At 39.1% G+C, this 288,358-nt stretch overlaps 2 protein-coding genes across 2 annotated transcripts in view; one reads left to right on the forward strand and one right to left on the reverse strand.

Annotated features, from left to right (window-relative positions):
- The first annotated feature begins 10,524 nt into the window (after window positions 1–10,524).
- Window positions 10,525–230,601, forward strand: LOC136879338 (sodium- and chloride-dependent glycine transporter 2-like). The gene is made up of 11 exons (XM_068229075.1): window positions 10,525–10,645; window positions 42,635–42,769; window positions 52,975–53,118; window positions 101,381–101,597; window positions 112,724–112,917; window positions 172,668–172,848; window positions 192,754–192,991; window positions 201,894–202,122; window positions 229,582–229,691; window positions 230,249–230,363; window positions 230,543–230,601. The coding sequence occupies exons 1-11, from the start codon at window positions 10,525–10,527 to the stop codon at window positions 230,599–230,601; spliced, it is 1,743 nt and encodes a 580-aa protein (XP_068085176.1).
- A 47,753-nt stretch (window positions 230,602–278,354) lies between these two features.
- Window positions 278,355–288,358, reverse strand: part of LOC137501911 (uncharacterized) — a 15,192-nt gene continuing 5,188 nt past the window's right edge. Inside the window, exons 2-3 of the mRNA XM_068229076.1 lie at window positions 279,721–279,999; window positions 278,355–279,568 (exon numbers count right to left, since the gene is read on the reverse strand). Coding sequence (XP_068085177.1) covers window positions 278,355–279,568; window positions 279,721–279,999 — 1,493 coding nt within the window. The remainder of the gene's footprint in view (window positions 279,569–279,720; window positions 280,000–288,358) is intronic.

Below are 288,358 nucleotides of genomic sequence, written 5' to 3' on the forward strand. Positions count from 1 at the left end.
AATAAATGCATTAAAACCAGATTACTTAATTACCTGAATTAGTATAACATATTGTCTCCAATTCACTTTGGTTTTAGACGAAAAGTTAGCACTCAAGATGCAATATCCTCCTTAACTGATCATTTGCATAAAACCATCGTTAGATCCAAAAGAACTATTTCTATATTTTTGGATTTAACAAAGGCATTTGATACCGTAAACCACAATATACTCCTTAGAAAACTTGAAGAAGTAGGCATCCTTGAAATTCCTCAAAATCTAATTACTAGCTTTCTTTCTAACAGAAAGGTAAGAATCAAGGATTCTCTAAGTAAAAGTGCTTAAGTAAAAATCGGAGTACCCCAAGGAAAAGTGTTGGGACCAATTCTTTTTCTGTTATATATCAATGATCTGTGTCATCTAAACTGTAATGCAAAAATTAATACATATGCTGATGCCACGGTAGTCACACTCACTGATGAAACTTGGGAGGACACCTTCAACAGAGCTCAAAAAACCGTAGTCATAATTCAGAAATGGCTAAACAACCACCTACTTATCTTAAATGAAAATAAAACAAAATTCCTCTGTTTCTCGCATAATAAAACAATGCAACCCTCAGACAACCTAACACTAAGGCCGCTTGCACACCGAGTGCGTTTTACATAGTGTCTGCGTGTAGCGTGAAATGCTTTGCATAGCGCAAGGCGTGCTTGCTGTTCACACCGAAAACTCTACGCCGTGCTCTCAGCTTAGTTTGGCGCGAGGCGTTTTAGTGTCGTCACAAACTAATGCCGTTATCCAAGTATACTACAAACAGTTTACTGGTGGATAACAGTTACCTAAAATTGAAAATTAGAAAGAAGAATCGAAAGTGCGTTCATAAATTTAATGAAGAACGAATTATGTTCAGAGAATTCCATCGTTTGCATAGAGATGCAAGAATTTTTGGCGATAAATTTTGTGATAACTTAAGAATGACAAAAAATACCTTTGACCTTCCAAACCCTGCAACTGAAATGTGGCGACAAGTAGCAGAGAAGTATTGGGAGAAATTCAATTTTCCGAATTGTCTAGGAGCACCGTGCTGCAAACACGTGGGAATTAAATTTCACGGCTAAATTACGCTCTTTGTATAATAATTATAAATCGTATTTTTGCAATATTGTTACAATTAGCATACACAATTAATCATCGTAACAAAAGTGGAGTAAATGTGTGACAAATATAATTAATATATAGAAATATTTACTTCCAAGCTCACTACTAGCCTGCAGAGTAACATTCATGTTACCACCCTCCATTGGCAAAATTATAAACCGATATGAGAGAGTCTGGGAGATTCTATGCACTTTGTCAGAAAGTGCATGGCTACATGGCAAAATGGTTACCGTACAGGCCTTTGGTCACTGGAGTCCCGGCTTCGATTCCCTGCAGAGTCGGGAATTGTAATCATAATTAGTAAATTCCATTGGTCCGGAGCTGGGTGTACGTGTGTATTCATAATAATTTCACCCCCATCACAATACAGGTCACCTACGGGAGTCAGTTGAAAAAACTGCGCCTGGCAAGCCGAACTTCTCCTTGGACACTTCCAACACTACAATTCATACGCAATTTCATCCTGTCACAATGTTAAACCCAGTAAAGTGTGACAGTAGAAGTAATATTACTACATATGTTTACTGTAGGAAGGCGATAAAACTGTTGTAGATACTTAAGTCCATTTATTTTACAAAACAGTTACATTTTTATAGTTTTTGTATCTTGGGTTCCATATTTCTTCTCTTTGAAACACTGCATGAATAATATCTTCTTCCATAGCTTCAGAACCAGCTAGGTAATGCTAAGCATTTAACGAACATTGCTCATTGTCTGACGCTTGGCTTAGCTGTAAGTTAGGCGTTCAGCGCAGCAGAGCGCGGACGGTGTGAACATCTGGCTTAGGAACAAAGCAATGGTTATGCTTAGCGTGACGCCTAGCATTGAGCAACATGCGACACACTATGTGAAACGCGCTCGGTGTGCACGCAGCCTAAGACTCCACACACCAACTTGCAAAAATACTGAAAGCTGCAACTGTTACCTTTTACAGAAATCAATAAAGTTTCATACCTAGGGATAATTATAGATAGTTATCAGAAATAGAATTTTCATGCATCAAATCTGATCATTAAACTTCAAGAACTTATTTATATATTTTACAGAATTAAAAATGTTATTTCAACAAAAGCATTGAAGTCTATATACTTTTCCTTAGTTCAGTCGCAACTGAAATATGGAATTAGCAGCTGGGTTGGAATACTTGATTCACACGTGGCTCAGGTAAATACATGCCAGAACTACATACTGAAAGTCATGTACAAGAAGCCACTGATGTTTCCAACATATGAACTGTTCCAGCAAAGCATGGTACTTAACATATGGCAGCTACTTGTGCAGTCAACGACCCTATACATGCATAAAAATTTAAAGTTCTTCTGCAAAGAACACAAGTAAAAATTTGCACTAGGCTGCAAGACAGAACTGGAATAAGTATACCACGCCGGAATACTTTACATGGACAAAGAAATCTAAGTTGTCTAGGGCCACGGATATACAATGTGAACCTGTGTACGTTATTAGTGGCAATCAAAATACCCTGAAGAAAAGGCTATTCACATGGCTCATTAACAATTATTACAAAGTAGATCAATTTATAAATTTCCATTATAATATTTAAATCAACTAGCACACTATTCCTCTCTACTAAGAACCAACCTTCGCCTTAACCCATGTCTCTCATTTCCAGCTTCCTGTTTATTACACCAAATGCAGAAAGAATAGTTCATAAAATGACCGTAATACAATATCACCAAAATTATAATGGAGTAAATGATGTTCTTCACTAGATGCCACGATGTACATGGTTTAGCTATTGTATTTCTGAAGCCCACACACAATTTTACCTTATGCGGATTCACACTGTATCTTTTACTACCTCTGTATGTATATGTAAGGTACTGAACGCGAATAAAATTATTTAAAATAAAAATTAAAAGGAGATTAAAAGCAAATATTACTCTGAAAATGTAGAATTAATAACAAGAACCCAAGAGAAACGTGGAAAATAATGGATGAAATCATACATACCAGAAAAATGAAAAAGGCGATATTTTTTCGTCTCTAAAAATAGGTAACAACATAAGTACAGACAGCCAGGAATGACATGAATAATTTAATTTATATTTTTCAAATATTGCTCAAACCTTGGGTTCAGCAGTCCCTCCCCAAAGCACTGAAATAGTTGGGGTTTCTAATTACTTGAACTCGTTTTACTTATATCCAACAAATGAAATAGAAGTAAGATTTATAATATCAAAATCTAAAAAAAAAAGAGTAGCTGTGGCCAGGATGGTATAACTGCCAACTTATTGAATGAATTCCAGGATTATTTAAGCGGTATGCTAACGGAGATAATGACGGATCCTTGGTATCAAGTACATTTCCCAGTGAGCTAAAAGAAGCTAAAGTAATTTCTGTTTCAAGGGTGGGGATGGGAGAAATCCTAATAACCGTTGGCCTATCTGTATTCTCTCCATGACCTCCAAAATATTAGAAACTGTTATTAAAAAGAGACTTCTCACTTTTTAAACAAAAATAAATTCTTGTACAATGCACAGTATGGCTTTAGTGAGAACTCTAACAGTGAAATAGCAACCTAGGCCTCATAAATCTGCTGCAGGATTCAATAGATAGTAATAATTTTTTTCTGGTGGGTTGTTGATAGATCTAAAAAAGGCCTTCGATACAGTGGACCATGAAAGATTGTTAGCTAAATTAGAGAGAGCAGGAGTTCGTGGTATTGCTTTGAAATGGTTTGACAATTACCTTTCTGATAGAAAACAGTGTGTAGTGCTGAATAACTCTAGGAGCTCAGCAATTAGGGTGGCACATGATGTTCCACAGGGGTCTGCATTAGAATGAAATCCCACACAATAAAATATATACGCATAATACTTAAGTAAAACTAATGAGTACTGTCAAATGTCTTGGGCTGATAATTGACAGAAACTTGAACTGGACAAACCATGTTGAATATATAACTAAAAGGATAACACCTGTTGCAGGAATTTTAAAGAAACTTAGTTATCTTATCCGACAACATCTTCTAAAACAGATCTACTACTCTTTAATTTATAGCCAGCTACAATATTTTAAGGTTATCTGGATGCGCTGGAAGAAGTCTGGCTTGAATGAGCTGATGGTAGTACAGAACAGAGCTGTTCGAAATATACTTAACCAATCAAATATCTATATCTAAGAGCTAAGATACCGCCACTAAGCATGAGTACAGAATTCAGTGCAGCCATACTCATGTATGAAATAAAACAAAATTCATTACACCATAACACTACATATACCCTGAATTCTGACAACAATCCATATAGTAGTAGGCACGCATTTCGCTGTGCGTTGTACAATGTTCCTTCCTATAAAAAACTGTATAAACAGCTTGAAGTTCTCTGAAATCCAAATATTTAATAACATCCCTGTGGAGGAAAAACAGCACCAAAATTGGCAAAATTCAAACAAAGAGTCAAGCGTTATTTGTTTGAATGGTTCAGTGCTGTTTAAATCAATCGGTTGTCATTTAGGTCATTCTCCCAAACATTCTTGGAAAGTGTCCGGTTCTATTGTTGTACCTCTCCAACTCTTATGCTTTGAAAATATAAATACTCTGTAAATACAGTCAGAAATATTTACCTGTAGTCCTCATACTGATGATGTACATAGTTCATATAATGTATTTGTTTATATGCTCAACCGTTTATTAATAATCTTATATATACAAACTGTATTTTGATATGTAATTGCCCGCCAGTATGTAATGTTCTGTAAAATTCGTGCCTGCTTGCTCGTTAGAATTAGTTGAAATAAATCAATAAAAGAATGAATGAATAAAATATTTTGCAATTACGTTTTTTGTTACTCTGTTTAATTTAGATCAGTGAAAAAATGATCGTTGCAATATTGGCTACCTATATAATGTTGGTAGAAATAATATGTATTATTGCTCAGTTTTTCCTTTCCTCACAATTCTAACTAAATTCCGCTAATAAGTTACAAAAATGCTGATGGTTGGATACCGAACGCCACGGAATGCGGGCTGTGGCTCTATACTATTGTCTCGATGATCAGTGTTTCTGAAGTTCTCCTGTGGTTATATTTAATGGTTGTTCTGTTTTGCTGCATACTTCAATAGTTTTAATACCTAAATGGAAAGCAAACCCTCTACTGTATTTATTTTCTTATGCTTAATATGGCCTCAGTGGTGTAGTGTTTACTGTGAATGGCTGCACCCCCAATTCCCTGTTCTGCGACGAAATTTGAAACGTGGTACGAGGACTGAAACCTGGTACACTCAGTCTTGGCAAGTCAGTTGAGTAGAGGGGGTTCGATTCCCACCTCACCCATTCTCGAATTGATTTTCCGTGGTTTCTCACTACTTTTCCAGCCAATGCCGGGATGGTACCTAACTTAGAGGCACGAGCGCTTCCCTACCTCTTCCTTGCCTATCCCTCCGATCATCCCATCACGCACAAAGCCCCTGTTAAGCATAGAAGGTGAAGCTATCTGAACGAAATAATAGTCCTCCCCAGTTGTATCCCCGACCAAATAACTCATGCTCCGAGATGTTGAGGTGTTATCCCTTACTGAAAACGGAGAAAAACTCTGTAGTGTAAACAGGTTTTAGAAAAGGCTTAATATGTACCGGTTTGTGTTAATGTTTATTAGAAAATTTTAGGTCAATATTGTCCGACTCGTTGGCTGAACGGTCAGCGTACTGGCCTTCGGTTCAGAGAGTCCTGGGTTCGATTCCCGGCCGGGTCGGGGATTTTAACCTTAATTGGTTAATTCCAATGGCACGGGGGCTGGGTATATGTGTTGTCTTCATCATCATTTCATCCTCATCACGACGCGCAGGTCGCCTACGGGTGTCAAATAGAAAGATCTGCACCTGGCGAGCCGAACCCGTCCTGGGATATCCCTGCACTAAAAGCCATACGACATTTCATTTTTCAGGTCATTATTTTATCTTTCTATGGAAACACGTATTAGACTTGACAAAGACTATTAATTTTACTGAAAATAAATAGTTATGTAATATTTGTTAGATGCTTTGAAGCCATTCTGTCGACTCTGGAAGAAATTTCACACACTGACTCTGCCATTGGTAGAAATGTCAATGCTCTGTTAAAAAGCATGGAGAATTTCAACTTTTCATTTGAGTTGCTTTTACTCAGAAGAGTTCGAACGCAACGTGACTCATTATTAAAGACCCTACAGTCCAGCACTGTGACATCGAAGTTGAAAAATCAGTGAAGAACAGGTCACTTTCAGTATTACGATCTTTTAGAACTGAATAATGTTTTATTCAATTTTGTTCGATCCTCGCACGAAGGTAGAAGATTTACCAAGAAAAGGCAACAATCCGCCGAAAATTGGCGGTGGGAGTAAAGCTCTATTTGAGATATTGCAACACCACTACAGATCTACAGTACTGTTTTCTGTTATTTTCATACTTAAACAAGAGATAGAGACTAGGCTTCAGGAAAGTGACTTGTATGTTCTCAACCATTTAAGTCAAGTTACAAAAGGAAGCGAAGTAGTCGTGTTCAGTGTAAAGTATGTGAGTACGTTCACTTTGGACAAGAAAGCTATTCTTTATCCCTTTCAGTCCCAAATTATTATTTTTGAGAGAATTTTTTTCTTGTTTAGAATAGTTGTTTTAGAACACAGTGATCATGTTTAATAACAATTTTCAAAATTTCCCAAACAAATTTAGAAAATCCAGCATGTTGCTCTAGATTAACGTTGGGACTCTGTGGTAACATTCAAATGCGACATATATATTTCACAGAGGTATTTACATGGTGTTCTTCTGTACACAAAATTACATCTAGCGACCAAAATAAGCTATTTTTAACATTTTATCACGATATAATTCTACAAAAGTAAATAGAATAATAAATTAAGCCTCAAAAAGTAATGTTTCTTCAATTACTTGTTATGAAATTCGAAGTAGTAGTTCTTAGCTCCTGTCAAGCACAAATTAACACTACATTTAGAGCAGGTCAGCTGGGTGATTCCGCCAGGACAACATTTACATCAGCCTTTCCTTTTTTCATACTGAGGCAAGTGTGGATATGCATCATACCTTACATCATCGACTGGTCTTGGAGCAAACTTTTCTCGACTGGGTTCTGGAATTGGACTGTCACTTGGTCAGCCATGCTCTTGATTCAGAAATTTCCCTGCCCTAGTCAATGCTTGAGATATTTCTAACTGAAATTGTACAAGGGAATACATGCATTTTTCTCCTTGGTGCTTTTTTTTATGTTTACCGTACAGTAGCCATCCATGACTACTGCAACAATAATACACCAAAACACAATTCTCATATACTAATTGACCGTTCTAATGTCTATTTTGTATAGCTCAAGCAGCATATCTGCTAGATCTACTCCCCCCATGAATTGATTATATTCTTTCACCGCCGGGCTGAGTGGCTCAGACGGTTGAGGCGCTGGCCTTCTGACCCCAACTTGGCAGGTTCGATCCTGGGTCAGTCCAATGGTATTTGAAGGTGCTCAAATACGTCAGCCTCGTGTCGGTAGATTTACTGGCACGTAAAAGAACTCCTGCGGGACAAAATTCTGGCACCTCGGCGTCTCCGAAAACCGTAAAAGAGTAGTTAGTGGGACGTAAAGCAAATAACATGATTATTATTCTTTCACCACTTGGGGACACTCTATTCCCACAGTTTTCTTTTCCGACTGGCTCCATCGTTGGCATTTACGTATCTACTGGGTCTACACGGATATATGTAGAAATGAAATGGATTGCCTTCCTACTGAACCTCGGAATGAGGGCAATGTTGTGTTCCTCTTCCACTCTGTAGTCATAGGTGTCTCTTCCTTTCTTCTTTAGGTCATTTTCAGACATAAGCGGACATTTCCCCATTCTGTCATTCAGGATGGTACCAACGCAAAGAATACCCCTTTCTTTCGGGGCAATAGCTAACTGTAGGGAGGAAAACGGATTGTCAAAGTAAACTTTAAAATGTTTATGATCAGGAAGTTCACTTGTGAGAGCCATTACAATGTTGCCAGAAAAACCTAGACCCACATCTTTGCAACTACCTTCCCGGTATAAAATTCAAAACGATACTTGGGGCGTTTTTTCTTTTCTGGGACATGTTTACTTATCTTGTTGTCTAAACTTCCTCCAGCACATTGTTCTCCATAATCTGGATTTGCATCTGTGACCTACAGAACAAATTATTAAATCAAGGCGAGTATGATGTTCATAATACACTATTTATATATAGGCCTATATAGTTACAAAATTCATTACTTGAATCACTATCTTCAAAGTCAGAGATTGTCCCGTCAATAAGCTTCTCGAGAATATCCTCTATTTCTGTCTCTTTCAGTGCCCTACCAAAACACTTCATCTTACTCATTATTGTTTTGAGGTTAGGATATGGTAACACAGTTTACCCCTTGAGTCCCAATGTTGCTTTAGATTAACAAGAACTTCAGATATATTTATAACAAAATGATATTGCTAAATTTAAGTGTATGTGATACACACGGTATTTTGAAAGGTTTTTACACAAAACATAATAAATACACTCCTAATTCAACACACCCTCACTTATGAAATGCAGAAAGTAAACACCAAGACATCATCCTCCATGACCATGGAGTGCACCTCTGTCAACTTTTTTATCCAAGATAAATTATATTCAACTTTTCTGCCATCTCTTGACTGATTATGGAAGCTTATGTCTGTAGTTAATTCAGAGCAACATTGGGACTTAGGGGAAAGTAATAAGCTTAGTGCATGTGTGCACTGAATATCATGTTAACCTAAAGCAACATTGGGACTGAAAGGGTTATGAGCTGCAGTGTTGTTATTCATTTACAAATTGGATGAATCAAACTGCAAATATATCCAAGAAAGTGCTGCCTTTTTGAAGATATTTTTTTGAAAAGTATATTCACTCTGATTGTTTAAAACATTCCATATGTTTTTAACAGTTCCAATAAACTCAGAAACCTGTGAAAGTAATTTTCATGCTTGCCATCTTTTAGAAACATACTGCAGGAACACGATCGCCCAGGAGGGGTTATCCTCGTTTGCTTTTTGGCTAAGGAAATGTAGTACTGATGTTGCCATTTCAAAAGTAGGTAATTAATGACTAATTCAAATCGAAAGGGAAGACCTCATTTTGTGTAAAAATACGATGTGATCTGATTATGTAGAATAAAGAAAAGTTTCACTTTTTGTCCATTTTGTCTCTTTTCTTTTTAATTTTACGGATAAAATCAGGCGAAATAACTACTGCATTTGAATTAGGTCTACTTTTTACTTCTGTGTGAATGTTTTCTTTACAGAGGTTTGATTATTAAATAAAAATGATTAACATAGAAAATTAAAAAAGAATAGAGAATATTAGCAATAATTTTTTGGTCACAAATTGCTCTGAAAAGGGAGGAGCCATGGATTCCTCGGTACCCCTGACCTCCCAATCAAAATTCTCAAATTACGCCCATGTTGGTCTCTGAAATAATACTTTATTAATATTATTATACGTAACTTAGGTAAATCTCTAGTGCTCGTGCCTATCTCTAATTGCATGTCGTAAATGAATCATAGTTTCTGATCCAATTTTGAAATGGAGAATTAGAGAGTAAATATTTGCTCTAAAACACAATAAGAAGGCCTAAATATCATCGTGTTTTATTCTACTGGAAGCATTCTTGCTCTAACCATAACCACCACTGATGCTTACTGTATTTTTTAATCTCTCCACAGACCATCATAGAGAGTTCGAACTGGATTGCAGTGACACGGATGTGAGAAGGGCACTGCGCTACAATTGATGCTGGAACAAATGAACTGGCTATATTGTTGACAACAGTGTGGTTCACGAGATGAAAATTAATTAGGCCGTTTGCTTTCTTTCGGCTACCCTGGATCAAGAGATTATTACATATTATCCCCAATTTAACCTCAAATTCTCCGCTGCGGGAGGTGCGATAGAATTGTCATAGTGGGTCTGACCTCTTTTCATCGAAAAACATTCAACATGTGAATCATCAAACAATCCTATTTGCAACGATTGATTGTTGTTAATAATTTTCAAGTCAGGAAAGGAGAAGAATTATATATGTAAAGAAATAGCCATCACAAAGGCCAATCTGATAAATTTATTCCTAACCGTGGGTGTTCCCTCTATTTTGCGGGGAAAATCTATGAAACCAGAAAGGTTTAGAAAGAGGCAGCTGGTGATCTGAAGGTTAGGTTGAGTGGAGGAAAGTAGGAAGTACCATTCGTTAACTTCTTTCATTAATTAATGTGTGTATGTAAGGTGTCTTTACCTGCGTTCATCAGTCCTACCAGTTGCCTACTGTCAGCAATATCATAACAGCTATGGCTGAAGCTGTGACTTCGAATGGTACTGAGAATCAAGATCCTGAGACGGGGACCATCATGGACCCGGACCGAGTAGGATGGTCCCATCCACTTGAGTTTATACTTTCCGGCATTAATTACGCTGTCGGTTTGGGAAATGTGTGGCGTTTTCCCTACCTCGTCTACCGGAACGGTGGCGGTAAGTACTCACACTGTATAAATGGCCGTTAAGCCAAGCGTGCACTAGCGATTAAATAGCTGTGTGATTTAAAATCACGTAACTAGGAAGTGTCTGCCATTTTCAGCCAGCTTAGACTTGGTGATAACCAATCACGATAATCCAACATGGATTTCAGCAAGGTCGCTTGTGTTGGTGTTCTGTTACTCTGAAATGAATGAAGACAGGATAAATGATTTTCGGAACAACCCATTTAAATTAAAAGTTACTGAATTGAATTTTTTACAATCTCTACAAATATTCGAAGGAATTTGATTGTACATTTTAAAATTATTTCCGCCTTAGCAGATACAGTTTCGAGAAGTTGCTAACAGCTATTGGATCTCGAATTACACATTAGAACACCGAGCTGCGACTGTCCATTTCTTCTAGAAAGACTGACAATACTTATTTATTATAACTTAATGATAATTATCTATTTATTTAATCAAAGTAACAACACTAGCCTACACACGCTGCGTCATCTATATCGACAATGCAGGAGCTCGCTGACCATACGCAGGAACTACTAAAGAGCTACTAAACTACTATACTGCGCAATGCCATGTTAACAGCTCTGTGTTACTCCTGCGAGCAACAGTTTAATCAGCTTGAAAATAGATAGAACATGCGACTTCTTAATCGCTATGATTACAAAGTTACCATTTCGAGCGGTACTATCAAATTCAGTGTTCTATATTGACAACAATAATAGTTGCTCAATCAATCAATCAACCAACCAATCAATCAATCCATCCATCCATCCATCCATCCATCCATCCATCCATCCATCCATCCATCCATCCATCAATCAATCAATCAATCAATCAATCAATCAATCAATCAATCAATCCTGATCTGCATTTAGGGCAGTCGCCCAGGTGGCGGATTCCCAATCTGTTGTTTCCATAGCCTGTTCTTAAACGATTGCAAAGAAATTGGAAATTTATTGAACATCTCGCTTGGTAAGTAAGTTATAAACGAATATTTGCCCCAATTTGTCTTCTGGAATTCCAATTGTATCTTCATATTGTGATCTTTCCGACTTTTAAAGACACCACTCTAACCTATTCGTCTACTGATGTCATTCCACACCATCTCTCCACTGACAGCTCGGAACATACCACTTAGTCGAGCAGCTCGTCTCCTTTCTCCCAAGTGTTCCCAGCCCAAACTTTCTGACATTTTTGTAACGCTACTCTTTTGTCGGAAATCACCCAGAACAAATCGAGCTGCTTTTCTCTCGATTTTTTCCAGTTCTTGAATCGAGTAATCCTGGTGAGGATCCCATAAACTGGAACCATACTCTACTTGGGGTCTTAGCAGAGACTTACATGCCCACTCTTTTACATCCTTACTACAACCCCTAAACACCATCATAACCATGCGCAGAGATCTGTATCCCTTACTTACAATCCCATTTATGTGATTACACCAATAAAGATCTCTCCTTATATTAAGACCTAGGTATTTACAATGATCCCAAAAAGGAACTTTCACCCCATCAACGCAATAATTAAAACTCAGAGGACTTTTCCTATTTGTGAAACTCACAACCTGACTTTTAATCCCATTTATCATCATACCTTTGCCTACTGTCCATCTCACAACATTATCGAGGTCATTTTGCAGTTGCTCACAATCTTGTAACTTATTTAGTACTCTGTACAGAAAAACATTATCTGCAAAATGCTTTATCTCTGATTCCACTTCTTTACACGTACCATATATATATATAAGAAAACATAAAGGTCCAATAATACTGCCTTGAGGAATTCCCCTCTTAATTTTTACAGGGACAGATAAAGCTTCACCTACTCTAATTCTCTGAATTCTATATTCTAGAAACGTAGCCACCCATTCAGTCACTCTTTTTTCAAGTCCTATTGCACTCATTTTTGCCAGTAGTCTCCCATGATCTACCCTATCAAATGCCTTAGATAGGTCAATCGCGATACAGTCCAGTTGACCTCCTGAATCTGCTATATCTTGCTGGAATCCTAAAAGTTGAGCTTCGGTGGTATAACCTTTCCTAAACTCAAACTGCCTACTATCAAACCAGTTATTAATTTCGCATATTAACAGAAAGAATGCCTTCCCAAAGCTTACAAGCAATGCATGTCAAAGTGACTGGCCTGTAATTTTCAGCTTTGTGTCTATCACACTTTCCTTTATACACAGGGGCTAATATACCAACTCTCCATTTATTTGGTATAGCTCCTTAATCTAAACAATAATCAAATAAGTACTTCAGATATAGTACTATATCCCAACCAATTGTCTTTAGTACATCCAACAAAACCTTATCAATTCCAGCTGCTTTTCCTGTTTTCAACATTTGTAGCTTACTGTAAATGTCATTTTTATCATAGGTAAATGTTAATACTTCTTTAGCATTAGTCACCTCCTCTATCTGGACATTATCCTTGTAACCCACAATCTTTACATGCTGCCGACTGAATACTTCTGCCTTTTGGATATCCACTTGTTCATATATTATTCTTGGAACATCCTTCTTGGAACCGGTTTCTGCCTTAAAGTACCTATACATACTCTTCCATTTTTCACTAAAATTTGTATGCCCGCCAATTATTTTTGCCATCATGTTATCATTCGCTGACTTCTTTGCTAGATTCAGTTTCCTAGTAAGTTCCTTCAATTTCTCCTTACTTCCACAGCCATTTCTAACTATTTCTATCCAACCTGCACCTCCTTCTTGGTATATTTACTTCTCTGTTATAATATATTGGATCTTTACCACACCTTACCACCTTTAAAAGTAAAAAACCTGTTTTCACATTCCTCAACAATTGCTTTAAACCCATCCGAGAGTCTGTTTACATTTTTATTTACCGTTTTTCATCGATCATAGTTACTTTTCATAAACTCCCTCTTGCCATTTTTATCAGCCATATGGGACTGCCTAGTAGTCCTTATTTTAATACCTTCCTTTCTTTCACATTTATTTTAACTACCACGAAAACAGCTTCGTGATCACTAATACCATCTATTACTTTGCTTTCTCTACAGAGCTCATCTGGTTTTACCAGCACCACATCCAGAATATTCTTCCCCCTAGTTAGTTCCATCACTTTCTGAATCAGCTGTCCTTCCCATATTAATTTATTTGCCATGTTCTGGTCATGCTTCCTATCATTCGCGTTACCTTCCCAATTGACATTTGGTAAATTGAGATCACCCGCTACGATCACGTTCCTTTCCTTATCGTTTCCCACATAGGTCATTACCTTATCAAATAATTCTGAATCAGCGTTTGCGCTACGCTTTCCCGGTCTGTACACTCCAAAGGCATCAAGTTGCCTATTATATTTAGAGATGAGCCTTACACATAGAATTTCATGTTTGTCGTCTTTAACTTTTTCGTGGCTTACAAATTCTTCTTTCATCAGAATGAATACTCCCCCTCCTACCATTTATATCCTATCTCTACGATACACACTCCAGTTCCGTGAGAAAATTTCTGCATCCATTATATCATTTCTCAGCCATAATTCAACTCCTATTACAATATCTTGTGAGTATATATCTATTAAATTACTTAATTCGATGCCTTTCTTTACAACACTTCTACAGTTGAGCACTAACATTTTTATGTCATCCCTACTTGATTTCCAGTTCCCTGTTCCCGTATCACCGCTCCCCAGGCCACCCCGTTTCCCTGAATGTACCTTCCTATAACCCTTCTAAACAGATTTCCTAACTTTTATGTACCACTGCGGTTGAAGTGAAGGCCATCCGAGCGCAGATCCCTATCGCCTACCCACCCATTAGGATCTAGAAATCTCACTCTCAATTTCCCACATAACCACTCCATAGTCTCATTTACATCTCATTCCCCCACCGCAAAGGGGCCTGAACTTTGACTTTAAGAAATTCGGAGAGTTACTATTCATCTTAGCGACCCAGAAAACTATGAATTCGACACTATTTTCGATTATTTTATGTCTCAATCACCCCACCCTTCCCACCCAAAAGGGTGATTAATTTGGACCTTAAAGAATTCCGGACTGTCACTGTTCATCTCAGCAACCCCAGAAACTATGGATTCGATACTATTTTTGATTATTTTTATATCTCACTCCTCCTAGCCCCCTACCGTAAAGGGGCTGAACATTGAATTTAACAAATTCGGGGTGTTACTATTCATCTCAGCGACCCCAAATCTATGGATTCGACGCTGTTTTCGATTATTTTTATATCACACTTCCCCCCTCGCTCTCCACCACAAAGGGGTCTGAACTTAGACTTTTAAAAATTTTGAAGTGTCACTATTCACCTCAGCGACCCCGAATACTATGGATTTAAAAAATTAGAAGTGTCACTATTTACCTCAGTGACCCCGAAAACTTTGGATTCGACACCATTTACGATTATTTTTATACCTGACCTCCCTGACTGCCCACTCCTAAGGGGGCTAGAGATGGCTTACCCCCACAGTGCTCTTCTCCAGATAGCAAATAATAAGTGTTCAAAATTTGATTTAAATTAGTCCAGTGTTTTTTTGCTAGCTGCTTTACGTCGTACCGACACAGATAGGTCTTATGGCGACGATGGGACAGGGAAGGCCTAGGAATGGGAAGGAAGCGGCCATAGCCTTAATTGAGGTATAGCCCCAGCATTTGCCTGGTGTGAAAATGGTAAACCACGGAAAACTATCTTCAGGGCTGCTGATAGTGGGGTTTGAACCCACTATCTCCCGGATGCGAGCTCACGGCTGCGTGCTCCTAACCGCATGGCCAACTCGCCCGGTACCAGTGGTTTAGGAGGAGATTTGTCATTTAAACACATACTCACATACATTTTTATATATAGTAAAATAAGGTAAGATTGGTTTTAATTAAGGATATGTACTAGATGAGCCGGCCCCGTGGTGTAGGGGTAGCATGCCTGCCTCTTACCCGGAGGCCCCGGATTCGATTCCCGGCCAGATCAGGGATTTTTACCTGGATCTGAGGGCTTGATCGAGGTCCACTCAGCCTACGTGATTAAAATTGAGGAGCTATCTGACGGTGAGATAACGGCCCCGGTCTAGAAAGCCAAGAATAAGAGCCGAGAGGATTCGTCGTTCTGACCACACAACACCTCGTAATCTGCAGGCCTTCGACCTGAGCAGCGGTCGCTTGGGAGGCCAAGACCCTTCAAGGGCTGTAGTGCCATGGGGTTTGTTTGTTTTTGTGTTAGATGCAAATTAACCGTTCATGTAAGCCTATTAATCGGAATGTGCAATTGCTATATTTAATTAAGAATTTATTTCAGAATACTGCCGTCGAGGAACGTTATTTTCAAGAAAGCACGGGAAAATATATTCATAAGGATCTGTGCTTTGTGAACGACGTGTGACAAAGGCTAATGAGCATGCCTCATTTAGAAATCCGCAAACAATCCCCAAATTCTCTTGATTTCTCTCAAACTGTATGAAACTGGAATTCACGCTGCAAGAACAGCCGACTAGCAGTCAGAATACCAAATTCTTGCTTTACGAATGTTTCAAATACAGCGAAGTACACGTCCGTATGCACCTGACAGTTTGAGATAGTTTCGATTGCTGCACGAACGAAGCTTGTATATCTGTGGGTAGATACGAGTAAAGATTACTCTCGAAAGACAAAAAATCTGGAATAGACACAGTTTGTCGCGTGACTAATTATCAACGATTGGACTCACTTAATTGTAAAAGTGATATGTATGCAGCCAACATCTTTCTGCCATGATTATGACGTGAAAATTATTTTGTTACTTCTAAGGAAAATACTACGTCAAGTGCTATCCCATCTCTGAAACTACCAGGTCATGCGGAACAACAGGATATAAGTAACAGAAATTCGGCTCTGCGGCGTTATGCATGAAAAACTAGTTTAGCTGCCTTGGAAAGACTGGAAAATGTAAGCCCAAAGAAACCACACACAGAAATAGCAGACACTTCTGCAGAATACCTCCACTCAAGAATGAATGAGGGCTGTGTTCACAGTAGGCGTATTCATTATGACGAATTACTCAAAGAAAATTAATCTTTAAAGAAAGCAGTTCTTGCTTTGAAAACAAACTGAATGTTTAAAAGAAGAACAACGAAAACATTATAAAATAATTACCAATAAGCAACTAAAAAACAACAAAGCTCCTGGGAAAGATTCAATTACTGCAGAGTTATTCAAATTTGCAGGTCAAAATATAGTGGAAAAACTAGAGGAATTATTCGCTTTTATTTAGGGAAAAGAAATACCAAGTGATTGGAAGAACGCACTCATTCAATTTTACACAAAAAAGGGGACCAAACTAACATCAACAACTACAGATATGTCTACCTTCTTCCTATAGCATGCAAAATCCTGTCAAAAGCATTCCAGCGGAGGCTTGAAACACATCTAGATAAACAAATTGGTGAATACCAGGCCGGGTTCAGGAAAGGGCATTCATGTGCTTAGCAGATTTATATTCTAAAATCACTTATAAAAATTCGATCAATGATAAATTAGAAGAGGACAATCATAAACTTCATTGATTTCAAAAAGGCATATGATTCCATAGATCGTGGAGTGCTCATGAACGTTCTGCAGGAGTTTGGAGTGGATGAGAAATCTCTGGCCATAATTCGACAATCTCTTACAGACATCTTTTCTCAAGTCAAATTTATGGACAAACTCTCAAATCCGTTTGAAATAAAAACGGGTTTGAGGCAAGGATACAGCCTTTCGTCACTACTCTTTAATTGCATTTTAGAAAATATATTAGGGAATGGAGGTTGAGAATGACTGAAAATGGAATGAAGAATGGGGTAAAGACAGGTTGTGGAAATAAATGTGATGACGTTGGACTGCCTTGCTTTCGCAGGTGACTTCCGATTTTACAGACAACCGTCAAACAGCTAAGAAACAAGCTGAAGAACTACAAAATGTTGCGGTCAAAACAGGGTTAAGAATCTCCTTCGAAAAGACAGCATTCATGGATTCCATAAAAAAAAAGGATGACAAGGACAGACTTGTTACACTGTATGGGGATATCCAGCGTATGCAAAAAATTAAATACCTGGGAGAAATACTCACCCCCCCCCAATGGAGATGAAAAGGAGGGATTAAAGGAGGGGGTGAGAAGAATGGAGTTGGCATTCAGACTGTCATGACACCTATAAGTCCAAGTCCCTCTCAATTCAGGCCAAGTTAAAACATTACTGCACAGTGGTTAGAACGGAGTGCCTTTCTGGAGCAGAAACTTTGACGAGGATGACTGACTCAGTTCTTGAAAAAAGAGAAAGGAAATTCTTACGAAAAATCTTAGGCCCAAGAAATTCGACAAGTGACCCAAATACATTCCGGTTAAGATCAAATTTGGAGCTCTACAAGACAGTAGAAGGAATCACGACTGTGATGAGGAAAAGGAGACTGGCGTTTTATGGTCATATCAAAAGAATGAACCGTGAGAGATTGGTCAAGAGGATACCTCTTCTGCAGGAAAGTGGAAAAAACAACCGGGATGGCTAATACAGGTGCACAGAAATATGTATCAAGTAGGAGGATGTGAAAGAAAGAACATCATTTAGGAAGAAGTTTGCGGGAATCGGGTATGCGTCTGAAGAGCAACAATTCAAAGCTACGGAACATCTCTGTGGAAGGGCGAGCAGGAAGAAGTCAAAGACTCAAGAATCTTTGACGAGAGTGTAAAGAAAAGGGTATCGGTCTGCGTGACAGAAGGAATATTGTGTAAGCGTGGCCTACAGGTGATCGTATCGATAAATAATAATTACCATTAAAAACCAGAATAATTACAAGTGCATCCGAAAGTATATTGGTATAATACAAGAATTAAAATGAGAACTATGCGTCATTAACCCTGGAACGCTACAATTGTTTATTACAAACACTAATCCTACACTTGGGCACTCAGTGCCCCATGAATAATGAGCCTGATTTACATATTACAAACCAATATTTAATGAATTTAGTATAACAAGTGGTTAGTTTGGTTTGATTAAACTTACGAAAAAGTTATTTTATATTACCCTTGAACATTCTATTCTAAAAATAAAACAATATAAAAAATGTTCTTTTTTTACAATATTTTGCAACACCTCACATTTTAGAGTGTTTTACTGAATGTCATCTCTACAACTGACACAAACAGATAGGATATGACTTTTGCATATGAACATCTTACACACTTCATAGTGGACAAATGCAAAAATGCAGCACCTTCCGGCCCTCTGATTGTCTGCTTCTGGGTACACTGCCACTTGAACCCCGAGTTGTTCTGCTATGGCTAGTCAGATCTCTTAAGTGTAGGTATTTAAATTTGTTGAGCCAACCAAGGTCTCATAAGATCTTCAGCAAGAGTAAACATAAATTCTACTCTGAGATCTAGAGTTTGCTTGGCCATAAATATATTGTCCTTGTAGATTATGTATGCATTTGAACAAGCACTGTTCAGCATGGCCATCTTGTTTTCCTGCTACACGTTGTAACCGTCCAGGCTTCTCCAGCCCTACTAATTTAATATAATATCATTTTACGCGATATCATTTGATATCAATTTTATCCGCCATCGGCAATTATTTGTAATAACATATTTATTCAACGTCAATCATTCGTATTCAAGGCTTTTTGGAATCATATTGTATATATGATAACATCGTTTTATTATTTAAATTATTATATCGTCCCCACTCTGGCAAACTAGCGGAAGTGACAAACTAGGGAAGCTGTACTTCTGAAGTTTTGGTGTAGATTTTATAGGTTAAATATTGTCTACCCTCTGACAAAGTCTCACATCTGCAACTCGTTCCTTATGCCTAACACATGAAACCAATCATTAAATATAAAAATTGATTTGACATGAGTAATCACAACTTCTTTCAGCTCCTCTAACCTTTTGACAATTTGCAGATTCGCTAGTTTGACAGAGTAGGGACGATATTATGTAGGATAATAATTCATTATGTTGTAAATACGGTCAATATGTTGAGACATAGTTGTTTTCATTTCATCTCATGTTTGTGTATACGGAGGGTTATTCTTGAAGCTTGGGATTTTGCGTGCGTCATGGGTTTATATTATAACCAAGGCTAGTAAACAGCGACCCGTGCGCGAGGCTTGCAAGCTGGTCAGCTATATCATCGCCACGCCTTCTGGACTTGTCGAGGAATAAGAGAAGGGGAGTTGATGCTTCGATCTATCGAATCAGATACTTCGTTGTATATGAGTTTTGAGATTGAACTGTTACCAAGAGTGGGGGTGAGCCCGAATATATACTGATTCTCAACACGAGAACGGAACCTTAGGACCTTCCAACCTTACAACCTTACAAGCTAACTACGGATACTCCATCACTACTACTTCTACTGTGAACATCTACTTTGAACGACGTGATTTGATTTTTGAAACAGTGTGTGGTCGCTCTGCGACATAGTTATTTTTGTACAATGTGTTGTCGCTTCGGTTATGTTATCGGATCTGCGTGAGACGAAACAAGCTTACGGCTTGTGTTATTTTCAGTAAATCTTCTGGACGAAGAAGTATGTTTAGTTCAAGTCTACGGAAATTTGGTACAAGTCTGTACCGTATAAATAGTATAGCTCAGTTGGATTGAGATTTCTACTAATATGGAAAAATTCATATCTCTGAATTTTCTCCTCATACGATCAAAGCTGATCAGTTTTTACAAGTATAGGGCCAATGTCTAATTTAAAGACTAGGCATGTAGGGAATGCTAGTCCAGATAGCCCGTACCATATCAGAGAAGGAAGGAAGGATGTCCATGGAGCAAACTCTACATCGAGAAGAAGAGAACGAGTAACCACGGAAACCAGATGACTTCAACGGAAGCTGCAATTGGTGAGCTTCAATTAGATAAAGCAAGCAATATTAAATTCAGTAAAATAAATTATAAATTCCTCCACGCTTTAAGGGAATTTTTCCGATTCATCTCATTTTTTTGTATAATAAATTCATTTGTATTTTATATTGCGTTAATTTTCTTTCTTAAGCGATACTTAATGGTTAATTATTTAAAATCCTACCCCTGTGATTTAAGTATAAGTCTCTATGCTAGTAAATATAAATTTTGGTTTACAGTTTTATTTAAAACTGTAACCATGGCGCCCAAACATTACATAGAGAAATGGGGAACCATGGAATGTTAATTGTTTATACTTGCATGGCAATTTGCGGGCAAGCCACAAATAGTTTATTTAATATTCATGTGTCCCAAGATAATAACTTTCATCTCCCCAAGTCTCTTAATGACGAGAGGGTACAGTTACATTTGTCGCACCAACGTGGAGCTCGAAAACCATTAAGTATTCGTGGAAGGAAAGCAGTAAAGTAGAATCTGTGTTTGTGGGGGTTAAGTGATTGTCCATATAATTTGTATGTGTGATTTTGGGGGAATCATGGCTGCACAAGGTGAAAAGGACATGAAATTACGTAGCGGAAACTTAGTAAAGGGAGGTTAGACGCTGAATTCTAGGAATGTTGTAGATGAAAGTATTGAAGTAGATAAATCGGTAGAGAGTGGTGGGAGCATGGAAAATAGTACAGAATCTGATGTAGATAGGATGGAGGGCGAGAAAGATAATACGAATAGTGAAATGAATATTCGACAACTGTTTTTAATGATGCAATGGTTATTAGAGTAAACGAAAGGGATAGATGAGATTAGGAAGGAAACGAAAGGGATAGATGAAATTAGGAAGGAGACGTATGAAATTAGGAAGGAAACAGATGAAATTAGGAAGGAAGTCGAGAAAACCCAGACAGAGATTAAAGAAAATAGAAAGAAGATAGAACAGACGAAAACCGAAATTAGCAGAGAAGTGAATGCTAGGATGGTTGCTTTAGATCATAGATTAGATGAAGCACTAGAGCAGCAGAAACTTTTTGAGAATCAGTTAGCGGAACAGAAGATGAGACGCAGCCAACATGAGAAAGTGGTAGAAAGAAAGTTAACTGAACATAAAACCGAAGTCATAGAGTTGGTAGAGAAAGAAAATAGTAAAGTTAGAGAAAGAGTAGAACAACAATACGATGATCTGTGTGGTAAGGTAGAGATTATGCCAAAATATGTAATGAAAAGTTTAAGAAAGCAGAAGAATATGCTGTTGAAATTAAAGCCACCAAGGAAAGACAGGAACACATTGCAAATGACCTAGAAACTAGAGAGAAAAGAATTAATGAACGTATTGAGAGGTCGGAGGCACTAATACGTAAAGAAATCAGAGAAAAGCAAGGTAATATAGGAAGTCAGTGCCATGGTACAAATTTCATATGTGAAACAGAACTACCTAAATTTAATGGGAGGTTGATTTTTTAAACACTGTAAAGAAACGGTTTGAAAAGCGTATCGAAGAAGGAATCATTGAATGGGAAGAAGCGTTAGAAATAATTGGTAAAGCTTTTATTGGGGAAACGAAATCATGGTTTGCGGTGTATAAGAGCAGCATGACCAGTATGGTGGAATTCCAGAAATATTTCACGGCAGAATTTTGGAGTGAAGCTATACAAGGCAGGGAAAGAGAACGCATTGTCTTTGGGAAATTTAGGCCACACGAGGGAGTTTCTATGACCGAATATTTTTTAGCCCACGTTATGATTTGTAAAAACGTAGATGGGATGTCAGCGGAGAGAGATATTGTGAAGTTATTACTCAGACATTTTCCGAACAAAATCCGTGAAGCTAGCTGTATGCAACAGATAGAGTCTATTCAGGGAATGGAAAGATTGCTAGCCAGTTTCGATGCGTTAGGAAATAGTAATAGTACACGAGAGCACACAAACTATCAGACACCACCCAGAAGACAAGAACACAATCACCGTGGTCAGTTTCAACCGAGACAACAACCTGTAGGTAATCAGCCACACCAGCAAAATAGGAATGTTCAGAGGGAACGCAATGTAGAGGAAGGTACAAGCCGAAATCAGGATACAAGGAGACAAAGTAATTTAAACTGATAGTAGACGGTAATGAGAGATCAGATTATCAGTCTTCAGAACATGTTGCGAGAAATTGTGTAATGACGCACATGAATTATGATCTCGATGTCAGAGATGAGTTATTACGGGAGGTGGAAGTGAATCAAGTCGAAGTTGGTAGTAAAAGTGAGAACCCCGTTGTTACGATCGTTGTATGGAGGGCGCAGTATCAGGCTTTATTGGATTCAGGCAGTCAAAGATCATGTGTAAGTTTGAAGTGGTATGAGGACAGAAAGAAGGAGAATATTGAGATTGAAGAAATGCCTTTGAAATCCACATATATCCTCACTGCTGTAGGTAAACGATCCAAGCAAATATGTAAACAAGTTGCCATACCTATTTGTATTAACGGGAAGTCGAAAATTCAGATATGTCTTGTTATTCCGAATCTTATATTTGATGTTATCTTGGGATCTGACTGGCTAAGTTTATACTCAGCTCGGTTAAATTACAATGAGGCGATAGTATATTTAAGGTGGGATAAGAAGGATGTTAAAGTCACGTGGGATGCCAAAGTTCAGGCGAAAGTGGAGGTTTGTAAAATGTGGTGTATTAATGAGGTTTCTAAAGATGAAGAAGAGAGAGCGTATTTTAAGTTGTGTGAAGTGTGGTTAGAGGAGAACCACGATGATGCTTTGAGAGAAGCGGTAGATAGTAGCAATTTGGAAGAAGGTCAGAGTTACCGATTGTTGTATGTGTTGAGAGAACACAAGGAAGTATTTTCATCGAAACCTGGCAAAACACATGTGTATGAACACTCATTTTCAGTGCTGGATAAAAGTATATTCGCTGGACCGAGATATCCGATACCACATAAGTATGCTAAAGCGGTAGACAATCAAATTGAAGCTATGTTAGAGGATGGTATTATTGAAGTTTCGAGTGGTGAGGGTGTCAATCTTTTATTGAGTAAAGCGACAGGTCTTAGTTGCAGTAAGATTATTAGTAACAAGTATATTCAGGAATTAGGTAGGATGTTTAGATCTTTAGTTCATGACAAGCACACTGCGTGGGTTGGTTCTTTAGCGTTGATTGAGAACTGGATTAACATGGTTCAGCATGATAGTACGAAATTCACCCCATTAGAGGTTCATTTTGGCAGCAATCCAAGGAATGAGCTGACAAAAGTACTAGGTATTACACAGGAACCTCAGCGGGACTCTCAGATATATGTCAGATTAGCAAGAGAGAATTTGATTAAAGCGGCTGAGAAGCGTAGCAGACAGCAGAAACGTCAGGTGTTAGACGAATTTCAGGTAGGAGATTCTGTTCTGTTACGTGTTCCCATGCTCTCGTCCAGTGAAGAGAAGGTGGCGAAGAAATTCTTTTTGTTGTATCAGGGTCCATTCCAGATTCATTGTCGGGTTGGTCCTTGTGCATACAGATTGAAAGATGGTAATCGTGTCATGTTGGGCACTTATAATATTCGCTCTCTGAGACGATATATTTCTGCGAATTAAGTGTAATGTCTCCCAGGTGTTGTTTTGATAACATTAAATGTACTTGAGTTTGAAAACGTGAATTCATGTATAGGTTGTGAACCTAGACCTGACACCATTGTAGAAGCCATGAGTAACTTGGGATTTTCTTTTGAAACTGCAGAAGGATATTAATGCAATAATTTTCTAAGTATATTTTTTTTCAATGAAAACAAGAAATTGCTTGCAGCCATCTATGAGAGGTAAGCCACGTGTGATTACGTGTGTGTGTGGTGTATATATTATTATAACCTGGAACTGCCGAACACTTTGATGGTGAAGTGCAAAGATAGTGTTATTTACCTGTTGTAAATATTATGAGTGTTGCTGACAAACTTTCGCAAGAAAATTGGCATGAATTATTACTAATGTTATCTGGTAGCGTTGAAACAGACACTCTACAGTGAGATACAAGATTTGATTATGTATGTTTTTTATTAAGTGTTTGTAAGATGTAATGATGTATATATCAAGCGTTTTGGTGTAGTGTGTTATTTTCATATATGTTATATCTGTAAATAACAGGAGGGCGTATGTAACCGCCCAGGCTTCTCCAGCCCTACTAATTTAATATAATATCATTTTACGCGATATCATTTGATATCAAGTTTATCCGCCATCGGCAATTATTTGTAATAACATATTTATTCAACGTCAATCATTTGTAATCAAGGCTTTTTGGAATCATATTGTATATATGATAACATCGTTTTATTATTTAAATTATTATATTATGTAGGATAATAATTCATTATGTTGTAAATACGGCCAATATGTTGAGACATAGTTGTTTTCATTTCATCTCATGTTTGCGTATACGGAGGGTTATTCTTGAAGCTTGGGATTTTGCTTTAGTCATGGGTTTATATTATGACCAAGGCTAGTAAACAGCGACCCGTGAGCGAGGCTTGCAAGCTGGTCAGTTATATCATCGCCACGCCTTCTGGACTTGTCGAGGAAGAGAAGGGGAGTTGATGCTTCGATCTATCGAATCAGATACTTCGTTGTATATGAGTTTTGAGATTGAACTGTTACCAAGAGTGGGGATGAGCCCGGATATATACTGATTCTCAAAACGACAACGGAACCTTAGGACCTTCCAACCTTACAACCTTACAAGCTAACTACGGATACTCCATCACTACTACTTCTACTGTGAACATCTACTTTGAACGACGTGATTTGATTTTTGAAACAGTGTGTGGTCGCTCCGCGACATAGTTACTTTTGTACAATGTGTTATCGCTTCGATACAGTACTGAGCTTCGGTAATGTTATCGGATCTACGAGAAACGAAACAAGCTTATGGCTTGTGTGATATTCAGTAAATATTGTGGACGAAGAACTATGTTTAGTTCAAGTCTACGGAAATTTGGTACAAGTCTGTACCGTATAAATAGTATAGCTCAGTTGGATTGAGATTTCTACTAATATGGAAAAATTCATATCTCTGAATTTTCTCCTCATACGATCAAAGCTGATCAGTTATTACAAGTATAGGGCCAATGTCTAATTTAAAGACTAGGCAAGTAGGGAGTGTTAGTCCAGATAGCCCGTACCATATCAGAGAAGGAAGGAAGGATGTCCATGGAGCAAATTCTACATCAAGAAGGAGAGAACGAGTAACCACGGAAACCAGATGACTTCAACGGAAGCTGCAATTGGTGAGCTTCAATTAGATAAAGCAAGCAATAAGTGAATTCAGTAAATTAAATTATAAATTCCTCCACGCTTTAAGGAAACTTTTTCGATTCATCTCATTTTTTTGTATAATAAATTCATTTGTATTTTATATTGCGTTAATTTTCTTTCTTAAGCGATACTTAATGGTTAATTATTTAAAATCCTACCCCTGTGATTTAAGTATAAGTCTCTATGCTAGTAAATATAAATTTTGGTTTACAGTTTTATTTAAAACTGTAACCATGGCGCCCAAACATTACATAGAGAAATGGGGAACCATGGAATGTTAATTGTTTCTATTTGCATGGCAATTTGCGGGCAAGCCACCAATAGTTTATTTAATATTCATGTGTCCCAAGATAATAACTTTCATCTCCCCAAGTGTCTTGATGACGAGAGGGAACAATTACAACGTATACTGAGCAGACATCTGGTCCATCAAGTCAACTCCACCTTTGGTTCCATTATAGTAGGATATGACCTCCAGTAGCTCAGAATTCTTTTGCATGGAGTAACCCTGGTGCATGTTGGACAGGAGGAGTACCACCGATATGGTCTTACTTTTCTTTGCTACAAAATATACCATTGTCAGCTCTCTGTCAAATGCAGACTTCGTTGTCCCTGCTGGTTCGGATGGTAAAAGTTCTGGTGGAATTTCAGGTTTGTTTTCCGGAGTGTTCCAATCATTGTTAAGTTATGATTACAGAGCATATCATTGAACAGTGACACAGAGCTGAACCAGTTGTCAACCGTAATATTTCTAGTACTGCCGTGGATAGGTTCTGATAATTTATCCACAAAATATCCGGCTTGACGTTGTGCTTCAGTGTCCATTTCTTTTTATCAGTGAAAGGGATGTAATTGTACAAATATCCATTAGAATTACATAGCATAACCAACTTTAAATCGTATTTAGCAGGTTTGTTTGGAATATACATCCGAAATAGACATTTTTCACATATATATGACATATGATATATGATATATGATATACGATATAAAGATCTAGATTTTGCTCAGAATGCCAAGAGCTGTGCATCAGTACAACAATAGGATCCAGGTGTGTAATATACTTTGCAGTGTTCAAGTTTCTTTTCAAGCAGCCCGAGTTAATTTGTCACTGAATCTCAATATATTCAATAAAAACTCAAACCTTGCAAGCGGCATTACAGTCCTTGTAATGCATAATCCCTTAGTTTCATGCCAAAGTATTTTTAGGAATGTATGGTTGTGTTGTTGTGCTCGAAAATAAATTAAAGTGTCCCAAAAAGTCTTTGATTTATATATCTGTTGTATGTTTAGTAAAACTCTGATCACTGTAGTTTCCTTTTTGAAGCACAATTTCTTGATTTGTATAATTATTGTTAATTATGTTACCGTATCATTTATAAACAATCCGAACATATCTGCAGCATTTGTAACACCAATAGCACCTACAGCAGTTCGAGACCTTATAAAAATTATATTTCTGCTAGGTGTTTGGCCAGAATTTTTTGAAAGTTTTGTTGACCGTCTGTATTTATTTTTTCCTGATAGCTGTTTTTTTTTGGGCATTTTTATACATTATGGTAAATTGTGTGGTGCCTCCTGTATTGCATTCCTTTCTTCTTCTTCACTTTCTGATGTGACTTGGCCTGCATTAGAAGATCCAGGCCGTAAATTATCTTTCATAATTTTTCTACATTTCTGCTTGTTAATTGAAATTGTTTATAATGTATTTTCTTCACTTACTTCTTCTTTACCCGAAGGAGGGAAATATTTATCTTCCGATGCATTGGGACTGAGAACATCTGGCAAAACACCCTCTTATTTAACTAGATCAGTTTCACCTCCTTCATCCGAATTGTCCTCGAAATCATCTTGCTGAGCGGGATCTGGCCCTGATCTACACAGCTCAGCCAAAATATCTTCATCACCAATTACTTTAGCCATAATTGTCATAAATACATGAATAAAACAGTACTAACACCATAAATGACAAAAAACAAAATAATATTTACACAACAAGAAACTTAACACTAATCCTACACTGGGGTATTCAGCGCCCCAAAACCGATCTATAACAAAGAAGCGATGTGTTACAACTATGACTAACATGGCAACTGAAAGATTGTTAAGGACAAAGAAAAGATATGGTGGCTGCAGTGCAGGCTACAAGGGTTGCCAACACAAACTCAGAGCAAAACGAAAATTCTCTGGGACGCTGGCCTTGTGACCCCAACTTGGGAGGTTTGATCCTGGCTCAGTCCATTGGTATATGAAATACGACAGCCTCATGTTGTATGTAAAAGAACTCCTGCGGGACTGAATTCCAGCACCTCGGCATCTCCGAAAACCGTAACAGTAGTTAGTGAGACGTAAAAACCAATAATATTATTATTAAATGCAGAAAGTAAAATTATTGCATTGAAAATTCGTGATATAAAGATGAATATGGTTTTGATTCAGAAGGACCGAGCTCGATAGCTGCAGGCGCTAAGTACGGCCAGTATCGAGTAATCGGGAGATCGTGGTTTCGAACCCCACTGTCGGTTGCCCTGAAGATGGTTTTCCGTAGTTTCCCATTTTCACACCGCGCAAATGCTGGGGCTGTACCTTAATTGAGGTCACGGTCGCTTCCTTCCCATTCCTAGGCCTTTCCTACCCCATTGTCGCCATAAGATGTATCTATTAGTACGTTTACATGGGGATTGAGATCGATTTGAGTACACTTACCGTATTGAATACGATCCCCGTTTACATGTGGTATTTGAGTATCGTATTGAATCCGCCAGACAACATCGATTTATACAGACGATGCAGAATTGTAGTAAAATCGATATCACCTCTTAGAATTTAAAAACGCCAAATGAAGTAGAAGCCCAGGAGATAACTTTCAGTTTTGAAAGTATGTGTGGTACCGGTATTACAAAACAACGTAATTGGTGCAATAGATAGAACGCACATTACAATTTTACCCCCAACACAAGGTTATCATGATTTTCTTAATCGGCAGGGCTGGCCGTCTTATAATATGATTGCAGTTGCTGATCATTTATACAAGTAAATATATTTACTGGCTTATTATATTTGTTATTTCGACAGAACTTTAATGATGATGATTTTGTCAGAACAAACATGGAGTGTGCGCGCAGTCATTTTCAATACGATCTCAGTACGATCCGCGTTTACATGGAACTCGATTCGTACCGTATACGATACGATCCCAGATTTTACCGTATAGACCTTGAGACTCAATCCGAACTGAGTCCCCGCTTACATGGCGTTTTCAATACGGGAAGTGTACTCAGATCGATCTGAATCCTGCACGTAAACGTACTATATGTCGGTGCGGCGTAAAGCAAATAGCGATTCAGAAGGATACAGAATATACAAAGGAAAACCACTAGAACGAGTTATGACAAACTGTCCACAATGTGGGACCGGATTTATAATAGATAAGTCACTACTTGATTCAGTTACATCTTTCAAGTCTTACTCAGGTCGACACTCGACACTGACAATAAAATCAATCAATCACTACTGATCTGCATTTAGGGCAGTCGCCCAGGTGGCAGATTCCCTACTGTTGTTTTCCTAGCGTTTTCTTAAATGATTGCAAAGAAATTGGAAATTTATTGAACATCTCCCTTAGTAAGTTATTCCAAGCCCTAACTCCCCTTCCTATAAACGAATATTTGCCCCAATTTGTCCTCTTGAATTCCAACTTTATCCTCATATTGTGATCTTTCCTACTTTTAAAGACACCATCCAAACCTATTCGTCTACTGATGTCCTCCCACGCCATCTCTCCGCTGACAGCTTGGAACATACCAGTTAGTCGAGCAGCTCGTCTCCTTTATCCCAAGTCTTCCCAGCCCAAACTTTGCAACATTTTTGTAACGCTACTCTTTTGTCGGAAATTACCCAGAACAAATCGAGCTGCTTTTCTTTGGATTTTTTCCAGTTCTTGAATCAAGTAATCCTGGTAAGTGTCCCATACACTGGAACCATACTCTAGTTGGAGTCTCACCAGAGACAAATGCTGCAACTTGGAAACTCAGTTTTGGTTATCATTTGTTATATCCGAACATATGGACCATGTTACGTCATCAAGTAAGGTAAGACAGAAATAATTCAAGTGGTGCATTTCAGAAGGTCGTTACGAACTTGTTTGTTATGTACCATAATAAAATCATCAATCAATCACTACTGATCTGCATTTAGGACAGTCGCCTAGGTGGCAGATTCCCTATCTGTTGTTTTCCTAGCCTTTTCATAAATGATTGAAAAGAAATTGGAAATTTATTGAACATCTCCCTTGGTAAGTTATTCAAATTCCTAACTCCCCTTCCTATAAACGAATATTTGCCCCAATTTGTTCTCTTGAATTCCAGCTTTATCTTCATATTGTGATCTTTCCTACTTTTAAAGACACCATCCAAACTTATTCGTCTACAGATGTCCCCCCACACCATCTCTCCACTGACAGCTCGGAACATACCACTTAGTCGAGCAGCTCGTCTACTTTCTCCCAAGTCTTCCCAGCCCAAACTTTGCAACATTTTTGTAACGCCACTCTTTTGTCGGAAATCACCCAGAACAAATTGAGCTGCTTTTCATTGGATTTTTTCCAGTTCCTGAATCAAGAAATCCTGGTAAGTGTCCCATACACTGGAACCATACTCAAGTTGAGGTTTCGCCAGAGACAAGTATGCTCTCTCCTTTACATCCTTACTACAACCCTAAATACTCTCATAACCATGTGCAAATATCTGTGACCTTTATTTACAATCATATTTATGTGATGTCCGAAATGAAGACCGTTCCTTATATGTATACCTAGGTATTTACAATGATCCCCAAAGGGAACTTTCACCCCATCAACGCAGTAATTAAAACTGAGAGGACTTTTCCTATTTGTGAAACTCACAACCTGACTTTTCTCCCCGTTTATCATCATACCATTGCCTACTGTCCATCTCACAACATTATCGAGGTCATTTTGCAGTTGCTCACAATCTTGTAACTTATTTAGTACTCTGTACAGAAAAACATTATCTGCAAAATGCTTTATCTCTGATTCCACTTCTTTACACGTACCATTGATATATATAAGAAAACATAAAGGTCCAATAATACTGCCTTGAGGAATTCCCCTCTTAATTTTTACAGGGACAGATAAAGCTTCACCTACTCTAATTCTCTGAGTTCTATTCTAGAAACAAAGCCACCCATTCAGTCACTCTTTTGTCTAGTCCAATTGCACTCATTTTTGCCAGTAGTCTCCCATGATCTACCCTATCAAATGTCTTAGATAAGTCAATCGCAATACAGTCTTGCTGGAATCCTACATGTTGGGCTTCAGTGGAATAACCTTTCCTAAACCCAAACTGCCTTCTGTCAAACCATTTATTAATTTTGCAAACGTGTCTTATATAATCAGAAAGAATGCTTTCCCAAAGCTTAGATACAATGCATGTCAAACTGACTGGCCTGTAATATTCAGCTTTATGCCTATCACACTTTCCTTTATATACAGGGGCTACTATAGCAATTCTCCATTCATTTGGTAAAGTTCCTTCATGCAAACAAAAATCAAAGAAGTGCTTCAGATATGGTACTATATCCCAACCCATTGTCTTTAGTATATCCCCCGAAACCTTATCAATTCCAGCTGCTTTTCTAGTTTTCAACTTTTGTATCTTACTGTAAATGTCATTGCTGTCATAGGTAAATTTTAACACTTCCTTAGTATTAGTCACCTCCTATATCTGGACACTATCCTTGTAACCAATAATCTTTACGTACTGCTGACTGATTACTTCTGCCTTTTGAAGATCCTCGCATACACACTCCCCTTGTTCATTTATGATTCCTGGAATGTCGTTCTTGGAACCTGTCTCTGCCTTAAAGTACCTATGCATACTCTTCCATTTATCACTAAAATTAGTGTGTCCACCAATATTATGCTTGCCATCATGTTATCCTTAGCTGACTTCTTTGCTAGATTCAGTTTCCTAGTAAGTTCCTTCAATTTCTTCTTACTTCCACAGCCATTTCTAACTCTATTTCTTTCCAACCTGCACCTCCGTCTTAGTCTCTTTACTTCCCTGTTATATTATAGTGGATCTTTACCATTCCTTACCACCTTTAAAGGTACAAACTTATTTTCACATTCTTCAACAATTGCTTTAAACCCATCCCAGAGTCTGTTTACTATTTTATTTACCGTTTCCCACCGATTTTAGTTGCCTATGAAAAACTCCCTCATGCCTGTTTTATCAGCCATATGGTACTGCCTAAGAGTCCTAATTTTAATCTCTTCCTTTCTTTCACATTTATTTTTAATTACCACAAAAACAGCTTCGTGATCACTAATACCATCTATTACTTCGCTTTCTCTATAGAGCTCATCTGGTTTTATCAGCACCACATCCAGAATATTCTTCCCTCTGGTTGGTTCCATCACTTTCTGAATCAGGTGCCCTTCCCATATTAACTTATTTGCCATTTGTAGGTCATGCTTCCTGTCGTTCGCATTACCTTCCCAATTGACATTTGGTAAATTGAGATCACCCGCTACGATCACGTTCCTTTCCTTATCATTTCCCACATAGATGATTATCTTATCAAATAATTCTGAATCCGCATCTGCGCTCTCCTTTCCTGGTCTGTACACTCCAAAAGCATATAGTTACCTATTATCTTTATAAATGAGCCTTACCCCTAGAATTTCGTGCTTGTCATCTTTAACTTTTTCGTAGCTTACAAATTCGTCCAGTTCCGTGAGAAAATTTCTGCATTCATTATATCATTTCTCAGCCATGATTCAACTCCTATTACAATATCTGTTATGTATATATCTATTAAATTACTTAATTATATTCCTTTCTTTACAAGACTTCTACAGTTGAGCACTAACAGTTTTATGTAATCCCTACTTGATTTCCAGTTCCCTGTTCCCTTAACACCGCTGCCTAGCGCACCCTGTTTCCCTGAATGTACCTTCCTATAACCCTTCTAAATAAATTTCCTAACTTATGTACCACTGCTGTTTAAGTGAAGGCCATCTGAGCGCAGATCCCTATCTCCTACCCACCCATTAGGATCTAGAAATTTCACTCCCAGTTTCCCACATACCCACTCCATAGTCTCATTTTAATCCCCAATCACCTTCCAGTCAGTATCCTTCCTACACAGTATTCCACTGATAACAATCTACGCTTCCTTAAACTTCATCCGTGCTGCATTTACCAGATCCCACACATCCCTAACTATGTTGGTACTTATACCTGCTTGTCTTACGTTGTTAGTACCAACGTGAAACACTACCACCTTCTCCTTTCCCTCCTCCTTCTCTTCTACTTTCTTCAACATCTGCCTTAACCTAATTCCTGGAAAACACTCTACCCTGGTACCCTTTCCTCCAGACACTTTCCCGACATGTCTAACGATAGAATCCCCATGACCAGAGCGTCAACCCTACCCACCTCATTTGATCAGCAAACAAGATCTACACGCTAATCAACGGACACGCGCTAACTAATGTTGACAACAGAAACAACCCAGAAAAAGTGGAAGAATTCTGGAGTTAGGCAATATTCTCCCAAAATACCAAAAAATCATGTCAAAGTCCCCGTTGGTGACTTCAATGCTCAAATCGTCAAAGAAAAAGAATATAGGTACTGGGTCAGTAAATGGTCAGGACATAAGCAGACCAACAAGAATGGTATGCGACTCATTGAAATCTATTACAAACTATTCACTTCATTGCCGTATCGATAATGTAATCTAATCAATATAAGAAAATATTCCACCTAATCGATAACTTTCTTTTATTTTGCCTTTGGCAATTTATAAAATCATTAAGAATAGCAGGACATGTTTCGATCGCTTTGCGATCATCATCAGTTGCATACACAAAAGCTTAGATAAAAAGCATAACAACTAGAGTATGGTTCCAGTGTATGGGACCCTCACCAGGATTACCTGATTCAAGAACTGGAAAAAATCCAAAGAAAAGCAGCTCGATTTGTTCTGGATGACTTCCGACAAAAGAGTAGCGTTACAAAAATGTTGCAATGTTTGGGTTGGGAAGAATTGAGAGAAAGAAGAAGAGCTGCTCGACTAAGTGGTATGTTCCGAGCTGTCAGCGGAGAGATGGCGTGGAATGACATTAGTAGACGAATAGGTTTGAATGGCGTCTATAAAAGTAGAAAGGATCACAATATGAAGATAAAGTTGGAATTCAAGAGGACAAACTGGGGTAAATATTCATTTATAGGAAGGGGAGTTAGGGATTGGAATAACTTACCAAGGGAGATGTTCAATAAATTTCCAATTTCTTTGAAATCATTTCGGAAAAGGCTAGGAAAGCAACAGATAGGGAATCTGCCTCCTGGGCGACTGCCCTAAATGCAGATCAGTATTGATTGATTGATTGATTGATTGACCATGTAGTTAAATCTTTGTTGACTTTAAAAGCTAATGTTAGTTAAGGACGTATGGGTTGGAGGGGGGGGGTGAGATAGTGTGCGACTGTGGGGGGGAGGTTGTTACAAGGACGTTAAACTTAAAATGAATTTAAAATACTATCTATGAGCTAAAAGTACGAAGTACGGGGTGAATTCGGACACTCCTTTTTGTTTTCTCAGGAAAACCTGCGTTGGCGTATATTTTTCGTTTGTAGGGTATTGAATTAATTGGATATATTCCTTATTAATAAGATGATAAAAATATAATTTAAGATTCCCTTCGTGAGTTAAGACGAAAACAACCTCAGAACCGTCCGAAATCACCCCGTTTGACGGTACTTTACAAAACAGAGCAGTCTTGCTGAAGCCATGATCTCAAGTTGTTGTTTTTTAAAATGGAAGACCTGAAAAATTAGTTTTCTGAAGAAACAAACTACTGTTTTCCACCATTATTAAACATACTTGTGGGCTTTTCTGCCAGAAACATATGAAACATATTCTCAAAAACATTGTTTCTTAATGAGTAAGCAGAAATGTACACCACAGGAAAGTAACTTTCTATTTGCTAGTAAGAACAGTTTTCTTAAAAATACACGGGCCAATCCTCCCCAAACAGAGACAGACCCAGCATTTGTGCCATTGGTTCCAGGCAGGTTTGGAGTGAGGCGGATAGTGCAAGTGTGATGAAGAAGGATACCGGTAGTATGAGAAACAGAGAAAGGTAGTGTTGGTCAGAACTGGGAAGTAAATGAACCACAACTTTCTGTGGGGATATCTGTATTTCTTTAAAAACATGTCTTCCTCATACCTCTTAGCTGTTTTAGAATCTTGCACCGAGCGAGTTGGCTGTGCGGTTAGTGACTTGCAGTTATGAGCTTGTATTCTGAAGATAGTGGCTTCGAACCAATTGTCAGCAGCCCTGAAGATGGTTTTCTGTGGTTTCCAATTTTCACACCATGCAAATGCTGTACTTTCCTATCACATCGTCGCCATAAGACCTATTTGTGTCGGTGCGACGTAAAGCAACTTGAAAAAATAGAAAAGAAAGAGAAAAAGAGATTCTTGCTGATCCACCCAGCTGGGCTGTTAGAGCTCCCTTATGCTCAAAGCAAAGTGAGCCAAAGTGATATCTTCCCTGATTTTAAGATTAGGAAAATAATCGGCTTCTTATTTACAGGGGGTACAGTGAACCATTGAACTTAATTGAACTTGGTAGTGTGGGTTGGCATCTACGGATCGCCTAGCTGAGTCTGTCATTGCTTCCACTTGTCAGTATCCTCACTTTCAGCTTTCCTATTTGACCTGTCTTGGTCAAGTTTGAGACCTAGGGAGTCTTTCACTTCCATGTCCGATGTGGCCCTTCCTTCTGTAGTGTAACCTTCATTTTTTGAAGAATTTGACTTTTTTCATTTTCCTCTCCCCACAGTTGATACTTCATCTTCAAATAATAATCACCACTACCACAATAAAACGATGACTCAGGATGCCTGAAGAGGCTTACCTTAATTAAGTACAACTACATACACTACTGCATGTCATGTAAATAAGGCTATTGGCATAATTATCCCAACTCTTCGTACCAACAAAGCTACCGGTGCCGACACTATAGGTCCTCTTTTCCTAAAAAATACTGCCAGCACTCTTTGCGTCCCTCTCTCTAAATTATTTAACAGATGTTTTGCCACGGGCTATTTTCCTATTACCTGGAAACAGGCAAATATTGTTCCACTTTTCAAATCAGGCAACAAATTTAATGTTTCATCTCACCGACCAATCTCTATTCTCCCCACACTATCCTTTATCTTTGAAAAAAATATACACCAGCGTCTCCTCGCATTCACTTTGCCGTATATCTCAACCAAGCAACATGGTTTTCTACCAGGTGGCTCTTGCCTAACAAACCTGGCCACTCTGCATAGCTTTGCATCACACGCTATTGCAGCTAAATCACAGCTGGATATCTGCTACGTAGACATTTCGAAAGCTTTCGATTCTGTAGACCATACTCTGTTGCTCCATAAACTCTCCGAACGATTTAATATACATGGCAGTCTTCTGACCCTTCTTGCTGGCACTTCATCCTCATGGTTACCAGTCACCTCCGGTGTCCCACAAGGCAGTACTCTTGGCCCCTTGCTGTTTTCTTTGTTTATGGACGATCTGCCGTCCGAACTCAACGAAACAGCGAATACCCTACTCTTTGTTGACGACTGCAACATATTTAGGGAGATCAGGAATCCAGCAGATGCAGCTCTGCTACAGTCCTCACTTAATGCCCTCTCGAACTGGTGCCGTACTTGGAAACTTATCCCCAATCCACAAAAATGCAGCCACATGACCATAACACTGCGTAAATCTCCTCTACCGACATCATATTACCTACTCGACAAGCCCATCACCGTGGTTACACAACAGCGTGACCTAGGTGTAATATTCGATACAAAATTACAATTTAAGACCCATATAGAAACATATACAACCAAGGCTATGAAATTACTAGGCATTCTCTATCGCTTCACAGAAATTTCTGACCCCATTGCTCTTCGTCACTTCTTCCTCACGATCGTTCAACCTCTCTTAAACTACTGCTCTCCGATTTGGACAACAGCCGCCCCATAGGCGCCCGCAAGGGGGGGCACTCGCCCCCCCTGGAATTCTAAAGATGTTGATGTTCAATTGTTTAATATCATACCAGATTATTTCATAAACTGAAATTACTGACAGTTATCTAGCATATGTTATAACTGGAAGTTTCTGTAAACAATATAATGTTGCTGACGTTATATTGGTTTTTATATTCAAGAAAATTGTTAATGTGCCCCCCCTGGAAAATATCCTGCGGGCGCCCATGAGCCGCCCCCTCCAATACTAAGCAGTTAGACAGAGCAGTGTCCTTCTTTGCTGCAATTGTAAGGAACAGAAACCCCAAGGTCAGAAATCTGTCTACGCAACAGGTATTAATGGCAATTAATGTGTCACCGCTGCACATCAGGCGACAGGTAGCTGACCTGAGTTTCCTCCACGAGATCTTAAATGGACATTACCGCTCGGAACATCTTGTTTCTCTCTTCTCTCTCCGCGTTCCTTCCCGCTCCACCAGAACCAAAGACCTTCTCCACATTCCCCACACTCAGCACTCAATACTTCAGCGATCTTTCCTAATCCGCCTTCCAACACTCTTTAACAATATTAATAGGAGACAAGAGCTTGATACAGCATCAAATAAAAGTGTATTCGAGAGGTGTGTAAATAGTATCTTAAAGATAAGTTGATGTGAAGGGATTATACCGCCATCTTGACCCACGACGACTTGGCTATGAACATGGACATTCTCATGGTTTTCGATTTGGACAGTTATTAGTAGGATGTGTACCTGATCTTGTTATATTTTGTTATGTTTGTTATATTTTATTATGAAAGTTTATGTTTGTTAAATAGTCTGTTGACAGTGCAAGTGAAATTTACTCAGTGTAGCTGTATCTTATGCTTCGTGAATAAATGAATAAATAAAAGTAGGTAAAGAGGAAGAAAAATACTACAGTTTAGTAACTACTAAGTTCAAATTACAATTACAAATTACAAATTAAATATTTACTGACTCCTACTGTAGATTACTGAAGAATACAGTACTAACTGTGTCCGGCCCCATGTTTAAATGGTTAGCGTGCTGGCCTTTGGTCACAGGGGTCCCGGGTTTGATTCCCGGCAGGGTCGGGAATTTCAACCATCATTGGTTAATTTTACTGGCACGGGGGCTGTGTGTGTGTGTCGTCTTCATCATCATTTCATCCTCATCATGACGCACAGGTCGCCTACAGACGTCAAATCAAAAGACATGCGCCTGGTGAGCCGAATATGTCCTCGGACACTCCCTGCACTAAAAGCAATATGCCATTTTATTTCATTTCAGTACTAACTGTAGAAAGATGAAACAGAGCAGTGTGACTAGAGCAGGGATGGAGTGGTGACGGAATGCACCGGAATGGAGTCCAAAACCTATGTGGAAAGTGGGAAAGCAGTTCGAAACCTATTTCTCTCTTACTTGGCAGAAGTTTCCTTGTCTTATATGTTAATGTTTTAAATCTCCCATATTATTTCAAAGGTCCATTGTGAAGAACTCCTGTATCTAATTATTACTTCTAACTTCCAAGTGTGACATAATTTTTTTGGATTAAAAGAAGAACTGAAAAATTCTTCATTAATGTTTTATAATAATAATAATAATAATAATAATAATAATAATAATAATAATAATAATAATAATAATCCCGTGTGGGGATTTACCGGTTACCTCCATGTGGCGCGTCCCATTGGAATTGGGGAAGCTCGCTGGCTCTGCCGCCAGCAGAGTCAGAGGGTGGTAGGGAAATAAAATTCCACCGTGAAAAAACTGGTCCCTTGCCAGGGTTACGGCGCGAAGACTGGTAAATGACCAGAAGCCAGAAAACATCTTGAGGTAACCTCTAGGGCTAACAACCCTAGTTGTAAAGGGATGGGTACCCGTCCAAAGCAAAGTCAAGTCAAAAAGCATGATGGCACAACATTTCAAGAACATACCCCAGGGGGTAAATCTTCGGATAAATCTCTCGTCGTGAACTCCACGGCGCACGAGTCTCGTTCGGATTCTGGGGGAGACTCGACATCATGCAACAGACGAGTCGGAGCGTCTCGGTGTATTCCGAAGAGTCAGAAACTTAGGCCAAAATCTAAAACCCTTCTAGCAACTTTCAACATAAATTCACTTACACAAACTGGCAAGCTGAAAACCTTCACCAAAGCTTTCCACGAAAATCAGATATCCATAATGGCTCTACAGGAAACAAGGTACCCAGATGAAGAGATTTTTGAATCCGAAGGCTACCGATTTTTCAAGAGCAAAGCGCAAAGAGGAATCCTCAATGGAGCTGTGATGCTTGGAAACGCGTTTGCTGTTAGAACCAAGATCCTTAAATCGGTTGCAAATTGTGAACCTGTGAATGACAGATTGTCTATACTCACAATTAAATGCGCAAACAAAACCTACGCCCTAGTTAACGCACATGCTCCTACAAATGATAAGAACAAGTCTGATCCAGACGAAGTTGATAATTTCTGGGATCTACTGGATGAAAAATTAAACAAAATCCCCAAACACCATGTCAAGCTTCTTTTGGGTGACTTCAGTGCCCAACTAGCTCGTGAACAGAAATACAAGAAATTTATAGGAAATTACCCTGCTCACAAAAGAACCAATCCCAACGACAAAAGACTGGTGTCCATTGGCGAAAATCACAACCCGCAGGTCATGTCGACTCACTTTCGCCATCTACCCAGAAAGCAAATGACTTGGTGTTCTCCGTCCAAGCTCTCGGAGAGTTCCAAATTGATCATGTTGCAATCTCCAGGAGAAACAGCCCTGAGATTATGAATGTCAAGGTAAAGAAAGGCATCAATGTGGCCTCAGATCATTATATGTCTCTTATCAAATTCAAACCAATTCCCGCAAACACAAGGAAGACAACCAAACAGATCACACTCTTCGACAATGATAAACTTCGGCAAAGGGTCGAGGAGTTCCAGGAGAAGGCTAGACCAAATGACTGTGACTTTAACAACGCCAAAAGTCTCCTTATTAAGGCCGCCAAAGACGTTGCAGAAATCAAGAGAAGCAAAAAGCATGCCTGGTGGAATGGTACCTGCGAATCAGTCCTCCAAGAAAGACTCAATGCGTGAAAACAGTACTACTCTACGAAATCAGAAAATGATTGGGAAACCTACAAAACCCAACGTGCCCAAGTAGCCAGGGTGTTCAGAACTGAGAAACGTAAATACGAAAAATCTCTCATTGAAAAGATAGAACAAAACTTTAGGAAGAATGAAAGCAGAGAGTACTACAGAGCCTTCAAACGCAAACTCACTGGCTATAAACCACCATCTTTATGCTTTGAGCGAAAGGACGGCACACTGGCGACGTCAAATGAAGAAAATTACAGCATTCTGGCAGATTACTTCAAGAATTTACTTAATTGCTCTAAACCGCAAAGCGCCATTGAGACCAAGGAACCCTTACTCAGGTACCCAGATTCCAGACCACCCGACAGAGATGAAATCAAGCGCCACATTACCCGTCTCAAAAATAACAAAGCGCCGGGGGAAGACTCAGTAGTAGCAGAACTATGGAAATATGCCCCAGAGGAATCACTTGATATCTTGCAAAAGCAAATAGAAGAAATTTGGAGCAAGGAGACCCTACCCGAAGATTGGAAAATAGCTTTGATCCATCCATTACACAAAAAAGGCAGCATGAAGAACATCAACAACTACAGAGGAATATCTTTGCTACCCGTGACTTACAAAATTCTATCACTTACCATCCTGGAGCGTTTGGAAGCACAAGTCGAACATCAAATAGGTGAATACCAAGGAGGATTCAGAAAAGGTCGCTCAACAGCTGAACAGATCCAAAATCTCAAAACGATCATCAGATATTGTACACTAAAGTCCAAGACGTATGTGTCTGTATTTGTGGACTTTAAGAAAGCGTACGACTCCATTGACCGGGAAATCCTGCTAAACATCTTAAATGAATTTGGAGTTGATTTGAAACTGCTGGCATTAATTAGAGCCACCCTGACCGATACAAAATCCAAGGTGAAGTTCCACGGATGTCTCTCGCATTCCTTTGACATCAAAACAGGAGCCCGAAAAGTTGATGGGCTATCCCCGATACTCTACAACTGTGTTCTTGAAAAGATCATCAGAACCTGGCGGGTGAGATTACAGGAAACCAACTACAGACCATTGAGAATAGGAACCAAATCCAAGTGGATCGCAACAGACTGCTTAGCATTTGCCGATGATATTGCTGTTCTCTCAAACGACATAGAAACCGCTAGAGGTCAAGTTGAAATTTTAAAGGAAATTGCCGAACAAACTGGTTTGCAGATATCGTTTGAGAAAACAGAAGTAATGACTAACATCAAAGAAGCTCCATACAAAATACGGGGACATCACCCAAGTAGACAAATTCAAATACCTGGGTGAGATCATCATGAAAAATGGACTGGACAAAGAAGCACTTCAGAAGCGAGTACGCAAACTGGAAATAGCCTACCAAACATCCCGCACAATCTACAACAAAAAATGCTTTTCCCAAAACACCAAGATACGTCGCCATGAAACAGTTCTGAAGCCAGTAGTTCTATATGCAGCCGAAACCCTGTCTCTAAATGCCAACAAAGGACTCCTTGAAGAACTGGAGAAAAAAGAACGCAAAATTGTGAGAGGAATCTTGGAATCAAAGTACAGAAATGGAATCCATCAATAGAGATCCAACAAGGAAGTCTACAGCAAAATAGAGAAAATTACCGACACAATAAGAAAAAGACGGGCACGATTTTACGGTCATCTGAAAAGAATGGACGGAACAAAGTTAACTAAAGAAATTTTTCACTTTTTTGATTCAAACCCCAAAACCACAATTCCCTAGTTTAGAAATACCAAAGAAGACCTGCAAATGCTACATATCTCAGCTGAAGACGCCCTTAACAGAGATCTCTTCCGCAACAAAATATTGACGAACGGGCTAAACCGAGACGAGCAACCGAAGAGAAGACACGGTGCCCCTTCGACAGAGGAGCGTAAGCAGGCCGACTCACAAAGAAAGAGGGAAATTTGGGCTCTAAAGAAGGCCAAGTTCAGTGTCAAACGCAACAAGACTTAACGTGGTCCTTGATGGCCCCAGCAAATTATATAATAATAATAATAATAATAATAATAATAATAATAATAATAATAATAATAATAATAATAATAATAATAATAATATAGAAACCAGTTACAACTTACAAAACCCATTGTGTTAAGCTAACAAGAACAACATCTTCAATGTTTCGCTATAGCTGTGGTGTGCAGTTTTCTTGCCCTTCTGAATTTGCATTTTCTTCAAATAAACGGAGGTATTAACACATATAAATATCTACAACTAATTTAGTACAATTAGCATCCTGTTTTAATTGGTCCAAAGCCCTTCTGAGCAATCCGTTACACAGACTTTCATACTTAACTTTGTCATTTTACGAGCGAGTCTGAAACCATTTCTGTTTCCGCTACAACCATGGACTAACTCCAAGCAATTCTAATTACAGCTCAGGAGCCCATATCTGAGCTGTTATTTGTAAATGAGTAAGTTCTGGGGTGGAATATGTTCAATCCATATGGATGTTACATGCCACTGAGCAATGATGTTCTCAACAATCATATCAAAGTATGACACATTTGACTGAATACTTGAATAAATGAATGAATGAATGAATGAATGAATGAATGAATGAATGAATGAATGAATGAATGAATGAATGAATGAATAAATCAATCCTTTGTCTATTTTGTTTTCAGGAGCATTCTTGGTGCCATATGTCATTATGCTCTTCACTATGGGTTTGCCCATATTGTTCCTAGAGTCGGCCATAGGACAGTACACTTCTCAGGGACCTATTTTTGCCTTCTACCGTATGTCACCCATCTTCCAAGGTAAGTTCAATATTGGTTTATATGTCAAAGTTAAATTTCCATGCTAGTTCCACTATATTTTGAATAGATCCTCATAGATGTGGGAAGCCAACATAACTCTGCTAAGAACATGCATTGAATCCATGCCATTCCCTACTTTGTTGCTGAATTGATGATGGAAGGGATTTATTTTCTATTTGCTTTACGTCGCACTGACACAGATAGGTCTTATGGCGATGATGGGATAAGAAAGGCCTAGAAGTTGGAAGGAAGCGGCCGTGGCCTTAATTAATGTACAGCACCAGCATTTTCCTGGTGTGAAAATGGGAAGACCACGGAAAACCATCTTCAGGAGTTTTCTCTTGCGACAACTACCGACATATTGAACTTTGTTCCTTCCTTTAATTGCGGACCGGAGCCAGGTAGGCTCAGGTCATATTTACGACTTTATGATCTCAAGGCTCTTTATATATTACCATCCTCCATACCACTGCCATGGGTCACCTAATCACAAGAAAAAATAAGAATATGCCTGAGTGAAAATCAATAAACGTCATTATTCAGAAATTATCCGCACTGCCATACAATTTGTATTCGCCAAGATATTAACTTCACGGATATCCATACAGGGCTCTATTCATAGTAATGGTTAATAATGAAATATCACTCCTCCTCCCCCTCCTCCTCTTCCTAGTGTGTTTAGTTTAAACCTCTTTCAAAGCTGTTTTATACAGTATTATAAGAGTATAAAACACACTGCATGACATGACATGAACATATCGTCCCTGAATATTATGGGTATTTCTTCAATCTTTGTATGCCCAATCCGCTGTTGTCTCATCTGGTTCTTGAGTGCTCTGAAAGAGCTTGCACAAATATAAGTCAAAGGTACCCTGTTTATCATGGGATTCCTATAAAGCATCCTTCACATATTTTCAGTCTGTAATATTGCCTTGTGCTAACAATCTTGTGAGCCAGTCCTGTTATCTTAGTTGAGATGTGGTTGGAAAACAGGGTTTAATTGGCCTCTGATTATGCATTGGGCCGTGTTTATGTTTGCTATACTCATGAAGTTTATTACCGTCAAACTCATGACCTATTAAACTAGTCTGTGGCCTTCTGTCAGCGACACACATGGTCCTTCCTGTGGGTGATGCACGGTACCATTCCTGGAGCCAAGCTCACTCAAGGTATTATCACTGGACTCTATTGTGGTGTCACATGATTCTGCCATGACTTACAGAGGGGCTGCCTGGTCGACGCGCTGAAGGCGTGCTCGGTTCACTCAGAAGGACGTGTGTTCGATTCCGCATCAGGAAGTTGAAAAATTTAAGAAGCAAGATTTCCACTTCAGGAGATGTGCATGGCCCTGAGGACCCAGTCTACTCCAAATATGAGTACCAGGTTAATTTCTGGGGGCAAAAACGGCCGCATGTAGAGCTAAACACTCTACCCCACCCAGTGCCGAGGTTACGGATCGTAGAAGACTTTATCTTCCATCCCTCCCAGGGCCTGCATGGCCTGTACGAAGATGACTTTGCTTTTGCTTTCAGCCATGATTTGAAATACTTATGTGTACTTTTACCCCTGTCCGAATAAAACCGGGTCTCCTTCCTGGATGCTTCTCTGGGCAGTGAACTGTTTCCTCAGCTCTGACGTTGCTTCATGATAGTGCACGATTGTTCAGCTACCTCCTTCCAGGATTAGTAGCCCTTCTTCAAGCTGCAACTGGACTGGAATCCTTTAACAATCTTCTTTCTTGCCTTAACCTCTTCTTTGGGGCTTTTTAACAAACTTTTTCTTCTTCTCCACAGAGGTTAGAAGTAGTATAATACGGGGATTCGGCCGCCGCCTCCGCCTCAGGGCTCCCAGGGGCCCCTCCGCCTCCGCCTCACGGGAGGCCCTCCCAGAGGCCCCCTCCGCCTCCGCCTCACGGGTGGCCCTCCCAGAGGCCTCCTCCGCCTCCGCCTCCCGAGGGGCCTTCCCAGAGGCCTCCTCCGCCTCCCGCGGGAAATTTGAATTGGTAAACAAAGCCACGTGCTTTTTGACAGCTGTCATCGACAACAACGCATCGCTAACCTCACTGCTGCCATCTTGACGGGCCTAAACCTCAGTGGTACCAACTTAACCTAACTAGCGCGAGATTTGAATAGGTAAACAAAGCCACGTGCTTTTTGACAGCCACGTGCTTTTTGACAGCTGTCATCGACAACAACGCATCGCTAACCTCACTGCTGCCATCTTGACGGGCCTAAACCTCAGTGGTACCAACTTAACCTAACTAGCGCGAGATTTGAATCGGTAAACAAAGCCATGTGCTTTTTTGACAACCACGTGCTTTTTGACAGACAACAACGCATCGCTAACTTCAGCGATACCATCTTGACGGACCTAAACCTTAGTGGTACCAACTTAACCTAACTAGCGCGAGATTTGAATCGGTAAACAAATCCACGTGCTTTTTGACAGCTGACATCCGCGATCTTTTATCAACAGAACACAGTGCTGCCCTCTTTAGCTACTTACCTTTGAAATGTGGTGGCGGACAATTTGAAAAAAGCTTTTTGATAGCAACGATCTTTAATCGACAGAGCACCGTGCTGCACTCTGGTGACAGACAATTCCACGTGACAGCAGCCATCTTTAATCAAGAGAGCACAGGGCTGCACTCTATGTGGTGGCGGCAATTTGAAACATTTCACGTGCTCTTGTTTGGAAACAAAGCCACGTGCTTTTTTGACAGCTACCATCCGCCATCTTTAATCAAGAGAGCATCGTGCTGCACTCTCTAGTTGAAATGTGGTGGCGGCAATTTGAAAAATTCCACGTGCTCTTGTTTGGAAACAATGCTACATGCTTATTTGACAGCTACCATCCGCCATGTTTAATCAAGAGAGCACAGTGCTGCCCTATTTAGCTGAAATGTGGTGGCGGATAATTTGAAAAATGCTTTTTGACAGCAGCCATCTTTAATCAAGAGAGCACCGTGCTGCCCTCTTTGTGGCGGTGGCAAATTCCACGTGCTTTACAAACTCTCGTGCTTTTTTCTGACAGCTGTCATCAACCATCTTGCATCACAAAACTCAGTGCTGCACTCTTTTGCTAGATATCTTTGAAATGTGGTGGCGGCAATTTGAAAAATTCTATGTGCTCTTGTTTGGAAACAAAGCCACGTGCTCTTCTGACAGCTGTCATCCACTATCTTTAATCAATAGAGCACCGTGCTGCTATCATGCGGGCAATTTCGTCAGCTGTCATCCACCATCTTTAATCTACAGAGCACCGTGCTGCCCTCTGTAGTAGCGGGCAATTTGAAAAGTTCTGCAAGCTGTCATCCGCCATCTTTAATCAAGAGAGCACCGTGCTGCCCTCCTTAGCTACATATCTTTGGAATGTGGTGGCGGCAAATTGAAAAATTCTACGTGCTCTTGTTTAGTAAACAAACTCACGCGCTTTTTGTCAGCTGTCATCCGCCATCTTACATCGCAAACCTCAGAGCTGCGCTCTTTAGGTACATACCTTTGAAATATGGTGGCGGATAATTTAAAAACAAAAATTCTACAGCAGCAATCTCTCGACGCTAATTGCACAAGATGGCTGCTATACATGACTCCTTAAAGTTGCTTATGCAAGATGGCCGCTATACATAGATTCTTATGAGACGCCCTTGGGATGCTTGCGCAAGATGGCGGTTGCTCTTATGAGGCGGCTTAAGGGCCCTTGCATAAGATGGCTAGAGACGCCCTAAGGATGCTTGCACAAGATGGCGGACACAAGATGGTTGCTATACACGACTCCTTTCGAGACTCCTTAAGGGTGCTTGCGCAAGATGGCTGCTGCTCTTATGAAGAAAGCTAGTTTAGGGGCTAACGCGTCGTGCTAGTTCGATTCATTAAATTTAGAGCTTAAATGCAAAATGATAAATATCTCGAAAACGGTGCATCGTAAAGTAAAACGGACAACATTTTTCAGCGTAGTACGTAGGTTCGCAGTATGAGGAACAAGAAAAACATAGTCTAATGATGGGATCAACGGTTCGGTTCCTACTTAGGTCCTTTGGGATTTGCTCTGTTTTAGCTTGTATTGAAGCGAGTCTTCGTAACATGATCAGGTCTAGCTATGGTAGAGAGTATAACGTACCGTGCTGGTTCGATTAATTAAATTTGGGGCTTAAATGCAAAATGTTAAATATCTCGAAAACGGTGCATCGTAGAGGAAAACGGACAAAATTTTTCCGCCTAATACCCAGGTTCGCAGTATCAGGAAGAAGAGAAACGTAGTCTAATGATGAGATCGACGGTTCGGTTCCTACTTAGGCCCTTTGGCATTTGCTCTGTTTTAGCTTGTATTGAAGCAAGTCTTCGTAACATGATCAGGGCTAGCTATGGTAGAGAGTATAACGTACCGTGCTGGTTCGATTAATTAAATTTGGGGCTTAAATGCAAAATGTTAAATATCTCGAAAACGGTGCATCGTAGAGCAAAACGGACAAAATTTTTCCGCCTAATACGTAGGTTCGCAGTGTCAGGAACAAGAGAAACATAGTCTAATGATGAGATCAATGGTTCGATTCCTACTTAAGCCCTTTGGCATTGGCAGGTATCTAATTCTACTAGATGGTGGCTGCTCTTATGAGACACAAGATGGCTTGAGACATCCTAGGGATGCTTACGCAAGATGGTGGACACAAAATGGTGACTATACATAGCTCCTTATGAGACAGCCTAGGGGTGCTCGCACAAGATGGCGGCTAGTCTTATGAAGAAAGCTAGCTTATAGGCTACTGCGCAAGATAACGGCTGCTGTTATGCATGCGGTGTAGGGCAATTTGAAATTCAATGTGCAAAATCAACAGAACACCCTGCTGCCCTCTTTAGCTGAAATGTGGTGGCGGATAATTTGAAAAATTCTTTTGACAGCTGTCATCTTTAAACAATGGTGACTATACATAGGCTGTTAAAGCCTTATCATTCTCCTCCTCCTCCTTCTTCTCTACCTCCTCCTCCTCCCCCTCCTCCGCCTCTTATGTCAAGGCATAGTTTTATATCGAACAAGTTTAAACCTGCATCGCGAAGGCAAGCGTGTGCAGCGATAACATTATTGTGCATCTTTAGACTTGCGAAACATTAGAAGAGTAGAATCAAACGCTGTACTCGATACAACATGTGATCAGAATATTGACTGATGTGTTCAGAACACAAAATAAGTGATCAAGACTAGAATCGAACACTGTACTCAATACATCATGTGTTTAGAACATGTCAGGGGATACCCTTGTTCTAAGAAGATCAGATTGAAACATAACAAGACTAGAATCGAACACTGTAATCGATGTTGTTAACTTCAACATATGATCAGAACATTGTTTGATGTGTTCATAGCAAAAGTACAATTTTAATGATTTGCGTAGTGTAAAATCAAAAACTATGGAAACACACTGTGCACATATCGCGTAGCTAACTCGCTCAGTAAACGATATTGCAAAACTACAACTTCAATAATCCCAGGGGTTACGTCTTATCAGAAGGGCAAAAAAGTAAGAAAGGACTCTTCCGCCTCCTTACTGCACATTCCTTGGCTAAAGGGCTAATGGGAAAAAGGGCTAATGGGCTAAAGGGCTAATAGGCAAAAGGGCTAAAGGCTACAGGAGCAACAACCTCATCGATCGATATCAGCAAGAAAGCTTGTACTTTGTTAAGTGTAGAAAATTAATCTTTATTTGTAAATGGTTTCATGTTCAGAACAAGGAATGGAACCTAGGGGTTACATCTTACCTAATAAAATCCCCGATGTGCGATGAGTTACGTTTTTCGAACTAGTGTTTAGAACACTGAACTTTTCAAGATGATAGCAGAGAGTTTAGCAATGTTCTGTTGTTGGATTATAAATTCCGCGCTACAATATGCAAAAGGTGGCAGCCTTGAGGTTTACCGCCGTAAAGATGGCAAGAGTGAGGTTAGCAATGTTCCGTTGTTGGATTTTAAATTCGGCGCTATAACATTCATAAGGTGGCAGCCTTGAGGTTTACCGCCGTAAATATGGCAGCAGTGAGGTTAACAACGCTCTATTGTCCTTCAAAGTGAGGTTCGCGTTCCGAAAGTCCTCTTTAATAAATTTCAATGAGTTTGAATATTTCAATTTTTCTTCGATATGCTAAGTGCTATACTTCATTGCATGACCTGATGTTATCTCCCGAACAGGTGAATCGCGTATCTGCTGAAGACAGATGATTGCTTGGCATACCTCGAGTTAATGTGCGCACAAATTCCATCTTATTAAAGTTACTCATGTCGTGATTTCTTCTTCAAAATGACGTAGATTGTAGGGTGTGTGTTATAATGATCATTGTGTTCTGGTCAAGTTTTAGCATGAAGTCTCTTTTGTTTTTCAGAAATTTCTGTTTTCATAAATTTTCGGCAACAATTTTGAGGTTAATGCTCGTAAATTTTCGTCTATTTCTTTGAGTGTTTTTCTGTTCGCCAATATCCTGTTTCGGCAAATTCTTTTTAAAATTTGGTTCCTAGTTCCCTGTTGTGTTTTATTTGGCAGTGTCCTACGCGTGTGATCTTTTAAAACTATTTTTCATGCCGTATTTTAGCTCGATATAGATTTAAATTTCTGATCATGTGGTGTTGTTTTTTGTCTTTTGCTGGATCTGGGTTCGTTTCCGAGTAGATATGGGACTACTTGGGATGGTTCCCAGCCAGTTGCTAAATTCGCCAATCAGATTAGAGACAATGGGATCTCTTAATCTAAGTGAAAATTCCCTAGTTTGTCTTATTGAGCTTTTCCGTCGTGTAAGTGTCTGTTCCCTTTTCACGTATATATTTGTTTACCCGTGTGTTCCTATACTTGCTAGGAAGGGTCTACATTGACTGTGATAGTCTCGTAGGGTGAAGCGTGCTCACCATATTAATAGACCGGCGTTCGCTGAGGCCATTTTGGAAAACTTGACGGGTTACGGATCTGCACTTGTGCTCGTGACATGTTTGAAATCTGGCGTATCTGATATGAGATTCTCCTGTGATCTTTGGCCCAATATTAGGTGGCTAGATGGAAAATTGATGTCCCTTGCTACTGTAAATTTTTACTAGGAAAATTTTCTACAAATATCATTTCGGTGTCGTTATGCTGAGCTATTAATTTCGATTAATTTGGTAGTCTGCGTGCAGGTCATCAAGATTTTCGTTTCTGTTACTTTAAGTTCGTAAGTAGTGAAATTTTAGAGGTGTCACGATTTAGCTAAGCCAGTCAATTAATTTTCCTGCTTGTTTTGTTTTATTCGATTTTATGGATAAAATTTATTGCATTACGGGTTTCGTTTCTTCTATATTTATGTACACAGTTTGCAGGAGTATGGGATCCTGCCGACTTTGTAAGGTTCTAAATTTGGGCAGCCATGCCGTATCTGTCCTACCACTTTTGTAAATAACTGTATGTCTGTCTTGGGTGCCTTGGGAAGGCATTTGTGTGTACTGACTTAGGGCTTAAGGTTCTGAGAGGCCATTCCTCTCCTGGGAGTACGATATTGGCCCTAAGAGTCTCACTGTCGTGTGATGAGTTCAAGGGTACTTGAGGTCATGTTTTTTCCTTTTACTTTCTTGGTACTACTTGATGTGTCATCGCACGGGTGTTTTTGCGTGCGCGCGCGCGTGTGTGTACTGTGTTCTTGTGATGTCGTGTGATGGAGTCTGTGTTGAGGTATTGTGTGCCTTTTACCATTGGTTGGTTATGTTGATTCAGGGATCATCGCACTTGTGTCTTGTGTGTTTTGGTAATGTGTGTGCGTGTCGAAGGAGAGATGGGCTCGGTAGTCTTGTGTGTCGTGCTGTTATCGGATAGTCGCTGGTATGAATGTGTTGCTTGTGTCGTCTTATTTTTTACATCAGTGAGTTGGATTTCTGTATGCGCACTCTTGAATTAATTTCATAGCTTCATTTGGATTTTCTGTTCATCGGTAAAGTAATGTGATTTCGATTTCGTATTCCTGGCTTAATTGCATCTTAATTTGACTGGTGTGACACGTGATACATAATGTGAGTTTACCTATGTTCACATTTTTATGAGTACATGTAATGGTAAATGAATAGTGACTTACTAACCACAATTCATTGAATATGGTTGCAAGCTAATGTAATTATGTAGTTATATCTCTGTTTTGAGTTTCCTTGCAACATCCTAATTTTTCCTTTTATTTGTTTTGTTCTTTTTCTTAATGTCGGGTGATTAAGAATGCACACAGTAACTTAATTTAGTAGTTAGAAGGGAATTATTTAGTTATAAGCAAATTTTCTTTTGAATACATGGCTGGCTGGCAATCTCCTGGATCTTATAGTTTAATTAAGAATATTAGTTGTAATTAGGATGGTCGTTTGTGACCGTACTAGGTGTACTTTAATGTTATGCATTTTAGGGTAAGATTATAATTTTATTCTTGTACATAGGGATTTTGTAAAGTTTGGTTACTAGGGTAAACTCAGGCGGATTTTCCTTTAGTATTTGAACATTTTCCTAAATTCTGAAGTAGCACTTGCCAATGGGGCTGGGGTATCTTAGAACTATGGGAGGGGATCTTCCTAAGGAGTCTTGTTATTGTAACTAGAAAGAAAAACCCACCCTTGAAACTCAACTTTTAGGTCTTCAATAGTTCAGGTCTGTGGCCTTATTTCTTCAGTTCGACGTTTCTGCTCTGTTCGCTTATGTTCCAGTGACTGCAATACCATGGCCCCTGTTCAATGTATGGTGTCTGTTTGGAGCCTGCAATGTACCTAGTGGCTACTAATATCCGATGGTGGAATGGGAAGGTGTTTCTGATGGCGGCAGTAGGCAGTGCTGTGCCAGCAACCTTCGCCTATTATGGGCCAGTTCACTAAGCTGGTGGGCTGTGCTGAGGCTGCAAAAGAGCAAAGGTGAGACTTCAATATGGATGGAGACCGTTGGCATCGACCGCGGCCAGAGACTTCATTTGACAGCGATACCAATGCTCTACTTGTGATTGTTTTCACCTGTATAGACATTGCTGAAGAGAACGAAATTATTGTGTTGTTAAGTGTCGGATGTAGTGTGGTCACAACGCCCTCTGTAAAGTTTATGTGCTTTTTGTTTTTTCTCGAGCTTAGCTCGAGTTTGAAGGAGATGTGACAGGTGTGTCATCAAGAAAGGACATCAGAATTGCATTTGTCATCAAGAAAGGACAGCAGGATTTCATTTTTGTTTGTAATATTTTGTATTGCGCAAAATGAAGAAATAAGAACTCTGAACTCTGCTGGAATTATTTTTATGTAACTGGAAGAAAATATTAAACTATGTTTGTAATTTTTATAAGAAAAAATGTAATTTAGGGAAACCTCAAGAATAGAACTTATGAACTTTATTGTTAACTTTGCAAGAGTGATTAAGTGATCTGTATATCAAGATATAATTTTGTAACGTTTGAAAAATGTAAGGTACTTAAATTTTGAGACATCCTATACCGCACGTGCGGTTACCGCTGTTGAAATTGGTGTTGTCGCAATAGGAATTATCGAGAAATTGCTAACTATCTTAATATGACCATATATGGTAATTCAATGTGATTGGCTTAAATAATGAGATTTCCTATTAGCGAAAAGAACTGGAATCTAGTGGAATTTGTTCTTATTGGTTGGTTGTGATCGGGCCATTTCCGGCCTCTGCCGGCTTGGCGTGCGGGCTAGTATTCGGCTGTGTCTATTCCATCTGACCGTCCGCGAGTGCGGATGCGGTCTAGGGTTTCCCCTCCGCGAACCCTACCTCCTTTTTGGTAAGTGCCATTTCTACAGCCATTTCAAAGTTTCTGATTTTGTTTGATTTAATTTAATTCCTTTTGTGTGTCGGTATTTTCTTGCTTAATGTTATTTTCAAGGTTTTAAATTTCACGTGTCTGAGTTTGCCCTAGATTCCCGTCGTTTGTAATTTTAATCCTTTCAACTGCATTTTTAATCAAAAACCATTGTAATTCTGCATAAGCCTACGACGTTAAACTTCTATTTTACTAATGCCCGAGTGCACCAACATCGGTAAGGAGTATACCGCGGTAAACTTCACAATTTACCAGGGTAAAGTCGTATTTCTGTTGCACCAAGCTCGGTTTCGAGTTTACCGATGTTTTACCGCGGTATGATCTTTACCGCCAGTGAGAGAATTAGAAGTTCCAGGACGTGAACTTGTCATGCCTAGACTAACTCTACAGACTTTATCTTTTGCAGGAACAGGTTTCTGTTCTCTTGTTGTGATCTACATCATCTCCATCTACTATCATGTGATCACCGCTTGGACACTCTTCTACATGTTCCATTCGTTTACCAGTGAGCTGCCCTGGGGTTCGTGTGACAATGTCTACAATACTCCTTGTAAGTATTGCAGCTAATCTTACATCTTAGGAAGTGACGAGACATGAAAGAATAAATTAGTAATTATGACACACATCCATCAGTTACCATTGGAATATTGGTTAAAAGATCAAAAGATCTTGGTACTTATTTGTCTCTGTCACTAGAAGTTGTTGGTTCAAGTTCAGTTATCAATAGAGAATTTAGGATCTAAAATGGATAACCAACTAACTAAACATACTGTACAGCTGAACTTGTTCTCAGGATCACATGCTCTTCTTGGTGTTATCATCATCATCATCATCATCATCATCATCCTTTAACTGCCTCCAGTTGCCTAGGTGCGGTACAAGAGCGCTCTCCATCTTTGTCTATCCAGGTACATTTCTTCCTTCTCAACTTCATGCCATTCTACTCCTCTTCCTTCTAGGTCCTGCTTTACTTGACTGATCCACTGTTTCCTTGGTATGCATCTAGGTCTTTTACCTTCTGGTTCCTTTTCTAGCCATTTTCTTGCTGTTCTAATTTGATTTATCCTTTTTACATAGCTATACCATTTGAGTCTTGATGTTCTTACATTTTTGCTAAGCGACTGCTTTCCTTGTGTATTATGATGGATCTCTGGTTGTTATCTCGTCTTGTTTTCTATATCACTGACCTCAGGAACTTCATTTCTGCAGCTTGGAGTTTGCTACTATCTGTACTGTTGATCATACAGGTTTCAACGGCATATGTAGTTATTGACACGGAATATACCTGATAAGGGGTTCTCTTTGTAGTTTGTACTTGAAGGTATTTGGTTATCCGATAGAAGAGACATAATAGATCTAAAATGATAGAGAGGGACTTAGTGTGAAGAAAACTTTTAAGCAGGGACTTGAGAAGCTGGAAAACATGTACTGTATTACTAATGTCAAGAGTTGACAGAGTTTGTAGTCATAATATTTTCAGCCACTCTGTGTAATATTGAACAGGTTTGTGGCATTCTGTTATGGTGAACATGAAACTGCACTTCATAATGATTTGCAGATACTCTGAGGGTGATGACCTGTTGAAGTACTGTCCTGATAACACTATCCTAAACTCTTGTTTCAAAGGGCAAGCTCAGAGTAATGAATGAAAATTTCAGTGACACATGGTTCATATGGTTTAAATAAGATGTTCGATATCCTTTCGCTTTAATTTTTTGAAGGTCTTGAATATTAGATCTCTCTAATCAAACAATGACATTTTTTATTTTATTTTGTTTCAGTGGATCATCATAATTGTTTCAAGAATTGATAAAATTTTCAACATGAACCATTCTGTAGGTAGTCAGTCAGTCAGTCAGTCAGTTTGTCTATCATTGACTTTGGTTGTTATGTCTCTGCTTTTAGTTGATTGATCCACATTTTCTTTGAACAACTGTGTACGATTTTCCAACCAGGAGGATGACGGTGATCATCTGGTGTCTCTTTGATAATATACACATCGTGTCAGTAGATTTACTGGCATGTAAAAGATATCCTACAGGACTAAATTTCAGCACCTTGGCATCTTCAAAAACCAGAAAAGTAGTTAGAGGATATAAAGCCAATAACACTATTATTATTAGAGTCTAGTTCGTACTATAAGAGCATTCTTAGATTTGCGCAGAACAACAAAAGGTGAAAATTTCTCTAATTAAGTCCATGGTTGCTTCCTTCCCAGTCCAAGCCCTTTCCTATCTCATCTTCACCGCAAGACCTGCGTGCATTGGTGCAGCGTAAACAAAATATCGGGCCCCTTATGGGGCACCGGAGGGATGACTACTTCAGAATTTTAAATGGAACCATGATTAAAAAGTTTATTATTCTTGTTTCTCTCAATAAACCAAGCAACTCTTATTAAAACATTATTTTTCTTAAATGCAGTATTGAACAATTATAGGGTGTTTTCATTTGAAGAATTTGAAGAAAAGAAGAGTGCTGAACGAATAAGCAAATCAGTAAATACCCAGACGATTTCTTTACAATATCATTAAATGCTGAAAGCAGCCTCTATTAACATTTAAACACTTGACGATTCTTTTGGAAGGGTTTCCTCTAACGTTTAACACCATCCTTTCCCTTTATCCAGCTCCTGCCAAAATGGGGCATTTATGGTGCTTCTCCACCTTCCCCTATTCTCCCACCATTCCTCTTCCATCATTTTGTCCCAATTCAGGTTTCTTCTTCTTCTTCTTCTTCTTCCTCTTTTTGCATTTCTCTTTATCAAATCAATCCATATTTTTCTAGGTCTTCCTTTCACTCTCTTTTCCTTCAATCTTCATCTCCATCATCATCTGTTTTTGTATTCTTTTCTCCTCCATCCTCTTGACATGTCAAAACCATCTTAGTTTACTACTGCTATTCTCTCATTTAGGTTTTCCATTCTGACCCTGTTTCTTTCTCACACCTTCGTTTCTCAGTCTGTCTTTCCTATTGTATTTATTAGGTATTTCATTTTGCTGGCTTGAATTCCTTTTGAATTCTACTCTAGGGTTGGTCACTATGTCCCTGTTTCGGCACACTGTGCCGGTGCACAGTTATGTTCCGCTGTTCCAGAACACCGAGTGTCAATTGTTCCGAAGCATTCTCAAGCGAGGCGGAGACACTGACTCGCTGTCGCGTCAGAAGCGCCACTATGCACTGCCCTTCGCCTACTAGCTGAACTGTGCAGCGGGCGCACGGGACGCGGGTCTGTAACTGCGCAGTGTAGGTAGAGAACGTCGAGAGGCAACATTACATGCTCCGCGCCAGTGGGAATGTGCCTGTACGGAACGTGCTGTGTGGTGTGTGCCTGTGTGTAGTTGTGGCCATGGTCTAGCATAAAGCTGCAGGGAACGTGAACGAACAGTCGGAACACTGAAATTCGCACCCAAAAATCACGTTTAAAGGCTGCTTTTAGGTTAAGATTTTTCCGGTCAACATAAAATACACATAACACGGTTACAATGGCAGTGCAGGTGTTTAAAAGTAACTAATTCAAGAATATTTTCACCAGTTTTATATATTGGCCTGTATTGAGAGTAATTAGTGCCAGGATAAAACTTCACGGCACGTGAGAAAACAGTCGTAATTCTGAATGAAATAGGCCTACTCACCCAAAAAATCATATCTAAATTTTCTTTTTAGGATAAGAATGTTTTCATTCATTCTGAAATACACCTGTCACGGTTACACTGGCAGTACAGTTGTTTACAAATGTCACAATGATATTTTCACGAATTAAAAGTATACTCGCACAGTTGAAACATTCGTCAGTGCTGTAATCACGTACACAATATACAAGCGGAACACGAAAATAAGAACTGTGGGATGTTTAAGTTTGAAATGTCTTGTCATTGTGCCGGTTGAAGGTCCCTTTGCAGAGAAAATAGAACATAAACTGCATTTCACTCTGTCCGGTTTTCTTCTAGTAAAAGTCCGAACAGGACTCCGATGCGACATTATGCAAAGTTTACCGTATTTCGTACTGTTTAATTACTTTCATGCTGTTATGCTCTTTGCACTTCGAATTCCTTCCCTCCCAACTTCCATTTACCTTCTTTAATATTTCGAAAATTTCCCTCAACACTTCCTCGGGGATTGACGTTAAAATTAATTTGGACTTTAAGGAAACTTTTAAGCCCAAGAAAAATATAGGTCATCGCTTTGGAATTAGAAATATATCTGGATGAAAACATTGTACTTTCATGCTGCTATGCTCTCTGAACTTTGATTTCCTCTCAACTTCCATTTACTTTCTTTAATATCTCGAAAATTTTCCTGAACACTTTCTCGGGGATTGGCGTTAAAAATTAATTTGGACTTTAAGGAAACTTTTAAGCCCAAGAAAAAATATAGGTCGTCGCTTTGGAATTAAAAATATAACTGGATGAAAACATTGATGTACTTTCGTGCTGTTATGATCTCTGCACTTCGAATTCCTTCCCTCTCAACATCCATTTACTTTCTTCTACCGGGCGAGTTGGACATGCGCGTAGAGGCGTGCGGCTGTGAGCTTGCATCCGGGAGATAGTAGCTTCGAATCCCACTATCGGCAGCCCTGAAGATGGTTTTCCGTGGTTTCCCATTTTCACACCAGGCAAATGCTGGGGCTATACGTTAATTAAGGCCACGGCCGCTTCCTTCCAACTCCTAGGCCTTTCCTATACCATCGTCGCCATAAGACCTATCTGTGTCGGTGCGACGTAAAGCCCCTAGCAAAAAAAAACATTTACTTTCTTTAATATCTCGAAAACTTCCCTTAACACTTTCTCGGGGATTGATGTTAAACATTAATTTGGACTTTAATGAAACTTTTAAACCCAAGAAAAATACAGGTCATCGCTTTGGAATTAAAGGTATAACTGGATGAAAAAATGTTGACACTCCAGCACAGGGCGGCACACAGCCGGTATCGACAGTCAGACACAGCCAAGGCCAACTAATCTTATCTAGTGCGGCCTTGACACAGCACGTTCGGTTCAGGCACATTCCAGCTGAAGCGGAGCATGTCATGTTGCCTCTCGAAGCTCTCTCTAGGACGCAGTTACAGTCATGTGTCCCGTGTCCCGGCACTCTGTACCGAAACACTCCGCCTCGAGTTCCTAATGTTGCGGAACAAGTGAATGTTCCGGTCTGCCCAACCCTATTCTACTCTCCCGCCTAGTTGTAATTGTCCAGGTCCCAGTAGCATAAGTCAACACGGGTGGATAATACATTTTGTACACTGTTTCTGTACACCAAGGTGATGAAAGAGGAAGGTGGAATGTTGATAACACATCCAGAAGAAATAAAGAGAAGATGGAAGGAGTATTTTGATAAACTATTGAATGTGAAATATTGTGCAGAGGTGACTGTAGGAATACGGTGTGATGACTCAGCATACAAGATGATATAACAATGTTAGAGGTGGAATTAACAATCCATAAAATGAAAATGGGGAGGGCACCAGGAATGGATGAAATTAGTGTGGAAATGATAAAGGCTGTTGGATTTTTTGGACTATAATGGGTGTACAGATTGTTAAAGTGCATATGGAAGCATAAACTTTTGCCAGAAGATTGGGGAAAGGGAATAACCATACCAGTCTTTAAGAAGGGGGACAAAAATGTGCATTATAACTACAGAGGAATCACATTCTTATCACAAGTGGCAAAAATACCAGAAATAATATTAGAGAGGAGAACGAAAAGAAAGGTAGAAGTAGTGTTGCAGGAATAACAGTACGGCTTCAGAAGTGGAAGATCTACAGTGGACCCAATCTTCAGCATGAGGCAATTAATGGAAAAGAATTTGGAATATGGAAAGGCTCTGGTCATGACATTTGTAGATCGAGCAAAGGCATATGATAGTGTTCCCAGGGAGAAGGTATGGAAAACCATGGTCAAAAAGAGACTGGGTACACAAACTGTAGAAATGGTGCAGGCAATGTACAGAAACTGTGTCAGCAGCATACAAACTTCATTTGGAAAGACAGAATGCTTTAGAAATGAAAGTGGACTAACGCCGAGGAGTGTGCTGTCACCTATAATGGTTTTGGACAAAATTGTAAAGGAGACAAAGGAAGCATATGGGAATAGGGAGATGACGTTATTACTGTTTGCACCCCTGTGGGTTGTAAGAGGTAAATGGCTGTGGAAGTAAGGAGAAATTGAAGGAACTTACTAGAAAATTGAATCTAGCAAAGAAGGCAGCTAAGGATAACATGATGGCAAGCATAATTGTCAGTCATACAAATTTTAGTGAAAAATGGGAGGGTATGTATAGGTATTTTAAGGCAGAAACAGGCTCCAAGAAGGACATTCCAGGAATAATTAATGAACAAGGGGAGTGTGTATGTGAGGATCTTCAAAAGGCAGAAGTATTCAGTCAGCAGTATGTAAAGATTGTTGGTTACAAGGATAATGTCCAGATAGAGGAGGAGACTACGGCTAAAGAAGTATTAAAATTTGCATATGATAACAATGACATTTACAATAAGATATAAAAGTTGAAAACTAGAAAAGCAGCCGGAATTGATAACATTTCTGGGGATATACTAAAGACAATGGGTTGGGATATAGTACCATATCTGAAGTACTTATTTGATAATTGTTTGGTCGGAGGAACTATACCAGATGAATGGAGAGTTGCTGTGTATAAAGGAAAAGGTGATAGACATAAAGCTGAAAATTACAGGCCAGTAAGTTTGACATGCATTGTATGTAAGCTTTGGGAAGGCATTCTTTCTGATTATATTAGACATGTTTGTGAAATTATTAACTGGTTCGATAGAAAGCAGTTCGGTTTTAGGAAAGGTTATTCCACTGAAGCTCAACTTGTAGGATTCCAGCAAGATATAGCAGATATCTTGGATTCTGGAGGTCAAATGGACTGTATCGCGATTGACCTGTCTGAAGCATTTGATAGGGTGGATCATGGGAGACTACTAGCAAAAATGAGTGCAATTGGACTAGACAAAAGAGTGACTGCATGGGTTGCTATATTTCTAGCAAATAGATCTCAGAGAATTAGAGTAGGTGTAGTTTTATCTGACCCTGTAATAATTAAGAGGGGAATCTCTCAAGGCAGTATTATCGGATCTTTATGTTTTCTTATATATATAGATGATATGAGTAAAGGAGTGGAATCGGAGGTAAGGCTTTTTGCAGATGATGTTGTTCTCTATAGAGTGATAAATAAGTTACAAGATTGTGAGCAACTGCAGCGTGACCTCGAAAATGTTGTGAGATGGACAGCAGGCAATGGTATGTTGATAAATGGGGTTAAAAGTCAGGTTGTGAGTTTCACAAATAGGAAAAGTCCTCTCAGTTTTAATTACTGCGTTGATGGAGTGAAAGTTCCTTTTGGGGATCATTGTAAGTATCTAGGTGTTAATATAAAGAAGATCTTCATTGGGGTAATCACATAAATGGGATTGTAAATAAAGGGTACAGATCTCTGCACATGGTTACGAGGGTGTTTAGGGGTTGTAGTAAGGATGTAAAGGAGAGGGCATATAAGTCTCTGGCAAGACCCCAACTGGAGTGTAGTTTCAGTGTATGGAACCCTCGCCAGGATTACCTGATTCAAGAACTGAAAAAAATCCAAAGAAAAGCAGCTCGATTTATTCCGGGTGATTTCCGACAAAAGAGTAGCGTTACAAAAATATTGCAAAGTTTGGGTTGGGAAGAATTGAGAGAAAGAAGAAGAGCTGCTCGACTAAATGGTATGTTCCGAGCTGTCAGCGGAGAGATGGCGGGGAATGACATTAGTAGACGAAGTTTGAGTGGCGTTTATAAAAGTAGGAAAGATCACAATATGAAGATAAAGTTGGAATTCATGAGGACAAACTGGGGCAAATATTCGTTTATAGGAAGGGGAGTTAGGGATTGGAATAACTTATCAATGGAGACGTTCAATAAATTTCCAATTTCTTTGAAATCATTTAGGAAAAGACTAGGAAAACAACAGATAGGGAATCTGCCACCTGGGAGACTGCCCTAAATGCAGATCAGTATTGATTGATTCTCACCTTGGGAATTTGAGTTGGCAAACACTGGGCCCTTAGCTGAATCCTGGCATTGCTTCCACTTACTTGTGCCAGGATACTCACTTTCATCTATTCCGTCCAGCCCCCTTGGTCAAATATTGTTCTTTTCTGACCCCGACGGTATTAGAGCATTCGAGGCCTAGGGAGTCTTTCATTTTTATGCCCTTTGTGGCCCATGTTTTTCTTTGCCCCGTACTTCATTTTTCGAAGTTTTGGACCCCTTCCTTTTGTCTTTCTAAACCCCTGTGGGTGGAGGACACATATGAAAAATACACCCACGTTGTCCCCTGCCTGTCATAATAGGTGAATAAAAGGGGTGACCAAGAGATGATTGAATTAGAACCATGTGATTACTTGTGATTAGTACCATCCTGCAGGGAACACCATAGGTTGTCTTTACTTGCGGTTAGTACCAGTATTGAGGTACACCATAGGTTTGTGATTAGTAGCATCATGGGTGGATCACTATGTGTTTACAATACCTGTGATTAGTACCACTGTATGCGGAACACCATGGGTTAACATTCCCAGTGATTAGTACCATTATGCGAGAAACACCACTGGTCTGGGCGTTCCCTGTGATTAATGCCGCTGTATGAGTGACACCATGGGTTTCCGTTGCCTATGATTACTACCATTGTGTGAGGAATGCCATGGTTCTGAGCAGCTCCTGCGATTAGTACCACTATGTGAGAAACGCCACGGGTCTGCGTTATCTATGAGTGGTGCCATTACGTGGGGAACACCATAGGTCTGTGTTACCTAAGCATAGTACATTACCTGTGATTAGTACCACTGTGTGAGGAACACCGTGAATGTACGTTACTTGTGATTAGTACTGCTACCTGAGGAACACCATTGTTCTACTTTACCAGCGATTAGTACCTTTATGCGAGGCAGTTAACCTGGATTTTGGACCACTTCATACAACAAGTATATTGATTTATGACTTTGCTTTGGAAGCAGTCGCTTGTTCAGCTATTTTATGAGAAGGTGGGGTATTGTGGGTCGGATTAAGTTCATAATCATTGTTCGTCTTCATCTTTTTAAATTCTAGTCAGTGGATGGATTTTGGAATTATTTTAACTTTCAATGTTGTGAGTTAGATCTGCTGATTATTTTAAATTCTCATTGATTCTTCCATTCTTCATCGTCCTATTTTGAATTTTGGTCAGTGGATGAATTTTGGAATTTTAATTGTCATTACATTCCGTTTCATCTTGTACCATTGAAGGCGATGACCAGGGGAGTGCTAAATTGGAAATCCAGAACAGAGTGACAAAAGGTTCCACGTTCTTCTACCAGGTACAAAATCTAGTGTGGGACAAAGCAGTTCCCATAAAAGCCAAACAAACATAGTTCAAATCTTACCTCCTCCCAATCATGACATATTGGTTGGAGACCTATGTGTTATTGAAAAGAGACATCAGCAAACTGCAAGCATGTGACACGAAATTTTTACAATCTGCTATGCAAAAATCAAGAAGAGACATAATTAGAAATGAGTGCATTAGAAATGACATGCAAGTGATGTGTATGATGGAAGAAAGACTACACATTGCACAGTTGAAATGGTTTGGGCGTGTGCAAAGGATGGAAGAGACTAGAACCCCCAGACAGTATTTGGAAATGGCAGTACCTAGAAGGAGACCTGTTGGATGTCCCAGAAGAAGGTGGCTGGACCAAAGGAACAACACTGCAGGATGTGAAAGGAAAGGAATTCTATAATGACAGGAACCGATGGAGGCATATTGTCCACAACAGTCCTACCCGGTCCGCTGGAAGGATACCCAGATGATGGTGATGATGATGATCTAGATGTTAAACCTCTTTAAACAAAAAGCATCATCATCATCATCATCATTACTATTTGCAGATGATATTGTGGCCTGGAGAACGAACAGCAAAGAAGTACTAGAAGAACTTGATGCACTGAAAAAAAATCATTGAAAAGTACAGTATGAAAATCAGCGCAAAGAAAAGCAAGACCTTGGTGATGTCAAGAGGAGGAAGGCAGCATTGTATAAACTGGTGGTCAAAGCCTTACAATTGTTGACAGTTTCAGATATATATGCAGAACATTAATTAATGAAGAACATAAGGCTAGACATGGAGATTAACAAAAGGGTGGAACAGAGCAATACATTCTACCAGTGTGTAAAAATCCTTATCTGGAATAAGGAAGTAAAAGGAAGTGTAAAGAGAGATTACACAAAATGTATTATGCACCCATATTCTCCTATGTGGCTGAGATCTGGACAGTGACAAGTAGGGAGGAGAGTAGAATTCAAGACACCTAAGAAGTATGATAGGAAAGGCAAGGAAAGACAGATTGAGAGACAAAGATGTGAGAAAGCAGGTTGAAATGAAAAACCTAAGTGAGAGAATTGATAGGAGTAAATTAAGATGGTTTGAACACGTAAAGGGGATGGATGAGGAAAGCATACCAAACCAGATGATGGAGATGAAGTTCAAGGGAAAGAGAGTGAGAGGGAGACTGAGAACAAGGTGGATCAGTTCGATAAAGAGGAGTGCAAGAAGAAGAAACCTGGACCGGCACAAAGTGATGGAAGAGGAATGGTGGAAGGAGAAAGGAATGTGGAGAAGTGCCATAGATGCCCTGATCAGGCAGGAGTTGGATAAGGAGAAAGGAGGTGGATGATGTTTTTACTAAAGTCGTTTAGTTTATTGAGAGGAACCAGAATATCACAATTTTTATCATGGTTCCATTTAAAATTCTGAAATTGCACCCAATAAGGGGCCCCGGAAAAATATTGCCAGTATCACAGTTCGGAAGGCCTGTTATACCACTAAGATCTGAAAGAAAAAGTGTTCGATTTTTTAAGATATATACACTTTATCTGGGCCACCCTGTACCTATTTCCATATATGTGTTAAATATCAGCTGTGTTTGAACAATGCCAAATTCAGGGAAGCAAAAACAAAACGTTCTTAACATTGATGCTTTCATGGCCCGTACTTGTAGACATGATATGGGTTTTCGGGCTTTGCTCCACGTCTTCAGAAAAAAATTCCGACTGTTCATGAGGAAGACTTTTATAATAACGAGCGTTTGAATTTAATAATGCATTACCATGGGAGCTGTAGTGGTACGCTAATAATAATTTCGTGTGACTGTTTCTAGCCAGGTGCAGCCCTTGTAAGGGCTCTGATGAGGGTGGGCAGCATCTGCCATCTGTAGGTAACTGCGTGTTATTGTGGTGGAGGATTGTGCTATGTACAGTGTGAGAGTTGCAGGAATGTTGGGGACAGCATAAATACCCAGTCCCCGAGTCAAGGGAATGAACCATTTAAGATTAAAATCCCCGAACCCAGCCAGGAATCGAACCTGGGACCCCTGTGGCCAAAGGCCAGCACGCCAACCATTTAGCCACGGAGCTGGACAGTGGTATCCTAATTCGTTGGCACAGTGCTCTAAGCGGGAGCTGATGACAACATTAAGCTCCAAGTAAAATGTTCTACCACACCGTATGTGCATGAGAAGTAACATAGAGGACATAGACGCATCAGGGACGAATGTGGTAGAAGAATTAAATAGAATTCAATTTGAATGGGTGAAAACCATAACGGTATAAGTGACATTTCTTTAAAAATGAGTTAAGTGCAGGATGTAACTCCAGGAGGATGTATCCTTTCACCAACCAGGAGATACAAGTGATAGCGGTAATATTCTGCGCTCTAATGATGGGTGGTGTAACTACAAATACCATGCTTTATATGAGTGTTGAAGATGTTTAAATGTCTTTTTCTCTGAATGACCAAAATGTTACTTATACCGTTATGGTTTTCACCCATTCATTTATTTCCAACGGTAATGCATTCTTAAATTCAAACATCATTATTGTAGAAGTCTTCCTTATGAACAGCCCAGATTTTCTTCTGAAGATGCAAAGTTCTCTGCGAAACGTAAAGAGTTTCATCTTGTTTTCTTGACACGGCATAACCCCAAAAGCACATATGTCTAAAAAAATGTTATCATTAAGTGGAAAGTATGATCATTGGATCAAGGTGACAAACAGAATAATTTAATGAAGCAATTTTGTATTGAACGTGCAACAATCAATGATCTTAGAAAAAACAGGGCAGAAATGGAGGCTTTTGTACAAACTGCTGCATTTGTAAGAGGTGAAAGACAGACGTTGAAGATGAGGGATAACTCAAAAGTTCTATGTATGCTTTGTGCGGGGATTATGTACATCTAAAGTTTAAACAATCATGATTGTTCCGTATTGAACTGAGAATCACACAAGTAATTTTAATGTAAGGAAATCCACCTTTTCAATACATACAAAACTGTTGCACATAAATTATACAACATTTTTACTATTATGAAGGTACCGATTTCGATATGTTTTCAATGTTATCATCAGCCTTTCGTAAAAACCAAGCAAGAGAAAAATTCACATATAGCAACACTACACACACACACACTAGGGAAAATTTGTATAATGACACACTTTTAAAATAGTTTATATAAAATATATGAGGATTGCTACGCATTGGCGGCATAATAGTTTTATATTGTCTTTGTACTTAAGTTAAGGCACTTTCTATAAAGTTGGGCTTTGGTATGATAAAGCTTAATGAACACATTAAAATCTTTATAAGTATCTTATTCATAGTGAAATGCGGCACTGAGGAATAATCTGAGAGCTGTTGGTGGCATAGTGCTTGTGTTAAAATTGTACTATGCACATCGAAATGTGGTTTTCAATGTACGTGTAGGTCCTAGGATGATATGTAGGACCGAGGTTCTTCAGTTCAAGCGGAACGTGAAACCTAGAGAAAAAAATGGGAACTGATTTCAATATGGTGTTCCATAAAGGGCAGGTCATATGAAGCAAAGGTATAGAGAGTTATAATGTGAGACTCTCCTTGCCGCAGCGTGCCAAGAAGCACAGTACAGTATTTTTTTTCCTTCTATAAACCTCAATATTATGGCTTTTTCAGTAATCTTCAGTAATTTGGCTCTCCTCTAGGCCTGAGAGGGCTGGATTACTAAGATTGTACTGGATAACTAAGTTAACATCAGAAATGTGTTTCTTGACCAAGTTTCTTTATATCTCTGAGAGGGCTGGATTACTAAGATTGTACTGGATAACTTTAACATCAGAAATGTGTTTCTTGACCAAGTTTCTTCATATCTCTGTTTGACCAGCTCAGAAGTTCAGGAAATGTACCAAACCTTGTCTCTGCCAATGGAGAAAGCATACTAGTTTAGTGGAAGGTGTTCTTATTGACATCTTTTGTACATCTGTTTCCTATAATTGTTATTGTGTCTACAAAATCAGAAGCCCCCATGGTTCAGGCGGCAGCGTGTCAGCCTCTCACCGCTGGTTTCCGTAGTTCAAATCCCGGTCACTTTGTGTGATCTCTGTGTTGGACAAAGCTGAGGTTAGACAGGTTTTTCTCCAGATACTCCAGTTTTCCGTGTCATCTTTAATTCCAGCAACACTCTCCATTATCATTTCATTTCATCTGTCAGGCATTAATCATTACCCCAGAGGAGTGCGACAGGTTTCGGCACCTGGCACAATTCCTATCCTCGCCGCAAAATGGGGGCTTCATTCATTCCATCACTGACTCGGTCAATGACTGGAAAACAGGTTGTAGGTTTTCATTCATTCATCTACAAAATCAAAGAAAAGAGAAACTGTCTAAACAAACCCCTGCATCTACAATGCATTTCCCCAGAACCAGATTTTGGGGTAGGCTGACTAGGCTGCATTCTAGGGAACCACATAAAAAAAAATTCACAAATTGTACATGTTGAAAGTTAGGAACATTTACTAAAGAATCTTGAACAGTTGATGCATTTCCTGTTCTCATCCTAACAGCACCTCAAAGCTATTGCACATTAAACAAAAATGGTTGTAGGCCACTTTCCTGAATAAAATTTTCCAAAAGGCAATTTTTTTCAAAATTAAGTTTTCCTACATCCAGCTCAATGAATACAAATTTTCCTGAAAGACATTTTTCCTGAAAATCATTAAATCTGAATTTACTTTAAATTGATTTCATTCAACATTATCCCTGCTGAGGTTCAGAAAGAGCTGAAAAACAATAACTGATGAAAAAATTATAATGTGAAGTGGCCTAGTTGCTGAAGGAAATTCAGCCAATGTCTTTGTTACTAACTTTGTACTTTGTACTTTTCCTTTTTAAAGTGTGTATCAAACCTCCAGCTACAAAATGAACCTCAATCATTAACATATGTACTCCATAACAATATTTTTTATCCTCCTCTGAAGAATTCTCCATTGTTTTCTCTGCATTGCCCTGACTCTCCAGCCCCTTCTGAACTCATTTACCATAGCTTCAGAATCACCCTGTTCTTTTTTTTGAATTCTGACCGAACAGAGTGGAAGTCTGAATGATGCCTTCTCACTACTAGTTGAAATCTGTTTTGGAATCCTTCATTTATGTTGCTGTTCCTATGCTTACTATTATCACCTGATGATGGTTTCTTAAGTACCGTATAGTGGATAGCGAGGAGGTACGCCTTTTGCTCCAATTCGTGTAAAAGTGATCCAGAACAGCTGACATTTTGTCGCCAGCATGTTCATGTCGTTCCTCAGAGGTGAGAAATTAAGGGGGGAGACCCAGCTTAACAAAGGAAAAAAGAAGGTTAACATTCATTCGATTGTTAAATATGCTACAATTGTTGTTTTATTTATTTATTTATTTATTTATTCACGAAGCACAAGAAACAGCTACACTGAGCAAATTTCACTTGCTTTGTCAACAGACTATTTAACAAACGTAAACTTTCATAATAAAATATAACAAACATAACAAAATATAACAAGATCAGGTACATATCCTACTAATAACTGTCCAAATCGAAAACCATGAGAATGTCCATGTTCATAGCCAAGTCGTCGTGGGTCAAGATGGCGGTATAATCCCTTCACATCAACTTATCTTTAAGATACTATTTACACACCTCTCGAATACACTTTTATTTGATGCTATATCAAGCTCTTGTCTCCTATTAATATTGTTAAAGAGTGTTGGGAGGCGGATTAGGAAAGATCGTTGAAGTATTGAGTGCTGAGTGTGGGGAATGTGGAGAAGGTCTTTGGTTCTGGTGGAGCGGGAAGGAACGCGGAGAGAGAATAGAGAAACAAGATGTTCCGAGCGGTAATGTCCATTTAAGATCTCGTGGAGGAAACTCAGGTCAGCTACCTGTCGCCTGATGTGCAGTGGTGACACATTAATTGCCATTAATATCTGCTGCGTAGACAGATTTCTGAGCTTGGGGTTTCTGTTCCTTACAATTGCAGCAAAGAAGGACACTGCTCTGTCTAACTGCTTGATATTGGAGGGGGCGGCTGTTGACCAAATCGGAGAGCAGTAGTTTAAGAGAGGTTGAACGATCGTGAGGAAGAAGTGGCGAAGAGCAACGGGGTCAGAAATTTCTGTGAAGCGATAGAGAATGCCTAGTAATTTCATAGCCTTGGTTGTATATGTTTCTATATGGGTCAAGGGTTATGAATTTCATGTTGTTGGTCCGTACTGAACTGAGAATAACATATGAATAGTAACACAGTAAGGTTTCCACCTATTCAGTACTAATATGTATTTACAATGTTATAAATTACATGGAACTAGTTTCGACCCGCCTAGGGGTCATCATCAGCCATATTAAAGCATACATAAGTATTTTTTCGACTCCTAAAAACATGTTATTTTTAATTGTAATAATCGTATGGATTTTATAATTTATAAAGTGAAGTTTGGTAATGAGATGAGAAATGTTAGTATGGTACAGGTGAGTAGTAAATAATAATATATATACAAACAAGTTTGGAACAAAGTACTAGTGGGGTGCTTAGAGTTGTAAAATATAGCCTCGTGGATGTCTGTAGTCCTCGTACTAAAGAAACAATGTAAAATAACACATATAAACATATATACAAGTATGTACAAAGTCTGGAGAGTAAAGAGTGATACTCTTTTAATGTCGAGTTGGCTTGACACTGATCACTTAAGCGGAGAAATTAGGTATTTGGTGTATTAAAGCTGTGTTGGTCAGTTGCGTTGTTGATTGTTGGACGTGAAGTTGTTTTTGAATTTCTGGTTGAGAAGAAGGTGGAAACTGCGCGTGGATATATTGATTCTCAGTTCTTAGCGGAAACCAAATTGGACCTGTTTAAATGGAGAAAGTCAGTAAAAACAAAAAATGGAGATAGGATAAGGTTAACATAAAGTGAAAGGATGCTTACCTCGCGCTGCGGTGTGTGTAGTATAGCTGATGGTGTGCGATTGGTGGCAGGGAGAGAAGTGTGGGCAGAGAGGAGGGCAGGCGCGTGCAGGTTAGGAGGGGGTTAGGAAGAGTGGGGGTGGCTTGGGGTGAGGTGGGGATGGGGAGCTTTTAAGGCGGGGCTGAAGGGTGCGGGAAAAAGGGTAATTGTCTCGGAAAAGTACCTTTGATTAGATTTAGGATTGAGTTTTGGTTGGCTGCATTATTGTTTCTGAGGAAAGTGATGAATAGATCGAAGAGTATGTTGGGTTTTTCTGAGATTTCATTGAGATTGTGACTGGCGTTGAAGTATTGGTCTAGGTGTATGTAGTAATTTTCCATTATGTTGAGTAAAGGGCCCTTGTTTGCTAATTCGAGGATGTCCTGTTCGATATTGGTGAAATTATGGTTATAAACATTCATGTGTTGGCCGATGGCTGAAAACCTGTTGTATTTTATTGCATTAGTGTGTTCGTGGTATCTGGTATTGAAGTTTCTACCGGTTTGTCCGATGTAGGATTTTTCACAGGTGTTGCATTTGATCCTGTAAACTCCTGATTTTACAAAACTGCTGGTCTTGTTGATGTGTGAAGTATTGTGTAAGACGTTCGTGTTCTTATTGTTGGTTTTGAAGGCTATTTTAACGCCTTGTTTCTTGAAGATATTGGTTAACTTGTAGATATCATTGTTGAACGTGAAGGTGGAAAATGTTAGAGGTTTAGTCACTTCTTCTTTTCAAAAACAACTTAACGTCCAACAATCAACAACGCAACTGACCAACACAGCTTTAATACACCAAATACCTAATTTCTCCGCTTAAGTGATCAGTGCCAAGCCAACTCGACATTAAAAGAGTATCACTCTTTACTCTCCAGACTTTGTACATACTTGTATATATGTTTATATGTGTTATTTTACATTGTTTCTTTAGTACGAGGACTACAGACATCCACGAGGCTATATTTTACAACTCTAAGCACCCCACTAGTACTTTGTTCCAAACTTGTTTGTATATATATTATTATTTACTACTCACCTGTACCATACTAACATTTCTCATCTCATTACCAAACTTCACTTTATAAATTATAAAATCCATACGATTATTACAATTAAAAATAACATGTTTTTAGGAGTCGAAAAAATACTTATGTATGCTTTAATATGGCTGATGATGACCCCTAGGCGGGTCGAAACTAGTTCCATGTAATTTATAACATTGTAAATACATATTAGTACTGAATAGGTGGAAACCTTACTGTGTTACTATTCATATGTTATTCTATATGGGTCTTAAATTGTAATTTTGTATCGAATATTACGCCTAGGTCACGCTGTTGCGTAACCACAGTGATGGGCTTGTCGAGTAGGTAATATGATGTCGGTAGAGGAGATTTACGCAGTGTTATGGTCATGTGGCTGCATTTTTGTGGATTGGTGATAAGTTTCCAAGTACGGCACCAGTTCGAGAGGGCATTAAGCGATGACTGTAGCAGAGCTGCATCTGCTGGATTCCTGATCTCCCTAAATATCTTGCAGTCATCAGCAAAGAGTAGGGTATTCGCTGTTTCGTTGAGTTCGGACGGCAGATCGTCCATAAACAAAGAAAACAGCAAGGGGCCAAGAGTACTGCCTTGTGGGACACCGGAGGTGACTGGTAACCATGAGGATGAAGTGCCTGATATTTCCACTCTCTGCCAACGGTTATGTAGGAAGCCAGCAAGAAGGGTCAGTAGACTGCAATGTATATTAAATCGTTCGGAGAGTTTATGGAGCAACAGAGTATGGTCTACAGAATCGAAAGCTTTCGAAATGTCTACGTAGCAGATATCCATCTGTGATTTAGCTGCAATGGCGTGTGATGCAAAGCTATGCAGAGTGGTCAGGTTTGTTAGACAAGAGCCACCTGGTAGAAAACCATGCTGCTTGGTTGAGATATATGGCAAAGTGAATGCGAGGAGACGCTGGTGTATAATTTTTTCAAAGATAAAGGATAGTGTGGGGAGAATAGAGATTGGTCGGTAAGATGAAACATTAAATTTGTTGCCTGATTTGAGAAGTGGAACAATATTTGCCTGTTTCCAGGTAATAGGAAAATAGCCCGCGGCAAAACATCTGTTAAATAATTTAGAGAGAGGGACGCAAAGAGTGCTGGCAGTATTTTTTAGGAAAAGAGGACCTATGGTGTCGGCACCGGTAGCTTTGTTGGTATGAAGAGTTTGAAGAAGGTTATGAACTTCACTTGGTGTGGTAGTTATGCTTGATAGGGTTCTGTTTGAAGCTGTACCAACGGGAGGGAGCGGTTGGTTTTGTAAGGGAGGGGAGAAATTGGAGAAGAAATACCTGTTGAACAGTTCATTGCGATCGGCGCCATCTGCTGTTGTCGTTGTGGTTCACGCTGACAGGAATCCGCTCCGTCCTTCTCCGTGTGTTGATGAGACTCCAGTAGCGCTTGGGATTGCTGCGGATGTTTTCAGTGACAGTGTCTACGTGTGTTTTTTAGTCCCTTCTGACAATAAACCTCGCGTGGCGGCGGATTTTAACGAAGGTATTGTGAGTGTGTGGGTTAGGGAAGTCTTTCCACAGGCGCCAAGCTCTCTTCTTATTAAATAATATCAGTCTGGTCTCTTGTGATATCCAGTGTTGATGTTTGCTAGTAGTTGACAATTCCTGCACATATCCCAGTGTTGGCATGCTTCCTGGCAACCGGAAGCAACTTCAAGAATGTCAGAATTTTAATAATTTTAATATTTTAAAATAAAATGTTCAAAATTTCCCGCCTTTTAAACAATATATAACTGTTTCCCTTATAAATTCCAAGTTTATAAGAATTTTTGTACTTTTCCTTTTTAAAGTGTGTATCAAACCTCCAGCTACAAAATGAACCTCAGTCATTAACATAGACTGTAATTAGAAGTTTTTGCTGGGTTTTTATTCCGAGCAGCAGAAAATATTAATATTGTTGTGAATAAATATGTTATATAAAATCGAATTTCAATCCCATTGTTCTGAATGAGGTACAGATTGTAGTACAACACTATGGGAGGAAACTCTGAAAAAATCTTAATTATCCGTGAAACAGTAAGGGAGTTATGAAGGAAAGTGTAAAAAAGGTGGGAAATTTTGAACATTTTATTTTGAAATGTTGTAATTAGAATTTTGACATTATTGAAGTTGCTTCTGATTGCTCTGAATCATGCCAATACTTGGTTATGTGCAGCATTTGTCAACTACATTTGAAGCATATATAACAATCGAATGAATATGGCCTATTTTCCCTGTGTTAAGCTAGGTCTCCCCCCTGGAATCAAATAATCTTCAGAAAGTGGACAAGAATCTGGAACCACATGTATCATGATAACCATGTAATGGGTTTTAAAATTATTTGTTTGTCATTTGAATATTTTGTCAGTTCTTTGGGAAGGATTTGGGCAAATGAGCTTTTGGAAAAAAGAATATATTTAGAGAAATTTCTACAGATAAATGGGTTTCCAAAAAAGAATAAAGATAAAAACAGCCTGCTTGTCCCTGGAAGTGCAAAGACCTCCTACTAGAGGGTAGCTTTTTCTTCTCTAATGTGGTGAGATGAATTGCATTAGGGTTGTATTAAGTGTTTGTAAGTACAAAATTTTGTCTATAGACATTGATTTTTGCTTATTTGCTAATTTCATTCATTCATTAATAGAAAGTTTGAAGTTAATTCTGTTACGCTTTGAGGTTTTTCTGTCCGACTTTGTTTGATTATACAATGTAGTGTGTACATTTTTCATTTGTTTTGAAGTGAACTTTTCTATGTACTGTACTTATGTTTCTTGCTCTCCACTATTTCCTCCAGCATCTTAATTTTATCTTCTGTTTGATGAACTGTTTCCTTTACATTCTTGTCATTGTTGATTATTTTATACTTTAATATGTGATATCTTTTCTTATCCATGTTCTGTCATTTTTTTCTTAGGTCTGTTGTTTCTTCTTTTTCAGTTATCTTGTTTATCCTCCTTTGTCAATGATACCAAAAACTTGTCTTCTGACTACTGTAATTACTTTTTGTTTGATCATTTTGCCATCTTGAAACAATCATTTTTAAAAAAAGAAACCATTGCTTCAGAAAACAATCAGATAAATGGGTTTTGGGAAAAGAATACATAAGTTACAGAAAAATGGGCTGCAACAATAGAGCAATATAAACAATGCATAAAGATAATAGAATTTTCCTGGGCTGATTGGCTCAGGTGGTTGAGGCACTGGCCTTCTGACCCCAACTTGGCAAATTCGATGCTGGCTCAGTCCGGTAGCATTTGAAGGTTCTCAAATACATCAGCCTTGTGTCAGTAGATTTACTGGCATGTAAAAGAACTCCTGTGGGACTAAATTCTGGCACCTTGGTATCTCCAAAAGCCACAAAAGTAGTCGGACATAAAAACCAGTAACATTATTTAATAATAATAATAATAATAATAATAATAATAATAATAATAATAATAATAATAATATCATGGCCGCCAAAATGGAGTCATGAAGTGGAGCTCCGCGATCTTAACATCTTTTCTCGCGTTCTGTGTAGTGTCGGTGGGTATCAGGGAGTATTTGAGCATTTGATTGGTGTGGTGGTTGTGTGAACATGTTGTCTTGGGAGTCTGGAGCTTGTTTTGATTGATTTGAGGGCATAGTTTTGTTTCATTTTATTGACCTAAATGCCTCCATGTTGGATTTAACTACAATTGCTCCATTGATAACTTACCAAGAGTGTGTGTTGGTTACTAACCTTGCCCTAACAACCTCCCACTCGCTAAATTTTCTTGGTCTCCATAGATACTACCAACTAGATATATAATTCCACTCTTCCATTGAGGCGTTTCTAAGGCAACCAGTGGCGGCTCGTTTGGGAGGTGCTAAGGCGCGCGCCCCCCATGGGGTTCCATTAAATTAGGGAATTTTAATCTTAAATGTTAACAAGGGAAATATTTTACTATAAGATTATTATCAAGGGCGCGAGTTGTACTGTACTGCGGCCCGATGCGCTGCTGGCCCTGCGCAGGAGGGCGCTCTCTCATAGCGGACCAAACACTCCGAGTCTCGCTCGACTCGCCTTGAGGGAGCCAATCAGAGGCACAGCAGGAATGTGCTGTTCTAACGGAGATTCGGGCGCGTTTCTGCCGCGGCCTATCGTTGTAGCCAACTTACCCGAAACATTACTGATTTGATTTCTATTTAACAGGGGTCAGTTTGTGCCATTTCTATCCTAAAACTAGGAACTATTTTAATGACGCACTTACCTGAGTTAAATGTGCCGGCATATATTTAAAATAGTCTTGTAATTTTTAGGATTATTAACTAACGAAACGAGTAACGACTGTAACTACTGTCTCCTCGCATTTGACTCATGTTGGCGATACTCACTGGAGAGCGCGATGTTTAAGCTGTGTGTTGATGAATGATCTCGTGAGGTGACTGTGACGAGGTGAAATTAGGAGAAAGGTTGTGACTTATATGTAGGCGTAGTGTTATGTTTGCACTTCGTACAGTGTGATTACCGTCGAACATATTAAAGAACTAACGTTTTCTTCTCTTTCGATCGAAAAGAAAGTCGAACTGAAGGAGTGTGGTAGGCCTACACCAGACTTCTCGTTGAAAAAACCGGAGACCAAGGAAAATGAAAATAGGGTTTTTCAAAGACAAATTAATTCTCCTGACGTATATAACAAGAACGCGCGGATATGTGGAAGTGATATCTCAGAAACCTTTTACTGCATTCCTTGCCTGCTATTCACCCGTTCTAGGAAAGGAGATAAATGGATCGCCATAGGGGTGATATCAATAGTACCATGGACTCTGAAATGCTTGGTAATGTCAATGTCGTATCTTGTTTGAGTGATCACTACAGTGAAACTATTCGTAAGCATAATTCGATCGTGGACAAGAACAGGCAAATGTTAATAATAATAATAATAATAATAATAATAATAATAATAATAATAATAATAATAATAATAATAATACAACAAACAAAAGCGGACATGAAGAACGCACAAATTCAACTCCAAGACAGTTTGAATCGAAATATATATAGAAAGAAAATTGACAAGTGGGAAGTTACTCCAGAGAATGAAGTACCAAAAAGAGCAGGTTCCAAGTGGACGTAAGAAAGGAAGAGGATCTTTAGGGAACAGATGAAAGCATCCTGGATCCTCCGTGAACGAAATCATAAATAAAGCTTCGTGTGTTCCGAAAGGGACCATTCACGAATAATAATAATAATAATAATAATAATAATAATAATAATAATAATAATAATAATAATAATAATAATAATAATAATAATTGCATATGCATTGCACCGTATAGTGTTCGAAGTGTGTATTTTGATAACATGGTTTGAAGAACTTGAGATATATTATGGAATTATGAAACTAAGGCGCGCCCCCCACTGCTGATATCCACGAGCCGCCACTGAAGGCAACAGATCTTAGCCTACTGCTGGGAGCCATCTTGGTGGTCTGTGATAATATAATAATAAACATCATAGCAGAACATCAGTTACCCGTATGGACTAACAACCCTTACGATGAGGGTGAATCAAAATGAATGATTCAACCGTCCCGGGCTCACGCCCACCAGCTAACATCAACCACGAACTTAGCATGATGGAAACACAAGTGACAGAGCAACTACCTCAGGCCTGCACTGCTAACAGTAAAGGCGAACCTGGTCATTCGGATTCTGGGGGACCAGGACATCATGCAGGGAAGAGTCTGAGCTTCCCAAAACTTCTGAAACCCAAGAGAATGCAGTTCATTGGCACAATCAACGTACAGACTCTGGCTAAAACAGGCAAACTCAAGATTGTGACTGATACCTGTGACAAGTTCAGAATTCTTATTCTTGCAGTTCAAGAAACGCGATTTCGTGATTACGATCACTTTGATTCAGGTGGATATCGAATATATAAGGGGAGGCAGCAACTAAACTCGCAAATAGTAATTTACATATTTTGAGCACTGCATTCCTAGTACATAACAGCATACAGAACTCGGTGATAAATTTTACATCACCTTCGGAACGTCTCTCTCTACGCACGGTTAAATGTGCTAACAAAGCCTACACACTGGTTAATGCACACGCTCCGGTGAACAGTGAAACTGACAAAAACAAAATTGAGAAGTTCTGGTTGCAACTCGAACGAGCACTCGCCAAGATTCCTCAGCATCACGTTAAAATTCTCCTTGGGGACTTCAGTGCACAAATCGGCAGGGAACGAGAATACAGAAGCATCATTGGGTGCTTTTCAGCACACAAGAAGACTAATGCCAATGGACATCGCCTAATCAACATATGTAGAATGGCTAACCTCCAAATAATGTCCACATACTTTAAGAAACCTCCGTGGAAAATGACCTCTTGGAAATCACCAATCAACACCAGATTGATCATGTAGCCATCACAAGAAAATACTCTCCTGAATTCATGAATGTGCGAGTTCGCAAGGGTTACGTAGAGTCCGACCACCATCTTTCACAAATCAAAGTCCACTTCAGACCTAACCGGAAAAGTTATCAGAAACCTAAAATACCACGCATTGATCCAGAATACTGAAAAGATCACGCACAGGAATTCATGGAATCAATGCAGGCTAACACAGAAACATGAGACACCCTTCTTGCAACCATTCAAGACTCAGCGAAGAAACTTGTCCAACCTCCACGAAAACGTAAACACAGGTGGTGGACTGCCGATTGCGATAGAGCTCTGGAATCCCGCATGTAAGTCTGGATGAATTGGCATAGTCACCAAACAGCAGAAAATTGGAGTAACTTCATAGAAATACAGAAGCGAACAGCCAAAACTATTAGACGAGTTAAACGTACCTACCACCTCAATAGATTGTCGGAAATCTTCTTCTTCTTCTTCTTCTTCTTCGTGATATATATTGGGCTTCTTGGTTTACATTTATGCCCATTAAGGTAGCAACAGAAAATAAAAACTTGCAATTGAGTCCTTATGGTCACTACGAAGTGAAACTATATAGTTAGGTATGCAAAATACACAGGAAAAGCGAAACATTAGTAGCATTTGCGCATAGAGTAACTTCTTCTTCATCTTTCTTCCAATCGGGATGCCAACCCAATAATTGTATCATTACGCAGAGTGGGAATTATCCGAGATAGTCTTAAAGGAGCACACATAAAAACAGGGACACAAGGTTCTAGTCTTCACGTCAGAGTGACCCGTCTCGACGTCTTTTCTACTTTCACACACAAGACCGGGCCTACATATAAAGGTTAGGAACGGTTAATGAAGAAGGGATACAAAGAGTAGGGTAGAGGAACAAAAACACAAAAACACACACTCAAAGACACAAAGTTAGCAATCTACCGGGTAAAAGATTGGGATTCGTAAAAAGCATGAAATTAATTAATTTTATCACACGTTACCGTGGCTGCAATATAATACGAAAACGTAATTATATATCGAGCCGGAGAAATGCGCCGAAACAGTAACACTGATTTTATCCACACGAAGTTTACCTCCGAATCATGTTGGTACTACTGACTACACGTGGATCTTGTTTTGATCAAGAAAGCGATTAATGTCATTAACTATTTGCGGAGAAGGCTTACATAATAAACAGGATAAACTTGTAGGAAACGGAATGTTTAATTGTGTTAAATTGTACAGAAATTTCTGCCGAGATGTATGAAAACTTGGGCAGTTGAAAAGAATATGATTAGCGTCGCTCGCTATATTACCACAGTATCATCTAGCATGTGGTGGAAGATGAAACCTGTGTTTATATTGAGGTGTGAGGGCGTGATTGAAACGTAATCGTATGATATTTATAATATGTCGTCTAGTATAGTGTCCGGTATAGTACCAAGGTTTTTTCCCTGCCTGCGGTTGAAGCTGATAATAAAATTGACCCTTATATTTGGATGTTTCCTGCCAAAGCTCATTCCAGGTATTGGTGCTATCAATCCGTAGTGAGGTTAGTAAATCCAAATATGGCAGGGCAATGTTTCTGATATTATCTGTCGCATGTGCCGCATCCTTAGCCAGTTGATCTACAATGGTATTGCCAGTTATTCCCGAGTGTCCGGGTATCCATACTAACGTGATGTGTCGTCCTGCTGTTTGTAAGTCATAAAGGAGTTTTCTAACATTGTACACGTACCAGTTGGTAGAGGGTTTTAAGGACGATATGGCCTGTAGTGAGCTCAGTGAGTCGGTAAAAATATGACCTTTATTGTGTCGTGATTGTTTGAAAAATAAAATAGCCTGTCTTATAGCAAATAGTTCTGCAGTGAAAATGGATATTGTATGAGGTAGTGACATCTTTTGGTGGGTTTTCGTTTGGGGCGTATATATTGCTGCTCCGACTCCCGTCGCAGTTTTTGAACCATCCGTGTAAATTTCCAAACTGGGGGACGGGTTAGCAACCCGCAATCGCTTTATAGATGCCAGTTGAAGTGGAAAATTTTTGTTGGGTGTATGACTATAATGTGCTGAAGGAAATATGATAGAGGGAGTATAAAAATATATATGCAAACTAAAAGCAAAATGTGGCTGGGACATACACTTTAGAATATCACCTTCATACTGCAACAATTGTGAGAATGCTTGAATCAAAGCCGGCTGAGGGAAGTTACTCTGTTTAGTGCGCTGTAGGATTTCATACAAAAGTTGGAGTTTGGGCAGAATACCAGTGTTAGTCAGGGCCATCTTCTTAAGGATATATTTTTTAGCTAAAAATAATCTGCGTATGTGTAGTGGTTGTTCTCCTGCTTCTACCAACAGAGCATTAGTGGGTGTGGTTTTGAGGGCTCCGAGACACAGCCTTAGGGCTCGAAATGGAATACGCTCTAGTTTTTGAAGTTGAGTTTTCTTAGCTATGTCAAAAAGATGAGCACCATATTCTAATCTTGAGCGGATGGTAGCTTTGTAAAATGCAAGGGCAATAACGGGGTCCGCTCCCCATTGCCTTCTAACTACAGCTTGCAGAATATGTAGACAATGTTGTGCCTGTTGGGTTAAGGTTTGAAAGTGGTATTTCCATGATAATTTATTATCCAAAATTAGTCCCAAATAGCGATGTGAGGTGGTGAGCGGAATGTTGATATTATCTAAATTAATAGGGGAGGTGTCATATTGCCGGTGATGTGTAAAAACCATCGTGGCACATTTGGAAGGAGAGAGCTGCAATCCATGATCCGTTAGCCATATATGAACTTCCCGTAGAGTATTTGTTAATATTCTCCTACATGTGTCCAGATGTGCGTGACTAGTATAAATCAAAATATCGTCAGCATATGAGATAATACGTGATGTCCGTAGAACTAAGCGTTCTAGATCATGTAAGTATAATGCAAAAAGGATCCCACTCATAATATCTCCTTGAGGCAAACCTTTAGAGGAGAACCGGAGTGGCATTGGGGGGCAGGGAGTTTTGATAAATAATCGTCGATCCATCAACAACTTACTCAAAATGATGAGGAAATTGTAGGGGAGCAGTAAATCCTTGTCGGAAATCGATTACGATTTCAAAAGCAACAACACTCGAAATTTCTATAGCACTTTTAGAGAAGAACTGACTAACTACAAACCCCCTAGTATTTGTTTTCGTCGCATCGATGGAACACTTGAGCCAAATACAAAAGCCAACTGTGACATCTTAAAGCAGTACTTTGCGGCGTTACATAACTGTGAACCTCCTGCCGAAAAACTGCAATTCAGCATATCCACCCCAAACCATGACTCACTTCCACCAACACATGATGAGATACAGAATATTGTATTAAATCTGGAAAACAACAAACCACCAGGGGAAGATGGTGTAACTGCCGAGATGCTCAGGATCGGAGGTGAGGTCATTATTGACCGATTACAAGCCATCATTGCGGATATATGGGAGAGCGAAATCATACCTGCAGAGTGGACAGCTGCTTTGATTCATCCTCTACACAAAAAGGGTGACAAGACAGATCTGAACAATTACCGAGGTATCTCTCTCCTCTCAATTGCTAACAAAGTATTCTCCCGTCCTCTCCGTACCAGATTAGAACAACAGATAGAATGGAAGATTGGAGAATACCAGGCGGGCTTCAGACCTCACCGATCGTGTGCAGAACAGATCTGGAACCTCATGATGATTCTCCAACATCGCCAATCAATTCGAACAGTGGTCACTTTTGTTGACTTTAAAAAAGCTTACGACTCGATTGACCGTGCCACCTTATTAGATGTACTGCATGAATATGGCGTTGTCAACAAAACAACGAAGTTAATCCAACAGACTTTAAATAACACAACTTCTAAAGTGAAATTCATGGGCGAAATCTCTGAATCATTTGAGATACGAACAGGCGTGAGGCAGGGTGATGGATTATCTCCACTGCTGTTCAATCTTGTACTAGATAAGGTCGTTAGAACATGGGAGAAAGAAGTACACGGGATAAATATGGGAACGAGAGATAAGCGAATCAATATTAAGTGTCTTGCCTTTGCTGACGACCTAGCAATAATCACCCGCACTCCCGAGGAAGCCAGAACCGCTCTTGAGAATCTGCATGAGATTGTTATTAAGACTGGCCTCCAAATATCATATGAGAAAACACAATACATGGACTCCAAGAACACCAGTGTGGAAACACTTGGGACCAAATACTGCAATATCACACGAGTTAAACATTTCAAGTACTTAGGTGAAATTATCGGAAGCACTGGTAACGACAGGATAGCCAACAAAACCCGTGCCGAAAAATTACGTAAAGCCTACACAGTCACCTGGAATATCTACAATAAGAAATCCCCTTCCATCCAAGCCAAGCTGCGTCACTACCATACAGTAGTTCTTCCTGAAGCACTCTACGCGATTGAAACATCAACACTGACCATCAATATCAATGGCATCGAGAAAATGGAACGGAAAATACTTAGGAAAATATTTGGCCCAAAGTTCCAAGATAGAATATGGATGCGAAAAAGCTCGGAAGAACTCCACTCGATGACCAAAAGATTCACTTCAATCGCCCGGAAAACACGTATGCAATTCTACGGACATCTAGCACGAATGGACGACTCGCGACTGACCAAGAAAATCTTCCTCATTATCAGCGGAACCCGACAAAATAAAGTACGGTGGCTTGCTGACACCCAAAAAGATCTCGCAGAAGTCGGCGTTGACCCACTGACAACTACATGGGCTACATTTAGACACAAAATTAACTTGCACAGCTTTGCAGCCAGACAATGTACAAGAAACTTGAAACTCCAGGAGGCATGGACTCAAGAAAGACGACAGACTCACAGTGCGAGGATGAAGGAGTTTTGGGAGGATAAGAGAAACAAGAAGAAGAATGCTAACTAATGGTTCTACGTGCTCCTTAGAGGGCTTCACTACGGTATTATACTGAAATTTATAATTGAATGCTTATTGTTTTATATATAATCCGCCGAAATTCGCGATCTGATTCGTTTTCTAATAGATTACGGCAAGTTTCCTCCCATTCTTCAATCTTTCTTTCCAGCAATCGATTTCGTACTTCCCGGGCTAGGTCCAGGTATTCCACCCGGCCAGTTGGGTCCCTAAACCTTTGCCATCTTTTCCTATAAGCATTTTTGATATATATCAAATCCTTCAGCAGATCCGGGGTGGTGTCGTCTTGGGTGCCTTGGCGGTACTGAACCCGCGTTCGGAATGCATTCTTAGACATTACCCGTCCAGGACCCGTTTCGAGCGCGGTCCGCACATTTGACGACGGTCCAGAACATTATTATTATTATTATTATTATTATTATTATTATTATTATTATTATTATTATTATTATTATTATTATTATTATTATTATTATTATTATTATTATTATTATTATTATTGTTATTATTATTATTATTATATATAATTCGCTGGAGCCAGCAAGGACCACGTTAAGTCTTGTTGCATTTGACACTGAACTTGGCCTTCTTTAGAGCCCAAATTTCCCTCATTCTTTGTGAGTGGGCCTACTTGCGCTCCTCTGTCCAAGGGGCACCGTGTCTTCTCTTCGGTTGCTCGTCTCGGTTTAGCCCGTTCGTCAATATTTTCTTGCGGAAGAGATCTCTGTTAAGGGCATCTTCAGCTGAGATATGTAGCATTTGCAGGTCTTCTTTGGTATTTCTAAACCAGGGAATTGTGGTTTTGGGGTTTGAATCAAAAAAGTGAAAGATTTCTTTAGTTAACTTTGTTCCGTCCATTCTTTTCAGATGACCGTAAAATCGTGCCCGTCTTTTTCTTATTGTGTCGGTAATTTTCTCTATTTTGCTGTAGACTTCCTTGTTGGATCTCTATTGATGGATTCCATTTCTGTACTTTGATTCCAAGATTCCTCTCACAATTTTGCGTTCTTTTTTCTCCAGTTCTTCAAGGAGTCCTTTGTTGGCATTTAGAGACAGGGTTTCGGCTGCATATAGAACTACTGGCTTCAGAACTGTTTCATGGCGACGTATCTTGGTGTTTTGGGAAAAGCATTTTTTGTTGTAGATTGTGCGGGATGTTTGGTAGGCTATTTCCAGTTTGCGTACTCTCTTCTGAAGTGCTTCTTTGTCCAGTCCATTTTTCATGATGATCTCACCCAGGTATTTGAATTTGTCTACTTGGGTGATGTCCCCGTATTTTGTATGGAGCTTCTTTGATGTTAGTCATTACTTCTGTTTTCTCAAACGATATCTGCAAACCAGTTTGTTCGGCAATTTCCTTTAAAATTTCAACTTGAGCTCTAGCGGTTTCTATGTCGTTTGAGAGAACAGCAATATCATCGGCAAATGCTAAGCAGTCTGTTGCGATCCCCTTGGATTTGGTTCCTATTCTCAATGCACTGTAGTTAGTTTCCTGTAATCTCACCCGCCAGGTTCTGATGATCTTTTCAAGAACACAGTTGAAGAGTATCGGGGATAGCCCATCACCTTGTCGGACTCCTGTTTTGATGTCAAAGGAATGCGAGAGACATCCGTGGAACTTCACCTTGGATTTTGTATCGGTCAGGGTGGCTCTAATTAATGCCAGCAGTTTCAAATCAACTCCAAATTCATTTAAGATGTTTAGCAGGACTTCCCGGTCAATGCAGTCGTACGCTTTCTTAAAGTCCACAAAGACAGACACACACTGCTTGGACCTTACTGCACAATATCTGATGATCGTTTTGAGATTTTGGATCTGTTCGGCTGTTGAGCGACCTTTTCTTAACCCTCCTTGGTATTCACCTATTTGATGTTCGACTTGTGCTTCCAAACGCTCCAGGATGGCAAGTGATAGAATTTTGTAAGTCACGGGTATCAAAGATATTCCTCTGTAGTTGTTGATGTTCTTCATGCTGCCTTTTTTGTGTAATGGATGGATCAAAGCTATTTTCCAATCTTCGGGTAGGGTCTCCTTGTTCCAAATTTCTTCTATTTGCTTTTGCAAGATATCAAGTGATTCTTCTGGGGCATACTTCCATAGTTCTGCTACTACTGAGTCTTCCCCCGGCGCTTTGTTATTTTTGAGACGGGCAATGTGGCGCTTGATTTCATCTCTGTCGGGTGGTCGGGAATCCGGGTACCTGAGTAAGGGTTCCTTGGTCTCAATGGGGCTTTGCGGTTTAGAGCAATTAAGTAAATTCTTGAAGTAGTCTGCCAGAATGCTGCAATTTTCTTCATTTGACGTCGCCAGAGTGCCGTCCTTTCGCTCAAAGCATAGAGATGGTGGTTTATAGCCAGTGAGTTTGCGTTTGAAGGCCCTGTAGTACTCTCTGCTTTCATTCTTCCTAAAGTTTTGTTCTATCTTTTCAATGAGAGATTTTTCGTATTTACGTTTCTCAGTTCTGAACACCCTAGCTGCTTGGGCACGTTGGGTTTTGTAGGTTTCCCAATCATTTTCTGATTTCGTAGAGTAGTACTGTTTCCACGCATTGAGTCTTTCTTGGAGGACTGATTCGCAGGTACCATTCCACCAGGCATGCTTTTTGCTTCTCTTGATTTCTGCAACGTCTTTGGCGGCCTCAACAAGGAGATTTTTGGCGTTGTTAAAGTCACAGTCATTTGGTCTAGCCTTCTCCTGGAACTCCTCGACCCTTTGCCGAAGTTTATCATTGTCGAAGCGTGTGATCTGTTTGGTTGTCTTCCTTGTGTTTGCGGGAATTGGTTTGAATTTGATAAGAGACATATAGTGATCTGAGACCACATTGATGCCTTTCTTTACCTTGACATTCATAATCTCAGGGCTGTTTCCCCTGGAGATTGCAACATGATCAATTTGGAACTCTCCAAGAGTTTGGACGGGAGAACGCCAAGTCATTTGCTTTCTGGGAAGATGGCGAAAGTGGGCCGACATGACCTGCAGGTTGTGATTTTCGCAAATGGACACCAGTCTTTTGCCATTGGGATTGGTTCTTTTGTGAGCAGGGTAATTTCCTATAACTTTCTTGTACTTCTGTTCACGACCTAGTTGGGCATTGAAGTCACCCAAAAGAAGCTTGACATGGTGTTTGGGGATTTCGTTTAATTTTTCATCCAGTAGGTCCCAGAAATTATCAACTTCGTCTAGATCAGACTTGTTCTTATCGTTTGTAGGAGCATGTGCGTTAACTAGGGCGTAGGTTTTGTTTGCGCATTTAATTGTGAGTATAGACAATCTGACATTCACAGGTTCGAAATTTGCAACCGATTTAAGGATCTTGGTTCTAACAGCAAACGCGGTTCCAAGCATCACAGCTCCATTGAGGATTCCTCTTTGCGCTTTGCTCTTGAAAAATCGGTAGGCTTCGGATTCAAAAATCTCTTCATCCGGGTACCTTGTTTCCCGTAGGGCCATTATGGATATCTGATTTTCGTGAAGAGCTTTGGTGAGGGTTTTCAGCTTGCCAGTTTGTGTAAGTGAATTTATGTTGAAAGTTGCTAGAAAGGTTTTAGATTTTGGCCTGAGTTTTTGACTCTTCGGGGTACACCGAGACGCTCCGACTCGTCTCTTGCATGATGTCGAGTCTCCCCCAGAATCCGAATGAGACTCGTGCGCCGTGGCGTTCACGACGAGGGATTTATCCGAAGATTTACCCCCTGGGGTATATTTCTTGAAATGTTGTGCCATCATGCTTTTTGACTTGACTTTGCTTTGGACGGGTACCCATCCTTTTACAACTAGGATTGTTAGCCCTAGAGGTTGCCTCAAGATGTTTTCTGGCTTCTGGTCATTTACCAGTCTTCGCAGTAACCCAGGCAAGGGACCAGTTCTTTTTTCACGGTGGTATTTTATTTCCCTACTACCCTCTGACTCTGCTGGCGGCAGGGCCAGCGAGCTTCCCCAATTCCAATGGGACGCGCCCGATGGAGGTAACTGGTAAATCCCCACACGGGTATTATTATTATTATTATTATTATTATTATTATTATTATTATTATTATTATTATTATTATTATTATTATTATTATTATTATTATTATTATTATTATTATTATTATGTTCTGGACCCCACAGCAAGATACAAGACCGCTACTTGGCGGTAAATTACATGTGCTGCCATTGTCATTGTTGAGAATATGATCAGCACCATTGTCGCGCGTAGGCAAGTGTGCGGGATTTCTGGCGATACGAATGACATACTTCCGTGCATTATTGACCTTATTATAGAGGTGAACAATAGGACGGTCAATCTCATTCCTATCGTTTATTTCAAATGTGTTAAAATTTTTATTTATGTGCCAGGAGAATCGACTGTAATCTAAGAACGTTCTCCGAAGGGAAAGATGGCTCTTGAAAACGAACCCAGGAAACATTAATAATGATCGGTTTATGATCAGAATAAGTACATCAAAAATCTACAGCCTGTTTCCAGTCATTCCACAGGGTCAGGAAAGGAATGAATAAAGCCCCCATCTAGCGGCGACAACAGGAATTGTGCCGGCTGCCGAAACCTGTCGCACTCCTCTGGGGCAATGATTAATGAATGACAAATGAAATGAAATGATATTGGACAGTGTTGCTGGAATGAATGGTGACAGGAAAAACCTGTCCCGCCTCCGTTTTGTCCATCACGGATGTCACATGTAGAGACCAGGATTTCAACCACGGAACCCATCTGTGAGAGGCCGGCGCGATGCCGCCTGAGCAACGGAGGCTCCTTATAAATACATTATGAACAGTAAAATCAATTGGTCTCACCTCCGTTTACACCCCACCGCCGTTAAGTTTATTTACACGCCCCCCGCAAAAAAAAACTAAAAGAAGGCGTGTTTCTTTATGTTTAAAGGAGATTCCAAACACCAATGTTCATGTCTATTACCATTAGTTTTGAGATAAAAATAATTCACTTTTTTCACTTTCACACTCCTCCTCCCCCAACAAGTGAATTTTCCGGCAAAAAATACTTGTTTCTTTAATAGAAAAGGATCGTCTAAATACCAATTGTCACGACTCTAACTTCTTCAGTTTTTGATTTATGTGTCCTCATGAAAGGAATTCAATTCTTTTCACTCCCGCCCCCCAAGATGATCCCCCCTAAACGGGTTTTTCTTTGTTTTTAAAGGAAAACCAAATACCAATTTTCACGTCTGTAGGCCCTAACAACTTTAGTTTTTATTAGATGTTAGTATTCTCATACAATTAAGTCAATTAATTTTAAATTCTTTCACCTCCCCCCCAACCCGCATTCATTGGATTTTCCGACAATAGGTGTTTCTTTACTTTTAAAGCAGATTCCAAATATCAAATTTCACGTCTGTTACAAATTCATTTTTGAGATAACAGTAGCCTAATTAAAATAATTCAACATCATTTTCAGTCCCCTTTACACCCCCTCTCCACCCAAGTGGGGATTTCCGAAAACTAAAAATACACGTTTCTTTATTTTTAACAGAGATATAAATACCATTTTTCACTTCTGTAACATGTTAAGTTTTTGAGATATACTGTATACAAATTAACCCCCCTTGTCATCCCCCATTAATTGGATTTTCCAAAAGCAAAAAAAAATGTTTCTTTATTTTGAAAGGAGATCCCAAACACCGATTTTCAGGTCTGTAATATCTTCAGTTTCTGAGATTTAAGTATCCTCATTAAAGGCATTCAACTCCTGTTTCACCCCTCCTATTGGGATTTTCCGAAAACAAAAAAAAAAATTAGTGTTCCTTTCTTTTTAAAGCAGATTCTAAATACCAAATTTTACTTCTGTAAACTTTTAAAGTTTTAAGATATAGACACACTCATTTTAAAAATTCACCCCCCATTATTTGGATTTTCCAGGAACGAAAAAAATACGTGTTTCGTTTTTAAAGTGGATCCCCAATACCAATTTTCAGGTCTGAAATATCTTCAGGTTCTGAAATATAAGTAGCCTCATTAAAGGCATTCAACCTTTTTTTCACCCTTTTCCACTCTTCCTATCGGGATGTTCCGAAAACAAAAAAAAATACGTGTTTCTTTATTTTTAAAGGCGATTCTAAATACCATATTTTACATCTATAAACTTTAAAAGTTTTGAGATATAGATACACTCATTTTAAAAATTCACCCCCTTTCACCCCCCAATAATTGGTTTTTCCAAAAACAAAAAATGCGTATTTACTTATTTTTGAAGGAGATAACAAACACTAAAATTCACGTCTGTAATATCTTCAGTTTCTGAGATATAAGTATCCTCATTAAAGGCATTCAACCCATTTTCACCCCCTTTTCACCCCTCCTATTGGGATTTTCGGAAAACAAAAAAATACGTGATTTTTAATTTTTAATGAAGATTCTAAATACCAATTTTTACATCTGTAAACTTTAAAAGTTTTGAGATATAGATGCACTCATTTTAAAAATTCACCCCCATTTTTACCTTCCCATAAATTGGATTTTCCAAAAACAAAAAAGTACGTGTTTCCTTATTTTTAAGAGAGATCAAAAGTACCAATTTTTAGGTCTTTAATATCTTCAGTTTCTGACATATACGTACCGGTATCCTGATTAAAGGCATTCAACCACTTTTTCACCCTTCTTCACCCCTCCTATTGGGATTTTCCGAAAACAAAAAAAAATACGTGTTTCCTTATTTTTAAAGAATATTCTAAATAACAATTTTTATATCTGTAAACTTTTAAAGTTTTGAGATATAGATACACTCATTTTACAATCTCACCCCCCTTTTTCACCCCCTTAGCGACGGAATATCCAAAAATCCTCTCTTAGCGAGCACCTACGTCTTAATACAAATGTATCCCCACAGTTTCATTTCTTTATGTCCAGTAGTTTTGGCTCGGCGATGATGAATCAGTCAGTCAGTCAGGACAAGTTATTTTATATATATAGATAATAATAATAATTGTTACGGAGTTATCCGTGGAAGGCAGAGGTGAAAGAAGGTGCGGGCTGGAATGGGTCTAACTACAAGTCTTAAGGATGAATTTAAAATTTAAATAAAGGTTATATCTTCAACAGATAACAACATTTAACAATTTTCACTAGGTGAAATAACAAAGAAAATCAGGTATAATGCGACTTTACAAAAGAAAGCACAAGTTAAGGGGTCTTTACAAATTCTGGGCTACGAGCCCAAATTTGTCAATCCGTGAGCTATCAGCTCACAACCACAAAATACCAAAGGGAAGAACGCCCCTAATTACATGGAGCACTAGCTCCCAGCAATCAAAATGTCACGTCTCCCTGAGGCACCTTTCAAAATACCAGAAAGAGCTGACCCGCTCTGAATCTTTCAAGCCTATTAAGAGGCTATAAACGGACTTTACTACAAACTGCCCTCAAGGCACACTTATAAATAAACAGGGGTAACTTGTACCCACTCTACTGGGCCTAAAATTAAAAATAATAGGTTACTTTAAATGGCCCTAAATGCAAAAGGAATGGAGGCGTGAGTTAACTCTCCTAAATACACATTTTAAAACCTAAGAGGCACTAGGCACTAGGAGGTGACTATTATACAAAATAACTTTAACACATTAAGAAGGAACAAAAAAGCGGTTACGAGAACATCGTCACCTCAAATTCAAAAAAATGAAGGGGAGCTCGGGAGGGTAAAGCACTCTCTATCCCCGATTTACAGTTGAAGAAATTTGTAGTTTTTACATAGACTGAAAAGGGATTTACATTTTAAACAGATGGGTTACATATTAAAGTTTTTGAACCTTCCCCGCGAGTAACCTGCTGAGCTAGCAAGGAAAGATATTAAATGGCCATTACCTTGTTGAAGATCTGTTGCCCGAAGAAAGAGGTGCTTCCCGCCCCCTGCTACAAATCCACACGCCAAGCTAGATGTTATTGAAGTGGCCCGGAGACAAGAAAATCAGCAGTTTTTATACCCTCGCGGAAAATTGGAGACCTTTCATGAATGATTAAGACCCGCCTACAAACGTTTATTGGCTAACAGCAAAAGTTACACAAAAATCGATGAAGAAACACCTTATTGGTGGGAAATTAATTACAGAAATTTAGGATTGGTTAAATTCAAAAAAGGCGGAAAGAAAGCTTAATATTGCCAACCCTCAAATCAAAGAACAAAATTTAGTAAAGACAAAACTTATGAACACAAAATTTCTCCAAGAAAGTTCATTCCTTTGCACCAGAGTGCATTATCATAGTTTTATTAGTAGAGAGAATGTCCACACTTCCTTATCCACAAAAGGAACAAAAATAAATCGAAATACACACAGTGGCATATTCTAAGGAACTGTTGAATTAATTCAGTTGTTAAAGTTCAGAGTTCCTCCGGTAGAGAAGTGCTTTATTGGCGAAAGATTTAAAATTGCGGCGTAGAGGTATACCGCCCGGTACAGACCTCCCCTGACCCCAAATGTCTTTCCAAGGGGTGACACAGAAGAACGTTAAAAAAAATTTCCAAAACAAAAGTCCAAGTTTGTTGCTGATTAATTGAAGAAGAATTTAGAAGAGAAAATACAATTTTTCAGTAGTCGGAGGTCTCTTAAGTTGTTTGATATTGTACCAGGAAAGCCTAGGTCCTGGTCCATATTAATCGAAAGAAACGTTATTCCAGCATAAAAGATCCGACCGACGTACGAACATCTATGTAAAGAATGTTCCAGTATGTGTCAGACCCCACAAGTGCACTAGGCGGAGTCAAGTGACGTCACCTGTCGCTCGAATCTCACCTCCCCTAGAGATATTTCTCGAAAAGAATTTTCTTTTACCAGCTTTTCAACGCCTTAACCAATTTCAACGGGACAAACGCTGAATCATAGCGGACGTCATAAAAGTTAATCCCTGTGAATTTCGAATTAATTCATCCCATGGTTGTTGAGTTATAATAATTTAAAGTTTAAAGGAATTACGCACTCACGGTCACATGGCCAAGAGATGCTACCCCTCCCAGCGCTGGTATCTATATATGTCAAGGCCAGCCAGCAAGCAAGCCAGTACAAGGACGAGTATACAGCTGTGTGTGAGTGAGACAGAGGAGAGACCGACCCGCGTACAATATGTTCGCGCAGTCACGGTGAAAGTACTTGCCGTCGCATTTCCGGAACGCGAAGTTATATCGCCGACAGAATTATAAACGACGTCGCACTGTATTTAGTACATCGCGTCGCGACTACAGTCTAATCCTAAAGACATTTAAGAATATAATACGAGTGAACTTATTGAAGTGCAAATATCAACTATTTAACGTTCACAGAATATGTCATTACGTGTAGACTTAGGTTACTTCAAATGATATTGAACTTCTACAGAAACTAATGTGTAGAATCACCAGAACTCATTTCTTTTCGAGTATTGAACTGTATTTCTTTATTCACGCCACATCAGTATACGACTTACAGTAATTTGAGTGAAAATTAAGAACTTTTTCTAAGGTAATATGACGTTATAATAACAAGATAAGCAGAAAATAATACTTAGTGACTTAATGACTGTGCTCAAAGACTGTGATTATAAATTTTGATTTGCCTTTTCAAGTGTGAACTGTGTAATTATGAACGTTTCAGTAACGACTTTAAATAGTATTTCATACAGGAAGGACTGTGATTCTTTATTTAACGTCTTGAAGTTCGATTACGCCATAAATAGTGTTCAACAGTAAATGACAGTGTCAGTGATAACTACTCGCACTAAGTGAATTTTTCGTGTGCGAAAAATCACCCTAACAAGCTGCAATTGTACATGATCCAGTTCCAGCCGTCATCACCTCATCGGGAACGTCAACATGGTGTGTTAAGGGAACATGCCGATCCTGATTCTCCACGGCACATTCCAGATGTCCATCCTTCGACATTTTGTAGCAACATTTCTTTCCGTAAGTGAGTAGTAACAAACTGACTAAATTTTTTTCATTAATTTTGAACAGTGGAAACTTCAGTGCCGCGTGCGAACAAATATTTCAGAGTTCTCATAATTTCTCAGAAGTGATTAATTTAATTTCAAATTTCATTTTTATATCTCACAGAAAGACTTTAGGCTTTTCAAGTGTGCTATATATCAAGGTTTACAAACTGAGAACTGAAAACTTTTAACAGAAATTTAATTTCTCATATCCACTTACAATTATAAGTGTGTGCTTAGGTTTAGAAAGACTTTAGGTGGAAATTCAATACCTCATATTCTCACATATGAAAGACTTTGGAATCAGTGATATTTATTCCATTTTCATGAACAGAATTCAGGAAGATTACGTTCAAACTTTTAATTTCAATGCCAGATTTAAGTCCAATAATCATATTGCAGGGTGAAGAATTAATAAATTGTTTTGAAAAATTTTTTTAACCATCTATTATTCGCTCTGCGAGTCTATCCTACTCTGTATCGGCTCCAAAACCAAGTTCCACTCCCTGAGGTCCTACTCATGCCCTTTATCCAAAAACTTTTCCTGGTACAATATAGATGGGTGGGACTAGTTTAAGTCCAGCTTTAGAGTTTCTTTGTTGTAGTAGAATCGCGAAACAAAAACATTAATTCATGGAAGTAACATTTTTCTATGTCCACCAACGGTTGATTTGAAGCAAAAATGTGTTAATTGCAGATATAGAGTGTCCATGTAACTGTTGAAGTACATTAGCTGCCGACTAATTTTGACGGCAAGACCTGCCGCCGCTGCCTGTATCCAGTGGAGGCCGCTCGGACCCCTCAAGTACCCTGAGATACCTCTCTCCCGCACTATGAGAGGAGTAGTCGTGAAGCACGCCGCAAATACAAGGTTTGTTCACAGTCCAGAGATGAGCTGGCGGAAGGTGCGCCGCACATCAGCCTGTGCTTGAGGTATCCTCCGGCGCGCCGTACCCAGAAGAACATCACGGGAGTGGAGTGGGCCCATACCCCACCACAGTGGGGGTAGGGCGACGAACGGCTGCGGGGTGCTGAAATATTAAAATCGCGGCGGCAGAATTGTTGTTGGAATAAATTCTTTAGGGTACTGTCTTGGTGGTGAGGCTGAGGGTCCAGCAGCGTGGAAACTTTTATTTTTATTGCCACTGGTGTGGTTTAGCAGGAGACTGGAGCTTGGTAATGGCCGTACAGGAAAGACAGCGGAATGACCCGCGGGTAAGGTCTTACATTAAACAATTAAAATATATTGGGGCAGAAGGTCTCTGAAAAAAAAACAAAATATAACCTTTACGCCGCTGCAACACATAGATGGCTAAGTTAACAATGACCATACAGGGGTTTAATTTGAGATACATGTGCCCTAAAATCCTCTCGGTGGCTGTATTGCTTACTAACAATGTTACTGGAGTTAGGAAATCCAAACTTATGCACGGCCCATGAAATATGGGGGCAAGTTTAGCCGCGGGAACAAAATTCTTGACCATAACGTGGTCTCCTACATTTAAATTGGTGGGCCTCCGTCCACGATCATATCTTTCCCTAAACTTTTCATGAGAAATTTTAAGGTTGGCCTTAGCCTTCTTCCAAAGATCTCTAATACTATCTGAATTTATTGTCTCAGGTAGAATATCACTAACAGACAAAAGGTTAGAGAGCGGCGTGTTGGTAGCAATTAGTTTGATGAGCCACGTTCTGAAAGTATTCCTAAAAGTCTTGCATGCGAGAATTTATCATAAATGTGAGGAGAATATCGGAACCTCGCAGTTTGGCTTCAGGCATGGTTTTGGTACTAGAGAGGCATTATTCAGTCAGCAGGTATTAGCCCAACGGTGCCGAGATGTCAATGTCGATGTTTTTGCTTGTTTCATCGATTACGAAAAGGCTTTCGATACAGTCCGTCATGATGAACTTATGAACATTCTTCGGGAATTAGGACTTGATGGACGGGACATTCGTATTATTGGTAATCTCTACTGGAACCAGTGTGCTGGCATAAGAGTTGATGGTCGTGTCTCGGAAGAAGTTTCAATTATGAAAGGAGTTCGCCAAGGCTGTATTCTTTCCCCTATGCTTTTCAACATCTATTCAGAAAAGACTTTTCGAGATGCTCTTTACGGAAAGACTCAAGGAATTGTGGTTAATGGTTTCATCATAAATAACATCAGGTACGCCGATGACACTGTGCTACTTGCAACCAATCTCCAGGATCTACAGGAACTACTTAATGCTGTCACTGAAGCCAGCAGCGCAATGGGCTTGAAGCTTAATGTAAAGAAGACCAATGGACGGGCCGATGAACTTCGATGTTAGGCCCCTTAAAACAACAAGCATCATCAGCAGCAAGACCAATGGATGGTTATAAGTAGGAATGAAGATGGCATTCGAGGTAATCTCACAACAGCGAAGGAACAGATCGCGAGAGTGGCAACATTTAAATACCTGGGATGTCACATCAATGATGACTGGGACCTTACTCACGAGATCCGATGCAGAATTGAGCAGGCCAGAACTTCTTTTCAGAGACTTAGGAAACTTTTGACAAGCCGTGACCTTTCCATTTCACTACGGACACGACTACTCCAGTGCTACGTTTTCAGCATTCTGTTGTACGGCGTTGAGGCATGGACACTAACTGAGACCATGTGCAAGAGATTGCAAGCATTTGAAATGTGGACGTACCGAAGGATGCTTAAGATACCTTGGACAGCTAAAATGACCAATATAGACGTTTTGCACCGTATGAACAAAGAACCAGAAATTCTCACTACCATCAAGAGAAGGAAACTAGAATACTTTGGTCATATGATGCGGAACTCTAAATACCACCTTCTGCAAGTAATACTCCAAGGGAAAATTAAGGGAAAACGTGGTCCGGGGAGAAGTAGGACATCATGGCTCGGCAACTTGAGCCAGTGGTTTGGGGTGACAAAGCTTACTCTGTTCAGAACAGCTATGAACAAACAACAGATCATGCTACTGATCGCCAACGTTCTGCGAGGACATGGCACATGAAGAAGAAGAAGTTTTGGTAACAAACTTAAACATCAAGGAAGCTGGAGTGAATTTATGAGATTGGTGAACCGCCGAATTCAAAGCGAAGGCTAACCAACGCAGGGATGTGTCCCACCTAGAATGATCGTCGTGATGATAGGCAATTAGAGCCGACCTCAGATTACGATTGACCCGTTCAGCCAAAGATGGTTGAGGATAGTACGCAGAGGTGATATGGATAAATCAAAACAGAATTTACAGAAGAGATTGGAGGTGAAAGCTTTAGCATTGTCAGAATCGATATCTTGACATAGGCCAAAGGAAGCAAAGATGGAATTTAAACAAGAAATACTAGACTGAGCTGTAGCCAGCTTAGTCGGAAATAACCAGGAAAATCTTGTGAAACCATCTACACACACAAAGATAAATTTATTGGCATTCCCCTTTGATTGGGGGAAGGGTCCTACGTAGTCGATGTAAAGACGTTCCATTGGGCGCGACGCTTGATGGGAGGACAGAAGACCTAGCTTGGTGGACTGGTAGGTTTACTTAGCCAACAAGCTTTACAAGCTTTTACCAACTCACGAATTTCTCCGTCCATACCCTTCCAAATGAACATCTCTCTGATCTTTTCTCGAGTTTTGAAGATGCCTAAATGCCCCCTAATGGGGTCTCATGATAGTACTTGAAGATCAAGGGCAAAAGAACAGCTGGAACCACTACTTTCATCATGTTATCATGCCCCGACGGGCAACATAAATCACCCTTCCTCAATACATAAGGGACGACATGTTCCCCAGAAGAAAGGGTTTCCATGATAGGGGCCAGCGTCGGATCTTCACGTTGATATTTTTCAATATCCCTAAAGAGCATGGGAGCATCAGTTAGAATGACATTAACCTCAAGAAGTATGGACTCGGGAAGTGAAGAACTATCCACCTGTTCAGGGGTCTCTACATCATTGGCAAACATACGGCTTAGTCCATCTGCCACAACATTTTCCGTTCCTCTTATATGCCTGACATGAAATTGGAAGGCAGAAATTCTGATGGCCCAGCGGGCTATACGGCCAGTGCGACGCGGCCTACCTAAGACCCAGCTTAAGGCTTGGTTATCCGTTTCCAAGTCGAACTTAACGTGTTCCAGATAGAGGCGGAACTTTTCTAACGCAAATAAGACAGCCAAACCCTCAAGTTCATATATGGAATACTTGGCTTCTTGAGCCGATAATGTCCTAGACGCATAGGCGATGGGTCTCCTCCCTAGTTCAGTCTCTTGAAGAAGAACTGCAGCCACCGCCGACTACGACGCGTTGGTTTGGACGATGAATTTCTTCGAGAAATCCGGCATTGCAAGAACAGGGGCGTTATAAAAAGCTAATTTCAGGTCTTCAAAAGCGGCTTGTTGAGAAGGCCCCCACTCAAATTTGACGCCTTTCCTACGAAGTAAGTTCAAGGGCGCCGCTCTATTAGCGAAGTTAGGAATAAATTTCCTGAAGAAATTCATTATGCCAATGAACCTGGCGATACCTTTGATATCCTTGGGAGGTTTGAAATCACGGATGGCCTGTGTTCTAGAATGATCCACTGCGACGCCATCGGGTGACACAATATGCCCTAGGAATGACATGGAAGGTTTAGCGAAGGCAACCTTAAATAACTTCACGGTTAACCCTTCCTTACGAAGGCGATTAAGGACCTCTTCCAGATGATCTAGATGTTCTTCAAAGGTCTCCGAAAATACGACGACATCATCCAGATAATGATATAAGTACTCGAATTTGATGTCGGAGAAGACCCTATCTAGCAGTCTCGTAAGCACAGCTGCTCCCGTGGGGAGCACGAAAGGCACGCGGTTGTACTCATACAAGTTCCAATCCGTGGCAAACGCTGTAAGACGTTTAGATTCTTCCGCCAGAGGTATCTGATTATAAGCCTGATTGAGGTCTAAGATGGTGAAGAACTTAGCTTTCCGAAACAACGAGAAACAAGAATGAAGGTCGGGAAGGGGCACAGATTGTAACACCACCTTCCGATTGAGAGCCCTGTAATCAATCACAGGCCTGAAGCCACCTTGGGGTTTCGGGACTAGAAAAATAGGCGAAGAATATGTCGACTTAGAGGGGCGAATAATACCATCTTTTAGCATCTGATTTATGATTTCTTTCAGAGCCTTCATTTTAGGTGGAGATAGCCTATAAGGTGGAAAGCGGACAGGAATCGAATCCGTAACCTCGATCTTGTATTCGATAAGGTCAGTAACACCAAGAGTATCCGAGATAATATCTGGAAACGGCTGACACAACTTACGAATATTCTCTGCCTGCTCCTCAGGTAGATGTCTAAGGTCTAACAACATCTCATCCTGGGTAGGCGAAACAGATGTTCATGATACAGAACTACATTTAAGTAAGGGGATTTTGAAATTACTAGCAAATTTGAAAGTGCACGACTTGCTCTGAAGGTCGAGCACTAGGCCGGAATGAGACATGAAATCCGCTCCCAATATAATGGGGCAAGACAAGTGTTTTGCCACAGGCAATTTTACTTTCCAAGTACATTTAGAAATGCGAATTTTGGGATACAGGAAACCTAAAATTTCTAATGGAGAGGAGTTTGCCGGAACGCATTGAACCAAGGACGAACAATAATCAGTAAGTTTACAAACATATTTTAATTTGGAGTACCACTCGGCCGAAATAATGGAACACACACTGCCAGAATCTAATAGAGCTGTTACAGGTTCATTATTCAATTCAATTTTGAGAAATGAGACCGGTGCGGGAGTATCCGCCGCAATCCTAACACATTCCTTGGGACCTTCAAATGGAAATAAGAGGACTGAGTTTTCTCTGAGATTTGATTGGATTTAACCGGGGCTGAGCCTGAAGAAGGTGGGTGCGCCGACTCAGCCGATGCCACTAGTCACTTTTGATTATTGGTGATGTTGGAATGTGCACCAGAAGTTGAGCAGGAGGGGGTGCTATTAGTATTCGGGCAATTCTTGGCAATATGGGGAAACGCGCCGCATTTAAAACAGCCTTGAGATGACCCTGCTCCATTCTTTGTTCCGCTAGATTTAACTAAAGGGCACTTGTTTCGGTACTTGCTTCGGAGATGATCGGCCGAACCACAAGCATAACATTTGCGGGCAGTGGAAGTTCGGCGAGGAGGAGGCCGAAAATTGCTAGCAGACGGAGGGGGATCCTTAGCGACCCGTAATGTGTCAGCGTATCGAACTCCCTCGGCTGAGACAGCCATACCCTCTAACTCGACAAAAGTTTGAGGACGCGACGCAAAACACAAATATGACCTGTAAGATGGGCAAATGCCTTCCACAATGGCGTGCACGATTTGATCTTCGGGGAAATGAAGAGCAAATACCCGAGTATAGAATTTAATATCTTGGATGAAGTCGGCAAGATTTTCATCCAGTCGCTGTACTCTATAACAGTACTTCTGTATGAGAGAGGACCTTGCCCTAGCCGGAATAAAGTTAGCTAACTGATGGGCGTAGAATTCTCCTGTAGATGATTGTTCAGCAATTGCTCTTACTATTTTGTCAGAGAGGACGCCTATGGTGTAGGGATAAATAATTTGAACGATTTGACACGGAGAAAGAGAAAAAACAAGAGCATGATCTTGGAATTCAACTAAAAACCTTAAGAATGCAATGACGCCATTCGTAGAATTAACAGAAAACTTTAGAAGTTCCCCTAAGCAACATTGCTAATGGATGAGGCAAAGTACTGAACCCGGTTGACATAGTCGATAGAGGCCTAAGGGGCGGAGAAGCAGTTTCGGAAGGTGGATTATTCAATTGAAATTGTGGTAATGAGGTACCGGTACGACGCTCAGATTCGTTTTCTAATTGGGCAGAGGTTTGTTGAGCTCCTGCAGATTTCCTATTTTCTTCACCTTTAGAAGACTCTTCCTCGATAACTACGTTTTCCAGAGCGGGTTGGTCGGTTTTGGGGGGCACTGCTCCAGTTAACAATAGGCTAACCTTACTAGACAATTTAGAAAGATTTTCGAGAACAGCACTAGCTTCCTTCCTTTGCATATCATTCAACTTCAGAGACAATAGATCACTAACTCTATTGGAAAAATGGTACAATCTAGCTTGTACACGTTTAAGTTGATTAGGTGATGGATCACTCCCTTCAAAAAAACTAACTACAGATGCTAGCTCAGTAGCATTATCAGTGATCGTGGACAGAGCGTCGTCAATCTCTTTCTCTCCCAAATTTGGGATGGTAATAGGCAAATCAAGGGAATCTTTAAGCTTATTGGTATCTACCGCAACCGTGCCTATAGATTGAACATTTCTAATTGTTAATTCACAGATCAATTCCTCCTTGCGCAAATAGCCGGGATGGAGGATATCGCGAGGCCCGGACATGATGACAGAACTTTACAAATTTAGAAAAATCGAAAAATTCCAGCGACTGAGAAAATGGTTGAAGTTCAAAAGCAAAGCAATGTTTAGCCGTCAAAAGGGGCTAAATGAGACCCATTCAACCGCGCTCTGCTACCACTTGTTACGAAGTTATCCGTGGAAGGCAGAGGTGAAAGAAAGTGCGGGCTGGAATGGGTCTAACTACAAGTCTTAAAGATGAATTTAAAATTTAAATAAAGGTTATATCTTTAACAGATAACAACATTTAACAATTTTCACTAGATGAAATAACAAAATCAGGTACAATGCGACTTTACAAAAGAAAGCACAAGTTAAGGGGTCTTTACAAATTCTGGGATACGAGCCCAAATTTGTCAATCCGTGAGCTATCAGCTCACAACCACAAAATACCAAAGGGCAGAACGCCCCTAATTACATGGAGCACTAGCTCCCAGCAATCAAAATGTCACGCCTCCCCGAGGCACCTTTCAAAGTACCAGAAAGAGCTGACCCGCTCTCAAACTTTCAAGCCTATTAAGAGGCCATAAACGGACTTTACTACAAACTGCCCTCAAGGCACACTTATAAATAAACAGGGGTAACTTGTACCCACTCTACTGGACCTAAAATTAAAAATAATAGGTTACTTTAAATAGCCCTAAATGCAAAAGGAATGGAGGCGTGAGTTAACTCTCCTAAATATATATTTTAAAACCTAAGAGGCACTAGGTCGATTACACATGGTCTAATCCCAATTTATGCAGGTGACTAATATACAAAATAAATTTTAACACATTAAGAAGGAAGAGAAAAACGGTTACGAGGACATCGTCACCTCAAATTCAAAAAATGAAGGGAGGTTCGAGAGCGTAAAGCACTCTCTATCCCCGATTTACAGTTGAAGAAATTTGTAGTTTTTACATAGACTGAAAAGGGATTTACATTTTAAACAGATGGGTTACATATTAAAGTTTTCGAACCTTCCCCGCGAGTTAAACTGCTGAGCTAGCAAGAAAAGTTGTTAAATGGCCATTACCTTGTTGAAGATCTGTTGCCGGAAGACAGAGGTGCTTCCCGCCCCCTGCTACATATACACGCGCCAAGGTAAATGTTATTGAAGTGGCCCGGAGACAAGAAAATCAGCAGTTTTTATACCATCGCGGAAAATTCGTGACCTTTCATGAATGATTAAGACCCGCCCACAAACGTTTATTGGCTAACAGCAAAAGTTACACAAAAATCGATGAAGAAACACCTTATTGGTGGGAAATTAATTACAGAAATTTAGGATTGGTTAAATTCAAAAAGGCGGAAAGAAAGCTTAATATTGCCAACCCTCAAATCAAAGAACAAAATTTAGTAAAGACAAAACTTATGAATACAAAATTGAATTGGCATATGGCTTTTAGTGCCGGGAGTGTCCGAGGACATGTTCGGATTTCCAGATGCAGGTCTTTTGATTTGACACCTGTAGGCGACCTGCGCGCCGTGATGAGGATGAAATGATGATGAAGACGACACATAGACCCAGCCCCCCATGCCAGCGAAATTAACCAGGTATGGGTAAAATTCCCAACCCTGGCGGGAATAGGACATGGGACGCCTGTGACCAAAGACCTGCTAACCATTTAGACATGGAGCCGGACAATAATAATAATAATAATAATAATAATAATAATAATAATAATAATAATAATAATAATATAATGTGCAGTTTTCATCATCATCATCTCATCCTCATCACGATTCGCAGGTCGCCTACGCGAGTCAAATCAAAAGGCCTCCACCACGCCTCATTTCATTTCATTGAATTACCCTATCTTACTTGCTATCCTTATATTATCAGTTTTAACTCTGTCTCTTCTTTAAAAATTGGTTAATTCCCCTTGGATGGAACTTGGTATGAAGTGTCTTCATCCTCATCACAATGCGCAGATCGCCTACGGGCATCAAATCACAAGTCCTGCACCAGGCCTTTCCGGAGGCCACATGGCATTTCATTGAATTTCCGTACATTACTTGCATTCGTTATATTCTCAGTTTTAACTCTGTCTCTTCTTGTCTTCTGAACAATATTCCTCAGAAACTTCAGCTGCCTGGATATGGCTTTCATCTCTTTCTGTCATAGGCCAGGTCTGTGTTCCATGCATTGTTTTATGGATGAAATATGTCCTGTCATTTTTTCCATAGCCTTCATTGGTATATCTTTATCCCGGTGCAGGTTTCTTATACTGCCATAGACATCACTCCCCATTTATATTCTCTTGCTGATTTTCACTTCCAATTTGCCATTAGTTAAGTAGGTACTTAAAGTGCTCTACAATTTCTAGATTCTTGCCTCCATGTCTAATTCTTACTCTTCCTTCCCTCTTTCCTCTGGCCATCACTATTGTTTTTACTCCATTCCCCAATATTAAATCTTTCTACTGACATGTCTATCTGTTTCTGTACCTCAAACTCATCCTTTCACCAGATCGAAATATCATCAGCAAACAGCATTACATTCATTTCCGTTCCTTTGTAGGCTTCTTTAGCTTCATCCCTAATCTTGCTTATTACTAATAGACAGAACACTTCCTTGTCTGAGTCCTGCTTCTATTTTAAACCATTCTGTGTTTCCGGATTTTTTCTTTCTCACAACAGCAATATTTGTAATACATTGCTCTAATTTCTTCTGCATTTCTGTTATATCCTTACCCACACTAATTTTTCTGCATCAGAGTTTCTCAAATATTTTCTCCAGGTATACTGTCAAAAACCTTTTCTACATCAATGAATGCCATTACCAGATCCTCTCCACATTTACAGTTCTATCACTATGTATTACGAATTGCAGATTGCTACAATGAAGAATTAAATCAGGAATGTCTAGACAGCTCATCAGATGGCAAGATAAGGACATACTTTAATAGGACATGTGTTTTGGCGGAGGATGTATGTAAGAAAGTTAATGGAAAGCCATATAACTCGCATAAGTGTCTGGACAGCAACAATAAAAAAGTCCCTTTCAGGAAGATTCTAGATCAACAACTGGCTTCTGAAGAATACTACAGGTAAGAAACTGTTTGTATTAATAAATAAACTATATCTGTCTGTCTGTCTGTCTGTCTGTCTGTCTGTCTGTCTGTCTGTCTGTCTGTCTGTCTGTCTGTCTGTCTGTCTGTCTGTCTGTCTGTCTGTCTGTCTGTCTGTCTGTCTGTCTGTCTGTCTGTCTATCTGTCTGTCTGTCTGTCTGTCTGTATGTATGTATGTATTCTGCCGTTTAAGCCACGACTAACACATTAGAGACACCCTCAGGGGTGATCAGTAAGGGATTGACATGTTCCATAAAAGAAATGGTGTGGATCAAGGAGATGGGAAGATATCAGTAAATAATGAAGCATCGAAATACAAATTAATGGTGGATGATTTATTACAAAATAATTCCGTCCTTCTAAGAATTATGATTGTGTGACATGATCATTAACATTTTTAATTTTATGTTAACTCTTGCTGCACATCCAAAAATTAAAGCAAATGGGATGGTACATATTAATGAATTCTTATTAATTCTGACAAAAATTGTTTTCATAAAGTCATATTTTATCGAACATTATTTTGAATGTTAAATTTGATTTTGCCTAGATAATGATGCTCGTACGCATGTCAAATCATTCCGGAAAATCTGGAACAAGATTTTAAATACTTAAGTTACATGACTGGTCAAAAAGATGAAATACAAAAAATTAATAAATTCTCCTTTTTAAACTTAATTTCACTTGATAATTATTTCTCCAATTTAACTCGACATTTCAGTGATTATCTGTTCAGTGTAACCTCAGAATACACGTGACTTTACGTGATAGAAGTAAGCAAGAAAGAAAAAAATTAAATTAAATTAAATCTTTAACCATGTGTCATGACCGTAACACAATGCCGAAACTCAAAACAACGATGGTAACACACACATCAGTAATTTACAATAGAAATAAAATCACTCAGCCTGTGGAAATAAGAAAATAAAAATGCACGTCATAAGTCTCCCGTTACCATCATCCACCAAGGAAAGAATTGTAACCAACTACAACAAAGGATACTATTTTACAAATATTCACACATGCCCACACGTTATCTGTCCATTTTATGGAAATGGAAGACTCCCATAAATAATGACTTGCACTTTGAAGTAATCGATCTGGTACAAATAGTCTGGGTAATGGTGACTGGTAATATCGTCAATATTTACATCGAACTCAAGACGTTGCCAAAATTTATCAAATATTGAGGAATTGAGTAATATTATACAGCTACAATTTTGATATTATTGTGATGACATTCATCCAATATGACAAAAGGCTCTAACAATCTCATACACTCAATTTTATTTTGTAGGAAGACATGTGGTTTACCTCGTGGTTCAATAAGATTTTATGAAGACGCTATCGCCTATGGTTCTCTCACAAAAACAACTACTCGCAAATACATAAAAATGATGATACATTATTCCTAAATATTCATACATTATCGCACACAGCATCGCAGAAAATAGATTACATGTGCTTCTGATCATAGAGACGTGAAGGTTCGCCCCCAAATAGCACATGAAATCACCATAATCCATGCAACATTTCTCCACATGGCACAATGTGAGAGGGTCAATATCAAAAATAATTCGCAACATCTGTCCAAAATATCATGGGAAAATTCTCATAAATGACTGGAACCACACATAAATACAATAATCAGACAATGTCCTCCCTTAAAAGTATGAAATCGGATCCAAAAGAAAGCTATCCGTATCGTTAGCGTAGCATTAATATCTCAGATGAGCCTGCTCCCTCATGAAAAATGTGGCGAACACTTTTGGTAAAATATAGAAGAAATACATTCCGAAGAATAAAAATATCACGCGCACACAATCCTCAGTATTATAGTAATTGAATGGAAACGTAACATTCCTTAAAGGTTAGCCGATGGCTGACATTTAAACCAGATACTTGGCTGATGACATAACTTATTGAAACCCGCGTGGTCGATGATTTTGACATACCGTCATCACGCACCTTAAAAATCGTATAGTAAGAGAAAATACAAATTCAACATCGCATAACACAAGAAAAATGACGTGGTAAAGATACTAGAAATCTACTCAAACTACTGTTCAATTAATAATCCCTTCAGGAAGAAAGTTAACTACTTATTACAGCTACATAGAACAGATAAGACCCAGTATAAATGAAATGTCGACTTAACTTGGATGTCTTGATGACCCTGGTCTGCTTCTAGGCTAGATTCATGCCGTTAGGACGCTGACGGCACTGGTCCTGTCTTTTAGTACTGCATCCTGATCTGGGCAATGTCTCCGGGGCACACGAATTTCTTACTACAGGTCTTCATTGCCTTGGCCAGTATCAAACTGATACTGCTTGATGTGCACTGAAACTTTCATGAAAATATTAGTATAAATTCCCCACTCGTGGTTTCACAATTGACATGTAATGATACGTACTTTCTTTCTAGACACTATTGACATCTACTATAACTGTAGATGGTCTGTTAAACTGCCAAGCAATGACACTTTCGTAGCCGCTCCTCTGGAGTACAAACGCTACGGGCTTGCCCCTTCCGTCATCTCCACCGTACCGAAGTCCACCTTCTCCGCTGTAGATGACGTTGAGGTCTTCACTCGTAACCCTGAGCTGGGATCCATACCAGATGTTACACACCGGGTCAGTGTGCTCTGGGACTCACATATGCAGGGGCGCCACTCCCTGGGTAGGGCTGCCTCCGAAGAGGGTCCGTACCTGCTATCCTATATATGTATATTGATGTAGTTTGATGCCGGTTGCCCATTTATCACAGTTCCCCCAGCATCTGAAGAACTGCGCGTCGCTTTTAGCAGGGGATGCCCTAACCTTGAAATACCGCATGTTTATGAGGATACTCGATCTTAAAAAAACTGAATCTGTTACAGGCGTGAAAGATGGTGTTTTGAATTTCCTTTCAAAATAAAGAAACATGTATTTTTTTGTTTTTGGAAAGTCCACATAATTCAAAAATAATAAAGGTGTTCTTTTATCCACCTATTCAATAATTTATTTTCCACTTATAATGGTTACATCAACAGACTATCAGTTAAATGGGACATGTTTCACCCTCAATTTAAGGCATCTTCAACCTAAAACAATCTTCAAGAGTACACCTAATATTAAATATGGAAGCTAAAAGTTTAGCTAGTTACTAAAATTCGGTACATAAAATGTGAAAGATGATATATTATACAAACATTTTAATGGAAACACTGTCAATGATTAAACTAGAAACTATTTTGTCAGAGACTAAAACTTCTTCCATTAAAATGCTAATTAAAATGGTTCAATTAAAATTGTTAGTGGGACAACGAAGTGATAATGACATAATGCCAACAACATGAGGGCGTGAACACAAGCACAGACATGAATGTCATATACACAACATGTTCAAGGCTGCTGATGAATTCGTGAGCATAAGGTGAAACTGACTTATTGTAGAAGTGGCCCTTAGCAATGGTAGGCAATATTATTGTCTGAAACCTTGTCAGGAAATGTCAGTAGATTCAGGTAAATGTTCTCTGTAAGAGAAGGAAAGGACGAATTAAGAATTAAGATGTTGATCGCAAGGAGAGAATTCTGTTTACGTTGTTTGGAACAGATGAGGACTTACATGTTTGTTAAATTTAAATAATAAATATGGTAGTTCAACCTACTCAGTACAAGTAAATAAGAGATGTAGAGATTACATTCTTATTTCATTAAAAGTGGAAATGGTACCGGTTTCGACCCCCAGTCTGGGTCATCATCAGCCGATTATAACTCGAAAAACAATGCATAAGTAAGAAAGAAGTTAACGGTCAAGTTCACACAATATCAGTTGAAGAGGCGATATAAAAATGACGGGGGTAGGCACTGTAAAATTCAGACGAAATGGAATGTAAGTCACTTAAAAGAAGTAATGCGTAATCTTCCGAGCATCAGCACGGCACACGCGATGTTTGGCACTGTCTCACAATGTTCACGAAAAGCAGAGAACAGTTAAATGAGCCAGACTGCATACACCGTCAGGCACAAAGTCACAACACAATCCAAATATGAAGATCTAAAGTCATGAAGAAGCCGAAGACGAGCAGCTCAACCGAAGTAACTTGCAAGCTCCAGAAGATCGGCGCGGTGTTTATAACGTCAAGTGCTGTAGTTTCATACGCTGACGGAGATTGAAGGATAGATTAATGATCAAGTATATGCTTAGTTCACGAAAATGTACCTATATATATATATATATATATATATATATATATATATTTACTAGCAAGATACCCGTGCTTCGCTACGGTATTATACTGAAATGTATAATTGAATGCTTATTGTTTTATATATAATCCGCCGAAATTCGCGATCTGATTCGTTCTCTGAGAGAATCCGCCAAAATTCGCGATCTGATTCGTTTTCTAATAGATTACGGCAAGTTTCCTCCCATCCTTCAATCTTTCTTTCCAGCAATCGATTTCGTACTTCCCGGGCTAGGTCCAGGTATTCCACCCGGCCAGTTGGGTCCCTAAATCTTTGCCATCTTTTCCTATAAGCATTTTTGATATATATCAAATCCTTCAGCAGATCCGAGGTAGTGTCGTCTTGGGTGCCTTGGCGGTACTGAACCCGCGTTCGGACTGCATTCTTAGACATTACCCGTCCAGGACCCGTTTCGAGCGCGGTCCGCACATTTGACGACGGTCCAGAACATTATTATTATTATTATTATTATTATTATTATTATTATTATTATTATTATTATTATTATTATTATTATTATTATTATTATTATTATTATTATTATTATTATTATTATTATTATTATTGTTATTATTATGTTCTGGACCCCACAGCAAGATACAAGACCGCTACTTGGCGGTAAATTACATGTGCTGCCATTGTCATTGTTGAGAATGTGATCAGCACCATTGTCGCGCGTAGGCAAGTGTGCGGGATTTCTGGCGATACGAATGACATACTTCCGTGCATTATTGACCTTATTATAGAGGTGAACAATAGGACGGTCAATCTCATTCCTATCGTTTATTTCAAATGTGTTAAAATTTTTATTTATGTGCCAGGAGAATCGACTGTAATCTAAGAACGTTCTCCGAAGGGAAAGATGGCTCTTGAAAACGAACCCAGGAAACATTAATAATGATCGGTTTATGATCAGAATAAGTACATCAAAAATCTACAGCCTGTTTCCAGTCATTCCACAGGGTCAGGAAAGGAATGAATAAAGCCCCCATCTAGCGGCGACAACAGGAATTGCGCCGGCTGCCGAAACCTGTCGCACTCCTCTGGGGCAATGATTAATGAATGACAAATGAAATGAAATGATATTGGACAGTGTTGCTGGAATGAATGGTGACAGGAAAAACCTGTCCCGCCTCCGTTTTGTCCATCACGGATGTCACATGTAGAGACCAGGATTTCAACCACGGAACCCAGCTGTGAGAGGCCGGCGCGATGCCGCCTGAGCAACGGAGGCACCTTATAAATACATTATGAACAGTAAAATCAATTGGTCTCACCTCCGTTTACACCCCACCGCCGTTAAGTTTATTTACACCCCCCAGAAAAACTAAAAGAAGGCGTGTTTCTTTATGTTTAAAGGAGATTCCAAACACCAATGTTCATGTCTATTACCTTTAGTTTTGAGATAAAAATAATTCACTTTTTTCACTTTCACACTCCTCCTCCCCCAACAAGTGAATTTTCCGGCAAAAAATACTTGTTTCTTTAATAGAAAAGGATCGTCTAAATACCAATTATCACGACTCTAACTTCTTCAGTTTTTGATTTATGTGTCCTCATGAAAGGAATTCAATTCCTTTTCACTCCCGCCCCCCCCCCCAAGATGATTCCCCCCTAAACGGGTTTTTCTTTGTTTTTAAAGGAAAATCAAATACCAATTTTCACGTCTGTAGGCCCTAACAACTTTAGTTTTTATTAGATGTTAGTATTCTCATACAATTAAGTCAATTAATTTTAAATTCTTTCACCTCCCCCCCCCCCCCGCATTCATTGGATGTTCCGACAATAGGTGTTTCTTTACTTTTAAAGCAGATTCCAAATATCAAATTTCACGTCTGTAACAACATTTTTGAGATAACAGTAGCCTAATTAAAATAATTCAACACCATTTTCAGTCCCTTTTACACCCCCCTCTCCACCCAAGTGGTATTTCCGAAAACTAAAAATACACGTTTCTTTATTTTTAACAGAGATAAAAATACCATTTTTCACTTCTGTAACATGTTAAGTTTTTGAGATATACTGTATAAAAATTAACCCCCCCTTGTCATCCCCCATTAATTGGATTTTCCAAAAGCAAAAAAAAAATGTTTCTTTATTTTGAAAGGAGATCCCAAACACCAATTTTCAGGTCTGTAATATCTTCAGTTTCTGAGATTTAAGTATCCTCATTAAAAGCATTCAACCCCTGTTTCACCCCTCCTATTGGGATTTTCCGAAAACAAAAAAAAATAGTGTTCCTTTCTTTTTAAAGCAGTTTCTAAATACCAATTTTTACTTCTGTAAACTTTTAAAGTTTTAAGATATAGACACACTCATTTTAAAAATTCACCCCCCTTTTCACCCCCCATTATTTGGATTTTCCAAGAGCGAAAAAATACGTGTTTCGTTATTTTATAAGTGGATCCCCAATACCAATTTTCAGGTCTGAAATATCTTCAGGTTCTGAAATATAAGTAGCCTCATTAAAGGCATTCAACCTTGTTTTCACCCTTTTCCACTCTTCCTATCGGGATTTTCCGAAACCAAAAAATACGTGTTTCTTTATTTTTAAAGGAGATTTTAAATACCATATTTTACATCTATAAACTTTAAAAGTTTTGAGATATAGATACACTCATTTTAAAAATTCACTTTTTTCACTTTCACACTCCTCCTCCCCCAACAAGTGAATTTTCTGGCAAAAAATACTTGTTTCTTTAATAGAAAAGGATCGTCTAAATACCAATTATCACGACTCTAACTTCTTCAGTTTTTGATTTATGTGTCCTCATGAAAGGAATTCAATTCCTTTTCACTCCCGCCCCCCAAGATGATTCCCCCTAAACGGGTTTTTCTTTGTTTTCCCCCATTAATTGGATTTTCCAAAAACAAAAAAAATACTTGTTTCCTTATTTTTGAAGGAGATACCAAACACTAAAATTCACGTCTGTAATATCTTCAGTTTCTGAGATATAAGTATCCTCATTAAAGGCATTCAACCCATTTTCACCCCCTTTTCACCCCTCCTATTGGGATTTTCGGAAAACAAAAAATACGTGATATTTAATTTTTAATGAAGATTCTAAATACCAATTTTTTACATCTGTAAACTTTAAAAGTTTTGAGATATAGATGCACTCATTTTAAAAATTTACCCCCATTTTACCCTCCCATTAATTGGATTTTCCAAAAACAAAAAAATACGTGTTTCCTTATTTTTGAAGGAGATACCGAACACTAAAATTCACGTCTGTAATATCTTCAGTTTCTGAGATATACGTACCGGTATCCTGATTAAAGGCATTCAACCACTTTTTCACCCTTCTTTACCCCTCCTTTTGGGATTTTCCGAAAACAAAAAATACGTGTTTCCTTATTTTTAAAGAAGATTCTAAATAACAATTTTTATATCTGTAAACTTTTAAAGTTTTGAGATATAGATACACTCATTTTACAATCTCACCCCCCTTTTTCACCCCCTTAGTGACGGAACATCCAAAAATCCTCTCTTAGCGAGCACCTACGTCTTAATATAAATGTATCCCCAAAGTTTCATTTCTTTATGTCTAGTAGTTTTGGCTCGGCGATGATGAATCAGTCAGTCAGTCGGTCAGTCAGTCAGTCAGTCAGTCAGTCAGTCAGTCAGTCAGTCAGTCAGTCAGTCAGTCAGTCAGTCAGTCAGTCAGCCAGTCAGTCAGGACAAGTTATTTTATATATATAGATAATACGATTCAATATAATGGGTTAGGCCATGTGTGTTTGCAGAGTTTCGCCCAGACGTGCCATTACGTTCATGGGAATAGAACCAGCTTTTGGGTGGTTAGGCCGTGTGCGTCATTTTTTTATTGTACCTCCATGGGGAGAACAGATTTTTGAAAGCAGATAATTCACTTCTCCTTTAGCAAGTTAGCAATCCCTATTTGCTAACATGGGGGGACCACGCGATTGGTCAGCCACTGCTAAGCAGAGTCTTGGAGGGGCGTGCCAATCTAAGTGATAAGACTGATGGCACGTCTGGGTGAAACTCTGCAAACACACATGGCCTAACCACCCAAAAGCTGGTTCTATACCTGTGATCATATGATCTCGTGGCGTGAAAACCATTTTTAGTAACGTATTATTTTGTTTTCTGAAAATCCAGTTACGGGCTTGAAAAGAATTGGAAAAGCGGGTGAATTTTTAAAATGAGTACCGGCATATCTATGTTATATGTCAAAAACTTAACACGTTAGAGACAAGAAACTTGGTATTTGGGAAGTCCTTTAAAAATACAGGAACATGTACCTTTTTGTTTTCGGAGCGGCACTTAACGGGGGATGAAAAGAAGTGAAAAGTAGTTGAATTATTTTTTATGAGGATACTTATATCTTAAAAACTGAAAATATTACAGACGTGAGAGTTGGTATTTGGAATCTCATTTAAAAGTAAAGTAACATTTTTTTGTTTTCGGAACATACACTTAGATAGGGGTGGATGTGGGGGAAGGACTGATCAAGGGGTTGAATTCTTTTTATGGGGATACTTATGTATATCTCAAAAACTGAAGATGTTACAGATGTGGGAATAGGTATTTGGAATATCCTTTAAAAATAAATAAAACATGTATTTATTTTTTCGACTTGAGAGAAGACTGTTTCTCACATGTTTCTCTGTGTCACATGGTCGTCTAAGCCCCAAAAGGTAATACCACAAACATGGTTTACAAAGAATTCCTGGGGTAAATGAAACTCATTTTTTGGGCGAGTTTTTATACTTTGGGAATTTTTAGATAATTTCTTAGCACAATGCTGAGGAACTACTACTTTGATCAAATTATGAAATCTACATGAGCGAAGCTGTGGGTAACTGCTAGTCTATATATAAAAAAGAACGTGTCCTGACTGACTGACTGACTGACTGACTGACTGATTCATCATCGCCGAGCCAAAACTACTGGACATAACGAAATTAAATTTTGAGAACACATTTATAAGACAATGTAGGTGCTTGCTAAGGGAGGAATTTTGGATATTCCGTCGCTAAGGGGGTGAATTTTTAAAATGCGTGTATCTATATCCCAAACGCTTAAAAGTTTACAAATGTAAAAATTGGTATTTAGGATCTCCTTTAAAAATAAACACGTATTTTTTGTTTTCGGAAAATCCCACTAGGAAGGGTGATAAAGGGTGAAAAGTGGTTGAATGCCTTTAATGAGGATACTTACTGTATATCTCAGGAACTGAAGATATTGCAGAACTGAAAATTGGTATTTGGAATCTACTTTAAAAATAAAGAAACAGTATTTTTTTCTGAAAATCCAATTAATGGGGGTTAAACAGGAGTGACAAATGGGGTGAATTTTTTGAAAGAATTTATCTCCGAAACATAAAATGTTACAACGTAAAAATTGGTATTTGGAATTTCCCGTAAAAGTGAAGAAACACAGGTAATTTGTTTTCAGAAACTCCACTTCTTCTTAAGACGCCATCTCCGAGCGGAGGTTGGCGATCCACGTAACTAGCTCTGATCTTGACAGCACGGAATGGAATGCCACTTCTGAAGTACAGCAGTGCCATCTTCGAAGGTCTTTCAGCCATGAATTTCTTCTTCTCCCAACAGATCTCTTCGCCTGTATCTTTCCTTCGATAATAAGCTGTAATAACTGATACCTCTCACCTCTCATGATATGTCCTAGGTATTGTGTTTTCCTCTGTTTTATGGTGAGCAGTAGTTCATTTTGCTTTTTCATCTGACGAAGGACCTCGGCATTGGGGATTTTCATTACCCAGGATATCCGCAAGAGACGGCGATACAGGAACATTTCGAAGGCATCAATACGTTTTTCTATGATTGGATCCAGAGTCCAGCTTTCACATCCATATAGGAGAACAGAAAATTCATAGCAGCGGATCATACAAATTCGTAGTTGGAGACTGAGATCTGACCTCACAAAGAATTTCTGCATGGTAATGAATTGTTTCCTGGCCTGCTCAGTTCTAGATATTATCTCCCGTTTGTAGTTACATTGGTCATCCAAGATGGTACCCAGATATTTGAGAGAAGACACTTGCTCAACTTTTTTATCTTTAATTGTGAGATTTGTCTGAATTGTCTTCTTAGAGAACACCATCAGTTTCGTGTTTGAGGGGTTAACATATAATCCAAACTCTTCACTGTGCTGAACTAAGGAGTTTATCATGCACTGAAGGGCAGGCATGTCATCAGCTATGACAACAGTATCATCTGCATATCTGATGTTGATGATTTTCCCATTAATTTTGATCCCACCATAGTCTGCCAATATTTCTTTAAAGATTGCCTCTGAGTAAATGTTAAACAACAGAGATGACAGTACACAACCCTGGCAGACACCCTTGCTGATCGAAGCCGTTTCTGACGTTCCTTGATCAGTTTTGACATTTGCAAACTGGTTCCAGTACAGGTTACTGATTATACGTAAGTCACTGGAGTCAATACCTGTTGATATCAGAATCTCTATCAGCTTATTGTGCCTGACACAATCAAAAGTTTTCTTATAGTCTATAAAACATGCATAGACATCAACATTCATATCTCTGCACCTATGTAACAACACTTTTAACGAAAAGAGTGCCTCACGTGTACCAACGCCATTTCAGAAACCAAACTGATTCTGATCCATGTGGGATTCACAATTTTTTGTATATTCTGGTGTGAATGATTCGCAAGAATATTTTGAGCACGTGAGACATCAACTTATCATACGATAATCATCACACTAAGATGAGTTAGGCTTCTTCGGTAGTGGTATGAAGGTTGATTTCAGTCAGTCCGATGGTATTTCTCCTGATACATATATTTGATTGAATAATGATGTTAAGATTCAGTTTGACTCTACTGTACTGTATGTAGAATATATGCATTTATTGTTACAGAGATTGCGCAATGGGAATAAAAGGTGCTGATTGGGAGCACTGGGGAGAAATCCGTTGGCAGATGGTGGGCTATCTGTTCCTTTCCTGGGTTATCGCTTACTTCTGTCTTTGGAAGGGTGTGGAGCAGACGGGAAAAGTGGTGTACTTTACTTCTCTCTTCCCGTATGTTATGTTAACTGCACTTCTTATCAGAGGTAAGTGTTTCCATTGTAATAATAATAATAATAATAATGATAGTAATAATAATAGTAATAATAATAAATGGTTCATGGTGTGGGTTACTGTAGTCACGTCCTAATTCGTGAACCATGGGCAACGGCTGAGTGGCCTGTTAAGTGGTCCTGAAAGTCAGGATACCAGTTGCTATGGTATGGGAGTGCGCATCTTAGATTTATTCTGAGTCTTGGCCCTCCTTGTGTTCAGGTGGCTAGGACTATACAATCCACCGGTGGTCCCTAACCCGTTAGAGGAGAGATCCTCACTTGGACTGTGTGTAAGTAAGGTAGCATCCTGCTTCATGAATTTACCGAACTCAGAACATTTTAAGCAAGCCTTGGATCTAGGGCAGTAACGGAGTCCTACTCCCATTTGACAGGCGAGGGACTCCTTGGAAATAACTTGGCGAACAAAATGGAATTCGATGGGGAGCTATCAATATTAATGGGGCTTATGGAGGAAAGAAAGTAGAACTGGCTGAGTCAGCAAAGAGGATGCGTCTGGATGTGCTAGGAGTAAGTGATATATTGGGTAAGGGGAGATAACGAGGAAGAGGTAGGAGATTATAAAGTGTATTTGACTGGTGTTAAAAAGGGAAGGGCAGAGTATCGAGTAGTGCTGTTCATTAGGAATACTATTGCACGCAACATAGTTTCTGTTAGGCACGTATATAAATAATAAGAAGAAATTGCGCACAAATGTGCATTGCATTTTAGAGTAATCCAATAAGGAAACTTTTCTTTTACTGCATTCACTAAAATGGTATCGATCAAATCGTTTGTTACATAACACGCACACGCACTGCACAGATGGGTAATGAAAACAAGGTCTACGCACAGTTTGTGATGGAAACCATGTACGGCCAATCTGTTCAGAGCACTCCTCAGTTCGTTGTTCGGCCCAGTCCAGCTTCGATTAATCATTGCGTCCGTCCGGTAGAATTTCCTCTCGTTTTCTTAGTCTAATATGAAGTAGTTCTTGTTCTTGTCGTGTGGAGGGTAATTGTAGTCTCATTCTTATGTCTTCCATAAGGAAAGTTTCTCTGGCTAGCTCATAAGCAAGTCTTGATTGTGACATTTTGGAAATACCTAAAATTCTTTTCAAGAATCTAGCCTTGACATTCTCAATAACTCTAAGGTCAGATAGAGTTAGATGTTCCCAAATTATCTCCAAACCGTATGTCAGGGAAGGTAGAACCTTTGCATAGAACAGCATCATGGCTGTATTTAGAGACAGTTTAGTGGGTTCCTTCATATCATACATATTTCTGATGGCTGCCAATGACCTTTCTCTTACATGAATTCTAAAAGAAGTAGAAGAGGGCTGGAGCATAATCCCCAAGTATTTGAATGAATTCACAACTTCCAGAGCTGTTTCACTACTTGTTATCCTGTCATTTGCTGCTATTCTCCCTCCTTTCCGGAAAATCATTTGGACTGTTTTCTTTCTGTTGATTATAAGACTGTTCATGTCGGCATACTCATCGAGCTTATCCATTACAGCTTGTAGGTCATCTCTGTTGTTCGATCCTATTGCTGTGTCATCTGCATACTGGTACATCACAACCGATGTGTTGTGGTTGATATTAGTGATATCTGCTAAGGCTATGTTAAATAGTATCGGACTAAGGGGGTCCCCTTGCAATACCCTGTTGCTTTGTATAATGGCTGCTGATGATGCTTTGCCATCTTGTATCGTGACCCTGTTGTAAGCAAGTATGTTATTTATGGCTATAGTTAGTGGGTTGTCTGCTCCAATCATATTCGCTAGTTTTCTAAGGAATATTTCTCTGTTTAAGAGGTCAAAAGCCTTCTTAAAATCCACAAAGGTTACATAAAATTTCCCCTTTGACCACCTCATTGATTCACGTATATTGTCCAAGAGATTCTTGACTGCATGTAATGTCCCTCTTCCTTCCATAAAACCAAATTGCAGTTCGGGGATCATAGTTCCTGTTTCTGCAATTACTCTGTTCTCTAGGATTTTGACATAGGCCTTATAAATGTTATTTTCGATTGCAATACCTCTATACGAATCAGGGTCATCCTTGTCTCCTTTGCCTTTGAAGAGCATTTTGATATGCGACTGTCTCCAACCTTCAGGTATTTTTCCTGTCTTCAAACACGCGTTGAACAGAGTGATCCATGTATGAAGCAGAATGTCACAGGTATCTTTCAGATTTTTATTGAAAACTCCATCTGGGCCAACTGCCTTCTTATTTTTCATGGACTGGATATCAGTTTTGACTTCCTCCTGATCTATAGGTCTTGTTGTACAATATAGATTTTCTCGAAGTGGGAGAGCTATGTCAAGATTTTGCTGATTAAGGATCTCCGAGAAATGTTTCTCCCATGTAGCCATTGGGAATTCGGGAGAAGGGCACGTAGCTCGTTGTTTGAGAGCAATGTAAGGGTCTTTCATAGCATCTTGGACTTGCAATTTAGCCTTTTCTTCTAGGTCTTGCGCCTTCTTTTGTTTGAGTAGATCCTTATATGTTTTCCTTTTCACTGCATACTCAGCATATGTGGATTCCCCACCTGTTTTCCGTGCCTTGTGTAAAAGTTCCAAAGTATCTTGTCTGGCCGTGAAGCACTCCTTGTCGAACCATGGCTTGGCGATCCTCGGAGTCTTCTTGATTTGTGCTTTTTTATGAGGTCCAGAACACTATCCAGAGCAGCGTCAATCATTCCTTCATTTATCATCTGAGGTACTCTTTCCAAGTCTTCTTTTCCATCCTCTATGATAGACATACAAACATTCCTTGTAATGCATAGATTAGGACTCTTCTTGGTTACTGGATTTTGATTTCCTAGCTCAACTTTAATAGCGACAGGTATGTGCTTCCTAAGAACTGCTGTCGGATGTGAGGCCACTACCTCTCGATCAAGAATTGTTAGGCAACGTCCTTTGACAAAAAAAAAGATCAGCAGTAACTTTTACCATTTGGAGCCATGTATGTTATTTCTTCTGCTTTATTCACTACTTTATAGCCTTCATCTTGTAGGTAATCAAGAATAATGTTAGTTTTATGATCAGGTTTGCCTAAACGACAGTTAATGTCGCCCCCCAGAATCACATTTCTGTCATCTTTTACCGCTGTTATTGCCTTAACTATATGTTCCATTGCATCGTCTGCTGGCCTAGCTGGGCTAATGTAGATACCGATTATGGTTACTTTTTCCGTCTCAATTATTAGCATATTTTCATCTTTATGGACTTCCCTTGGTGCCTATGCCTTCTCCATACAATATACTAACTCCTCCTTCGGGCCTTCCTCGCTCCTTTGGTGTGGCTAGAACATGTCTGCTGTAAAACTGTGGAAAACTTAGGTGTTCCAGTAGAAAAGTCTCAGTAAGTATGGCTATATCAAACTGTTACCAGAAATTATCAGGAAGGGAAAAACAAAGAGATTTTAAACCTTCCACATTCCAAAGAATAATGTCCAAATGTAGTGTCTTAGTCTTGTCGTGTGATCTTATTTTAGATTTACAACTGTACACCGGCTCTTCCTCTTGAGAGACGAAAAGGCCGAACTATTCCCTGAGGCCAGAAGATTTCGTCCTGTAATGAATCAAGGTATCTCAAATCCACTCCTATTTTGAATGCCTTGTTTGATCCTTTTGTTTGTAATGACTCGCATTCGATATCTCCAAGGATACCATTTGTTCGGCGGAAGTTTATTATAGATTCCGACTCTGTTTCTTTGTGGAGCCTCCCCATATACATCCACGCTTTCTTGGGAGCTGCCTGTAGCTGTCCTAAATTTGGTTTGGTTCCGATTATTGTGCCCCCTTTTGCATGCCCAGTTGTATTCTATAATGTTCTTGGTCTTCTTCTTTGGTTGGTAATCCATGGTTCAGTATTGCCCTGATTGGCATCATCGTTTGATTTTTCTGCCATATTAGTATTTTCTGTCATATTTTCATTACAGTTGTCAAAGGAATTCTTGCTGCATTCTTCCTGAGTACCTCGTTTATGATTATGAGAGTGGTCTTCGATATACGTGTTATCAACTGGTACCTGTAATCGTGGCTTCCCGTGCATTATAGTGCTTGGTACTTGGGAAATGGGAGATTTGGTTTGTTGGTCCATGCTGCTTTGTGAGAGTTGTGTTTCATCTTGCCTACAGTATTGTAGTTGATCCCGATTGTGTGCAGAATTTTCGTCTATTTTTGGAGCTGCAGGATTTCGTATTTCTTTCTGTTTTCTCTTGTTTGGCAGTGAAGGCCAACTCGCACTTTCAGTATTTTTGAGATGGTCTGCTAGAGTTTCAGATTGTTTCACTTGTACCTCAAATATTTGTGCTAGTTTCGTTAGTAATGTCTTATTTAGGGCATCAATAGAAGATTTAACATCTGCTGTTTCACCTTTAATTTCCGGTTTGTTCGGAATCATGTCCAGTCTCTGAGCCAGGCTCTCAATTTTGTCACCTGCCACTTGCTTTTTGTTAATTATCTCATGCTTGCACTTTTCACACATCCATAATAATTTGCAGTTTTTACGTTTCCACATTTCAAATTCACCTGAGGTCATAAAAGTGCACTCCTTGTGATGCCATCTTTCACAAATCCCGTCACACTGTATAGATATATCTTCCTCTCTTACTCTTTTGTTGCAAGTTCCGCAAGTTACCACTTCAACGCTGCACCCTGATGTGGCCATCACTTTCGTACTATCTAAGCTATAACTTCTTTGAATGCAAGATTCTGGTTTCTTGTTTTCACTCGTATGCTTAAATTTGTTACACGATTATCCTGACCATACACATAAATTAGCTCAAGGATAACACTTGTAGCGCTTGTTGTATAGATTCTTATGTAATTGATCTTATACAATACCTGAAACTTCACTTAAATTCACTATTATTCAATACAATTTACGACCAAATTACCGTATCGATATCGCTCTTCTTCTTAATTTTCTTAACGTGCGGAGCGAGAGAAATATTCTGCTCATCATTTCAAGGAAATATTGCAGTGTATTGCTGATTTTAGCCTACGAAAGTGAAACTATAACTAATTTTAGCGTACGTGTTTTACTATTTACGGTAAAAGATACTATAATCTAATAAGATTATGGAGAAGATGTTAGGCATATTACTACTCGTGTTCACGGTGTTCATCCATACGAGTACCGGTGACAGTCACGAATGTTTTATTTGCGATGGGGCTTCAGAACGAAAATGTAACATACCCTTCGATAAGACATTCGCAGCAAAACCATGTACTGGGACAGAGACTCAATGTTCTGCTAAACTCTTCAAAAAAGGAACAAAGATAGTGGTAGTCCGTGGGTGCGGGACTCCTGATAAACTTCCAGAACCTGAAGGCGGTGGTTATACAGCGGTGAAAGGTGCAGAATACGTCTGCGCTGTAACTAAGTGCAATTCTAAAGACAGTGGTCTCGAAGATAAATCGCGGGGGACTTCTATGACGAATAAACCTTTCATTCTTCTTTGCTATCTTTCTCCATTGTTTATCAAATCTTTCAACTAAAATGTCAAGAAATCCATATTATACAATCAAATGTTTTGTTTTGCAAGCTCTTATTTTAGGCACGTAAATGAGCGAATGATATGGGTAGATTTGGTAGTTGGAGGAATTATGACGAGGATTGTCTCAGTGTATTCACCATGTGAGGTGCAGATGAAGATGAAATTGACAAGTTTTATGAAGCATTGAGTGACATCGTAGTTAGGGTGAACAGCAAAGATACGATATTGGTAATGGGTGATATCAATGTGAGAGTTGGAAATGGAACTGAAGGATATGGAGGAGTGATTGATAAATGAGGGAAGATATGGAAGCTAACAGGAATGGGAAGTGTTTGCTGGACTTCTGTGCTAGTATGGGTTTAGTAGTTACAAATACATTCTTCAAGCATAAGGTTATTCACTGCTACACATGGGAGGCTAGGGCTACCAGATCCATAATACACTATATCTTAACTAATTTCGAATTCAGGAAGTCTGGTAGGAATGTACAGGTTTTCGGGGATTTTTCAATGATACAGACCACTATCTGATCTGTAGTGAACTAAGTATCTAGGCCTAGGATAGAGAAAGTGAAATCTGTTTACAAACGAATAAGGGTAGAAAATCTCCAGGATGAGGAAATTAGACAGAAATACATAGATATGATTAGTGAGAAGTATCAAATAGTGGACAGTAAGCAGGCTCAGGATATGGAAAGAGAATGGGTGACATACGCGAATGCTGTAGTAGAAACGGAAAGGGAATGCCTAGGAACGACTATGTGTAAAGATGGGAAAAGCGAACATCTTGGTTGAATGATGAAGTGTGGGCAGCTTGTAAATGTAAAAAAAAGGCTTATCATAAATAGCTCCAAACAAGGGCTGATGCAGACAGGGAACTGTACATAGATGAAAGAAACAGAGCAAAACAAATAGTTGTTGAATCCAAAAAGAAGTCGGGGGAAGATTTTGGTAATAACCTGGAAAGGTTAGGTCAAGCAGCAGGGAAACCTTTCTGGACAGTAATAAAGAATCTTAGGAAGGGAGGAAAAAAGGGTAACTCAGGTGAACTCGTATATACATTTTTTTGGTTAGTTGCTTTACGTCGCACCGACACTGATAGGTCTTATGGCGACAGTGGGATAGGAAAAGGCTAGGAGTGGGAAGGAAGCGGCCGTGGCCTTAATTAAGGTATATTCCAAGAATTGCCTGGTGTGAACATGGGAAACCACGGAACACCATCTTCAGGGCTGCCGACAGTGGAGTTCGAACCCACTATCTCTCGGATGCGTAAACGGAAATTTTCCTGGTGGTGTCCCGAACAATGGAGCTTATGGGGAGGAGGAAAGTTATGTTGGGGAAATTACGCTCGAGGAAGTGGAAAGGATGGTAAATAAACTCCATTGTAATGAAGCAGCAGGAATACAGTAGATGAAATTAGACCTGCACTGAAAAGTATAGTGGGAAGGCAGGAATGAAATGGCTAAATAGAGTAATAAGATTAGCATGGGGTGTAGATAAGGTGCCTTCAGATTTGACAAAAGCAGTAATTGCACCTATCTATAAGCAAGGGAACAGGAAAGATTGCAACAACTATCGAAGTATCTTTTTGATTAGTATTACTCGTGCAACTTTCAGTGATACCTGGGCTCCCTAGTGCTGAATACGTAGACCTCAGCAATCTTCGAGATTCGTATTGGCAAGCTTTGACACCTAAACTATGAATCGCCGTGAGACATCTGGCGTACACTTTACGTATTAGTAGTGTTTCACAGCAAAGCTAAAATATAGAATTCATGCTAGGAACAAGATTCACATCGAGAAATGTTATATAATATGTGTGTGACACAGTTGTTGGCTTATGAAAATAAAGGTTTAGAAGATTCATATCGATCGGTCATACGATCGATTCAATTCAGATTTCATTTCCATTCAGTTGGCGGTATTACCGGAACCGGGCTAGCTCCCTCCTTACTCCTCACCCCATACAAAGAAGTATCACTAAAAGTTGCACAAGTAATATACAGGCAAAGTATTCACTGGCATCTTGGAAGGGTGGGTGCAATCAGTGGTTGAGAGGAAGTTTGATGAAAACCAGTGTGGTTTCAGACCAAAGAGGGGCTGTCAGGACCAGATTTCCAGTATGCGCCAGGTAATTGAAAAATGCTACGAGAGGAATAGACAGTTAGGTTTATTTTTTTAGATCTAGAGAAAGCATGACAGGGTACCAAGGGAAAAGATGTTCGCCGTACTGGGGGAATATGAATTAAGTGTAGATTATTAAAATCAATAAAATACATTTATGTTGACAATTGGGCTGCAGTAAGAATTGATGGTAGAATGAGTTCTTGGTTCAGGATACTTACAGGGGTTAGACAAGGCTGTAATCTTTAACTTTTGCTGTTCATAGTTTACATGGATCATCTGCTGAAAGGTATAAAGTGGCAGGGAGGGATTCAGTTAGGTGGAGATGTAGTAAGTAGTCTGCCTACGCTGACGACTTGATCTTAATTTTAGATTGTGCTGAGAGCCTGCAGTCGAATATCTTGGAACTTGAAAATAGGTGCAATGAGTATGGTATAAAAATTATCCTTTTGAAGACTAAATTGATGTCAGAAAGTAAGAAATTCAACAGAATTGAATGTCAGATTGGCGATACGAAGTTGGAACAGGTAGATAATTTCAGATATTTAGGTTGTGTATTCTCCCAGGATGGTAACGTAGTAAGTGAGATTGTATCCAAGGTGTAGTACAGTTAATGGAGTGAGCTCGCAGTGCGATCAACAGTTTTCTTTAAGAAGAAAGTCAGCTCCCAGAAAAACTATCTTTACATCGGTCTGTTTTCAGACCAACTTTGCTTTACGAGAGTGAAACATGGTTGGACTCCGGATATCTTATTCATAAGTTAGAAGTAACAGACGTGAAGGTAGCGAGAATGATTGCTGGTACAAACAGGTGGGAACAGTGACAGGAGGGTACTTGGAGTGAGGAGATAAAGGCTAAGTTAGAAATGAACTCAATGGATGAAGCTGTGCACATAACGGGCTTCGGAGGTGGGGTTATGTGGAGGCGATTGGAGGAGGATATGTTTCCTAGGAGAATAATGGACTCTGTTATGGAGGGTAAGAGAAGTAGAAGTAGACTAAGACGACGATGGTAGACTCAGTTTCTAACAATTTAAAGATAAGAGGTATAGAACTAAAGGAGGCCACAGCATTAGTTGCAAACGGAGGATTGTGGCGACATTTAGTAAATGCACAGAGGCTTGCAGACTGAACGCTGGAAGGCATAACAGTCCATAATGATAATGTACATATGTGTGTAATGAAGATCCACAGCCTGCTTCCAGGCATTCGACCGGGTCAGTAATGGAATGAATGAAGTCCCCATCTAGCGGTGAGGATAGGAAATGTGCCGGCTGCTGAAGCCTGTCGTACGCCTCTGGAGCAATGATAAATGACTGACAGATGAAATGTTAATGGAGAGTGTTGCTGGAATGAAAAATGACAGGGAAAACCAGAGTACCTGGAGAAAAAACTGTCACGCCTCCGCTTTGTCCAGCACAAACCTCACATGGAGTGACCAGGATTTGAACTGCGGAACCCAGCGCTGCTGCCTGAGCCACGGAGGCTTTTATGTGTGTAATATAATAATAATTGTATTAAACTGCATGCCTTCTATAAGGCCATTTATGCTATCCAACTTCAACTGATGTCATGCAAGATACTTGGGTTTTCAACTGTTAAATGTCTCTACCATCAATCTACGTTCCCCCTCTGGCTTGATCAACGATAATTAATTCTCAAGGGAAAATTGATTTTTACCATTGGCTAACCTTACTTTTTGAAGACTGTTTTGTTCATGTATCAAAGTTGTTTACACTTCTGCTTCCTTCTTCAGTAGCTCTCAACCAATCAGAAACGTTTAAATATTTTTGCTAGCCTATTAAAGTTGGAGGTGTGTAATGAAATCCAGCGTATCTGTAAATAGTTCTGGAAACTTCCCCATGAAATGCAATAAAAGCTGGGCGCTTTAGGGCCGTATTTTCACCTTCATCGCTCCAGTTTAGTGAGTGGGGCATGTTCTTCGGGGGCAGGGGAAGCTGTCAGCGTTCGGAAGGCCCAGCAACTCAAGGTAATGGCAGAATTTTCGTAACATGTAATAGCTCCGGCAGATAGCTTGAGGAGAAGGTGTCAAACCTCTCTTATTCTTTTTACATTTCTAAACCTGGTTATTTAAGTGTAGAATTTTTGGCCGGTATGAGGACTGTAATTTAAGGGAACTAAAGTGCGATTACCCTCGTCACGGCCAACTCGCAAGATGGCCGTGCCCTCGTTGATTCCCATCCAACTTGGTATGGGGTGACTAAAGTTTCTAATCATCTAAAATTCTTAACACTCTTTTGGAATTTAATGTTTTTCATTTAGTCACCCCGGCATAAAACAGGCTTAGGCTCTGTATCTTTGGGCCATAAGTCCTATTAGGGTTCCAAAATTTCTAGAAAGAGTGCAAGTGTATCGCCTCCTAACCTTTTGTTCATGGCCAGTCATGTTCACATTTTTTTGTTTTTATATTAAGGTCATTTAATATGGGCACTCAGTGCCCCTGTTTTTGTTTTCTGGAAAAGAAAGTGGAAAAACTGGGAATCAGAATATAAGCCCAAACTAGGGCTGCGTGACTGTAAATAACTTATTTGAAGATTGTCAGATATAACCTTGTGCGCTGTAAGAAACTTGTGCCGCTGAGAGGCTGGACTATATTAACTTTTGGTGCTCAGACTCCTAGGCTATGTAAATTAGTGGAGAATACATGCTCTTATAACATAGTGTACCTGTTCAGAGCTATAATGCTCATCCCCTTGTATATTATGTTGATCATTCTTTCAAGTTTTATATGTGATGTTTTGGACTTTAAGTCATTGTTGGTGGAGCTTATGAGCTAATTATAAGTTGTTTTTTGTTCATTCATATCTTCTATTTATTAAATTTTAAATTTAAAAAGGGAAGAAATAAAATTTCGAATTATGTTGTGTTAACTTATGCCTTAGTTAATTCCTTGTCCGCCCATTCACTCCGGCAACTTCTTACTCCTCTGTAACCCACGAAATTTCTGTAACAAGTGGTAGCAGAGCATGGCTGGGCCTGGACAAAACCCCTTTTGATGGCTTCCCTTAAAATTTTGTATCGAACACTAAATTTTTTTTTGTTTTCTGATTTTTCAAATTTTTTAAAAATATTTGCTCATTATGTCTGGTCGTAGGGTGATGGTACTTGCGCAAAGAAGAAATTATTCATAAATTAGCTATTACAAAGGTTCATTCTGGTGGCATGGTTACGACAGATGTGTCCATTGCCATGCAATTATTTTCCTTAAAAAAATGTACGGTACCTTGAAATGTGATTATTTTTTAAAAATTTAAGTTGTGGATGCTTAAATGGTTACAAAAGCACATTGCATCAAGCTGATAACATTTTTATTACAGTTTAACTTCCTACAAGTAATTGAACTCCCTACAATTCATGGAAGTCTTTTAACGTATGGTATACTTTAAAACATCCATCCACGCCAGGACAACTTTGCATTTGTTGCACTCAAAGCAAGATTCCTTCCAGATTCCACGCTCAAAACAGACTTTACATCTCCTTAATGGGGCTGATATACTTGCTCTTGGAGCGATCCTCTCAGGAAAATGATCCCAGTACCTCCCCTGTAGTCTCACTGGTGTGGTATCTGAGAAGAACATCCTCTAGTGGCATAATCAGGAAGGGTGACATCTACCAGAATTCGCTCTGCAATGTTGACTCGGAATGATGAGAAGCTCATGCTCTTTTTCCTTGCACTCAGCATGTCATGTATGTAGCTAGCATTCTAAAATGTCACATCCAGCAAGTAGAAGTACAATTTCCTGTACCCTTTTACATACCTGCATTGCCTTTCGGAACATTACTGACCAAATTCCAGTTCCCATTGTTCGATGTGGTGAGGTTATGTACGGAGTTGTCTTCGTCCTCACTATTGTTTTCATGAGCGGAATCACGAATTCTTGGATGCACTATCATTGCTAAAACTACTATCAGATAATTCTGAGATGTCTTCATCACCACTATCAAGAAGAAATTGCAGAAAATTTCCTTCTCCTCCTCACGATGTTTACACAACATCTTGCTCAGTAGCATTCATTTCATGAACAAGATGACCAACTTTAGAAAAAAATATACATTGTCTTGTCTTGAGAAGATTGATTTGGGATTCAATATGCTATTTCCCAGTCACAGTTCCAACTTAATATTTCACTTGCATCACGTTAGCACACATTCACATCATTAATAACCGTTTTAGACACAAATATACGTAGATATATATAAGAGGAAAAGGCACTATTCGGTCTTTCGTGTGTAGAGCCATGAAAGTATTACACTTTATGCACTTTTCGAATACACAGATATCCTAATGAACTTTAATAGTATAAACGTAATACACTTAACAAGAGTGGGACAAAGTGAAACTCTTGGGGGCAGGATGCACTCTCTAGGAACGTATAGATGTGCCACTTCTCAACATGCCGGGAAAAAACAACTGCATGTCTATACCGTAATTACAATTTAATATGAGTGTTATCAATGTACTCGTTTAAAATAGTGATGATAAGTGGTGAAGACTGAGAGTCGAGTAGGCAATGGTACGTGTAATCTAATTAATTTCCGCATTAAAATGTCCTGGTAACGTGCGTATTGAGGGCATTGGAAGAATAAATGGTCGTTGTCTCAATAAGTATGACCACAGGAACAAGCTAGGTCATTCGTGATATGAAAACGGAATAAGTATACAGTGGTTAGCGAATGATTAAAACGTAATCTAATAATATTAGTGATGTGACGTCGCGTGTACTTACCATTTGCAAACCACGGTTGTGTTGGGATGTTCGGTTGTAACTGATAATAGTATTGTCCTTTCGTACCAGCAGATGGACGCCATTGTGTGTGCCATGCAAATTGAGCTTCAAGTTTAATACGTGTGAGGAAATCGGAAACCGGAATTTTGATTTGTAATACATGCGCGGTATCTGCACTGGCCTCTTTGGCTGCTAAATCGGCTGTGTCATTGCCTACGTGTTGACTATGCCATTTTATCCATAACAACGTTATAACAAAGCCAGACATTTCAAGTTGAAAAGGAAGATGTTTAACTTCGTATACATACGTATTTTGACTGTGGGAAAAAGATTGTAAAGCTTGTAGCACACTTTGAGAATCACTGAAAATATTTATTTTTCTGGAATTCAAATTCGGACATATAATAGAGCTTGGTGTGTGGCGTGTAATTCTGCTGTAAAGATAGTTAAATTATTCGGCAACGGATATTTAAAGCTAGTTTGTGTTTGTGGGTCAAAAAATGCTGCTCCAACTCCAGCAGGCGACTTTGAGCCATCGGTAATAAGATGATAGTCTGGAGAATTAATTAAACCTTTAAATTTCTTATGAGCAAGTGGTTTGAGGGCAGGTGAATGTATTGATTGATGCAACGAATCAGAAGGCACAATGATAATAGATGGACGGAATATTTGAATATCATAGCTAAATGAGTACATATTCAAGCGAGGTGTTCGTAGAATGATCTCGGTGATATGTTGCATTTCAACATATGCCATATATATATCGGGGTATTGATGATTAGGAGGAGGACGCTGTTGATGATATTCATATAATAATTTTAATTTAGGGACCATAATGGAGTTCGATGTTTAAGTAGAATTTTTTTCGAAATGTTTATCCTTCGAATGTAAAGCGGTTCTTCTGTAGTTTCCACTAACAAGGCATTGGTTGGTGTTGTTCGGAAGGCACCCACGCTGATACGTAATGCAGAAAATTGTAATCGATCCAATGCTAATAGACTGTGTTTAGAAGCTGAATCAATAATATGTGCACTATAATCAAGAGTGGAACGAATAGTTGCACGATATAGCTGTAATGCTGACAAGGGGTCAGCCCCCCATGTACGTTTCGTTACTGTTCGTAATATGTTGATGTATCGGTCAGATTTTCTAAGTAAATACCGTATTTGGGGATGCCATGTGAGCCTTTGGTCTGATGGCGGGCAATAAGCAACTAGCTGTGTGTGGTTCGTGCATAAAATCAATTACTGCCGAGGACGACTACATCATCTGTGACGGTAAGTGTCATAGAAAACATCACAGAGCGTGTGTTAAATTAAATAAACGGGAATTCAAGACACTAATTGAGGACAAATCAAAGAAGTGGTACTGCTGCAAGTGTGATAGTGTGAATGGTGATCTGGCTGTAGGGCCGAGTGACCATAAGCTTGGGGATATGGAATCTGTAGTTAGGGACATCCACAAAAGGTTGTGTAAACTAGAAGGAATCGAAGCTGAACAAGCGGAAATTAGAAAGTCGGTGTCCTTCTGTGCTGAGAGTTTTGACGATATTAAGCGTCAGCTGCACAAAATAACTGATGACTTTAAAAACGCTATGGCAGAAGTAGCGGCATTGAAGTCTAAGGTTGCTGTCCTCGAAAGGGAAAAGACAATAGCAGACGAAGAAGTCTCTAAGCTTAGAGAGGAAAATCAAGACCTCCAACAGTACGTCCGGAGGAACAACGTAGAAATTCATGGACTGCCTCAGCTTGGTGACGAGAATCCAGTCGCAGTTGTGAAAGCACTTGGCAATGCGCTCGGTGTCGAAGTGACCGACAGTGATATTGATGCGTGTCATCGTCTACCCCAAAAGAAGCATGAGCTCCCTCCTCCTCTCCTTGTAAAATTTTGCAGCCGGTTAAAAAAGGATCAGCTGCTCGCAGCAAGGAAGAATAAATCAACACTAAGCTCAAAAGATTTAGGTATCCAAGCAGCTAACCGAGCTGTATACATCAACGAACATCTGACATCGGGGAATAAATATCTCCACAAGATGGCCAGGGATCTACGGCAACATGGATATAAATATATTTGGACAAGGGACTGCAAAATCTACGTAAGAAGGACTGAAAACCATCGATCAGTGCGAATTAGGAGCATTGATGATATTAAAAAGTTGCAGAGCGAAGACACAAGTGTAACGGCACAGCCAAGATATCATACCAACACTCGTTAATGGCAGTACCTAAGTGTTACAACAAATATTCCATTTTTCCATTAGGCTGTTATGAAATACAATACGATTCCATAAATAATTTTGTTTTACAGAACATCAGTTCATATACAGTTGCTTCTCATCTGGACGGAAACAGCTCTACTGGCCCGTCAAAATCTTACAGTGCGGTTAGGTGCTTGTACCTAAACAGCAGGAGTATCCGAAACAAACTTGAGGAAATAGAAATTCTGTTGCACATTTTAGGCCAGGTAGATATATTGGTTGTGTCAGAAACTTGGGTAAAAAGTGAGGAGGCGAAATACTATACCAAATTATAGAAGCATCTTTTCACACAGAGACGGCAAAGCTGGAGGTGGCTTAGGTATTTACATTTCGCACTGTTGGAAAGCAAATGTGAAAATGAATTGTGAACTTGATCATAGCTTGATATGGGTTGAAATTTATAGGGATAAATTTAGTAGTAGTAAATATAAAAGTATTGATTTAATTGCAGGATATAACCCAAATAGGAATAATGCCATACCATTTCTAGCATCCCTCGAAAATTTTCTAAGTAAAACAACTAACATTTTATGCCTATTTTTGGGTGACACGAATATTGATATCTTAACTAGTGACCAACTAAAAAGAAAATACATGAACCTGCTTTCTTGCTATGATTTCAAGCAATGCAATAATGTATATCCAACACGAATATGTGATACCACAAGCACTTTAATAGATCATGTGTCTATAAATAATTCTGGAATATATTATTATTTATCAAATGTTGGTAGCTATATAAGTGACCATAATATATTAATATGTGATATTCGTTTGCCAAATTCTAAATCTCCATCACAATCGCTTGAACTGAAAAGGCTGTAAGCAACTAATGTAGACCAAAATAATGATAGACCTGAAAGTAGTCATATCACTGAACATAACACAAAAGTCATAAACAACACTACTAGTAGAATTGACATAATGTATAATTCCTTTATTGACCAGCTACCGCTTGGTACACAAAAACAGAAAGCACAAAGTCATCAAACACAAAGAACTGGTAGCTTGCCATGGATATCTTCTGAACTTCTCAGCCTTATTAAGCGACGTGACATTTTACATGCAAAACTTAAAAATCCCACCCTAAAGAATAACGTCAATCTCAGTCAGGAATATCGCAGGTGTAGAAATAATGTGACAAATCTAAAAAGGAGCTTAAAAAACAAATATTACTCTGAAAAATTTAGAATTCATAACAAGAACCCAAAGGAAACGTGGAAAATAATCAATGAAATCATACATAACAGCAAAACAACAAAAGGCGATAATTGTACATCTCTAGAAATAGATAACAAGATAATTACAGACAGTCAGGAAATATGTGAATCATTAAATTTATATTTTACAAATATTGCTAAAACCCTGGCTACAGCAATCCCTCCCCAGAGCACTGAAACACTTGCAGTTCCTAGTTACTTGAACTCATTTTACCTATATCCAACTGATGAAACAGAAGTAAGATCTATAATATCAAATCTAAAAAGCAAGAGTAGCTGTGGGCAGGATGGTATAACTGCCAACTTTCTAAAAGAATTCCAGGATTCTTTAAGTGGGATGCTAACAGATATCATTAACGAATCCTTGGCATCTGGTACACTACCTAGTGAGCTAAAAGTAGCTAAAGTAGTTCCTGTCTTCAAGGGTGGGGACGGGAGGAATCCTAGTAACTACAGGCCTATCTGTATTCTTTCCATAATCTCCAAAATATTAGAAACTATTGTTAAAAAGAGACTTCTCACTTTTTTAAACAAAAATAATTTCTTTTACAATGCACAATATGGCTTTCGTGAGAACTCTAACACTGAAATAGCAACCGTAGATCTCATAAATATGCTGCAAGAGTCAATAGATTTTAATAGTTTTGCTGGTGGGTTATTTATAGATCTAAAGAAGGCCTTTGATACAGTAGACCATGAAAGACTGTTAGCTAAATTAGAGAGAGCAGGAGTTCGTGGTGTTGCATTGAAGTGGTTTGATAATTATCTGTCCGATAGAAAACAGTATGTAGTGCTGAATAACTGTAGGAGCTCAGCAATTAGGGTAACCCATGGCGTTCCACAGGGGTCAGTATTAGAGCCGATTCTCTTCCTAGTCTACATCAATGATATTGCAACTTGCCGCTTGAAAGGACGTATCACACTGTATGCCGACGACACAAACTTGTTCTATACTGGTAGTAATATAGACTCCATTGTTAAGGATATGCAGGAAGACCTCAATACTCTGTGCTTTTGGTTTCAAGCAAATAAATTAACTATTAATGTGCAAAAGACTAATTATATGATAATGACAAAACAAGGTCAGAATGAAATCCCACACAGTAAAATATATATGCAGAATACTGAAATAAAACTAGTTAAAACTGTCAAATATCTTGGGTTGGTGATTGATAGGAACTTGAACTGGACAGACCATGTTGAATACATTACTAAAAAGATCACTCCTGTTGCAGGAATTTTAAAGAAACTTAGTTATCTTGTCCCACAACATCTTCTAAAACACATCTACTACTCTTTAATTCATAGTCACCTACAATATTTGAATGTAATCTGGATGCGCTGTAAGAAGTCCGACTTGAATGAGCTAATGGTAGTACAAAATAGAGCTGTTAGAAATATACTTAATCTTCCCTACTTAACACCAATAAAGTATCTATACCTAAGTGCTAAAATACCACCCCTAAGCATGAGTGCAGAATTCAATACAGCTGTACTCATGTATAAAATAAAACATAAATTTATACAACACAACACTAGATATACTCTGAATTCTGACAACCATCCATATAGTACTAGGCATGCAAATGACTTTGCCTTATACAATGTTTGCTCTTATAAATATGGTATAAACAGCTTGAAGTTCTCTGCGATCCAGTTATTTAATAACATCCCTGTGGAGATAAAAACAGCACCAACTTTGGCAAAATTCAAACAAAGAGTCAAGCATTATTTTTGGGAACGGTACAGTGCTGTTTAAATCAAAATATCAGATGTCATTTAAGGCATTCTCCCAAACAATCTTGCAAACTGTCCGGAACTATTCTTGTACCTCTACAACTTTTATGTTATGTAAATGTAAATACTCTGTAATCTGTTCTTGTACCTCTGCAACTCTGTGTTGTGTATATATACTATAAATACTCTGTAATCAATTCCTGTACGTCTGCAACTTTTGTGTTATGTAATTGTAAATAATCTGAAATCTATTCTTGTACTTCAGCAACTCTTATGTAAATGAAAATATTCCATAATCCATTCTTGTACTTTTGCAACTTTCATGTTACGTAAATGTAAATACAGTCAGAAATAATTCTCTGTAATCCTCATATTGATGATGTACATATTTTATATATTGTATGTGTTTATATGTTCAACCATTTACTAATTATCTTATATACACAAACTATATTTTGATGTGTAAGTGCCCGCCAGTATGTAATGTCCTGTACAATTCCTATGTATGAGCCTGCAGGCTCGTTGGAATTAATTGAAATAAATGAATGAATGAATGAATGAATGAATGAATGAATATATACGCCTAAATATAAATGTTGTGAGACAAAGGAGATGCTATAATTATCAAAAGTAATAGAACTTCTATCAAAGGTTCGTTTGCTAGTAAAAATCATCGCCGCACACTTAGGTAAAGAAAGAGAAAGCCTATGGGTCGTTAACCACCGAAAACCTAAACTCAAAACATGGGATATTGTGGCTCTACAAGTAGCAATGTTATGGTGTGAACAATAGAGCACATAGTCATCTGCAAAGGCTAGCATTCGGGCATGTGGTGTCACAATAGATTCGAGGTCTTTCATATAAAGAGAAAACTAAATTCCACTTAGTATAGATCCCTGTGGCAATCCCTGTGATGTAAACCGGGTTTCAATTTTATGTTGAGTTGATTTAATGGTTAACCGACGATCGGTAAATAATTGACTTATAATAGAAATAAATCTGATGGGAAATCCATAGGTAGATAAAAATATACATTGGCAAAATGGACTTCAGATAATTCTAAAGTACAGCATCACGATCGAAAGAAATCGATGCTCAGACAGACGTATTTCCAACTTGAGTACACGGTGACGCTCGTACCCATCATTGCATGTTAATGAATGCAGAACTCTTGATGACTGTACCCGTCATTGTAGCCGAATGGGTTAAAGGACTCTTTGGAATTACCTGTTATTATTCCTGTTTATGGAGAGAGGAGAGAAGGATGTTGGTGATGCTTTATCCACGATCACTACCAATATTGCTGACCTCGCTTTTGTGCTGAGTTTTTTTGCTAGCTGCTTTACGTCGCACCGACACAGATAGGTCTTATGGCGACGATTGCTGAGTTTTTTTGAAGGAGGTGAACCCTCCGGTAACCTACTTAAACACGTCCAAGCTAGGCTGTTTCACTTTTACAATAGAATGTGGGATCTATTGTCTCTTAAAGTCAGTGATGAACATTCAAGTATGGCTAACCTACTGGCTGAACATATTTCTGAGCTGTCTAATAAAGTTAATCAGTTGTTGTCTGGGTTTGCGAGTGGGAAGAGTGACTGTGCTGCCCTATTAAATGTCAGTACAGAAGAGGAACCGAACAAATCGTCAGATAGTGGGGAATCAGTCAAGCAACAACAAGCTTCTGCCCCATCCGAACAAATTGTAAATGCTATTGGCAATCCACAACATCTTCTGCCTTTTTTTCATTAGTAATGCTCCTTTCGAACCTCCTCGAACTCCAGCGCCCTCTCTGGTAATATCTCCAGGCTTTAGCAACTTACCCCATCCTTCAGCCATATTGCTTAAGAGGATTTCGAAATTTTCCATGAATTCAACAAATGACATCATAACTTTCCTAAGATTTCTCATAGAATCCCAGGACTATGCTTTGGTGTTTGCCCTGTCGCACTCGCAAATCTTGCAAATAATCTATCCTTACACAGTTGACGTTCTCTCAGGTAAGATTGTTAAGGTCATATTAGAAAGGAGTTCAATTGAAACATTTCATGCTCACTTGTTGGAAAAAAATATTCCCGCGGGAGCTCTATCATCTCTGATTCAGAAATATTACTTCCGAGTCCAAAGGCTAGATGAAAATCTAGCCGACTTCATACAAGACATTAAGTTTTACGCTAGAGTTTTTGCCTTGTATTATTCCAAACATCAAATTGTACAGACTATCTTTGAAGGCATTTCACCATCTTACAGATCATATTTATGTTTTGCTTCCCAGCAGCAAACTTTTACGGAGCTTGAGGCAATAACCGTGACCACGGAAGGAGGAAAGTATGCAGATACTCTGCAAGTTGCTCGAGAACCACCACCTTCTTTCAATATTTCTCGGCCACCACCTCACCGAATTTTCACGCCCTGTAAATGTTATGCGTGTGGGTCTACTGTCCATTTACAAAATAAGTGTCTTCTATTATATAACAAAGAACTTAAGAATGGATCATCGTCTTCTGCTGGTTGTTTTAAATGCGAATCATTTACACACCTCGCTACGAACTGTTATTCCCCAAGTAGTACACCTTGTTCGACCTCGGGTACCCACAGCAAAAGAATGTGACTAGAGTACCTGACTGAGTCCTCTCACCTATCTGTTTCTCAAGGCTCAGCCAGTTTAATTCTGGCATCGTATGTTCTGAGGAGGACCCTCTAAAACATCTTTCACTGAGCTCAATAGCTGCAGTCGCTTAAGTGCAGCCAGTATCCAGTAATCGGGAGATAGTGGGTCCGAGCCCCACTGTCGGTAGCCCTGAAGATAGTTCTCCATGGTTTCTCATTTTCACACCTGGCAAATGCCGGGGCTGTACCTTAATTAAGGCCAAGACCGCCTCCTTCCACTTCCTAGGCCTTTCCTATCTCATCGTCGCCATAAGACCTATCTGTGTCGGTGCGAAATAAAGCAAATAGAAAAAAATCTTTCGAAGCTCCTAAAGAATGCCTCAAAATTGCCTCCGATACTCTAGGATTTGTGCCCTTCCTTAAAACTGAGATAAATAACGAACTGGTCATGGCCCCTTTAGATTCCAGAAGTATTGTGTCCGTCATTTCGGTAGAATGGTATTCCAAGCTGAAGTACTGTTGTAAATTTGTAAATTTCCTGAATATGTTTCTTCTTCTGTAAATGTGTTTCAGATAACTCTTCTTCCCTAGAAAGTTTAGGATTTATCCATGCCAAAATTCGTGTTTCCAAATTTATGTGGAAATTTAAGTTATTTTTTGCTAAAAATTTGTCATGCGCTGTGATATTAGGAGCAGATTTCATGTCACATTCCGATATCTTGCTCGATCTTCAAAGTAAATCCTGCACATTCAAATTTAGGAGTCATTTCCATATACCTGTTTTGAAATGTTATTCTATAGTACCTTCTATTATTTCGCCTACCCAGAGTGAGATGTCGTTAGACCTTAGGCATCTACCTGAGGATCAGGATGATTGCATTTGTAAATTATGGCAATAATTTCCCAATGTGTATTCGGAAATTCTAGGTTTGAGTGACTTAATTGAATACAAGATTGTGGTTACGGATTCAATCCCCGTAAGATTTCCTCCCTACAGGTTATCTCCGTCAAAAATGAAGGCCCTCAAGAAATTACAGACCAAATGTTGAGGGATGGTATCATTCTACCCTCCACGTTGGCATATTCTTCACTCATTTTCTGGCACCTAAACCACAAGGCGGCTTCAGGCCAGTAGTTGATTACAGGGTGTTGAATCGTAAGGTCATGCTACAGTCTGTACCCCTTTCTGACTTACGCTCATGTTTTTCTTGGTTTCGTAAGGCAAAATTTTTCATCATCCTAGATCTAAACCAAACATATAATCAGACACCTTCTGCAGAAGAATCGAAACATCCTGACTGGAACCTGTATGAATACAACCTTGTGCCGTTTGGCCTCCCCACGGGGGCAGCAATTCTTACTAGTCTGATAGATAGAGTCTTCTCTGATATTAAATTTGAATATCCTTACCACTATTTAAATGATGATATTTTCTCTGAGACTTTTGAAGAACATTTAGCTCATCTAGTGGAAGCTCTAAGATCCTTCATAGCACAGATTTGATGGCTAACCTGTCAAAGATACCTTTTGCTAAACCATCTATTTCTTTTTTGGGGCATATTGTTTCACGTGATGGAGTTTTGGTCGATCATTCCAGAACTCAAGCCATCCATAATTTCAAGCCCCCCTCCCCAAGGATTACAATTAAATTGAAACAAAAAATTAAGTGGTTCAGCCTATTCAATACAATTGAACAAGAAATGTAGTGTTACATTCTTATTTGGTGAAAAGCAGTACTGGTTTCGATCACCAATCTGGGTCATCATCAGCCGATTACAAACACAAAAATTATGCATAGGAAAACAAAAAATTAAAGAATAAGTCTTTCACAAAAGCAGTTCAAGAAGCAATATAAGACAATAGGAATTAGCACTGTGCGATTTTAAATCATAAAATCCAGAAGAAGTCGAAGATCAGTCACTTATATGTAGCAAGGCGCAAGTCCCTGAAGAGTAGCACGACACACGCAATGTCCGGCACTGTAGTTTAAAATGTTTACGAGAAGAGGTGAACAGTTCATTGAATAAGCCTGCAAACACTGCGAGGCATGATGTCACAACATGATTTAATAAATTTGAAGTCCCAAAATTGTGTAGCAGTTGAAGACAAGTTGTTTAACTAAAGTAAGATGCTAGCTTCTGAAGATTAGCGCAACATACACAATGTCCGGCACTGTGCTTTTAAATGCCAATGAAACTCAGTGAATAGCTTAAAGAATAAGCCTGCAAATGCTTTAGTTGCATAAATACATAATTCAAGTTAATATCATTGAAGTATATATATCAATGTTAATAGGATCTTGTAGATTCTTTAGAGGTGCAAAACAGTTGACATAAAAACAATTGTGAGGAGAAGAATGTTAAAAAGTGCAATATTGGAAACAAATGAGAAACGCATATACATAAAGTGTTATTTCTTGAAGATAAGAATTCACGTCTTAATTGAGGTAGCGTAAGGTAGCGTAAGGTATGAGTTTAAATTTGAATGTTGTAATGTCTGAACTGTAGGTGGTATTATAGTGTACAGTTCAATTTGGAAAATGGAATTTTTAAATCGAGAGGAGAGGTGAAAAGAAAAGATAAGAAAAGAAAAGATGGGATAAGGTGATAAAGGAGGAGGATTAGTAGATAAGAGAAGATTAAAAGAGAACTAGAAGTTAAAAGAAGATGGGAAAGGATAGGATAGGGAAATAAAGGAGGGGTAGTTTGGGGTGGGTTAGGAGAATGGGTTATTGGAGGTGGAAAACGTGGGTAGGAACTGTATAAGGCATGGAAAATTAAATTCGGGTTATAAATTAACATTTTTGAGAAGAATAATTAGGAAGTGGAATAGAATATTGGGTTTTTCAGATATGTTGTTTAAATTGAAATTAAGGTTGAAGTATTGGTCAAGGTGAATAAAACAATTTACAGTAGTGTTTAGAAGGGGGCCTTTGATAATGACTTTAAGTACTTTTCTGTCTTTTCCGATATTGGTGAAATTATGTTTGGAGTCTTGTATGTGTTGTCCAATAGCAGAGAATCTGTTGTATTTAATGGCATTGATATGTTCGGAGTATATGATATTAAAGTTGCGTCCAGTCTGACCAATGTACGAGGAACTGCAGTTGTTACATTTGAATCTGTATACTCCAGATTTAGAAAAAAGCATTAGATTTATTTAATGATTTAGTGTAGTGTAAAATATCAAGATTTCTGTTATTGGTTCTAAAAGAAATTTTCATATTGTGTTTTTAAGAACATTGGTTATTTTATAAGCATCTTGAGTGAAAGTAAAAGTGGAAAATGCAGTGGGTTTGGTTTTGTCTTTTGTTAACGTGGTTTTAGGACGGTGTTTGAATTTGTTGATGATACAGTTTATGAAAGAGTTGTTAAAGCCATTAAGTTGTGCGGTAGTACGGATGATGTTCAGTTCGTTATTTAAATCTGTCTTAGACATATGGGTGTTGAAGGCACAAAAAATTAGGCTGTTATAAGTAGCACGTTTATGTGCTTGAGGGTGTGAAGAATCCTGCCATATTGTGGTCGCTGTTTGGGTTGGTTTTCTGAAAATATTGTAAGTTAAAGAGGAAGGCTGTCTAGTTATAGTTAAGTCTAGAAAATTAAGAATTTTATAGTGTTCTGATTCAAGGGTGAATATGTTAGAGTCAATGTTGTTAAGAAGAAGTGTAGAGGCTGCGTTGGTTGATTCTTCATTTAAGATTACTAATGTGTCATCAACATATCTGGCCCAAAAGAGGATATTAGATTAATAATAATAATAATAATAATAATAATAATAATAATAATAATAATAATAATAATAATAATAATAATAATAATTGTTACGGAGTTATCCGTGGTAGTTAGAGGTGAAAGAAGGTGCGGGCGGGAATAGGTATCAACTTACGAAATTAAAGTTAATTTAAAACTTTAACAAAGGTTTTTTTTCTTTTCAAAATCAACAAATGACAACAAATAACAAAGATGTAACAGGTACCAAGTAGCAGGTTAACAATTTAAGAATTTACAGAGCCCCAAGATTAATTTCTGAGCTCTCAGCTCACCACCACAATAGCTAAAGGGCAGAAAAACCCCTAAGTACAAGGAGCACTTGCTCCTAATTACAATGTTAAGATGAAAAGAGCAGACCCGCTCTCAATTTTACCAGCCTGTCAAAGGCTACAACAACCTTTATTCCTAACTGCCCTTAAGGCACACATACCGTGAAACAGGGGTATCTTGTACCCAACCTACAGGGCCTCCACGTGAAGAAAACAGACACTGGGTTAATTAAATGGCCCAAAAAAACAAATTGACTGGAGGCGTAGCTTGCACTCCTACATGAAACTTCTTAAAACCTAGGTGGCACTCGGCCAGTTATACAGGGGCTAATCTAGGGAGGTGACTAGTTGGCAAATAAGTTTAAGACTTTAAGAAGGAAGAGAAAAATGGTTACGAAAACATAGTCACCTCAAATTCAAAATGAAGGGGAGTTCGAGAGTGTTAAGCACTCTCTATTCCAACTTGCGGCTAATTTACATGAATACAGTAAGGTTTACATTAAAAAGGATTCGAACCTTCCCCCGCGGGTTAAAACTGCTGAGCTAGCAGGACATAAAGATGTTAACAGGCCATTACCTTGTAGATGAACCGCTGCTTGGAGAAAGAGGCGCTTCCCGCCCCCTGCTATATATGTTTACACACTGCGAAAGATGTTACTGAAGTGGCCCCGAGACCAAAAAATCAGCAGTTTTTATACCCTCGTGGAAAATTCGAGACCTTTCAAGAATGAAAAAGACACACCCCTTCAACTTTATTGGTAGACAAGAAATTACACATGGAAACCTGAGGAAGAAAGCTATGATTGGAGGAAAATTAATTACAGAAATTACCGATTGGTTAAATTCAAAACTGGCGGAAGGAGAAGGGTTATACTGCCAACCCAAAGATGACCGAAAGAAATTTAACAAAGAACAAACTTATGAATACCAAATTTCTTCAAAAAAAAATTTCTTCACTTCGCACTAGGGTGCACAATTATAGTTCTTAAGTAGTGCCATCTAGAAGAGAATGTTCACACTTCTTACTACAGAGGAAACAAATACAAATCGAAACAGACATAGTTCAGAACACTTCAAAATTTACAGTAGAGACATCTTCCGAGAAACTTTTGATTTAATACAGATTGTTAAAGTTCAGGCTTCCTCCTGTAGAGGGATTTCAACTGGCGCAATATTTGAATTCGGGGCGTGGAGGTGTCCCGCCCGGTACAGACCTCCCCCCCCCCAAAGTCCTTCCAAGGGGGTGACCCAGGTGAAAACAAGAAAATTGTTTAAAACAAGGTCCAAGTTGTTTTGCAGATTGGATGAAGAAAAATTTATCAGAGAAAATACCAATTTTTTCAGTAGTCAGAGATCTGATATTGGTGGGTGCGACAATATTAAGTCCAGTTTTTAAACTTTTGTAGTAGATTATGATGAAAAGGTCTCTATGGTTGTAGTAGTTGAAGTCCAAAGGAAAACTTTAATTCTTGGAAGAAGAGAAAATTTTTTTTCTAAGTCCACCAGATGTTGATGTTTATTCCACGAACGTAGTAATTGTGGATAGGACATGTCCACGTAGCTGCATAAGTACATAGTTGCCGATTACTTTGACGGCCAGACCGGCCGCCGCTGCTTGTGTCCAGAGGAGGCCGCTCGGGCCCCTCAAGTACTCTGAGATACACCTCTCCCGTTACTATGAGAGGGGTAGTGGTGGTGAAGCACGCCGCACACGCGACGATTGTTTACAGTCCGTGGGCAGTTTGCAGGTGGTGTGCCGCACATCAGCCTTGGCCGGGAGGAGGGCTCCGGCTCGCCGTACACTGGTTGACCTCACTGGAGTAGAGCGGGCCCGTACTCCACCACAGTGGCGGTACGGTGCAGCACGGCTGCGGGGGCACTGAAATATTAAGATCTCGGCGGCAGAATTTTTGTTGGACAGAAATGTTTTTAGGGTACAGTCTTTGTGGTGAGGCTGAGGGGCCAGCGGCGTGGAAGATTTTATTTCATTTTAATTAGCCATTGGTGTGTTTGAGTAGGAGACGGGAGCTTGGTAATGGCCTAGGTGGACAGGAGAGCAGTTCAACTGACGGGGGAGGTTGTACAATGAATATTTAAATTCAAAGAACATGATTCAAAGGGCAGAAGGCCTCAACATAAAACCCAAAATGTAACCATCAGATTCTTACAAAAGGTAAAAAGGCCCAGCTAAGTTAGCGCGGAAATTACACAGGTTTCACCTGCGACAGGTGAACCATAAAGATCCTCTCGGTGGCTGGATTGCTTAATAATAAAGTAACGGGTGTGAGGAAATCGAGAATGATACACGGCCCATGAAATCTGGGGGCAAGCTTGCCCGCGGTAACAAAATTCTTGACCATTACTTGGTCGCCTACCTTCAAATTGGTGGGTCTCCGTCCACGATCATATCTTTCCCTAACCTTTTCATGAGACACTTTAAGATTGGCCTTAGCCTTCTTCCAAAGATCTTTAATGTTCTCCGGATCTATTGTCTCAGGTAGAATATCACTAAGAGACCAAAGGTTAGAGAGCGGCGTGTTGGGAACAAACTTGAACATCAAGGAAGCTGGAGTAAACTTATGAGATTCATGAACTGCCGAATTCAAAGCGAAAGCTAACCAATGCAGGGACGTGTCCCACCTAGAATGATCTTCATGATGATATGCAATCAGCGCCGACCTCAGATTACGATTGACCCGTTCAGCCAGAGATGGTTGAGGATAGTAAGCAGAAGTTGTTACATGAGAGATAGATAGATCGAGACAAAATTTACGAAAGAGATTGGATGTGAAAGCTTTCGCATTATCGGGCACAATATATTGACACGGACAAAAGAAGCAAAGATAGAATTTAAACAGGAAATAGTGGACTGAGCGGTAGCCAGCTTAGTCGGAAATAACCATGAAAATCTAATGAAGCCATCTACACATACAAGGATGAACTTGTTGGCATTCCCCTTTGACTGGGGGAAGGGTCCGACGTAGTCGATGTACAGACGTTCCATTGGGTGCAATGCTTGATGAGAAGACAATAGGTCTACCTAGGTGGACATGGTGGGTTTGCTAAGCAAGCAAGATTTACAAGCTTTTACTAGTTCACGAATTTCACCGTCCATACCTTTCCAAATGAACATCTCCCGGATCTTTTTCACGGGGTTTGAAGATACCTAAATGCCCCCTAATGGGGTCTCATGATAGTACTTGAAGATCATGGGCACAAGAACGGCTGGAACCACCACCTTCATCTTATTATCATGCCTCGACGGGCAATATAAAACACCATTCCTCAGCACATAAGGGACAACATGTTCCCCAGAAGAAAGGGTTTCCATGATAGGGGCCAGCGTCGGATCTTCGCGTTGATATTTCTCAAGATCCCTAAACAACATGGGAGCATCGGTTAGAATGACATTAACCTCAGGTAGCATGGACTCGGGAGGTGAAGAACTATCATCCAGTTCATGGGTCTCTACATCATTGGAAAATATGCGGCTTAGTCCGTCAGCAACCACGTTTTCAGTACCACGAATATGCCTCACGTCAAATTGGAAGGCAGAAATTCGGACGGCCCTCCGGGCTATACGACCAGTACGACGCGGCCTACCTAAGACCCAGCTTAAGGCTTGGTTATCTGTCTCCAAGTCGAATTTGACATGTTCCAGATAGAGACGGAACTTTTCTAAAGCAAATAAGACTGCCAAACCTTCGAGCTCATAGATGGAATACTTGGTTTCTTGAGCCGATAGAGTCCTAGAGGCATAGGCGATGGGACGCCTCCCTAGTTCAGTCTCTTAAAGAAGGACTGCCGCTACTGCGGACGACGACGCGTCGGTTTGGACGATGAATTTCTTCGAGAAATCAGGCATAGCAAGAACAGGGGCATTACAGAGAGCTAATTTAAGATCTTCAAAAGTGGCTTGTTGAGAAGGTCCCCACTCAAATTTAACGCCTTTCCTACGAAGAAGGTTCAAGGGCGCCGCTCTGTTAGCGAAGTTAGGAATAAATTTCCTGAAGAAATTCACCATGCCAATGAACTTAGCAATACCTTTGATGTCCTTAGGAGGTTTGAAATCACGGATGGTCTGTGTTCTAGAATTATCTACAGCGACACCATCGGGCGATACAGTATGCCCTAGAAATGACATGGAAGGCTTAGCGAAGGCGACCTTAGACAACTTCACCGTTAACCCAGCCTTACGAAGTCGATTGAGAACTTCTGTCAGATGATCTAGGTGTTCTTCGAAGGTCTCCGAAAATACGACGACATCATCGAGATAATGATACAAGTACTCAAATGTGATGTCGGAGAAGACCCTATCTAGCAGTCTACTGAGCACAGCTGCTCCCGTGGGGAGTCCGAAAGGCACACGGTTGTATTCATACAAATTCCAATCCGTGGCAAACGCTGTCAGGTGGTTGGATTCCTCTGCTAACGGTATCTGGTTATAAGCTTGGTTGAGGTCCAAGATGGTGAAGAACTTAGCTTTACGAAACCAGGAAAAGCAAGAATGAAGGTCAGGAAGGGGCACAGATTGTAACACCACCTTCCGATTGAGAGCCCTATAATCAATCACAGGCCTGAAGCCACCTTGGGGTTTTGGAACAAGTAAAATAGGCGATGAATACGCCGACTTAGAGGGTCGAATAACACCATATTTTTAACATTTGATCGATGATCTCTTTCAGAGCCTTCATTTTGGGTGGAGATAGTCTATACGGTGGAAATCTCATGGGGATGGAATCCGTAACCTCAATCTTGTATTCAATAAGGTCAGTAACACCAAGAGTATCCGAGAAAACCTCTGGAAATGACTGACACAGCTTACGAATACTATCAGCCTGCTCCTCAGGTAGTTATCTAAGATCTAACAACATCTCATCCTGGGTAGGCGAAACAGATGAACATGACACAGAACTACATTTAAGTAAAGGGATTTTACAATTAGAAGCAAATTTGAATTGCACGACTTGCTCTGAAGGTCGAGCACTAGACTAGAGTGAGACATGAAGTCTGCTCCCAATATAATGGGGCAAGACAAGTGCTTTGCCACAAACAGTTTAACCTTCCAGGTAAATTTAGAAATACGAATTTTGGCATTTAAAGAACCTAGAATTTCTAAAGGAGAAGAATTAGCCGAAACATATTGAACCAAAGTCGAACAAAAATTAGGAAATTTGTAAACCGTTTTCAATTTAGAGTACCATTCAGCCGAAATAATAAAACAAACACTGTCAGAATCTAATAGAGCAGTTACAGGCTCATTATTCAATTCAATCTTAAGAATTGGAACAGGTGCGGGGGTATCCGCCGCAATCCTAAGACATTCTTTGGGACATTCAAAAGATACATTTGAAGACTGAGTTTTCCCTGAAATTTCGACATGTTAACTTGGGGCTGAGCCTCGGGAAGATGGGTTCGCCGACTCAGCCGAAGCCACTAGTCACTTATTATTATTGGTCTTGGTGGAAGTTGCACCAGAAGTTGAGCAGGAGGGTGTGCTGCTAGCATTAGGGCAGTTCTTGGCAATATGAAAAAACGCGCCGCATTTAAAGCAACCTTGGGACGAACCTGCTTCATTATTTGTCCTACTAGATTTGATCAATGGACATTTATTGCGAAGATGGTCAGGCGACCCGCAAGCGTAACATTTACGGGGTGTGATGGGTCGGCGAGGTGGAGGCCGAAAACTACTAGAGGATGGAGGGGGTTCTTTCGCGACACGCAAGGTATCGGCGTATCTAACTCCTTCGGCTGAGAGAACCATAGCCTCTAACTCGGCGAAAGTTTGCGGACGCGACGCAAAACACAAGTATGATCTGTAAGGTGGTGAAATTCCTTCCACAATGGCCTGTACAATCTGATCTTCAGGGAAGTGAAGAGCAAACACCCTGGTATAGAATTTAATGTCTTGTATGAAATCGGCAAGATTTTCATCCAGTCTCTGTACTCGATAATAGTACTTCTGAATCAGAGATGACCTCGCACGAGCAGGAATGAAATTTGCAAGAAGGTGTGCATGAAAATCTTCAATTGATGACTGTTCAGCTATTGCCCTAACAATTTTGTCCGAGACGACACCTATGGCATACGGATATATAATCTGAAGAATTTGTAAAGCAGAGAGGGAAAACACTAGAGCGTGATCCTGGAATTCGACCAAAAATCTCAAAAAAGAAATTACATCACTGGTAGAGTTGACCGAAAACTTAGAAATACCTCTGAGCAACATTGCTAACGGATGGGGCAAACTGCTGAAATCCGGGGACATAGTAGGAAGGGGCCTAAGTGGCGGAGAAGCAGATTCAGAACGAGCATTATTTAACACGAAGGGTGGAATGGACGTGCGACGATCGGGCACAGTTTCTAATGGGGCAGATGTTCGTTGGGTATCCTCCGCTGTACTACCTCCTTCCTCATTAGCGGGATCCTCCCCACTTACGATATTTACTACCATAGGCTGGTCGGTTTTTGTAATAGCAGATCCAGATAACAAATAGCTAACTTCACTAGACATTTTAGACAGGTTTTCAGCAACAGCACTAGCTTCGTTACCGTGAAGGTCATTTAACTTCAAGGACAATAGATCACATACCCTATTATAAAAGTGGTACAATCTGGCCTGTACTCTTTTGAGTTGATTAGGAGATGGATCATTTACTTCAAAAAAACTGACTACAGATGCTAGCTCAGTAGCATTATCAGTGATCGTGGAGAGAGCTTCATCTATCTCTTTTTCTCCCAGTCGGGATGGTAATAGGCAAATCAAGGGAATCTTTTAACTTATTGGTGTCTATCGCAACCGTGCCTCCAGATTGAACATTCCTAATCGTTAATTCATAAATCAATTCCTCCTTGCGCAAATAGCCGGGATGGAGGACGTCGCGAGAGCCGGACATGATGACAGAAAATTTTTAGAAAAATAAAAAAATTCCAGCAACTGAGAACATTGTTAGAGTTCGAAATGAAAACAAGGTTTAGCCATCAAAAGGGGCTAAATTGAGACCCATTCAACCACGCTCTGCTACCACTTGTTACGGAGTTATCCGTGGTAGTTGGAGGTGAAAGAAGGTGCGGGCGGGAATAGGTATCAACTTACGAAATTAAAGTTAATTTAAAACTTTAACAAAGGTTATATTTTCTTTTCAAAATCAACAAATGATAACAAATAACAAAGATGTAACAGGTACCAAGTAGCAGGTTAACAATTTAAGAATTTACAGAGCCCCAAGATTAATTTCTGAGCTCTCAGCTCACCACCACAATAGCTAAAGGGCAGAAAAACCCCTAAGTACAAGGAGCACTTGCTCCTAATTACAATGTTAAGATGAAAAGAGCAGACCCGCTCTCAATTTTACCAGCCTGTCAAAGGCTACAACAACCTTTATTCCTAACTGCCCTTAAGGCACACATACCGTGAAACAGGGGTAACTTGTACCCAACCTACAGGGCCTTCACGTGAAGAAAACAAACACTGGGTTAATTAAATGGCCCAAAAAAATAAATTGACTGGAGGCATAGCTTGCACTCCTACATGAAACTTCTTAAAACCTAGGTGGCACTCGGCCAGTTATACAGGGGCTAATCCCATACTAGGGAGGTGACTAGTTGGCAAATAAGTTTAAGACTTTAAGAAGGAAGAGAAAAATGGTTACGAAAACATAGTCACCTCAAATTCAAAATGAAGGGGAGTTCGAGAGTGTTAAGCACTCTCTATCCCAACTTGCGGCTAATTTACATGAATACAGTAAGGTTTACATTAAAAAGGATTCGAACCTTCCCCCGAGGGTTAAAACTGCTGAGCTAGCAGGACATAAAGATGTTAACAGGCCATTACCTTGTAGATGAACCGCTGCTTGGAGAAAGAGGCGCTTCCCGCCCCCTGCTATATATGTTTACACACTGCAAAAGATGTTACTGAAGTGGCCCCGAGACCAAAAAATCAGCAGTTTTTATACCCTCGTGGAAAATTCGAGACCTTTCAAGAATGAAAAAGACACACCCCTTCAACTTTATTGGTAGACAAGGAATTACACATGGAAACCTGAGGAAGAAAGCTATGATTGGAGGAAAATTAATTACAGAAATTACCGATTGGTTAAATTCAAAACTGGCGGAAAGAGAAGGGTTATACTGCCAACCCAAAAAATGACCGAAAGAAATTTAACAAAGAACAAACTTATGAATACCAAATTTCTTCAAAAAAAAAAAGTTTCTTCACTTTGCACTAGGGTGCACAATTATAGTTCTTAAGTAGTGCCATCTAGAAGAGAATGTTCACACTTCTTACTACAGAGGAAACAAATACAAATCGAAACAGACATAGTTCAGAACACTTCAAAATTTACAGTAGAGACATCTTCCGAGAAACTTTTGATTTAATACAGATTGTTAAAGTTCAGGCTTCCTCCTGTAGAGGGATTTCAACTGGCGCAATATTTGAATTCGCGGCGTGGAGGTGTACCGCCCGGTACAATACTAATAATAATAATAATAATAATAATAATAATAATAATAATAATAATAATAATAATAATAATAATAATAATAATAATAATAATAATAATAATTGTTTTTATTATTAATTTTTGTGTTTTCTAAGAAATCAAGATATATTTATGCTAGAATGCCTGAAGCTGGTGAGTCAATAGCTAAACCATCTTGTTGGTAAATGGTGTTGTCAAAGGTGCAATAATTATTGTTGATGACCAATTTGAAGATTGACATGAAGTCTTGAATTTCTAGTTTACGCAGATTACTGAATTTGTTTAAGTTGTTATTTATTATGGGGAACAATTTGGAAATTGGAATACTGGGATACATGTTTATGATGTCAAAAGAATGGAGAGAAAATTTGGTTGGATGTCAAAGTTCTTCTTAACAACATTGACTCTAACATTAAATTCACCCTTGAATCAGAACAATACCGGGCGAGTTGGCCGTGTGCATAGTGGCGCGTTGCTGTGAGCTTGCATCCGGGAGATAGTAGGTTCGAATCCCACTATCGGCAGCCCTGAAGATGGTTATCCGTGGTTTCCCATTTTCACACCAGGCAAATGCTGGGGCTGTACCTTAATTAAGGCCATGGCCGCTTCCTTCCAACTCCTAGGCCTTTCCTATCCCATCGTCGCCATAAGACCTATCTGTGTCGGTGCGACGTAAAAGTCCCTAGAAAAAAAAAAAAGAATCAGAACACTACAAAACTCTTAATTTTCTAGACTTACGTATAACTAGACATCCTTCTTCTTTAACTTATCACATTAAAGATGTCAAATTCAAATGGGGCACGTCTCAACAAGCCGCTTTCGATGATTTGAAATTAATTCTATGTAATGCCCTGGTCTTGGCTATGCCTGATTTTTTTAACAAATTTATTGTACAGACCGACGCATCTTCATTTGCGGTTGATGCAGTTCTTCTTCAGGAATCCGAACTCAGAAGGTGGCCCATTGCCTGTGCGTCCCAGACCTTATCCTCTCAAGAAGCCAAATATTCTATATATGAGTTAGAGGGTTTAGCCATGCTCTTTGCTCTAGAAAAATTCTGCCTTTACCTTGAGCATGTTAAATTTGAATTAGAGACCGACAATCAGGCTCTGAGCTGGGTTTTGTGTAGGCCCCATTGTACCGGGCGAATCGCCCGTGATTCGGATTTCAGCATTTCAATTTGACATGTGACACATTCAGGGATCTGAGGATGTGGTCGCGGATTAAGCCGAATGTTTTCGGGCAATTCTGATTCTGTTGATTCGGAGGAAAGCCTTTCGCCTTCTATTTCCACACCTCCTATTATAAGCGCTATACTAACTGATGTCCCTATGCTATATCATGATATCACAAAATACCAACGTGAAGATCTGGAGCTGGCTCCCATTATGTAAACCCTTTCTTCTGGGGAACATGTCGCTCCTTATGTTCTGAGGAATGGAGTCCTGTGTTGCCCTTCGAGGCATGATCAGAAGATGAAAATTGTCATTCCAGCACTGCTAGTACCCATGATTTTTAAGTATTGCCATGCGACCCCATTAGGTGGACGTCTTGTTGCTTGCTTGTTGTTTTAAGGGGCCTAACATCGAAGGTCATCGGCCCAGGTGGACGTCTAGCCATCTTTAAAACCAGAGAAAAGATAAGGGAAATGTTTGTCTCAAAGAGTATGGACGGCAAGATTAGGGACCTAGTTAAAGCATGTAAGTCCTGTTTGATTTGCAAGCCCACGTTGTCTAATAAGGTAGGACTATTGTCATCACACTAAGCCTCTCACCCTATGGAGCGATTGCACATGGATTATGTGGAATCTTTCCTGCAATCGAAAGGGAATGGAATAAATTCATTCTCATGTGTGGATGGTTTTACATGTTTCTCATGGCTGTTTCCAACCAGGCTTGCCATGGCACAATTTAATATTTCTTGTCTCATTTCCATATTTTCATCTTTTGGTCCCTGTCAATATATTGTTTCACATACTGCTAAAGTGTTCACTTCTAATTTATTTTGTAAGTTCTGTTTTGATCTCTCTATTTCACGCCATTACATCCGCGTACTACCCACAGCCATCTCTAGCTGAACAGATTAATCGGAATCTTCGATCAGCCCTTATTGCTTTCCATCAAGAAGATCATTCTCGTTATCAGTAGCCTTTAACTCGGGCATTCATGAGTCACACAAGTTTTCTCCCATATCTCTTATGTTTAAGTTTGTTCCAAACACTCCCTTACCCAATTTTTGTTCCATCAGTGAGCTTTTACCAGAGACAATAGACCCAGAGAATATCTAGGATCTGTGGAGAAAAGCAAGAAATAATCTTAAGGCCACTCATCAGAGAGTAAACATGAGGTATGACCATGGACGAAAACCCACAAATTAAAAAGTTGGAGAACAGGTCATGGTTAAAAATTTAGTTCCAGCATGCAAGCTTGCCCCCAGATTTTATGGACCTTGTATCATTCTTAATTTTTTTACTCCTGTCACCCTCTTGTTGAGCAATCCAGAAACTGAAAGATTTTTATGGTTCCCCTGTCTCAAGTAAAACCTGTGTGAAGGCCTTTGCTTTTCACTATATGCCACTTAGAGATGATGTTGCTGAATCAATTATATGTCTTTCCTTAGCATCTTGTTAGTTTAAGTTTTATGTAAGCAAAGTAAGAATAAGGAGGCCTTCTTCCCCTGTTAGTTTTCAGAAGTTATATTTACAGTATTTATGTTTCAGGAAAAAGAATCTCTTGTGAAAACCTTCCCTTCTATATTTTCTAAACCATTCTGCCATTACAGCCCCTGCCTCCAAACCTGCATCAGAAACTCTGTGTGCTCCTCCTCTCAAGACGTCAACCTTACCTACTCCATAATGTAGCACCTTCTGAGAAACAGTTACTGTTGCCCCCCAAAATTGAATGTTGCAGTGCCCAACTTTCATCTGAGGCCAAATCATGTCAGTCTGGGAGAGTTGCAGGTGTGGGGTATGGGCCCACCTCATTCTGGTCTAGACTCCATATAACCTGCCTCCTTTGGGACTGTCATCATAGGGAGGTGCTGGGAGGCTGGTCTCAACCTCCTACTGTATTCTTGGACTGGACCGTACTACTTGATCCTTGGTGACCATCGTCTTGGCTGCTCCCTTCAATATACAGGAGGATGGTATCTCAGGGTACCATGGAGGTCTGAGCAATCCCATCCTGACATCGGAAGCAGTGGCCACTCTTGCCATCAACTCTGGGCGCAACAGCCCAAACTTCAGCTACTTTGGAAACACCATCAAGATTACCTTACTTCAAAAAACAAATTAGAACCGACTCTCTATCAAGATATGCCCCAATTTATATACGTTTTTCTCAAAATTTATGTACTGCACGATTCAAGGTGTACATACTTTGGTAAAACCTTAGGAGGTGGAGGTCTGTACCGAGGGTACACCTTCTCTGGCCAGTTAAACTGCATGCCTTCTATAAGGCCATCTAGGTTATCCAACTTGAGCTGGTGTTATGCCAGATACTTGGGTTTTCAACTGTTAAATGCCCCCTCTGGCAGTATTAACGATAATTAATTAAAAGGGAAAATTGATTTTTACCATTGGCTAACTTTAGTTTTTGAAGATTGTTTTGTTCATGTATCAAAGTTGTCTACACTTACCCTGCTTCCTTCTTTAGTAGCTATCAACCAATCAGAAATTTGTAAATATTGTTGCTAGCCAATTAAAATAGAAGGTGTGTACTAAAATCCAGCGTATCTGTAAAGAGTTCTGGAAACTTCCCCTCGAAATGTAAATGCTGGGCACTTTAGGGCCGTATTTTCATCTTCATCACTCCAGTTTAGAGAGTGTGGCGTGTTCTTTGGGGGCAGGGGACGCGGTCAGCATTCGGAAGTCCCAGCAACTCAAGGTAATGGCAGAATTTTCATAACAATTGATAGCTCCAGCAGATAGTTTGAGGGGAAGGTTTCAAACCTCTATGTACATTTCTAAACCTGGCAATTTAAATGTAGAATTTTTGGCCAGTCTGAGGACTCTGTTCTATTTCCCATTGGGAAATATGTGATGTAAGGGAACAAAGAGTGATTACCCTCTGTTGATTCCCATCCAACTTAGTATGGGGTGACTAAAGTTTCTAATCATCTAAAATTCTTCACACTCTTTTGGAATTTAATGTTTCTCATTGTATCTTTGGGCCATAAGCCCTATTAGGGTTTTAAAATTTCTAGGAGTGCAAGTGTATCGCCTCCTACCCTTTTGTTCATGGCTAATCATGTTCAACTTTTTTCTTTTTACATTAAGGCCATTTAGGATGGGCACTCGTTGTCTCTTTTTATATTTGTGGAACAGAAAGTGAATAACTGTTGATCAGAAGATAAGCACAAACCAAGGCTGCGTGACTGTAAATAACTTATTTGAATATTTCCAGGTACAACCTTGTGCACTGTAAGAAACTTATGTCTCTGAGAGACTGGGCTATATTAACATTTGGAGCTCAGACTCCTAGGTAGGCTATGTAAATAAGCAGAGCAAACATGTTCTCATAAAATAGTGTACCTGTTCGAGAGCTATAATGCTCATCCCCTTGTATATTATCATGTTGATAATTCTCTCAGGTTTTGTACCTGATGTTTTGGACTTTAAGTCATTGTTGTTGCAGCTGTCTAGCTCATTATAAGTTGTTATTGTTCATTCAGATCTTTTGTTTATCAAATTTTAAATTTAAAAGAAGGGAAAGAAATAAAAATCAAATTTTGTTGTGTTAAGTTATGCCTTAGTTAATTCCTTGTCCGCCCATTCACCCCGGCAGCTTCTTACTCCTCTGTGATCCATGAAATTCCTGTAATAATAATAATAATAATAATAATAATAATAATAATAATAATAATAATAATAATAATAATAATAATAATAATAATAACAGTATTTATTTATTTAATTAATCTATGACTAGTATCACATCATGGTACAGATATCTAAATTGCAAATTAATTGCTGATTTATGTTGTTTGGTTGATGTACTGAATAATCTGAGGGCTCAGCACTACAATCACAACTGGATGAGGAAGTCAGATCCCATTTATACCATTAATCAGCATGTCTTCCACAGTTTGCCTGTATTGTTAAGGATGGACAAGATCCTATGATGTTTTTCAAACCTTGGTGGCAAAATCTATTATTTATCTGGGCAAGTTATGGATTTTAGGGCTAGAAAAATTCAATTGTATCTAGGATAAACACAAAAATTTTTGGTGGTGGTGGTGATGGTGGAAGTTGTATGTGGGGAAGTGTGTGGAGGAAAGCGAACCAGAGTAGAGTGTTATCCAGGAATTAGGTTAAGGCAGCTATTGGGGAAAGTAAAAGGGAAGAAGGAGAGTAAGGAGAAGGTCTTAATTTTCCATGTTGGTACCAGCAGCATAAGGCAACTACTAACATTGTTGACAGTGCCGTAAAAGTATAAAAAAAGAAAATACATGAACCTGCTTTCTTGCTATGATTTCAAGCAATGCAATAATGTATATCCAACATGAATATGTGATACCACAAGCACTTTAATAGATCATTTGTCTATAAATAGTTCTGGAATATATTATTATTTATCAAATGTTGGTAGCTATATAAGTGACCATAATATATTAATATTTGATATTCTTTTGCCAAATTCTAAATCTCCATTACAATCGCTTGAACTGAAAAGGCTGAAAGCAACTAATGTAGACCAAAAAGATGATAGACCTGAAAGTAGTAATATCACTGAACATAACACAAAAGTCATAAACAACACTACTAGTAGGATTGACATAATATATAATTCCTTTATTGACCAACTACCGCTTAGTACGCAAAGACAGAAAGCACAAAGTCATCGAACACAAAGAACTGGTAGCTTGCCATGGATATCTTCTGAACTTCTCAGCCTTATTAAGCGACGTGACATTTTACATGCGAAACTTAAAAATCCCACCCTAAAGAATAATATCAATCTCAATCAGGTCTATCGCAGGTGTAGAAACAATGCAACAAATCTAAAAAGGAGCTTAAAAAACAAATATTACTCTGAAAAATTTAGAATTCATAACAAGAACCCAAAGGAAACATGGAAAATAATCAATGAAATCATACATAACAGAAAAACAACAAAAGGCGATAATTGTACATCTCTAGAAATAGATAACAAGATAATTACAGACAGTCAGGAAATATGTGAATCATTAAATTTATATTTTTCAAATATTGCTAAAACCCTGGCTTCAGCAATCCCTCCCCAGAGCACTGAAACACATGGGGTTCCTAGTTACTTGAACTCATTTTACTTATATCCAACTGATGAAACAGAAGTAAGATCTATAATATCAAATCTATAAACAAGAGTAGCTGTGGGCAGGATGGTATAACTGCCAACTTTCTAAAAGAATTCCAGGATTCTTTAAGTGGTATGCTGAGATCATTAATGAATCCTTGGCATCTGGTACATTACCTAGTGAGCTAAAAGTAGCTAAAGTAGTTCCTGTCTTCAAGGGTGGGGAAGGGAGGAATCCTAGTAACTATAGGCCTATCTGCATTCTCTCCATAATCTCTAAAATATTAGAAACTATTGTTAAAAAGAGACTTCTCACTTCTTTAAACAAAAATAATTTCTTTTACAATGCACAATATGGCTTTTGTGAGAACTCTAACACTGAAATAGCAACCATAGATCTCATAAATTTGCTGCACGAGTCAATAGATTCTAATAATTTTGCTGGTGGATTGTTTATAGATCTAAAGAAGGCCTTTGACACAGTGGACCATGAAAGATTGTTAGCTAAATTAGAGAGAGCAGGAGTTTGTGGTGTTTGAAGTGGTTTGATAATTATCTGTCGGATAGAAAACAGTATGTAGTGCTGAATAACTGTAGGAGCTCAGCAATTAGGGTAACCCATGGCATTCCACAGGGGTCGGTATTAGGGCCGATACTCTTTCTAGTCTACATCAATGACATTGCAACTTGCCGTTTGAAAGGACACATCACACTATGTGCTGACGACACAAACTTGTTCTATACTGGTTGCAATATAGACTACATTGTTAAAGATATGCAGGAAGACCTCAATACTCTGTACTTTTGGTTTCAAGCAAATAAATTAACAATTAATGTTCAAAAGACTAATTATATGATAATGACAAAACAAGGTCAGAATGCAATCCCACACAGTAAAATATATATACAGAATACTGTAATAAAACTAGTTAGTACTGTCAAATATCTTGGGTTGGTTATTGATGGGAACTTGAACTGGACAAACCATGTTGAATTACTAAAAAGATCACACCTGTTGCAGGAATTTTAAAGAAACTTAGTTATCTTATCCCACAACATCTTCTAAAACAGATCTACTACTCTTTAATTGACATTCACCTAAAATATTTGAATGTAATCTGGATGCACTGTAAGAAGTCTGGCTTGAATGAGCTAATGGTAGTACAAAATAGAGCTGTTAGAAATATACTTAATCTTCCCTACTTAACGCCAATAAAATATCTATACCTAAGTGCTAAAATACCACCCCTAAGCATAAGTACAGAATTCAATACAGCTGTACTCATGTATAAAATAAAACGTAATTATACACCACAACACTACATATACTCTGAATTCTGACAACCATCTATATAGTACTAGGCACGCAAATAACTTTGCCTTATACAATGTTTGCTCTTATAAATATGGTATAAACAGCTTGAAGTTTTCTGCGATCCAGTTATTTAATAACATCCCTGTGGATATAAAAGCAGCACCAACTTTGGCAAAATTCAAACAAAGAGTCAAGCATTATTTTTGGGAAAGGTACAGTGCTGTTTAAATCAAAAATTCAGTTGTCATTTAAGTCATTCTCCCAAACAATCTTGCAAACTCTCCGGAACTATTCTTGTACCTCTGCAACTTTTATGTCATATAAATGTAAATACTCTGTAATCTGTTCTTGTACCTCTGCAACTCTGTGTTATGTATATGTACTGTAAATACTCTGTAATCAATTCTTGTACATCTGCAACTTTTATGTTATGTAATTGTAAATAATCTGAAATCTATTCTTGTACTTCTGCAACTCTTATGTTATGTAAATGAAAATACTCTGTAATCTATTCTTGTAATGTAAATGTAAATACAGTCAGAAATAATTCTCTGTAATCCTCATATTGATGATGTACATATTTTATATATTGTATGTGTTTATATGCTCAACCATTTACTAATAATCTTATATACACAAACTATATTTTGATGTGTAATTGCCTGCCAGTATGTAATGTCCTGTACAATTCCTATGTATGAGCCTGCAGGCTCATTGGAATTAATTGGAATGAATGAATGAATAAGGGAGCAGAGATTGTTATCAGTGGTATATGTTTGGGAGGGATACTGACTGGGGTGGACATGTGGAAAATTGGGAGTGAGATTTGTAGATCCTAATGGGTGGGTAGGAGATAGGGTCTTCAGATGGTCTTCATTTAAACTGTAATGGTACGTATAAGTTAGGGGTTTGTTTGAAAGAATTATAAGGAGGTACATTCTGCAAAATGGGGTGGAGTGGTGATGAGAGTATAAGGAACTGTAAATCAAGTTAGGAGGACATAAAATTGTTAATGTTAAACTGTAGATGTATTTTAAAGAAAGGAATAGAATGAAGTCATTTAATAGATATACAGTATACTTACCAGATATTGTAACAGGAGCTGAATCATGGATGCAGAATTATTTTTCTTGAGGTGTTGTGTTTATCATAGAGACAGTATAGATTTAATAGGAGGGGGAGTCTTCATACTGGTAAAAGGAGAATTGATGTTTTTGGCATGTACAGATCTGGAATGGGTGACACTAATGCAGAACTTTTTGAGAAGATAATTAGCTATGTGATAAATGACACAGAAAAGAATGTGACTATGGTGGATGATATCAATTTACAGCTGAATCAAAAAGTGATGGAACCAACTAGAGAAAGAATACTCTATATATAGTGGTGATAAAACCAGATGAACTCTCTAGAGAAACTGAACTGATAGGTGGTATAAGTGATCATGAAGCTATATTTGTCATACTGTAGTTAAAAATAAATGTGGTGGAAAGGAATTATGTAAAAATAGGAATATTATGCTGTACCATATGACTGATAAGACAGGCATGAGGGAGTTTTTAAATTGGAATTAATGTCAGTGGGATATGGTAAGTAAAAATGTGAGCATCCTATGGACTATGTTTAAAACAACTGTTGAGGAGTGTGAAAACAGGTATGTATCTTTAAAGGTGGCAAGGGATGGCACAGACCCTCTATATTATCATAGAGGAATAAAAAGATTAAAAGGGGGTGCAGGTTAGAAAGGAATAGATTCAGAAATGGTTGTGAAAGTAAGGAGAGATCAAAGAAACTTACTAGAAAATTCAATTTATCTAAAAAGTCAGCTAAGGATAACAATGATAATGACTTACAGTACTTTTAACTTATTTCTTTTAAATCATAGGTGGAACATAGGACCTCAACAAAATTTCTCCAGCTTGTTCTATCTGCTCAGAGGTGCCAACCTTCGAAATGGATTGTCAGTAATCGCCCTCGGACCCCGAAGACAAATTTTGAGTCAAGTCCAAAGCATGCTCTTCCCTTCTTGATAGTGACAGCCCTTTTGCCCTTCCCACTAGCAATCTATTCAAAAGTATATCATATTTCACAATAACATTTGCACACAACCTCTTAGTTCTGTGATAAAACATGACTTCCTTGTAGCTTGTTTCTCACGCAGCAGCTGCTTTTCTGTGTAGTTTTTCTTGAAACACCCTTCCCACTGTGATGGCAATTTTGTCTTCTGAAGCATAAGCGATTCCAGTGCACATGGGCTTAATGTATGCCTCACTTCTTTCTCAATCTCTCTGTCAACTGTCAGGTACACTTAACACAGTAAATACAACATTATTGAAGGGTTTATAGTGAAGAAGAGCAGCGCCTGAGTTCCTTCATTCACAATGAATTTTACAATGCTTATGGGTAGCAAAAGGAAGTCATGATCGAATAAGTATCGTTGCCAACTCACGAGCATTGAAACGAGGACGATTTAGGAAAAATACTTAGTCCTTTGGAGCCTTTTTCCTCCTTATCTTTTTTACATAGAAAATTATTTTTTGCTGATAATGTCAGCTTTCATAATATTTTTTTCCTTTGAACGTAATGTTGTAATCATGAGGTGAAATCCGTAATAATTACGGACAATCCTTAATAGTTGGCACCACTGTCTGCTGCCAATGGTTTCACCTCTCTGCATGACTTGTTGACTCTAGCTATCTCCCTGTCTGTGGTTCTCTTCCAGATAATCCTCAGTTTGCCTTGTGGATTCCAGCTCAATGCTTGCCTTGTGATATTTTCTTGTGCTCTTCTCAGGATGTGCCCAAACCATCTCCAGTTTCTTCTCATTATCTGTTGCTGTAGAGCCTCCATGGCTCAGGTGGCAGTGCGCCGGCTTCTCACCGCTGGATACCGTGGTTCAAATCCTGGTCACTCCATGTGAGATTTGTGCTGTACAAAGCAGAGCTGAGACAGGTTTTTCTCTGGGTACTCTAGTTTTCCCTGTCATCTTTCATTCCAGCAATACTCTCCACTATTATTTCATCTGTCAGTCATTAATCATTGCCCCAGAGGAGTGCGACAGGCCTCGGTAGCAGGCACAATTCCTATCCTCGCCGCTAATTGGGGGCTTCATTCATTCCATTCCTGACCTGGTCATTGACTGGAAAACAGGTTGTAGGTTTTCTTTCATATCTGTTGCTATATGGAACCTTGACTTGTGACCTCCCAAAGGTCTTTATTTGAAATGGTCTTTGACAACCATATGTCATAATGTACCTCAAGCAACGATTTATAAAAGTCTGTAACCTTGTGGTAATGTCTTTGGTCACTTTTCAGGTCTCACTTTCACATGGTAACACAGAGTTAATATTTGAGATGAATATCCTTAGCTTCATTTTTTTTTTAATGTGAGGGGATATCCATATTGGTTGTAACTGTGCAAAAGCTACTTCGGCTTTAAAAGCACCTCCATCCTGGCTGACCATGCTTCCTAGGTAGCAAAATTACTCTATCCTTTCTAGATCCGTTCCATCTAGAATCAAGCTAGAATTATTAGATTGTTTATGCGCACTTTGTTAGTCTCTTTGTTGTTCATCTTTAAGCCTACTTCTTTAGCTTTCAGTTTTAAGACATTCAATTTGATTTCTATGTGCTGAAAACATTCTGCAAGAAGACAAAGATCATCTGCATAGTCCAGTTCTTCCAGTTGGTCATTTTGTTCCCAATGAATGCCATGCTTTCTATTCATTGCCTCTCTCAACATACAATCCAGTATCATGATACACAAGATTGGTGACAGTAGATATCCTTGTCTTACTCCAGATTTTACAGCAAAAGATTCAGACAGGTTCCAGGAAGGACATTCCAGAGATCATTAATGAACAAGGGGAGTGTATATGTTAGGGCTTGCAGAAGGTTGATTTATTCAGTCATATAAGTCCAGGTCAAGGAGGTGACAAATATAGGCAAAGCACTGAAATTTAGTTATGATAAAAGAATCTGAAAGCTAGCATAGTAAGTGGGATTGATAAGATTCCTGAGTTTATGCTAAAGGGAAAGGATAGGAATATAGTGCCATATCTGAAAGATTTATTGAAGTACTGGTACTGTTTGCTTGAAGGAGCTATACCAAATGAATGGACAGTTGCTATAGAAGCCCCAGTGTACAAGGGAAAGGGTGATAAACATATCACACATAATTACAGGCCATTCAGCTCTACATGTGTAGCATATAAGCTCTGGGAAAGCATCTTTCTGTTTATACTAGACGCATTTGAATAATCGCTAACTGGTTTGACAGAAGGCAGTTCAGGTTCCAGAAAGAATATACCAGTGATACTTGATTTATAGGATTCCAGCAAGATATAGCAGATATATTGGATTCAGGAGGTCAAATGGACAGCATTGCTATTGATCTATCCAAGACTTTTGATACCCTAGAAACCGATCAAGTGGCCGTGTGATAGGGGTCGCACAGCTGTGAGCTTAGTTAATTATTGTAGACAAATGAGGTAATCCATGTAATCAATACAATATAAAATTAGTAATACAAATTTAATTTATGCATGGTACTAGGCTTGGCCTATTGATATTAGGCCATCATCAGCCACAAGATCTTAAAACATTTACAAAACTAATTGGCCATACATATACCAAAAATAGGTAGCAAAATACTTGAAAATTGTTCTGATCTAGTATCAATCAGTCACTACTGATCTGAATTTAAGACATTCGCCCAGGTAGCAGATTTGCTATCTGTTGTTTTCCTAGCCTTTTCTTAAAGTGCTGTCGTCTTGCTACAAGATGATTCTGATCCCGGCTCAAGTGCTATCATCTCACAGTGAGACGATTCGTAAAATCGGTATAACAACTCATAAAATCGGTATAACAATCGATTTTATGAATATTCTCACTGCGAAATGAAATTCTCTATCTGGTAGGCAGTGCAAGTTGGTCTTTGGTTGGGGAAGGAAAGCAGTAAGCGGCGATCTTGTCAGCTGTGAACTGGTCTTTGTTTACGTCTACTCAAACTGTCCAGTTGCTTTGCGCGTTTGAAGATTATTGTTTGTTTGTTAGCCAATTTGTGATAATTATGTGCCTGATTTACTCTATTTAATTGGTTTATTTTAATTTAGTGATTATTATAATATAAACATGAGTGAACTAAGTGGTTCAAGTGCAATTAGAGAAGCATTGGAGGAGGTTGGGAGTGATGAAAGTGAAGACGACATTGGTAATGTAGAAGATTTTCCTGATGATTTATCATTAGACAACTTTCCTTCTGGAAGTGGGGAAGAATATGACCCTAATGTAGATACTCATGACTATAGTGATGCATCAAGTAGTGATGTAGATAATCCAAACGTGCTAACCCTACCAGGCACGTCTAGACCTAATGACCCACCATAACAGACTATCTCAGAGTCTTTTTACTTGTGACTTTTTTATTATTCATTGAAGTTTCTGTTATTATATATCGTTGTGCTTGCAATGAAATTTGGCACATTTTTTATATCTTGGAATTTAATTTTATATAATGTAGTGCTTGTGCCCAACCTCAAAAATTGGAATATCTTTTGATTTTTCTAAAGAATATGACTAATCATCCATTTTACTTTTGCTGGATACTTGTAAGTAAAACATCCTACTATTATCTTATTCTCTAATTTTTTCTGAACAAAATGATATATAATATTCCATATGTAGGTACAAATTTGTATTTATTGTTATTTAAAAAAAATGTATCTTCACGCTGCCTTAAGAATGCTCAGCACTTAAGAGTGAAACGATCAGCACTTGGAGGGTTTTAAATGATTGCAAAGAAATTGGATAGTGGATATTCAATATCCATTAAAATAAGTCGCTGTCTCGAGGATGTAACACAACGCTTGAAAATTCTTATGATCTGCTGGTATACTTCAATAAATATAAATCACTATCTTAAAGATATATAAATAATTTGTTGAACACTTGTATAAAATTAAAAGCTGGTGAAAATAAATTAATTTTTATATATTTATATATATTCAAGACAGTGATTTATTTATTATTTACATAGTTTATGCCCACATTGGAGCACTTAAATCAAACCCAAATACATTTATATTAACAAAGAATTAACTGAAGATTTAGTTCCCAAAACCTCTTCGTTCTGGCTGACCTGGCTGCCCTTTCTTCATCATATATGACATATTGTTTGTGTTGGACAGTTTTTAATGACAATCTTATTTGTTTGTTCTTGAAAATCCTTTTTTCTTCATAGGAATTTTCAAGTGTTGTGTTATATCCTCAAGACAGTGACTTATTTTAGTGGATATTGAATACTGGATCAGAACAATTTTCAAGTATTATGCCATCTATTTTTGTTATATGTATGGCCAGTTAGTTTTGTAAATGTTTTAAGACCTTACGGCTGTTGATGGCCTAATATCAATAGGCCGAAACTAGTATCAAGATTAAAATAAATTGGAGCACTAATTTTATATTGTATTGATTAGATGGATTACCTCATTTGTCTACAACAATTATATTGTCATCAAAACAGAACATGAAAATTATAAACTTTGACATGGGCTTGCAATCAGGAGTTAGTGGGTTCGAACCCCACTGTTGGCAGTCCTAAAGATGGTTTTCTGTGGTTTCCCATCTTTACAGCAGGCAAATGCTGGTGATGTACCTTAATTAAGGCCATGGCCAATTCGTTCAAACTCCTAACCCTTTCCTATCCCATCGTTGACATAAAACCTGTCTGGTCGATGTGACATAAAAAGAAGAAGAAAAAAAGACAAACAGACAAATTGATTGGTTTCAACATGAGACTGTCCGCCCCCGTAGCGTAACGGTTAGTGTTATTAGCTGCCGTCCTCGGGGGTCCGGGTTCGATTCCCGGTACTGCCAGAAATTTAAGAATGGCAGGAGGGCTGGTATGTGATTGAAATGGCACACGCAGCTCACCTCCAATGGGGGTGTGCCTGAAAAGAGCTGCACCACCTCGGGATGAGGACACGAGTTTTTTTTTTAACATGAGACTACTGATAAAACTGAGGGCTATTCAACTATAGAAACGAGTAGTCAAAGAGTTGCTACATTTCTAGAAAATAGATTTTTGTTGTTGTTGTTACTATTTTGCTTTATGTCGCACCGACACAGATAGGTCTTATGACGACGATAGGATAGGAAAGGCCCAGGAATGTGAAGGAAGCATCCGTGGTCTTAATTAAGGTACAGTCCCAGCATTTGCCTGGTGTGAAAATGGGAAACCACGGAAAACCATCTTTAGGGCTGCCGACAGTAGGATTCAAACCCACTATCTCCCGGATGCAAGCTCACAGCTGCACGCTCCTAACCGCATGGCCAACTCACCTGGTTAGAAAATAGAACTCAGATGAGGAGGGATCCTCAAAGGCTAAGGGAATAAACCCTGAAAGAAAATCCTCAATTACGTTAGGCCTAGCAAGCCAGAAAAGAGTTTATTTGTAGTGGCTTTCAAAACACGTAAGAGCCTCGGAACGCATTTATCAACTAAATTAAAACACCAGCACGAGCAGACTTATGTCAGGGGTGATCGTTTATGGCCTGATGATAGACAGGGTCTTCCAAAAATGTGAAAATTCCGGAGGAGACTAACGCGGATTGGGACCATCAACTTATTCAGTCTCACAGGAAAATGTGAAGAACTAGTGGACCTCGTGGAAAGGAGGAAATTAATTATACTGGGGCTGAGTGAAACCAAATGGAGAGGGAAAGGAATGAAGAAATTAAGAAAACAGTATACACTGTATTGGCATGGAAATGACAAAGAGATGTGGAATGGTGTTGGTTTCATCAGGAGTAAAGATCTAGAAGGATTTGCTGACATTCAGTATGTTAGTGAGAGAATAATAAAGGTGACTGTGCATTTAGGAAAAGAAAAACTAATTTTGGTACAGGTGTATGCACCTCTAACTGGATGTTGTCGAGAGGATAAGAACAAATTTCTTGATGATATGGAAAAAGTTATTAGTAAAGAGAGAGTAATCATTATAGGAGATATGAATACACACAATGGGACAAATAGAACAGGATATGAGAACATAATGAGATCTTATGGATATGGTGGAAGAAATAAAGGTGAACATCTCTTTGACTTCTGTATGAAGAATGGGTTCAGGGTGAAAAACAGTTGGTTCAAGAAGAGACAGAGCCATAAGATAACACGATACAGTTGGGATGGACTACAAAAGACTGTAATTGATTACGTCTAAAAAAATGGTAACAGATGTCAGAGTAATACCCAGCGAGAGCCTTGACAGTGACCACCATCTATTAGTAGTGGACCTGAGAAACTTCTATGCGCCAAAAATGCAGAACAGGAAAATGCCAAAAATCAAAGTATGGGAACTCCAGGAAACAGATAAGAGAACTGAGTATCAGAATTGGATGAAGACCCTGTTACCACGAGATGAAAGGGAAAATGGAGAGGCAGAATGGACCAGACTAAGTGACACATTTATTCAGGAAGCAAGTGAAGTTTGTGGAAAGACAAGTATGAAAACAAGGGAGAAGGAAACACCTTGGTAGAATGGAAGAGGGAGAGTAACTATCAGGGAAAGAAATATCTTGTGGAAAGAAAGGGATCAGGAGAAAAATAAACCAGATCTTACTAGAAATGAGACAAAGATCAAAAAGCTCAGACAAATATACTGAAACAAGAAACTAGATGTTAAAAGAACAATTACAGAAGAAAAGACCAAGGCATAGAAGATATTCACTCAGAACCTGGAGGAGGACAGAATGGCAATAGTGTTATCAGAGGTAAAACGATACCAATGAATACCATAAAGGCACTTGAAGATGAAAATGGAAATCTGCTTATGACAGAAAGTGACATGAGGGAAGTTCTGAGGAACCATTTTGACCACCTACTGAATAGACCAGTTCAAGAACAAAATACAGAACCAGAAATCCAAGCCTACAATGAAGAACCTCCCATCACCTGGACACAAACTGAGACAGCCTTAAAATCTATGCCTGAAGGAAAATCTTCAGGTGCAGATGAAGTAAATGCGGACATGATAAAGGCAGCAGGCGTCCAGGGCATACAGTGGCTGCACAGGGTACTAAATGCCATATGGACAGACAACAAAATATCTGCAGATTGGAGCAAGGGCATTATAATTCCCCTATTTATGAAAGGGATCATCTAAAAAACATTAAAAACCCTAATGAAGCTTTAAAATACTTCTATAATGTTTTTGACAAGATATTGGACAAAACTGTTCCAAAAATGAAAATAAAAACCAGGAAGATGTATCCACCTTGGTTTACGAAGAAAATTATTGAAACCGTAAAATTAAAGGAATATTATTGGAAACGTATGAAGAATTCGGAATACAATAAGATCATGTTTAAAGACACGAGAAAGCTTTCGAAAACATTGATAGAAAATGCATACAAAACGTTCCAAAGAAGTTCCGAAGAACTTATAAATATACATCCATCATCATTTTGGAATTATATTAAAAATAAACGGAAAAATACATCAATCCCTGGGGTTATGACTTTAAATGGTGAACCTTTACGAAGCACTAAGCAAATAGCTGACGGCTTTGCCACATATTTCAGCAAGGTATATGTAAGTAATAGTTACAAGGGTAATTATGAGGTGGAATCTCCCGTGAAAACAAACTCTTCACTCCCAGTGTCACATGTAGGTGAAAAGGAATATATTCAGGCTATAAAGAAACTTAAATCTACTAAGTCAAGTGGGCCAGATGGGATTCCTCCTTACAGAGTTAAGGGTTGTTCAGATATATTAATGGAACCATTATGTTACATATTTAATCGTATAATAGATACAGGTGTGATCCCAGAAATGTGGAAAACTTCAAGAATATATAAAGCCGGAGATCATTCAGATGTACAAAATTACAGACCCATTTCCACAATATGTGTCTTCGTAAAAGTTCTCGAAACAATTATTTATTTCCGGATTTTTAATCATGTTAAAAGCTACATTTCACCTTATCAGCATGGATTCTATCCTGGTAGGTCAACTATCACAAACCAATCAAATCTAGTTCAAGATGTGGCTAATGCTTTAAACTCATAAATCCGTTGATGTGATTTATACGGACTTCGAGAAAGCGTTTGACAGGATTGATCACAGTGTGCTTCTTAGAAAACTATCTGGATTTGAATTTAACAATCCTATGCTAAAACTTATCTCCTCCTATTTACATAACAGATACCAGTTTGTCACCTATCATCAGACCAAATCTTTTGTGTTCAATGTTAATTCAGGTGTACCTCAAGGTTCAAATTTAGGACCACTGCTGTTTATGTTATTTATAAATGATTTGCCAGATGTTGTTGTAAATTCCAAATGCCTAATGTTTGCTGACGATCTTAAGTTGTACAAGGAGGTATCACATGTTAGTGACTGCATTTCTCTAAGCTGGGACATTGAGAATATCTACATGTGGAGCGTCAAGAATAAAATCACATTTAATATCAGCAAATGCTTCGTGATGACTTATTCTATGGTGAATGATCCTTTTTAGTGCAAATACTTCATAAACGGACAGAATCTAAAACGAGTTGAGTCCGTAACTGACTTAGGAGTTACAATGAGTAGTAACTTATCATTCAGTGCACATATTGAAATAATAGTAAATGCAGCACTGAAACAACTAGGTTTTATCGTACGAAACGGGAAGGACTTAAATAACATTAATACTTTATGCGTTCTCTATAACTCATTCGTGAGGTCAAAATTAAAATATGCATCCGTTATATGGATGCCAAATTACAAATCTTACATAAATAAAATTGAAAAGGTTCAAAAGAGATTCTTACGGTTTATTTATTACAAGAAGCATAACCAGTCAGCATATAGGTTGAGAATATCATATCGTCACTTATTAGAAGAATTTAGATACAATTCATTAAGTGCTCGCCGAGAATTATACCAACAACTGTTTCTCCACAAAATTATGAATGGCGTTATAGATAGTGGTGATCTACTAGCCAGAATAAATTTTAATGTAAGCAAATCTAACTTGCGTAACCGGACGTACTTTTACAATCCCTTATCCAACATATTAATTCATAAACATTCGCCATTAGTAAGGATGTGTAATATGTTTAATGACTTATTTAGAAACCACGACATAAATCTCTCAATGTCCCTAACAGACTTCAAAAAATGTTTACTGATTTTCTTTAGTGAATATACATAAACAATCTTAACAAACAGTATCTTATAAAAAGAAAATAGAATTCATTACACTGTCTCTTTGTCAATAACCCAAATATAATTTAATTGTCTATAAACTCCGAGATATTTTTACACTCTTAATCATGCACCTGACCTGTTCACATATGTGTGTGCTTGTACATAAAGTTTTAGCTCTTCCTACTTATGTAATCAGGAGTCAGCAATTGCAGCACTATCTAATCCTGATCTGTATATAACCTATTGTTGTTTTTGTCATTTTCCCCTCTAAATTTGTTTATTATAATTTTTCAAAATTTGTTGTTAATTTTTCATGATATTTTTTTCTGTTTTGCAATGTGTATTATTGTACTATATTTTGTAGTGTCTGTTGTAATTGGAGTGCAACTCTGTTACAGACATATGTCATAAATAAATAAATAAATAAATAAATAAATAAATAAATAAATAAATAAATAAATAAATAAATAAATAAATAAATAAATAAATAAATAACCCTGCTGTCTCATGGGCTAAAACTTCTAGAGAAGCTCATTGAAAGGAGATTGAGAACCATCATTGAACCACAGTTAGACTAGGAGCAATATGGATTCAGAAGTAACAGATCAACAATGGATTTAATTTTTAGCACCCGCATGCTGATGGAAGATTGGTGTAATGGAGTCATCATCCCACTCTTCGAAAAGGGCAACCGATGGAAATGTGGAAATTACAGAGGCATCACGCTGTTGTCATACACACTGAAGCTGCTGGAAAAGATCATAGAAATGAGAAATGCTTGAGGAAGAACAACATGGGTTCAGGAAAGGTTGGAGTACTGTGGATCTTATCTTTGCAGTAAAAATGCTGACAGAAAAGTACTGGGAATATGGAAGAAATCTTGTGATTGCATTTGTGGACATTGAAAAAGCACATGATAGTGTTCCTCGAAACAAGGTATGGGAATGTCTGGAAGACCTGAAGGTCCCAAAGTACTTAATAGAAAGTCAAGATGTTATACCAGAAGTGCTACAGCTGTGTCCAAATAGGCAACGGATGATCAGAATGGTTTGAAACAAAGAGAGGTGTCCAACAAAGAAGTGCCCTATCACCACTCCTGTTCAAAATAGTAATGGACAAGGTCATAAAATCTATCAAGAAAATTGACAGTGAACCAAACGTCCTGGTATTTGCTGATGATGTGCTTTTATGGGTAGAGACAGAAGCTGAAGTTCAGAAGAAACTTAATGAATGGAACAATACATTCAAAAATTTTGGACTGAAGTTGAACAAAACAAAGACAGTGGAAATGACCATCGATAGGGAAGGAACAAGCTCAAATATATTTCTGGAAGGCATAAAAATAAAATCTACTGGGTGAGTTGGCCATGCGGTTAGGAGCGTGCAGCTGTGAGCTTGCATCCAGGAGATAATAGATTTGAATCCCACTGTCGGCAGCCCTGAAGATGGTTTTCTGTGGTTTCCCATTTTCACACCAGGCAAATGCTGGGGCTGTACCTTAATTAAGGCAATGGCTGCTTCATTCCCACTCCTAGGCCTTTCCTATCCCATCATTGCCATAAGACTTATCTGTGTCGGTGCGATGTAAAGCAAATAGCAAAAAGAAAAAGAATCGAATCAGATTCCCACTTCATTTTTTTTTTGCTAGGGGCTTTACGTCGCACCGACACAGATAGGTCTTATGGCGACGATGGGATAGGAAAGGCCTAGGAGTTGGAAGGAAGCGGCCATGGCTTTAATTAAGGTACAGCCCCAGCATTTGCCTGGTGTGAAAATGGGAAACCACGGAAAACCATTTTCAGGGCTGCCGATAGTGGGATTTGAACCTACTATCTCCCGGATGCAAGCTCACAGCCGCGCGCCTCTACACGCACGGCCAACTCGCCCGGTCTTCCCACTTCAAGTACCTCGGAAGAACAATCTCGAAAGACAACACTGTTAGGCAGGAAATTCTCAGCAGGACACAGAAAGCATCAAACTTCTATGGTCAAGTCAGAAATTTTCTCTGGGACTGCAAAATACCATGAAAAACAAAAACAATAATGTACCACACTTTGTACCAATCCTCACGTATGGTTTAGAGACATGTACTCTACAAAACAAAGACTTCAGCAGAATCCAACCAACTGAAATGAGATTCATTAGAAGCATGAAGCAAACTACCAGAAAGGACAAGATCAGAAATGAAGTGAATAGGAAAGTAGCTGGTATCGAGGTTCCTATTACCTCTGTCATAAAGAAACACAGACGTCAGTGGTATGGGCACATAATGAGAATGAACAAGGAAAGACCTGCCAGAAAGTACTTTGACTTTAATGTCATAAGAAGAAGACCACAGGGAAAACCAAGAAAATGCTAGATAGAGACTTTAAGATCAGATGTGGAGGAGAGAATACAAATGGGAGGATGTACTGGAACAGAAGATGTATGAAGACAGAAGGAGATGGCAAGCGCTTGTACACCACACCCAGGAAACTGGAGTTGGGAAATGATGATGATGATGATGATGATGATGATGATGATGGTGATGATGATGATGATGATAATGATGATGATGATGGAAAAGTATTGGGAGAAAGGCAAGAACCTGTTCATTGTATTTCAGGATATAGAAAAGGCCTATGATAGTGTTATGAGAGATCTGAGAGTGCCTGAGGAAAAGAAATGTGCCTGAAGGACTGGTAAGGAAAATTCAGATGTTGTACAAAGACTGTACTAGCTGTGTACAAATTGGGGAAGGGCAATCATCATGATTTGAGACCAAGAGTGGAGTTCAGTAAGGAAGTGCATTGTCCCCACTACTGTTCATCACTGTTATGTGCAATATAATGAGGAACGTCAAGGAGAAGTTAGGTGAACTGAATGCAGTGGCCTTTGCTGATGATATCATGGTCTGGAGTGAAACAGAAGAGGAAGTAGAGACCAGACTCAATGTATGGAAATCCCAATTCCAGCGAATATAACCTCAACATCAGCATGACCAAGGCAGTGGTGATGGCAGTCAACAGAGATGGGCATCCAGCAAGTGTAAAACTAAGAGACCACCAGCTAGAGTGTGTGGATAGTTTTCCTTACCTTGGAAGTTTAATCTCCAGTGATAATTTGGTCAGAAAGGAAATTACAAACGGAGTGTAAAAGGGATCAGAATTTTACCAATAAGTAAGAACACTTTTATGGGATGATATGATTCCAAAACCAGCCAAACTGATGATATTGAAACATGCACCCTCACAGAAAGAGATTCATCAAAACTGCAAGCATCAGAGATGAAATTTCTTAAGTCCACCATCCAGAAAACCAAGATGGACAAGTTAAGAAATGAGGAGGTGAGGAAAGAAGCCGGAATAAAGACATCCCTATTAGACCAAATCGGCACATCCAGACTATGGTGGTGCGGCCATGTGATGAGGATGGAGCCTACAAGAACAGCCAGAATAAATTTGGAAAAACAGGTGGAAGGGAAAAGACCTGCAGGAAGACCTAAAACATGATGGATGGACATGATCAAGGTTGATCTAGTTACCAGAGGATGGACAAGTTGTATATCGACAGGAAGAAGTGGAAGAGGCTCATTAACAGTACGCAGGAAACTCAAACTCTACAATGATAATGATAATTGGAATAGCTGAAGAGTTATTTGATCTTGTAAGAAAGGGGTCCCGCAAGACAGTATTATTGGACCATTTATGTTTTCTTATGTATATAAATAATATGAGTAAAAGAATTGGAATCAGAGATAAGGCTTTCTGTAGATGATGTTATACTGTATAGAATAGTACATTAGTTACATGACTGTGATCGACTGCAAAAGGACCACAACAATGTTGTGAGATTGACAGAAGACAATGGAATGATGGGAATGGGATGAGAAGTCAGGTTCACCAAGAGGAAAAGTCCTTTCACTTTTAATTACTGTACTGTGTTGATGGGGTGAAAATACTTCACAGGAATCATTTTAAGTATGTAAGTATTAATATATTGGAAGATCTTCATTGGGATAGTCATATTAACTACATTGTAAATGAGGGCTACAGATATCTTCATATGTTTATGAGGTTGTTTAGGGGTTATCTTAAGGATGTAACCAGAGGATGTAGAAGTTTCTGGCAAGACCGCCAATTTCATCGCCATAAGACCTACCTGTGTCGGTGCGACGTAAAGCACTAGAAAAAAAAAAAAAATCCCCCCAATTAGAGTACAGTTCCAGTGTATGGGACCACATCAGGGTTTCTTGACCTGCATTTTATAAAACTCATATTCGCTGTTCTGTATCGACACCAGTATCATGCAATGAACTCAAAAGGAAATGATTCTGGTTCCACCTTATTCAATACCAATCATATTCTTAAAATCTTTAACATTATTATTACTGATATTATTAACATTTAAAAATTAGACAATTTTTGGTACATATTTCATCCTTGTTATAGGACTTCTTCAGCCATTGTCATTTATGCATGATTAAGAAAAGATTTCAAAAACCTTGAACAAAATACATTTGTAAAAAAAAAGTTCTTGATGTATAGAGACAGTCTCTTTCTCTCGATACCTTACATCTCTGCCTTTAATTTCTATGTATTTGTTTGTACATAACACAATATTATCAGTGATGTAAAAATGCATGAACTTCTACTATTTGTTTTTACATAGCACCAACGCAGATGGGTCTTACAGCATGGATGGGATAGGAAAGGCCTAGGAATGGGAAGAAACCGGCCATGGCCTTAATTAAGGTACAACTCCAGCATTTGCCTGGTGTGAAAATGGGAAACTACAGAGAACCATCTTCAGGGCTGCCGACAGTGGGATTCGAATCCACTATCTCCCAGATGCAAGCTCACAGCTGCACGCTCCTAACCGCATGGCCAACTCACCCAGTAGATTTGATTTTTACGCCTTCCAGAAATATATTTGAGCTTGTTCCCTCCTTATCGATGGTCATTTCCACTGTTTCCAGAATTCAGGTTGTAAGTTTCACTGAGAGGAAAAGTCCTCTCACTTTTAATTACTATGCTTGTGGAGTGATCATTGTAAGTTCTTAGGTGTTGATATAACAGAAGATTTTAGTTGGGGTACTCAAATCAAAAATCAAATCAAAATCTCTTTATTTGCAAATGAGGTGTTTACCTCGGTGGCAAATGGTACACTAAAATACATTATTGTCAAGCACTAAATATTAAATTAAATTAACACGAGAATAAAATTTTCCTATAATACAATATTATATAATTTACGCTAACAATTTTTTCTATTAAACACACAGCTCATCCTTAATAAATTTACCTTGTTTACAAAATTCTACTTATATCTCCTGTACTACTTACAAATACAGTCATCTGATATACAGTACGTGGAATTACTTCAAATGATACTGTACAACTGGTATAAGATTAAAATTTACATTGCATTTATTTACTTTTTCTTTTCTTTACCCATTCTGGAACCTAAGTAGCATAACGACCTGCTGCGTCTTAACCAGAGCCCCTTTTACCACCACTTTTCAGAGTTCCTGGAGGGCCTTCACAGCTACCGTAGTGGTCCCAGGGCCCTCGAAGTCCCCACTGTACTTCACCCCTACAGGCAGTCCCCTACTTTGGCTGTCCAAACTCCTTAGACCAGGGGATGGAATTAATTTATTCACACACATTTTTTATTTACATTAACCTGCACTGGTCGAATGCCCTCTAACATTGCATTTATTTTCTCTGTTGCTGTTTATTCTCTTCTTGAATATCTGTACAGATTTTGGAAAAGGATCAAACACTACCCCTGGAAAACTGTTCCACTCCTTCACACCCTTCCCAATAAATGAAAATTTACCCCAATCGCTTCTGCTAAAATTCCTTCTAATTTTATATTTGTGGTCAGTCCTGCCGATATAATTATTTTCCAACTGAAGCCTCTCACGGATATCTCCCCACGCTGCTTCTCCTGTATAGGCTCTATATAAACCTATAAGTCTAGTTTTCTCCCTTCTCTTACTTAAAGTTTCCCACCCTAGTTTCTTTAACATTTCTGACACACTACTCTTTCTCCTGAAATCCCCTGTTACAAATCTTGCTGCTTTCCTCTGCACACTATCTATTTCTTTTATTAGGTATTCTTGGTGAGGATCCCAAACACTGTTTGCATATTCCAATAATGGACGAACCATACTTAAGTAACTTTTCTCTTTTAATTCTTTGTTGCATCCTTTAAGTAGCCTCATTATGACATGTAACAATCTGTATGCTTTCCCAACAATGTCATCCACATGACCCTTCCAGTGCAAATTACTTTCAAATCTTACACCTAAGTATTTGCACTTGCCATTTTTTGTGATAACTACCCCATCCAAAGTATATTCAAATTCAGTTTTAAAACTCCTGTTTGTAAATGTTGTAACAGTTGATTTGCCTCCATTAACCTTCATATTATTCTCTTCAACCCATTGTTGGATACACTCAAGGTCCCTTTGTAATTCTAAACAATCCTCAATGTTGTTTATTTCCCTATAAACAATTATGTCATCTGCATACAATCTTATTTTTGATGTTATATTGTTCCCTAAATCATTTACGTATATTAAGAAAAGTAACGGACCGATTATACTACCCTGTGCAATTCCCTTCCAAACTTTCTCTTCCTGCGATACGTTAATTCCTACTTTGACTTTCTGAACCCTTGAATTTAGAAATGTTTTTACCCAACGTGTAACCCTTACGTCCAATCCTATTCCCTCCAATTTCTTTAAAAATATTCCATGTTCCACTCTATCAAAGGCTTTGGAAATATCTATGGCTATGCAATCTAACTGGCCTCCTGAATCTAACTGATCTGATATGTCCTGCTGAAATCCCACCAGTTGTGCCTCACAAGAAAATTTCTTTCTAAATCCATACTGGCTCCTCATGAACCAATTTTTATCATCACATATCCCTCTGATGTACTTTGATATTAAACTCTCCAGTATTTTACAAACTATACTGGTCAGGCTGATTGGTCTGTAGTTCTCTGGTTTCCTTTTATCACCCTTTCCTTTATAAATTGGTATTATTATAGATTCCTTCCATTCCTTTGGTATTACACTATTATTTATGACATAGTCAAAGAGAAATCTTAAATAAGGCACTATGTACCACCCCATTGTCTTTATCACCTCCCCAGTAATTTGATTACTTCCTGCTGCTTTTCCTTGCTGAAGCAGTTGGATTTCTCTGAAAATATCTTCATTTGTGAACGAGAAGCTTCTTGTTTCCCTCTGTGTCTGTCCCTCTGTAACTTCTGTTTCGGTTTCCAACTCCTGATAATCATCTACTGAATCTCTAAATTCCCTACTAAAGAGGGAATACTCATATGAATGACAATGTAAATGAGAGTTACAGATCTCTTCATATGTTTATGAGGTTATTTAAGGGTTGTAGTAAGGATGTAAAGAGCATATTTAAGTCTCTGGTAAGACCCCCAGTTAGAGTATAGTTCTAGTGTATGGGATTCTTATCAGGATCACTTGATTCGAGAACTGGAAAATATCCAAAGGACAGTGTGTTCTGGGTGATTTCTGACAAAAGAGTAGTATTACAAAAATATTGCAGTCTTTGGGCTGGGACGACTTGGGAGTAAGAAGAAGAACAGCTTGACTAAGCAGAACATTCTGAGTCGTTGGTGGAGAGATGGCTTGGAATGACATAAGTAGATGAATAAGCATGAGCAAAGTTTTTAAAAGTAGGTAACATCATAACATGAAGGTAAATTTGGAATTCAAGAGGATAAATTGGGGGAAAATTTAAATGAAGAGGAATTAGGGATTGGAATAATTTCCAACTTCTTTGATATCATGTAAGAAAAGACTAGGTAAACAAATGATAAATAATCTGCCATGTGGGTTACAGGCCTACATGCAGATTCATGGTGGTCGGTTGGTTGGTGCTGTAAAACTGCTTATTCATACATCAGGGAAGAAGTGATCTCTTGAAGAATTACAGAAAAAGGAATCATGAAGGGGGCAGGGACTAGGTGGAGGAGGGGTTGGTTTGAAAGCCCTAATATCACCATACCAGAAGAAAATCGAATATAATGGCGTACAGTGCCCTAAGTTCCTAAAAACTTGTCAGCAATAACAATACTTCGACTGGTTATTATTATTAATTGAGATGTTATTTCTTCTGCTGCCATTTAGCAGTGCAATGATAAAACTTATCCATCCATGATGGGTACACAACAGCTAGTTGATAAGAAATTAATGTGTATTTTAGGTGCTCTACTACCAGGTTCTGTGGATGGTGTCAAGTTCTTTATCACCCCAGATTGGAGCAGACTTCTTGACATTCAGGTATGGGGAGATGCAGCCTCTCAGACTTTCTATGCCATGGGTATAGCCTGTGGTTCCCTCGTCACTCTCGCTAGTTACAATCGCTTCAATAACAACTGCCACAGGTTAGTGTCTGATAAAACTTTTACAGGTTAAGTAAGCTGTTACTCTGGCAAATATCTGAAGACTAGCTGAATGCCCATTTTTTGCACGGGATAATGCATTATAGCTTATTTCTTAATCACAAAATATAATAATAAAACATCCTTACTTTTCTTAATTAACTTTTAAGAAACACTGGAGTCAAATTTGAGCCTTCTTTGTGGAAAGTGTGTGATTTAGTGATAATTGTGTTTTGAATAGTTACCTCAATTTAACTCTGTTTATCATAAAATATCAGAAGAATAGGTTATAACAACTAGCTGTGCCAAATTTCACCCCTCTAGCTGTGTGGGAAGAGTGAGCAATTACCTCAGTTTCACCCCTTTAATCACACTCATTGGAATGAAACCTCTTCACTTTTCTAATTAATTTATGAGAAACATCTATGCTGAATTGCAACTCTCTAGCTTCTTGGGAAGAATGAGAATGAAATACCGTACTGTAATTAGGGGAGTTACTTATCATGTGGCTTTTAGTGCCAGGAATGATTCAGTGTTTGCTTTTATATATGGAGATTAAAGGAAAGATTAATGTCTTTAATCATAGTAAATATCATTTGAATACATCCTATCTATCCTATCTATATATATAAAATAAGAGTTTTGTCTATACATTGCTCAGAATTTGAAAATAATGGTATTTCTGTATCGGTCATGTCCATAGTAACAAGAAAATGCACTTTTTACTTTTCCGTAATTTCTGTCTGTCTGCCTGTCTGTCTGTCTGTCTGTATGTACACGCATCACGAGAAAACGGTTGAAGAGAATTTAATGAAAATCGGTACGTGGAGTCGGGGGATGAGCTTCTACAATCTAGGCTATAGATCATTTTACTCACGCTGAGTGAAATGGTAGTTTAGGGGAAGGCCTAAAATTGAATTCTCAACTATTTATATTATTAGTGGTCTAATGAAAATCGGTATGTGAAGTTGGGGGATGAGCCTCTACAATCTAGGCTATAAATCATTTTACTCACGCTGAGTGAAATGGTAGTTTAGGGGAAGGCCTAAAATTGAATTCTCAACTATTTATGTTATTAGTGGTCGTATTTTAAAGAAAATGGGTATGCAAAGTTGGGGAATAAGTTGCTACAATCTAGGCTACCAATAATTGTATTCACGCTGAGAAAAATGGTAGTTTAGGGGAAGGCCTAAAATTTAATTCTGAAATATTGTTGTTATTAGTAGTCCTATCTTGATGAAAATCGGTATGCAAGGTCAGGAAATAAGTCACTATAGTCTAGGCTGTAAATTATTTTATTCACGCTGAGTGAAATGGTAGTTTAGGGGAAGGCCTAAAATGTAATTCTCAAATATTTCTTATTAGAGGTCCAATCGATGAATGCTACATAACTAAGGTTATATAGTATTAAATTTCCTATTATTCATGTCTTATACATTGTTACCGTACTGGCTTTGATCACAAACATGTTCATGAATTTGGATTTTTGTTACTAAGTCCATATCAGCGCCGAGTAACAAGAAAATGGGAAAACAGTATTTAGTGGAAATCGCTATGTAAGCCGGAGAATAAGAAACTACATTTTACGGTATAAAATATTTTACAAATCACAGAGTCGAAAGAAAACTAAATGTGAAGGCCTACAATATAGAAAGCTCATAACATTGATCAACAATAACATTACGTTGACCATTGTTTGTCGTGATGTGCTTTGTCTTCTGTTGCCCCAAATCTCCGGTAAATAGGACTACTGCTGCGTACAGAGTATTTTTTATTTGATTTACGTCGCACCGACATACATAGCTTTTATGGCGACGATGGGATAGGAAAGGGCTAGGAGTGCCTTAGGCCTTAATTAAGGTACAGGCCCAGCATTTGATTGGTGTGAAAGTAGGAAACCACGGAATACCATCTTCAGCGCTGCCGACAATGGGGTTCAAATCCACTATCTCTCGGATGCAAGCTCACAGCTGCGCACCACTAACCACACGGTCAACTTGCCGAGTTGTACAGAGTGTAACAGCCTGCCTGAATATTGATGGGAAGTAGCTGGGGAGTTAGATAACTTTCTTCTTTAGCATGCCATTCCCCTGGTTTATAAATTTTCTGATACTACTGGTACGTAACACACTGGATCATCATAGCATTCGGGCTATTCAATCCCTACTCTGAGGCACTGATAGGAATGAACAGTGTGCATATTTAGCAGAATAATGGCAGATGAGTGTTCGTGGCAATCTGCGGCCTGGTCATCCCAGCTCTGGAACTTTGGGCTATTAGATTGGCACCGCAATCTAACCGCAGCACTGTTCGTTAAAAGTGATAAAACGTGCGGCTTTCCATTTGATCGAGTATTTTATATGATAGCATTGCTTTTAATCGCTACATTGATACTTTCATTTTTGTAATGACCTATGTTGATTTCAGTTAAGGAAACCACAAAGTCAGTCTTTCTGAGAATCCCGTAGCGAAGCACGGGTACTTCAGCTAGTCTCTGTATATAAAAATAAAATGACATCCGTCTGTCTGTTTGGCTCTTTGGCTGAATGCTGAAAATCAAGGCCTTCAATTTAGAGGGGCCTGGGTTCGATTCACAGTTGTGTCAGAGATTTTAATCACATTTGATTTATTCCTCCAGGTTAGAGACTGGTTGTTTATGTTTGTCTCAATACACGTCTCTTCATTCTCTCTCTCTCTCTCTCCACCCCACCCACCCCCTCCCCCAGAAGCATGCATTAGTGAATGCTTCCCTCCACACAGGTTTGAAAGTGCATTCAGCCATAAAACTGGACTTAATCTGCAGGTAGTGCCAACCCCAAATAAGTGGAAAAAAGGCCAGGAAAGAAGATGATGTTTCTCTGTCTTCCAAAATGACATAGTGTCTAAACCACCAGCCTCTAAATAAACCCCAGCATGTGCAACTTACTTTTCTACAAATAAAGGTTGTGTGTATTTTCTTTGTAATACTAATGGTTTCCAAGGAAATCAAGCTTTTAGGTGTCCCAGAACCTCTAAAACTAATCAACAAAAACATAACAGTGACTGACTGTTGTTAGTTGAGGTGTCTTCTGTCTCTACTACTACCACTCATCTCCGCTGGATGGGATTTCTGCTACAATTAAAAGCTAACCCATCAATGATGGGTACATAACCCTTAGTTACATAATAAAAATACAGTATTTACCTATTATCTAGCTATATAACCAAGGTGAAGATACATTTGCAGACATGTACACCACTATGGGAATCTACATTGAATTTTAAGGGATGTTGGTATAAAAGAAAATCTTCAATATTGCCTCTTTTCTGAGTTGCAGAGGTCAGAATCTGAATGCCTAGCAACACCATAGAGCTGAATACTCTGGTAGATATTAATTTTATGCATAAACATTGCGCATTAGTGCCATTAAATGGCTAATGTGTCTACTTATTTTAAACTTTTAAGATCCTGTGGTCTATAACAGCTGCCAAACTTTTTAATGTTGTTTTTTCATCTGTAGTTTAAGGACAGGAACCAATGAAATTAGCCTTGGCATGGTGAAATACTGTGGGAGTCAGTGATGAAATGGCTTCATAGAGTAATAGGATTAGCATGGGATATAGGTAGGGTACTTCTGTGTGTTTTTCTTTCTTTTTATAATGGCCAGGCATTTGGCTTTGATGATGGACAGTTTGCAATTTCCATTCTTAAAATTTGTTATTATCACACCATCTTTGTTCAAGAAGTTAGTTACTTCATGCCTCTGAGGCAAAAGATCCTTATGTGAAAGAATGTGTTTCTAAGAAAATAATGCTATTGTTTTTACGTCCCACTAACTACTTTGATGGTTTTAGGAGAGTGTGTTTCTGTGTCCCATAATATGACTGCATGTTATGTGTTGTTTAGTGTGCGATGATGATGGTGATGATGACGATGATGATGATGATGATGATGATGATGATGATGATGATGATGATGAGTAGGGAGAGGGTGAAAGCTGGTGTACTGCAGTGAGTTTTGAAACTGAACCCAGGCGTTTCAAAAGCAATCCAGTGATTGCACCAATTTTCCTAACCTGTTGGCCAATGCTCTGATGGTGGAATTCCACAAACCTACTACGCTGGCGTAGCAGAGGGAGAGGTGATACTCCCACGTGGCACGTCCCAGGTGGCAGATAGGAGGTTCTAACCGGCTTACCGGCAGACTTGAGGGAAATAAAATACCTGTCGCAGATCAAACACACAACCCCTCTGTGGGTGGGGGACGCAGACGAAGAATACATCCACGGTATCCCCTGCCTGTTGTAAGAGGCAACTAAAAGGGGCGACCAAGGGATGATTGTATTAGAACCATGAAACTACTTGTGATCAATACCACCACGCGGGAAACACCATGGGTCACTTTTACTTGCGTGTAGTACCACTATGTTAGGTACCAAATAGGTTTCTAATTAGTAGCAAAAGAGCGCGACCGCTTTTACAGTACCTGTGATTAGTAGCACTATCTGAGCGACACCATGGGATGAGGGAACCCATGGTTATGGCTTGCCTATGATTAGTACCCACTATATGAGCAACACCAAATAGATAGCATGAGTCCCTGTGGTTAGCACACTTATGTGATGAACACCATAGGTTTGCGTTGCTTGTAAATGGTGCCACAATGTGAGAATTTCATTACCTGGGAGTAGTACCATAATGTGTGGAATACCGCGAACCTATGTTACTTTTGATTAGTACCACAACATGAAAAATACCATGGTTCTACTTTTCTAAAGATAAGTACCATTATGAGGGGCCGATAACTTGGATTTTGGGCCCCTTTTGACTGCAAACATCATTGATTCAGTATTGTGCTATAGAAGCAGTCCCTTGGTCAATTTTACTATTACTTTAAGCTGGTTTCTGAGTATGTGAGGCACTGTGGGTCGGTTCCACTGATTGTTTTAAATTCATGTCCATCCGTCCATCCATCCGTCCATCCATCCGTCCATCCATGTGCTCACGGGCATTTGGAAAGGAGAGTGCATTCAATAGTAGAATGTAAGTTGGATGAAAACCAGTGAAGTTTCCGACCACAGAGGGGCTGTCAGGGCAAGATTTTCAGGATGCGTCAAGTAATCGATCAATGGGACAAGAGAAATAGACAGTTATGTATATGTTTCATAGACTTAGATAAGGTATGTAACAGAGTACCGAGGGAAAAAGTATAAACTGTACTGAGAGATTAAGGGATTGGGGTTGGGTTATTACTTGGGTTAGAATTTTGGTGAAATTTCGTCTGCTTTTTCTGCTTTAGTATTTACATGTTCTGTGACGAATGGAATATTTAAAGATATATTTGTTTGGATTTTTTCTTGCATTTTCATCTCTTAAGAACATTTTTGTATGTTTTTTATTTTTGGGACGTTTTACTTACATTTTTTTTTTTTTTACAGAAATCACCATTCATAACATGATTTTGTTCTTTTTTGTCCTTTCCATTTGTATTTGCTGGAAGCATTTTTGCCAAAATACCCTTTGTATATATTATAAACATATTATTATTATTATTATTATTATTATTATTATTATTATTATTATTATTATTATTATTATTATTATTATTATTATTATTATTATTATTATTTTGACCTGCAGTTTTTTCATGTTAAACTCTACCCCTATGTAACAGACTAGTACAATCCCCACTTAAGTAATAATTTGCAGTGATGTGCTTGAGAACAGTTCTCATTTGAGGCAAGAGATGACAGTGATTTAATGACTTATGTATGATCCTATTGTCACAGTTGGGGCAGAAAGGACATTTTCTATTGTATTATGCTCCACTAGCAAATCATCAGAGTTTCTGTTTTGAAAACATACAATAAAGTGTTTGCTGTACACTGCAACTCAGCAAGTAAAAATTAACAGCTAAATAGGACTAATTGCTGGAAGCTAATGTAAATCAGTTAAAATATATTCTTTGTATTAATTTTAGTTTTAAAATGTTAAATAATGAAGCTATACAGTTCTAAGTTGTTACTTAAATTCAGTTGTGGGTATGATAGTTATTAATTATAGTCTAGATAATAAAAAGTTCAAAGACTCTGTTCCTCTTAAGTAAAGGTAGAATATTAATTTTGTTTAGTTTTTTTTGTAATTTTAGGGCATTTCTGAAGTATTTTTAGGTAATGAATGCCTTTGTTATTAGTCAGTTTTTGATCATTTATATTAGTGTTACGCAAAACACGTTCTATGCTCGGTTCATATTTGTTGAGTATGGCCATGACCGAAATTTGCTTCTCAGAGTCCAGGCAAACTATGTTCATTTGACCTTGCCCCTTGATACTCACTCCTTCACTCACTATCTCAATCACATGTAGAAGTGCTCGCCTCCCTCTGTCCTTGTTTAGCCATACTCTGCTAAGTTTTTCTTGCGTACCTTTATCTCTGGAAACAATACGCTTTTACTTCACGACTGTGCATGAAACTGTCAGTAGTTAAACTCATAATTTTAGATTGTGTTTCTGTTCTATACTAGGCTGCCTCGTATGTATAAAAACTGGAAATAATGTAGTAAATATCACCTGTCGGAGAAATGATTAATGCTGCCACGTGTATTGCTCCTGGCTAACGTACTTAACTGCTCTATATACGGAAACTAAATACACATTATTAATGCATAAGCCATATATTTCACTACTAGCCATACCAAAAACATTTTATAAAAACTGTGCAAATTAATAAGTCATTAAACACATAATGATATGTATAAACCTCAAAATTAATGAAAAAGTCCTTTTTGTTCAAGGTTTTTTATCCAAGGAGATATGGCTAGTGCACAAACTCTAACACCAAATTGGAAATGAATTGCAGACTAATTATTTATTAAAAACATTTAAGCTCTTTGGGCTTTTTCAATCATGAAATTACCAGCATTTCACCCCAGTGTAGCAGTGGGCTCATCAGATGGATTGCTACACCTTCTCAAGATGCTGGCAGCTAGTGCACCGTTGAGACACCACTGCAAGCCTCTTATGTAGGACAATGCAGTGACGGTGCGCTAAGGGAAGCATGTGCTTCTACTTGTAACATTTAAGCTCCTTAGGCTTTTTCAGTCATGAAATTACCAGCGTTTCATTCCAGTGTAGCAGGTATTAAGTGAATTGTTGGTGCTATTTCATGTTCCAGGTCATCTGTTGCTTCTTTGAATAGTCTAAGGTTCTGCAACCTCATAACTGAAGCCGTATAACTTTTGCGTGGCATTATGATTTCTCAGCAATACAACAATTTGATCACACTTATTAAAAACTGACTCTAACATCGTATAGAGACTATTCCACTTTGTAATTACTCCTTGCTGTACCATTGTCTAAAGCTGAGTGGCAAGACCATTTTTGTCTTTTTGGTTATGATGTTTATCAAGTAAAGTTTCTTTCGCTGCTTGCACTGGTTACTGGAATGCATAACGTAAATCTGACAATTAACTAACAGAGTAGGCAGACTGATTTCATGCTCCTCCCACCAGGGCAGTAGGTCGTCATCATTTTCTCCAGCATTCATATCGCAATACATCCCTACTTCGTCACCAGCAGCTAAGCTGCTGCTTATTCACTCACTGAATTTGTTCTTTGTTTCGGAGGCTCTTGTAGGCTGATCGATGCATGCACAGTCAACATGAAGAATCTACAGAGGGAAAAGGATAAATTAGAAATAAAGTAACTAAAAAATATGTTTGGTGGATGTTGGAATAGATTCACTTAAGTAACTACACACAGCATATTATATTATGAACCTGATATATCAGATGTTATACGGATACATCCGACTTCATCCATTATGGCCTTCCTTTCATCATCTACTAACATTTTCAAGTGGTGAAACAGAAGCCATGGACATGTGGCTATTTTGTGTACAATTGAGACCTGTACCTTTTCACTTAAGAACTTGTGAGCTCTGATCTTTATTTTACAAATTTCCTGAAAGTAAAAAAGTTTAACATAATATTAATATAATGACTATATGAATATTACACAAGTGACAGAAACTGTAGAAGTCAATCGTTAACAAATACCTCACAATCTGATCTGAGCAGTGCTGCTGCAGCTGAAGTTTATGGAGCTACAAGAGTATTTAGTAAATTGTTGGTGCTATTTCATGTTCCAGGTCATCTGTTGCTTCTTTGAATAGTCTAAGGAAAGCTACCATCGGTTCTGCAACCTCATAACTGAAGCCATCTAACTTTTGCGTGGCATTATGATTTCTCATCATTGCAACAATTTGATAACAGTGATTAAAAACAGACTGTAACATTGTATAGAGACTATTCCACCTCGTAATTACTCCTTGCTGTACAACTGTTTAAAGCTGGGTGGCAAGACCATTTTTTTCTTTTTTTTTTTCAGATACCTCACCATAGCCTTTGCAGTGTTTATTGTGTTTGAAGATACTGAGCATCTTCCACAAGAAATCAGGTCTCATAGAATATGTGTGCAAGTGCTGTATTTTGTGCAGTGATCAGCACAATACAAAAAGACAAAAAGTTGCTCGACTAAGTGGTATGTAATGGAATAATATCAATAAGTTAATTTATTGAATTTATCACCTAATCAATAGTATTTTGTATTGATAGTATTTTATATTGCTTAGGTGGTAAATTCAATAAATTATTGATATTATTCCATTCAAGTATCATCAATACGGATCAAGAATTATATTTATCACATGTAATAAGTGGTATGTTCCGAGCTGTCAGAGGAGAGATGGCGTGGAATGACATTAGTAGACAAATAAGTTTGAGTGGCATTTATAAAAGTAGGAAAGATTACAATATGAAGATAAAGTTAGAATTCAAGAGGACAAACTGGGGCAAATATTCATTTATAGGAAGGGGAGTTAGGGATTGGAAATTTCCAATTTCTTTGAAATAATTTAGGAAAAGGCTAGGAAAACAACAGATAGGGAATCTGCCACCTGGGCAACTGCCCTAAATGCAGATCAGTATTGATTGATCTATGATCTTCAAAAGCTTCCTTTATGTTTGAACCCAGATCTGTTACAGAAAACATGCCTTGATAATCACACTGAGGAATGTTTAACTTGGACATTCTTTTGTAAACTTCCTCAATTATACTTTCACTTCTTTTCTTTATATTTGGAAATTTTGTAATAAAAATCACATTACTGAACAGCTTCCATTCTCTGTCTATATGCTACGTAGTCAGCATCAGATAATGAGTCTAGTTGTACTGGTCACTCCACATATCAACAGTATCCGAGCAAGATTTTTTGTGTATGGCAGAAATAATCAGGGGCATTACTTCACTTCATATTTTTCATCTGCCTTTGCTTGTACATTTGTACTGCCCCATTATTACTAGTCAGCAGCCGGAGAACACTGAGACACCTCAGGGGTGCTCAGTTCGTCAAATAGGACGCACAATAAAATATCCAAGGATGTGGCATGCATAGCAAATATGAGCTTAAATTGTGGCATATAATAAAGAAAATACGGAATAAAATTTATTAACAAAAATATTCTCAACTTGTCATCCTTCAGAACTGTGATAGTGAAAATGATCGCAAATAAATTTAAAAAATGTATCTCTTGATGTACAAACGAAATAATCAAATGGAGTAGTACGTAATTTCTCGCCTTGTCTTGCCCTAACAAATCACAATTACATATTAATTTCAATAATTTTGTTCATGTTAACAGATTTCATTTGATTTACTGAAAGCTCTGGATTCAGACGATCCGCACTGAAATATTAGAAAGAGAAAAAAATTAAATTTTGTACTACAATCACATTAAGTTTACAATTATCTACCCAAAATTGTGCGTTTCTTTTTACCATTACATAATTTGATGCTATAATTTCTCTTTAAAACTGAGTTGGCCCAATGAAATAATAATCTGTTCAATTACCAGTCACTTACTGGGTTAGCAAAATTAAATAAATAACTAAAGCCTGGAAATGTCGTAATATACATTTGAAATGAGCTGCCTAACTCAAAATTTAACTTCTGAAATGCCATATCACAAATCCTGGATGTGAATATCGAAGAAATTAACACTGTCCACATCGTATAACACATCTGAGACAAAAGAAAAAAATGAACCCAAAAATACCATAACCATTATTGTAATACTAAGTTACACTATTATTTACACAATATTTTACACTATCTACACATTTGGCTACACAAAAGATGATCATATTGTCAGAATATCATTGAATAATTCTAGGATAGCTGAATGTACCGTAAAGTTTCTAGTGTTCAATCAGATGACCTGGATGAAAGTCCTCGAACATTTGGGAAAATCTCGAATTCGGGCAAAGTTTCGAATAGTGTTCCAGAACCATTGTGAGTTATCGTGAACATTACAGTTATGAATTACAGAGAACTCGGGATAGAACTAATTAAGCGTAACTCCTCGAAGATGTAGTCAAATTCAAACAGACGTAGGTTCATCGTACTAGATCATGTAAATATTCACCATATTACACTACCAAATTATCACTTGCCTCCATAACCATCTTCTGTCATCATGGCATGACTCTATTCTTGAAGAACTACATCAATTATTCACTATAATATAATTTCTCTCGAAGACAAATTTTATTACATTAATAATAGTGAAACCTCGAATAATGACCCATATTATACGACGATATATTTGTGATCCACCCCGGGATCTCACAAATCATTCTAATATCATCATGCAACAAGTCCTACGCGTATATAATTCTCAAAGATTCAATCCACCTACCGGTTCTCAAGTCTCAATTCAACTACGGTATCTCTGTTCCGCACTTACATACACAGGTTCTGATTCAAAATGACGGAATCATTTTTTAAGACTTAATTTCAAATATCACACAATTATATTCCAACGGATACCATATACGAGTATATCTCGCTTCTGTGCGACGACTACATCCAGTAAAATCTAATCTACGTGCACGAATGTCCTAATAACATCATTCTCCACCAATCATAACTATAATAAATTTATAAGATGAAACCATGAGAATTATTACTGCCTGATACATCTGGCATAATTCATAAATCATGTACACCAATCCAATATCACATTACGCCAATCTAACAGAGATAAATATGTGAGGATCATCTATTGTCATTAAAATATGGCAAAGTACTACAACTACACATCTGAAACAGACTGCAAGACCATTTACCAACTACAACTACATAACTATCTTACTACGGAACAGATTATATTATACAATTGCATCGACTTAGCTTTACGATCTCTTCATGATGCTGAACGGCTGGTCGTTCTCAATAATACAATCATAGGTGCCTTTCTCTCAACCCATCGCTGTCAGCTATGGTCACATGGTTTTAGGCCTCCATTTCAGCACCCACACACATAGCGGTATGTGACATCACCATGATGATATTCATAACTATCCTTTTCTTGAATTTCAGGCTGAAACTGGTACAATAAAGATTAATAAAATTTGTTACACAACACTTCCTGGAAATATTGTTCAAATACTAAACAATGTAGGCAGCTCAACTTGACATCTGCTGTGTTACGTGTGTTGACAAGCATAATATTCCAAATGATATATTTGTGGGATATCCGATTATGTTAACACAGTTCAACTTCCTCAAATCAATCCTCGAGTATAGCCGTCCGCTATCGAACCAAGTACTTGTTTTAACGGCGTGTCGAACACGACTCATGTATGGCGATTCACACACTGACACAGTAACCTACTTTTCCCTTCTCAGCTGGCAAGCTGGAGTCCTTGATGCTCTGCGCATGCATGCTCGGACCGGAAATCTCATCAAATTAACAACTGTAATAATTTCCCCCACTGGTTTTACTTGTAAGATAATGTTCAGAAATGTTATTATTATCATTATTATAATCATTATTTTTGGAATACACATTGCCTTTCTAGCACGCTATTTGATAGTATCACAAGTTGTTCACATGGTTGGTTACAACCGGTGTTGGTCTACAAGCTTATCGTACGCCGACACCAGGATAAAGTCTTATGGCTTAAACCATTAATTCGAAGAGTAATACGCCCACAGGTGAAGTCAATGTGAATCCAAAGAGTACTAACTCCAAGATATGCCACTCAGTTCATATATTCGAGCCATCCGGCCTATCGAAACTGTCACAGTACTAATGTTGGAAGAATGTTGTAACGCATCAACAGTATCTACTTTGCCAAAATTAGCACTGATATTAATGAGTTCTTTCCCCAATTCATTAAAGTCTTCTCCAGCAACAGTGTTAAATGGTCAGAAATCTTTGGCATGCATAAAAACACACGCGCTAGTTGTGGTTTGCTTTGTATAGCTAGGCAGTGCTTGGTGAGAAGAGCTAGTATTAAATTTGCAACTGTGTTTTTTTACATTTTTTTAATGACTTGTACTGGATTTATGTGTTAACAGTGCATTGCACATTTCACAGGAATCATACCCTGTCTGCTGAATGTCTGCAATGACCACAAGCAGGAACTTCTTCCAGACATCAGAACTGAACCTAACTCTCTTGATTAGTTTATATTCACTGTTTTGAATTTCAGCCATAACGCTGTCTGTCGATTCATGTGGCATGGTGAACTTTAGCTCAAAACTAATGGTTAACTCAACCATTCCATCTGCCTTTTATACCCCTGAATTCCCAGCCTCTGCTCTTTGTAAAGAAGGGTTTACTCATATCTGGATGAACCACATTGCTTACAATGTCATGCTCCCTAGTCAGCAAACTTTGCTTCAAACATGCCCCGTCGAAGAATTAGAGGTTTTAGCTTACACGCTCCACTCGTGCAAGATAGTGGTTGTATATGCAGCATGGAACATGTTGCTTCATCTAGGTTACTGGTCTCAAGTTTGAACAATGCATGCCAATAATTTATATATAATCAAAATCCCAACCCTAGTTATTACAGGTAATCAAAGCCATTTATGTTGACAATTGAGCCACAGTGAGAACTGATGGTAGAATGAGCTTGTTCAAAGTAGTTAGAGGAGCTAGAAAATGCTGTAATCTTTCACCTTTATATTTCATAATGTATGTAAATCATTTGGCATAAAATGGCAGAGAGGGATTCAGTTAGGTGGAAATCTAATAAGTAGTTGGGCCTACTGTCGGATTTTTTATTATGGACACTCGAGTTTAGCCTTTAATTACAAACGAACCAATAGGCCTATTGCGATGCGAGTTATACCAATATTTTCCTTGTTTAATTCTACACTAGCGTATATAAGACACATTGTTTTTGACGTTCATTAAATATTTTTTATTTGTGGTTATAATAAATATTGCCCGGGTTTTTGGCCTCTTCTCTAGGAAGCGCTCACTTAGGAATATATACAAGGAAAACTACTTGTCTGGTGGTAATGAAATTTTTATATGTTATAACCACATGTATTTGTAGTGTAATACTCAAGTTTTAATTTTTTCAACCACACCGAAAAAATTTATCATTTTTCTAAAGCAACTCTTTCTCAGCTCAGGATAAACGTACAACAGCAAACTTGGGCTTGTTTTGAAGCACACAGTCATGGTTATCAGAAACTACAAAAACTGTAACCGTACAGTTTGGTACCGAATTTATGAAGAGTAATATTGAAAGGAGGTTTTGTGTATGCCGGACTATGCAATTAACAGCAGGCCGGATGGTGAAATCGGGCACAGTGTTGCCGCGTTCAGTAGTAATCACGCGCGCAACGAACACAGCTTTTCGTTTACTTTCAACCTTTAATTATTTTATTTCCTCTTATAAATTCCACTTCCCATCACCTTTTCTCATAAGGGCTTTGGACCTTCTAAGGCAGGTTTAAAAGTGCTTGACTTCCTAATTTAGAAATATCACACTGTACAGTTTTTACAAGAGTTATTTGCATTATTATTTACATATATTTACAATATTTAATTCTATCAATTTTCTTCGTCTGAAAAATCACTGTGTTCCGATGAATCGTTGCTGCTGTCATTCATGTTGATTATGACTGGCTCGAAATAAGGGACATTTTCAGACAGTCCATCTTTTTCCCAGTAGTGGTCTTCAATTTTCTTAGCGTGTTTAATGCTTTGTTTCCAGAGTTAAGGGGTGACGGTACGTAAGGCTTCTCGGCATAAAGAGTTAATTGCTTCCATACCTGAACCATTTTCTAATGTGTTAGCCATATTTGTTTTTTGCTATTTTCCCTTTTACGTAAGCTCAAATGAGCTCGATTGGATTAAGTTCGCAATGGGCCACTGGTAACCAAATAAGCTGTACATCTGGTCGAAGTCGTTTAGTCAGTTATTCCAGCTTCTTTACCGGTGTTTGAAAATAAGGCCTGGCAAGGACAATCAGCTCTGATTTTGTTAAGTTGTTATAATCGTCAACTCCAGGTGGTAGTGAAATATTCTTTGATGTTATCCAGGATATAATTTCAGGTTTCAGCCATGACATGTTCGGGTTTTTAGATGAAGGATCGACTATCGTATGATATGGAGCTTGATCTATAACGACAGCCGACCTTTGAGGCAATAAACTCAGGACTTTTGTGAACCATTCTTCATAATGAGTCAAGTTCATCTCATTGTGGTAATCACCACTGCCTTTCTTGCCAATAAAACAAAGTTCTGCACCATCAAGATATCCTTCTTCACTTCCGATGTGTAAAATTATGATGCGTTTCCCAGCTCCAGACGGTGTTTTGAACCCTCCACGCCATCCATAAATTTGCTGAATGTACCCTCTGTACAGATTACAGTTGTCAAAGTTGTTTTCTAGAGCTCCAACCACGTTTTCTTGCCACCCATATTTCATAGTATGGTTCTGTCCGCACCACGTCTCGTCTGTAAAGAAGATCTTGTAGCCCTGTGCTCTTTAGTCTCTAATTCGTCTAAGGTAGGTATGTCAGGACGCAGCAACTGTCACAGATTCCATTAGCACTGGTTTCCTGTTTAGTTTTTTGAATCGGAATCCCAAGCTTCGAACTACTTTCAAAAGCGTAGAAATTGACATATCAGGAAAATCCGGCATATTTTCTAACAGTTTCATATGGAGGCTTTTAATTGTGGGAAATATCTTATTCATATAAAAATCGTGCATATTTCTTCGTATTGTGCCCAAAGTAAAATCATCGAGATGGATTTTCGGACGCCCCGGTCTCACACACTGCTTCTTTCTTGACCTGGATGACGTATTTCCATCATTCTCCTTTGAAGCGGCTCCTACTCTCTTTACTGATGACAGCGATAATCCAAGACACTCTGCCACCTTCTTGTACACAGGGAACCTCTTGTCCCCTACTTTTTCCCCCTCACATTGAAAGAAACAAATAGCACTCAAAATCATTGCTAGTTCACCCTCTGATAACGGCGGTCTTGGAGGCATCTTGAAGTGACATGGCCAACATGCAGAACATAGGACAACTGAAAGTAGCTTGCAGATAAACCAAGGTCATGGGCATTCCATTGCACAACTGCCCGGGGCGAGTGTACTGTGTTCGTTGCGCACATGATTACTACTGAACGCGGCAACACTGCGCTCGTTTTCACCATCCGGCCTGCTGTTAATCGCACGGTTTGGCATACACAAAACCTCCTTTCAATATTACTCTTCATAAATTCGGTACCGAACTGTATGGTTACAGTTTTTGTAGTTTCTGATAACCATGACTGAGTGCTTCAAAACAAGCCCAAGATTGCTGTTGTACATTTATCCTGAGCTGAGAAAGAGTTGCTTTAGAAAAATGATAAGAACTTTTTTCAGGATTGCTGAAAAAAATTTAACTTGAGTATTACACTACAAATACATGTGGTTATAACATATAAAAATTTCATTACCACCAGACAAGTAGTTTTCCTTGTATATATTCCTAAGTGAACGCTTCCTAGAGAAGAAGCCAAAAACCCGGGCAATATTTATTACAACGACAAATAAAAAATACTTCATGAACGTCAAAAACAATGTGTCTTATATACGCTAATGTAGGATTAAAGAAGGAATATATTGGTATAACTCGCATTGCAATAGGCCTATTGGTTCATTTGTAATTAAAGCAGAAACTCGAGTGTCCATAATAAAAAATCCGACAGTATGTCAGTGACTTGGTCTTAATGGCAGACAATGCAGAAAGCCAGCATAATAATACCTCATCTTGGAGATCTTGAAGAGGTTCAGTAAGCATGTTATATGATTTTCAAAACTAAAATGATGTTAGGGAAGATTGAATGTCAGTTTGAGAATAGAAAACTGGAACAAATGATCATTTCAAGTAATTATGATGTGTATTACCCAAGCATGGTGGTATAGTAAGTGAAATTCAGTCTAGATGCAGCAAAGCTAATGCAGTGTATTCTGTAAGAAAGATGTCAGCTCCTGGACGAAACTATGGTTTGTCAGTCAGGAAATATTAAATTGTTTATATATTGATAAATATAGATTCAACAATTTCAAATTTGTTTTTCTCCTATTATAGTGCTCAAGTATTTGAAAATGACATGACTATAACTTTTTACTGTTAATAATCCTAGAAGAAAATAAGTCAAACCTTTCCAGATTTCTACTTGTAGCATATAGTATTTAACTTTTGCTCATTTTCTTTGGTGTTAAAAAAGAAAACTGTCTGTGTATGAAGTACAGTAATTTTGTCCTAAATAGTAATTTTCTAAGAAATATGTTGCTCTCTTCTGGGGATGTTAAGCTAAATACAAACCAGTAATCTTCCCTGTATGTTTTCATGAACACTGTAAGTCATATAGTGTATCCTTACCTTATTATATCCAATTTTAATTTTGTTATGTAGCATGTAGGTTTCTCATAAGGTCCTGGAATTATAGCAGAAAATTTAACCTTTCCAGTACCAAGTTTTATTCACCCTCATCGATGTCCATCCTGGGTTCTTCTGGATGTTTTAACAATGGCTGAAATGGGCTAAGTAGTTGAAAAATTATTTACAAAGTTACTGAACAATCATAGAAGGGAAACATCAACAATTGTTATCTGTTGCCTCTTTCACCAGAACTGAACAACTGTGCATTCAGTTCTCACTGATTTATTCACTGCAAACTCATTTTTACTATCATTATAAAAGCCACACTTATTACCATTCTCAACAATATCTGACCTCCATCATGCTTTCATTATGCCTGGATAGAGAGATGTAAGAAGACAGAAGACAGCACTCAACACTGAACACATGGAATAGAATTATGGTCAGAATATTGCTAAGTGATGAATTGAATCAACTGTCGTTTTCACAGGGTATTGCCCAGCTCCTTGGCTTAAATGTTTAACAAGCTGGCCTTTGGACAAGGGGCCATGGGTTTGAATTCCAACTGGGTTGAGGATTTTAACCTTTATTAGTTAATTCCTCTGACTTGAGGTCTGGGTGTTTGTGCCATCTTCAATATTAGATTTCATCGTAGGTAGGGCTCCATCCTCACAGAAGTGCAGGTTGCCCACCATGGGCGTAAACTTGAAAAACCTACACCAGGCCTCTCTGGAGGCCATATGCAATTATAATTAGTATTTACAGAGCACTGTCAAAAGATACCACCTCATGGTGAACAATGAAACTACATCATCAGACGAAACTCGGGACTGGGAGAGAGTGTGACATTTGAAATCCCAGTTAACTTATGGTCGGGATGGTGGAAAATAAGTTGATTTCAGAGTTAATTCGGAAAAGGTTAAGCACAATTAGCAAATCTATTTTACAGGGCAATTCTATTGAAACTGAATGTTACTTCTTGTATTAACTCGTAATTGGAAATTCACATTCGAATAACACTAATGTATGACATGTATGACATACGAGGGTCATTTCATAACTTATAACTGTGTTACCTTTCATTAGACAGCAGCAACGTAAATCCTCTGCATGCATTTGAAGGCCTGTGGAGTTGTGCTTCTTTATGCTAGCACCAAATTGGGTCTGGGTGCTGGAGCTAATGGCAAGAGGCAATTGAAAGACAAATCGTTGCTATGTTATGAATAAAATGAGCACAAACCTTGCACATCTGCAAGCGCTGTTATAAAATTCTGAACACTGTTAACACAGAAATATCCAGATGTTTGAATAATCCCCTTCCATTGGCTGTCTACTGTTAACTCATTGGCATGTACTCAAAAGCTTGATTATGTTAGAGCATGTATTGCAAGTGTTCTGCATGATGTGTTATGTACCGTCCGAAAGAGGGAGAATTGCTCTTTCTCATAAAAGGCTGTGTTCAGTTATCTCCGCTAGTTCACCTTCTATTTGACATTTATTGCGAATCCCTGTCACACGCCTGTCCCCATCGAACGTTAGTAGTAGTAATCATGTTGTGTAGAAGGCTGTTATAAGCAAGTGGTGATATTTTTGAAATTATGAACAGAAGTGTGAGTAGAAGTAAGTCAGAAATGTCAGATTGCAAAGAATTGTTTCACTAAAGTGGTGACAGCGACAGTGATGGATGCAAGAAAAACAACAGTGAGTCAGAAAATCTGAAAGCAATGAATGTGACGTTGCATGGCTGGGTTTGAAAATAACCAGAAAATGAACTGTGTAAATGAAGATAAAAGAAAAAAAAAATCCCTAAAAAGTTTCATTTTCTGGATTTCTTGAGCAACTGTGTGGTCCATAGAATCCCCGTATTTAGGCAATACGAATGTTAATGTCTCATGGTTTAGATCATCCTCGACTGTTTTAGAATTTTCCTCACAATGGAAACCTATGATGAATGAACGAATGAGTGAATGAATGAATTAATGAATTAATTAATTAAATTAATAAATTAATTAAAGATATGATTAATGATTCTTTCATTTTATAAATTGAAGTACTAGTTATGGGCATGTAAAGGGCTAGTAATTGGTATACCACACTTTTAGCTAATGGTTACTGTCACCTCTGTATAGCAAACATGTGATGTCCACTCTGCAACAGTTCAACAGTTGTTATGTGTCTACATATCAAGGTGTCAGTAGTTTGTTATGGCAAAGGTCTGTCACCTAGTGCTTCTCTTAGCTCCACATGACACTGGTATAAATTTCTGCCGTGGAGAACTGCATTTTTGTGAATGATCATTGCTCAACTTACATCTATTCACAGCCAGTAACATACTGACAATTTTGTGTCTTGTTAAACAGCACACAGACACTATCTGTAAGTAGCATTCAGTAGATGGCAACACAGGTTTTTACTAATATATATTAGTTTAACTGTGCTCTAACATGCTAGAAGGATATAACACACTTGCCATGACTTACAAAATGATCTCTGTAACTAGGCTAGTGGCAAACTGAAATACCTCAAAGAAGGTGGTGGAAGCGCTCACTACAATTGCTAAGAAATATGTTCACATAAAGTTCCATGTTATTGAATGTATAATATAATGTAGTAGTATCATGTCTGATGTTTTCATTTCCTCAGTTGTTCTTGGTTTGTTGGCATAAACCTTGCCTTTCCAAAGGCCTCCAAGAAAGAAGCCTACAACTGGTGTTAAAACTGTTAGCAGTGAGAATGGATGTTAAATAGATAACAACAGTATCATTTTTAAAAAAATCACCAGATTTCACCAAAGTTCCTCATAAACAACTGCAAGCATTGTTTGAAGGAATAGAATCATTAACACACTAAAAATACACAATCTTGATTGAGTACACCATCTTTCTTCCATGTAATCACTTCCACTGGTGATACACACTATTCCTCCATGAATGTTTAGACTGAATAGCACTGCAATATGTCTCCATTCACCTGACAACTAGATGTACTTTTGTGAGTAAAACATATTAATTATTATGTCCTTAAACAAAGAACCATTGTGTTTGTTGTGTTTCACACTCATCTTATTTCCATATATTTAGTATTTCATGTAGTGAGTGTTTTATCCATACTGATTCATCCTATATATAAGTTTTCCAAATCTTATGTGTCATTAAGTTAAATGAATTATTATTGGCTTTTCAGTGATGCTTTGTTAATGGCCTCCACAAATTTGCTGACATCGCTGTATGCCGGCTTTGCAGTTTTTAGCATTATTGGCTTCATGGCCTATACGATGCATATGGAAGTGGACGATGTTGTTGATTCCGGTCCTGGTCTCGCCTTCATAGCCTATCCAGAAGCTGTACTACGCATGCCCTTGCCACAACTATGGTCTGTCCTGTTTTTCTTGATGCTCTACATCCTGGGTCTTGGAAGTCAGGTAAGTTCTAACCTTCCTACAATGTATTATGTTTGACAACACATTAAGAGTCATGGCCTTGCAGTTTTGAAAGTGAGATGTGCAATGTCACAACCCATTCTGAGAGCATCCATTTCTAACTAGAAGGATGAGTACACTTTAATTGTCTCCCACTTCCATTTATAAAATACTTTTTTCTTTACTGCTTTTGACACTGCAAGCACACATTTTGCATGTATTAAGCAGACTACTCCTCACAAATGGCTCTATTATAATATTTCACTTTTTATTTAAACAGAAATATTTGTGTGATGCATAGGCTCTTACCAGTGTAGCTCCTTGGCTGAAGGAAACTTACTACTCAAATGAATGGTTTACCGATGAAAGCGATGAAATATTAGAGAATAAATTAGTTTTTGATAATATGAAGGAGATGGGAATTATAGGAACATATAGGCCTGGAAAGAGACGTGAAAATATTTGAGAAAATACTAGATTCTACTCATAAAGACAATAATAGTGATATGGTAATAATTGGGGGAGATCTAAACTTGCCTGAAGTTGAATGGAATGGAGCGGGAAGTGAAGCCCATGAATAGAAACTGGCAAATAAGTTAATTTGGGAGGGAGGATTTACACAGGTATTACAAGCACCAACTCGTCTCAATAACTTACTAGATGTATTCTTGGTTAAACCATGAGAAATTGTTGATGAAACTGAGGTAATTGAAGGAATAGGTGACCATAAGGTTGTAATAATGGATGTAGGACTGGTATCAAAAAGGCTTAATAAGAGGGTCACACAAGACAACTTGTACAGTTGATGAGCTTGGGACTTACCTTAAATCACAATTCAGTTGTTGGATAAGTGAAGGGAGTAATGTGGGTACACTTTGGGAAAAATTTAAAGGAATCATTTGGAAGGAGAGAAGACATTTGTACCTGTTCAGAAGGGTAAAATGATTGCAGACCCTGTTTATTATAGAGGGGAAATAGAAAATTAAATGGAAAATGTAGAATAGTAAACAGGAAAAATCAAAGAGGGTAGGGAGAATAGAGAAACTAGAAAACAGCTAATGAGGGAAATTAATAGAGTGAAAAAGGAAGCAAAAGAGAATTACATAAATGGCATACTTCATGAGAGTAATGACCACAAAGGGAAAGGGAAAAGGAATCCAAATTCCCACAATGGTGGGAGAAGGGGGTGTACACTTTTTAACAGATACTGAGAAAGCAAATCTATTTAGTAAGGAATTAATTGATTCAGTAGAAGATCGTCAGGAGTTGGAAACCAAAACAGAAGATAGACAGGGAGAGACACATAAGGAAACAAGAAGTTTCTCATTCACAAATGAGGATATTTTCAAAGAAATCCAACTGCTTCAGCAAGGAAAAGCAGCAGGGAGTGATCAAATTACTGGGGAGGTATTGAAGAAAATGGGGTGGTACATAGTGCCTTATTTAAAATTTCTCTTTAACTGTGAGAAAAGCTGAAGAACCTTCTTTCATCATCATCATCATCATCATCATTTCCCATAATTGAGCTGTAGCTGGGTAGGGGAAAATATGGTTCCTCTCCACTTTCTTCGGTCTTTCCACCACTCCTCTTCCAACACTGTGTCCCAGTCCAGGTTTCTTTCTCTAATACTGCATTGGATTGTGTCCTTCCATCTTAATCGTGGTTGTCCATGGCCTCTTCTTCCTTCCATTTGCATTTCCATCCTTTTTTTTTTTTTTTTTTTTGGGCATTCTTTCATGACTCATTCGCTTTATGTGCCCAAACCATCTTAATCAGCTCTTCTCTATTCTATCATTCATTTCTTCCACTCCAATTTCTTCCTGGATTTTCTCATTCCTTATTGTGTCTCTGTTACTCTTCTGTATCACACTCCTCAAGAACTTTATTTCGGCTACCTGTATTCGACTCTCACCCTTCTTTGTCATTGTCCAAGTTTCTGCTCCATAAGTTGTTATGGGTACGTAATACACCTTGTACATAGTTTCCTTTGCTTCCATTGGCACATCTTTGTCCCATAACATGTTTCTTACACTATGATAGAGACAGCTTCCAGCTTGAATCCTCTTACTAATTTCTCATTTTCAATTTAATCCGCTTAACCTCTTCAGGCCCAGTTGATTGGTCTTTTTTTCTCATGACATCCTTTTGGGACTGATTTAGGTAAGTGTGCTTTATTCTCTTATTCAACTGTGAATTTGGTTTTGGTGTATGTCCCATCCCATGCAACGCCTATCATTTGTGAATATCCTGAAGATACGCAATAACGGTACAGTGTGAAGGGTGGGTCAATGACATGTTGCTGCTATTACGGAGAAAGACACAAAGTGAAGGTTACCCTGCGGATGGGATGACCGCTTGGCAAAAACAACCCGTGAAAGAAAACACTTACTCAAACCATATTCTGAGTCACTGTTAGTGAATCGTTATGGTACCAGTCGCATCCGAACTAGCGTCAAAGTTAAAATATTTTATTTAGATTGATGAAGCCTTTGCAAGTGACGGTAAAATCGTGTAATGCAGAGTGTGTGACAAATGTATTGGGTGCTCCATGAAGTCACAATTAGAACAGAATTTAAAAACTGATCTTGATGTGAGAAATAAAAAACATGCTCCATTGAAGAAACAAGTTGTTCTTACATAAGAAGCACTGGCACCTTCTTTGTCTTATGCCAGTGAATTTAATAAAGATTTGTGCGTGACAATGGTCACTGGAAACATAGCATGATATAAACTTTGAGTGCCAAAGTTTGAAGGATTCCTATGCAAATATTGCAACTTCAGTATTCTGGATAAATCAGCACTTGGAAAAACTATTTCAACTCCTGCTACATTGACACGATGGGAACGATTAGAGCTGAACTTGGCGATTCATACATATGGATTGCCGTTGACGAGTCGACCGATGGCTTGGGTCGTTTATTTGCAAATCTCCTAGGAAGTAAATTGGATCCAGAGGCTCTGTGTAAGTCTTATTTAATTTACTGCAAACCACTGGAACAGACAAATCCTACTACAGTTTTGCGATTCATCAACAACGAACTTAAAGAGTTAGGGATTAACGAAGAAAACATGTTGGTACTCTCCTCAGATGCCGGATCCTATACGCTAAAAGTTGTGGTTGCTTTGTCTGTGTTTTACCCCAATATGGTCCACTTCAGATGTTTGGCACATGGATTACATCGAGTAGCTGAGACCATAAATTTATTTTTACCTGAAGTTATGGTTTAGTATCAGCAACAAGAAACATTTTCCACAAATCTCTCTACAGCGTACAGTGCTACAAGAAATTGTTACCATATATGCCTTTACCTCCACAGCCTGTGATCACCTGATGGAGAACATGGATAGAAGCTGTGAACTTCTTTAATGATAACTTTGAGGCAGTGAAGTCAGTGGTGGAAACATTTCTTCCTGAAAATACAGCATCCGTGCATGAGTGTATGAGTGCCTTTCAAGATTCGAAGGTGGCTTTATCAACTGCATACATTACAAGCCATTCTAGTTGGATTCCAAACAGTATTACAAAGCTGGAAACTTCTAGACTGTCCCTCCATGAATCTGTGCCTATAGTGGAAGATGCAATCAGTAAATTGAGTGTTGTGCCGGGAGTAATCGGTGAGTGTGTTTCTGTAAAATTCAATGATGTATTAAAAACAAACCCAGAATACAAAATGTTTTCGTATGTATGCCTAGTACTTAATGTTGAGTCTGAACAGCTTCCAGAGAATGAGAACGTATCTTCCAGTAACAGTCCTCATTTGAAATATGCGCCAGTGACTTCATGTGAAGTTGAAAGGTATTTTTCTGTAAATAAGAACATCCTAACAGACAGAAGACATTTGATGACCATAGAAAATTTGGAAAAATATTTATATTAATAGCACCTCCAAAGGAAAATTAGAGGTTGAATAATATCTGCACTTTAAACTTTTTTCAGTTTTGTTTCTTTTTTGTGTGTACAAGAATACATCAATAAAAGCTTAGATCATAAGTTAAATACTTTTTTTATTTATTGCATATTTAACTACATATTTTGTCAATTTTAGCTACATATTTATGTACATATTTCTCATATTTTATTACATATAATCCAGGTTCTAGTTGTGGCGTATTGTATGTGTTTAATTAACACTGGGTTTTCTGTAGCGATTAAAATGACTATTGTGAGTTTTATTGTCGCTATCACTCTTGTTATTGGGTTAGGACATACAAATCCTTTGGTGACTTTTAATGATTTTAAGTGTACTTTTTGGCATATAGCTTCAAATACCTGTTACTCATTTCAGATTGGTGTTATGGGGTCATATACCTACTTTTGTTGGACAGTCATTTCGACTGCTTCTGCTGTAGGTACATATCAAAATTTTGTAGCATTCTTTTAGAGCAGGAAATCATTTTAACAAGCTGTAACTATACACTTTATTACAGCAGTGTCTATAGAATGTATTGTTGTTACTATGATGCAGCTGTTGGTTCTTTGCAAACAGTGATGCTACTACACTGACAAGAAAATTTGTTCAGTAATCAAATGTACGTGTGACGTGTGCTGAGAGTGTATCTGTATTTGGCCTACTTCAAGTAAAGTCTGGAGAGTCTAAAATTGTATTAAATTTCATCGTTGGAATTTGTGTGACTCCCTGTACTGCACGTGTCGATTTTTCTGGGACTTGCATAAGACAAGCTTTGAGAAGTGTCCTGCAGTTATTGGTTATTAATTTTGCTGTGCTGTCTCCTGTTGCACCACCCAGTGCGGGCTACCTGTGGGAAGCATGTCGCAAGGGAGCTTCATTCTGTCTTCGGGATCATATAGAGCGGACGTTTTGTCTGGGAGCCCTGTGCTCGATGGGGAGCTTTGATTTCTCTCAGGGTAAGCAACTCTGCAGTTTCCTAATGTACTTAATTTAACTTCACTTAACTTAATTTGATATCTTAATTTGTCACAGGAGTTTACTTGTCGATTTTACCAATATGAATATAAACAAAATAATGGTGTAAATGTGCTTTATATCCATCTTAATGTTTGCGTGAGGCAAGCTTTTTCTAACACTTTTTATACCTTAAAATTAAATTGCTCACTTAGCTTGACCTCAGTATTTCTGCTTTATTTTAAACTGTGTTCTTGTGACCTGTATTTTTCTTCAGCAAAGGGGGTCGCTTCACATTTTCAACTTGTTTCTTTGAATATCAACCTACTCTACATAATGGTCCCATTCACTTTCACATCTAAACTTCAAAAGGTTTCTTGTAGACTAGTACCGGCAAGATCATTGTAAGACTGCAACTTAATTACACCGGGGCTTGTATTTGTATCTTTTGTTTACACTAGTGTTCTTTATATCCCTTTTTTGGTGTTTTTTATAATAAATAGGTATTAACTATATTATTCTTTGGTTGAAGTTTTGGCCACAAAAGTCCTGCGATCCATAACTTTCGTAGGGTTCCTTCCACAGTCCACATCCTGACTTCAGTTGCTGTGTATTTAACCTAGTTTAATTTTGATGTTATAATATGGATTTAATGATTCGAAATTTATTTTCATGTTCTAAATTCTGTCCTTTTATTGATTTTATGTGTTAAGCTCTCAAGTGTCACCACAGTATGCAGTCATAATGAGCAGTCAGTCATCGTGTTCATTCGTAGTAACATCCAAACTAGATTTTCCAATTGTTTGGAATCCAGAAGAAATATGGTCTCATGATGTTGCTGACAGATGTCAAAATTCTGAACCATTTACATGACAATTCCCCATTACGATTGGGCAATAAAGCTGGGTGTGATTTAGACCTCGATAATTGTGAAGAAGTGTATAGCTTCGTAAATGTAAGTAGTTTGGTTAGTGATTATAGTAGTGTGGATCCTGTAGATTCCTCATGCAAAAATGAAATCACACAGCAGCTTTCAACCTCAAAGGGAATACCAATGAAATGGTGGTGCACGCACAGCAGCAGAACAGCTGATGACAAATGTAAGCATATTTGACATAAGCCATTTTGTACTTACGTCATTCTGTGCAGTGTAAGAAAGTTTGGTTCTGTGTTCTGCAGATGAAGGATATACCAAGGCAGATCAATGTGCACAGTATCAGCAGTAATAAGCCGAGAGTTTACTGTCGTCAGTCAATATTTGGACATGGATAGCACATGACAGTCAATGAGGAAGCGTTTGCTTTGGAAGGAACAATGTAGACTTGTGTTGATTTACAAGGTGTACCTGGCCATCAAGGACAGCAAAATATACTCAAAGAAATCCCAGGTCTCATAAAGACACATAAAAATATGTTCTTGACATTAGAACCCATGAATTTCTGGATAATCCCAAATGAACTCCTCTTTCTTTGGAAAAATTGGACTCTTTTATTGATCTTTCGTACACACATAAACTTATGGAGATGACACGAATGTTCCCGATCTGTAGTCTCAGAAATGGGGTCCTAGAATTTTCTTCCAAACTATGGCATGTAACCACTTCCTGGAAATTATGATGTTTCTCTAATTCATTGAAAGATCTGTATGCAGGGTTCACCTGTAAACTGATAAATTTGTACTATTTTATGGGAAAATTGATATCTAACTATACTATTTGCTACAAACCAGGTAGAAACATCACCATGGATGAACAGTTATTTTTGTCGAAAGCTAGATGCCCAATTATGCAGTATATGGCCAATAAACCAGACAAGTTTGGTATTAAATCTTGGCTGGCTGCCAGTGTGGAAGCCAAGTATGTTGTAAATGTTTTCCACTATCTTGAGAAAGATGAAATGTGACCCACCAATCGGACTCTTAAGTGAACGTGTAGTATTGCATCTTGCTGAGACCTTCATCAATCAAAGAAGAAATACATTGAAAATCCACAGTCTGTTTCCAGTCATTCGACCAGGTCAGGAATGGAATGAACGAAGACCCCATTTAGCGGCAAGGATAGGAATTGTGCTGGCTGCCGAAGTTTGTTGCGCTCCTTTGGGGCAATGATTAATGACTGACAGATGAGATGAAATGATATTGGAGAGAGTTTTTGGAATGAAAGATGACAGGGAAAATTGGAGTACATGGAGAAAAACCTGCTCCACCTACATTTTGTCCAGTACAAATTTCACATGGAGTGACTGGGATTTGAACCACAGAACTCAGCTATGAGAGGCTGGTGCACTGTGCCTGGGCCATGGAGACTAAAGAAGAAATATTACCTGTGATAACTTCTTCACTTCACTGAAACTAGTGAAATCATTAACTCTTTCTGGTCTAACTGCGAGCATAGCTCGCAGCGGCGGAAATTATGCTCAGGCTGCGCTGCGGGCATAGCCCGTAGTAAGGTTTGACAATTCACTAAAAATCAAGAACGAGCTATGCACGCATTCTGGTGGTTACATTGTGTTTCCTAATGTATTAGTTACAAGAGTATTTAAGCAGATGGCAGTATTATATGTCTAAGTCAGAGAATTTAAGATATTTTCGATCAACATGCATCAGTAAATGTTGTCACTCAGTGAGCTCTAAGACATGGCTTCTCGTGGCAAACATGTGTTTGACGAAAGTGGTATTTTCGATATTTTATGATATATTATAAGTTTATGCGCAAATGAACATATTATTGACACATGAATTTGAAACAACCTCTTACATTTCATTATGATTGGAATTCGTTTTACGGCCTAGCGCAGGTTCTCGCCTATTTCAAATTTGCGTGAATACGTTAGATTGTCCACATATTAGTATAGTCGTCTGTTTAGAAGACTGTATTTTCTCTTTCTCAGAAGTCCTTTGTGGTAAATGGAACAATATTTTGGCATTTGAGTAACTTTTGACAAAATTTATCAATTAAAATAAAATTTCATATGAGCTCCCATTTTCATTATTGTTGTTGTTATTAATTATTATTATTATTATTATTATTATTATTATTATTATTATTATTATTATTATTATTATGAAAAATTCTTCTTCTTATATCATACTCATTATTGTTGTTGTTTTTCAATTGCAATGCACATTTTGTATTAGCAAAATAGGGCAAATATAACAGTATTTCAGAAAACTGTACTTGCTTAGTTTTCCATCAGACCTTTTTTCCATTCTCAAAACATGGTATAATATATAAACAGTTTTAAAATCTCAAGTGATAGTTGACATAATACAAACAGCGTTTTTCAAAACTATATGCTCAAACAAGCACAAAGAAAAAAGAATCATGCAAATATCTCCTACAGGTACAGAAATATAATGTTTTAAATATCCTTAAAAATGCCCGGTCCAGAACGTTTGTTAGGGACATTAAGGCCCAGACTGGAATGAGTTAAATAAAAGGAACACAAGTATTGTAGGCACACTCTACTGTAATAGGAGAGAAGTTCCACCTTCTGTGAATTGAATTAAATTGAACTGAATACAGAGTGGCACATGTCATACATAGAAAATCCGGGCTCAGAACCATGTGCTTTTGTGAACAGAAATGACACCAGCAAGTTCTACTTGAATCCATTAAAACCTTTGGTGTGGCATGTCACATAATAATGCATTTTTGAGCTAGTCCATAGAAAATTTCAGTTAACTGGCTAAATCAGTTATCTAGCTCTAGTCCTGTCCCATTGTTGCCAGATAGGAGGTTTGCTATGATACAGGTAGTGCTGAGTGGCACTCAGCTGTGGATGCTGTAAAATGTTTTTCTGAGAGAATCTGTGATGCCATAATGCCACTTCCTCTATCTATAAGGGAAGTAATGACAAACTAACCATATTACAAATTTTGAATTGCAGATTTATTCTTGTTACAATTTAAAATGATATGATTTCTTGAGGGTAGACTTATGATCATTTGACCATACCCATCTCCTTCAGCAAGTGCAGTTCATATTTTCAGAGCCAATGATCCAAACTGTCTCATTATCTAAACTTTTTGTTGTGTTCAGTTTGCAGGAGTTGAAACAGTGAGCACATCCATTATTGACGTGTGGCCGTGGCTACGACCTCATAAGTTTGCTGTCACCGGTGCAATTTGTCTTTCATGTTTTGTACTGGCGATCCCAATGTGCTTCAGTGGTGGAGTCTATCTGTTTACCCTTGTGGACTGGAACACTGCTTACTGGGCCATCTTCATCTTGGGTTTTATGGAGGTCATCGAGGTCTCATGGGTCTATGGTGAGCATATATAGTAGATGACTGATGTAATTATTAGATAGATCAGTGATGGCCAACTGGTGGCCACAGCCCGCATTTAGCCCGCGGCGTGATAGATTACATTTTTACAGGGTTTTGCAGCAGATCTATATACGAAAGCAGTTTATTTTCAACCACCGATTGCGCAGGTAAAGAACCACACAAGCTGTGGGAACTGTTCGCGCATGGAAGGCGACTGCGCAAGTCCTACCCTCTTCCCGTGGTCACAGCCAACTTCCTCACACTAGTGTGAGCCGAGGTATTGGCACGGAAACATGGCCGCTACTATTGACGCTCCTGCCAAATGTGAGGTGCGTAGTGTGATACGTTTCCTTCAAGCAGAAGGGAATAGTGCAGCTGACATTCATCAACGAATGAGTCGAGTATAAAGGTCCAAACATTTTGAGTGATGATGGTGTTGTGTGTGAATGGTGCAGGAAGTTCAAAGAAGGCCGGACCGATGTTCACGATGAAGGGGGGCAAGGACGCAAGTCTGTTGCTACAGATGACATTGTTCACAAAATTGACCGAGAGGTTCACAAGAACTGAAGGTTTACCGTAAGCGAGTTGTGTGAGAAATTTCCTGCAGTTTCAAGGTCATCTGTTTACAAGATCCTAACAGAACACCTGCGCTACAAGAAATTGTGCGCCCGATGGGTTCCAAAGATGTCTGATGACCACAAAAGTCGCCGGATGACAGCAGCGTTGACATTTCTTACCTGTTATGAGGCTGCAGGTGGCGATTTGTTGAAGAAAATTCTGACTGGCGATGAGACTTGGGTTTCGTACGTCACCACTGAAACAAAACAACAATCATGTCAATGGATGCACACGCACTCACCAAACAAACCGAAGAAGTTTAAGCAAACCTTCAACGAAAGGAAGACGATTGCTACAGTCTTTTGGGACCAAAAGGGTGTGTTGCTTGTTGAGTTCATGGAACGGGGTCTACGATCAATGCAGCTGTTTGTTGCCTCACTTTACGACGACTGCGGAGGGCCATACAGAACAAACGACGAGGCATGCTGACGTCTGGAATCCTCTTCATTCATGACAACGCACGCCCTCACAGTGCTCGTGTCACCCAACAACTTCTGCAGGAGGAATTTCGGTGGGACATTTTTGACCACCCACTGTACAGTCCCGATTTAGTGCCAAATGACTTCCACCTCTTCCCGGGAGTGAAAAAGTGGCTGGGAGGGCAGAGGTTCCAGGAGGATGAAGATCTTCAAACTAACATTCGGGCCTATCTGAACTCACTGGCAGTAACATACTGTGCTGAGGGGATCGAAAAGCTTGTCCACAGGTATGACAAATGCCTCAACCTTCGTGGTGATTATGTTGAAAAGTAACCACATTTGTACCTAACATTTGGTAATAAATTCATTTGGATACATGCACTTGTCTTTCATTTATGACCCTCCGGAGTTCGGAAAAAAAAAAAAAAAAAAAAAGCACTCGTATATAAAAGAACATGTCCTGACTGACTGACTGACTGAGTGAGTGATTCATCATTGCAGAGCCAAAACTACTGTACATAAAGAAATGAAATTTTGAGGATACATTTATGTTACAATGTAGGTGCTCGCTAAGTGAGGGTTTTTGGATATTTCGTCACTAAGGGGGTGAAAAGGGGGGTGAATTTTTAAAATCAGTGTATCTATATCTCAGAACTTATTTAGAATCTCCTTTAAAAATAAAGAAACATGTAATTTTTGTTTTTGTAAAATCCCACTAGGAGGGGTGAAAGAGGGTGAAAAAGGGGTTGGATGCCTTTAATGAGGACACTTATATCTCAGAAACTGCAGATTTTACAGACCTGAAAATTGGTATTTGGAATCTCCTTTAAAAATAAAGAAATACGTAATTTTTTGTTTTTGGAAAATCCAATTAATGGGGGTTAAACAGGAGTGACAAATGGGGTGAATTTTTAGAATGACAATATCTACAGTATATCTCAGAAACGTAAAATGTTACAGATGTAAAAACTGGTATATGGAATCTCCTGTAAAAGTAAAGAAACATAGGTAATTTGTTTTTGGAAACTCCACTTAAGGGGAACTAAAAAGGTGGTGAAATTTTAAAATGAGCATGTCTACGGTATATCTCAAAAACTTCAGATGTTACAGAAGTGTAAAATAGTATTTTTTATCTCTATTAAAAATAAAGAAACATGTATTTTTTGTTTTCAGAAATCCACTTGGGGGAGGGGATTGAAAAATTAGTTATTTGTATGAAGACACTATTATCTCAAAAATGAAAGATGTTGCAGACATGAAAATTGGTATTTGGAATCTGCTTTAAAAGCAAAGAAACATGTATTCCTTTGATTCAGGAAAATCCAATGAAGGGTGGGGGAAAGAATTGAAAAATTTATTGAATTAATTGGATGAGGATATTTACATATAATAAAAATTAAAGTTGTTACAGATGTGAAAATTGGTATTTGGATCTTCTTTAAAAACAAAGAAAAACGTATTTTTGGGGGAAAATCTTCTTGGGGGGCGGGGGTGAAAAAGAGTTGAATTATTTTTATGAAGACACATATCTCAAAAACTGAAGATGTTACAGTCATGATAATTGGTATTTAGAAGATCCTTCACTAATAAAAAGCCCCAGGGGGGGGGGAGTGTGAATGGAAGTGAAAAAAAAGAATTATTTTTATGGGGGTACTTACAAACTGAGCATTGGTATTTGGAATCTTCTTTAAACTTAAAGAAACATGCCTTCTTTTTCTTGGGGAGGGGGGATCAACTTAACAGCAGTGGGGTGAAAAAGGAGTTGAGACCAATTGATTTATTGTCCATAATGTACTTGATTCTGATCATAAACCGATCATTTTTAATCTTTCCTGGGTTTGTTTTCAAGAACCATTTTTTCATTTGGAGAACTTAAAGCTAGATTACAGTAGAATCTCATGGCATATAAATAAAAATTTAAACACATTTGAAATAAATGATAGGAATGGTACTGACCGTGCAATTGTTCACTTCTTCGTATTGCCAGAAATCCCGTGCACTTGCCTACATGCCACAATGGTACTGGTCACATTGTCAGCAGATGTAATTTACCACCAAGTAGTGGTCTTGCATCTTGCTGCTGGGTCTAGAATGTCAATGATGATGATGATGATGATAACAACAACAACAACAACAACAACAACAACAACCTAAATTCACCTAATATCACCCACCCTAATAACAATAATAATAACGTTCTGGACTGCCGTCAAAATGTGCGGACCACGCTGGAAATGGGTCCTGGCCGGGTAAGGACTATGAATGCAGTCCGGCCGTGGGTTCAGTACCGTAAAGTGGGGTAACTTCGGCCATACAGGATAACTTCAGCCACTGACGAATAGCAATACTTATTTTCTCCTGCCTCCTAAACTGAAAAAAGTAAACCACTTGCAACAGCTGAAATGCACGTACAATAGAATGCTCTATCAAAACTCAGTAATCCAAAGAACATTGGCAGACTCATTTTTGAGTCAATCCATTTTTTTCGCAGCCCCGACTATTTTCTTGTCTGGTAACAGCAGAAAACAAACTGTTCTCTAACCCCAGCATTCGCTTCTCCATTCCAGTGGTTTATGGGATCAAAATGTAAGTACGTCTGGTAACTGATCAACTTAATTTGATGCATTTTATTCAAATAGGTTCTTCAGGGAATAGTTTTGTGATGAAAGTTGTCCACTTCTGGGGTAACTTCGGCCATGCCAAGAACGTACAGGAAAACATTACGCGGCCGCGGGTTTTGTAATTACGAGCCTGTTTACTTCAAGAATGCTTTAGAAGAGATTAATAAAGCCACAATAACAATAAAGGGGAAGTTTATCCCGACAGGGAGGAGAAAGACGGTTCCTATTTTCAATGATAAATAGACGGAAATCAGTTGACATGGATGAGTCGCAAGTGAGAACTTGATTGACGGCCCAGATATTTTCTAATTTAGGAGACAGTGTATTATGAGAACAGTCTACAAGATTGCTTCTTTTTCGATCTCCTTTTCCCTCCATACTATTGGACTTTATGATTTTCGTACTTTTTATTTATTATCTTTTGTACCATTATGAATAATTACACAATGCAACACGTAATTTGTAACATCATACAATGCTTGTATGCTTAGGCTAAGTGAAATAGTTTCTTCTTTGTGAAAAATGTGAATTTGATCACTATACTTCTGTTTCACCACAAATCATTTTAATTTGTTTGTGATTGTTGATACTTGGCTTTTTGCAGGCTTTTAAAAAACATTCACAGTGGCTGAAGTAACACTACATCAAAGAAAACTTCGTTTTAAGAGATATTTTTATTGCGGCCGAAGTTACCCCAAAACATGGGGGAACTCCGGCCACTCTTTTGATAATCATAATTCATTACTGAATAACAATTAGAATTATGTTCATATTTAGAAATGAAGAACAAACATGGCAGAACTTCTATTATATATTTCAGAAAATTAGAGGGAATATTTCACATTTTAATTTTAAAAATATACGAGAAAGTGGCCAAGGCATCCAAGACGGCACCACTCCAGATCTCCTCAAGGATTTGATCCATATTAAAAATGCTTATAGGAAAAGATGGCAAAGATTTAGGGACCCAACTTGCCAGGAGGAATACCTGGAGCTAGCCCGGGAAGTACGAAATCGATTGCTGGAAAGAAAGATTGAAAAATGGGAGGAACTTTGCCGTCATATCATGAATTTTGGCAGATTATATATAAAATGTTAAGAATTCAATGATAAATTTCAGTATAAAACCCTAGCAAAGCATGGGTATCTTGCTAGTTCTATATAAATACTAACTCTTAAGAGAATTTCTTGAATTATTGGTCCTCTTCTCAGTGCAATTTAAACTTTACAATACAAGTGAATATTAAATGTAGTACGCTAATGTGAAAGTTTTTCTACCAGTACATGTTTTAGCCCTCAATGGGCCATGCACATATAGCTTGAAGAATTGACAAAGACATCTTAAATACTATTGGAACTGTATACAGACATGATACTAAAGTGCTGATAATGAGCCATGAATGCTTAAAAAAGCAATTTAGTATGACTATCTTAAAAAGTCCTCTTGTTAGATATCCAACCCTTGTCCTACTTCTCTAAAGGGTCGGGTATGAAGTGAGATGAATCTCTGTAACTAGTTTTACGTATGGCCTTCCTGACATCGACCTCATCAGAGGAGTTAATGAGATGAAAGGAATGATGTGATATATGATATTAGGAAGTGAGAGGGTGAAACGCAGTGCTGGTACATAGCCTACTCCTGTTGAATAGCACCAGGGGTCTGCTCTAGGCTTTAGATCCCCATCTGATGGACGAATCACCATCAACAGCATCATGTGCCCTCACTCAATATGAGCATTGCAGAGAGGTTTGGAATGTAACTGAGGCATTTGGCATGCTATCTAGTGATTAGAAATTGTATACCACCACTTCCCCTACCTTACTGGCCTGCATTCTGATGATGAGATTTTTTTGACCAGCGAGACTCAAACTGGCTAACCATGGTGTCATACCATTTAGACTCAGACGCTTTAACAATCATGGCCACCAGGTGGGCAAAGAAAACCTCTTGTTTCATTCTTGATAAAAAGTTAACAATATTGTTCTAGTACGTTCTAGTCATAAAATGGGCTGAATATTTATTGAGTTGAATTGTAGGCAACTCCTCTTGTTTATATGTGGTGAAACCATTTTTACTCATAGGACAGAGCTTTTGTTGAAAAATGTCATTACAGAAAATGACTGTAAGAATTGCTGGCAATTCTTTATACCTGTTGGAGTCTAGGCTCTGTCTTCTATGCTCTGTCACATTGTGTTGACGTTTCACTGAACACTGGCAGGAAGTTATAGCTTACCTGTGATATGCCTTGATTCCTGTAATTCTATAAACCAAGACTTTTGCACATAGCCAATAAAGGTATTATGCTCAATATGTATACGAGAACATCCAGATACATATCAACCAAAGATTTAACCCTAACTTCAATCTTAATGAAATTTCTGAAAAATCAATGTCTTTTTTGATGCATTAATAAATATTATGTCAGAATGAAGAACTAAGAAGACAATCAAAGCTTAGAGATGATACCACAGGAAATAAAGACAAGAGGAAGGATCCTGCTGAAACTGGACAGACAAAAAGTTCACCTCAACCAGCACCCCGAGGAGTGGCTGAGAAAGGAAGCTGCTACCTCTGCGGCAGAGCCAGGAACAAGACTTCAAGGAAAAAGTGTGTGAAGTGTCATGGGTGTGTTCTGATAATATGACAAGTATTGTGCAAGGTGCATTGAATAAGCTAAAGTTCATAAAGTTTCAACATTCCATTTGTGTTCTTTGTGCTTTACTAAAATGGAAAATTAGGTATGTACTCTAATTTTTCATACTACGAAACCAATTTGTATTTTCAAACTAGAAAGTAGTAACAATATTTCATTTTTATGGTTTGTCATTTATAACATAAAACATATACTTATTCACATTTTTGTTACATAACATAACATAACATAACATAACATAACATAACATAACATAACATAACATAACATAACATAACATAACATAACATAACAAAACATAACAAAACATAACAAAACATAAACATAAACATAAACATACCAAATACACATTTTTGTTTGATTTACTATAATTGCATATTTACTAATTATGTATAGTACACTTTTTTATGAAAAATGTGTTTAATATATTCCTACCTAACCCAAAACAAAAAATCATGCTCACTAAATATACATTTCATAGGGTAAAATGGCAAAATAAAGTGGAGAACACCTGTCCTCCATGCACCCACTCGCGATACGGCAAACCGCGCACCCACTGGAGTGTTAAAACAATAGTAATCACAACCACCCATTTATGAGTTAATCACAAAGGTGAGATGCAAATGAATAATTCTTTCTTATAGACATGATGTAGGCTTTTGGGCTTATGCCACTTCAAGAAAATAAGGTGAAATTCTTTACTTTTGCAGAGAACTTTGCTCTGCGTCTTGAGAAGAAAATCTTGACTTCATGAGGAAGACTTCTCCAAGAATGATGTTTGAATTTAGACGTTAATGATAAAAGTGGAAGTGGTACATTCATTCATTACCAGATGACTCACCGTATGCGGTACAGCGCTAGCATTCGAAGCGGAGGCTGACGGTACCATCAGAATCAGTCTGATGTAGGTACTCACATATTAAAGGATGACATTGACACAAGCCTGGAATGAAACATCTGGTGATGAGGAATGTTCCTTTGTACATTCCTTCACCTTATTTTCTTGACACGGCATAAGCCCAAAAGCCTATAGCTGTCTGTAAGTATGAGCCATGAAAGCATCAATGATAACATTCATTCTTTCTTGTTTATATCTGTGTGTACCTCTGTTATGTGACTCCCTCTCAGACTGATTCTGATAGTTCTGTCATCTTCTGCTTTGAATGCTAGTGCTGGACCATGTACAGTGAGCCATCTGGTGACGAATGAACGTACCACTTCCATTTCTATCACTAATGTCTAAATTCAAATGTCATTTTTGGAGATGTCTTCCTTGTGAACAGTCAAGATTTTCTTCTGAAGACACAGAGCTAAGTTCTCTGTGAAAGTAAAGAATTTCACCTTATTTTCTTGACACTGCATAAGTTCCAAAGCCTATATCATGTCTATAAGTACAGGCCATGAAAGCATCAGTGGTAATGTTAATTCTTTCTTGTTTATACCTGTGTTCTCTGTGGGACTGATTGATAACAAGTTGATTTTTATTTAAAGTAGATCTGTAATATATGACAGTGTTGATATTGCGATCATAGCCACAGGACTTCCAGATTTATGTGGAAACTTACGCATGGACGTGATTTGTCATTTCAAAAATCTCACATGCATTAATAGGAATTTGAATTGTGATCACCTCTATCAGGCCTTATAAGTTGAATTTTCTCTTCTGGGTACTTTAATAGTTCAACATGGATGATCTGGATGGATGACAAACAATTTTCCAAGCAGGCATGGGAAGCACATTGAGAAGGACTTGATAAAAGAGATCCAGAGAAAGGCTGTGTAGGACTTAAAATGAAGCCATAGAAGAAGTTGTAGGAGGCCGGAACACAGCATGGGAAAGAGCCAACAAGCTATCTTTAACAAGGAAAGAATGGTGAACTTTCTGCAAAATGTCAACAGTGGATGGTAGACAAGGACAAGATTAAGTAAAGTAATTTAATAAATAATAATAATAATGGTATTGGCTTTATGCCCCACTAAGTACTTTTACAGTTTTTTTTTGGAAATGCCAAGGTGCCAGAATTTAGTCCTGCAGGATTTGTTTCAAGTGCCAGTAAATCTACCAACACGAGGCTGACGTATTTCAGCACCTTCAAATACCACCGGACTGAGCCAGGATCGAACCTGCCAAGTTGGGGTTAGAAAAGGCCAGTGCCTCAACCATTTGGGCCATTAACCCTAGCAGTTTAATAAAAAATGAGTTCTATGCTACACATACCATATTGTTGACTGGATTTCAGTAGAGGAGTCTCTTATACTGGCTGCAAATGTAAACTAGCCTGCACTTACAAGGGAACACATACATGTGTTACACTCAGATCCGGTTGAAATTTGGTGGGAATATTCGTGGGAGGCAGTAGAATGCTAAGGTGAAAACTGCATGTCCCCAGCGCAAGTTTGAACACCAACATTGAACAAATAAATAGTCGTAAAATTAAAAGTGCCGCGGGAGTATCGTGGTGTAGCGGAGAGGTAGGGAGGAGCAAAGCAGCGGATGTGAGCCAACCGGGCTGTGTCAAGCCGCTCCAGCAGCCAGGCAGCGTATAGTCGTGCTGCTCGCTCGAGTTGAATGAATGACGAACCCCCTCACCCACCTCTGGCCAATCTTCTTTACTGCACCGCAGTTCGCACATACCTCGTATCTTCCGATAAATAATTTCATGTGGCTATTTCTAGCCGAGTGCAGCCCTTGTGAAGCAGACCCTCTGGTGAGGGTGGGCGGCATCTGCCATGTGGAACTAATTGCGTGTTATTGTGGTGAAGGACAGTGTTATGTGAGGCGTGTGAGTTGCAGTGATGTTGGGAACAGCACACACACAGAGCCCCCGAGCCATTGGAAATAACCAATGAAGATTAAAATCCCCGACCTGGCCGGAAATTGAACGCGGGACCCTCTGACCCGAAGGCCAGTATGCTGACCATTCAGCCAGCGAGTGTATCTTCCGATTAGAGACATCAAAGCAGATCAAGAGGTGCACAGTGATTAGTCGTCCGATGAGACAACGTTCTTACAAAGACAGGTAGAATCTGACGTTCTTATAGTCATTTTTATGAATGGTAACTGTGTATTTACTTTAACCTTGTATGGTAATAACTGATTTTTTTACACCTAGATACAACAAAACGCCCGCTATAGAAGTAATTCAATTTGTGAAATGTAGTGGTGTACATTCAGAATTGTTTTGCAGAGTGTGACAAAAAAGACACTCCATTTTCTGAAGATGAAAGGAATTTGGGATTGGATTTATATCAAAAGTAGATCACTCTATGTATATATATTTACTTTTAAGAGAAAAACAAGCGTTCACAGGAATTGCGTTCTAGTCTCCGTTTTACAGGTCTAATTGCCGACAGGGTTTTGGATACTGATGTGACAGTCAAACTGGATGGCATATTGGGTATGTCAGATGATGACTTTGTTTTTGAGAAAGACAATATTGTAACACCGTTATTTGAACCCATGTCCAAAAATGTTGCTCCTAAGCCTGCATCCACAACAACAGCAGGACGATGCCTAATCCCAATAACTTATAAGAAGAAGGTCGTCAAATATTGGCGAAACAGAGGAGTTTCACATCTGTGAAACACAGGTTTTGTAAATTAAAGTGCCGGGAAGAGCTTTACAGGTGGGAGCAACAATTGGAAAACGGTGGCACAATGGGAGAAAAAAAATCAATTTGTTACGAAGAAGACTTATCGTAAGTTCAAAGAAAATAGACGAAACAAAACTGTTCACGATATAAATATAAAAACATGGGCTTTAAAGTGCACTCATCTAGTTAGCTACAACATGTTTCAAGCATCTCATTCTTGGGTAATGAGTTTTAAAAAGAAATTTAAAATTTGATCAAGAAAGATTTGCAAATTCGTATCTAAAAAATACCAATTTGAACAAGAAGATACTAATTGTAACGTGACACTGTTTGTGGAAGAAGTGTCACAATTAATAGAAAGTCGCAGCCCAGAGTGCGTGTTTAATACTGATCAGTCTGGTTTTCATGAAGAGTTCCATTCTGGCAGGACCCATAAAGAACGAGGGGAAAAATTCATATTAGCGGGAGCACAATCTATGAATTCACTAACTCATAACTACACAATACAGCTAATAATTTTGGGAGATGGACAACCCCTGCCAAAGTTTCCTGGTGGTGTTGAAAGAAAAAAATAGTAAATTTAGTCCTAATATAGAAAACAACCTATTTACCGCACCAAATTTGTACACTTTGCCTTCAAAGTCTGGAAAACTGACCAAAGAACTTGTGCAGAAATAATTATGGGATGTTTATTGTGAGCTAGTACCAGAGTACAGTGTTTTAGTTCTCGATTCGTGGACTGGACAGAAAGAGGAAAATATTTTAAATGCTGAAGTTGGGAGTAAGAAAATCATTAATGTTCAAACAATTCTGAAAGGAGCCACTGGACTTATCCAGCTGTTAGATGTTTTGGGCTTCTGCATTTGGAAGCAATTTATTCGTCTTTCATATGATTTAATTTTGTTAAATTTGTTTGACATCAACGCACTTTTAATGAACAACCTATTAAAAGTGCAATCTTTGACACACAACCAGTTCTCCTCTCTGCGTTTTCATAGCATGTGGCAGTTCAGTTGGTACAAATGTGGCTATGTTAACAAGAGAACCTCACAATTTGTTAATTCAGTTGATTATTGTTTCAAAGAAGAACCTTCCAATAATCTATGTAATACTTGTGAAAGCGTCAGTACTGTAAGATGTGCATGGTGCACGCACTATCTGTGCCTTGTCCACTTTTTTGTAAACAATCGCTTTTGCACTAATTACGAGTAAAAATAACTTGGGCATGAATTTTCCAAACCTTATTGGCATCATTGTTTAAACATCGTCCTTGCAGACAATCGTTTGATGCGCTGTCTTCATATTTACGTTGTACACATCTGATCGAGAAGTTAAGGGGAACGCAATAACTATACGCTGCCTAGCTGCTGGAGCGGCTCGACACAACCCGGTTGGCTTACGTCCGCTGCTTCACTCTTCCCTATCTCTCTGCCACACCCCGATACTACCGCGGCACTTTTAATTTGATTACTATTTATTTATTTACTCAATTTTGGCGTTTAAACTTGTGCTGGGCACATGGAGTTTTCACCTTATCATTCTACTGCCTCCCATAAATATTTCCACCAAATTTCAACCGGTTCTGAGTGTAACACATGTATGTGTTTCCTTGTTAGTCCTACCTCTCAAAAGCAAAATAAAGTCAGAGGATGGGAAGAATATCAGTGAAAGTCAAACCTTCAGGAATAAAATATTATCCTGTTGTGAATGCTGCAAGGAAGTTAGACTATGGTGAGAATACCAAAAATTGAATGTACTTAAAGGAACTCTGGAGTTTTTGAGGAAAATTAAAACATCTGAATCCACCGTCCAGGCTATAGCAGACTCGGTGCTAAAACACTCTTCAGTTAACAGATATCATCTGTGTTCCATGATATGACTGTGCAAATGCTTAAAATTTCAACACAGAACAGGAAACCCAACAGATAACCATACCAGATATAAACTGCTTGCTAGAGAAATAGCAATAAAACATAAAAATCAAGGAAATTTGCCGACATAATGATTGTTCTGTGTGAACTGATTAGGAGCCAGCCGTGCAGTGTGGGGGTAGCATGCCTGCCTCTTACCCTAGATCTCAGGGCTGGTTCAAGGTCCACTCAGCCTCTGATGGTGGGATGGCAGCCCCTGTCTAGAAAGCCAGGAGATAGCGGGTTCGAGCTCCACTGTCAGCAGCCCTGAAGATGGTTTTTTATGGTTTCCCATTTTCACACCAGGCAAATGCTGGGGCTGTACCTTAACCCGCAAATGGTCGCTATATGAGATTTTCTCTCACATTACTTTTTATTGTGATATTACCTCACAATGATGAAAGGGAGGTGACTGTTCCCTCTTCTAGCTGAGTTTATAACTGTCGTGAGTAGGGCAATTCACATTTGAAGTGTAAGCACCCCTTCCCTTAGTCAGAACAAAGGTTTCTATGTGTCCGTGAACACTGTGTGAGAGTTTCTCTCATCGCGCGACTAATGACGTTGGTGTTAGTTTGAAGTGGAGCGGGAAACTTACTCCTGTTGTACGCATTAGTATTATCATAAGCACTTCTTGTTTTTTAGAAAATGTTATTGTGTTCAGAAATCTTGCTTTGTACGTAAATATTACTAGATATAATGCATGGTTGAGATTTTACTTTTTACAACTTCAGGACGGAAGTTATTTGTATGTACATTGCATATGATATTTTAAGTAGTAATTTGTGTCTTTAATAAACAGCTGATCATGTTCGGGTCCATAGCTAAATGGTTAGCAAGCTGGCCTTTGGTCACAGAAGTCCCGGGTTCGATTCCTGGTGGGGTCGGGAATTTTAAACTTAATTGGTTAATTTTGCTGACATGGGGGCTGGGTTTATGTGTCGTCTTGATCCTCATCATGACTCGCAGGTCGCCTATGGGCGTCAAATCAAAAGACATGCATCTGGCGAGCCGAACTTGTCCTCGGACACTCCCGGCGCTAAAAGCCATACGCCATCTCTCTCTCTCTCTCACACACACATCACACACCCACACACACACACACACACACACACACACACACACAGCTAATCATTTCATTTTTATCTAAAATATATAAGGTAGAACTTGCGTTTCATTTCAGTAGTAAATTTCAGCCTTACACCCCACAAAACTGTGAAAAATATCATGTTTATCTTAATGTGAGAGAAAGTCTCACACGCGACCACTCACGTTACATTTCGGCTAGCTACCACTTGTGGGTTAATTAAGGCCACAGCCACTTCCTTCCCACTCCTAAGCCTTTCCAATCCCATTGTCGCCATAAGACCTATCTGTGGGTTGGGAAGAATTGAGAGAAAGAAGAAGAGCTGCTCGACTAAGTGGTATGTTCCGAGCTGTCAGCGGAGATATGGCGTGGAATGACATTAGTAGATGAATAAGTTTGAATGGCGTTTATAAAAGTAGGAAAGATCACAATATGAAGATAAAGTTGGAATTCAAGAGGTCAAACTGGGGCAAATATTCATTTATAGGAAGGGAAGTTAGGGATTGGAATAACTTACCAAGGGAGATGTTCAATAAATTTCCAATTTCTTTGAAATCATTTCGGAAAAGGCTAGGAAAGCAACAGACAGGGAATCTGCCACCTGGGCGACTGCCCTAAATGCAGATCAGTATTGATTGATTGATTGTGTCCGTGCGACGTAAAAAGGAAAAGAATAAAATTATCAAGTTTCAGGAGCTGAAAAAAAGAAAACCAAACCCTTTGGCACTACAGCCCTTGAAGGGCCTTGGCCTACCAAGCGACCGCTGCTCAGCCCAAAGACCTGCAGATTACGAAGTGTCATGTGGACAGCACGACGAATCCTCTCGGCCAAGAATAACGGCAGGTCTTTGGGCTGAGCAGTCGCTTGGTAGGCCAAGGCCCTTCAAGGGCTGTAGTGCCAAGGGGTTTGGTTTGTTTCTTCCAGCTCCTGAAACTTGATAATTTTATTTTCTTTTTTACGTCAAACGGACACAGGTAGGTCTTATGGCGACAATGGGATTGGAAAGGCTTAGGAGTGGGAAGGAAGTGGCTGTGGTCTTAATTAAGGTACAGCCCCCGCGTTTGCCTGGTGTGAAAATGGGAAACCATAGAAAACCATCTTCAGGGCTGCTGACAGTGGAGCTCGAATCCTCTATCTCCCGGATGCTAGCTCACAGCTGCGCACCCCTATCTACATGGCCTACTCACCTGGTAATTATATTCTAATGATCCCACAACTTGTCTTCATTTTCTTCATATTCACAATTTCCTAAGTGATGATGATCACATGAAAACTCAGATCTAGGGGAGTATTTATCACATAAACCCTGTTATGCACCACATGAAGTATATTTCAGCATAAATTTCCTGACTTGGCATCCTCTGTGACAAGTAGTTCTCATTTGATGTAATCGGCACTGAGTAGGCTGGCTATACTGCAGAGTAAGACAGTGGGCCGTAGTTCCTCGGTGCTTTAGATGTCTGTCATATGGGCATCAAGCATGAAACTGTAAAGGAATGTTCAGAAGTAAACTCTGATTTAAGTGCGGGGAAGCTGGTCACAAGGCAGTAGGATGCAAAATGAATCCACGATGCATAATTTGCACAGATATGGGCGTTGAAGAGTCAAACCGACATCAAGCTCTTGGCTCAGGCAAGTGTATTGTGTTTCGTGAAGCACTAGAAAAGACCAAAAAGCAGTGGTGAATGGTACAGATCCTTCAAGCCAATATACACAGGAGTCTAACTGCCAATGATCTAGTGATGCAGATGACCTATGAGATAGGAGCAGACATCTTGATTCTCAGCGAACAATATCAAGACAGAGATTAACCAGGCTGGTTTTCAGACAATCTAAGGACAGCTGAGATATGGGTACCAGACTTTGGAAAATATTCAGTTATAAATCAAGGATGCGGAGATGGGTTTGTCTGGGTCCAAGTTGAGAAGGTAATTTTTGTCAGCTGTTATTTTACCCCGAATGAGGCTATTTCTGAACTTCCAGAAAAAATTAGATGGGCTTGAAGATACTCTGCAAGGGATGAACACTAACCTAGTTGTTGCTGGTGATTTTAATGCTCAAGCAGTTGAATGGAACATGCCTCAAACAGATTCTAGAGGGCGGTGTACAATGGAGATGGTCGCCAGATTGGGATTAATAGTTATCAACGTTGGTAATGTGACAACCTTTTGGTGGCCAGGTTGTCAGGGAACTATATCAGATGTAACCTTTGCTTCTGAAGACATTGCGTCTAGGATAACTGAATGGCGAGTAATTGAAGAATATACTGGAAGCGATCATCAGTATATCACTTTTCGGGTACTTCAAGAGACTCCGAATCTAAGGATTACCACGCGCAAGCCAGAAAGATGAAACATAGCCACTATGGATAGAGAAATATTTCACGAAGTAATACAGAATGGACTGTATGATGGATACATGTCACAGAGGCAAAAGAAGCATAATTGCTAATAAATGCATGGAACACACCATGAGACTCCTTCAGCAAGCATGCGACGCATCAATGACCAGAATCAAACAACGGAGAGGCAAGCGTCCAGTATATTGGTGGAATGAAGAAATTGCTGAGCTGAGGAAACAATGCCTGTGACTCAGACGAAGGACAAAAAAGGGCACGACATAACGATGAAGCTCTCTCAGTAGAGTATAAGACTATGAAGAAAAGACTGCGAAATACAATTAAAAAGAGTAAAGCTGACAAGTGGCGGGAAATGTCTAAGGAAGTGGATGAAAATCCTTGGGGATTAGGGTATAAAATTGTCATGAAGAAATTCGGGATGCTACCAAGCCCTATCATGGATCCACGCACCATGGAAGAAATAGTACACATACTATTCCCTGATCATGCAGAGAGGATTGATGATGAGGCTGAGAAAGAACTAGATAATGTACCACCTTTTACAACTGAAGAACTGATAACAGCAATTAGTTCCCTTAGAAATAAGAAAGCCCCTGGACCAGATGGTATTCCAGCGGAAGTACTAAAGGTGGCAGTCGAATTGTCCTCAACTGCTGTTGAGAATGTATAATAATTGTTTGAAAGCGGGAATTTTTAGCTTTTGTTGGAAGATAGCTAGATTGGTTCTGATCAGTAAAGGGAAAACTGGGGGTTACAGACCTCTATGTATACTGGACGCTGCCGGGAAAGGTTTAGAGAAGCTACTACAACCGAGAATACTAGCAGCAGTCCGATTAGCTGGCGACCTATCTGACCAACAACACGGATTTCGCAGAGGTCACTCAACGCTAGATGCTGTGAAGTAAGTGGTGAAGATAGCAGAATGAGCTCAAATGGGTAATCAATACTCTAGAAAGCTGATGATTCTTGTGACGCTAGATGTTAAAAATGCTTTCAATTCGGCAAGATGGGGGGATATTTTGGAAGCTCTACAAGAAACTTTCAAACTACCAGAATATCACAGAATATACTGCGAGACTATTTGAAAGACCGTACATTGAAATACGACATGGAAGATGGTCAGAGAAGAAAACGGCTCACAGCTGGTGCAGCGCAAGACTCAATTCTCGGACCACACCTTTGGAATATCATGTATGATGGTTTGTTACGGCAGGAGATGCCAGAAGATGTAAAACTTGTGGGCTATGCTGATGATGTAGCTGCCGTGATAGTAACCCGTAACCTAGAGCTGGTTCAATTTAAATTGAATCAGGTGATGCGACATGTCAAAGAATGGATGATAAATCACAAGTTAGAACTCGCAGATCATAAAACGGAAATTGTCCTCCTGACGAGGAAAAGGATTAATACTGTTGTACCGATGCAGATTGGGCAGATAGCCATCAAAACACCTGGGAGCACAAAATATCTTGGTGTAACGCTTGATACTAAGCTTACATATTGGGACCACATCCAACAGGTAAGAGATAAGGCAACAAAAACCATGACTGCACTGAGTAGACTCATGGGAAATATCAAGGGACCGATATCTAGTAAAAGGCGTCTTCTCATGTCGACTTTTCAGTCGATACTGCTATACGGTTCGAAAATTTGGGCTGAATCTTTAAAAATTGTGAAATATCGGAAAATAATTGCAGCTGTACAACGGAGAACAGCTTTGCGAATTGCTTGCGCATATCGTACAGTATCAGAAACTGCGATTCTAGTAGTAGCAGCAGTAGCTCCTATTGACTTGTTTGCCTTTGAAAGACGAGAAATTTGGCTCACACAAGAAGAGCTAGGAAGGAAAAGGGCAAAGGTTTTGGCTCTTAGTCGCAGAATGCAACGATGGCAAACAAGATAGGAAAATGTTCCTAGAGAGAAATGAACAAAAAGACTGATATCTTCTCTGGGCGTATGGGTTGGCCGAAATCATGGTGAAGTGAACTACTATCTCACACAGTTCTTGACAGGTCATTGTTACTTACGAAAATTTCTTCATAGGCTAGGGCTAGCAACTAGTCCGGTGTGTATATAGTGCGGTGATATCGATGACGTATTACATACTTTTTGTGTGTGTTCATTGGCTGCCACAAAGAAGATGCTTAGAAGTTATGCAGGGAGAATTGACGCCAGAAGCAATCATGTCAGAAATGCTACGAAATCAAGAATCTTGGGACCAGGTGGCAATCTACAGTACATAGAAAGTATTCTGCGTCAGAAAAAGAAGGACCTGGATGATTACGACAGACAGTAAAGCAGAAGAAGGAAGATGAAGCACAAGATGCATTAAGCACGACATCCGTCCTGAAGTAATATGAGAGCGGTTTCTGGGGCGGAGATAAACGTCGTGGAAAAAGGGAGTGTGGTTTTTAGTGGGTAAGAATCTCCACACACTTGTTGAGTGTGGACCCTCACAAGCATTTTATGAAAGATTTTCCCACTCCCTTGCAAAAAAAAAAAAAAAAAAAATTATTATTATTATTATTATATTATTATTATTATTATTATTATTATTATTATTATTATTATTATTATTATTATATATTCGTTTACGGCCATTAGAGACCATGTTAGATAACAATTACATGTTTCTGGAAGCCTTTCTCACAGCCCAGAACTTCAGCATCCTCTCTCTGGCAGCCTGTCTTCTTTCTTCCGTCCATCCACGGTTAAGTTTTGGTTCGTCATGGAATCCCTGAAATCTGTCGATCACTGACCTAAACTTTGTTTGGTTTAAGATGTCTTCTGAATTTAGTCCCACCTCTTTGAGATCCTTTCTCACCTCCCTGAACCATTTGTCCGACACTTTAGGTCTGCTGTCTAGTATTGTGAAAATCCTTTTCGTTAGTCTCTTCTCATCCATTCTGAATAATTGCCCATAGAATTTAAGTCTCCGTTTTCTCATGGACTCAGTTAGCCTTTCATTTTCTCTGTAAAGTTCTTCCCTTCCTCGCAGCCTATACTGTCCATCCACAATCTTTGGACCCATTATTTTGCGAAGGATCTTTCTTTTGAATTTCTCAGCTTCTCTCAGTCCCGCTGTTCCTGTCATTTGGCGGCATTCCGTTTTAATCATTGTATTGTATTGTGTTGTAGTGCCTAAGTTTAGCTCGTCTGTAGATGGTTTTCTTCTTCTATATAGGATATGTCATACGAAAAGCCGCAGCCAGATATGGGTGTTGAAGAGTCAAACCGACATCATGCTCTTGGCTCAGGCAAGTGTATTGTGTTTCGTGAAGCACTAGAAAAGGCCAAAAAGCAGTGGTGAATGGTACAGATCCTTCAAGCCAATATACACAGGAGTCTAACTGCCAATGATCTATTGACGCAGATGACCTATGAGGTAGGAGCAGACATCTTGATTCTTAGCGAACAATATCAAGACAGAGATCAACCAGGCTGGTTTTCAGACAATCTAAGGACAGCTGCGATATGGGTACCAGACCTTGGAAAATATTCAGTTATAAAACAAGGATGCGGAGATGGTTTTGTCTGGGTCCAAGTTGAGAAGGTAATTTTTGTCAGCTGTTATTTTACCCTGCACGAGGCTATTTCTGACTTCCAGACAAAACTAGGCGGGCTTGAAGATACTCTGCAAGGGATGAACACTAACCTAGTTGTTGCTGGTGATTTTAATGCTCAAGCAGTAGAATGGAACATGCCTCAAACAGATTCTAGAGGGCAGCGTACAATGGAGAAGGTCGCGAGATTGGGATTAATGGTTATCAACGTTGGTAATGTGACAACATTTCGGCGACCAGGGTGTCAGGGAACTATACCACATGTAACCTTTGCTTCTGAAGACATTGCGTCTAGGATAACTGAATGGCGAGTAATTGAAGAATATACTGGAAGCAATCATCAGTATATCATTTTTTGTGTACTTCAAGAGACTCCGAATCTAAGGATTACCACATGCAAGCCAGAAAGATGGAACATAGCCACTATGGATAAAGAAAAATTTCATGAAGTAATACAGAATGGAATGGATTGTATGACGGATACATGTCACGGAGGCAAACGAAGCATAATTGCTAATAAATGCATGGAACACACCATGAGACTCCTTCAGCAAGCATGCGATGCATCAATGACCAGAATCAAACAACGGAGAGGCAAGCGTCCAGCATATTGGTGCAATGAAGAAATTGCTGAGCTGAGGAAACAATGCCTGCGACTCAGACGAAGGACACAAAGAGCACGACATAACGATGAAGCTCTCTCAGTAGAGTATAAAACTATGAAGAAAAGACTGCGAAATACAATTAAAAAGAGTAAAGCCGACAAGTGGTGGGAAACGTCTAAGGAAGTGGATGAAAATCCATGGGGATTAGGGTATAAAATTGTCATGAAGAAATTTGGGATGCTACCAAGCACTATCATATATCCACGCACCATGGAAGAAATAGTACACATATTATTCCCTGATCATGCAGAGAGGATTGATTGATGATGAGGCCGAGAAAAAACTAGATAATGTACCACCTTTTACAACTGAAGAATTGATAACAGCAATTAATTCCCTTAGAAATAAGAAAGCCCCTGGACCAGATGGTATTCCAGCAGAAGTACTAAAGGTGGCAGTCGAATTATGTCCTCAACTGCTGTTGAGAATGTATAGTAATTGTTTGAAAGCGGGAATTTTTAGCTTTCATTGGAAGATAGCTAGATTGGTTCTGATCAGTAAAGGGAAAACTGGGGGTTACAGACCTCTATGTATGCTGGACACTGCCGGGAAAGGTTTAGAGAAGCTCCTACAACCGAGAATACTAGCAGCAGTTAAAATTGAAATAATTGATAATTGATAAAGAGATTCAACCTATTCAATGCAAAAGAATTAGAATTAGAAATGTAGTGAATAAGTATATAGATAAATATAATACAATTCAATATAATTGAATGAGTAATTGTGCTCCTATAGAATTCTTAGAACAGTTGACGTGAAAAAACAATTACTTACTTTCCCGCTACCGAGGAAAATTACTGGACCGTCAAGCTATTCTCCATTTTACTTTGGGCATTTGAGAACACAGTGCCTGATATTAAATGCATCATGCTGATCACCGGGAGCTGGCAAGTTGCTTCAATGGATCTACTCATCTTCAACTCCTGCACGATTATGGATCTTTATACGTGTTCGATTGTGATGTGACTTTATGCCTGACAATATTTAAAAACTGGCTCATTTAACCATTCTCCGCTATTCGTAAACACTGTGGGACTTTGCCTAGTGCTGCATGTGTTATGCTACCGCTCAGAGAATTGCGCACTGTTTTCTTTTGAGTGATTTGCATTTTACTTCTTCTAAGTTTTACAGTATCTACCCACATTTCATTTTTATATCGCCTTTTCTACTGATCCTATGCATTATTTTTCGCCTTAATCAGCTGATGATGACCTGGAATAGGGTCGAAACCGGTACCATTTCTACCAATTATCAAATGGGAATGTAATTCACTTCATTTCTTATTCTTTTGTATTGAATAGGTTGAATCTCTTTATCAATTATTTCAATTTTAACTGTAATATTCTTCAATACGGAACAATGAAATTATTAACTTTAAATACTAGCAGCAGTCCGATTAGCTGGCGACCTATCTGACCAACAACATGGATTTCGCAGAGGTCACTCAACGCTAGATGCTGTGAAGGAAGTGGTGAAGACAGCAGAATGAGCTCAAATGGGTAATCATTACTCTAGGAAGCTGACGCTTCTTGTGACTCTAGATGTTAAAAATGCCTTCAACTCGGCAAGATGGAGTGATATTTTGGAAGTTCTAGAAGAAACTTTCAAGCTACCAGAATATCTCATGTATATACTGCGAGACTATTTGAAAGACCGTACATTGAAATATGACACGGAAGATGGTCAGAGAAGCAAATGGCTCACAGCTGGTGCAGCGCAAGGCTCAATTCTCGGACCACACCTTTGGAATATCATGTATGATGGTTTGTTACGGCAGGAGATGCCAGAAGATGTAAAACTTGTGGGTTATGCCGATGATGTGGCTGCTGTGATAGTAACACGTAACCTAGAGCTGGCTCAATTTAAATTGAATCAGGTGATGCACATGTCAAAGAATGGATGATAAATCACAAGTTAGAACTCGCAGATCATAAAACGGAAATTGTCCTCCTGACGAGGAAAAGGATTAATACTGTTGTACCGATGCAGATCGGACAGATAGCCATCGAAACAACTAGGAGCACAAAATATCTTGGTGTAACGCTTGATACTAAGCTTACATATTGGGACCACATCCAACGGGTAAGAGATAAGGCAGCAAAAATCATGACTGCACTGAGTAGACTCATGGGAAATATCAAGGGACCGATATCTAGTAAAAGGTGGCTTCTCATGTTGATTGTTCAATCAATACTGCTATACGATTCGGAAATTTGGGCTGAATCGTTAAAAATTGTGAAATATCGGACAAGAATCGCGGCTGTACAACAGAGAGCAACTTTATGAATTGCTTGCGCATATCGTACAGTATCAGAACCTGCGATTCTAGTAGTAGCAGCAGTAACTCCTATTGACTTGTTGGCCTTCGAAAGATAAGAAATTTGGCTCACACAAGAAGAGCTAGGAAGGAAAAGGGCGAAGGCTTTGGCTCTTAGTCGCAGAATGCAATGATGGCAAACAAGATGGGAAGATGATTGTAGAGGGAAATGGACGAAAAGACTGATACCTTCTCTGGGCATATGGGTTGCCCAAAATCATGGTGAAGTGAACTACTATCTCACACAGTTCTTGACAGGTCATGGATACTTCCAAAAATTTCTTCATAGGCTAGGGCTAGCAACTAGTCCGGTGTGCATATACTGCGGTGATATCGATGACGTATCACATACTTTCTTTGTGTGTTTTCATTGGCTGCCACAAAGAAGATGCTTAGAAGTTATGCACGGAGAATTGGCACCAGATGGGATCATGTCAGTAATGCTACGAAGTCGAGAATCTTGGGACCTGGTGGCAGTCTACGTAGAAAATATTCTGCGTCAGAAGGAGAAGGACCTGGACGATTACGACAGACAGTAAAGCAGAAGAAGGAAGATGAAGCACAAGATGGATTAAGCATGACATCTGTCCTGAAGTAATGCGAGAGCGGTTTCCGGGGCGGAGATAAACGTTGTGGGAAAAGGGAGTGTGGTTTTTAGTGGGTAAGAATCTCCACACACTTGTTGAGTGTGGACCCTCACAAGCATCTTATGAAAGATTTTCCACACTCCCTGGCAAAAAAAAAAATTATTATTATTATTAGGCCTATTATTATTATTATTATTATTATTATTATTATTATTTTTCTTTTTTTTTGAAAAGTGCACAGTACATGCTCAAAAATCCCACCATTGACTTCAGTGCACATTTTTCAGCTCTCTTGGCAAGAGTACTGGGTCAATGAATTATATTGGAACTAGAGTGGTGGCTGGGAGTGACTAAGATGACAGTTGCATGGGAGGGAGGGGAGGGGCTTTGTCTCACAATGCTGTTTGTATTGTATATCAGTGACAGTAACACTTATGTGCAAACTGAAGTGAGAATAAATGGAAAATAATAATAATGATACGTCTAATTATTCTATTCCACATGGAGTGTTTAGTTTTGATTCATATATCTGTACAGAATCTGCTCATGCTGTTAGGAAGTTACTTCAATAGAAATTCCCAAGTGTTTGACGTTTCAAGTTGTGGGATGGTTTAAAGATTAGTTGATAAATTTCATGAAATGAGACAAAATTAATGATAAGAAGCAAGGAAGGCAATGTACAGTGCTAACAGAAGACAATCTTGAAGACTTGAAAACGCTTGAACACTTTTCCTAAGAACTCTCTTAACCTTCTTTCTCAACAAAAAGGAATTCCTTACAGTTGTGCATAATGGGCTATGAGGTTCAATCAATCACTACTGATCTGCATTTAGGACAGTCACCCAGGTGGCGGATTCCCTATCTATTGTTTTCCTAGCCTTTTGTTAAATGATTGCAAAGAAACTGGAAATTTATTGAACATCTCCCTTGGCTTACTATAGCAACTCTCCATTCATTTGGTAAAGTTTGTTCATGCAAACAATAATCAAATAAGTACTTCAGATATGGTACTATATCCCAACCCATTGTCTTTGGTATACCCCCCTGAAATCTTATCAATTCCAGCTTCTTTTCTAGTTTTCAACTTTTGTATCTTACGGTAAATGTCATTGCTGCCATAGGTAAATTTGATTACTTCTTTAGTATTAGTCACCTCCTGTATCTTGACATTATCCTTGTAACCAAAAATCTTTACAAACTGCTGGCTGAATACTTCTGCCTTTTGAAGATCCTCACATACACACTCCCCTTGTTCATTAATGATTCCTGGAATGTCCTTTTTGGAACCTATTTCTGCCTTAAAGTACCTATACATACTCTTCCATTTTTCACTAAAATTAGTATGGCCACCAATTATGCTTGCCATCATCTTATCCTTAACTGACTTCTTTGCTAGATTCAATTTCCTAGTAAGTTCCTTTAATTTCTACTTACTTAACTATAGGCTGGAAACTGCGTGCTGCATGTCGAGCCTTGTAATAGCTCACTTGGCTGGGGTGCGGTGGGAGTTGTGATAGTGGACGGTGCTCAAAGTTTTGAACCCCATGTAAGTTTTCTTGTTTTTTACAGCCAGTTGACTGAGAAGTGGCAAGGTTGCATACTTACTAGTTTCCACAGACTGATTTGTTTATTTGGCCTGGAAAAGGTATGGTGACATATGGTTTGGAGCTGGGTTGGAGGAGGCTAGGAAACATGTGACAGGATTTCAGTTACCTATGTCATTTAATGCAACACCTGCTTGAACTGATGACCTCTATGGTCGACACAGAGCTGCGCACAATGATATAAGAACCGGCTGGCACATTGTAACATCTCTGGCATAATGGATCGGCATGCCTCAGTGATGAGCTATCTAAGGAGACCAGGATTGCTTGGCTCCTGTGCAAATACCAGTTGTTTTACATGGTCCCACAGAAAAAGAAAAAAAAAAAAAACAGGGGCATAAAATCAGGCGATCTGATGGGCCAGGGGACAAGTCCTCCACTTCCTATCCATTTATCAGAATACGTCACATGGAGATAGTTCCGGATGCCAACCTCTGCATGCAGTGGAACTCTGTGATGATGTTCATATCACATTCTGCAGCATTCAAGGAGTGGCACATGTTCCAAGAATGGTGGTAGGTCATCATGGAGACACCGCAGGTGGAGCTCTCGCTTCAGAGGTCTCTCAAAGAAATGGGGACCGATGAGGTGATCACGTACAATGCCACACCATATGTTCACGCCCCACTGTACCTGAAAAGCTGCCTGTCATACCCAATGGGGATTATCCACACTCCAGTAATGCATATTATGTCGATTAATGATTCCATTGTTGTGGAACCGCATTTTGTCCATAAATAAGATGGTCGCTAGAAAGGCAGGATCAATGTCCACATGCTGTATGGTCCATTGATAGAACACTACCCATGCTTCAAAATCAGGACAATGGAGCTCCTAGTGTGCGTGCAGATGGTACGGGTGAAACTGCTGGGTATGCAATATCCACATAACAGATGCCCGGCTGATGTTTGTCTCTGTATGATGGCCCGTATGCTTATTGTGAGGGTTATACTGGACAGCGTCCAACACAACCTCTTCAATGTGAGCAGACATCACAGGATGTTCTTGAACAGGCCATATCCTTCCCAGGGACACAGTAGCACACAGAAGTCTTTCCACAATCCAAAATGTCATGCCTCTCGGTTGTTGTCTATCTGGATAGTGTTCTTGATATAGGCATTGTGCCTGGTGCCTGGTAAACATTCTGTCTAGTTTCTCCATAGATGAGTAACATATCCACATACTCGTTGCTGGAATATATCACGAGGCAGTGAATAAGCTTTGTGTTGTGTTGTGACTTGCCTCAAAGGAGGGGAGTTTGCTCAGCTACATACCTACCTGCCATCGCATGTTGTTACAAGGGGCACACTTTGCCCTACCTGCGGTCTACGAAGCCTGTGTCCTAGCCACAGACCATCTCCTCCACCTCCTCATCCTTGTCCTGCCCAGATCAATACACTATGCCACAATATATACGGCTCATTACAGGTCCAAATAAACAAATCAGTCTGTGGAGGTTGTCAATTATGCAATCTTATCACATCCCAGGAAACTGGCAGTACAAAATAAAAAAAGAATTCAAAAAATACTTGCTTGGGATTCAAACCTTGGAGCACCATCCACTATCACAACTCCCACCACATCCCTGTCAAGTGAGCTATTGTGAGGCTTGTCATGCAGCGTGCAGTTTCCAGCCTATACATAACCTGCTCCTGGTCTGTGTGTGCACCTCCTGTTGTATGGCATGTGTTCTTCGTATCTGTGCTCCTTTCACGGGTTCATTCAAGGTACCCATAATGATTTAATAGTGGCGTTCATGATTCCTTCTGTCTTCTAGTCCTTAAACACACATCTTGTTATGTTTCACCCCCCCCCCGGTTTAGGGAGAAGGACCAATGTATTTCAGACTTGTAGTAAAAATTGGTGGGATGCATAAAACCAAATCTGGTGAACCAGCCAGTGTAATATATTCACACTCAACACAATTATAAGGTAAGACTTGAAATACATACTCAATAATTTACAATCAATCTGCGAAGCAGTATCAACATGGTAGATTGATCTTTGATAACTTGCTACATCAACAACTGACTGTAAACATATCACTCTTACTAAACCACAATTGATCAGCCGATGCAGTATCAACATCACAACAACTCGCTGCTGATCCACGACCGCCATGGTATCAAAACTGCTGAATTACTATAACAACATCAACTCACTTTTTATTTCAACAACCACTGCCGTTCCACAATTATCATGGTATCAAACCAGCTGAGCTACCATAACATCACCAACTCACTTTCATCTCTGTACATCTCAATTCAACTTCTCTCAACACTCTTCATGTGCTGGCTAGGATTCTATAAAATTCTGTTTTCTTACAACATAGACGCCTGAAAAATTCTTTAATAACATCAGGAAGACCTTTATAAGTACCTATTCTAGAATTGTCTTAAAACAAGTTTTTCACTATGGCACAAAACATAAACATATCTACAAATATCTCAAATATTATACAACATGTCCTTGCTACATGAAGGTTCCAGAGCTTACTTATTAATACGTACAAACTGGGGGTTTTCCTGATCAACTTGGGAAATGCCCGATATTATTTACAAGTGATAAACATGATGTAACCCATAAGTAACATACATATAACCAGAAGTTTTCTGAATGACTTTGAATACATCGAGGGTTGTTTATGACCAATAAATGTAACCTAACCTGTCATACATGAGTCCTATTCCCATGACTAAACTTAAATACATAACCTAGTCTATAATACATGAAAAATTGTTTTCTGTTATACACATAACCTGACTTGCATCAAACTAAGAAGAATAATGTGTAGTTTCATAAGATGATGCCAGAAAGGTATCAAAAATGAAGCCAGGCACTTCCAGCATCTCCTTTAATGACATGAGTGAGTACTTTTAAAGTGCATTAGAATTTTTCACACAATCACTCTAGCTTGCTCTTGCATTGCCTGACTGGCAGGAAATGATAGCTTGCTGGTCGAGACTTCGGCCTCGCATCAGCTGTGGCTTTGCGTTAATTGCATGGCCCCGTACATGTAGCTCATCAGAGATGACCTTGGCATTCTTTTATGAGGACAGCACTCTGCAAAATGTGAGTGATTAATTTGTCCCTGTGGTTAGTAGGTACTTCCCTGTAGATTTCGCTTTTCATCCATCGCTAAAGATAAAAGAATAATGAAGTAACGTGACTAGTGGCATCAGTAAGTCATTTGTTTGTCATTAATAATTATTATAATGTTGTTCTTATACATATCATGTATATAGCTGTAAACCCACATACTTTATGAACTGGAAACATGTTATTAATGCCTTCTAACATATTTACCATTCATTCTGAAACACTCTGTATGTAGCTTGATATGCTCCTGTTTGCTCCGTTCCCATTTCCTGATATAGAAACAGGAATTATGTAAAGGAACACATCATTTCACTGAAAATGTGTCTAAGGGTAATATGTTGTAGATTAATTTTTGTTTCCTGCAGGTTGTAACCGCTTCTTGGGCAACATCGCTGAAATGGACATGAAACTGAGTAAGTTCAGCCTGAAGTACTGGTGGGTGGCATGGATGATACTAGCACCCCTTACTTTATTTGTAAGTCACCTCATTACGTTGTAATTTAAATGATTTTTTGAGACCTGTTTTAACAATTTTCGATCATAAAGTAACATAAAGAATGTATTACAAGAAGCCGTCTGATGTTACAAAGCCTTGATTTAATAAATTACTACTGCCATCATTTTTAAAAAAAAAAATTCTTTAAACTATCAATTGGTAATTTTATTTAGTAATGAGATAGACTTCAGTTAGAAATTCTTCTTCTTCTTTTGTCTTGTTCTAGTATTTTAAAAACACTGAATGTACCAAATTATTTTTACTTACAGAGTTAGTCTTCCGTACAGCTTGCATACTGCTTTCAATGATTTACAGGCTTAGTAGTTCCTCAAACATCGTCTCTCTTTAATTATCTTCAATCATGTCGATAACCTTGTGCACAGTTTTTAATTACCTTGATAGATGTCTTAAAAGCTTGTCATACTATCTTCTTTACCGTTGATATCTGTTAAATTATCATCTTATATGTTGATACCCTTCTACACAGTTCTAGTTTTTCTTATTACACTTACTGATGATTCATATGCTTGTCCCAGTATTTTCTCTCAAGTTTTGAAAGCCTTCTCTTTGCAGATGATGGTAAAATCTTCAAGCAGATGGATTCTCCCACAGATACAATCCAATTGCAAAGTGCACTTGATTCACTGTCAGGTTGGTGTACTACATGGCCTCTTAAACCTCATCCCTCCAAGTGTTGCACTATTTTGTTCACACTTCGTAAATCCCCCATTCTACAAGAATATCACCTACTGAACCAACCGATTGCAATTATTGACAATCAAAAAGATTTAGGACTGCATTTTGACAGTAAATTGTTGTTTGTCTCGCAGATAAACAGGGTCACCTCACGTGCTATGTCACTCCTTGGTTTACTCTACAGGTTTTCTGACATCACAGATGTAAATGGAGCATTCTACGTTTCCTGTATCTTACAGATTGTAAAATATGCCTCTCCAGCCTGGTCCATTTCTGCTTCTTAAAATCTCAGCCGCCTTGACCGTGTACAATCTTTGAAACTGAAACTCAAAAACTCTTTCTGCTTGGAGGAAAGTAGCCGACCTAAAGCTGCTATACAAAGCAGCTAATGGTCTATTTAGGTCTCCAGATTTAGTTTCCTTATTCCCCCTCCATGTCCCATCCCATAGTGCCAGAATGAAGACGCTATTCCATATTCCTTACTCCTGGCTTTCTTTCACCAAAAGGTCCTTTTCTGTATGTATTCCAGCAATGTTTAATACCTCATCTATCAACAAGAACCTACACATCTTCATATCATTTCCTTCCTTCTGTCTTGATATTTATAATATAACTTAATTTTCCTTTTCTCCTGTTTCTTTTTCTGTATTTACTGTAAATGTATTTTCCTTTGTTAATGTCGTCATTTATGTAAATATGTGTTATATAGGATTGTACAGTTTTATTGTGTATACTTGTGTCCTTTGCAAATATTTATATATCATTCATTTTAAATTAATATCTATTGTACAGAGCTCGGATCTTTGTAATTCAGCGTTATGCTGTTGCTGATCCTGAATAAATAAACAAAGAATATGGACTGGAGGGAACTCTGTTACAATCTGTTTTTAACTTCAAATACCTTGAGAGTGTAATTTCAAAAGATAACACAACAAACCAAGAAATACTTAATAGGAATCAGAAAGCTTTTCAATTTTATTTTCAAGTGAGAAATCTACTCTGGGATGATAAAATACCCCAGAAAGCAAAACTGACCATGTTTCATACCTACTTCATTCCAATTCTTACCTATGGACTCAAAACATATACCCTACATAACAAGGCTGATAGTAAATTCCAGTCAACAGAAATGAAATTCATCAGAACAATGAACCAGAAGACCAGGAAAGACAAGATTAGAAATGAAGCAAGCAGGAAGGAGGCTGGCATTAAAATAGCTGTTACCGAGCTTTTAGGAACACGCAAACTACAGTAAAATGGTTTAGACATGTTGTGAGGATGGACAGAACGAGAACAGCAAGGAATTGCTTGGACAGAGAAGTGAAAGAGGAGAGGCCAGTAGCAAGGCCAAGAAATCGAGGGATAGACACAGTGAAAGCAGAGGTCAACAGGAGGAGTGTCAAGTGGAAGGACATAGAGGTACAGAAACTATACTTTGACAGGAAGAAGTGGTGAGAGCTTGTACACCAGACCTGGGAAACTGTAGCTGGAAAATGATGATGATGATGATGATCTATTGAAATGGAAGTTTTTCCATTTAGTAAACTTACAGAGTCTTACAGATTAAATGATGAAAGGCATAACAGTCTATAATGAAGATGTATGTATATATGTACAGTAGAGTCTCGCTCAACCGACCTTCGCTTATCCGACATTCCATGTTATCCGACACTGGTAGGCTTAATTTGAACTTTAGGTGGAGGCAATTCTGGGACACCCGGTGTAGAGGGTGCGAGGTGGGGTAAGCACTGGCAGTCATGCGGTAGGACCGGGTTTTTCTCAAGGACAGGTGCAGCGTGTTTTCAGTCATTGTTCAGTGTGGTATTAGTGGGTGTGGATGTTACAGTTTTCATACCCTCTGTGAGTATGGCGAGTAAAGAGAAGAAAGTGGTTTCTGTGGAAGACAAGTTGAGTGGGTTAAAGAGACAGAACAAAGGGGAAACTCTTCAAAAAGTGGCTCCAGATTATGGTGTTGGACATGTGACAGTGGGAGACTGGAAACATAAGAGGGAAGAAATTCAAAAGTGGTGCTCCACCAGAGCACTGAAAATGAGAAAAACAGTAAAAAATGTGAGTATGAAAAAGTAAGTGAAGCACTATTTCTTTGGTTAACTCAAAACCAGGAAAAAGGCCTACCAATATCTGGCCCCATTTTGCAATAAATGGCGATGTATTTCCAGAAGGAGTTTAATGAAGGTGACCCTAATTTTCCTGCCAGTGCTGGGTGGCTTGATCGGTAGCAAAAACGATATGGCATTGGGCAGCTTAATATCTGTGGAGAAAAACTGTCAGCTAAATCCGATGAGGTCGTGAAATTTAGAAGGGAATTTCAAGAAATAATTCTTGCTGAAGGATTAACCGGTGATCAGATATTTAATTGTGATGAGACTGGACCGAATTTCAAGATACTGCCATCAAAACCTCTCGCAGCCCAAGCCAAGATGTCTGCACCTTGCTACAAGCGTAGTAAGGAAAGTCACTGTTCTTGCCTGTAGTAATATTACTGGGAACTTAAAAGCAAAATTGCTTACAATCAGTAAACCAAAGAAGCCTAGGACATTTAAAACATTTCTGTTATTGTTCCTGTTCATGTTCCTCCCTCCTAACGTGATGTCATTATGCCGCCAATGGACCAAGGTGTGCTGGAAACATTGAAGAGGAAATATCCCCGGAAACTCCTTTCATCTCTGATAGAGAAAATGGACAATGGCAATGAAACAATATGAAAGACGTGGCATACTGGATAGTGCAGTCATGAGAAGAAGTTGGAACAACGACATCATAAAGTCTTGGAACATATTGTTGAGTAAGGTTGAACATCGAGAGGAGGTGGTACAAGAAGACATGGAAAAACATTGCTCCCTTACTGAATTGCGTTCCTGTCTGTGAGGATGCTACAACTCAAGATGTAAGTAGTGTGCACAAGATCAGCTGTTTGAACTATTCTTGGTTTTGTGAATGCTAACGAAAATGAGGATGAAGAGGAAGAAGAACGAGGCATTTCAGAACAAAAGGAGAAAACGATGACTCATAATGAAGGATTATCATCGATGGCAGGATCTCGCACCAAGAAAATGCGAATTAGCAGGCAAGCAGACATTGTTGACAAGTTTCTTTTCGTAAGACATTTAGAATGTTTTCGTTCAGTACTCCATCTACTGTACAATTGAATTGGTAAGTCAATAAATAGAGTACCGTAAAACATAGTAATACAGTATAGCCTTCCTGTTTGTTTCAGTTCATCTTCAAAGATATTCTGTATTATCCGATATTTTCGGTGATCCGACATACTCCAGGTCCTGTTTAAGTCAGATAATCGAGACTCTACTGTATGTATGTATGTATGTATGTATGTATGTATGTATGTATGTATTGCACCCATAATCGAATGGGCATAATAGATGCATAAATTAAATTATTGAAATTTGCATATGTGAATACTACAGAAGGCAAGGAAAAGCTTGCAATTTTACAAAGCGCCACCCAGGAGACGTACTGGCTGGAAATATATCCGTAGAGTACGCTTAAAGTCACGCACAGGAAGTAGCTGGCTAAGTGATCCCTCAAATAAAAGTTTATGATTCCGCCGAAAGTGCAGACCTTCTACTGTATTTCTCACGGGAATCGGCACATTGGAATGTGCCCAACCCTAGTGTGGGACGGAGAAAGGAATAATACCTGTCACCCCTTGATAGAAAAGTGGTTGTACCCAAGCCGCGAGGCGCGGTAAGATCTCAACCAATCAGAAAATTACAAAATTTGCCGCCTTATCCTAGCGGGAATCAGTATTCAGTATTTCGCGATTTGGTGTCGGAAGTAACAGTGAAATACGGTGTCCTGATCTGCAAATAATATTTGAGGAATTATTCACGCAAATGCGTTGTTAATTATCTCTTAAATACTAAGTTTGAACTTAGTGTGAAGAGTGGTTTCGTCCAGGAAGCAAACTGTCGTGGGAGGAAAACGCCATACGCCAACAGTAAATAGACAATTAAAAATAGGAAAGAATTTCCACCAATCAATACTTGTTTTTTTATTGCTTATATTAAGCTACAGGACCGGTTTCGACCCCATATACAAGGTCATCTTCAGCTGAACCATGAATACATATTTATATGATGAAGCTTTGATTAAATTGCATTGTCAAAGGAATGTTATATGATGTGCATTTAGTCACATACAAATGGGGCATGTCTTATCGTGAATTGGCATATATGTCAGTATGTACAATATTGCAACTGTATGTCTAAAATATTATGTTGAGGTCTTAAAATTAGTGTATAAAACATATCTTCACTTAAACTAACATATATATATATGTACAGGATAAAATACAATATATAAAAAACATTTCGTGCACATGAACATTCGTATCTTGCTTGTTGGTCAATTCATCAACTCTCGTATTTAAGTCCCATTTACGTTTGTACACTCAACTGCTGTTCTTGGAGTTTAAAAGATATGGTTGTAAAATTGCATGAGTAAAAGATTAGTCTTCATGTGGGATAAAACACTTTCCAATTTAAAAAAAGGGTGCCAGATGTATGGATAAAATTCGGCTAAAATATGTTCAGCTCTGCTATGTATGTATCCTTATATTAGAATCAAATCTTGTTGTCCTGTGGCGTCCGTAAAATTGGGTTCAAAGTAATGGCTCCTTTCCCATTTGTAGCTGTGCAATGGTGTTATGTTTATCTGTGGAAGATAAGATTGAGCTATGAGAGATATTATGTTGCAGGAATGTCTAAAGGTTATGTGTGTAAATTTGAATATGTACTTACTATTGTTGGTGTAGCCGAGTTGCGTTTGACGTGCGAGCTTGTAGTGTACTACTTCGTGTTCTTCTTGGGCTCATACTAGCTGCTGTGAGGGGAAGGGAAGGGGGGGGGTAGGGAAAGTTGTTGTTGTGGGGGTAGGGGTGGAGCTGGGTGTGTTGTTTGATGTTTTTCTGTTACGTGTCGCGTTCTGTTTGTCAATTAACTTAAGGTAAGAGTTTTTTTTAGAGCGGGGATAACTGTATTGAAGATGATGTTAGTTTTTTCTGTGATTTCATTTATGTTGTAATTTGGATTGGTGTACTGATCTAGAGTAATGTAAAATTCTTCTGTTATGTTGGGGTTTATGTTTAGGATTTGCATATCGTTATCGATGTTTGTAAAACTGTGTTTATAGTCTGCAACATGTTGTCCTATTGAGGAAAAATGATTATATCGGGTTAGGTGCGTCCGACATAGCTTGTCTCGCAATTATTACATTTGATACGGTATACCCCTTAGTGGTTGCATTTGTTGTTGCTATTGATTGTTCTGACGTTGTGTATGATGTTGGTACTATTGTGTGTAGTTCTGAAAGCTATTCTTAGGTTATGTTTTTTAAAAATGTTGATTATGGGGTATATGTGTGCATTATTGAAGGTGAATAGTGCGTAATCTTTCTTGGATTCGTCTTCTTTTGTTAGTTTGGTTTTGGGTTGGGATTTTATTTTGTGAATGATTTTGTTAACCATTTCTTTCTTGTATCCATTGTTCTTAGCTATGTCATGAATTAGTTGTAATTCTTTGTTTAGATCTTCTTTTGTTAACGGTATATTGAATGCACCGCCGTCTCGATCCTCCTATACTGCCTGCTCTATGCGAGCTTTTTTGCGACTACGCTGCGACAAAATTTCTCCGCTAGATGGCAGACATAGACGCACAATGGTCTAAACTTATTCTAATGACGACAGCCTACAAAACACTATGCAGTATGGTCGTATGTTCACTGAAACTCGTAAATTACATCAGTAATATTAAATATCGGCAATATTACCTGCACGAAGTCGCAGTTGACCTCTTCATGCACAATTTAAAGATTTTCCTGGACGAAGGCTTGGAGTGGTACCGGTACCGTACTTTTTGTGTTCTTGCCAACGCAATATCAAATAATACAGGTCTTACGAACTTGGTTAGGATAATATCACCAACATTTTGCTGATGTTCTTTGACCTCACACTGTAACAAAACACATTCTGAAAGTTTTTAAAAAAATATTTGTTTTACGTCGCACCGATACAAATGGGTCTCATGGCGATGATGGGATAGGAAAGGCCTAGGAATGGGAAGGAAGCGGCCGTGGCCTTAATTAAGGTACAGCCCTGAATTTGCCTGGTGTGAAAATGGGAAACCACGGAAAACCAACTTCAGGGCTGCCGACCGTGGGGTTCGAACCCACTATCTCCCGAATGCAAGCTCATAGCTGCGCGCTCCTAACTGCACTGCCAACTCGCCCGGTATTCTGAAAGGGAAGACGTCGCAAGTCCTCGTATTACGCTCATACGCTTGAACGACTTCGACAATAGGACACATCAGTTTAAACGAACTCCTGGAAATGCTTCACCAGAGCAACAAAACTAAGTTTTGGGTATCGAACTCCTCCTCTGTCCTGATGTATAATCAGTTCCATTTAGAGGTGTCGAAGCTCTAGGCAGTGAGATGTTGCTGACACAAATGTCACACTCCATCCTCTCTTCAACAACACGAACCTAGTACCCGCAAGTTAGGATTTGATTTCCTGTTTCTAGTTTGATTGGAATATTATCGTCTGGATATCTGAGGTTGTCCAAAATGTCTAAACATGAAGGCGTTTTGTGATTGTCCGTCACAATTTTTATCACAAGTAATCCACTATCCTCCATGGCTTTAATCACCTTCTGGAAAAAATCCGCAGCCTTTTTCCAGTCATTCGACCGGGCCAGGAATGGAATGGAATGAATGAAGCCCCATCTAGCAGGGAGGATAGGAATTGTGCCGGCTGGCGAAGCCTGTCGCACCCCTCCGGGGCAATGATTAATGAATGACAGATGAAATGAAATGATATTCGAGAGTGTTTCTGGAATTAAATATGACAGGAAAAATCGGAGTATCCGGAGAAAAACCTCTCCCGCCTCCGCTTTGTCCAGCACAAATCTCACATGGAGTGACCGGGATTAGAACCACAGAACCCAGCGGTGAGAGGCCGGCGTCTACCGCCTGAGCCGCGGAGGCTCCATCAATATCTGAAATAAGGTTTGAAGGCACAGATGCGAGAGTAATCTGAGGATATCCAATTACTTCCTTCATTAGGTCCTTGCCTAGATAAAGCCGACAACCGCTTTTCTCTCAATTCTCTTTTAGACGGTATTCCATGGAGTCGTGTATTTTCTGGCTGCGAATAACCGTGCGGAGATTGGCAACATGGTATACAACAGTTGAATATTTCGGGGAAAGAATCTGAAGTTTCAGTTCTACGAAAAATATACCTTGCACGAACGGAAAGAAACAAGTACCAACACCTTAAAATCACTTTTGAAATATCTATAAACATAACATAATTAATTCATTTCACAGTTCTATTCAAAATATATCTTGTACGAACGAAAGTGACCAGACACGTTTACTCATTGTACAAAATAACTCAGGTTTTCACACACATTCATGCACCAATAATACAGTGCTACGCCCACACTGACAGCGAAGATTGTGCGTCTACTACTGCACTCTTACGGCGATTTGGAGAACTATTGGTAGTCGCGCCTTCCTGTGTTAAACTAGTGGCATAGAGCAGGCAGTATAAGAGGATCGAGACGGCGGTGATTGAATGCTCTGTGTATCATGCTATAGTAGGCTGCTCTTTTGTGTGTATTGGGGTGAACGGAATCCATTTTAATTGTATTTGAGGTTTGCGTGGGTTTTCTGTATATTCTGTAAGAAAGGTGGTCATCATGTCTAGTTGTCGTTATGTCCAGGTAGTTCAGATTGCGATTGTTTTCGGTTTCCATGGTAAATTTTATATGGGAATCTATTGTGTTGAGTTTATCTAATATATCAGTTTCATTTGTGGACCTATTATCGATGATGACAAAAATGTCATCAACAAATCTGCACCAAAAAAATATATTGTCTATTTTGTTGATGTATGTGTGCTCTAAATAGTCTATGTAAATTTCGGCGATTATACCAGAAGCGGGAGATCCCATCGGTAAACCCTGTTGCTGATAGATAGTATCATGAAATTTAAAGTAGTTGTTACTAATGGCAAAATTAAGTAATTTAATGAACTCTTCTATTTCTAAAGTGCTTAGATTGCTGTGGCTTTTTAGGTTAGATTCAATGATTTCTATTGTTTGTTTTGTGGGAATGTTCGGGGACATGTTTATTATGTCAAATGATGCGAGATTATGATATGGTTCAATCTTTAATCCTTTTGTTTTATTACAAAAATCTATTGAGTTCCGTACTGTTTTTTGCTAAGAATACGTAGTGCTTTTTGATAAATCGTTGAATAAATTGCGAGAGTTTATAGGTTGGGCTTGCTCTGTAGTTAATAATAGATCTCATTGGAATATGTTCTTTATGTATCTTAGGATAATCTTTAGCAGTGGGTATTTGAGGATTCATTACTATAAGTTTAGAGGATTCTACTTCTGTTAAAAGAAAGTGTGTATTTTTTAATAAGATTTTGAGGTTCCTTTGTATGTTATTAGTAGGATCTTTGCGTTTGATAAGGAAAGTGTTATCTTGAAAACATTCTTTGGTTTTTAATATGTATTGGTCTTTGTCGATAATAACTGTGGTATTGCCTTTGTCGGCTTTCGTTATCAGTAGATTATTCTGTTTTATTTTATCTTTGAGTTTATTTATGTGTTCTTTATTAGTATAGTTATTGTTTTGGGAGTTACTGTGAATTTTGTCGATATATTGTGGGAGCCTTTTTTAATATAATATCTGACTTCATCTCGTAGCTCGTGTGGGATTTTCTGTACGGCGTTTTCTATTTCGGTGATAGTGGTTGTAATGTTCTGGAAGGATGATGTGTTACCCCAATTGTGCTTGGGTCCCTTGCTCAAGATAACAGTTTCCATTTCGTTGAAAGTCGTATTTGTAAGATTTTTTACGGGTGGGTGGAATTTGTGTTCAGTGATTTCGTTAGGAAAAGTTGGAGAGTTCGTGTTCGGAGTTTCGGTTTTTGGGTTTGGTTTGGATGGTTGTTTAAGTGCTTCTAATTTCTTATTTAGTGTATTCTGTTTGTTGATGGCCAAGTTCCTTATTTTTTCTGCCGTGATCTGCTGAAAATCATCCCAATAGCTGTGTGGTAACTCGTTAGATGCCTTTAAATGTATTCGGTATAGTTCGTTGTTGAGGTATTGTTTTTTACGGTATAAAAACTTTATTTCTTCTTTCAGCTAGATTTTGTTTGTTCTTTTTTGCGTATTACGAGTTTGTATGGTGTGCCTGTGTTTATTGTTATATTTTCTCAAGAATTTAGGTGTTAAGTCATTCTTTAGACATTCCTTCAGAAAATCAATGCTTTTAATCGCATTCGTTAGTTTGATCTTTAAGTTTCGAAATCTATATGCGTTCCGTTTTGCCTGGTTGGCTACGGTATCATAATCTATAATCTTCATTTCCGTATTGACGAAACAGTAAATAGGTCGGATGACGCATTTCATTTTTTAATAACCTACGATCATTTATGACAGCGCAGTCAATCGGACCAAAAGTTGGAATATTTAGAATACATCTCCTGAACATTTGTCCTACGGACAAGTGGTAAACGATCCAAGGTGCCGTAGTAATCCGCCACATCCATTCCAGTGGAACTCTTTTTGAGGTGGGGGTGCGAGTGTTTACAAAACCAATAGTAGCAGGGTGATGAGTGTTCAGTCTCGCTTGAAATTTCAGTGTATAGAGGTGACTCTGGAGAAGGCGCTAAGAGACAGCTTTGGCATTCGAGTGAGTAAAGTCTTTAGTTAAGTGAATAAAGTCTTTAGTCAGAAAATGAACATTTAGGCAGAACTTTGATTCAACATCGGAGTATAGGAAGATAATCAGACAATCATTTCAGTTAAAATGACAATGATAGTTAGTTTTTCTAACGCTTTCATAAAAGAACTCATAACGTGATGTGACCGGTGAAAAGCGGAGACGAACAATGGAAATTTTTATAACATGTAGCTGTAGAACATTCCATTTCATCACATGTAACTTGAACATTAAAACATGTAACTTGTACGCTAATACTCTAGTGGAGAAGTTATAGTTTTGGAGGACGGTATTTTTTATAAGATTTCTCCATATTTCACTGGGAACGTTGCATTTAATTTCCACAGTCTCATAGAACTGCCATTTCAATTGAGACCTTGGGAGCAAAATATTAGTTGAGCTAATTACGCGAGAGTGACCTTGTTCACATGCAACGGTACAAGGACTGGGATCCAGTATCATTGTCAGAGTAGGGTGAACGACCAGTAAATCCCTTATACAAACAAACTGTGAGGACCGAGCTGAGCAGAGACAGTGGAGGAGACTAGGCCAGGTAACTTGTTCCAGACATTCAACGTCCACACGTCAGGTGCTACACGCTGTGTAATTTGTATTTTCTTCACATGAGTGTTTAAAATGCGTGTGTTGGTATAAAAAAATTTATCGTGTGCAACGCAAGTATGAAAATGGATCCAGTTCGTGTGCATAAAGTGTTGGATATCCTCATCAAGATGGAGAAGGAGCATTAAATCCATGTAACGGGGGCTGGCGGATGATCCAGCCTGCCTCCCAGCACAAAAAGGTGAAGCAATGAGCATTATTTAAAAATGTAAAATAATTGAGGACTATGGACAATCAGTGATCAAATGTAGGTTAGCAATTTAGGTAGGCTTGTAAATAATGAGATTTCACGTACCGGATGATATAATTAGATTTTGATATCATTTGCAGTTAGAGTTAGAAGTGGGGCTAGGACAGTTATATCTGACGATTCGGTATATAAATGCCATGGTGTCACAGTAATATAATAATAATAATAATAATAATAATAATAATAATAATAATAATAATAATAATAATAATAATAATCATCATCATCATCATCATCGTATGGCCTCAGCTACCGTTTGCAGACATTTCGATTTGACGCCATCTGGCTGTCTGCTCGTCAATTTCGACGTTCCGGTTTACTCTGTCTGCCATCTAGCGGACCTAGAGCAAACCGGATCTCTCTTGGGCGTCTATGGCTGAGATTTAATTAATTTTGTCGGGTAAATACCAAATGTATCACCAGAGTTCTTTTACATGCCGACATCATACGACATGGAGTGTCGAATGGACTTTTTTCCGCCCTTCAAAAATCTGACTACCTCTACCGGGTTTGAACCCGCTATCTTGGGATCCGGAGGCCGACACCTAGGCACCTATAATAATAATAATAATATGATAGATCATTTTCATACTTTTCTCAGGAGTTTTATCATATCTTTTTGAATCATTTTCTAACGTGAGCTATTGTTTTGACCTATGGGAATCCTAATATTTATTATATAATTCATGTCTTGTGCAATTACAGACTTTAACACAATAATAATAATAATAATAATAATAATAACAACAATAATAATAATAATAATAATAATAATAATAATAATAATGAGTGTTATTTGATGACATTTGATTTTATGGATGCTGCCATGTTATTTTGATGTTTAATTAGCTGTAATTATTGCGCATCCAATTTAGTATTTCATGTTTGCGTAATCACATGTTAGAAGACCGTTTGCGGTAGGTCTCATACCTTTTATTTTTGTGATGTAACGTTTAACACGAAACTTTGTTTTCTTTACGAGTACATTGGATTCATATTTTTGATAGCTGTGTATTTGGCAAGCAATCTTGTTATTACAGTCGATAAATAAAGACAGGGAAACCATTGACAGTCAGCTCTGATAATTGATGGTATGTGGGAGTGAAATAAGATCAAGGAAACAAATAAAGAGATAGCAATGTCCTTAATGACGATAATTGTGAAATGAAAAATGTGAGATTTGAAGACCATGTCGTATAATAGTGTCGTAATAATGAATATGTGAATGACACAGTGTGTTATTGAAGTTATTTCGGCCACGTGATATGAGCGAGGCTATGTTGACAAGCGCTACGATAAGAATAATGTGATGAATAAATAGAATTGAGAGATAAACAGTTTAACTGACTGAGTTAAAATTTCAACGACATGTGTGATAGTTGTAGGCGGAAGGCCTGTGTATTTCAAATATTTTTCCAGGGACAACATGGTGCTCGGAAACAGGCAAATTGGAGTCCGAGTCGAGCCATGAACAGAGCGACCGAACAATGGGTACTTTTGATAGTCATTGGTGATCATTGATGACATAATATTCAGAGTTATTATCCGTAAAAGGTTGAGTGATGTCATGCCCAGTTATGTCTGATATTAAGAGGTTGCCGTCAAATTCACTTAGTTGTTACTAGAATCAATTTGGGAGTTATTTCCACATCTCGATTTTGCGTGTTGTATTTAAACTTGATAGGTAGTGATCACGTGCATTTTGAGATTTTTTGTTATGTTTTTCTTTTGCTTGGTGGATATTTTGTCACCGTATTTTTTTATAGCGTCTGATGGTACGTGAATGTTGTGGTGGTTAAATGATGTAAATAGGTAGGGTAGTCAGGTTATTTTGAATTTAGTTGTCTCTTCTGGAGCATTTGTTTCTCCATTTGTCATGTTTATTTTGTACATAAATATTTCATGTGTTAGGTTAATAGATCACCGATCGTTCATAATCAAAAATTAATGTTGTAGGTATGCTCAAGCAGTAAGACAATTGTAACTACCAAGCTTTTGAACTCCACTACAAATTTAGTTAGGTAAATGAATCGACCTTTAATGATAAGTTCTGTCGTGAGTGCCGCAAATTAATTAATTAAATAAGATGGAATCTGCATCCATCAAAGTTGAGATCACACAGTTTATTCATTCTCAATAGAAATACAGGCAGCGGCAGACTAGATAAAAACTCATTTTTAAAAGGGTCGAACTCATTTATTAAGATAAATTTTAGGCACTTAGCCTAATTTATTTTATTTATTTAAGTGTCCAGACTATCACAGTTAATAAGGTGGAAATCAACTAAATAAGTGATTGTTAGTACTCAGTGTTTGGTGTGATAATTTTCTTGGTTCAGCCACGAATTATTAAATGTGTGGCAAAGTTATATAAAACGGTAAGGGATACCGTGTTCATGGAATTTCCTTTATTTACACATGGTTACTGTATACCAGTATTACTTGATAGTTAGGTGGTTGCCAATTTGATATGAACTTGGATTTAACAAACTTGGGAAGCCCAAAAATTAAAAGGTCAGTGTGATTAATTAGTTAATCAATTAATAATTTATACAAATTCAGTTGACTGAAAGGACGATTCAAGTGTGTTTTAAGAGGTGTTATTCAAATGAGGCTGTATATTTGTTAGACCAGCAGTCTGTTGTGGTCGTGTCATGTATATGAGAGACATTAGTTCGATGGTGATCATCATTATTAAATTTTATCGACCTTCACTCGAAATCATTAAGGCGGATGATTTGTTGTTGTAAAGAAGGTTTTTAAATTGTTTTAATTTCAATAATTCTATTTTATTTTATTTTATTTCACTCCATTTAAATTTCATTTTTCTCATTTTGCCAATTTTGTTAATAAACCATTTTTATAATTTACATTTAATTCAGTCTATGGGTACCGTCATTTACTAGTTAGTTGACCCTCCGTCTTTCATTTCCTCACCCCCGATGTTGTGTGGCCTGTCAACCCCGAGGAGAGCTGAAGGACGTTACCATCCCTGAGAAGAGAAGAGTCTATGCAAGCGGTAGGTATTATTTTGATGTCATTCTTTACAGGAGCAGTTGGTGCATTAAACAAGAAAGAAGAATACCGCATCGGATGCCTTAAAAGGGCACAGTATGTATGTATGTATGTATGTATGTATGTATGTATGTATGTATGTATGTATGTATGTATGTATGTATGTATGTATGTATGTACGTATGTATGTATGTTTAAATATCTCATTAGTTTCACACACATTATTAATTATTTTTTACCAGCTGTGAGGGACAAAAATTAATGCATGAAATATATGTATGTTCCAGGCAGTGTTTGCCTTCACATTATTTAACTTCACCTATGCCAGTTTTGGGCCTTACACATTTCCATCGTGGGTGAATATTCTTGGATGGTTCATTGGATTTGCAACTCTGTTGCCTCTACCAGTATGTGCACTGTATCGTGTCATTCTCAGAAGAGAGGTAAGTTGGAAATCCCAGACAAATTCAAATCTTCATAGCCAAATGAGGTTATATAATAAAATTAAAATGGTTACTTTGAATCTCAGTGATAGCAGCTTTCAGTGACAATTATCTCTTTGGTTTATTCCTAATTATTTATTATTTCTTTCATCCCCAACTCTCCTTAGAAAGAAATTTGGAGCCCAGTATGTTTTCAGATTCTAGCCTAATAAGTTACTGATAGACAGGTACCACGAAGTAGGCCACTCGTAACAGAAACATAGTTTAGTAAAAAAACATTTTGTCTAGAAGTCTCAGTATCAATCTTTCTATTGGATTGGTATTCACAGATTGTAATTCAAACATTATCCTTGGTAATCTGTTTGTCTCCATCACGCTATCATATGATCATACCATTTGATCATACCATTTGAATCTGGATGATATTAACCCTTAGAGGGCAGAATTTAATACCGTGAAGCCTTGTTAGTACGTTCTTCATTAACACATTTTCCTGCTTAGCACGTCATAAATTCGAAGTCCCAATTCTCATCGTATTAAATATAGGTATACAAAAACACCTCACTTATCGCGTCATGCATTTTTGCTATTACCACTTACTATGATCACATTTTTCCTAGACCTGTTACTGTATTTGCCATCCCTTCTAAAAGAAACGTGATATCCAACTTGGGTAAGAGCCGTAGCCATAGTTGCGTGATTGCAGGAAAAGGCCTCCCTGAACTTCAAAGGATAAGTTGCACTTTCAGGGAGCAAGCAGTTAGCCTCGGGAATGTTCAGTTTTGCTTGCCGGTTAGCAGCGAGATTGCAGAGTGAGCCGTTTTGTGCTTGTATTTCGCATTCCATTCAGAAGGCAGAAATGTATTTTGTGTTGAGTGGTACAGTGAAGTGTAGCTAATATTTGTCACTTGATACGCTAGCCTATATCTGGATTAGGAACATTATGTTAAACTGACTAGCGTGCTGCATATTTGTCTTTATTAACTATCAATACAGACCTTTCCCTGGTGCGCTTTACACGGGGTAGTGGTGGGGGTAAGGTTCGGCAGTGTTCGGTTATTGGTGGTGGGGAGGAAGGGGCGTAGGAGGAAGGGGCGTAGGCGTTGAGGGAGGGATTGGACGTAGTGGTGTATAGTAGCCATTACTGATTGAAAACAGCTGATTTGCGAGCTTTAATCTGAAAATTCAACAACCCGATCAATAAAGTCAAATTGTGAGTTTCACAAATAGGAAAAGTCCTCTCAGTTTTAATTACTGCGTTTATGGGGTGATGCCAATATGCAAAATATCACGAATGGGCCGTCGTTTAACTCATAACAACGAATAAACAGTACAATGTAGGTTAATTTGAAATGTCACGAATGGGCAAAGTCTTTTACTCATAACAACGGATAAACATATTACTTAGTACTATTTAGGTTAAGTTTTAATCCTAATTATTGCTTTAGGATGCTTGTGTAAAATGCTATGTATTAAATTATAAGTTGGGGTAGCCTAGGCTATATGAACTTGTTAAAATCCACAGTTTCTCTTTATATAGGCCTACATTGGTGGAGATTCCTTTTTATAGGTTGATATTCGGTTAAAATCCACAGTTTCTCTTTATATAGGCCTACATTGGTGGAGATTCCTTTTTGTAGGTTGATATTCGGTTTCCTTAAATTGTTATTTAAAGAAAAAACTCGCCGTGTTGAGTACCTCCGTGCTCAAATACGTCAGCCTCGTGTCAGTATATTTACTGGCACGTAAAATAACTTCTGCACGTAAAATAACTTCTGCGGGACAAAATTCGGGCACCTTGCCGTCTCCCAAAACCGTGCAAGTAGTTAGTGAGGATGCATGTGTAAAATGCTATGTATTAAATCAAATTATAAGTTGGGGTAGCCTATATGAACTTGTTAAAATCCACAGTTTCTCTTTATATAGGCCTACATTGGTGGAGATTCCGTTTTGTAGGTTGATACCTGTAGGCCTATTCGGTTTCCTTAAATTGTTATTTAAAGAAAAAACCGCCGTGTTGAGTACCTCCGTGCTCAAATACGTCAGCCTCGTGTCAGTATATTTACTGGCACATAAAATAACTTCTGCGGGACAAAATTCGGGCACCTTGCCGTCTCCGAAAACCGTGCAAGTAGTTAGTGGGACATAAAAACAATAGCATCCTCACTTTATTATTACTGGCACGTACCCGAGGTTTCGCCTGCGTTTATTAATTTACCCATTAGATGTTTTTGAACCATGTACTTATTTTTTAAATTTAGTAATACACATCATTTTAAAATAAATTGTATGAAGTACATTATTTTATTTTTAATTTCACCCCTTCTCACTCCCATAACTATAGGGACCGAACTTGGACTAAAGTGATATCCGAAGTTTCCTATTCATCTTAGCGACCCCGATAACCATGGATTCTACATTAATATTGGTCGTTTTCTATTATTTTTATATTTCACTCACTTTCTTCCCCTGCCCCTTGGGGTGTCTTACCCCACAGTACTTTCTTTCCAGATAGTAAGTCTTATGTGTACCAAGTTTGGTTGAGAGCTGTGTTGGAACAGACACAATACACACTTACATCTGTAATCTCTGTCATTTTGACATTTTCTTTTTTACCCCTTCTTATCCCCATTCCGATTGGGAATGAAATTTGACTTAAACGGCATCCAGAGTGTTACAGTTCCTCTCAGCGTCCACAAAAACAATGGATTCGACACTAATATCAGTCGTTTTTATTTATTATCATATGTTATCCCCTCCCCTATGGTTGCTAGGGTTTCCTGCCCCCACAGTATTTTTTTCTGGATAGTAAGACATATTTTTACCAAGTTTGATTGAGAGCTATTCTGGAACATAAACACATTCATCTGCAATCTCGGTCATTTTGGACATTTTCTTTTTCACCCTTTCTTATCCCCCCACTGTCGGCAGCCCTGATGATTATTTTCCGTGGTTTCTCGTTTTCACCCCAGGCAAAATCTGGAGCTGTACCTTGATTAAGGCCATTACCGGGCAAGTTAGGCATGTGGTTAGGGGCGCGCAGCTGCGAGCTTGCATTCGGGAGATAGTGAGTTTGAATATCACTGTCGGCAGCCCTGAAGGTTTTCCGTGGTTTCCCATTTTTACACCACAGCCGCATCCTTCGACCTCCTAGTCCTTTCCTATCCTATCGTCGCCATAAGACCTATCTGTGTCGGTGCCACTTAAAGCCACTAGCAAAAAAAAAAATGAAGGCCATTGTTACTTCCTTCTCAATCCTAACACTTTCCTATTCCTTCGTCGCCATAAGACCCATCTCATACCCTCAAAACTGGAATCTGAGCTGCTGCGCCGATGGCCTGTTGTATTGTGTGTTGGTTTATTATAATGTTGTTTGTCCCTAGTCCTTCAGAGTTCTTGGGGCAAACACAGCACAGTGGGGCTCCTCTTAATTCTGTGCTTGAAAATAGGCTACCTTTAACCTATGGAACAGATTCCTTTGACAGCCACTTCTAACCTGGAGAACAGCGGAGAGTAATGAGGATGTGAGGAACGTAATTATGTTTGTGAACTCTAGAGCTGTTTTAATATCCATGTCTATTCGAGTATTGAGCCTGAAGCCTGGTCCGACCCCTAATAGCCCCTCCATCAGCCATCACAGACGGCCTAGGTGTCACTGAAGAGTTGTACTAGGGAAATGAGAAGTGAGATTTTTTAGTTTCCAGTTGCTTTCCTCACCAAGCCAGAAATTGCTATTAAATATCAGTCTGTCAAGCCTACTGAAAATGATACACCAATTGACCCTATGAACAACATTTTCACACCATTCCTAACAGGGACTGGCTGCATAATGAATGGCATTACTAGCATCACTCTTACCCAGTAGCGGCGAATGGGGGAGGCAAAAAAAGTACAGACAACAAAATGTACCTGGGTTTGTGGGATATAGTGGCACAGGGGGAGTATAGACATCGAAACTGGAAAAATGCTACAAAGTGGTAAGTTTTTTATGCTCTCTGAGCAAATTTCGACAGAGAGTTAAAGGTTGACAGTCAACCAACTTAAGTGCAGTAATAATAGCTTTTTGAGATTTTGATTCTATACTGTACAATAAGTACCTCTAAGCCTAGAATAGAGAAAGTGAAATCTGTCTGCAGATGAACAAGAACAGAGAATCTCCTGGACAAGGAAATTGGACAGAAGTATATGGATACGATTATTGAAAGGTTCCAGGCAATAGACTGGTTCAGGTGGCATACAGGGTTAGTAAAATGACTCTTAAGGAGGTGCAAAGGATGGTAAATAAACTCCATTGTCATAAAGCAGCAAGAATAGATGAAATTAGACCCAAAGAGGTGAAATGGAGTGGGAAGGCTGGGATGAAATTGCTACACAGAATAATAGCATTACGGGTAGCGGGTAGAGACCCTCTTTGAGGCAGCTCTACTGTAGGGTGTGGCGACTCCGCCGACGTGAGTCTGAGATCACACTGACCCGTTGTGTAGCATTTGGTAAGGTTCCAGCTGACCGTTACGAGCGAAAACCTCTACGACATCTGCAGTGGAGAAGATGGACTTTGGTACAGTGGAGATGATGGAAGAGGCAGCCCATTACTCGGGGATTAATAAAAGTGCACTAAATTAATCTGCCGCCTTGTAGATGAAGTAGAGGACTACTAAAGGCCTGACAGAAAATTCCTCGATTGTGGTAGACCTAGGAAGTCAGCAGAAGAGGATTGCTTTCAAATGTTTTTAAATGTTTGATAAATTTCCAAGTACTTTGAGAACTTTTAAGAAAAAGCTGGCTAAACAATTGATTAGGAATCTGCCATCTGGGTGGCAGCGTTAAATGCATTGATTATTAATTGATTGATTGATGATTCAACACAAAAACGAGCCTTGGAAAGAATTGTAAGAATGATGTTATTGCTTTACCTCCCACTAACTACTTTTTCGGTTTTCGGAGAGGAAAGAATAGTAAAACAGACTGCGACCAACATTTCTGATACAGTTGGAATTAATTATGGCTCTGTAGGATATCATGTTCCTCCAAAGTGTACTAAAAGAGACACTTTTAAAAAGACATAAATACAATTTAAGAATTGGCACATTGAGTATATTAACCGTGACCAATAAAGTCAATGAAATCACTGACATGATGGACCACAGGCATCTAACGATCTCAGGCCTGAGTGAAACAAAATGGAAGGGTTGTGACACAAACACATTAGCTAATGGCCTTTAACTTTGTTAGAGTAGAAATAAGACCACAGCAAGGAATGGTATGGGGATAGTCCTACACCAGAACAATGACTGTATTTCTGATGTAACCTATGTTATTGAAAGAATAATTAAAGTAAAGGTTTTTTAAATGAAGAATATCTTACAATTGTTCAGGTCTATGCTCCCCAGCAAGGCTGTAGTGAAGAAGAAAAGATAAATTTCCTACAGCAGTTGGAAGACATCGATGAAGAGAACCTCATAATGATATGTGACTGTAATGCCCAGTTAGGAACAGAAAGAACAGGATACGAGGCAACCATGAAAGCATTCGGGTATGGAAGGAGAACTTTTACTTGACCTGTGCTTGAGAAACAAACTCTTAGTCAAAAATACATGGTTCCAGAAGAAAGAAATTCATAAGGTGACAAGATACAGCTGGGATGGCAAATCAAAATCTCTGATAGAGTATGTTATTAAGGACATAGGTAGCGGAGCTAAAGTGCAAGATATCAAAGTCTTTCCAAGTGAATGTCTTGAAAGTGATCAATCAATCAATACTGATCTGCATTTAGGGCAGTCGCCCAGGTGGCAGATTCCCTATCTGTTGTTTCCTAGCATTTTCTTAAATAATTTCAAAGAAGTTGGAAATTTATTGAACATCTCCCTTGGTAAGTTATTCCAATCTGTAACTCTCCTTCCTATAAATGAATATTTGCCCCAGTTCGTCCCCTTGAATTCCAACTTTACCGGGCGAGTTGGCCGTGCGCGTAGAGGCGCGCGGCTGTGAGCTTGCATCCGGGAGATAGTAGGTTCGAATCCCACTATCGGCAGCCCTGAAGATAGTTTTCCGTGGTTTCCCATTTTCACACCAAGCAAATGCTGGGGCTGTACCTTAATTAAGGCCATGGCCGCTTCCTTCCAACTCCTAGGCCTTTCTTATCCCATCGTCGCCATAAGACCTATCTGTGTTGGTGCGACATAAAGCCCCTAGCAAAAAAAAAAAAGAAAAAAGAATTCCAACTTTATCTTCATATTGTGATCTTTCCTACTTTTAAAGACGCCACTCAAACTTATTCGTCTACTACTGTCATTCCACGCCATCTTTCGGCTGACAGCTCGGAACATACCACTTATGATATAGATGTTGAGTCCCATAGATATTTACATAGATATTCCCATAGATATTTATTTACAATCCCATTTGTGTGATTACCCCAGTGAAGATCTTTCCTTATATTAACACCTAGATATTTACAATGTCCAATAACAGACCATTTATATTGGTATTACATACCACTTAGTCAAGCAACTCGCCTTCTTTCTCCCAAGTCTTCACAGCCCAAACTTTGCAACATTTTTGTAACACTGCTCTTTCGTCGGAAATCACCCAGAACAAATCGAGCTGCTTTACTTTGGATTTTGTCCAGTTCATGAATGAAGTAATCGTGGTGAGGGTCCCATACACTGGAACCATACTCTAGTTGGGGTCCTACCAGTGACTTATATGCCCTCTCCTTTACATCCTTACTACAATCCCTAAACACCCTCATAAGCATGTGCAGAGATCTGTACCCTTTATTTACAATCCCATTTATGTGATTACCCCAATAAAGATCTTTCCTTATATTAACACCTAGATCCTTACAATGATCCCCAAAAGGAACTTTCACCCCATCAATGCAGTAATTAAAACTCAGAGGTTTTTCTTATTTGTGAAACTCACAACCTGACTTTTAACGCCGTTTATCATCATACCATTGTCTGCTGTCCATCTCACAACATTATCGAGGTCATTTTGCAGTTGCTCACAATCTTGTCACTTATTTATTACTCTATACAGAATAACATCATCCTCAAAAATCCTTATCTCTGATTCCACTTCTTTACTCATATCATTTATACAAGGTGTTCGGGTTAAAGGTATAATAACGTAAAATTTAATAACTTGAGAAGTAGTGGAGATATTTACTTTCAGTTTGTTTCTACAAGTAGGGTAACTCAAAATGTTTGTTTACATACCTACTAAACCTTGATATGCGCACCATTAATAGTGCAACAGACATCTAATCGGTATTCCACTTCTCTCCAACTGTTCTGCAGCATTGTAGGCATAACATATGCGATAGCTGCACGAATGCGATGACGCAGATCTGGTAGATCAAGAACTGGTGTCTGGTACACTTGATTCTTGACAAACCCCCACAGAAAAAAAAAAAAAAGTGGCGTAATATCGGGGCTTCTCGGAACTCCTGATTCAAGAAATCCCTCACAACTTCCTCATAATGGCATGGTGCACCATCTTGCTGAAAGATCACGTCACGAGGAAGTTGTGGCAAACATACTGCTCCAACATGTCTAGGTAACGTGTTCCATTAACTGTAGGCTCCGCGAAGAAGAATGGGCCAATAACCCTATCCTTCAACAATCCACACCACACATTCACTTTCAGAGAGTCCCGTTCCAAATCTATCACTATGTGGGGAGGGCGGTTCAGATCCCCATATGCGGCAATTGTGCTTGTTTACTGTGCGGGAAATATGGAATGTAGCCTCATCTGAGAAACAGACCGAATCGAGGAATGCCTCGTTTTTCATCAAGTTTTGCCAAAATCGTCTCCACAAATGCCTTCCGTAGTGGACTGTCCTGAGGTTTGATTTTCTGATGAAGCTGCAGTTTGTACGCCTGTAGGCGCAACCTTTTGTGGACGACATCGTGTACTATCGAACGAGGTAACAGTAACTGCCTACTTGCTTGTCGAATGACTTACGAGGGCTCCGCTTGAAGGACTCACGGATTAAATCAACAGTAGCCTCTGAAACTGCGTGCTTGGTGTGGCGGCCCAAAATCGACAGCAAGGTCCCAGATTCTCGAAGGCGCCTGTCCCATTTCATGATTGTTACGTAAGTGGGAACATCATCAGTTCGTAACAGTCCACACCCACGCCGAAATCTACGTTTTACTAGTGTAACGGGTTTTATCTCCGCGAGCGGAAGCATGCAGAACACCTCCTGCTGTGGAGTCCACATGGTTAGTGGCGCGCTTTTCGTGACCAATGCAGTTATGTGCATGCGCACGTGGTACCACCGCCACGCAAGCAAACACAGAAGACATTTTGAGTTACCCTATTTGTAGAAACAAACTGCCAAAGATATCTCTATTATTTCTCAAGTTATTAAATTGTATATTATTATACCTTTAACCTGGACACCTTGTATATGTAAGAAAACATTAAGGTCCAATAATACTGCCTTGAGGAATTCCCCTCTTAATTATTACAGGGTCAGATAAAGCTTCACCTACTCTAATTCTCTGAGATCTATTTTCTAGAAATATAGCAACCCATTCGGTCACTCTTTTGTCTAGTCCAATTGCACTCATTTTTGCCACTAGTCTCCCATGATCCACCCTGTCAAATGCTTTAGACAGGTCAATCAAGATACAGTCCATTTGTCCTCCTGAATCCAAGATATCTGCTATATCTTGCTTGAATCCTACAAGTTGAGCTTCAGTGGAATAACCTTTCCTAAACTCGAACTACCTTCTATCGAACCAGTTATTAATTTTGCAAACATGTCTAATATAATCAGAAAGAATGCCTTCCCAAAACTTACATATAATGCATGTCAAACTTACTGGCCTGTAATTTTCAGCTTTATGTCTGTCACCCTTTCCTTTATACACAGGGGCTACAATAGCAACTCTACATTCATTTGGTATAGCTCCTTCATGCAAACAATAATCAAACAAGTACTTCAGATTTGGTACTATATCCCAACCAATTGTCTTTAGTATATCCCCAGAAATCTTATCAATTCCAGCCGATTTTCTAGTTTTCAACTTTTGTATCTGTTGTAAATGTCATCATCGACTTCTTGTGGCAATTCCCAAGTAGGAGAAGGAAACCTAAGATTAAGAACTGGAAACTAGAGGAATGGGATAATATGTAACAGTTTCAAGAGAAGAAAAAAATAAACTACCAGTTTCTGAACCAAAAAGTGGTAGGTAATGAAAAATCGGACAACATGAAGAATGCTCTAGTAAGGAGTGCTGTCGAGCTATGTGGTAAAACATACACTAGAGTTAATGTAAGAGAACTACAGTGGTATTAAACTTCTGTCCCTGAGTTTTCGTACAAGTGATCAGTGCAGTTAACATGTACAATCAAGAGAGGTAAAGAATAACGAGTTATAGGAATACATTTCGTAAGTGTGAGTTAATGCAACATGGCCAGAAATGGATGTACCGGTATTCGAGCAAAGATAAGTTCAACCGTGTTGTAAGATCAATTGAGAAATTATTTTAAACAGTGTAATAAGAAACGTGCGTGACGAGATATGTGAACTACCGTCAAAGTTTGAAAGAAAGGACAGACCGATACTTGGTGACGCTAAGCACTTGTTTGATTGTTTAATAGGGGGGAGTAAAAAGAAACATTGCAGCCAAGTGGAGAAACTTGCCGCCTCTGCCTAAAAATATGCAAGTTCATGGTGCTCTAGCCTTTATGGACGTAAGATCCAGCTTTAAAGATAATATGTTCCTTGCAATGAGAGAGAGAATGACATTATTGTGTTTTCTTCTTCTTAATCTGTTTACCCTCCAGGGTTGACTTTTCCCTAGGACTCGGCGAGGGATCCCACCTCTACCGCCTCAAGGGCAGTGTCCTGGAGTTTCAGACTTTTTGGGTCGGGGATACAACTGGGGAGAATGACCAGTACCTCGCCCAGGCGGCCTCACCTGCTATGCTGAACAGGGGCCTTGTGGAGGGATGGGATGATTGGAAGGGATAGACAAGGAAGAGGGAAGGAAGCGGCCGTGGCCTTAAGTGAGGTACCATCCCGCCATTTGCCTGGAGGAGAAGTGGGAAACCACGGAAAACCACTTCCAGGATGGCTGAGGTGGGAATCGAACCCACCTCTACTCAGTTGACCTCCCGAGACTGAGTGGACCCCGTTCCAGCCCTCGTACCACTTTTCAAATTTCGTGGCAGAGCCGGGAATCGAACCCGGACCTCCGGGGGTGGCAGCTAATCACGCTAATTGTGTTTTCTACTGTGTGAAATTTGAAGTACCTGTGTAAAAGAGAAAGGATTCACATCCAAGCCGCTCGCAGAAAAGTTAATGTTACGTTACTCTCCCTTAGCTCAACGACAGTATGAAATTGAATTCCATCAACATACCGAGGATTAGTACCTGTTGATGCTTGTAAAAAATAAATGAGGTAGCAAATACAGTACGTCTGATAGGTCTTACCCATAGTTGAGCATCAAGTCCTACAATAGTTCTTGGCATGTAATGGTGTATAAATATCAGACACCCGTATGTGGGGTGGGTAGATCCACTGGCACATTATGGTGCGTAAAATTCAGGCACCCAGCATCTCTAAAAATACACCTGATGAAAGGGTTGCTATTATTATGTAAGCCTTGTGGTGTATTGGTTAACATTGTTGGCTACACCCCGTGGTCCGGGTTCGATTCCCGGCTCTGCCAAGAAACTTAATTCTGGTTAGAGGTACTGGTGATTTGATGCCACACGCCCAAATATGAATATTTCCATTCAAAGTTTGGGAGAGATTTGAAGAAGTACCGTAGGTTTTATGTCGGCTATCAAAAAGAAAGAAATAGATGAGTATATCGGTCTTTAAAAACAAAAGTAAGCACGAAGAAAATGATTGAACTTAAGATTTCTTTAAGTACAAAGCTGAGGAATTCTGGGAAACTCAAAACTTGCTGATGAGTAGGATTCAGTAGGTCTGTGAGACAGGAGTAGGTACTTAATGAAGAATAACTTTCAATTTTTATAAACCATCGACACTACTTACCTTCACGGCCAGTATAGAGTGCAGTGTGATGAAGTAAGCCCGAGGCGATTTTCCCTGTCGTTCCACTTGATTTAGGCTATTGTTGGGTACGGGATGGAGTACTATTTGTGTATACTTCTGTGGACTGAGAACTGTCGTAGAGTCAGTGGCTGGAGCAACTGATGTGAGTAATACAGGCAGTGTTAATGATTGTATTGTCCTGATGTTCAGCACTGTTGAATAGTTGCTGTGTAGTTGTTCATTGTATGCGATTGTGGAATTTCTCTGGAGATGAACCAAGGACCGATCATCATGTGTTGTGTGGAGCGTAGCCCTGCGCTGAAACCTAGCCATCGCCTTGTAACTGCTGTGTGAGATGACAGACTTGCGAGCGCAAGTGAAAGGCCTGTCAATAAAGAGTAGACAGCCTTCAGGTAAAGACTGTCCATCCGGAGTCCCACTGTGAGATACTTGTAAATAGACAGCAATTAGTGAGTGTGGCCATTCATGGTTGAATATAATTATGTATATATGTGCGTGTGCATTTATTGGGTTATCCTGAAATAAATTAGAGTAATAAAACAGACGCGGTTTTATTTTTAACACTATTAAGCAGGTGACTGATTTGTGAAACTAACAACAATGTTATCTCAGGTGAACTGAACCTAGTGTGTGTCTTACCGCTACAACCCTTTCTGATAGTACAAGTGCCTTAAGCATTGCAGCCAATACCCCCTACTTAGGCAGCCCAGTTGGCAGATTCCCTATGAGTTGTTTTCCTAGCCTTTTCTTAAATGATTGCAAAGAAATTGGAAATTTATTGAACATCTCTCTTGGTAAGTTATTCCAATCCCTAACTCCCCTTTCTATAAACGAATATTTGCCCCAATGTGTCCTCTGGAATTCCAACTTTATCTTCATATTGTGATCTTTCCTCACTTTAAAGTCACCACTCAAATTTGACAGAGGTATTCTGAGTTGGAGTTGACTTGCGGTGGGATCGCTAGTTGCTTTCTCCTCCTGTAGCCAACAGCTCATAGGCCACTCACCCATCGAGTACTGACCAGATTCCGATTGTTTTCCATACAGACCGCATTGTACCAAATATATATCAATATATTAATCTTCTTATAAGCTATAAATTTTCTTTTGCGTATTGAAGTGCAATTACAAAAAATAAATTGACAAGAGGGTTCACCTTTTCAATACATCAAGTAAATAATATTACATCAGTCTTGAGACTAGTTTCAGCTACTTAGTGGCCATATTCTTCTTCTTTATCTGTTTACCCTCCAGGGTAGGTTTCTCCCTCAGACTCAGCGAGGGATCCCACCTCTACCGCCTCAAGGGCAGTGATCTGGAGCTTCAGACTCTGGATCAGGGGATACAACTGGGGAGGATTACCAATACATCGCCCAGGTAGCCTCACCTGCTATGCTGAAGAGGGGTCTTGCGGGGGTTGGGAAGATTGGAAGGGATAGACCAGGAAGAGGGAAGGAAGTGGCCGTGGCCTTCAGTGAGGTGGGAATCAAACCCACCTCTACTAAGTTGACCTCCCAAGGGTGAGTGGACCCCGACCCACTTTTCAAATTTCGTGGCAGAGCCGGGAATCGAACCCGGCTCTCCGGGGGTGGCAGCTAATCACACTAACCACACCACAGAGGCGGACGGGCATATTCAGCCAAATAAAATTAAACAGATTATGGAATAACCACCTTACAAGGACTCCTTTGTTTACATTGCCTGCTTCCTCCAGCAAGTCAGTGCTTGTTCTACAGGTGGCGTGCCGGATGCGACCGGCGTTGACAAGCAAATTGTCATTTGATAAGTTGTGTCATCACCCAAGATAAGGTAAGCTAAATGAAGTGCAATGCCATTTCAATAATTCCTATAAGCAGCTACTGCCCCTACTTTACATAACACTTCTGGGGGAAACTCGTTTTACAACACGAAACATGGTGATGCGTTTACGTCTTTTCCCACTGGGCGAGTTGGCCATGCGGTTAGAGGCGCGTGGCCCTGAGCTTGCATCCAGGAGATAGTGGGTTCGAATCCCACTGTCGCAGCCCTGAAGATGGTTTTACGTGGTTTCCCATTTTCACACCAGGCAAATGCTGGGGCTGTACTTTAATTAAGACCAAGGTTGCTTCCTTCCCATTCCTATCCCATCGTCGCCTTAAGACCAGTCTGTGTCGGTGCGACGTAATGCCACTAGCAAAAAAAAAGATCCGAATTCTCTGAAATGATTTACGACTTAGGCCTACTTACTTATTGTGTCCTATTAGTACCTTTTTTTTTTTGCTAGTTGCTTTACGTCGCACCGACACAGATAGGTCTTATGGCGATGATGGGACAGGAGAGGGCTAGAAGTGGGAAGGAAGCGTCCGTGGCCCTAATTAAGGTACAGCCCTAGCATTTGCCTGGTGTGAAAATGGGAAACCATGGAAAACCATTTTCAGGGCTGCCGACAGTGAGGTTCGAACACACTATCTCCTGAATACTGGCCGCACTTAAGCGACTGCAGCTATCGAGCTCGGTCCTACTAGTACCAGGAGTGTCCGAGGACATGTTCGGCTTGCCTGGTGCAGGTCTTTTCACCTGACACCCGTGGGCGGCCTGCGCGTCTGGATGTCGGATTATGATAATGAAGTAGGGAGAGATGAAACCCGGTTTCAGCACGTAGCCTACTCCTCTCGAATAATACCAAGGGGTCTGCTCAATGCTTTACGTCGCCATCCGACGGCCGAATGACCATCAACAGCATCATATCCCCTCACTCCATTTGAACACTGCGAAAAGGTTTGGATTTGAATCCAGGCTTTTGGCATGCAATCTAGTGATTAGAAACTGTCTACCACCAACATTCCTACCCTGCCGGCCAACATTCTGATGGTGAAATTTTTTTTTCATCCAGGTAAGTGGCTCAGACGGTTGAGTTGCTGGTCTTCCAACTCCAACTTGGCTCAGTCCGGTGGTATTTGAACATGCTCAAATACGTCTGCTTTGTGTCGGTGAATTTACTGGCACGTAAAGTAAGTCCTGCGGGACTAAATTCCGGCACCTCGGCGTCTCCTTAAACCATAAAAGTAGTTACTAGGACGTGAAGCAGCAACATTATTATATTTTTCTTTAGACCAAAACTTACAGACATCATATTATGTGCTAGCGGCTCTTTTCGCACCGACACAGATAGGTCTTATGGCGACGATGGGATAGAAAAGGCCTAGGAGTTGGAAGGAAGCGGCCGTGGCCTTAACAGCCCCAGCATTTGCCTGGTGTGACAATGGGAAACCACGGAAAACCATCTTCACGGTTGCTGACAGTGCGATTCGAACCACCATCTCCCGGATGCAACCTCATAGCCGCCCGCTCCTAACCGCACGGCCAACTCGCCCGGTCATCATATTATAACAATAAAGATTGTAACCATAATTTTTGTTATTATAGGCCTATGTATTTTAATGCTATAATTATTCCTGCAACAATGTCTTTGTCTGGTATACATATATTTCAGATATCAATATATTTCCTGTAATGTTAATCTTCTTTTGAGGCCTAATCATATATTTAATTCATTTTCATATCATCATCATCATCATCATCTGTTTACCCTCCAGGTTCGGTTTTTCCCTCGGACTTAGCGAGGGATCCCACCTCTACCGCCTCAAGGGCAGTGTCCTGGAGCTTCAGACTCTTGGTCGGGATACAACTGGGGAGTATGACCAGTACCTCGCCCAGGCGGCCTCACCTGCTATGCGGAACAGGGGCCTTGTGGAGGGATGGGAAGATTGGAAGGGATAGGCAAGGAAGAGGGAAGGAAGCGGCCGTGGCCTTAAGTTAGGTACCATCCCGGCATTCGCCTGGAGGAGAAGTGGGAAACCACGGAAAACCACTTCCAGGATGGCTGAGGTGGGAATCGAACCCACCTCTACTCAGTTGACCTCCCGAGGCTGAGTGGACCCCGTTCCAGCCCTCGTACCACTTTTCAAATTTCGTGGCAGAGCCGGGAATCGAACCCGGGCCTCCGGGGGTGGCAGCTAATCACGCTAACCACTACACCACAGAGGCGGACTCATTTTCATATCATAATATTTAAAATTTCTAAGTCCGACTCCTTGGCCGAATGGTCAGCGTTAAGGCCTTCGGTTCAGAGGGTCCAGGTTCGATTCTCGGCCGAATCGTGGATTTTAATCGCGTCTGATTTCTTCTGGCTCGCAGAGTGGGTGTTTGTCCCAACACTTTCATCTTCACATAACATACTACACTACCAACCACCACAGAAAACACGCAATAGTGATTACATCCCTCCATATACGGTTGGCATCAGAAAGGGCACCCGGCCGTAAAACAGGGCCAGATTCACATGTGCGACCCCAGAGGTGTGGGAAAAAGCAGTAGAAGAATATTTAAAATTACTTAACCATTTCATACGCACAGGAAATTTCCTGGCATCCTCACTCCTCATAGGAGTACGGTACGTAAGTTCCGCACCATCGGGTCCATTCTTAACAAGAAATCACGCAGGAGACGAACCGTTTTAACAGAGGAAAATCTTGGCGAAATAGGAGCTCTCTTGGAAAGAACTCCAACAAAATCCCTGTCGCGTCTCGCCGTACAAGCTAATGTGTAGAGACGGGAATTTGCCTATTTTATTCCTGTGTTCAGAAACGTAGGCTTTTGAGATATAAATCCGTTTTAGGGTTCTTTAAGCTAGATTTCGTTGGTTTTATTGTGCCTATAAATGCCTGTTTCAGGGGTTTGTGCCTATTTGGATTATAATTGCCTATTTGATGTCTTTTGAAACTATTTTAAAGAAGCCGATTTTCTTACAGTGCATTATATACTGTAAATGATGTGCTCGACAGTATTATCCTCTCATTTCTCAAAATCTGTTTACCCCACGAACAAAAATGGGAATTCTTGGAAGTCACCAGGAATAGTTCTTAGGAAATTCCGTCAGGAGAAACAAGGAACAATATTTGACCTGGAAGCCTTCAACCCCTCCAACTTCTAAGATATATGTGAGAACCAATCAACGTCGAACCCTTATACCTCCTTCTCGATGTGAACTGTTGTACGCGTACGCTTTACCTTCAGAACACGTTGTGATTTATTGTGAAGAAGTGTGTCTGTGACAATGCCAGAAGAAAAATCAACGGGTGAGTTGGCTGTGCGCTTAAGAGCGAGCAGCTGTGAGCTTGTGTCCGGGAGATAGGGGGTTCGAGCCCCACTCTCGGCAGCACTGAAGATGGTTTTCCGTGGTTTCTCATTTTTACACCAGGCAAAAGCTGGGGCTGTACTTTAATTAAGGCCACGGTCACTTCCTTCCCACTCCTAGGCCTTTCCCATCCCATCGTCCCCATAACACGGCGTCGGCGTGACGTAAAAAAAACTCTCATTGCAAAGAAAAATCGTCGAAGTCGTATTGGCTGAAGCGGTGGATCACAGGGGATCCCATTTTCACTACGGATGGAAAGGTAGTCTTCTGCCAAGCTTGCTGCAAGGAGGTAAGTTCGTTTGTTGCTTTTCTCTCTTTTGTGACTGACCTACGATCCCATTTCATTGTAGCATTTATAGGCCTATTAATTTACGTATAGTCGTGAAATTTCAATAATTTATATTGCTAAAATGTAAATAATCATTTAATTACCGAACGAGGAGTTAGAACATGCCGGTGGTCTCTTGTGATAGAGTGGATGCAAATTAAAAATCAGCATTTTGAACTCTGATTCAATTCCCGTGAAAATAGAGATTTACGACTAAAATATTTTTCTTTCTTTCTTTCTTAATCTGTTTACCCTGCAGGGTAGGTTTTCCCTCGGACTCAGCGAAGGATCCCACCTCTACCGTCTCAAGGGCAGTGCCCAGGAGCGTGAGACTTTGGGTCGGGGATACAACTGGGGAGGGGGACTAGTACCTTGCCCAGACAGACTCACCTTCTATGCTGAACAGCGGCCGTGTGAAGGCATGGGAAGATTGCAAGGGACAGGCAAAGAAGAGGGAAGGAAGTGGCCGCGTCTAAGTTAGGTACCATTCCGGCACTTTCCTGATGTTGACCTCCCGAGGCTGAGTGGACCTCGTTCCAGCCCTCGTACCACTTTTCGAGTTTGGCAGAGCCGGGAATCGAACCCGGACCTCCGGTGGTGGCAGGTAATCACGCTAACCACTACATCACTGCCAGATTATAACTGAACATTTTTGAGGGCATATTTCCTTGTAAATTACGAATTCTCTTGTTCCTACTTTAAAGTTTTGTACTTCCAGAAACATCACCTCTAATAGTCTTTCTCTTTTTTATGAAAGAAATGCATGCTTATACTGTCCGACTCGTTGGCCGAATGGTTAGCATACTGGCCTTCGGTTTACATGGTCCCGGGTTAGATTCCCGGTCGGGTCGGGGATTTTAATCTTAATTGGTTAATTCCAGTGGCTCTGGGGCTGGATGTGTGTGGCCTAATAGGCCGTCTACGAGAAAAAAAGACCCGCACCTGGCCTATACACCAATAATATGTTTATACTAAGCATTATTGCCAATTAGCCCAGCTGTAGAAATATAAAAACATTGTAATTTAAGCCATTTTTTAATTTTTCAGATCAAATATGAAAAGATACCATATAGATCAACATAGAAATACTGCTATGCATTTGACACGAGTACAGAAAGCGTTATCATCGCAGATTTTCTACCAGTCCACTGTGAACAGCGACCAACAGCAATTTTCTATAGACCTGTGCACTGCAGTGGTGGGAGCTAATATCCCCTGCATAAACTGGAGCATATTCAAACTTTAACAAGCTGCCGGGAGCAATCACCGAGTTGGAGACGAGTGGCTTTCCCCCGGTGGAGTCATTTAGGGTCGTGGAAGAAGTCAATAATAATGTTATTTGTTTTACGTCCCACTAACTACTGTTTTACGGTTTTCGGAGACGCCGAGGTGCCGGAATTTAGTCCCGCAGGAGTTCTTTTACGTGCCAGTAAATCTACCGACACGAGGCTGACGTATTTGAGCACCTTCAAATACCACCGGACTGAATCAGGATCGAACCTGCCTAATTGCGGTCATAAGGCCAGCGCCTTAACCGTCTGAGCCACTCAGCCCGGCCGGAAGAAGTCAGGAGAAGTTTTGACCGAACCTCTGGGAAGGTAGCCGCTGTCAGCAAAATGTTCCACAAGAGTCCTGCAGCAGAATCCATGATGGAAAACGACGGTAAAAGTTGATGCTTGTTGTTGTAAGGGGCCTAACATCGAAGGTCATCGGCCCGACGGTAAAAGTAGGCAGGGTGCTACGAGGTGAGGTAGATGCAGCGGTTGAACTAAAACCAAATGAAGTGGCTTCATTGAAGTTTTGTCCAATCACTTCCTGTGATATTGAGCGATTTCTCTCAGTACAAAACATTCTGCCCGACAGGGGAACAAGATAGTTACCGGAAAACATTAATTGTTGTAAATACCTTTTACAGTAATTGAGGGTGTTATTAAATTATAAGTATTTTTCATGCCTATTTTGGCTAATTTTAGAGCCTATATGCCTGCCTATTTTAACTGTTTTTAGTGACTATTGTAATTCTCGTCTCTACAAATGTGTCCTTGCCCACAGAGCAACAAAACTGTTCAAAGCAAAACCGTACAAACCCACCCCTCCTCAATATTTAAGAGAACCTGACAGTTTCGCTAGGGTTCGGTATTGTAACTGGTTGCTTCAGTCAGTTCACGATGGGTACGTTGACCCAGAACTTTTATTTTATAGTGATGAAGAATGGCTACACTTAAGTGGCTATGCAAATAGTCAAAACAGTCGCTACTGGTGTGCAGAAAATTCCTACCAACTGTATGTCCGTCCACTTCATGATGTGAAAATAGGAGTTTGGTGCGCAATAAGTGCTCGCAGAATTATAGGGCCTATATTTTTCCGCGAAACAATAAAGGCTGATCGATATATAGATCTCATTCTCAGAGCACTTTCAAGAGTTGACGGAAGAAGAAAGGAGTAATGGTTACTTTATGCAAGATAATGCGACGGCACACGCTGTTAATCGGTCTATGGAGGTAATGCGGGAAGTTTTCGAAGATCGTGTGGTTAATTATCCCCCTAGATCTCATGATTTAAATCCCTGTGATTACTACCTGTAGGGGTAGGGGATGCTGAAGGGAAAAGTGTATGTGAACAACTCTCACACACCGGGCGAGTTGGCCGTCCAATCAGGGGCGCGCAGCTGTCAGCTTGCATCCGGGGGATAGTGGGTTCGAACCCCACAGTCGGCAGCCCTGAAGATGGTTTTCCGTGGTTTTCCATTGTCACACCAGGCAAATGCTGGGGCCGCTTCCTTCCCACTCCTAGGCCTTTCCTATCCCATCGTCGCCATAAGACCTATCTGTGTCGGTGCGACGTAAAACAAATAGAAAAAAAAACACTCTCACACAAGAGAACATTACACAAGTTATTTCGAACATCACAGGGCTGAGATTCGCCGAGTGTCTGCAAACCGATTTACGAGGTGTCAGGCGTGTTTGACAGCTGAGGGGTAACATTTTGAACATCCAGTGTAATGCCAGGTAGGTTTTAGACCAATAGTTTCACTAGAAATGGATTTATATAAGTGTGAATTGCCGTGAGTAGTGGTGAGGAAAAGCGCGCATTATACCGGCTAGCGACCGAGTGTCATTGCGCCAGCCGTGCTCTGAGTGGTGCTGCGGAACCAGCTAAAAAAGAAAGACCTTTTCTTTCGATGTTAAGAGCTGTCCCGTTTGACTGAATTCATTTCCCATTTTATCCTGAAAGGATTTCAATAATGGTATGTTGTGTGGCCTCCGGAGAGGCCTAGTGCAGGTCTTTTGATTTGACGCCCGTAGGCGACCTGCGCTTCGTGATGAAATGATGATGGCCCCGTGTCAGGGGAATGGTTAAAATTCCCGACTGTGCCGGTAATCGAACTCGGGACCCCTGTGACCAAAGGCTAGTACGCTAACCATTTAGCCACGGAGTCGGACAGGTCTGAAATAAGATGTACTTAGTCCTGTAAAACAAAGAATGTGTTTGGCAAGACTGCTTCCTACCCAAAACTAGCTCTCGGTAATTGCAAAGAATAAAACAGTTCATGCATCATATTACTTTATTTGGCTTCACAGATACTAAGAGTACGGTAATTTTAAATAAGCAGATAGTGACAATGTTGAATGTTAAGAATAGCTGCCAGTGTGATTCAAAGAGCCGGCCCCATGGTGTAGGGGTAACGTGCCTGCCTCTTACCCGGAGGCCCCGGGTTCGATTCCCGGCCAGGTCAGGGATTTTTACCTGGACCTGAGGGCTGGTTCGAAGTCCACTCAGCCTACGTGATTAGAATTGAGGAACTATCTGACGGTGAGATGGCGGCCCCGATCTAGAAAGCCAAGAATAATGGCCGAGAGGATTCGTCGCGCTGAACACACGACACCTCGTAATCTGCAGGCTGAGCAGCGGTCGCTTGGTAAGCCAAGGCCCTTCAAGGGCTGTAGTGCCATGAGGTTTGGTTTGGTGATTCAAAGAACATTACTGCTTTTATACTTTGAGGACTTTAAAAAGAAATAATTTTGAGTGTTGCCGGTAATTTTCTACTGACAGGCTATATGGGATTGTTTTAAAGCCAGATTTGTTTCAATTTAGCCCATTTTATGCATCACTTGTTTATTCTTCAAATTGCTGTTGCTACATTCGGTTTAAACACTCATCATCATCATCATCATCATCATCATCTGTTTACCCTCCAAGGTTCGGTTTTTCCCTCGGACTTAGCGAAGGATCCCACCTCTACCGCCACAAGGGCAGTGTCCTGGAGCTTCAGACTCTTGGTCGGGGGATACAACTGGGGAGTATGACCAGTACCTCGCCCAGGCGGCCTCACCTGCTATGCTGAACAGGGGCCTTGTGGAGGGATGGGAAGATTGGAAGGGATAGGCAAGGAAGCGGCCGTGGCCTTCAGTTAGGTACCATATCGGCATTCGCCTGGAGGAGAAGTGGGAAACCACGGAAAACCACTTCCAGGATGGCTGAGGTGGGAATCGAACCCACCTCTACTCAGTTGACCTCCCGAGGCTGAGTGGACCCCGTTCCAGCCCTCGTACCCCTTTTCAAATTTCGTGGCAGAGCCGGGAATCGAACCCGGGCCTCCGGGGGTGGCAGCTAATCACGCTAACCACTACACCACAGAGGCGGACGTTTAAACACTCATACCTGTAAATCCTGGTGAAAGGTATCTTGTGTAATCTTCAGTGGCACCGACTTTGGTAGGGGCAAGGTGTTTTCTGCCCCCTCCCCTACCAAAAATGATCTCAGGGGGCAGAGTGTCATTTTTCGCCCCCACAAGAATTATCCTTCTAGATGGTAAGTCCCCTTACACTACCTCCCTTGAAATGTTGGTTGAGCGATGATTGACGGGTGACCCGAGTCGACTGCTCCAGGACTTCCTGAGTTTTCGTAGAAGTGATCAGTGCAGTTAACATGTACAATCAAGAGAGGTAAATAAGTTCAACCGTGTTGTAAGATCAATCGAGAAATTATTTTAAACAGTGTAATAAGAAAGGTGCGTGACGAGATATGTGAACTACCGTCAAAGTTTGTAAGAAAGGACAGACCGATACTTGGTGACGCTAAGCACTTGTTTGATTGTTTAATAGGGGGGAATAAAAAGAAACATTGCAGCCAAGTGGAGAAACTTGCCGCCTCTGCCTAAAAATATGCAAGTTCATGGTGCGCTAGCCTTTATGGACGTAAGATCCAGCTTTGAAGATAATTATGTTCCTTGCAATGAGAGAGAGAATGACATTATTGTGTTTTTTTCTTCTTCTTAATCTGTTTACCCTCCAGGGTTGGCTTTTCCCTAGGACTCGGCGAGGGATCCCACCTCTACCGTCTCAAGGGCAGTGTCCTGGAGTTTCAGACTTTTTGGGTCGGGGATACAACTGGGGAGAATGACCAGTACCTCGCCCAGGCGGCCTCACCTGCTATGCTGAACAGGGGCCTTGTGGAGGGATGGGATGATTGGAAGGGATAGACAAGGAAGAGGGAAGGAAGCAGCCGTGGCCTTAAGTGAGGTACATCCCGGCATTTGCCTGGAGAAGTGGGAAACCACGGAAAACCACTTCCAGGATGGCTGAGGTGGGAATCGAACCCACCTCTACTCAGTTGACCTCCCGAGACTGAGTGGACCCCGTTCCAGCCCTCGTACCACTTTTCAAATTTCGTGGCAGAGCCGGGAATCGAACCCGGACCTCCGGGGGTGGCAGCTAATCACGCTAATTGTGTTTTCTACTGTGTGAAATTTGAAGTACCTGTGTAAAAGAGAAAGGATTCACATCCAAGCCGCTCGCAGAAAAGTTAATGTTACGTTACTCTCCCTTAGCTCAACGACAGTATGAAATTGAATTCCATCAACATACCGAGGATTAGTACCTGTTGATGCTTGTAAAAAATAAATGAGGTAGCAAATACAGTACGTCTGATAGGTCTTACCCATAGTTGAGCATCAAGTCCTACAATAGTTCTTGGCATGTAATGGTGTATAAATATCAGACACCCGTATGTGGGGTGGGTAGATCCACTGGCACATTATGGTGCGTAAAATTCAGGCACCCAGCATCTCTAAAAATACACCTGATGAAAGGGTTGCTATTATTATGTAAGCCTTGTGGTGTATTGGTTAACATTGTTGGCTACACCCCGTGGTCCGGGTTCGATTCCCGGCTCTGCCAAGAAACTTAATTCTGGTTAGAGGTACTGGTGATTTGATGCCACACGCCCAAATATGAATATTTCCATTCAAAGTTTGGGAGAGATTTGAAGAAGTACCGTAGGTTTTATGTCGGCTATCAAAAAGATAGAAATAGATGAGTATATCGGTCTTAAAAATAACTGTAAGCACGAAGAAAATGATTGGACTTAAGATTTTTTTAAGTGCAAAGCTCAGGAATTCTGGGAAACTGTCAAAACTTGCTGACGAGTAGGATTCAGTAGGTCTGTGAGATAAGAGTACCGTAGGTAGATAAGAAATGAAAATTGTTCTTCATTAACTTTCGACACTACTTACCTTCACGGCCAATATAGAGTGCAGTGTGATGAAGTAAGGGCAATATTCTGGAGCTTCAGACTCTGCATAGGGGATACAACTGGGGAGGATGACCAATACCTCGCCCAGACAGCCTCACCTGCTATGCTGAACAGGGACCTCGCAAGGGGGGATGGGAAGATTGGAAGGGATCGACCAGGAAGCGGCTGTGGCCTTAAGTTAGGTACCATCCCAGCATTTGCTTGCAGAAGTGGGAAACCACTTCCAGGATGACTGAGGTGGGAATCGAACCCGGGCCTCCGGGGGGTGGCAGCTAATCACACTAACCACTACACCAGAGGCGGACGGCCATATTCAGCCAAATAAAATTAAACAGATTATGTGACAACCACCTTACAAGGACTCCTTTGTTTACATGGCTTGCCTGCTTTCTCTAGCAAGTCAGTACTTGTTCTACACCAGACATTTACTTCTTTACCCGAGGTCCTAAGTCAATTTACAGACATGCTATGTGCTAGTGGTCTTATGGCGACGATGGAACAGGAAAGGCCTAGGAGTTGGAAGGAAGCGGTCGTGGCCTTAACAGCCCCAGCATTTGCCTGGTGTGACAATGGGAAACCACGGAAAACCATCCTCACGCCTGCCGACAGTGGGATTCAAACCCACTATCTCCCGGATGCGAGATCCTAACCGAACAGCCAACTCGCCCGGTATATCCTCGAAGCCAAGAGATCGATGTAAGTGCCAGTTCCATCAGCTAGTGGGCAAGACGAGTATGACGTTATCGATATAGCGAAGCGCAACAGCCACAGCCGGCTGTTAACACTAGGACAATTTACTGTACAAATAAACAAAATCTATCTTACCATATGACGTAATGAATATCCTGTTCAGATGTGATCACAAAGCTGTATAGTAGTACTCTGTCACGTTCAGAGTTTGAATCACTACAACTGCCTACCAACAGGTATGAGTTCTTCAAGCTGCCCATTCCTCTTCCAGTACTCAACTTGTAAAGTTCATACTCATCTGTGGTGATGCGCTCTTTATCCTCGAGTAACTGGTACATATTTTTGTCAGCAATTAGGTGCTTCACAGGACTCTGTCATTAGCCAGTTCTTTTAAATTGTATTTCCTGCCAGATGATGGTACTTCATTAATCTCATGGGTGTAGTACAACACATTGTCCATCACTAAGACACATCTGACATGTTTGGTACAAGCTGTTTTTAAGTCAAGTGACGAAGTTATAGACCTTCATAGTTTATTTCAACATGCATAGTCCAAACCTTTCCTTACTACCTGCATATAATCTCCCTGACCTGCGCTGTTCAAATACCGAAAACCTAGTGCATCGTCCTCCTGAAACTTCATTAAAGTATATGATGGACGGATACGAGTTTCATAAAAAAATAGGACAGATCTTGTTATCCTCTGTTCTCAGGTACACCACTCTCTTAAGCGATGTAGTTTCTTTCATCTTCTTAAATTTAAACCCTATTGAATGCAATACTTACCTCAGATGTTTGTGACTCGTCTTGTTATACAGCAACCTTTAAAAGAAATGATTCTAGATCCACCTTATTCAACACCAATATTGGTGGCAATACAGAACAGCGAATATGAGATGTATAAACTGCAGATCGCCTTGTTCCGTCCGATGATGCACTTACCTGTATCATCTAGTATAATTTCCTTATTTAATACTCTGTCTTTGCCCAGAGTGGATAACTTCATCCCATTATCACATCCCTTCTGATATTCTTAATAAATGTCTGATTTTTCCTTACCACTGAAGTTCATTTACTTGCTTGAAAGGCAAGCTAAAAGAAATTGCACTCTTTTCTGAATCACAAAAAGGAATTCCATTCCCTATGAACAACTTTGTTTTAGCACTTGCCATTACCTACCATATGGAGAAAATACACTTCCAATAAAATACAATATATTCAATTAACGGCATCAGCAAAAATCTTGCACAAGACAGGTCAACACTGTGTACAAAAGCCGATAGCACAGCTAATTGGGCACCATTCCTGCCAGCACATACCTCAGTATTGCCAAGCTGTGCACAGTGGGGATGGGAATTTCTCATGATCGAGAAATGGCCAAAATCTGGAGGATCTCAAAGCATCCTGAGAGAAAGCGAACAGTGCCGCATTCTCTTGAGCGCCTTTGCGAATTACAACAAAATGCTGGTGTTAGAATTTCTTGTTCAAAGTGCAGTATTCGGGTTATTTTAAATGACTGCAGTTTTAGTCGATCTGCCTTGGAACACTTCGAATATTTCTTTTGACCTTTTATTTAAGTTCATATGACCACATCTGCTTATTTACAGAAAGGAATGACACAGAAACTCATCTTAAAAAATGAACACAAAAACCAAACAGTTCATTCCTAACCCTCCTAATACGTTCTTGGGTTGTGAAATAGTGGAACTACGTTAACTGTATCATATTCACGCCAGTCCAATGATTAGGCAATCATTGTATCGACTAGGTGGAAAATAAATACTTAATTGTGAATCGAGTGTGATGTCGCAAACTTACTTACAGCTTCTTCATGTATAATTTCCTGTGAACAGAAGGGCAAACTTCTGTTCATAACACAACCTATTGTCCAGCTATATCAGTGCAGAAGTATGGAAAATCACAATGTTGATCTGAAAGGAAAGAGGGTTTGGCTAGGACTGAGAAAGAAGAATGCCTCATACAGTTTGTGATTTAGACAATAACACTCCTTCAGTTCATCTTTATTACCATTAATTTGAGACATATAAAAGAAACAGAAGAAAAATTCTGATGAAATATCACTAAAATACAAAATGAACTAAGATTAGCACAAACTTTCACAATCTCATGTCACAGAACAACCACCTTACAAGTTAATTGCAGAGAGCATAATACATCTTGTTCCATAAGCTGTGAAAATTCTTCTTTCTTGAGAAAACTACTTTTCATTACAAAAATGAACATGCATTGCTTGGAATTTAAATCATGACCTCCTTGGTGACCAACCAACAGTAATGTTATCCAGATACCATGCCCCACTAAAAAGAAATTGTAAATGTTAATTAAAGACCACTACTAAAATAAGTATTTTTTTAGATTCACACAAAATATTATTCCTCATTCAATTCTGGAGTTTGAAAGAAATACCCTACATAATTGAGTGTTTTAACCTGTTGGCTCGGTGGGCCGCACAGGCCCCACTAAATTTAAAAGCTAAAGGTAAAGTCCATTGGGATTTACCTGACCAACTTAAGGATAGTGCTGCACTCTGGTGGAATTATTGTGAACTGCACAGAGAATGATCAGTTTAACACTGTACACATTTATGGACCTGTGACAACAGTTGAAGTGTAGTCTGCACAGTAATGGCAATGTCCGACTTTACTCATATGGTGCGGCAAGATGAAGGTAGGTCGATTGTGTATATTATAAAGGTGTGATTAATTCTGAATATTGTGGTGTAAAATTTATGGATTTCACCACGAAATGTAAAGTAATATGCATTTCACTTAGTGGGACGTATTTATCCAATGAATTGTAGGCGTCATGAGGTCGGTGTTTAGCAGACCACATCATGCACATTTCTTGGGTGTTTAAAGTGTCTTATTTCTGAAGGAATGTTTATGCCATTAATTTGTCGTACTTGTTTACGATCAAAGCGTGGTTCCACAACAATGGAACCGTTGGAGTGTGGATAATCCCCATTCGGTACAACAGGCAACATTTCAGGTACAGTGGGGCATGAATGTATGTCGCTGAGAGGCACAACAGTCTGACAGTAATACTGCAAAACCTCGTCAATTCATTGCGACGCAAAAATCCAACTTTGAATTACGCGATTTCAAATTAACCGCAAACTCTTAATTCAGAAATGCCAACCCTTGCTGTGTCACAAAATGTTCCAAGACCTGTTACTGCATGCAATTAACCTTGATTCACATTTTAAACCTTTCAAATGTCATGAAAGAAAACAATTTCCAATATGTACCCAAGGTACATTTACAGTATTCAAATAATGCACTTCGATAACTCACTGACATACATAACGTCACGCAATGAAAGGAAAAATAAGCATGACTGAAAGACGAAGAGAAATCTATGCTGGCTTCCCTGTGCAAGTCCTTTGTCCATTGGATGACTACTGATGCATTTTAGATGCCCTGTACTTCCACGGAAAGTAAACGATGCCCTTAAAACATCGTGGCTTATCAAACTTTCCTATGACGAGGGGAGAAAGTCTCTTGCTTTCGTCTGCATTACAACACAGTACCTGGGCACACAGGAATCAGTGGAAATGAAGAAGCTGACAAACTAGCAGAACAAGGCTCAGAAGGTCCTTCCATACAACCAGAACCGTTCTTGGGAGTATCACTCCGAAGTGTGAAACTGGTAATATCCCAGTGGACAAACCAGCCTCACTTAGACATTAGGAAGAGGCTAACCACAGCAAGGCAGGCACGTGGACTTATCGAAGGGCATAGCCAAAGATATAAAAAGGCCCTAATAAACCTGAATAGGACCAGAATAAGAATAGTAGTTGGACAGTTGACAGGCCACAATACCTTACAGAGACACCTACACATCATGAAAATCAGTCAGGATCCGATGTGTAGAAGATGCGGTATGGAGGAGGCTCTTGCAAGCACTAAGACATTGATATCTTGGCTCATTTTGTGAACCTGGAAGACCTCAGGAATGCCAACATCTGGACACTGGTATCCTGTATAGGAGCACTAGGACTGAACTAGGCAAACCGGTTTAAGGGACACAAAGGGTCTTCACAGACCTATGTGTGGAACCCTGCGAAGGCAGGGCTCAACAATTCCTAATCTATCTATCTATATACAACACAGTAAAGTGACTATCCTTGTACAATTTTCCACCATGGAACTTCTCTCGTAATTCAGAAATGCCAACCCGTGGCGCATCACAGAGTATTCTAAGACCCATTAATGCATGTAGTTTCAAATGCCATGGAAAAAAATATTTCCAAAATGTATCCAACATGATGCATTTACATTATTCAAATAATGCACTGGGATAAATCACTGGCAAACAAAACCTCACGCAATGACAAAAAAAAAAAAAAAAATCAATTACGAGGACAAATTATGCTGGCTCCCCTCTACAAATTCTTTTACTTTTTGGATTACTGTACTGTTTCCATTCTTTAGAGGCTTTGTACTTGCACGGAAAATGCCCGATGCCCTTAAAACATCTTGGCTAATCGAACTTTACTATGAAGAGGTGAGGACGTATCTCGCTTCTGTGTGCACTGCAACACAGTACAATGACCCCTACCACTGTACGATTTCCCAGCTGGCATCTCTCTTCTTTGAAACGATAAGCCAGTTTGGGCTTGGCATAAAAAATGCAGCTTTATCGGCATTGACAATATCATTCAGTGCGTACGAAATGATCGCCAGTGTTCATGAATTCTGCATCTCTGCACACTGCCTGTTAAATGATATTGTGGTATTCCTTATGGCGCTGAATGCAAAAGAATTACGATTTCACTCATCTTAGCTAATATGAAGCACACTGTAGACAAACTGGAGTGAGTGTGTGCACAGAGCTACCCTTGCATGTTCCGGACGACGCGTTCCATCATGGCACAGATAAATTTTGAACTTAAATTACACCGTAAAATACTAGTAGAACCCCTATTTAGCATTTTTGTAGGGACTGGAATTTTTAACCATGAATGAGGGTTAACCTTAAATCGAGGTTTCAGTAGAAAGAAACCTTTTTCCAGAAATCTTTGACTGCACTGACAAATTGCACCAACACACATTACTTACACGACAACAATATATTGACTTAAGTTACCTGTACAAGTACAAATTCACGCAACCGTTAGTGTCGCATATTTTTAAATAATCAAAGATGGTAGTTTGCTTTTTAGCAGAACTTTTCCAGAAAACCTTGCCTGTATTGACATAAACTGCACCAACAGACGTAATTTACACAATAATAACAATAAAACAAGGAGATACCTACCATATGCACCATACTGTAATTAGGCGTACACTATTTTATGTAACAAATTAATACAGTAGTCAAAAACCATAGATTCCCAGCACACAACAAAAATTAAAACATCCACAAATTATTTACACAATGACAAATATATAGAGTTATTTTGCCTATAAACAGTACATAGACCTATTTACACAACTGTCATTTTTTGAAATAATTGAACATAGTAATTTGCTTTTAAGCAAACCCTTTTCCAGATATCTTTGACAAACTGCCAACACGCATACATACAGTAATTTACACAATAACAATAAAACAAGGAGATACCTACCCTACACATTATACTGTTTTTAGGTCTACAACATTTTATGTAACATTAAATTAATACAGTAGTGAAAGATCATAGATTTACAGCACAGTACAAAATCATAACACCCACAACATATTTACACAATAACAACAATATACTGAGTTACTTTGCCTGTATACAGTACATATTTACACAACTGTCAGTGTCTCATTTTTTACATAATCAAAGATTGTAGTTTGCTTTTTAGCAGAACTTTTCCAGAAATCCTTGCCTGTATTGACAAATTGCACCAACACACATAATTTACACAATGACAATAATAAAACAAGGAGACACCTACCCTATGCACTTTACTGTAATTAGGCCTACAACATCTCCTATAACATTAACCCCCAGAACTCCTAATGGAAGTCCCTGAGACTCTACCATGTCATATTTTGTACTGTTTACGCTTTCCTTTTCTTTACAGGAAATTCTCGTATTATGCTCATGAAAACCGTCTTGTTATGATATAATGGCTTCGTTCATTATTTCATTAGTCATTCTTCATTATTGTGCTGTTTATTTTCACTTTGTTATGCTGATACCTAGGCTGAGACTAATGGTCTAGCCCATCGAGAAGATATCGACAGTATTCTGTTGGCTGTTCTGCTGCGACAATGAGCTAGTTTCTACTGTGACAGTACCAAAGTAATAACTGGCTCTTACAAGTGATTTTATATAGCGAGCATGATTCAAGTGAAGGTGTTTTCAGTGAAGACGAATCGGACTATATACCAGAAAGTGATGTAAATGGCAGTGAGGAGGATGATCATGTCAGTGCAGTGAGTGAAATAAACTATGTGAGTACAGTTGCTGATATTGATCTTATTGATTCTGATAGTACACTTCAACCAATATACAGTGTGTATATGGCCAATTCCAGGCGTCGCGTGTTAACATTTGTACATTTCCTTATAACATATACATGAAACTTACCATCTAAACAAATTGAGTTTGCATAATGTCTAGGTGATAATAAACCCCACAAATGTCATTGTTATAAACCCGATGTATGCGATTTTACAAACTTTTAAACGTAGCGATCGGTGTTTACATGGGACGGATTTTAACTTCGCATACCTTTACGTTTTTTTTTCTAAATTCTGCGAATTGTGGCAACTTAACTTTTATTAGTGATGTTAATATATAGTAGAACCCCTATTTTGCGTTTTTGTAGGGACTGGAATTTTTAACCATGAATGAGGGTTAACCTTAAATTGAGGTGTCAGTAGAAAGAAACCTTTTTCCAGAAATCTTTGACTGTATTGACAAATTGCACCAACACACATTACTTACACGACAATATATTGACTTACTTTACCTGTACAAGTACATATTCACACAACCGTTAGTGTCTCATATATAGCACACATTTACACAGCTGTCAGTCTCATTTTTTGAAATAATCAAAGATGGTAGTCTGCTTTTTAGCATGCTTCAATTTTAAGTTCAAAATGTCCATTTCCAATGGGTTTCTCGGTCTATAACAGAGCTGTCCACTTTAAACACTGCAACAAACCTCCTAACAATGTCTATGCTGGCAACAGCTTCACTAAATGATTGTGGTTCAATTTCTTTATTCCTATTATCAGCAGCATCGTCATCTTCATTATTCTGCGTTACTTCCTCTTCGCAAATTTCTTCAACATCCCGGATACCTGTAGTGATGACACCATAACCCACAAGTTCGTTGAAAGTGATGGGCACATTACCAGATACCTGCACCCAGTCATGCATGTCCCCTCCTGCTTCTTTACAGTTTTTGTCATCTGTACCCATTCCATCAAGTCCAGCCTTACGAAAGCAATTTGAGATGGTTTCCTCAGTAACCATCTTCCAAACTCCTGTGAGCATATGCATTGCTTGGCGAATGCCCAATTTAAGAACTTCATTTCTTTCAATAAAAGCAAGTGCCTTAAAGACAAGAACTTTCCCTTACTTTCTGTTCAGGGTATGAATAATTCCTCGATCCATAGGCTGGAGTCTGCTAGTACAATTTGCTGGAAAGAAATGTACTTTCACATTCTGCAAAAATGCTAAGTCTGTTGGATGAGGACACTTGTCCTTAAAGAGAAGCACCTTCCTGTTTCTAGCACCCAGTGCTTCAAAAGCTTGAAAGAACTTTTTGAATAAGTCCGCATTCATCCAAGCACTGTTATTGCTAAAATATTTACACAGCAGCGTAGCATGGTTTCTGGAAATTTCCATTAACTATGGGATTCAGTTTGTCGATGCAGTCTGTATTACTACATAAGAACAGTAACTCCCTGCTTACTCATTCTTCCCCAATGGCATGGCGCTCCTTTAACACTTAAGGTTTTAGAGGGCATGAGTTGATAAAACAGGCCAGTTTCATCCACACTGTACAAATCCCAAAGTTCAAAGATTTGCAACAAGGATGGCAGCAGCTCTTCTTTCCAGTGATCCACACTTTCGTCGCTAACAGCGGAACACACTCCACATACCACCCTACAAGTAATCCAGCCATCCATTTGAAGCATTGAATTGTTTAAGCCCAACTTTCGCTGATATCGCACATGCTTTTATTTTTATAATTGCCCCAACGATTGGTAAGTTTTCCGCACATGCTCCATTGAACCACTCCATCAGCTTAGATTCCAATTCTTCGTACGGTGACATTTCAACAACCCCCCGCTATTTTGCTTTAAAACCACACTGTGCTTCTTGATCCACAATCTTTTCCTTATTCTTTAATATCCCTGACAATGAAGACTGTGCAAGTCCCAGATGTTGAGCCATTTCATTTCCCGAATAGAGTTCACTTCCTGAACATTGTGCCATCATTAGTCTTCGGCCGCAGTCGGCTAAGTTCGAGCTCGCTCATGCGTGTAGCGAGGAATCGATATGGAAGATGATCGATCACGTTATATAAACACTGGGGTCGAGAGTATGAATATTGATAACGGAGAAACACACCTAAATTTGCCCACAACAACGAATGAATCACTGAAAGGGTTCTTATTGTAACCGGAGGATATTGCACATATTAATACAGGAATTTTCGATGGGCATAATACATTGTCATTACTTCTACTGTACTGCAGTGGCCAGATGTGTATCAGAGTCTGACATTTCACTTTTGTTTGCGCTCTAAATTCCTATCATGCCTTGAATCACACTTAGCAAGCTTATGACATCTTTTTCATACATTCTTACGTCCCATAACCGCAATGAATAGAAATAAATACTTGCTAATTTTAAAAGGTCCTAATTCCAAATGCGGGTTTTGCCGTAATTTTAATTACATTAAATCGAACATAAAATTGTATTATTCTTATGGTATCATTTCCGGGACCTGAATTTTCTTCTGTTAAAACGTGGGTTTACGTTAAATCTCGAGGTCACGTCAATCGGGGTCACACTGTATTTTTTAAAATGTTAAGGCAGTTTTGAATTGAAAGTCAATTTCGGTAATGGGAGCGACACTGTTCTTTGAATTACGAGTTATCAGTATTTCAAATTAAACAATTTAAATAACAAGTAAAACTCTACCTAATGTCTCCAGGAACAGGAGATTCTTTGAATTAGGTGGGATTTCGAATGAACAGATTTAAAATTATTGAGGTTCTACTGTACTGCAATTTGGAGCATACGGCAAGTGTTCCAACATTCACTGGCCAAGCAGATGATTCTTCCATTCCAATATTTCTTCATCTGTTGGTTTACTTGACTGCTTTTCCATAAATCTTGGCTTCTTTGTTGAGAAGAAACGTGGTTGGCACTCTATACTTCTCTTCCGAGTTGCAGGTGCATTCAAGTGGGAAGAACTGCTCTCACTGTTCTTCAAGGCTTCATGCACCATGGTCATGAGTCTTTCAGCACTTCTGATGATACGTGGCAAGTGTGGATTGTCTACACTTTGTGTAGCACCAATGCAAATTTCAAGGAGCCTCTTAACTTTCTTCTTGTTGTCGACGACTTCACCTACTTCCTCACCAACGGCAGGCAGACACATCGCCATTTCCTCCATTTCCTCACATAATGCACCAGCTTTCACCTCTTCTGTACTAGGCCCAGTATGTACTGAATCAACCAAATTTGAATAACGTAGGCAGGCGTGAATATGTTTGCAAAAGTTACCACGAATGAGGTGATCCACACATGTACATGTGAACTGATGGATGCATACCTTGCACAAATGACAGCTTAAAGGACAACCACCGCAAGCAGCTGTTTTACTGAAATTTACCCAGTATGGACCTCGAGACTCTGCCTTTGAGGACTGAACTCTCCATGAACCTTCTCCAACATTTTCAATACCTTCATCCTTCACAAGGACACTTTTTGTGGCTTTCAGAGATCATCGCCATACGCATTGTGGGTTTCCCTTTCACCAGTCGTATGAATCTCTCATACATCATGTCTTTGGAGAACCGAAGCAAAATGGACACGCATTTATCAACTCTCCTATTGATCTTACCATCAAGGTAACAGTACCTACTTCAACTTCTTGTGGAAAGCTTCCAAGTACATATTCGTATTTAAACCCAAGCCTTTCCTATAACAAAAGGCCCACATTTCATATGAATGGGCATACTTGGGCGAAAAGTACTCATGAAAAGACTGAAGCTCGTCATCGTTGGAACATATCTCTAAAAATGCTTCAAGAAGCTGGTGGAAGATTTCCTCATCCAATTCTACTAGGATGACAATTAATGCCTGCCAAACTTGAACTTGCTTTTCATCATTTCTTATTTTCTTCAAGTTGTTCTTCCACGATCTTAGGATATGCCAAGAGCACAGGAGTTTGTGATTGGGGACAGACATGACTTGAGACCATGAATTGTAATAGGCTGGATAATCATCAGACATAAAAACCTGACACATCACACGATGTCCAACAGCATCTCTAACAGCAACCAAGAATCTCTTCATTGCAGACTGATTGGTTTTATTACTGATACAAAATGCAATGGGCACTCCAGCACCAAACTCATCCACTATCATTACTGTAGTTAACTGAAAGTCATAGGCATTTGTTCCATGGGTGCTATCCATCAGTACTTTGAAGTTTGTAAATTTCGAGAGCATCATCTTCTGGTATGGTGTCATAATCACAACCAAGAAGTCTTCAGTGTTCAGTTCACCAGTCTCATCCTCTTCCCCTTGTTTCTTATAACAAATTATAGGACAGTCAGAACCCAAAAGCTGTTGCTGGGTTACCCACATGTCCAGACTGACAAAGTCATTTGGATGTGCTCTATCACTGTCAAGATTATAATCTCTAATGATATAAATGTCCACCATATCAATAGCATGTATGCGCTCACTTGGAACACCACTCCTAATCTCTTTTAGAATCTGTTTCTTAGGAAGTCCATTCCTAAGTTTCCCAGCAATCAACTCCTTATCAGACCGAGTTAAACGCAGATACTTCAGACAGTTTGTATGCCCTACGTGTGATTTATGGAATATTACAAAAACACCATTACCACTTTCAGACACTATGAGTCGAGATGGACACAGTTTTCCTATTTTAACGCTATTTTCAGCATTAAAGAGTCTTTTACCTTTCCCATGAGTACGGCGCTCACCTGAACGATGACATGCAAAATAATGCCTTAATGACTGCTGGCTACCTCTTGTGCCTGTCGCTTTGGAATAAGAAGACAAAGTTTCTTTTTCCATCTTCTCCTTCCATTGATAGAAATCTACAGAGGAAAGAAGATAGAATTTTCCAATCAGAATATTACTATAATACATTCAGGTGGTCAAAGGCATTCTATCTGAAGAATTCATTATTATCTCAATGAAATATGCACAGAATTTGATAAATACCAGTGTACCTTGTGGAAATAATTACCTGCCATAGAACTGAAAGATAGTTCCTCAATATCCTCTTCAATGTCATGTTCTGACTTCAGGTGTTTACTGAAATCACTACCATACCTGACATGGGCATCACATATGGAGCAGATGGAGGATGGGATTTTCTGCTCTTCAATACCATGCACTTTGGTGACATGCTGTTTGAGCGAATAGGCTTTACAATATATTTTTCCACAGTATGAGCACAGATGTTTGGCCTTATTATCCGGGCTATTGTCTTCAGTGCTGGAATCTTCACTCGGAGATGTAAGAACTGAAAGAACATCAAAATATCCAGTTGCAATTTTTCACGATACAAATAAATACACTACTTAGATTTAAGTCTATAAGGAAAATTACAGAATTCTCAGAAGGAGACTGAAGGATGTTTGACTCTTACAATGGATCTGTCCCATTCAAAAAAAACAGCTTCGACTTAGAAGTCAGCACTGATTATGTCTGTTTAAACAACTCGAGGTGAAGTTCAGGTTTACCTCAGGAATGCAGGCTTCTCAATTCTCTGAACTGACTTGTGAGTAAAATATCAACAATGCCTGTCTGTTAGCCAGGTTGTTCTAAACATGAAAGAGTGATGGAAAGGAGCTAACAGTGCAAATCCCATTATGTGTTCCTTTAGATGTTCCTATCTTTCTTTATATGAAAAAAATATGATGCTCTTTAGATGGGCCCAACATCTAGGTCATCAGCCCCTAGTTACATGATATAGGATACATACATCTTCATTATATGGTGCACATAACAATCAAACACAAGAACAGCAAAACAAATAACAGAACCACACTGCAAGCACATAGTGTCTATTATCAGTACAACCACATGAAAGTTAGGAGACAAACCAGTGCAAAAACACACCAACTATGGAGGGAATGTCCTGAAGCACACGAACAGGAATAACCCTTTCAGACCGTGTTCGCCCAATCGTGCGGGTTCATATTTTATTTATGACTGAGCTTAGATGTTTTGTTGCCGCCACACTGGACTGCAGTGCTTGTGCGGGTCACGTAGCATGTACTTCAGTTTTTATTTAGCCCTTGACCACCAGGGGGCAGGAAGAAGAGTTAGAAAATACAGTTCATCGGCAAGATGGCAGGATTAAAATTATAAAATCCTTTTAATCACAACCACCTACTCAATACATTATATTACTCATTGAATTATAAAACAATCATGAGGTGTCTTAAATAAAGGAACATGTTTCGTTCGACATAGCGAACATCATCAGCCTTAATTTACAAGGATTAGGTCAGGGCCCTGAACTGAATGATAAAAATTGTTAAAAAAGTGACAATACCATAATAAAAAGTAAAATGATAACATTAAACATGAAATTATAACGATATGTACAGATTAACAGCAAGAATGCAGAGGAATACTTTGAATGATGGTAGTCTATAGAGTTAAAACAAACATGAGGTTGTAAAAGTAAAAAGATACAGATGTAGTAGATCCCAAATTATAAGTCAATGTGTGAAGCGTGGACCACATTGACTTATAATTTGGGATCTACTACATCTGTATCTTTTTACTTTTACAACCTCATGTTTGTTTTAACTCTATAGACTACCATCATTCAAAGTATTCCTCTGCATTCTTGCTGTTAATCTGTACATATCGTTATAATTTCATGTTTAATGTTATCATTTTACTTTTTATTATGGTATTGTCACTTTTTTAACAATTTTTATCATTCAGTTCAGGGCCCTGACCTAATCCTTGTAAATTAAGGCTGATGATGTTCGCTATGTCGAACGAAACATGTTCCTTTATTTAAGACACCTCATGATTGTTTTATAATTCAATGAGTAATATAATGTATTGAGTAGGTGGTTGTGATTAAAAGGATTTTATAATTTTAATATATTGTCCTCAATACGGTTCCATTATGAGATTAATTACATGTAAGATGGCAGGAATCAGTAATGCCTAAAGTAAATATTTATTTATTGCATTAATATTAATCTAGAAGCTTTACTGAGTATCAGGATTATGTGAATGATGTTGATCCATGAATATCACTAATATTTGTCACAAATGGAAGATAATCATTGATTTTACTCGAATAGTCTCAAATCGGACGTTGATTAAGAAATACTGTCGTAACTAGCAAGAAATATGTATACGTATTTACTGGCTTTAAATAGGGACGCCATTACATTGCATTCCGCTGCTTGCGCCGTCTTTTGTTTCTTCATGAGGTCCAGGGCTGGCACCGATGAATGGGAGTGTGGGTATTTTGTTGAAAGGAAAATAGCATGATCCCTGGACCAATAAATCGTTTAATGAATCGGTTAGTGCACATGAAGTGACAGCCCATCAAATTACATTGAATGAGGAAAAACAAAAAAACGACACCTAAGAACTTCAGTGAGCAAAGACATCACACACAACAGTGTTAGACAAACAAAACACTAACGGAAGAGCTGCGACGTAGCAGAAATAGTAGTTGTAAGGCAGTAAAGTATGTATTCTCTATAATAAAATATTTCGTATTATTTCTTAATCAACCATCGATTTGAGCCTATTTCAGTAAAAGCAATTACTATCTTCCATTTGTGACAAATATTACAGTGATGAATATTGAATTTTCACGTCCGCATTGTAATCGAAACAGACTTTCAACGTAACACGACCTAATACGTTGAAAGTCTGTTTCGATTACAGTGATATTTCGTGTATCAACATCATTCACGTAACCGAGTATCAGAATGTAATCAATAAAGAGTGTGAATTATTTAGCGAACGTAAATTGTGAACTTACAACATCGTTCATAATACCATGAGGTTTTGAATGTTGATACGCACAATTGTGCGGGCTATGTTTCCTTACAGGCAATGCATGTGGGAATGCTGGGTGCTGCCACCATAAGGACTGTGAAAGCAGAACTCGTACACTACATGAGAAATTTAATGTATAAGATTTTAATGGTTTAAAATGTTAACGTCAGTTTTCTTTCAGGTCTGAAAGGGGTAAGGAAGCAATGGTCTCTGGGCAAACCAGGAATATAAGGTCCAACAGAGGAGTGGATCTTAATAGAAGGATGATGATGCTCATTGTGTAAAGGGGCCTAACATCGAGGTCATTGGCCCCTAATGGTACGAAATGAAATAACAAAGTTCAAATTCATCCACTGACCAAAAATTTAAAAAATTTAAAATATTTAAAAAATGAATGGATGGACATGGACCCAAGAAAAAACAAAACAAAAAAACAAACAAGAAACAATCAAACAGAAAACAAGTGGGATTCGACTGAAAAAAAAAAAAAAAGATCATAAATAACAGTATTACTGACCAAGGGATCACTTATAAAGCACAACCCTGAATCAAGGATGCTTGATGTCTAAAGTGGTAAAAAATCCAGGTCTAGGGCCCCTCAGAATGGTACATGTCGCGAGTAAAGCAGAACCATGGTATTTGTCATGTTGGTGTACTAATCAAAAGTAGCAAAGACTCACTGTTCCACACAAGATGGTATTACTCACAAGTATTGTACTTCGTACAGGTAACGCAGACCTATGGTGTTTCTCACACAATGGCACCAATCATAGCCAACGCAAACCGATGAGGTACACCTAGGTGTACTAACCACAGGGACTCATACTATCCCGTGCTGTTCCTCACATAGTGGGTACTAATCACAGGCAACGCAGACCCATGGTGTCGCTCATATAGTGGTACAACTCGCAGGCAACACCCAGACCCGCGGTGTTGCTCACATGGCTACGACTCACGGGTACTGGAAAACCCATACTGATTCACCCCCCTGTTGCTACTAAACGCGAACCTATTTCGCACCTAATATAGTGGTACAACTCGCAAGTAAAGGCGACTCATGGGTTCCCCGCGTGATGGTAATAATCAAAAGTAGTTTCATGGTTCTAAGAAAACCATCCCTTGGTCGCCCCTTTTAGTCACCTCTCATGACAGGCAGGGGATACCGTGAGTGTATTTTTCGTCTGCATCCCCCATCCACAGGGGGTTGAGAGAGAGAAAAAAGAAGAAAGAAAGGATCAGCCACTTCGAAAAATGAAGTAACGGACGAAGAAAGGCAAGGGCCACAAAGGGCGTGAAAGTGAGACTCCCTAGGCCTCGAATGCTCTAATACCGTCGGGGTCGGAAAAGAACAAGAGCTGACCAAGGGAGGCCGGACAGGATAGACGAAAGTGAGGAGCCTGGCACAAGTAAGTGGAAGCAATACCAAGACTCAGCTAAGGGCCCCGTGGTCGCCAACCCACACTCCCAAGTTGAGAGGCCCTTGGGCCCCTTTTAGTCACCCCTTACGACAGACACGGGATACCGCGGGTGTACTCTACACGTGCGTCCCCCACCCGCAGGGGGTTTAATAGAAGGAATAGAACACTGTAATTAAAAGTAAAAATGTAAATGGTGGGTGGATGTTGATGTTACTGTGTGCTTTAACAATGAGGAATGGTGGATGAGAAATCACATTAGGTTATAAAAGTAAACGTTCTTCTGGAGCCTAGCGGGTGGGGTCCCTGGCTGTCGCAGTGAACAGATCTCTTCTCTACAAGGTATTCCACATAAGATTTGTGACACTTCAAATCCATTATAATGTTATAAAACATACACTGAACATACTGAATTTTACAATTGTTTGATCAAACAGAACATGTTCTAATTCACTTTCAAGACTTTTGAATACCAAGATTTGTCAAGCACTGCAAGCGATGTGACAGGTAAACTTTTGAAGTATTGAAAATTCTTGTTAAGTCTTAAATTTGACCATGTACAACAGGCTTTAATTTTGTGTTACACTGTTTCCTTGTTGCACTCAAGATTGTCTGGGAAGAAGTTAATCCTTCCAAACATACAGTATAATAAAAGTAAGTTGAACACTTGAGCTTACTTTTATTGTTTGAAAAGGTCAACTACTACCATATGAGGAAAATGCACTAAAGCAAATCAAAGAGGAATTTGGAAATAGAATCACAATCCAAGGACAGGAAATCAAAACTGAGATTTGCTAATAATAATAATGTTATTTACTTTACGTCTTGCTAACTACTCTTTTACGGTTTTCGGACACGCCGAGGTGCCGGAATTTAGTCCCGCAGGAGTTTTTTTAGGTGCCAGTAAATCTACCGACACGAGGCTAACATATTTGAGCACCTTCAAATACCACCAGACTGAGCCAGGATCGAACCTGCCAAGTTGGGGTCAGAAGGCCTGAGATTTGCTAACGATATTGTTATTTTATCTGAGTCTGTAGAAGATCTGGAGAAATTGTTGAATGGTATGGACACATTCTTTGAGGAGTGCAGTCGAATGAAGTCTGGCGATGCAGGAAAATTAAGATTAGGAAATAGTCTTAAAGTAGGTGAATACTGTTACTTGGGTAGTAGAAATAATGATGGCAGAAGTAAGGACATAAAATGCAGACTAGCACAAGCAAGGAGTGCCTTTCTTAAGAAATCTGCTTACTTCTAACACTGATATAGGAAACAGAAAGATGTTTTTGAAGACTTTCGTCTGGAGTGTGGCATTGTATGGAAATGAAACATGGATGAAAACCAGTTCAGAAAGAAAGAGAATAAAAGTTTTTGACATGAAGTGTTACAGAAGAATGCTGAAAGTGAGATGGATACATAGAATTATGAAGCTTATTACTTTGCGTCGCACTGATACAGATAGGTCTTATGGCAAGATGACACAGGAAGGGGCTAGGAGTGGGAAGGAAGCGCCCATGGCCTTAATTGAGGTACAGCCCCAGCATTAGCCTGGTGTGAAAATGGGAAACCATGGAAAACCATCTTCAGGGCTGCTGACAGTGGGGTTCGAACCCACTATCTCCCGAATACTGGCCGCATTTAAGCTACTGCAGCTATCGAACTCTATGAATTATGAATGAAGAGGCACTGAATCAATTGGCAAGAGGAGAACAATTTGGCAAAATATGACCAGAACAAGAGATAGAATAATGGGACACATCTTAAAGATACCTAGGATTTATTTGGTTGGTTTTTGAGGGAAGTGTGGTGGTGGGGGGTAAGAATGGTAGGGGTAGACGAAGTATGAATATGACAATCATATTAGAGTAGGTGTAGTAGTTACGTAGAAATGAAAAGGTTAGCACAGTATAGGGTGGGATGGAAAGCTGTATCAAAACAGTCTATGAACAGATTTATATTTATATGCCACCCTCCCCCCACGTCTGCCCCTAGCAGTGCTAGGGATGGCTTACCCCACAGTGCTTTTCTCCAAACATTAAGCCATTTAGCACCAATTTATAAGTTTGAAATAATTAAACAGAACCTCTTATAAATACCGAATTTAACGCCTGCATGCTTTTCACAGTCATTACCGTAATAATGTAGTATGGAAATTCAGAGAGTATCTCGGCAGATTAACTTTGTCTATAAGTTTTAAAATATTTTTGGTGCTATTTACTATGATCATGCTAATAACAGTATGGAAATGTGTATCAAGTAGGTCATAAGTATCTTAACAGATTAACACTAGGTATGAGATTAAAATGTTTAAAGTAGAATCTCTCCTTGGTGGTGATGGTGATTATTGTTTTAAGAGGAAGTACAACTGGGCAACCATCCTCTATATAACACTAATCAGAGGGAAAAAATGGAAGGGATCCGACACTTCGAAAAATGAAGATATCGGCCGAAGGAAGACAAGGGCCACGAAGGGCGTGAAAATGAAAGACTCCCTAGCCCCCGCAAACCTAATAGCGTCGGGGTCGGAAAAGAACAAGAGTTGACCAAGAGAGGTCGGATAGAACAGATGAAAGTAGGAGCCTGGCACAAGTAAGTGGAAGCAATGCCAGTACTCAGCTGAGGGCCCCGTGGTCGCCAACCCACGCTCCAAAGTTCAGAGCCCCTGGGGCCCCTTTTAGTCGCCTCTTACGACAGGCAGGGGATACCGTGGGTGTTATTCTACCGCCCCCACCCACAGGGGGAGAATCTCTCCTTGGCCTAGCACATTCCTACTTCGAACACCAGACCTTTATTCTACTGTAGAATCCTTGAGCTGACATATGGCCTGTCATTTCTTCATCAGATTCCTGATGCCAATATCTCTGATGGTTTGTTTTAGAGACTTAAAAACAAGGTTTTCGATGCCCCATTGGAGCTTTGTCCTGTCCTTTTACTGTATGCCCGATTCATTATTTTGCCTATATTATCATGCCAAAGGGCCTAAATGTAGGGAATGGGTTCTTGTAGACAGGGTTATCCGCAGGGTCCTAAAAGGTAAGTAAACAAAATTGGATTCAGACTGACGGAACTGTATGGATTTTAATATGGAGCGGACGGACAGACATTCTGCTTTATATACAGTATATATAAGTATACATATTGCTACGGCTAATATACTTATCACAAGATTATTTACGCAGACAATATAATTCTCACCTCTAGATCCAGCGCGGAACTACAACAGACATTTAACGTACTGGTGAAGTGGACAGAAGAAACCCTATCTGTTGTTTCCCTAACTTTCTTAAATGATTGCAAAGAAATCTCCCTTGGTAAGTTATTCCAATCCCTAACTCCCCTTACTACAAACAGATATTTGCCCCAATTTGTCCTCTTGAATTCCAATTTTATCTTCATATTGTGATCTTTCCTACTTTAAAAGACACCACTCAAACTTATTCGTCTACTGATGTCCTCCCACACCATCTCTCAACTGACAGCTCGGAACATACCACTTAAAATACGAGACTCAGAGCCAACAGAAGGGCGGCTATCAACGCAACAGTACCGGTAGATAGCAAATGATAGCTTTCAACAAACATTAAACATTTTCCAGTATCTACTGACTTTTCCTGACAAGGTCTCAGACAACAATATTGCATACCGGTGCTAAGGGCCCTTTCTGCAATAATTCAACTGATGGTTCAGTTTCACCTTATGTTCATGATTCCATCAGCGGCCTTGAACATGTTGTATTTATGACATTCATTTTTTCTGCTTGTGTTTCACGCCCTCATCTCGTTGGCATTATGTCATTGTCACTTTGGTATTCCACTTACAATTTTAAATGAACCATTTTAATTATAATTTTAAAAGGAATAAGTTTTAGTCTCTGACAAAATAGTTTATGGTTTAATCATTGACAGTTTCCATTAACATGTTTGTATAATGTATCATTTTTATTTTTATGTTCTGAATTTTAGTAACTGGTTAAACTTTTAGCTTCCATATTAATATAAGGTATACTCTGGAAGATCATTTTAGGCTGAAGATGCCCTAAATTGAGGGCAAAACATGTCCCATTCAACTGATAGTCTGTTTATGTAACCACTAAGTGGAAAGTACTGAATACGTGGATTAAAGAATACCTTTATTATTCTTGAACTGTAATTTTCAATACGGACCAAAAATGAGATTTGTAACGCTCCTGTTTTGTCGGAAATTGCCGAGAACAAATCGAGCTGCTTTTCTTTGGATTTTTTCCAGTTCTTGAATCAAGTAATCCTGGTGAGGGTCCCATACACTGGAACCATACTCTAGTTGAGGTCTTACCAGAGACTTCTATGCCCTCTCCTTTACATCCTTACTACAACCCCTAAACACCCTCATAACCACATGCAGACATCTGTACCCTTTATTTACAATCATATTTATGTGATTACC

Source organism: Anabrus simplex, chromosome 8, assembly GCF_040414725.1.
Source record: "Anabrus simplex isolate iqAnaSimp1 chromosome 8, ASM4041472v1, whole genome shotgun sequence".
NCBI classification, from domain to species: Eukaryota; Metazoa; Arthropoda; class Insecta; order Orthoptera; family Tettigoniidae; genus Anabrus; species Anabrus simplex.

What these genes read in the sequence shown, in the direction of transcription:
- LOC136879338 (XM_068229075.1), top strand. Translation starts at nt 10,525, where the DNA reads ATGGACCCGGACCGAGTAGGATGGTCCCATCCACTTGAGTTTATACTT. An exon ending in CGTCTACCGGAACGGTGGCG is followed by an intron (nt 10,646 to 42,634) that starts GTAAGTACTCAC and finishes TTTTGTTTTCAG; the next exon opens with GAGCATTCTTGGTGCCATAT. An exon ending in CGAGGTCTCATGGGTCTATG is followed by an intron (nt 202,123 to 229,581) that starts GTGAGCATATAT and finishes TGTTTCCTGCAG; the next exon opens with GTTGTAACCGCTTCTTGGGC.